General features: G+C 40.6%; 3 protein-coding genes across 21 annotated transcripts; 2 read left to right on the forward strand and 1 right to left on the reverse strand.

Annotated features, from left to right (window-relative positions):
- The first annotated feature begins 22,772 nt into the window (after window positions 1-22,772).
- On the forward strand, window positions 22,773-33,338 carry RIPPLY3 (ripply transcriptional repressor 3). The gene is made up of 4 exons (XM_068545772.1): window positions 22,773-22,876; window positions 23,716-23,782; window positions 28,432-28,499; window positions 32,371-33,338. Exons 1-4 carry the CDS (start codon window positions 22,773-22,775, stop codon window positions 32,678-32,680), a joined length of 549 nt encoding a protein of 182 aa, XP_068401873.1. The 3' UTR covers window positions 32,681-33,338.
- Window positions 33,339-63,988: 30,650 nt separating this feature from the next.
- On the reverse strand, window positions 63,989-76,232 carry PIGP (phosphatidylinositol glycan anchor biosynthesis class P). 6 transcript variants are annotated; one of them, XM_068547070.1, is made up of 5 exons: window positions 75,954-76,232; window positions 75,412-75,515; window positions 69,279-69,351; window positions 67,173-67,291; window positions 63,989-64,994 (listed from the first exon to the last, which is right to left on the reverse strand). In XM_068547070.1, exons 2-5 carry the CDS (start codon window positions 75,491-75,493, stop codon window positions 64,864-64,866), a joined length of 405 nt encoding a protein of 134 aa, XP_068403171.1. In that variant the 5' UTR covers window positions 75,494-75,515; window positions 75,954-76,232; the 3' UTR covers window positions 63,989-64,863. The 6 variants fall into 6 exon arrangements, with proteins under 6 accessions (XP_068403171.1, XP_068403168.1, XP_068403167.1 ...); XM_068547067.1 differs by having other exon boundaries at window positions 76,062-76,220; XM_068547066.1 differs by having other exon boundaries at window positions 76,013-76,102.
- Window positions 76,233-76,317: 85 nt separating this feature from the next.
- TTC3 (tetratricopeptide repeat domain 3) lies at window positions 76,318-216,869 on the forward strand. Of its 14 annotated transcripts, none has more exons than XM_068547050.1 (46): window positions 76,318-76,404; window positions 88,679-88,833; window positions 89,577-89,619; window positions 89,943-90,093; window positions 90,868-90,955; window positions 92,176-92,229; window positions 93,343-93,463; window positions 95,800-95,885; window positions 96,955-97,049; window positions 98,164-98,226; window positions 110,252-110,306; window positions 119,023-119,185; window positions 120,137-120,182; window positions 120,997-121,117; window positions 121,676-121,739; window positions 124,231-124,291; window positions 127,367-127,451; window positions 139,213-139,347; window positions 140,000-140,080; window positions 142,524-142,636; window positions 146,076-146,196; window positions 148,285-148,407; window positions 149,182-149,283; window positions 150,949-151,041; window positions 151,705-151,769; window positions 152,775-152,911; window positions 154,467-154,793; window positions 156,928-157,179; window positions 159,891-159,937; window positions 160,927-160,983; window positions 161,997-162,070; window positions 169,374-169,538; window positions 174,763-175,810; window positions 176,737-176,802; window positions 177,822-177,971; window positions 195,317-195,456; window positions 198,390-198,458; window positions 199,418-199,514; window positions 201,194-201,294; window positions 204,788-204,878; window positions 205,287-205,388; window positions 207,567-207,904; window positions 209,907-210,033; window positions 210,212-210,346; window positions 214,108-214,200; window positions 215,358-216,869. In XM_068547050.1, exons 2-46 carry the CDS (start codon window positions 88,690-88,692, stop codon window positions 215,430-215,432), a joined length of 5,964 nt encoding a protein of 1,987 aa, XP_068403151.1. In that variant the 5' UTR covers window positions 76,318-76,404; window positions 88,679-88,689; the 3' UTR covers window positions 215,433-216,869. The 14 variants fall into 14 exon arrangements, with proteins under 14 accessions (XP_068403151.1, XP_068403154.1, XP_068403159.1 ...); XM_068547053.1 differs by having other exon boundaries at window positions 76,323-76,513; XM_068547052.1 differs by lacking the exon at window positions 76,318-76,404 and adding an exon at window positions 76,431-76,513 and having other exon boundaries at window positions 90,871-90,955.
- Window positions 216,870-265,829: the final 48,960 nt, after the last annotated feature.

The following is a 265,829-nucleotide window of genomic DNA, read 5'->3' on the forward strand; positions in this document are numbered from 1 at the left end:
GTACGGTACCCAGGCCACCCGCATTTCTAAAGCCCGGCCGACTGCAAACTCAAGGTTTCCCACCGTCCAACCCCTCAGGTTCGATAATTCCCTAGAACACAGAGAACTCAGCAAAGCGGTGTACTTACTATTTCCGGTTTGCGGTGCACAGAAGGAGGTGGGGGACGCAGAGGTTCCGCGCCCTCCCCCGGGGGCCACCCTGACAGCACTGCCCTCTGAACCCCTTTGTTTTAGGGTTTTTTTGGAGGTTTCTTTACGCGGGTCAGGGGAAAGGGCCAAACCTCTTCACTCGCTTGGCTCCTCTGGCTACCAGCCCCCATCCTAAGCGACCTAGGGGCTCACTAATTATCACCTCATTAGCATAAACTCAGATACGATTGAAAGGGGCTCATTATGAATAACAAAGACGCTCTTAACACTCAGGGAATTCCCAGGATTTTAGGAGATCAGTACCAGGAATTGGGGTCAAAGACCAAATATATTTTTTATTGTACCGCACTCCCGCAAACCCTTAACCCCTGTTAATCATGAGAAAAACGTTAGCCAAATTCTAATTGTCGAGGTTATCCATAAGAAGCAGAATCTGAGAACTTCTCAGCCAAGAGGACGGAAATGGTTAAATTTAATGTGGTATCTAGATGGGATCCTGGGATAGAGAAAGGACATTAGGGAAAACAGGAAATCTAAATACAGTATGGACTATAGCTTTAAAAAAATGTATCAATATGGTTTATTAATTGCAACAAACACCATACTTATGTAAGATATTAGTAATGAGAAACTGGTGTATACAAATAATGAATCATTATGTACTACACCTGAAACTAATATAACATTAAACATCAATTATACCTCAATAAAAAATAATAATGGGAAACTGGTTTAAGGAACACTGCACTATCTTGCAAATTTTCTGTAAATCTAAAACTATTCTAAAAATATAGTTTATTTTGATGTGGACCATCATTTTTTAGTCTATTGAATTTGTTACAATATTGCTTCTGTTTTATGTTTTGGTTTTTTTTAGCAGTGAGGCATGTGGGAGCTTAGCTCCCCGACCAGGGATCGAACTCTCACCCCCCTGCGTTGGAAGGTGAAGTCTTAACCACTGGACCACCAGGGAAATCCCAATATAGTTTATTTTCAAAAATAAACTTTAGAGAAAAAGGCCCTTTGGGACTTTCCCGGCTGTCCAATGTTTAAGAGTCCATGCTTCCAATGCAAGGGGTACGAGTTCGATCCCTGATCGGGGAAATAAGAACCCGTGTGCCACTTGGTGTGGCCTAAATTAATTAATTAATTAATTAAAATAATAAAATAATTAAAAAAGAAACAAAGGCCCTTCAATTTTTAAGACCTACCTGTTTAAAAGGCATAGAGAGAGAGAACTTTTAAGTGACCGATTTGTTGTTACATATCGATACATAGTCACCTGTATGCTGACAGTTGAGGAAAGACTGGGATATTGAGGTGCCATAGTGATACATATGTATCAGACACAAAGGGAGTGTGAGAAAAAAACCCCACCTGCCACAGCTGCAAAGGAAGTGATGTGACCTGGTCCCCCAGCACCTCAACCAGAGCAAGCAAATACAAGAGGGTCAGAGTGAGGAGAGAAGGACTGGGGTGAGATTTCTGTGCAGAGAACCCTGGTCTTGCTGTGAGGTTTCATCTCTGTCCCCCAGGAGAAGCCCAGAAAGCTTGCTAATGTGTGTCCCTTCAGTTGGGGAACCCAATGGATGGACATCTGACATCGTCTGGGAAATCCAGAGAAGAGACCAACTGCTTTGGTGGCAAAGCTAGGAGCTCGTTGCTGCCTCCCTGTAGGGTACTTTGAATCAGGTGGGGGCAACGGGGGAGGGAAGGAGGACCTGGCCTTGGATCACTGAGGGTCCTGTCCAAAACGGCTACCTGGGACAGAGGGAGGAATGCTGGATTTCTGGGGCTGAAGAAGTGGCAAGTGAACTCCCCAAATCGAGTTGCATTGGCCAGAATCAGGAGATTTGCAGCCAAGTTGTGTCCAAGATGGAAATCTCCAAAGTAACCCTAAATATATCCTTGAGAAGGAAAATACAGCAATAGCAGGCCCTGAGAGCACAGAGCTGGTCAGACCTCTCCCATCCTCCTGCAGCTCCCACGCTGGCTGGAGAGTGAGCCCACAGCAGGGGATGGGGATGAATGGGCAAGGGGGGCAGCAGAGAGCAGACCCCCTTCCTACAGGCAGGCAGCTGCCAACCCTGAGGGTAGCTGGCCTTGGCATGGAGTTTGTAGGACTGATTATGAACCCAGAACTGGACATACAAGTTTCTGAATTGAGAGTGAGCTTGTGACTTAAAGTGACCCTAACATTGTCTCCCAAAAATAGAAAAGTTTTGGGCCCATGTTATGGGTTGAATTGTGTGTCCCCTTGCACCCCCCTGCAAAGAAAGCTATGAAGTCCTAACCCCCGGTACCTTAGAATGTGACCTTATTTGGAACTGGGGTCTTTGCAGATGTAATTAGTTAAGATGTGGTCATACAGGAATACGGTGGGCCTCTAATCCAATATGACTGCGGTCTTTATACGAAGGCCATGTGAAGACAGAGACACACAGGGAAACACCATGTGATGATGAAGGCAGAGGTTGGAGTGATGCAGCAAACCAGCAAAGCTAGGAAGAGGCAAGGAAGGATTCCCCTACAGGTTTCAGAGGGAACATGGCACTGCCCATACCTTGATTTTGGACATCTAACCTCCAGAATTGTGAGATAGGAAAATCCAGTTTGTGGTACTTTGTTACAGAAGCCCTGGGATATTAATACACCAACTGAAACCAAGTGCGGCCCTGTGGGGCTACTAGGCACTGAAACCCAGTGGGGCCTGGGCACGGAGGCCTCCTTTCGTCCACCATTTCTTACAGGCAAGACTCCAGCCTCCATGACCTTCCCTGAGTTCCAAAGGGTGCATTCGAACCGTTGCTAATCAAAGCAGCAGCAGCCACCGAGGCAAGATTAAAGGGACCAGAGAAGCTCATGAAGATTAGGAGACCACCTGAGGCCCTGCTCACACCCTCATCTCATCAGCAACCCCACCTTTGAACCCTTATTATAAAACCCTTCATCTGATCCTCTGGGGTTGGGACACATAGTTTTCTGAGGCAGAAGGCCAGTGTGTTCCCCTTTGCCTGGCAAAGCAATAAAGCTATCCTTTTCTACTTCACCCAAAACCCTGTCTCCGGGATTTGATTTACCTGTGTACAGAGAGGCCGAGCTTTCGGTTATCATCTGGAGCAGGTGAATATAAGTTTCACAGGATACATTTTAGAGAGATGGGAGAAGAGAAAGTCAGGTTCATCATGTCCCATGAATCATGCATACAATATGCCAGTTATTCCAACTGTCCTGTGGAGTAAATCTCTCCAAGGGACCGAGGGAGTGTGACAAGCCCTGGCATAGATGCCTAGGTGGTACCAAAGGAAAGGGGACCTAGCATAATGGTGAAAAACTCAGGCACCTCTTCTAGGAGTTTATCCTGCAGATATAGTCATATATGTGCAAAATGGTGAATGGTGTATGTATGTATAAGGTTATTCATTGAGGTATTGTTTGTAATAACGGAAGGTTGTAAACCACCTAATTGTCAGGGTAGAGACAGTTACATAAATGTTGGTACTCCACACACTGGAACACGGCACATCTCCTTAAAAAAAAAAAACAAAAAACCAAGGATAAAGAAGCTCTCTGTGCATTGATAGAAACATCTGGAATATAGTAATCTACGTTTTGTGTAAAAGGCAGGCATCTGATAAGAAAATATAACTGTACTTGCTTGTATTTGCACAAAGAACCCAAAGCCTGCAACAGAAGCTTTATAAAGAGTGGGGACAGAGGGACTTCCCTGGTGGCGCAGTGGTTAAGACTCCGCACTCCCATTGCAGGGGGCCTGGGTTCAATCCCTGGTCAGGCAACTAGATCCCACATGCATGCCGCAACTAAGAGTTTGCATGCCACAACTAAGGAGCTGGTGAGCTGCAACTAAGGAGCCCACCTGCCACAACTGACCCAGCGCAACCAAATAAATAAATTAATTAAATAAAATAAAAAAACAAACAGGGTGGGGACAGAGATGGAGTGGATGGGAACCAGGGTAGGAAGGGGACTTTTCACTCTGTCACTTCTTATGTTGGGTTATTTTTGAGCCACGTGGACACATAATCCACTAATAAAATGAAAATTTAAATAAATAAGGAGAACATCCAGACAACAGGTTTCCCAGAGTGAGGAGTAAACTGGATGTATTGAATAGCCAGTGACTATCAAAATCCTAGAACGCTCAGCTAGGAGGTTAGGAATTGATCAGAGAATCATCAGAAGTTCTGAACATAACATCAGGAAAAATCTTCTCAAGGTAGTGTATAGAAACCATCAGAGGGAGGAGAGGCCCACATGGGGAAGGGGTGGCACCTCCAGGTACAAAATAATGAGGGCTGGGACCAGGAGTGGCAATGGGACTGGAGATAGAGGTTTTCAAGAAAGATCTAAAATGAAAAATTCCAGCTGAACTTGTCACATACCAAGTACTGCTAGAAATAAATGGGTCATAGTCGCAGAAGTTTTTTTTTTTCATGGCTGCACCATGTGGCATGTGGGATCTTAGTTCCTGGACCAGGGATCGAACCTGCACAGAAGTTATTTTTGCCATAAGAATATACTTACTGTAATTGTTTTTGACATATATTTCAGCTTCCTAAAGTACATGCCAGCTAGTTTGCGGTTTTTTTCTCTATGCCCATATGTTTAGGTTTACCTTTTTTGAGATGTTTCCTCAAGATATAAAACCTAACAATATTTTCTGTTGTGTTCTATGAAAATCTTTGTCTCTATGTACAGTAAATATTCCAACTTACGTTAATAAAAACGTACATGTTCAGATGGTTTGTTTTGTTTTGTTTTATTTTTTTAGACTGCACTGCAAGGCAGATGGGATCTTAGTTCCCCAACCAGGGACCGAACCCGTGCCCCTGCACTGGAAGCATGGAGTCCAAACCACTGGACTGCCAGGGAATTCCTCAGGTATATTTTTTTAATATTTATTTATTTTATTTGGTTGTGCCGGGTCTTAGTTTCAGCAGCTGGGCTCCTTAGTTGTGGATCCCCTGGCTCCTTAGTTGCAGCACGTGGGCTCCTTAGTTGCAGCATGGCATGAATATGGGATCTAGTTCCCTGACCAGGGATCGAACTTGGGTCCCCTGCATTGGGATCGTGAAGTCTTATCCACTGAGCCACCAGGGAAGTCCCCCCTCAGGTGTATTTTCAATGCACCTCATTGCCCCTTGGATTATTATTCTATTCATACATTCTTTATTGAGAATAATTTCATTAATTCAGCAAATATTTATTGAGCATCTCTTATGAGACATGGTATAGCAAAGATCTCTAGTTGTCTCGTAGCAGCCATTCTCTTCTTCATCCATAATAGCAGAATTTTTAGCGGGATGCACGGTCATCCAGAATAACGACTGTACATCCCAGCCACCCTTACAGTTAAGTGTGGCCACGTGACCAAATTCACAACAGGATGTGAGCAGAAGCAATGTGTGGAACATTTGGGTCTTATCCTAAAAGGTAGGGTGAGTGCCTTTCCCCTCCCTCTCTCCATCCTGCTACCTGAAACTCAGGCATAGTGAGGAGACACCTGAGACCATGAGGAGGGTGGCAACATCTGGGGAAGGTGGAGTAACAATTCAGATAGAGCCTGAACCCTGCACCAGCTCGTTGAGCTGGGCTGCCTACCAGCTCCAGACCATCTCCCTCCACACTGTTATATGCAAAATAAACTCCTATTTTGTGTAAGTAACTAATATTTGGAGTCTCTCAAGCGCAGTCAAATTTGTATCCATCCCAATACACAGATTGTTCTGGGTTCTGGGAATACAAAGTAAAGAATAAAGTTCCACTCTGTTAGGAAGATAAATGCTTTAAAAATTAACACAATTTGTTCATTTAAAAAGCATTTATTGGTATATTGATTAATATTCAGGATATTAAATTTCAAACCAAGTAGAAAATTCTTGTTATAAGGATTGTTAACCCTTTAGATTGTATATGTTCCTTGGATGTAATTTAAAAATCAGTCAGGTAATTCCCTGCCGGTGCAGTGGTTAGGACTTGGTGCTCTCACTGCCAGGGGCCAGGGTTCGATCCCTGGTTGGGGAATTAAGATTCCCACAAGCCATGTGGCATGGCCAAAAAAATAAAATAAAATAAAATAAAAAAGTAAAATAAAAGAAAAATCAGTCACATGGGTAGCTTTATACACACACACACACACACACACACATATGTATGCATATATATATCTATATACACATACGTATGTGTGTGTGTATATATATGCATGTGTGTATGTATATATTATAAATATCCCAAATAAACACAAACAGGAAAGGAATCTTTTAAAAATACATTGAATTCTTTGATGCATAGATAGACAAAATCCTAATAAAATAAGATATTTTCGTGGGGGAAAAAAAAAAAAAAAAGCATTTATTGGGACTTCCCTGGTGGCGTGGTAGTTATGAATCCGCCTGCCAATGCAGGGGACACGGGTCTGAGCCCTGGTCCGGGAAGATCCCACATGCGGCGGAGCAACTAAGCCCGTGTGCCACAACTACTGGGCCTGCATGCCACAACTACTGAAGCCCGAGCACCTAGAGCCCGTGCTCCACAACAAGAGAAGCCACCACAATGAGAAGCCCACGCACTGCAACGAAGAGTAGCCCCTGCTCGCCACTAGAGAAAGCCCGCGCAGCAACGAAGACCAAACACAGACAAAAATAAATAAATAAAATAAATAAATTTATTAAAAAAAACAAAAAAATAAAAGCATTTATTGGATGGACCTAGAGATTGTCATACTGAGTGAAGTATGTCAGACAGAGAAAAACAAATACCATATGATATCGCTTATATGTGGAATCTAAAAAAATGGTACTAATGAACTTATTTACAAAACAGAAATAAAGTAACAGATGTAGAAAACAAACTTACGGTTACCAGGGAGGAGAGGGGAAAATTGGGGGATTGGAATTGACATATACACACTACTATGTATAAAACAAATTCGTTAATAAGGACCTACTGTATAGCACAGGGAACTCTTCTCAATACTGTGTAATGACCTATATAGAATTTTTAAAAGAGTGGATATATGTATATGTATAACTGATTCACCTTGCTGTACAGCAGAACCTAACACAACATTTTAAATCAACTATACTCCAATAAAAATTTTAAAAATAAATAAATAAAAGTCATTTATTGAGTGTCAGTTATGTACCAGGCACCTGATCTAGAAGCAAGGGTGAAATAAGGCCACAGGCAGCAATGAGCAAAGTCATTTACCAGGAACGTAGTGGGGAGGCAGATGCACAATGGTTCAGGACAAATGGCCCCAGAGGAGACTGGGACAAGGAGAGATGCAAAAGCTCTGTATTTCTTTGCTAGGTCTGCCATAACAAAGCACCACAGACTAAAAGACTTCAACAACAGGAATTTATTTCCTCCGGTTCTGGAGGCCACAGTTTCAAGATCAAGATATCAGCAGGACTGGTTTCTTCTGAGGGCCTCTTTCCTTGGCTTGTAGATGCCTGGCCATTTTCTCCCTGTGTCCTCACATGGTCTTCCCTCTGTGTGTGTCTGTGTCCTAATCCCTTCTTTTTTTTTTTTTTTTTAACATCTTTATTGGAGTATAATTGCTTTACAATGGTGTGTTAGTTTCTGCTTTATAATAAAGTGAATCAGCTATACATGTACTAATCCCTTCTTATAAGGACATCAGTCATATCAGATAAAGGCCCACCCATATGAGCTCATTTGACCTTAATTACTTCTTTAAAAACCCTATCACCAATTACGGTTATGTTCTGAGGTACTGGAAGTTACAACTTCAACATATGAATTTGGAGGGGGTACAATTCAGCCCAGAAAAACCCTCCTTTTATGGGATGCTAGTTGCCCAGCATAGGGCCATGCCCACCATCCCATGCAGATGGGACAAAAAGTGGCCATCACCATGGGCTCAGGCGAACTCTGAAGGCTCTCAGGCATCTTGTGTGAAGTCCCCATCCTGGAGAGCCAGCCCAGGTCCAGCCAGCATGTAGCTGGTTTCACTGGAATCCTGGTGGCTAAAGACAGGTCAGGTAAGCAGGAGACTCAGCCCAGGGGTGAAGGTATCAAATGATTCTCGTTACAGTTCCTATGTGTGTGGGGTTTCCCCACGCCACCAAGCAATTCTCAGACACCAGCTGGATGTCCTACAATCCAACTCAATTCTGACACCATCTACCTGGAGATAGCTTCGGGTCCCACAAGTTAAGGGCTCAGTCCTGCAAGACTGTCCCATGCCCCACACCCAACTTCAGCAGCCAGTCCCAAGCCCAGGCTGTCACTTGTGCTTCCGACTGACCAGCCATATATCAGAGGTTCCAACGCCCTCCTCCTTAGAGTCTATTAATTTGTTAAAGCAGCTCACAGAACTCAGAAAAATTTTCTTACTAGATCACCGATTTATTATAAAAGAATATAACTCAGGAACAGCCAGATGGAAGAGATGCCTAGGGCAAGGTCTGGGGCAAGGGCCCAGAGGTTCTGTCCCCAGTCGCTACATGTTCACCAACCTGGAAGCTCTCTGAACCCCGCCCTCTTGGGTTTTTATGGAGACTTCATTATATTTACTTTTTTAATAAATTTATTTATTTATTTACTTATTTATTTATATTATTTTTGGCTGCGTTGGGTCTTTGGTGCTGTGCGCAGGCTTTCTCTAGTTGCGGAGAGCTGGGGCTACTCTTTGTTGCGGTGCGCTGGCTTCTCATTGTCTTGGCTTCTCTTGTTGCGGAGCACGGGCTCTAGGCGCGCAGGCTTCAGTAGTTGTGTAGTAGTACACATGGGCTCAGTAGTTGTAGCTTGCGGGCTGTAGAGCTCAGGCTCAGTAGTTGTGGCACATGGGGTTAACTGCTCCGCAGCACGTGGGATCTTCCCAGGCCAGGGCTTGAACCTGTGTCCCTTGCATTGGCAGGCAGATTCTTAACCACTGCGCCACCAGGGAAGCCCCAGAGACTTCATTATATTTAAATCATGCTTGAATAAATCACTGGCCACTGGAGATTGGTCCAACCTCCAGGCTCTCTCCCCTCCCCCAGGAGACTAACCCTGTCACCAACCACATGATTGGTTCCCCTGGCAACGAGCCGCCATCCTTAGGTGCTTTCCAAAACTCACTTCATTAACATAAACTCAGGTGTGGTTGAAAGGGGTTTGTTATGAATATTAAGACACTTTTTCACTCTTATCACTAAGGAAATTCCAAGGGTTTTAGGAGCTCTGTGCCAGAAACGGGCAAAGACCAGATACATGTTTGATCACAATATCACAAAGTATAATAGTGTCCATGGGAAAGAGGGAAAGAGTAAAGCAGAGGTGCCAAGTTAGTCAGATCATGGGACCAGGGCTGAAGTCCAGGGCAGGGGCAGGGCCAGAACTGGCAGTGGGGATGAAACTGTGCCCCTCAGGTTGGGACCTGAACCTGGCCAGAACCCAGACTGGGACTTGAACCCACTGTCTTTTGTTTTATTTTATTCATTTATTTTTTTGACTACACCACACAGCATGCGGGATCTTAGTTCCCTGACCAGGGATCTAACCCGTACCCCCTGCAGTGGAAGCATGGCGTCTTAACCACTGGACCACCAGGGAAGTCCCCCCACTGTCTTTTAATTGAGATCACACACCTGGTCTCAGGACTTAATGAAGCTCAGGTTCTTTATGTCTCCTTGCAGAGAGAATTCAGTGAGAGACAAAGTGATAGGTAAGAGGTGGATTTATTTTTAAAAAAAGGGAATTCCCTGGTGGTCCAGTGGTTAGGACTCTGCGCTTTCACTGCAGGGGACCTGGGTTCGACCCCTGGTGGGGGAACTAAGATCCTGCAAGAGGAGTGGCCAAAAAAAAAAAAGAAAGAAGTGGATTTATTTAGAGAGATACACATTCCATAGACAGAATGCAATCTGTCTCAGAAGGCGAGAGTGGCCCCAGGGCGTGGGGTGGTCACAGAAAGTGAGAGTGGCCAAGGAAGAAACACTCCACAGAGTGAGGACCATCTCAGAAGGCGAGAGGCCCTGAATTATGGGTTGGTATTTTTTTTTGTTTTTTTTTTCAAAGCTGGTTTTTTTTGTTGTTGTTGTTTTGTTTTTTTTAAAAAAAGTATTTATTTATTTGTTTTTTAAAAAGAATTATTTATTTATTTATTTTTGGCTGTGTTGGGTCTTCGTTTCTGTGCGAGGGCTTTCTCTAGTTGTGGCAAGCGGGAGCCACTCTTCGTCGCGGTGCGCGGGCCTCTCACCATCGCGGCCTCTCTTGTTGCGGAGCACAGGCTCCAGACGCGCAGGCTCAGTAGTTGTGGCTCACGGGCCTAGTTGCTCCGCGGCATGTGGGATCTTCCCAGACCAGGGCTCGAACCCGTGTCCCCTGCACTAGCAGGCAGATTCTCAACCACTGCGCCACCAGGGAAGCACAGGGGTGGTTAGTTTTTATGGGCTGGGTATTTTCATAGGCTAATGCGTGGGAGGATTATGCCAACTATTTCAGAGAAGGGGTGAAGATTTCCAGGAACTGGGCCACCACCCACTTTTTAGCACATGCTAATGTATTATTACAATGCGCGTATAATGAGGCCCAAGGTCCACTGGAAGTCGAATCTTCCGCCATCTTGGGCCTAGCTGGTTCTAACCAGTTTATGTCGTATCCAATGGTCTTGTCATTCTTTTAAAGGTTGTGCCCTGCCCCCTTCCCTCCTGTTTTAAGGACATCAGAAAGGACTGGGGCAGGGACGCGCGTATTCCTCCAGGCTGCATCCGCGCCAATGGAAATATAAGCTTTCAGGTGGAATCAGCGCATATCGTGGAATTGTATGATAATCTCAGGGTCATGTACTGCAGGACAAAGCCCCATCTTCATGTGCCCCTATGGGCAGGCCGCGCCAGTCCTTAGGAAGATCCTCTCCCTGATCATGTGCCCAATCTTCTGCTGAGCTGGGACGTAGTAGACTGGTGCCTGTGTTAGGCGTGAGCCTGACACACCTATGCGAGCTGACCAGCAGGGACCACTCAGAAGGTTGCAAACCCTTAGTTTAAGAGGCTACACCCAATCTCATGGATGCTTCCTGCTCTTCATCAGAGGGAATGGGCAGTGAGATGAGCAAGTTTACTCGTCTTTATTTCAAAGGTTTGAAAAAAACTGCCTTTCCAGGGACTTCCCTCATGGCACAGTGGATAAGACTCCGTGCTTCCAATGCAGGGGCTGCAGGTTCGATCCCGGGTCAAGGAACTCAATCCCACATGCATGCCACAACTAAGGAGCTGGCAAGCTGCAACTAAGGAGCCAGGCTGGCACGACTAAGGCCCAGTGCAACCAAATAAATAAAAATAAATATTTAAAAAACAAAACAAAACTGCATTTCCAGGCGCCATAGATGCCAAGGATTGTCCTGCTTTCTCCTCGTCATACTCTCTGTTTTCTCCTCTCTTAGCTCCATTAAAATATGTGTACATCAAAAAGTGTTTTCACTCTCAACACCATAAAAACCCAGAGGGCCAGAGGAAACAAGGAGGGTCTGCATTCAACTTATCAGAGTAGAAGCAGAACTTCTGCGTGACCCAGAGCCTGGACGGTCGCTTTTGAGGATGATTAGAATGAACTATGGGTCTTGCTGCCACCATCCAGTCACCTCCCCAACACAATTTATCCTTCCTGTGGACAGGCCCCTGGACTGCCAAGTGAGATCAGTTCTGACAGGTGACAGCGGGAGCCCTGTCTTCTGTGTGGCATGGTGCTAAGCCCCTGTTAAAAAGAAAACCACAGGACCAAAATGGTGTCACTGTCACTGGTGCTGAAAGCCCATGATACCAAACCCAGATTTAATACCTGGCCTAATTGCAGTTTTGACCTTCCCCAGAAATGTGATCTTAACCAATCAGTTTGGAATTTTCTGGTCAACACCAAGTCATTTGGGCCCTCTCTGTTCCCCAGAGGAAGAAGAAGTGATCTGCATGATAAAACCCTTGCTTTGGGACTTCCTGGAGGTCCAGTGGTTAAGACTCCAGGCTTCCACTGTAGGGGACGCAGGTTCGATCCCTGGTGCAGGAACTAAGAAGTCTTGGGGTGTGGCCAAAAAAACCCTTGCCTTTCCCTTTCCCCAAAACGAATGTCCTGGACCGAAAAGAATCTTTTCTTTTCTTTTGCTAATAGCTCCCCTGCCCCACCCTTCTTATAAAAACCTTCCGTTTCTGTACAATCCCATGGAGCACCCGCCCTTCTAGCTGCCAGACAGGACGCTGCCTAATAAGTGAAACGCCTAGTAAAGTCAATTAGATCTTCAGATTGACTTGGTTGGATGTTTTTAACACTCCAGACTCTGGAGAGAGCCCTCCTGGGTTCATGTCTAAGCCCTGATTTTCTGGGTTACCTTGAAGAAATGATTTAAAATCGTATTGTTCACTAAATTTCTTTTCAAATTTGAATATAAACTTCCTAATGTAGGCACAGAACTTGTCTATCTTGTTGGCTGCCGAAACCCCAGCACTAGAAAGAGTGTTCCACACATAGTAAGTGTTACAAAAGTATTGAAGAAGTCAGTAGAAGAGGTAATAGAGATATGAAAAGATATGGATGTGAACATTAAACTTTGTTCTTCTGAAAAAAGAAAAATGATTTAACTTCTCTGTGATTTGGTTTCCTCCCCTGTAAAATATGGATACTACTACTCTCTCCCTTATACATCTGAGTGAATTAATATCCGTAAACCACAGCGCCAGGCACATAATTAATGCTCAGTAAATGTTAGCCAAAGTTACGATTGCTATTAGCTACTATTAGGGCAGTAGGCAGGCCATTTCCTGAGCTTCTGTCATCTCGCTCCTGAAACGGAGAGGGACTAAGAATTGACACCACAGGTCACTTCTAGCTCAAATCTGGGGTCTGGCTTCCCATAACTATATCTATATCTATATCTGTTTCTGTATCTATCTATATCTGTATCTTTTTCTTTTTTCCACACAGCACTGCAAAGGAGCAGGCAATATGTAACTGTGCGTTTCTTCGTCCTCCTATAGACACAATGAAAAGAGTGAATCTTAGATACAACAATGGAGGATGTATTTGGGACTTCCCTGGCGGTCCAGTGGTTAGGACTCGGCCCTTCCACTGCAGGGGGCACAGGTTCAATCCCTCGTCCTCGGGGAACTAAGATCCCGCAAGCAAGTACGCTGTGCAGCACGGCAAAAAAAAAAAATATTTAAAAAAGATAGATGGAGGAGTTATTCATTTCCTGGGGCTGCCATAACAAATTACCACAAACTGGGTGGCCTAAAATAACAGAAATGTATTCTCTCACAGTCCTGGAGGGCAGAAGTCTGAAATGAAGGCGACTGCAGGTTTTTTCCTTCTGGAGGCTCTCAGGAAGAATCCCTTGAATGCCTCTCTCCCAGCTTCGGATGGCGGCCGCAATCCTCAGCGTTCTTTGCCTTGTAGATGTATAATTCCAGCCTCTGCCTCTGTCTTCACATCTTCTCTCTGTGTCTCTACTTCATATCTCCTTCTGCCTTCCTCTTTTTTTTAAAGAATTTTTTTTTTGATGTGGACCATTTTTAAAGTCTTTATTGAATTTGTTACAATATTGATTCTGATTTATGTTTTTGGGTTTTTTTGTGGCTGCGAGGCATGTGGGATCTTAGCTCCCTGACCAGGGATCGAACCCGCATCCCCTGCAGTGGAAGGCAAGGTCTTAACCACTGGAGTGCCAGGAAAGTCCCTCCCTCTGCCTTTCTCTTATAAGGACACCTGTCCTTGGATTTATGGTTTGCTCTAAACCTAATTACATCTGCAAAGTTCCTTTTTCTAAGTAAGGTCACACTCACAGGTTCTGGGGGTTAGGACTTGGACATAACTTTTGGGGCCACTATTCAATCCTCTCTAGGCGGAATACCACCCTGTTTCCTTTGGGGACAGCCTGAAGTAAGATCCTTACTTATTTTATCCACATGTGGCCAATAATTACTTATATTCGGCCACATGTGGATAAAACATTGCTTTCTATGTTCTCTCATTTTGGGCGTTAGGTCAACATTCATAATTAAATTGGGCCACTGCTATGTACTTCTTCATTTTCTTCTGAAGCTAACCATAGTTACAGCTACACACTCTCTAACACCTACTATGTGTCAGATGTCCTTGTAGACACCAGGATACAGTAGTGAACAAAAACAGACAGAAGCCTTGCCTTCATGGAGCTGAACTCCTACTGGGAGAGGCAGAAAATAAATAAAATAAATAGATTTTTTAAATAGTATGTTAATATCGAAAAAAAAAACCCCAAAACACTAATTCTAGAGGCTACATACACCCCAATGTTCGTAGCAGCATAATTTACAATTGCCAAGGTATGGAAGCAACCTGTGTCCATCAACAGCTGAATGGATAAAGAAGATGTGGTATATATATACAATGGAATACTACTCAGCCATAAAAAAAGAACAAAATTTTGCCAATTGCAGCAACATGGATGGACTTGGAGGGCATTATGCTAAGTGAAATAAGTGAGACAGAGAAAGACAAATGCTGTGTGATATCATTTATACGTGGAATCTAAAAAAATACAACAAACCAGTGAATAAAACAAAAAAGAAGCAGACTCACAGATATAGAAAAGAACTAATGTTTACCAGTGGGGAGAGGAAATGGGGGAGGGGCAATATATGGGTAGAGGAGAAAAAAGGGTTATTATGGGATTATATGAAATCATGTGTGTGAAACTTTTGAAAATTGTAAATCACTGTAGAATTTTTTTAAAAAGAAGCTAGGGACTTCCCTGGTGGTGCAATGGTTAAGAATCTGCCTGCCAATGTAGGGGACACGGGTTCGAGCCCTGGTCTGGGAAGATCCCACATGCCACAGAGCAACTAAGCCCGCAAGCCACAACTACTGAGCCCAAGTGCCACAACTACTGAAGCCTGCACACCTAGAGCCCATGCTCCGCAACAAGAGGAGCCACCACAACGAAGAGTAGCCCCCCTCGCCGCAATTAGAGAAAGCCCGTGTGCAGCAACGAAGACCCAATGCAGCCAAAAATAAAAAGATTAATTAATTAATTAATTAATTATTTAAAAAAAGAAGCTAAAAATAGTATGTTAAATGTGGTAGGTACTATGGATAAAAATAAAGCAGGAAAGGAAGGAGGATAGGCAATGCTGAGGGATGTATGTGTGTGTGAGAGAGAAAGGGAGAGAGAGAGAGAGAGGTACTTTAAACAAGTGTCCAGGGAAAGCAGCATCCTCAGGGGACACTTGAGTAAAGACTTGAAGAAGGTGAGAGGCAGGTTCACCCGAAAGGTGAGTGTTTCTGGGATGTTCCTGGTGCATTAACAGTCCAGAGGCCAGGGGCTTTAGGGGGAAGGATGGAGGAGAGAGCAGTAGATGAGATCTGAGAAGTAAAGGGTGTCAGGGGAGATCAGGCAGGGTCTCGTAGCCATTGCTATGGTCTGGCTTTAACACAGGTAGTATCTGGAGATGGTTCCAGTGTCCAAATGTCAGTTATCACATGGTTGAGCTAGGGACATCCACAGTCATAGAGGGAAGCTTAGTTACAGAACGTTTCCCCCATTCACACTTTGAACACAAGATTCATGTTAAATTTTCTTTTCAAGAGCAAACTCAAGCCTTAAAATAAGAATTCAAAAGCAAGTATATTTCATCTAGCAATCTCACTTCTGAGTATATACCCAAAAGAATTGAAGCAGGGATTCATGAATGCTGTTCATAGCAGTATTATTCACAATAGCCGAAAGACAGAAACAACCGAAGTATTTACTGACAGATGAATGGGTAAACAAAAGTGATGTATCCATACAATAGAATATTATCCAGCCTTGAAAAGGAAGGATATTCTGACACTTGCTACAACATAGATGAACCTTGAAGACTTGAAAAACAAAATTCAACTGAGTAAATTTTAAAGATCTTATTGGTTTTATTCAAGGATTTATGAATCAGGCAGCATCCACTCCAGCAGATAAAAAGGAGCTCTGAGGAGCTGTACAAATTGAAAGACTTTTTTTTTTCCCCAAATGGAAGACTTTTATAGGCAGAAGGGAGCAGAAACAAGGAAGTTAATGGGGCAAAAAGCAGATTGGTTTTGGCAAGGTCACTTCCCTTTAGGGGATGGCAGGATCTATCAGGCATATGATCTCACTAGTGCTGAGCAGGTGACTCCTGATTGACTAGTTTAAGATTCCATTTCTGAAGGAGGCCAAACTGTAATTAAGTCCTGATTTTGGGGTGGGGAAGGGGGGGTTGATAAATTGGGATTGACATATACACACTACTATATATAAAATAGATACCTAATAAGGACCTGCTGTTTAGCACAGGGAACTCAACACTCTGTAATAACCTATACAGGAAAAGACTCTAAGAAAGAGTGGATATATGTTTATGTATAACCGACTCACTTTGCTGTACAGCAGAAACTAACACAACATTGTAAATCAACTATACTCCAATAAAAATTTTTTAAAAAAATAAAAATAACCCCCCCCCCCAAAAAAAGTCTTGATTTGGCAACATGGGGCTTAGCATAACTGACTCCATTTGGGGTCTGTTATCTTGTTTTTAACAGGATTTTATGCTAAGTGAAATAAGTCAGTCACAAAAGGACAAATATTTCATGATTCCACTTATATGAGGTACCTAGAATAATCAACTCATAGAACAGAAAGTAGAATAGAAGTTACCAGGGACGAGGGAGGGGGAAATGGAGTTATTATTTAATGGGTAGAGTTTGTTTGGGATGATGAAGAGGTTCTGGAGACAGATGATAGTGATGACTGCACAACAATGTGAATGTGCTTGATGTCACTGAACCTGTATACTTAAAAATGGTTAAAATGGTAAAATCTAGTTATTTGTATCTTGCCATGATTTCAAAAAAATAAAAATTAATTAATTAATTAACCCCCCCCTCAAAATACCAAATATATTACTTATTCCCATGGAACAATGTATTTTAGTCTCCAAAAAATCTTTTAGAAAACAACATCAACAGCAATAACTACATCTTGTAACTTCTAAGTTAGCTTTCAGAGGTACAGAGTGCTTTGTGGAGTGGATAACAGGAAATAGGTTCTGCCTAAACAGAAGGAAAGGAAATGGTCATTTCCCTGCCTGTCTTCAGCACTGTTTATGTAAAAATATTCTGCCCTCTTAGATGTTTTGACTTTTGGTATCCTCCTCCTAGGCCAGCCGGAAACCCTGAGGGTTAACATCTTTACTCTTTGTTTTTAAGCAACAGCTGAAAGTCAGCATATGAAAAAGAATTTTTAATTAAAGAGAGCAGAGCAAGAAACAGAACCTCAACTTTATTTATTTCCCACACCACCTCTCAGGCAGGAATTTACATACTTGAAGTTATACAATTTTTCCCAGTTTGTAAACCATGGTCCTAATTAAGTTTAAGATTTCTATACCCTCCACCAAATACTTCGTCTATCATAAAAATCTTCCTTGGATCCAAAAAAGTTTAAGAAATTGTTATAGGGGACTTCCCTGGTGGTGCTGTGGTTAAGACTCCGCCTGCCAATGCAGGGGACACGGGTTCGAGCCCTGGTCCGGGAAGATCCCACATGTCGCAGAGCAACTAAGCTTGTGCGCCACAACTACTGAGCCTCCGCTCTAGAGCCCACAAGCCACAACTACTGAAGCCCGCGCACCTAGAGCCCGTGCTCCACAACAAGAGAAGCCACCGCAATGAGAAGCCCGCGCACCGCAACGAAGAGCTCGCCGCAACTAGAGAAAGCCTGCGTGCAGCAACGAAGACCCGATGCAGACAAAAATAAATAAATTTATTTAAAAAAAAAAAGAAATTGTTATAACATACTTGGTAGCACAAAGCCGTTTGAATTCCCAACTACCTCAACAGCACTTTATTTCTTTTCCTGTACTTTAATTTCTTTACCTGCAGAAAAAAGAAATTAAAAAAACTCCCCAAACCTTTATTCTATATTACCAATGAATTTATTTTTCATTACATATATTTTCATAAAAAACATGCATAATTTAAACTATTGTTTATAGAGTCATACTCCACGTCCTCGAGGATTGAATATCTACATAAACTTTTCTATTTTATTTTTTTATTGAAGTATAGTTGATTTGCAATGTTATTTTAGTTTCAGGTGTACAGCAAAGTGATTCAGTTTTATATATATATTCTTTTTCAGATTCTTTTCCCTTATAGGTTATTACAAAATACTGAGTATAGTTCCCTGTGCTATATAGTAAGTCCTTGTTGGTTATCTATTTTATATATGTGTGTGTGTATGTTAATCCCAAACTCGTAATTTATCCCTCCCCTTCCCCCTTTCTCCCTTGGTAGCCATAAGTTTGCTTTCTATGTCTTTGGGTCTATTTCTGTTTTGTATATAAGTTCATTTGTGTCTTTTTTTTAGACTCTGCATATAAGCGATATCATATGATACTTGTCTTTCTCTGTCTGGTTTACCTCACTTAGTATGATAATGTCTAGGTCCATCCATGTTGCTGCAAACGGCATTATTTCATTCTTTCTTTATGGCTGAATAATATTCCATTGTATATATGTAACTACATCTTTCCCATTCATCTGTCAATGGACATTGAGGTTACTTCCATGTCTTGACTGCTGTAAATAGAGCTGCAATGAACATTGGATGCATGTATCTTTTCGAATTATGGTTTTCTCGGGTTTACACAAAGTTTTTTTTTTTATAAGTTTATTTATTTATTATTTTTGGCTGCATTGGGTCTTCGTTGCTGCACATGGGGGCTTCTGTGTTGCAGTGAGGCTACCGCAGCTCATGTGCCTAGAGCCCGTGCTCCGCAACAAGAGAAGCCACTGCAATGAGAAGCCCATGTGCCACAATGAAGAGTAGCCCCCGCTTGCTGCAGCTAGAGAAAGCCTGCGGGCAACAACGAAGACCCAATGCAGCCAAAAATTTAAAAATAAATAAATAAATATTTTTAAAAAAGAATACTTGCCTATTCTGCCCATTTATTCAATATTTATTGATATCAGTATGAACTCAATAATATTTATTGTATACTTTGGGTTATAACCTAATACTGTTTTCTTTTGCTGTTCAAATTGTTCCAGCTGTGGCCATTGTGGTCTTACATGTGTTTGGCAGAAAGAAAAACAAAACAAAGCAAAAAGACAAAACTGAGTGGGGGTGGGGATAAATTAGTAGTTTGAGATTAAAAGATACACACTACTGTATATAAAATAGATAAACAAGGACCTACAGTATAGCAGAGGGAACTATATTCCATATCTTGTAATAACTTATGATGGAAAAGAATCTGAAAAAGAATATATATATGTATAACTGAATCACTTTTCTGTATACCTGAGACTAACACAACATTGTAAATCAACTATACTTCAATTAGAAAAATTATAATAACTGAGTACCTACTGTATGCAGATGCTGTCTTGAGTCCTTTTTGACCTTTAAATGTATTTTTTTGGCATTTGGTTTCCAAAGCCTATGTACCCAGCAGGACCAAGAGTACTGGCTCTCTAACCAGATGGTGACTTTGCACTAGTTATCTAATTTCTCTCAACCCCCGTTTCTTAATCTGTAAAATGGGAATAATGCCTGTTTGCAGGGTTGGGGTGAAGATTAAATGTATAACTTATAAAGTTAATACATGATCCACAAAAGGACAAATGATTCCTATTATACAAGCCTGGAATAGTCAAAGTCATAGAGACAGAAAATAGAATGGTGGTTACCAGGGGCTGGCAAAGGGAGGAATGGGAAGTTAGTGTTTAATGGGTACAGAGTTTCAGTTCAGGATGATGAAAAAGTTCTGGAGATGGATGGTGGTGATGGTTGCACAACAATGTGAGTCTACCTAGTGCCACTGAATTATATTTGAAAATGCTTAAAATGGTAAATTTTATATTATGTGTATTTTACCACACACAAAAGAAGTAATATAGGCTCATTGTTGAAAATTTTAGAAAACATTTAAAAAATGTTTAAAATCCTTAGTAATTCCAGTACTCAGTGGGTACATCTGTTTTGTCATGTGTATCCTTCGTATACTGTTGGGTCCTACTCATACAATTTTGTTCTTTTAACATCACAAGTATTTTCCCATGCTGTTCAAGTCAGAAAGTGTTTTTATTAGCTGCATGATATTCCACTATCATCTATTTAATCATTGTCATATTTTGAGACAACTTTTTTTTTTTTATTTAATTTTAGTTCACTTTAATTTTTATTTTATTTTATTTTTAATTTTATTTATTTATTTATTTATGGCTGTGTTGGGTCTTCATTTCTGTGCGAGGGCTTTCTCTACTGGCGGCAAGCGGGGGCCACTCTTCATCGCGGTGCATGGGCCTCTCACTATCGTGGCCTCTCTTGTTGCGGAGCACAGGCTCCAGACGCGCAGGCTCAGTAATTGTGGCTCACGGGCCTAGTTGCTCCGCGGCATGTGGGATCTTCCCAGACCAGGGCTCGAACCGGTGTCCCCTGCATTGGCAGGCAGATTCTCAACCACTGCGCCACCAGGGAAGCCCCGAGACAACTTTTCAACATTATAAAAAACACTATAATGAACACCTTTCTGTGATTAAATACATCTTCATCCCCATCTTGAATACATCTTTAATATAGACACAGAAGTAGAGTCACTGGGCCAAACAGGTGAATATTTTTAAGGCATGTGATGTAGGTTGTCATACTTTTCTGAAAGTACCCCGGTTGCATTGCCGCAGGCTACCTGAAGACTCGTTTGAAAGCACCCACACCAGTTGCCCATTGTCCCTTTATAAAATCCTGTCTCTGTTGGTAGATTAAATATGGTATCTTATTGTTGCAATGTTGTCTGTTAATGTTCTTTGCCTCCCCTCCCCCATGCCCTTATACTCAGTGTCTTTTAAAATCACTGTGTGAAATTTTAAAGTTTATAAATTAATTCCTCCCTTCGCCTTTAATAAGGTTTCATTATTGTCATAACCTGTTGCTCTTTTTTTTAACATCTTTATTGGAGTCTAATTGCTTTACAATTGTGTGTTAGTTTCTGCTTTATAACAAAGTTGAATCAGCTATACATACACATATATCTCCATATCTCCTCCCTCTTGCGTCTCCCTCCCACACTCCCTCTTTTTTTTTTTTACACAACTTAAAATTTTTTATTTATTTATTTTTTTGGCTGCGTTGGGTCTCCGTTGCTGCGCGCTGGCTTTCTCTAGTTGTGGCGAGCGGGGGCTACTTTTCATTGCAGTGCACGGGCTTCTCATTGCGATGGCTTCTCTTGGTGCGGAGCTCGGGTTCTAGGCTCACGGGTTTCGGTAATTGTGGCGCACGGGCGCAGTAGTTGTGGCCCGCGGGCTCTACAGCGCAGGCTCAGTAGTTGTCGCGCTCGGGCTTAGTTGCTCTGCTGCATGTGGGATCTTCCCGGGCCAGGGCTTGAACTCGTGTTCCCTGCATTGGTAGGCGGATTCTTAACCACTGCGCCACCAGGGAAGCCATAACTTGTTGCTCTTAAAGGGGAAAAAAAATGGGGAAACATTTTAATGTCTGAAGTTAATTTTTTTTTTTAAATTACATTACCGTAAGTCACATAAAGTAAGCTCGCGTTCTTAGACGCGGCGTCAGTGGGGCACTGAGCAGCAGATCGTACTTAAGCGAGGGGCCCGAGTCCAGGCCGGCCGCCCTCAGGGTTCTGCCGCCGGGCTCTCCTAATGAAACAGCACTCCTCCCACCCTGCCCGAGCGCTGGGGACCACGGCAGCTGCGCCCCCGCGAGCCCTGCAGCCCCGCCAGGTATTCCCAGGGCACGCGCGCCATCCCGGCTCATGCAAGGCGCTTTCTGTGCCGGGCCCGGGGCTAACCAGAGGAATATCGCACCCACCCTCGGAGAAAGCCACATCCTTTTCCAAGGCCTCCGTCGTTGGGAAGGGTGCTCTCATCTGGAGAGCTCTCTCCGCCGCCTTCCACCGCCTGGATGCGTTGCTGCAGCCCCACCGCCGCTTTGAGCATCGCGGTCGGGGCTTCCGGGTGCCCGCGGTTCAGCACCGCAGGCAGGGCGGGTCCAAAGGCTTCAGTAACCGCCCCCGAAACCCCGCGGCCGCTTTAAAAGTCGTGGACGTGAGATTTCCCGCAAATCTGGAGACCTAGATGCAGGAATCAGAAACCCGAGGGACGCGGAGACCCCAGAGGGGCGGGAAGAAGCCAGGGATCCCTCCTCTCCAGCACCCGGCGCGGGAGGCCCCTGGGCGAGGGAGCGCGCCCGACGCCACCGCCCAAGACCCCTGCCCCCTGTGCCCCCTCTCCACGGCTTTCTGTGTCACTTCCCGCCGTCCCCTCCCCGAGCTTCCTCGCCCCCGCCCCTGGCGATTATGCCTGGATTTCCTTTGTTCCCTCCACACCCTTGACCAGGGCTTCCCAATTCCCCTTCTTGACCTCGTCCCCTCCTCCCCGCGGCGCTCCCTCCTGGAGCTTTGCTTGTCCCCTCCCGGAGCCTCTCCGGTGCCCTCCCTACCCTCTCCCGGGTTTCCCGTGTCCCCTCCCCGCCCCGCCCCCGTTTTTAAACCTGGCGCCGAGAGCGCGGGTAGGTGAGCGCCCTCGCCCGAGCGGTTAAAGGCGCGGCCGGTCGCCGGCGCCGCTGGAGGGGCGCGGGCTCCGAGGGCACCATGAGACCCGAGGCAGCGGCCGGAGCCCGGGAGGCACGGGGACGCGTCTCTCACTGCCCCGGGGACGGTCCACGGGGACCACCGCCGCCGCGCGGGCCCGAGAGGTGAGGGTGTCCCCGCGGCGCGTCGGTGCGGGGAGCGCAGGCAGGATGCTCCGGCCGCGCTGAGTCCCCGAAGCCGGGCGGAGACCTGGAGCCCTGGAGCCCGACGCGACGCAGAGCAAGTTCCTTAGCCAGAGTCAGGGACGCAGAATCTTCTCGGCTCCAGAGCACAGTTCTGAAGTGCGGAGGCCCAGGAGGTGCCCGGCAATGGGCCAAAGCTTCGGTTTCTAGATCTGAAACCCACCGGGCTGGGAGCGGTGAAGTCTTCGGGGGCCCCTCCGCGAACCCTTAAGGGGGTCGCGTCACGTTGACTGTCACACTCTTGGTGACATTCTTTGTTTGCCCTGTGCGTGGGGCTCAGCGTTCGCTGTCCCCGGGCACCAGCCTTTTTTAAGGTAGTAAAGTTAAAATCAGATTAGCAGGGGAGGTGTGGAAGGGTCTGGGTGGCCAGGCAGCCAGAGAGGAGGAACACATTCCCGCTTTTTGCATCGTAAAACTCTATACACTCATCTCTGTGCAGTCAGAAATTAATGAGCAACAAAGTAGCCAGCTACCGCCGGGAGTCTGAATGGAAGAATCCTGCCAGGCTGGGAAGAGAAATTCCTCAAATAATGATGTGTATCATATTTGGGATTTCTCAAAAAGCCCAGTGAAGGCAGAGAACTGGGAATGTGGCAGGAGAAAAAAAAACGCAAATGGCACAGACTGAGAACTTGAGAGAACATTCTGGTGTGTCCAGTGACTCTTAGGCAGACATTAGAAATTATAAGAATGTTAACTCTTATGATCTAACTTTAAAAGCAGAAAATGCTGGGGTTCACTCTTGGTCCCTGTCCTTCCAGCCAAACACCATGGAGACCTTGGATCCTGACCCCCCAGGATGCTGACCCCACCAGAGCTGGAAGCCAGGTAAGGTTAAGTGTGGGCATTGTAGGTATCAACCAGTTCAGCCAGGAAGTGGCACCATCCCTAAAATAAAGGGACCATGAAAGGCCTCCTTGGCCAGTCCCTCCCTTGGTCATCTAATGCAGAAGTCCCTTGGGGTCTGGGGGTAGGAGCCTGGCCAGCTAGGTGTTGATCATATCTGAGTCATTCATATACAGATTGGCTCTTGCTTGCTTCTCCTTTCTTGAAAAGCAAAGGCACTATGGCAGAACTGTTTCAAGGGCATTATAAGAGATTTCTTCCATCTTGGGTTCTTTCTTCTTCTTTTATTTATTTATTGGCCGCACCTCGGGGCTTGAGGGATCTTAGTTCCCTGACCAGGGACTGAACCCCTCCCGGGCCACGGTAGTGAAAGTGGCGAGTCTTAACCACTGGGCCACCAGTGGAATTCCCCCATGTTGGGTTTTTTCCTGCTAACCGGCTGGCAGAAGAGAGGAGAAGTCTGTCTCAGTCCCCCTCACCTTAGAGAAAAGCTGAGTGTGCCATTAGCCCTGGGCTGGTGCCACAGAGCAAATACAGGCAGAGCCCTGTCTGGGGTGCCCAGAAGGTGTGGTTAAAAGTCTCCACCCGCCGCCTGGCCCTTTCTGAAGCTCTCTGGGCCCTGTGTGCAAGCACTCCTGGGGTAAGTCATGCTGTCTGAGCAGACGCACTCCAGCTGAGGGCTTTGTGCGTGAAGATTAATCACCACCACTATTCTTTTGTCTCCTGCATTGGTAACTAAATTGTTTTATACTTACTGGAGTAATGACTTACTTTCATAGAATTTGCCTGTCCTTTGTTATATTTTAAAATATAAATTGATGACTTTTAAAATGCTGGAGTTAATTGGGCTGGGAAGGACCATTAGGTTATACCTGCGGCATTGTGCAGTTATTTTTAGTATGATAAGAAACTCAGGTTCAGACCTTTCATGCATTTTGAAATTTAGACTCTTTTATTAAATTAGTCTGAATAATGAGAGTTTTAATTCGGTTACTATTATTTAAAGAGTGAAGCAAATCAAATTATATTAAATTAACGAGGAATGATTTTTTAGCGCAAATTTTTCTTACATACAATATCTAAATAATGGGAAGTAATTCCTTCTTTTGCATTCAAACTTAAGTTCTTAAACGTAAGATTTAAAAGGTGTTTGGGAGAAAAAATTATCCAATTTTCTTTTAAATGAAGTGTATGTATAGCCTCTCCTTTTGCAAGAATGAAAATACAGCACACTTTCTAATGTAAGGTAGTCTTCCCCCCCCCCCCCATTATTATGAGAAGGCCATTTGTAAGAAAAATGAAGATTACTCGCAGAAAAATGTTAAGCTATGGCAACTTTCTGTTGATCATCAGCGAGGCACAACGGATCAAGCAGTTGCGTTCATGGATTTGTTGGGGGGCCGGGGTGGAGAGTGGGTGTTCATGGGGGCTGTAGAGCTCGCTGCCCGGCTCCCCCTCTGGCCAGCTCTTTGCAGACCCCGATCTGCCGGGCAGAGCGGTCAGCAGCGGACGACTGCAGACCCGAAGTATCGCGCTCGGTTCCCCTGGGGAGGGCAGCCCGGCGCGGGGAGGGACGGCTTCTTGCTCAGCAGCGCCTTCTGCCGACAAAGCAGGAGAACTCCTCGGCTCCTGAGCTCTGTTGTGTATTTCTTGAGAAATGTCATTGGTCGGGAATGGTGTGGGTGAGGGGTGAGGGATTACTGCCTAGTGACCTGTACCACGATTGCAGGCGAGCAGATCACAGTTAGAATACAATCTAAATTCGAGGGAAAGTCTCAAGACCCTGTGTCCTGAGCAGTGGGGTCACCCTCGCTCATTTGGTTCCCCTGGCACCACCACTTGGGAGCTGTCTCCCTCCCGTGCCTGGGAAAAAATGAATGACAGCCCAAGCCTGCAAGGGAGACGATTTCTAGGGCATGTCAGGGACTGTGTTTTCCTGCTCGTCCTTCCATCTTCCAGGCTTCCTGCATCGTAGCTTTTTTTTTTTAATTTAATTTTTTTATACAGCAGGTTCTTATTAGTCATGCATTTTATACACATCAGTGTATAAGTGTCAATCCCAATCTCCCAATTCATCCCACTACCACCACCCGGCTCCCCCTCCCCCCCCCCCCACCCCGCATCGTAGCTTTACCAGAGTCAGAGGCATGCATGGAGAGGACAGAGAGATCCTCACAAAAGTCTCTCTTGTATCTCTTCTTTCGCACAAACCACCCCCACCCCCCGCCTTTTTTTTTTTTCTTGGTAGAGACACTCGGAAACATGTATTCTGAGAGAATCAGAAGGGTTTGGTACAAATGCCATAAAAATGTGATGTGATACACACATCATGTGTGAGCCCTGCTGTGGCTAAACAATCACCCCCCTACCTCCCGCCCCCCCAAATGCTCGGCGGCCTCTCACTGTCCCGGGGACCCTGTCAGGAGCTTCTGTGGAGCTCATGCATTGTTGGACGGGGTGTTCTTGTTTAACGTCCTTCAGCTAAAGCACAGTTATGTTCTTCAACAGCTCCCTGTCAGTGTGTCCCGAGGCCCCTCCCCCTCCCCCAAGGAAAGCTGTCACCTCTCTGGGTGCAAAGGGAAGGTGCTGTCTGTGGCACTTTGGTTTCGTAGCTGTTCAGCCCTGTCACACACCCCTTTAACACAGTGTGTACCTTGTATACATTTCTGTTGTCCTGAATTATCGGAGTGTGATTATTTAGACGTTTAAGTCATCAGGATATTTGAGGTGTGAAGTTTTAAAATCTGTGTATGTTTGTGCGGTAAAGTTTATAGAGTTTATAAAAGTGTGCTATGTGTTTCCCAGAGTCTGGTTAGAATTAATCACTTAAAGGAAGCTATTTCTCTGTACTACCCACCACTGCCTTTAGGCATCCACCAAGGCTTGCATTGTCTATTATATCCTCTCCCATCACAGGGTGTAAAATTGCCACTGACAGCCCAGGATTGCTTATGGTGGTAGAGTGAGTCTGAGCAGTTAGAGATACTTTATAATTATGAACAGAGCTTAATACAGACGTGATTTCTTGGAGACCCCAAAGAGTGAACTTCATTATGGAGAAGATTTTGTTCCAAAGACCCTCATTCTTTCCCTTAGCTTACCATAGCATATTATAAAAATAAGCCTGGTAAAATGTCAAGGTGCCTTATGGTTTGAGGTCTTACATTGAGATTTTTAATCCAGTCTGAGTTATTTTTTGTGTATGGTGTAAGATAGGGGCCCAGTTTCATTCTTTTGCATGTGGCTGTTCAGTTTTCTCAAGACCATTTTTTGAAGAGACTGTCCTTTCCCCATTGTATATTTTTGTCTCCCTTGTCATAAATTAATTGACAATATATATGCATGAGTTTATTTCTGGGCTCACTCTTCTGTTCCATTGATCTATGTGTCTGTATTTAGGCCAATACCATACTGTTTTGATTCCTATAGCTTTGTAATATAGTTTGAAATCAAGAAGTGCAATGCCTCAAGCTTCTCCTTCTTTCTCAAGATTGCTTTGGCTATTCAGGGCCCCCAGCAAGTGGTCTCCGCCCTTCTGGATGCTACCGAATGTCCTTGGAATCTGTCTTTCCTTTCCCTTCTGGTTGGTGTTACTTGAGTTCAAATCACCTCTTGTCAGGTGCCTCCAAGCCCTTAGCTCACCAGTCTATGCTATGCACTGCTCCCAGCAGCCACCATGATCCTTAAAATACAGATCTGGGGGCTTCCCTGGTGGCGCAGTGGTTGAGAATCTGCCTGCTAACGCAGGGGACACAGGTTCGAGCCCTGGTCTGGGAAGATCCCACATGCCACGGAGCAACTAGGCCTGTGAGCCACAACTACTGAGCCTGCGTGTCTGGAGCCTGTGCTCTGCAACAAGAGAGGCCATGATAGTGAGAGGCCCACGCACCGTGATGAAGAGTGGCCCCCGCTTGCCGCAACTAGATAAAGCCCTCACAGAAACGAACACCCAACACAGCCAAAAATAAATTAAAAAAAAAAAAATACAGATCTGATTGTTGAATTCCCAGTTCAAAATCAGTAATGGTCTTGAATCCTGTCTCCAGAATGAAACTTAGACTCAGGGGTGGGTATTCAAGTTGTTCAGTGTCTGGACTTAGCTTCCTGTTGAGCCCTTTTACCAATGCAGTCTCTCATTCATTCCACGCTGGGCTCCACCTTTCCACGCTGTGCTCTCTATTTTCCCGCCCCTCGGAGTTTGATGCTCTGCTCTGCTAGGAATGGGCCCAGAACTGCATACCCAAGTGCCACTGATGTCCCTGCCAAGGCCCCCGTGAACCCTTTCCTGATCCTCTTCCTTGCTTAGAATAGTTAGCATCTTACTGTACGGTGCTTCGTAGTGTAGTTATTTGCCTCTACGTGTGTCTTTCCTCATTAGATTTAAAATGCATGAACTGGGGGACTGTGTCCGACTCGTCTTTCCACCTTGGGATCCCTCACAGTGCCTGGGATATCGTGACAACAGTAAGAGGAAGAGGAGCTTATCAAATACTGTTAAGGTGTTTAAACTATCTCTAAAATTGGAACTGATGCAAGTGCAGGCTACTTAGATTTTATTTTTAAAAACTTCAGGATGCTGCTTTCAGAGGCTTCTTGACTGTGTCTGTGTTTGTATGTGTCTGTTTTTACAGCTTGAGCCTGGGTGTGACCAACAAACCTTTGGATCGAAGGGGGCCTTTGGGTTTCAGCATCCTGTAAGGTAATATCTGACTTCACTGTAAGAAGTGTATTATTTCCTTTTTTTAAATTATTATTTTTATTTTTATGTAACATTTCTAAAGGTTTACAAGATATGATTTTAAAATGGGTGTATTTTATGGTTTTTTTAAAAAAATTATTTATTTATTTATTTTTGGCTGTGTTGGGTCTTCGTTTCTGTGCAAGGGCTTTCTCTAGTTGTGGCAAGCGGGAGCCACTCTTCATCGCGGTGCGCGGGCCTCTCACCATCGCGGCCTCTCTTGTTGCGGAGCACAGGCTTCCGACGCGCAGGCTCAGTAATCGTGGCTCACGGGCCCAGTTGCTCCGCGGCATGTGGGATCTTCCCGGACCAGGGCTTGAACCCGTGTCCCCTGCATTGGCAGGCGGATTCTCAACCACTGCGCCACCAGGGAAGCCCTATGGTTTTTATATTAATTGATATTAATTGATATTAATTGATACAAACATAGCAAAATACCTATGTGTATAAATTATTTGGCCAGTATCCGCTCACTTCATACCTTTAAGAAAGAGAATATAAGCTCATTTGCAATCATAATAATTAACTAGTTAATAACATAAAGCAAGCTTTATAAAAATTAAAAATTATTTAATATAATTTTTAAAGAATGTTGACCTGAAAAAGTGTAAGGATTCTCCGTGTAGGTGTTCCTATGTGGAACAAATTAATGTGTGAATTACAATACAGTTTAAAAGTACACATGCGTATAATTATCTGCTAAAGATAATTTATAATTTTTGAAGATAAATCTATGACATTTCAGAATAATGTTTTTCAGTCCATAATAATCTTGAAAAAACGATTAAGGCTGCCTTCCACATAAGGCGCCCTCTGCCGGACTATATTATTTCCTTTAAATATAAGCATTAATCCACTTCAGTGTCTTCAAGTGTATACATTTTCAAAAAATGGAAAATAGGGCTTCCCTGGTGGCGCAGTGGTTGAGAATCCGCCTGCCAATGCAGGGGACACGGGTTTGAGCCCTGGTCTGGGAAGATCCCACATGCCACGGAGCAACTGGGCCCGTGAGCCACAACTACTGAGCCTGCACGTCTGGAGCCTGTGCTCCGCAACAAGAGAGGCCGCGATAGTGAGAGGCCCACGCACCGCGATGAAGAGTGGCCCCCTCTCGCCGCAACTAGAGAAAGCCCTCGCACAGAAACAAAGACCCAACTCAGCCAAAAATAAATAAATAAATAAATAAATTAAAAAGGAAAATAATTCAGTATATTCTCCAACATTATTTAGTTATGATTATCCCAAGGAACTTCAAGGATATTTTGTTGGATTTCTAGAATCTATTCATTTATTCATTCATTCAGTGTTTCATTTGCAAGTTGGAATTGGCCTCTTTTCTTAATACTTGTTTATACCTCTTTTTTATACCATCTTTTGCCTCGTGTTAAATTTAATTGCATATGAATTGTATATGCATATCAGCTTATTTACTTAGACATTTAGGTATATTTCTACTTTTCTCCCAGGATATAAGTTAATGTACTGCCTAGTGCCAAGTAGACCCCCTAAATGTAGATGTGAAGTAAATGAGGGACTCGATGGATACTGTACCACGGTTGGATCCTCTGGCCTCTGAGTAGTTCTTTCATGGTCCTGGTCTTGGCCATGATCAGGACCCTCACTGCTGTATCCCTCTTTTTTGTTTCTTTGTTTTTTGGCCACGCCGCTCGGTTCCCTGACCAGGGACCGAACTTGTGTCCCCTGCACTGGAAGTGTGGAATCCTAACCACTGGACCACCAGGGAATTCCCTATATCCCTCTTACATTTCATCCATTTTGGGCAAGTGGTTCATGCACTGGACTTTTATCTGTTTCTCTATGTCTGTTTCTCTCCTATCTCTCTCAGCCTGTCTCTTCCCAGCTGTCATCTCCTTCACCAAAATAAACCTAGTCTACGCTGTCACCTCTCATCAGAGTATTTTACCCCTGGTTGTCCTGGAAGACTAGAAGCTTTAATAAAACTCAAGGATACTAACGGCCACAGATGAAAATTAGAGCCCCTCAAACTGATCAAAGAGTGATGTTTGGAAAAAGGAAGTTTTCCTAGTGTTTCACATCAGTGGTCTTCAATCCTCATGAAATCACTGGGGAAGCTTTACAAATACAGGCGGGAGGTGGGGCGGGGCGATTCCCCTGGGGGTGCTGGGGAAAAGCGCAGGTATCTGTATTTTTACAGGCTTCCCAGGGGACCCCAATGTGGGCTGGGGTTGGGAGCCACCCCCTCCTTCATGCCCCATGAGCCTTCACCTGCACACCTGCCCCCGGGCCTGCCTCACAGACTCTGCTGTGCCCCGACTTTTGATTCATTGAAAATGCAGTGACTGGTGATGTGTGATCTGCATCTGTGTAACTGTGCATTGCGGGCTGAATACACAACTTTATCTTTATTACAAAATTTTATCTTTTTATACACAAAAATGGGGAGAATGGTATAGTGAACCCCCATGTGCATCACCAGCCTCAATAATTATCAGTGTTCTCAGGATCTGATCATGTTTATCATCTCTCCCAAAGATTTGTTGTTGTTAGAATAGTTTAAAGCAAATCCCAGACATCCTACACACTCACTTGTAAATACTTCAGCATGACACCTAATTTTTAACATGGCCAACCACTAAACTATGCTGTCCTAGATGTACATAGATGTGCATTCTCTGTTGCAGAGTTTCTCAGTCTCGGCACTACTGACGCTTTGGACTGGCTAATTTTTAAAAATTGAAATGTAGTTGACTGGAGTGGATAACTCTTTGTTGCGGGGCTGTCCTGGGCATTGTGGGGTGTTTAGCAGCATCCCTGGCTTCCACACACTAAATGACAGTAGCTGCCCTTCAGTTGGGACAACTAAAGTTGACTCCAAACATTGCTGAATGTCCCCTGGGGGTTGAGAACCATCATCTATTGGAAATCTTAGAAAGTTAAAAATTGCCCTACATTATTTATAGTAAGGTGTTTTCTCTCTCCCTTTTCTCCTCCATCCAAAAAGGGGGGAATTGAAATCAGCTTTGCAAACAAGCAATGATCGATTGATAATCCCTCTCAGTTCCTTTATAAGACCACAGGGGAAAATGCAAACAATTAGTAAGTCAAAGCTACAAGAAGAGATTATGGGGACAGTGGGACATTTAAAATACTTTCCATGTATAACTGGAATCCTAAATTCACAAAACCTGGATTTAGAGGTTCCAAATTTTATATATTCCTTTTCTTCCTTCTTTCCTTCCCTTCCCTCCCCCTGCCCCCATTCTCTCTTTCTCCCTCTCCCTCTCTCTCTTCTAGAAAAATTGCCAGGGTTGCCATTTTCTAAAGTGAGGGATGCACCCCTACACGCGACGTTTACTATGGCAACATTCAGAAAGATTAGCCACTTCTCTAGACCAGGGTTTCAGGGTCAAGTTTCCTCCAAAGTCATGACATTCCCTCTGCTTGGGGGGGTCAGGGGGGAGTGAGGCATCCCCTGAATAGGACATATATTATCCAGGATGAATCAGGTCCTTTGTTTGATCAGAGAGAGCCTCTTAACCTTGGAACTCAATGTTTTACTATCCTTTTACCTTTGTGGAAGCACACCCTTCTCCCTGTGTTGGTCTAAATTGATTTGCTCACCCAGATTACAGCTCACTTCTGACCTAGTGTGGGGTTCACTACCAGGTCCCCCCATCTGCCCACAGTTTTGTGTTCTGGTGACTTAAAAAAAAAACCACACTGTGCACAGTGAAGGCAAAATCAGGAAGGAAGTTTGGGAGTTAGCTGCTTCTAGGGAATAGGATCCTCTAGATGCAGTTTAAGACTGTTTTCAGGTTGATTAATGGTGTATTTGTTTCTTAAATATTAGACTTTATTTACCCATTTCTAAGCGTCAAGAGTATCTGCAGAGTTCCGGGGAGAAGGTGCTGGCCAGCTTCCCCGTGCAAGCCACCATTCACTTCTACAACGATGAGTCCAATTCAGATGAGGAGCAGGACCAAGAAGTCCAGCCCTCCGACCTTCAGTGCCAGGAGGCTCAAGACGGCCCAGGAGGAAAGGGCAGAGACCAGCTGACAAACCCAGGATGGCACCCCGGAGGCTGCAGTGGCCTCGGTGGTAAGGGTCCGCTCCCCTACCCTGACTCTCCGGAGGATGCTGGGTGCTCCGCATCCAAGTAGTCTGTCTCTCCTGCACCAGACCCACCTCACATGCGCCCTGGGGACAACCCTTGGGGACAGCCGCACCAGGACACTTTGCGTTTCAACTGGGCGTACAAGGACTTGACTTTCTCTGGCCAGCACCCCACTTGTGGCAAGGACTCAGCTTTTACTCATCCTTCTCCTATTGATTCTCTGTGCCTCATTTGTACCTTTGAGAAAGGATTCTAGGTCCAAGAGGTTTGCATCCACACGGGTTGTTATCAGGCGGGGCCAACTTTCAAAGCACGTTCAGCAATGTCACTGTGCTGATCAAATGACAAATTATTCCATATTGATTAATAACCCACCCACGCATCTCACTTAACCTGAGACCCTTTATTTGGCTATTTCCACTTTTGTAAAAATGATTCAGGTATTGTCCGAGGTTGATGTGGTTGCTTAGTGACATTCTGAAAAAAAAGTTTATTTATAAAAAACACACAAACACACTGAATAATTTCCATAAAAGTAACAAAAATACAAAGATAAGGATCTGGGGGGGGAACCATTCTGGATAAAAACATGTATGATGCTTGTCTAAGCACTGTGTGTATGAATAGAGAGATGAGCTTTAACTCTTAGCTGGGGACCACTTTGGGCTTATTACTTGACTAGAGTAACACTGTTTTCAATCAAAGTACCAAATGTAATATTATTTTCAGCTTTTTATATTTTGATGACCAAATGAGGGTATTTGTCAAGATTTTTTACTTAACTATTTTGCATGTTGTTGTCTTCCCAGTTTCTACTTGAAATAAATATTTTGAGAGACAAAATCGTTTGATAATCTTTTCTGTTTGACATTTTAGATTCAATTAGTGCCTCCTTTAAAGTTTTTAAAAGTTTGTCAGGATTTTTCTATATTTAACTCTTTATATTTGTGTATTTTTAAGAATGCAGAAAAAGTATAAAAATGAAAGCAAAATGGCCTATAAGCTCAATGCCCTGAAAAATCCATTAATATTAAAAAATAGGAGGGGGACTTCCTTGGTGGTCCAGTGGTTAAGAATCCGCCTTCCAATGCAGGGGGCCCAGGTTGGATCCTTGGTCAGGGAACTACAGTCCCACATGCCCTGGGGCAACTAAGCCCAGGAGCCACAACTACTGAGCCCAAGCACTGCAATGAAAGATCCTGCGTGCCGCAACTAAGACCTGGCAGAGCCAAAAATAAATAAATAAATATTGTTTTAAAAAATAGGAGGGAATTCCCTGGCAGTCCAGTGGTTAGGAGTCAGTGCTTTCACTGCCAAGGGCATGGGTTCAATCCCTGGTTGGGGAACTAAGATCCCACAAGCTGCACACCGTGGCCAGAAAATAAAATAAAATAAAAAATAGGAGTAATACATGCAAATATTCCAACAACCCAAACATTTAGAAAAGTATTGATATGTGTTACAAAGTAGTCCTCTCCTGTCTTCCCCTTTCTCTGTCCAAAGGTAGCCAATATCACTATATTTTTTAAAATATTTATTTATTTATTTATTTATTATTTTTTAAAAAATAAATTTATTTATTTTTGGCTGTGTTGGGTCTTTGTTGCTGCACACGGGCTTTCTCTAGTTGCGGCGAGCAGGGGCTACTCTTCGTTGTAGTGCATGGGCTTCTTATTGCAGTGGCTTCTCTTGTTGCGGAGCACGGGCTCTAGGCGCGTGGGCTTCAGTAGTTGTGGCGCGTGGGCTTCAGTAGCTGTGGCTCATGGGCCCTAGAGCACAGGCTCAGTAGTTGTGGCGCATGAGCTTAGTTGCTCCGCGGCATGTGGGATCTTCCCGGGCCAGGGCCCGAACCTGTGTCCCTTGCATTGGCAGGCAGATTCTTAACTGCTGTGCCACCAGGGAAGCCCCTTAAAAAATACTTTTTAGAATTTTTTCTTTTAACATTTTTTTCTTTAAAAAATTTTTCAGATGTAGAAAACAAACTTATGGGGACTTCCCTGGTGGTGCAGTGGTTAAGAATCCGCCTGCCAGTGCAGGGGACACAGGTTTGAGCCCTGGTCTGGGAAGATCCCACATGCTGCAGAGCAGCTAAGCCCGCGTGCCACAACTACTGAGCCCGACTACCTACAGCCCGTGCTCCGCAGCAAGAGAAGCCACTGCAGTGAGAAGCCCGCGCACCACAACAAAGAGTAGCCCCTGCTCGCCACAACTAGAGAAAGCCTGCTCACAGCAACGCAGACCCAGTGCAGCCAAAATTAAAAAAAACAAAAAAACCCCCCAAAAAACCAAATTTATGGTTACCAAATGAGTAAAGGCGGAGAGATAAATTAGGAGGTTGGGATTAACATATTCACCCTACTATGTATAAAATAGATAACCAACAAGGACCTACTGTATGGGTCAGGGAACTCTATTCAATATTTTGTAATAACCTATAAGGGAAAAGAATCTGAAAAAGAATGTATGTATGTATATATATATATAAATATATATATATATATATATATAATCATTTGCTGTACACCTGAAAATAACACATTGTAAATCACTGTAGTTCAACGAAAGAAAGAAAGAAAGAAAGAAAGAAAGAAAGAAAAAGAAAGAAAGAAAGAGAAAGAAAGAAAGAAAGAAAGAGAAAGAAAGAAAGAAAGAAGGAAAGAAAGAAAAAGAAAGAAAGAAAGAAAGAGAAAGAAAGAAAGAAAGAAAGAAAGAAAGAAAGAAAGAAAGAAAGAAAGAAAGAAAGAAAGAAAGAAAGAGAGGGAAGTTATTTGTTCTTCATCCAGGTGTCCATGACTTGGACAGTAGGAGATGTCATCCATGTGACACATCACAGTGAACTTAAAGGAAAGGGATTGATCAATAAGTTTGTTTGCATATTATTAACTGAGTAAAATTCACATTTGAGCAAAAAAATTTTTTTGTTTTTCTTTAAAAAATGTTTTTATTGTTTAATTGTATTGTTTCATTTATTGTTTAAAGTACCTTTTTCCAAACTTAAAAACAATTCTTACTGGGCCTGTTTCAGAAAGGATTTAAGATGGCCTCCTATTTTGCTGGATTTTTAACAAAAACACTAGGAGTATTACCCTTACTCTCCCTTCCTGTGATGCTTGGGATGGAACTTAAGTCATCACATTTGGCTTTGTTTTGCTTTCTTAATAAACCAGTTCTAATGAGAAAAAAGATCTGGCCCAATCACCAGTTTACCATGAAGAAACCAAACCTTGCCCACATGCTGATGGCACCAGAATTTTAAATGTGCTGCGTGGTAGACTTTCCTTAAATTACTTAGAATATGGCCAGCTTAATGCAAATAAGGAAAATGAGACCCTTTAGCCACGGTGGTGACGGCATCACAGGTCCTGTGAGAGAGGCATTTGTGACACGGGAGACGGTGCACGCGGGGCTCCTGTGTTCTTGCTGGTGACTGTGGTGATGTGGTTCTGCTGTGTAAGGTCTCAAACCTGAGCGAGCTCCACACTTTTGATCATGTATCCCTATCATTGAAAAAATATTGAGATGGGGGAGATAAATTAGGAGTTTGGGATTAACATATACACGTTACTATACATAAAATAGGTAAACAACAAGGACCTACTGTATAGCACTATACTCAGTATCTTTTTTTTAATATATATATTTCTATATTTATTTATTTATTTACTTTTGGCTGCATTGGGTCTTCCTTGCTGCACGGGCTTTCTCTCTAGTTGCGGCGAGCGGGGGCTACTCTTCGTTGCGGTGCACAGGCTTCTCATTGCGGTGGCTTCTCTTGCTGCAGAGCACGGGCTCTAGGCGCGTGGGCTTCAGTAGTTGTGGCACATGGGTTCAGTAGTTGTGGCTTGCAGACTCTAGAGCACAGGCTCAGTAGTTGTGGCACATGGGCTTAGTCGCTCTACTGCATGTGGGATCTTCCTGGACCAGGGCTCGAACCCGTGTCCCCTGCATTAGCAGGCGGATTCTTAACCACTGCGTCACCAGGGAAGACCCTATACTCAGTATCTTGTAATAACCTATAATGGAAAAGAATCTGCAAAAGAAATCTATATCTATATCTATATATCTATATCTGAATCACTTTGCTGTACACCTGAAACTAACACATTGTAAGTTAACTGTACTTCAATGAAAAAGTAAAAATAAATAAAATATAAGAACAAGAACTAAAAGCAAAAAAAAAAAAAGAATTGAGCCTGCACCCGAACACGTATTCACTTATAAACTCTACCTTATGTTGAGTCATTTGAAATTGCTGATGTTCCATTGTTCTGACCTACAAAAATAGCAATTTCATATGATCACATACTATCAGACTAATAGTTTTACACATTATAAGATATACACACTACATACTTTAAAGGATAATACACATATCACATAATCATTGTAAACATAATTTTAATTAATTTTAAATATTTTTGCTCTCATGTATTTATTATATATTAAATATAATTTAATATTTAAGTTATCTCACAGAGGAGCATAGAGTCACATGAAAGAGACACATCATGCACTTAATAAATCACAATATTTGTTTTCAGTCCCATCTGCCTATTTTGCAGAAGATTTTGTTAAAGTTTGATGAGTAAATTTCCATGATCCTTTTTGTCAATTTGTTGTTTTTTGAACCAACAGATGTTGCATTTCATACTTTTATTTGGCTACATAATATATTTATGTTTTAGCCACTTCTGGGAAGATTTTTAAACATTTTATTTATTTATTTTTAGAAATTTATTTACTTATTTATTTGTTTTTGGCTGCGTTGGGTCTTCGTTGCTGCGCACAGGCTTTCTCTAGTTGCGGCCACTGGGGGCTACTCTTCGTTTCGGTGCGCGGGCTTCTCATCGCGGTGGCTTCTCTTGTGGAGCATGGGCTCTAGGTGCGCAGGCTTCAGTAGTTGCAGCACGCAAGCTCAGTAGTTGTGGCTCGCCGGCTCTAGAGTGCAGGCTCAGAAGTTGTGGCACAAGGGCTTAGTTTCTCCGCGGCATGTGGAATCTTCCTGGATCATGGCTTGAACCCGTGTCCCCTGCATTGGCAGGCAGATTCTTAACCACTGTGCCACCAGGGAAGTCCTAAAACATTTTAAATGTTTTTGTTTTTTTGTCTGAAGGTATACAGACTTGGTGGGTTTTTTTAAAAGTAACATCAATTTCAGCAGAAAACTCACCTAATGGTAGAAACAATTCCAAACACCTATTTTCACAAGGCTCTTCTTCACAGCATGAGTTTCTTTTGATTTAACCCTTTTTCACTCGTTTTTAAGAATATCATCTGTGGGGACTTCCCTGTGGTTCAGTGGTTAAGACCCTGCACTTCCAATGCACGGGGCGCGGGTTCCATCCCACCCCTGGTCCAGGAACTAACATTCCACATGCTGTCTGGTGAGGCCAAAAAAAAAAAAAAAATCTCTGCATCAAAGAAACAATTTTTTTTGTGTGTTTGTCTTGTTAAAATATTTGCTAACTGGCATATTTCTAACAATCAGTTAGCCTACAAAAAGGTCAGAAAAACGTAAAAATCTTTTCAGTTTGACAGTCAAGTGCTTTGCCATAAAGATAGCTGCTAACTTCTGTTTAGTTTGAAATACTGTTGGGGTCACTCCTCATATAATGACAAAGGCTTGCAAAAGTTCCCTATTTGAAAGTTCTTATTTTTATGAAATTAACTGCACTGTCTAACCTTTCTGGAGTCAGGAGGCTACCACTGGCTTATGTACATCTTACAGCAAAACAGAGGGGAGAGAGAGAAGATTGCTCTTCAAAAGTCTTTATTTTCCTTTCACACGGGCTTGATCAGGGAATTTCTCTTTTTTTGTTACTTTTTTTTTTTGGCCACACCCTGCAGCTTATGGGATCTTAGTTCCCTGACCAGGGATGGAACCTGGGCCACAGCAGTGAAAGCTCCAAATACTAACCACTGGACCGCCAGGGAATTCCCAGGGAATTTCCCTTTAAAAACCTGAAGCTCTGGCAACACTTGCCTGAGTTCCCATGTGGAACCAATCAGCTGGTGCTGAGTCACAACTGCCCCCGTTGAACAACCTTGCCCTCTTCAATTCTCCACAGTCTCCACTGTTCCCTATTGGCCACACTCTCCTTTTCCATTTATTTACAAAAAGAAAAAAAAATCCCTATGATGGTTTTTTTTTCTTGTTTTTTTGGCTTTGTTGGGTCTTCGTTGCTGAGCGTGGGCTTTCTCTACTTGTGGTGAGCAGGGGCTACTCTTCGTTGCGGTGTGCAGGCTTCTCATTGCAGTGGCTTCTCTTGTTGCAGAGCAGGGGGCTGTAGGAGAACAGGCTTCAGTAGTTGTGGCATGTGGGCTCAGTACTTGTGGCTCGGAGGTTTTTGTTTGAGCAGTTTATTTTTATCACCTTTTTTCCTGTGATAGGAAGATGATATATCTAAATAAGAGAAAAAGTACCTTGTACAGAAATATCAGAGGGAGAATTTTCTACTTTCCTGCAGGGCATGAGTCATGTCTGCGTGACTCATTTTTGTAGAATTACTTGTGAAAGACCAATGCATAAATAGGTGATTTTTCATGATGATTATGAAAATGATGGATGTTTATAAAAATAATTTGACTGGCTGAGAGGTTGCTGGGCAAGTCTAAAATATTATTTTAGTATTATTTTAATATTCCATTATATCATTACATGGTAATCCTTACAAGCAGATTTTATTTTATAGTTTTAGATATTTCAAAAAGATGCTCAATGTCATTAGTCATTACAGAAAAGCAAATTAAAACCACAATGAGATACTGTCATGTACCTATTAGAAGGATTACAATTTTTTAAAAATTGAACTATAGTTGATTTACAATATCGTGCTAGTTTTAGGCGTACAGCAAAGTGACACAGTTATATATATCTATATATATATGTATGTATTCTTTTTCAGATTCTTTTCCATTATACGTATTACAAGATATTGAATATAGTTCCCTGCATTGTCCAGTAGGTCCTTGTTGGTTATCTATTTTATATATAGTAGTTTGTATCTGTTAATCCCATACTCCTAATTTTTCCCGTCCCCCCTTCCCCTTTGATAACCATAAATTTGTTTTCTATGTCTGAGTCTGTTTCTGTTTCGTAAATAAGTTCATTTGTATTATTTTTTAGATTCCACATATGAGTGTATCATATAATATTTGTCTTTCTCTGTTTTACTTCACTTAGTATGATAATCTCTAGGTTCATCCATGTTGCTGCAAATGGCAATATGTCATTCTTTCTTATGGCGGAGTAATAGTCCATTGTATGTATATATACCACACCTTCTTTATCCATTCCTCCGTCGATGGACACTTAGGTTGCTTCCATTGCTTAGCTTTTTACAATAGCTAAGAAGTTATTTACAATAGCTTCTTAGCTATTGTAAATAGTGCTGCTATGAACACTGGGGTGCATGTATCTTTTCAAATTAGACTTTTCATCTTTTCTGGATACATGCCCAGGAGTGGAATTGCTGGATCATGTGGAAACTCTATTTTTAGTTTTTTAAGGAACCTCCATACTATTCTCCATAGTGGCTGCACCAATTTACATTACCATCAACAGTGCAGGAGGGTTTCCTTTTCTCCACACCCTCTCCAGCATGTGTAATTTGTAGACTTTGATGATGTCCACAGAATGGTTACAATTTTTAAAAGACAGATAATAACAAATGTTGCCAGGGACGTGGAGAAACTGGAACCCTCATACATCGCTGCTGGGAATGTAAAATAGCTTAACAGTTTGGAAAACAGTTTGGCAGTTTCATTAAAAAGTTTAACATGGGCTTCCCTGGTGGCGCAGTGGTTGAGAATCTGCCTGCCAATGCAGGGGACACGGGTTCAAGCCCTGGTCTGGGAAGATCCCACATGCCACGGAGCAACTAGGCCCGTGAGCCACAATTACTGAGCCTGCGCGTCTGGAGCCTGTGCTCCGCAACAAGAGAGGCCGCGATGGTGAGAGGCCCGCGCACCGCGATGAAGAGTGGCTCCCGCTTGCCACAACTAGAGAAAGCCCTCGCACAGAAACGAAGACCCAACACAGCCAAAAATAAATAAATAAATAAATAAATTTTAAAAAATGGATAGGACAACATTAAAAAAAAAAAAAAAAAGTTAAACATAACTTTACCATACAACCCAGGAATTCCACTCCTAGGAATCTACCCAGGAGAAATGAAAACTTCTGTCCACTCAAAGACTTGTACATGAATGTTCATAGCAGCTTTAGTCATAATAATTCCAAACTGGAAACAATCCAAACATCTATCATCTGGTGAATGGATAAATAAAATGTGAAATATCCATGTAATGGGATATTATTCAGCAATAAAAGGAGTGCAGTAAGTTTTAATACATGCTAAAACATGAATGGACCTTGAAAACATCATGCTAAGTGAAAGAAACAAGATACAACAGATTACACTGTATGATTCTGTTTATATAAGAAAATGCAAATTTATAGTAACAGAAAGCAGAATTGGTTGCTTAGTGTTGGCAGCGAGAACATGGAGTAACTATAAATGGGCACAAGGAAACTTTTAGAAGTGGCAGAAATGTTCTAAAACTGGATGATGATGATTGTTTCACATTTCTAAAAATTCACTAAAATCATTGAATTGTTCAGTGCCAATGCGTGACTCTATAGTATATAAATTACACCCCAATAAATTTGTTTAAAAAAGCTTAAACTCGTCTATTATAACAATATTTGTATCTTCTTCTTTAGCCACTGAACCACTAAAGGAATAATACAATCTTTTTGTGGCATGACAAAATTTACATTTTAAAAAGTAAAATAAAAAAAAAGTTCTGAAGAAATCCTTTGGTTTCTTCTTTGGCACTCTTAGTTTTTGATGCTTCTGGGTTTATCAAGGTTCCTGTCTTCTGCACACTTGCAGTGACCTCTGAGCCATCCATCACATAAAGGTAAAGAGGTCTCAGGTGTGCTTTTAGGATGGTGACTTCAATTCCAAAGTAAGACATGACGGGAAGACCGGTGGCTGAGATCCAGGTCATCATTAAGCTAGATATTTCTAAAAGTCTCTTAAATTACTTTAAACTCCCAGATTATGTTATTGAACAACATAGTCTGGCCAGTACCCAGATTTAAGTGAGGTGTAAGACTTCAGTTATCAATAATGCCAAAGAATAACGGTCACCAACTGACATAATTTGGGGTCTCTCCAGGTACATCAGACAGTACACCTGCAAATTCAGAAGTTTTACATAGTTTTCTACAACACTATGCTGGTCCCTAGCAATAGTTGCAGCTACCATGTGGATCATTAAAAGATATTTTTAAATGTTTATTTAAAAATACATTTCTGGGCTTCCCTGGTGGCGCAGTGGTTAAGAATCCGCCTGCCAACGCAGGGGCACGGGTTCAAGCCCTGGTCCGGGAAGATCCCACATGCCACAGAGCAACTAAGCCCATGCGCCACAACTACTGAGTCTGCGCTCTAGAGCCCGCGAGCCACAACTACTGAGCCCACGTGCCATAACTACTGAAGCCCGCGTGCCTAGAGCCCGTGCTCCACAACAAGAGGAGTGACTGCAATGAGAAGCCCGTGCACCACAACGAAGACCCAACGCAGCCAAAAATAAATAAATAAATAATACATTTCTTATCAACATATACTATATACAGAAAAGTGAGCAAATAATAAGTGCTTGATGAATTTTAAAAAACAGCACACCCTTAAAACTCCAGCCAAGTTAAGAACTAGAAGATTACCACCACCCCAGCGGTCCCTGTTATGCCCCCTTCCAGCTACCACACTCACTCTCTACCCCAAAGATAACCACTATTCGGATTTCAAATACCATGGATTCATTTTGCCTACTTTTGAACTTTATATAAATGGAATCATACAGTATGTGCTCATTTGTGTCTGGTTTCTTTCACTCCACCTAAGAGTCACCAATTGTTCTACGGTATTCTATTGCAGGCATATATCACTACTTATTTACCCATTCTATTGTTGATGGACTTTTGTATTGCTTCCAGTTTGCGGGCTATTATGAATAAGGCAGTTAGGTACATTTTTGTATATGCCTTTTGTACATGAGTGTGTACATTTCTGATGCGTAGATATTTAGGAATGGTCCCTGGGTCATAGGGTATGTGTAGAGTTAGTTTGAGTATAAATCATTTTATTTTGACAAAATCTTGAAAGCCACTTGAAGTGATTGAAGAGTAAACATTCCTAAATGTAGAAATTTCCTAATATAAACACACATTCATTCTTCTTCAGAATTGACCTGAGCAAACACTCTCATAGGCAGGACAATTGAATATCAGTCACGAAGTTACTGGAGTGTGATCTCTCACAAACATAACTTCTGAAGACACCGTCTCCTGTGGGTTTCGGCCCTTGGGAAATGAGGCCAGTGTGAACTTCCTGGCATTCCTGCAGGCTCCCGGGTGAGATCCGGATGAGCATGGTTTGTATCTTGTCTTAGCTTTGATCTGGAAGAAAAGCATTAAGTTTGTTCAATTTCCTCCTGTGGTCTGAAAATCAATTTATTTTTCATGGTTTTAAAAAGCCCAAGGTGGGAACTCCCTGGCAGTCCAGTGGTTAGGGCTCCACGCTTCCACTGCAGGGGGCACGGGTTCGATCCCTAGTCAGGGAACTAAGATCCCACATACTGCACAGGGAGGCCAAATAAATAAATAATAAATAAATAAAAATTAAAATAATAAAAATAAATTAAAAGTCCAAGGTAATTATTAGCACACGATGCTGGGCTGAGTCTTTCAGTTTTTAGTGGACACTCTGCTATTTTCTGCAGCTCCGTGGCTCTGTCTCCCAGGGGGGCTCTAGGCTCTTGCCCATTACCAGTTCTTCTGGGGTGGCTGTAAGCTCATAGGAACTGGCCCCCATCATAGCCCACCCCTGACCTCCCACCTTGATACCTGAAGTCAAGCCAGCACCTGATTCAGCCCATGGTGCTGTCACTGGGTTGTTTCCACGGCCCAGGTAAGTCTTAGAAATCAGAGGATCTGCCCGCAGTGAACAAAACTTCCCAGCGAGTATCCACATCAGTTTCACTTCCTGGTCTCTGGACTGGGTGTCCACTGGGTTGGAGAAAACTTTCTATGAAAACAAAGACCCTCTGGCTTGCCGCCTGCCCTTGATGGGTTCACCAGAATTCCCGCACCTTGAGGTTTTCTACACCCTAATGGATTGGGCTGTAGGAATGTCTCAGTTTTGTTTTCTTTCAGCCTCTCTTTTTATCTGGATTCTGTCTGTTGTTGCTTCATCTTCTGAGTCTCTGAGGTACTTGTTAGAACACAGAGGAGTGGCCTCTTGAATAGTGTCCATTACGTCTTTGTGTTCAGATGGTGAGTGGTGACTATGTTTTTTATTTCTTTTCTACCAGACCTTAGTGTCCCAAAGAGAGTGGCTGTGGCCCTAGCTTTCAGCATTAAGGGAAGTGACCCTATGCTCTTAACTATCTGCTTTTTTTTTTGCTTTAAAAATTGCCACAAGTTTTGACCTTCTCATTTGCCAGAAATTGTATTCTCCAAGCCCAGATGGGCTTCCTGAATTCGGCCACACTTTTCTTTTAAAATATTTATTTATTTATTGTTTATTTTGGGCTTGTGCCGGGTCTTTAGTTGTGGCACGCAAGGTCTTCGTTGTGTCATGAGGGATCTTTAGTTGCGGCATGCGGGCTTCTTAGTTGCAGCATGCATGCGGGATCCAGTTCTCCGAACAGGGATTGAACCTGGGCCCCCCGCATTGGGAGTGCGGAGTCTTACCTACTGGACCACCAGGGAAGTCCCTCGGTCAGACTTTTCATGTTTTTTTTTTTTTTTTTTTTTAGACTTTTCATGTTTTGATAAAATGTGGCCATGTTCTAAAATTCTACCAGGACGTGTTTTGTGAAAAACTGACTTGTCAAATGGCAAATTTTCATACACAGTGATATAGGACAACTAATCACCTACTTGCTTAGGTTTAGGAAATGGAAAAAAATTATTTTGGATCCCATATTTTGGGATAACTTAACATTTGAAAAGTATATTTATTGCATAAGAGGCAATGCAATGAATACAGATTCACTCAACATTAGAAGGCTAGTTCAGCAACACAAAAAGAAAGGGTTTTATCAACCCAAGCAAACAGCACTTCTCAGTTTTGTTTGGAATGACCTAAATGTGGATGACTCAGACAGCTTTTTTTTTTAAAACCAATTTTCATCAATCCATTCATTTTTTTTTTAAAGCAGCTTTACTGAGATAGAATTCACATACCCTAAATTCACTGATTTAAAATGTATAATTCAGTGGTTTTTAGTATATTCACAGATAAGTGCAACCAGCACCACAATTTTTTTCTCTTTTTAAAAATAATTAATTAATTAATTTTTGGCTGCGTTGGGTCTTCGTTGCTGTGCGCGGAGCTTTCTCTAGTTGCAGCGAGCGGGGGCTACTCTTCGATGCGGCACACGGGCTTCTCATTGCAGTGGCTTCTCTTGTTGTGGAGCACAGGCTCCAAGCGTGCGGGCTTCAGTAGCTGACTCGCGGGCTCTAGAGCGCAGCTCAATAGCTGTGGCACCAGGCTTACTTGCTCCACGGCATGTGGGATCTTCCCAGACCAGGGCTCGAACCCCGTGCACCCTACATTGGCAGGTGGATTCTTAACCACTGCACCACCACGGAAGTCTCTCTCTCTCTCTCTCTCTCTCTCTCTCTCTCTCTCTCTCTCTCTCTCTCTCTCTCTCTCTCTCTCTCTCTCTCTCTCTCTCTCTCTCTCTCTCTCTCTCTCTCTCTCTCTCTTCTCTCTCTCTCTCTCTCTCTCTCTCTCTCTCTCTCTCCCTCCCTCCCTCCCTCCCTCCCTCCCTCCCTCTCTCTCTCTCTCTCTCTCTCCCTCCCTCCCTCTCTCTCTCTCTCTCTCTCTCTCTCTCCCTCTCTCCTCTCTCTCTCTCTCTCTCTCCCTCCCGCTCTCTCTCTCTCTCTCCCTCTTGCTCTCTCTCTCTCTTCTCTCTCTCTCTCTCTTTTATATATATATATAGACTGCTGCACAGCATGTGGGATCTTATTTCCCCGACCATCGAACCTGCGCCCCCTGCAGTGCAAGCACGGAGTCTAACCACTGGACCTCGAGGAAGTCCCACCACAGTCAATTTTAGAACATTTCATCATCTCAAAAAGAAACCCCCGTACTCTTTAGCTATCAACCCCTTATTCCCTTACCCAGCCCTAAGCAGCCACAAATCTACTTTTGGTCTCTATAGATTTCCCTATTCTATACTTGCATATGAATGGAATTGTATAACATGTGGACTTTTGTGACTGGCATAATGTTTTGAAGGTTCATCCAAGTTGTAGCATGCATCACTACGTCATCCTTTTTATGGCTGAATAATATTCCATTGTATGGATAGAGCACATTTTGTTTATCCATTTGTTTGTCCATGGACATTTGGGTTGTTTCTCTAGATAGCTTTTTTTTTTTAATTGACTTATAAATGTTGTGTTAGTTTCAGATGTACAGCAAAGTGATTCAGTTATACATACATATATATGTATATATATATATATGTATATGTATATATTCTCTTTCAGATTCTTTTCCATTATTGGTTATTACAAAATACTGAGTATAGTTCTCTGTGCTACACAGTAGGTCCTTGATGGTTATCTATTTTATATATAGCAGAGTGTATGTTGTTAATTCCAAACCCCTAATGTACTCCTTCCCCTCCCCTTTTTCTCTTTGATAACCCTGTTTGTTTTCTATGTCTGTGAGTCTATTTCTGTTTTGTAAATAAGTTCATTTTTTCTCTTTTTTTTTAGATTCCACATATAAGTGATATCACATGATATTTGTCTTTCTCTGGCTTATTTCACTTAGTATGATCATCTCTAGGTCCATCCATGCTGCTGCAAATGGCAGTACTTCATTCTTTTTTCTTATGGCTGAGTAATATTCCATTGTATACATGTACCACATCTTCTTTATTCATTCATCTGTCGATGGACATTTAGGTTGCTTCCATGTCTTGGCCACTGGAAATAGTACTGCCATGAATCTAGATAGCTTCTTAAAGTTCATCCCAGCCTTGTAATCTTGTTTTCCATAAACATGAGACAGTCCTTTCCAAGAGTGGCATAGATCCTATGAGAGAACTGTAAACAGGGTCTATGATTGTATGCTTATTTGGTTTTTGCCAGAGGAAAGCATTCTAGCCCCACATTGGATGCTCCACATGTATCGCTTTTCAAATTACTGAATCCAAATAGAAGCAGATGGCATTTGTTCCCTTGTTCAAATGAATTGCTAAAACCACTACCCTTTCTCCCTCTTCTATTTGCTCTTCGCTAGCTCTTTTAAATAAAAATAAAATAGGAGATGCAGGGAAGATTTCCTTAATCAAGCATGACAATGAGCACAATTATTTTCTGCTCACAGGGGAAGGACACAAAGCTCGTCCTAATAGTTGTTTCATGTGTCAAGTTTTTTTTTTTTTTAATAGTTCATTCCTTTTCATTGTCAAATATTATTCATGGTATACATGCAACATAGTTTGCTTAACCTTTCACCCACCAAAGAACATTTAAGTTATTTCTACGTGTTGGCTATTACAAATAGAACTGGTATGAACTATAATGTCTAGAGTTTTGTGTGAGCGTAAGTTTCATTTTTTCTGGGACAAATGTCCAGGGGTGTGATAGCTCTGAGGTGTGATAGTTGTCATATGGTAAGTGTAAGTTTAATATCTTTTCCAGAGTGGTGGTACATTTACATTACTACCAACAATACATGAAGTACCCAGTTTCTCTGCATTCCTGTCAGCATTTGGTGTTATCACTATTTTTAATTTTAGCTCTTTTATTGAAGTGTATGCCTGTGTCAGTTATATTAATTCCCCAAAGTACTTCTGAGTATGGACCTTCGCCAAGCACCTCAGTAAAGCTGTCACAATGGTCTTTTTTGTCTTTATTTCACACATTCAACACAATATTTAAAATGTGACAAGAAGTTAACATGAACTACCGTAAAAGTAACATGAAAAGTTTCAAAATGACTTCTAAATAGTCAAGGCCCCAGGAATCAGGGCTGTGCCTTCTCTTGATCACAATCTGCCCTGGTTGTTATTTGGAGTGCAATCCCTTCATAATCCAGGTCCGAAGAAAAGAAAACATTGTTTTGATTAGTCAAAGAAGTACCTTGACTTAATTCTATTGGTAGTGATATCCACGCTCACAATAGTTTTTTTTGCTTTTGCAACTTCTCCAGAAAGGACCGAAAATTAACTGCCATTTTGACATCAATGTGTGTAGAATTCCTTTTCATGCTCTCTTTCTTCCTATAACAGACACTTCTGGGGGGATAGTCCAGCTCACAGTTACTTCCCTCTACTTTGGGGACCATCCCCCAGTTCACAAGAGAAGCCACCTAGGAACATGGCTGAGCCTAGAACACAAGCATGTAGAGCTGCGGGTGGACACGTCTGGTGACGTGGACTCGGGGGTAGGGAAGGAGGAGAGACACAAAATGAACCAGACGCGTTTGGAAGGACAAAGACGAGCAGCTGTTAGTCCTGTTGGATGGCTAGTTCTTGGTTCCATCGCCTTCCTGATACCCGGCTGCATGCCTGTCCCGAGCGGCATGAGAAACTCTTGTGTCTTCAATAACGACAACAATACATAATTATAATTATGTAACGCTTATTGGACCCTTACCATGTGCCAGCCAATGTTCCAAGTGTTTTCACTCATTTCATTCTCACGAGGGCCCTGTGATGTAGCGATCATTACTATCCCCTTTTGACAGCTCCGTAAGCTGAGATGTAAGCAATTAACAACTTGTCCAACTCTCACAGGGGACACTTGGGGGCCAGCATCCGAGTCTAGGGCTCTGCTGGTGGCGTGCAGGAGAGGTGGCCCCGCCAGAGGGTGCTGAGGGGGGAGCAGGGCCCCACGGCCGTGAATTAGCCGGAGGGAGGTCCCTCAGGTGGAACAGAGCGTGTCCTCTCACCTCCAGGTGAACTAGTGTTTCCCCAGGTAGGGCTGTAGCATCACCGTTCCTCCCGCTGCCACCCGCCATCCTGACATCAGTGGGGAGGAAAGGGAAGATCCAGAGCCAGAGAGGGATGCCAGGTTACGGCTGCTCCCACGTCAGGCCGGGGCGAGGGCTACTGGCAGGGGGAGTGGGGCCCAAGGGAGCCATCCCTCGGAAATCTGGCCCCTTCCCCTGGCACTCCTGCGGGCAGACCTCAGAAGGAGCCACAGCCGAGGCTCGGGCAGGTGTCCCGTTGTCCAAGGCGGCTCTGGGTGGTGACACCGGGCATTCTCTCTTCTCTGGGCTCTGAGTGTGGTTGATTCTACCCGAGTGGGTAGACTCATCACACCGGGCGGGAGTGGCTGGATATTGAGTGTTTGGCTGCCAGGGACATCAGGGCGAGGAAAACAACTCAGTAACCTGATTAAAACCAACACAGACTTACACTTCCTACATTACACTGCTGTGTCTACAGTCCAGCTGTAGACCGCGGACAGCCCCCCCCCGGGGACCCCTTGTGCCAGAGAAGAACACCCCCCACCCCGCCCCATCCTTTGCTCTTCCGCACCAGCTCTCCTGGTCACGGTCCCCTTTCCCTCTGTTCCTGAGGACGCAGCCATTTTCTCTCCTCGTAGATCCATCCCCTTTCTGGTCTCTGAGGCGTCGGATCAGCTCCACACCCAGAACTGGTTGAAGAAGTCTGTCTCCTTAGCATCCCACCGCTTTCCGTCCTGGACCCAATTACACTTGGCGGAACCACATGCAATGGCCGGTATTTGACCATTTTTGACTTACAAAAATGGCACTTTCACATAGGCCCACCTAAATGGGACTTTTTTATGTGAAACATCTTACTGTTAATCGCAATAGGAAAATAAGCAGAAAGAGACATACATGAAAATATTGTACACATGACAGACTCTCTAGTGATTGTACAGGAGAGTTTTCCTGGCCGGGTCTGCCTTTCCCAGGGCCCTTTGTTATAATGAGCTTTAAGGATGTCTCCCAAGGTTTCCACCCTCTCTGATTGGATGTTGGACCAGACAGCTCTGCTCAGATGGTAGCCGGGGCCAGGCCCAGCCTGGGAGAATTCCCAGTGCCTTCCCAGCCTGCGTCCTCACGGCTCTGCTTCCCCGCTTCTCTCTCCTGCCTGCTGTGCTTTCATCCTGCGGCTACCTCATGGTCCTGCCTCGGCCCCTCCCGCTGCACCAGGAGAAAGAGTGCTTCCTGCCTGACCTTGCCATCACCTCCTCCTGCTGTCCTGAGGCCCCTGGGTCCGGCCCCCTCCCCTTAGCCCATTCCTCTCTGTCCTGTGTGTTTTGCCCACAACATTTCTCCTGGCTGATAAGTCCAGAAAAAGTTCCGTTGCCTTATCTGCATTGTGGGTTTACATCTGAGCCTGCTCTCTCTTGAAGTCACACATCCCTGAACAGCAGGGGCCAACCTTTGGAAGCCCACCTAAGTTGGACTCTGCTGCCCCAGGCCCCTTCCTGCCCCCAGCCCTTCAGATCCTTTCTCTGTTTCAGGCCTGAGTCTCTGCTGGCCTCTCTCTGGGACCCTGTGTCTAGGCTGCATGTCGCTGAAGTACCACTCACTAGCAGAGGGCTGATGACTGCCGGCCCATCCCACCTAAGTTGGGCCCCCAGAGTCTGTCTGAGTCTCCCCTCGGGGAGCTCCCCACCCTCACCCAGGTCAGTGGACCTTGAACAGAATTCCCACCCTGGATCCTCAAAAGGAATCTCGTCAGAGATCAGAGGGGCCACCAGGCAGAGCGGTGAGGGCAGGCTAAGCCGAGTTGTTTTGGGATAAACCATGGCTGCCGCATGGGTAAAGGCTGCTGCCAGGGCCTCTCTTGACCTCCACGGGCCTGGGCAGTGAGAGTACTCCCGAGTCACCCCTGGCCCCTGATGGTCCCCCGTGATGCTTGCAGACTTCACCACCTGCACCCAGCCCCTCGGCCAACGGTGACCAACCTGCCAAATCACCCAGTGGACCCCTCTTTGCTACACACCCTCCTTTATTTATTTATTTTTTTGAGTTTTCATCTTTTTTAAAAAATATTTATTTATTTGGCTGTGTTGGGTCTTAGTTGTGGCATACAGGATCTTTCGCTGCAGCGCTTGGGCTCTTTGTTGCAGTGCGCGGGCTTCTCTCTAGTTGTGGCGCGCGGGCTCAATAGTTGCCCCGTGGCATGTGGGATCTTAGTTCCCCGACCAGGGATCAAACCTGTGTCCCCTGCATTGGAAGGCAGATTCTTAACCACTGGACCACCAGGGAAGTCCCACACCCTCCTTTATTATTAGTGACTGGTCATTCGTTCAACCACTCAAGTCATTCAATAAAAACGGATTGAACACCTACTATGTACCAGGTACCATTCTATGCCTTAGAGACATGTGGTGAAAAGACAGATGAGGTCCTTTCCCCCCTTCGAGCTCACAGTTTAGTGGGGACAAACCAGTGATTCTCTCAGTGGGGTCTGTGGACACAAGGCCGGGCCACAACCTGTGTGTTATTAGGCTCAGACAAGGTAGCACTGAAGTTGACAGAAGTTTTTAGAAATTTCTCTAGTGCTCTGACTGAGGAATTTTATGTTTGTTGAGTCTAGTTTACAAAAAAAAAAAAAAAAAAAAAAGGAGGCCCCTTGTTTGTCTTTTTTTCCATTTTGTTTTTTTAGAAAAATTTATCCTACATTCCAGAAACTTGGAGAAGCATTGCTCTAAACTATAAATTGCAATTCATGCCATGAAGAACATGAAGGAGAATAATGGGGAAACCTTGTCTAAGGAGGGTAGTGTTTGATGGGACCTGAAGGGTGAGGAGGAACCATCCAGGCACAGAGCTGGGGAAGGACCTTTCCGGGCAAGGGAATAGTCTGTGCAAAGGCCCTGAGGTGAGCAAGAATCAGGAGTTTTGAAACAGTAGGACCTTGTTGTTTATCCATTCTATATATAATAGTTTGCATCTGCTAACCCCAAACTCCCACTCCATCCCTCCCCTCCCCCCTCCCCCTTGGCAACCGCAGATCTGTTCTCTCTTCATAGAAGTTTGCTTATTAAATAAGTCTAAGTAAAGTCCTGTCAGCTACCCAAGCCACACTTTGTAATTTCTTTGAATTTATTTCATTATTCTGAAAATGATCATGGGTGACCCATTATCACTTTCTTAAATAAAGCTTAAAATGCACATTAAATAAATGAATAGGCTCTCAATACATGATGTTGACCAGTGGACAGTCACACTTCGCTGGTGAGAGTGTAAAATTGAGGCTACCTCCCCAGCTATTTGGCAATACATGGGGAATAAGAGCTTTTAAGAAACTTTATAGCCCTTACCTTTTTATAAATATTTCCTAAGGATAGAATCAGAGATAAGGGTGAATATGTTTATACACAGATATTGGTTATAATAATATTTACAAAAATGAAAACTTAGAATCATCCTAAAAGTCAATAATAGGGAATTTGTAAAATAAATTATGGTGCCTCCACATGACACAATGTTATGCAGTTGTTAAATGCTCACAGTGTTATTTGAAAAATGAAGCAAAATTATATTTACAGCATGATCGTTTTTTTGTTAAACACACACATACACATATCCTTAGAAGGGCTTATACAGACTGTTAAGAGTAATTATTTTGGGGTGATGGATTATGGGTGATTTAATTTTTTTGTTTTTTTCTGTAGTTTTAAAATTCTCTCCAATGCGTATGTATTGCTTTGAAAGTAAGTGATACTTATTAAAAACAACAATGAAAATATTTGACATCAGTCATTAGACACCACTCCATATTCATTACTTACATAGATTAAAAATTCTACAATCATGAAATAACCTTAGCCAAAATCTTGAAGACTTTTAATCAAGGTTATGTCTGACATAGTCTGTTGATCCATAGAATGTGTGGTTGATGGGCTCTTCTGTACCTTTCAATCATGTAAGTTATTTGGCTCATAGCATTTTCATGATTAATCCAACATGAAAAATCTGACTTAGCCCAATGCACTGACTACCACTAATCTTATTGGTGACAAGAAACTCCTGATAAGGATGGGTCGGAGAGGTGAAAATGAGGGCAAGTTTTGGGATTTAACTTCACTGGGACCATTTTCTTTGAGGGATTGGATATCTGATCTGATTTCGTTTACTTCAGATCTTTGAACAAATCATTACACGGGGATGTTTGGGAAGGGAAGGAGTTAAGTCTAGAAGCAGTGCTTGATTTAGGATTTGTTTTGGAATCACTTAACTACTGGACTGTTGACAACAATAAACAGTTTCTAAATACCTAGAGGAATGAAAGTGGATTGTCTCCCAGTAAGAAGGTGGCAGGCGAAACTTGGCTATTTCTCTATATTCATTGAGATGAATGTTTGAGCAAAAAAACCCTCAAAGCAAAACAAGACATAAAAGTTACCTTTTAAACTGGTCATGCATCTGTACCTGGTATGTGGCCCTCTCTGACTTCTAAGATGACCTATGAAAGATATTTATTTTGTAAAATAAAGTTCAAAAAGACAAAGATATCATCGACTTAGACCAAACATTCAATAACTTCTGCAAATGGATTGTCAATAAGCAGTGACATACATTCCTCATTTTGGCCAGGAAGGGGTAGAGTTATTCTCAAGGTTAAGTAAAGGTCACCGCTCTCTGCCAACTGCCACTCAGTGGTGATGGAAAAGCAAAGGCTGGAGTTGGGTGCCTGGAAATTTCACTTAAGAAACAAATGGCCCCAGTCTGTTCACTCAGGTCATTTCTGTTAGTTTTCCCATAATTGTACTAGATCAGTAGTCAAGTGAAACGACAGATTCATCACTGATAGAATCTCTGTCCTGGGTTGACAGTTCTTTAATTTGTGTGCCTGCATGGTCAGAGGCCATTATTTCTAATTGCCTTTTCATCCTTTCATCTATCTTTCACACACATTAAATTTAATCTTCACATTCAATGATGACTGGGAATTTGGTCTGAAGTAGCTACCAGACTAGGTTCATAAACTTTAGTAACTTCAGAAAAAAAAATCTTAAAAGGCTCATCAAAGTTTGAAACAATGGCTTTCTAATAATTTAAGGTTGTTTCAAGATCTCCACATTGATCATTCTACATATTTAGGTTCTTAAATGACTTGACTCCTTAAAATATGAAAAGAAGTTTGCATCTCTCTCATTGCACCTTCAAAACAATTTAATATATAACACTTCTGATGATTCCAGATAGGAGCCTTTGAGCTTTTTCCTTTTCATTTAACAACTCTATACTCCTCTGTGGTAGGAACTGGGGACCCAAGATGAATCAGACAAGTCCCTGAGAAGAAAAATAAACACAACAAAGTATGTGTATGGACCAGTGTGTCTAGCACAGGGGACATCCAGAGAGAGATGGAAGCAGATCTGGGGTGTGGCTGGGAGCAGCAGTGAGAACTGTGGACCAGGCTCTGTGAATTCTAGGGGTTTCCCCCACTCCACCTGATTCAACCCTCAGGATTATCCTGAGGCAGTCCTGTCCATCTAACACGTGAGAAAACTGAGGTTTAGGAAGTGAACTCTCCAAGGCCCCCCACACCAAGTAGGAGGTGAAGCCAGGACTTGAGAACTGGTGTCCAGACGGGCTCTGATCCAAAGCTCAAATTCTGGGACTTCCCTGGTGGCATAGCGGTTAAGAATCCGCCTGCCAATGCAGGGGAAACGGGTTTGAGCCCTGGTCCGGGAAGATCCCACATGCCACGGAGCAACTAAGCCCGTACGCCACAACTACTGAGCTTGCGCTCTAGAGCCCGCGAGCCACAACTACTGAAGCCCGTGCCTAGAGCCCGTGCTCCGCAAGGAGAAGCCACCACAATGAGAAGCCCCCCGCACGGCAGTGAAGGGTAGCCCCCGCTCACCACAACGAGAGAAAGCCCGCGTGCAGCAATGAAGACTTAACGCACCAAAAATAAATAAATAAATGAATTAATTTTTAAAAAATTAAAAAAACAAAAACAAAAAACAAAGCTCAAATTCTTAACCATGCAGGCTCTGTTCCCAAGAAGAGGAGCAAGGTCAGAAAGGTCCCCCATGAGTGAGGTAGCCCAGCCAAGCAGGGGCAACAGGGGAGCAGGTGAGGGCCAGGGGAGAGGGAGCAGGCCGGGAGACAGCAGAGTGATTAGTTATGTGTGAGCATGTTGGTCTCTCTCTGTTTCACAATAGGGATTTATTATCAAAGTCTGACTATGGCATTGAGTGCCCCCAGGATTGGGGTATTCAGTGGCACAACCTTGCCGTGGAGGACACAGGGTTTCCTTCCTTGTGCTGTGTCATCCTTAGCCTGTTGGCTTTCATCCTCAGGCTTGAGGAAATACTGCTTTTTTATTGGTTTTTTGAGATACATTTTAAGTCATACTTCAATATGTAATGATTGGAACAGGGTGAATAGCGGCCCCCAAAGATATCAGGTCCTAATCCCTAGAATCTTTAAATGTCACCCTATAAGGAAAAAGAGTCTTTGAAGATGTGATTAAGTTAAGGATCATGACATGGGGAGATGATCCTTGGTTATCCAGGTGGGCCCTAAATCCAATCACAAGTGTCCTTACAAGAGCCCAGGGAGATGTGATCGATAGAGAAGAGAAGGCCAAGTGTCTTAGTCTGTTCAGGCTGCTATGACAGGGTACCATAGACTGGGTGGCTTAAACAACAAGCATTTATTTCTCATGGATCCAGAGGCTGGGAAGTCCAAGATCAAAGCAATGGCACATTTGGTGGCTGGTGAGATTTCTCTTCCTGATTCATAGACAGCCGTCTTGCTGCTTTCCTCACACGGTAGAAGGGTGAGAAAGCTCTCTGGGGTCTCTTTTATAAGGGCACTAATCCCATTCATGAGGGCTCCAACCCCATGACCTCATCACCTCCCCAAGGCCCTATCTCCTAATACTGTCACATTGAGGGTTATTTCAACATATGAATTTTGGGGGAAACAAATATTCATTCCATAACACCATGTGACCATTGATTCATAGGTTGGAGTCACAAGCCCAGGAATGCTGGCAGCCAGCAGAATTGGACAAGGCAAGATTCAGATTCTCCTGTAGAGCTTCAGGAGGGAGCTCAGCCCTGCTGACACCTTGATTTTAGCCCAAGAGAACTGATTTCAGACCTTCAGAACTGTGAGAGAATACATTTCTGTTGATTTATGACACTAAGCTTGAGGTGATTTGTTATGGCAGCCACTATACAATGATGACAAGAATTGGTGGAGATGAAGCACAAGTCAGGGCAGTGATCAACATGAGGAAAAGCAAGAGGTAGAATCATGATTATTATTAAAAAAGGGCCTACTGTGTGCCAAGCATGGTTTTAAGTACATTATATACTTCGTGTTTCCCTAGAGCCTATAAAATTGGTGTTGTTTTATAGTCGCAGAAACTGAGGCTCAGAGAGGTCAAGTAACACACCCAAGGTCACTCTGGCTGGAAATAGTAGAGCTGGGATTTGAACTCAGGGCTGATTGGTGCCAAAGCCCATATTTTTTTACTTTGCTTCTTGGAAGTTGGCCATTTGAATGTATATTTAGTTCCCGTTTGTATATAATGTTGAACTTTATTAGTATTCGAATTTACAAATTAAAACTACATATTATTCCTTTATTTTCTGTATTAACAAAAGTAGGACAAGCAGTCATTTCTGAGCCATGTTCGGGCATCTTGCTGATTTTTTCTGATATAGAGTCACCAAAGGAAAAATACGGTGTCTTTCCTTCCTAGCCCAGGAAGAACAGACCATCACAGGTGGAGGTCTCCTTTGGTGCGGGTGGCACGCACGTGTGTGTCTGGGGAAGGTAGTGTGGAGGGAAGACGGAGGTTTTTGTGCAGATAGAAGAGATTTTGTAGCCTGGAGACCATCCCTAACCAGGCTTTTCGTTTCAAAGGCCCAGCATCTCTCCACATGTGGTCCATGGTCTAGTCCCATCAGACTCTCCAAGGATGCCTGTTAAACGTGCAGATTCCAAGGACTTCCAGACTCACTAGAGCCGGAAACCGGCATTTTAGCAGCCCCTTAAGTTTTCTTGACCCCTTCAAAGGTTGAGAATAGACATCCACACCCATTCTGGCAATTACCAGACTACCCCAGCAGGTAAAGATGACGTCTCTGTGTCTAGACCCTGAAGGGAAATGTATGGGCAGGTTCAGGTGTGGCTCTGATTGGACAACCCAAAATAACCGTGGCTAAAACAAGATGGAAGGAAATCTCCGCACATCCAAGTCCAGGGGTAGGCCATTCAGGGCTAGTATGGGGTCAGGGTTTGAGCTCTTTCTGCCCTTTTGTTCTGCTGCTGTGTGGCTTCTATTCCTTGGGTCACTTCACAGTCCAAGGGGCACCTCAATTTCCAGTCATTAATTCCACACGCTGGGCAGGGGAATGAAGAGGGATGAAGAAGATATGCTCCTCCTTTGAAAGGCAGTCTACGGAAGTTACACACCCTCCTTCCCCTTCCATCCAGGGCACTGCCCAGAAAAAACCGAGGCTGCACTGCCTTGCTGTGAGGGAGAAGGAGCTTTATTCTAGGTTACCACGTGGAAACCATTGCAAAGGGAGCTGGGGGTTGTAGAAACTCCTGCCACAGGGTGGGTGCCCAACCCCAGCGGTGATGCCTGGGCATGTTGAAATAGGGAGAGGTGAGTGGTCTTGCAGCACCCAGGGTGGAGGCCTTGAATGGGGTGGCCAGCTGGGGCACGTGGGCACTGAGCACAAGCCACATGAGCCTGGGGTCTCCTGTGTGGGGCTAGGGAGAGGGTGAAACAACGGCAGGGATGGCAAATACCACGGACTAAAAGCCAGTATTTTCTCCCATTTTCTTGGATAGAATAAGCATTAACACCTGAGGGAGGGTGAGAAAAGCCCCCAACAGATGACTCTGAAAGTCTTGTCAATAACGGAGAGTGGGAAATCAAAACACTTTAGTCAGATTTGGAAAAATGGAACACTGTGACATTTCGTATAGTCCAAATGTGAGGAACATCTCACACCCAGCTGTCTTAGTCAGGGTTCTCCAGAGAAACAGAACCAAGAGGACGCACATAGAAACATCAGAGGGGATTTATTATGGGAATTGGCTCCAATGATTACAGAGTCTGAGATGTGCCATAATCCACCATCCGTAAACTGGAGAACCAGGAAAGCAGGTGGTATGATTTAGTCTGAGTCCAAAGGCTTGAGAGCCAGGAGCTCTGACGTCCAAGGGCAGGAGAAGATGGATGTTCCAGTTCAAGGAGAGAGAGAGAGAATTCGCCCTTCCTCTGCCCTTTTGTTCTATATGGGCCCTCAATGGACTGGATGATGCCTGCTCACACTGGGGAGGGCAGATCTTCTCAGTCTTCTGATCAAATGCTAATCTTTTCCAGAAACACCCTCACAGACACACTCAGAAATAATGTTTTACCATTTGTCTGGGCATCCCTTAGCCTGGTCAAGTTGACACAAAAAATTAACCATCACACCAATATAAGGGTAGTACTCGATGTTAGTGAGTTACAGTGAATGTGTACATTGATAGAATCTTTTTGGAGATCAGTCTGGAATCATATGAAGTGTCTTAAAAATGTTCAAGCATACCAAGGGGGAAAGGGCGGGGTGGGATGAATTGGGAGATTGGGATTGACATATATACACTATTTTTTCAAACCAGTTTTTCTTGTTTTATTTATTTATTTATTTGGTTTGCTGGGTCTTAGTTGTGGCAGGTGGGCTCCTTAGTTGTGGCTCGTGGGATCCTTAGTTGTGGCATGCAAACTCTTAGTTGCGGTATGCATGTGGGATCTAGTTCCCCGACCAGGGATTGAACTCCGGGCCCCCTGCTTTGGGAGCTCGGAGTCTTAACCACTGCACCACCAGGGAAGTCCTGACATATATACACTATTGATACTATGTATAAAATAGATAACTAATGAGAACCTACTGTATGGTACAGGTAACTCTACTCAGTGCTCTGTGGTGACCTAAATGGGAAGGAAATCCAAAAAAGAGGGGATATATGTATAAGTATAGCTGATTCACTTTGCTGTACAGTAGAAACTAACACAACATTGTAAAGCAACTATACTCCAATAAAAATTTTTTTAAAAAGTTCAAGCCCTTTGACCCTGTAATAATTCCAATGTAAGGAACCTAGCCCCGGGACACAATTCCACAAAGATGTTTGCTGTACTGATTATTTAAAATAGGGAAACACAGGAGACAACCTAAGTGGCCAGTGCGGGGGAACCGTGGTCTTTCTCCTCATTTCTAGCTCAGTGGCTGAAACACTGAGATAGAACACTGAGTGTCCTTCCTGGGGAAGTCCTGGGGAAGAGGTTTCTGCCATTCTCTCTACCCCTTACTCCTTACCCTCACGGGACAGGTGCAATTTAGCCCATGGGTGGAAACGGGCAAAGGTGACTGACTGCTCGCCAGCTGTCTGCCCTCTGCCCGGACCTCCCAGGTTGCAGCCCAGCACACTCCCTCGTGCACGCAGCAGGTCCCGCTGAGCCTCCAGATCGGCAGGCCCAGCCACCCTCACATCAGCTTTTGGGAACAAAGCCTGCTTTGAGCTTCAGGTTTATCACATGAATATATAGTGTATTTTAATTCCTGTCGGGTGCTTCTCCTTCACAGAAGGGTGGTGAGGGATGATTGTGCCTCCTGCATGCCTCCCTAGGAGTTATCACTTGAGAACAGTGAGAACAGGCGGTGCTGGAAGCCGAAATGTCAGAGGGCAGGAGGGGCCCCTTGAAGCCCCGCAGCAGCTGATGCGGGCTGATTCACAGCTGCCTCTGACGTGCGGGGGCCGCGTGAACAGGCTTAGTTAGTAACGCCAGTGGCGCAACTGATGTGTGAGTCACCGTGAGGCTGGCGTCATCCAGCCCTGGCCACGTGACCCTCTGTGACTGTGACCTACACAAGCAGAGCCTGGGTACTCTGGATTTGCAGAAGTAGCTGGAGACAGGTACTGAATTATTGGAAAGGGTTTTTCCTCTGTATCATGGGAAACAGATATAATAAATCTTGGCCCACAAATGCCCTTGTTCAGGAATTACAACTGCATTTTCTATAATGCCGTCATTTCTGACTCCATGGCTCCTTTGGTCCCTGAGGTTTCCATCACATCTCTGGCACACTGAGACTTTTGTGGTTACAAGGCATGGTGGGCGAGAGAATATTTAGTCCTGGTCAGGAGTCCATACAGGTGACCCGAGACACCGGCTGTCCCTTTCTACATGGCCCCATTTGGTGGCTATCTCAAAGTTTTGTTCTTTGAAAAATGAAATTTTGTTGCCTTTTGACTTAGACTATCCTGATTAGAAGAGATGGGATAAGTAAATTTCTGCCCATTCTCAGGTAGTATTAATTAATAGGGCCACAATTAACCCAATTAGGTTTTACACTGAGTGATCTGAGCATCTTGACAACTGCCCAGCCTGACCTGTAAGCTGGGAAGACAAATCAAGAACCGCTCCTTTTCTGCTGCCCTTTCCCCATGTTCCACGCAGCTGCATTGCAGTTACTGACTAGTAGGGGCCTGTACTGTTCAATGTATCAGGTTCTGGGATAACTGCTGTAGCAGTTGATTTGGTTGGGTTTTCTAAGGCACAGGGCTGATAATATGATATTGTGTGTCCTACCGACTCTTTGAAAAAGTGCGATATACAAGACATTTTTGATTGAATCCATTTGCTTAAGGAGTGACACCTGTTCTGATGGATGCCTACAGAGCAGCTTCTTGAGAAAATCCAGGCACTTGATTGAAATCCTTCTGACTAAAAGAGGGCAGGTCAAGAAATGAGGAAATTATACTCCAATAAAGATGTTCAAAACAAAAGAAAAAGAAATGAGGGAGCAGACTTCCCTGGTGGTGCAGTGGTTAAGAATCCGCCTGCCAATGCAGGGGGCATGGGTTCGAGCCCTGGTCCTGGAAGATCCCACATGCCGCGGAGCAACTAAGCCCGTGCGCCACAACTACTGAGCCTGCGCTCTAGAGCCCACGAGCCACAGCTACTGAGCCCGCGCGCCTAGAGCCCGTGCTCCACAACAAGAGAAGCCAGTGCAATGAGAAGCCCGCGCACCGCAACGAAGAGTAGCCCCCGCTCACCACAACTAGAGAAAGCCCGTGTGCAGCAATGAAGACTCAACACAGCCAGAAATAAAATATAAATAAATTTAAAAAAGAAGTGAGCAGAAAAGAAAAAAAAAACAACTAGAAAAAAAGAAATGAGGGAGGGCAGAATTTTGGATTTGAATTCTGTAGGCTTTTCATAGATAGTTTCATATTTGGACTTTTAATTCTGAGAATCTAATTACTGGAGGGGGTCTTGTTAAAATTGGAAGTTTTCTATCACTGACATTTTTTATTTGGAGTACTTTATGCTACTAGTTGGGCTCACTGCAAAGCACAGTGTCTTTCAAGTGTTTTTCTTAAATTATGAGATGCAGCAGGGAAGTGCATCAGACATCATGGGCCCTATAGCCGAAGCAACATTTTTACAAAATACAAACCTGTCAGCCGGGGTTCCCCTGAAAGCAGAGCCTGTGACAAAGGCTTGTGTAGGCAGTTTATTTGGAAAGTGACACTAGGGAGGAGTGGGAAGCAAGGGAGCAAAACAAAGACGAGGAGCCAATACTGAGTTCACCGTTGCCATGGTAACCACAGCTCAAGCTCATAAGACCTGCCTGCAGCTCAGGACCAGTTCTTTGGGAGCTTAACGCCTGCCCATGGTGTCCTATGGTGTTAACTCCCCGATTCCAGGGGGCACTGGCAGGGGGCACCTGTGTGGACCTGGTCAAAGCAGCATCAGTGGCTGGAATAAGAGGTGGGACAGAGAGGATCTGAAGTGACCACAGAAGGTGTTCAATCAAGATATTCACCAAGTGCAATGTGCTCTGCTATAATGTATTCTACTCAGGTACACACACATACACTCTAGTTGAGGCCCACTAACCAGTGGTTCTCAAAGCGTAGTCTTTTCAGGGGGTCTCTGAGGTCAAAACCATCTTCGAAATAATAAGAAGATGCTATTTGTCTTCTTCACACTCACTCTCTTGTGAGTATGCAGTGGAGTTTTCCAGAGGCTTTGTGGCATGTGGTACCAGAACAGAATGCAGAGGCAGATATGAGAACCCAGCTGTCTTCCTTTAAGCCAGATGTTAAACAGATTTGCAAAAATGTTAAACAATTCTACTTGTCTCACTAAATTTGTTCTGGAAAATATAGTTATTTTTCATAAAATGTTACTTAAATACAACAAAATGTAATAGGTTTATTATTTATAAACAAATATTTTTAAAATTTCTACTTCAATTTCTAAATATAATCCACATACACAGAAACTCGTTGGGTCTCTTACTCTTTTTTTTTTTTTTTAAAGAATTTCACTTTTATTTATTTATTTATTTATTTTTGGCTGTGTTGGGTCTTTGTTTCTGTGCGAGGGCTTTCTCCAGTTGCGGCAAGCAGGGGCCACTCTTCATCGCGGTGCGCGTGCCTCTCACTGTCGCGGCCTCTCTTGTTGCGGAGCACAGGCTCCAGACGCGCAGGCTCAGTAGTTGTGGCACACGGGCTTAGTTGCTCCGCGGCATGTGGGATCTTCCCAGACCAGGGCTCGAACCTGTGTCCCCTGCATTGGCAGGCAGATTCTCAACCACTGCGCCACCAGGGAAGCACAGGGTCTCTTACTCTTTATGCGTATAAAGCGGTCCTGAGATTTATAAAAAGGTGAGAATCACTGCACTAAATTGATCATGACCTTCAAAGGAATCGCAGCCCCCCGTCTGGTGGGAAGAGGACAGTTCTATTAACTGCCACTTTCTCTTCCAAAGTGAATGGCCATTTCCCTGGTTGACCACAGGCTGAGTTAGGTCCAATCAATGAAGGCGAAGTTCTGACCCTGGCTGCCTGTTATAAGTGTCTGGGTGACATTAAAAATTACCCCGGCCTGGGCCCCGCTCCAGACCAATGAATCAAAATTTCTGGGGATGGGGCATAGTACTGTTCTTTACCTCATTATTGATGTATAACTTACATTAGGAGCACAAATCTTAATGATAATAACTATTTTTTTAAACATACGTTATTCCCAGGTAACTACCACCCAGATCAAGATGTAGGGCATTTCCAAATCACCAGCAGATTCTCTCATGCTGCCTCCTAGTTAATACCACTATTCTAATATATATCACCATAGGTTTAAAAATTATTTTCCTGATTTTGAACTTCATATAAATGGCATCATACAGTATATATATATATATATATATATATATATATATATATATTCCTTTATGTCTGGCTTTTTATGCCCAACATTGTATCTGTGAAATTCACTCACGTTGCTAGGTAGAGCAGTAATTTCATTCTTGTTTGCATGGCTGTGTCGTTTTCCATTGTATAAACAGGACACAATTTATTTACCATTCTACCCTTGATAGAGTTGGCTGGTCCCCTCAAACTGCTCTTCAGTGTGGTGACGTGCCCTTACCCTAAATTAATACAGGAACTGGGTGGGACTTATTAGGGAACAGAAACAGCAGATTCACGTTATCCATCTCATGCTTACTTATTAGGGAACAGAAACAGCAGATTCACGTTATCCATCTCATGCTTACTGGGCAGGGATATGGTTATTGAAATGGAAGTCCTAGTTTTCCCAACTATTTAAAATTATTAGTTTCTTTTTCTTTTCTTTCTTTCCTTTTTTTATTTTTAAATACAGAAAATACAGTTAAATTTGCATAAATTAAAATGTGTGGCTCCAAACCTGGGTAGCGATTTAAGTTATCAAAAGATAGGCGGCATTGAGTGCTAGATGAATTTAGATTTGGTCCCCCTGGCCAACTGTGAGTATACTCTTGCTAAGTTATGGGTGGCTTGTTTCTTTTAAAATTATTTCTATCTAAGCTTCTTAATCTTACACGAGACATACCCAGATATTAATATGGCAGCGTTGCTCAAACTAATCCATAGTTAGTTACCAAATCCTCCAACCCCCTCAATTGCACTTCCCCAAATCTGTCTGATTCAGTAGAAGGTGCAATCATCTCCTCAGTTCAGTAATTCAAATAAACCTAGGAATGACTCTTGATCACAACTCCTCTCAGTAGCCTGCCTACCCTGTACAATCAGATCCATCTACCCAGTCAGCTGTGTCTCCAACAAATGCTGCAAAGCTACGCGATCCTCCCCAGCTCCACAGCTACCACTCTGCTCTATGCGGCAAGCATTTCCTGCCTGGACTAATGCAATCGCCTCCTGACCGGTCTCCCTACTTCCACACTCTTCCCCGTCCCCAATTCCCCCTCCCGAACCTACCCTCCACCCACCGCCCAGTGGCTTTTATTTTATTTTTTTTGGCCGCGTCGAGCAGCTTGTGGGATCTTAATTCCCCAACCTGGGAGTGAACCTGCAGTGAAAGCGCAGAGTCCTAACCATCAGACTGCCAGGGAACTCCCCCCAGTGGCTTTTAAAAAACACAGATCAGGCCGTGACACACTTTTCCTCAAAGCCTCCTAATGGCTCAGCATGTGAAGTGCCTCAAACCCATCACACTGACAGGTGAACCCAGACTTCTTACACTGGTCCACACAGCCCTCACACCCTCCCGCAGCAAGCGCTAGGCCCCCTGCTGGCCTCCTGGCCTTAGGACACACCACGCTCCTTCCCTTCTTCCCACCCAAGGTCTCTGTCCTGCCTGCTTGGTACTGGAAGCTCCCTGCTGACCCCCTAATCTTTATGTGATGGCTCCTGTTTTTGCTAATCAAACCTCAACCCCAACTGCCTCCTCACAGCAGCTTTCGTAAACTGCCCCATCTAAAGCAGTCGTCCCTGAGACACGAATCTGATGGCAAAGACACACATTAAATGTGCCCTTCTCCTAAACCTAAGAGTTTGAATTCTGGGCTTCTAAGAACAAACAGTGGGAAGTACACAATTGCCCTTTGAAAGTTACAACATGAATGCCTCTCTGGAGGGACACTTGCCATACGGTAATGCAGTATTTTATTTACTCTGTCCATTAGTAACTACTATTTGATAACATTTATAATATTAATAGAACTTAATCTAAGAGAAGTTCAACTTACATTTTTCTTTCTTTTTTTTTTAACATTTCAATACTGGATATTAATCAGAAAGACAGTCAAAATTACTATGGTCGAAATTCTTCCATCAAAAATTTGTAATAAATGTTTGGTATTAGTCTATGTACAATTCAGTTTTTGGTGTAAAGTTCTTTGGCTGCAAGAAAAAACATTTGGTTTACTTCACTAATAGGAATATCTCTTAATGCTGGGATGGCCTCTTCTTGGTATTTCTTCGGCTGTTGGTTTATGGCATAGTTATCTGTAAGAAGAGGACACAAGGCTCTGTTTACCCAAGCAATTTCTTCAACAATCTCTGTGGTTTGTGGAGACCCACCACATAGTTTACTAGGCTAATGTTTGGATAATGACAAATACCATGTTTAACATAATTAAAAGGCCCCTTAAATTCTCTCTTTAGAAGAAATGTCCCAATTAGAATAAAAATCAGCCAAGTACTTTCTGCAACCTCTAACTTGGGTAATAAATTAATATTTCAGGGACTTCCCTGGTGGCACAGTGGTAAGAATCCGCCTGTCAAAGCGGGGGACACGGGTTCGATCCCTGATCCGGGAAGATCCCACATGCCACGGAGCAACTAAGCCCACGCGCCACAACTACTGAGCCCACGTGCTCTAGGGCCTGCGTGTCGCAACTACTGAGCCCATGTGCTGCAACTACTGACGCCCGCAAGCCTAGAGCCCATGCTCCGCAACAAGAGAAGCCACTGCAATGAGAAGGCCGTGCACTGCAACAAAGAGTAGCCCCTGCTCGCCACAACTAGAGAAAGCCCACGTGCAGCAACAAAGACCCAATGCAGCCAAAAATAAATTACAGAAAAAGAAATTAATATTTCATTCAACTGTACAATGATGATTCAAGCCCCATTTTTTTTTTCAAGCCCCATTTGTACATTTCTCATAGGAACAGAATTATATCAATACCCCAATCATTTGGTACAATCATTCATGCAAACTTAACAATTTCCCCTCTTTGTACAAATTGTCTATTTGCTGTAATTCCAGCCAAGTATGCAGGGAACACAGTAGGTTATCAGAAAAGCAATATCTAGAAGTTAAAAAATCATACCAGAACTTAAAAAATACTTTGCTTCCTAGAATCCAAGCAAGTTCAGGAATCTAATTTTTTTTTTTTTTTTTTAAATTTTGGCTATGCCACGCGTCTTGTGGGATCTCAGTTCCCCAACCAGGAGATTGAACCGAGGCCATGGCAGTGAAAGCGGGGAATCCTAACCATCAGGCCACCAGGAAACTCCCAGGAATCTACTTTAATCTTTAGACTTGAAATAAAAGAACTTAAAAACAACAAAAACTACAAAAAACATGCTGTGGCTCTTCTATCCACTTAATTGCGGTTAGGTGTACACAGTGATCCTGAGGGTACACACCCCCAAATTCCTCCTCCTGGACAAGGTCTGTATGGACCTCTTTGTCATCCCTTGATCAACACAGCTTGTTTAGGATAAAAGAAGTTTCTCTCAGGCAAAGTTGCCAAGGAACATATTACATACTTGTGGTTTTTATAAGTAAATACACCTATTAACTAGTGTAATAAACAGCATATTCATGAGAGCTTATTTGTGCCATGTGAACATTTCCTCTGGTATAATTGTATTTATTTCTCCCAGTTTTTTTTACTATGCTGATGTGTGTCAATTACTGCAGCCTGTTCTTTGTTGCTTTTCCTTTTTTAAAAATATTTATTTATTTATTTATTTCGCCGTGCTGGGTCTTAGTTGCAGCATGTGGGATCTTTTTAGTTGTGGCATGTGGGCTCCTTTAGTGGCAGCATGCAGGCTCTTAGTTGTGGCATGCAGGATCTAGTTCCCTGACCAGGGATTGAAACTGGGCCCCCTGCACTCGGAGTGTGGAGCCTTTTTTTTTTTTTAAGTGATCTAGGTTTATTTTTTATTATTATTATTTTTGGGGCTGTGTTGGGTCTTTGTTGCTGTGTGCGGGCTTTCTCTAGTTGTGAGCAGGGGCTACTCTTCATTGCGGTGTACGGGCTTCTCATTGCGGTGGCTTCTCTTGTTGTGGAGCACGGGCTCTAGGTGCATGGGCTTCAGTAGTTGCAGCATGTGGGCTCAGTAGTTGCGGCACATGGGCCCCAGAGCACGTGGGCTTCAGTAGTTTCTGCACGTGGGGTCAGTAGTTGTGGCCCTTGGGCTCTAGAGTGCAGGCTCAGTAGCTGTGGTGCACAGGCTTAGTTGCTCCATGGCATGTGGGATCTTCCCAGACCAGGGATCGAACCCGTGTCCCCTGCATTGGCAGGAGGATTCTTAACCACTGCGCCACCAGGGGAGTCCTGGGAGCATGGAGTCTTAACTACGGGACCACCAGGGAAGTCCCTGCTTTTCTTGACAAAAGTGTTAATACCCGACTCCTCCATCCCCCGGCACTTTCCTTTGATATAAATTTACCTGTGATCGTATGAATGGAGTTGAGTGGAGAGGTACTCATCATGTTTATCCCGAATAAGAGCACGTAACCAATCACTACAGTAATGAGGAGGTACACAGGCAGTGCGACTGCCCAGTATCTGCAGAAAAGAATATTAAAGTAGGTTACAGACTTCCTAAAAAGTTGCAGTTCTCTACAGTTCATCACCAAGTTAATACAGTTTTAAACTTAATTTTAGCTTTGACTGAAATAATACATGTACCTAAAAGGCAGTCCAATAGTTCTACTGGCCTACAGTGAAGCTGCTATCCTGTACCCCTGTTTGAGCCCTGGAGTCTTACTTCCCAGTAGGGGACACTTTCAGCACCTAAGCTGTTTCTTCTGGTGTTTACCTCCACCTTCCTACACAACATACTCCTATTATTATTTCTTGATTTTTTTAAACATCAGACATTTTCTCTGAACATCCTAATATGGAGATAAAGATGTATATATAAATAATGTTTGCAACTGAGCACCGTAACGTATTATTATTATATGTCTTCTTGTACAATTTTTTGTTTTTCCTGGAAATTAAGTAATTACTACTTTTTGTCTGTTTGCTTGGTTTCCCATGTACCTATCAATACTCCATCCTCAAATTCTCTGATAGAGTCTAGTATGCCTCTTAATACAGTTAAACACATCAAATGCTCTACCTCACATGTTTTATTGGGTGCATTATTTAATAATTTCTTCCCTACTGTTTTCTCTTTCTGGAACTTCTAAGATTTTTTGCTGTTATACTTTCCTCATCTTTTCTCTATTTTCTATTTTGCTATACTCTATCCTACTTTCTGGAGATTACTTTTGGTGTTTCTTCTAAACCTTCAATTAAAATGTTAATTTTGGCTACCATATTTATAATTTCCAAATGCAGTAATTCTCTGAACATTCCCTATTTTATAGCATCCTGTTGTTTCATAGTCATAATCTTTTTTTATCTCTGAGGATTTTATTTTAAAGTTTTCTTCTGTTCTTTGCATTATCTCCATTTTCTTCAAGTTTCTTTTCTCTTTTCTTTTTTTGCTTTTTTCTCTTGTATTTCATTTTAGAGGCTTTCTTTTAATGTCTGATAAGTTGCCTATTCATATTTAAAGATGAAGTACTGGGGAGGCAGGGAGGCAGCCGGGGACATAAAAAAATAAAAATAAAGATGAACTACTAACAAACTAATTGGAAGCACTGTGCATATGTGGGCGGGGATGGCCAACTGGTGACCCACACTATGGGAGACCTGGCCATTCCATTGGAGGACCTCTAATTATCAGAAATTAGAGACCCTTTCTCTTGAGCTGGTCAACTTCTTCAGGGAGGACCCTCCTATCTTGCTGGGAGGAGGCAGGTGGTATAAGCCTGCCAACCAGAAGCCTGAGAGCCTAGTGAGGCAAGGTGCTTGGGAGGAATCTCACTATTCAGCAATGCAGATTTTCACTGATCCCTGTTTTCAGTAACGTGCCTAGTTAGACCTAGTGCCCCCCAGACTAGAGACTCTCACTCAGCCTTTACAGAGCATAAAACTCCCGTCTTCTGCAGGGGAGGGTTGGTCTCCCAGCTTTAAGGGCTGAGGAGGGGGATTTGAGGGTCGAATGCTCTTTAAACACTGTTTTCAGCCCAACCCGGAAATACCATGTTAAAGAGGTATCCGTACCTCCAATGTCTGGGCCTCTCTGTGTTGTGGGCACAGAGGCTCTGGCTGGCTTCCCTGCTTTAGCAATGTGGGAAAGTGGAAATTCAGTCAGTTACCTCTCACCTATCTGCAATCCACTTCCCAAGATTTTATTGATACACCTCCACTATCCCGTTACTTGCTCCTGTGGGATTATAGCTTAACAATTATTTTTTTCTATGGGCTTATTTTAACAAGATTTTGAGAAGAAGCAGAGATAAAGATGTGCATTTAGCCCACCATCTTTAAGTAGAAGCGTATCAATAATCGTCTTTAAAAAGCTTTAAATTTCTATATGGCTACTTATGGATCTTAAAAGAATAAATATAAGATTTGCATAAGTCTTAAGAAAAAAACCTGATCCTTCAAAACAGCATTGATATACTCTTACTTTATTTAAGAAATACATTGAACTTACTTTTGAGGCCAATAGGTTAAGCCTAAGGAGTTTAGCCAAGATTCAGGAATAAAAGCCCACACAAGATATAGTACTGCAGAAGAGGGAAAAAAAAAGGAAAAAGGTCAGTAAGGCATGCATCCAATCTATCAAGGTTCAAATAAAACAACTAGAGAGAACCTGGCACGCTGCAACGAAAGAGCCCACGTGCCACAACTAAGACCCGACGCAGCCAAAAATAAATTAAAAAAAAAAAAACCAAACCATAAAATTTACCATCTTAACCATTTTAAGTGTAATGTTCAGTAGCGTCAAGTATATTTGTATTGCTGTGAAACAGGTTTCTAGAACTATTTCATCCTGTGAATCTGAAACTCTATACCCATTAAACAACTCCTCTTAGTTATTTTATTTTTTTTTAAAATTAATTAATTTTTATATTTATTTATGGCTGTGTTGGGTCTTCGTTTCTGTGCGAGGGCTTTCTCTAGTTGCGGCGAGTGGGGGCCACTCTTCATCGCGGTGCGCGGGCCTCTCACTGTCGCGGCCTCTCCCGTTGCGGAGCACAGGCTCCAGTTGCGCAGGCTCAGTAGTTGTGGCTCACGGGCCTAGTTGCTCCGCGGCATGTGGGATCTTCCCAGACCAGGGCTCGAACCCGTGTCCCCTGCATTAGCAGGCAGATTCTCAACCACTGCGCCACCAGGGAAGCCCCTCCTCTTAGTTATTTTAAAAAACATGTCTTAACTTCCACTACTCACACTGTATTTTAAGCAATTTAAGGGCAGAAATCATGCCTTAGTAATTGTTGTAATCCTTACAGCACCTAGCAATTTGCTTTATACGTAGTAGGTGTTCAACACTTCATCCCCACAGGGTTGAAATAACTACAGACATTTAGGGGCATAAAGGTGAAATTATCTACCCTTGTTCTGATCCACAACATGCCTTATCTCCTAGAGCACAGTCTTATTTCCCTCAATCCAGGTCTCTGTGGCACCCTTTACTGTTGTCCCTCTATTATAACAACAGCCAACCTCTGAGCACTCACTGTGGCTAAGCACACTTCTGAGCACTTTCCATGCATTATTTCATTTAATCCTCAAAACAATCCTAGGAGGTATTAAGCCATTTTTACAGATGAGGAACTGGAGTCTTAGACATGTTACATCGTCTATCCAAGGTAAGTGGCAGAGAGAAATTTCAAGCCTGTCTCAATGATGATGAAGGATTAACATTTTTCTCAACAAATATGTATTACGGAATTCTCTCTGTCAGGAGTGTGCGATACAATAGTGAACCCGAAAGAGATGCCCTCTGCCCTCTCCGACCTTAAAATTGAGCAAGGAATAGAGAAGAATAAATTGGTATTTTCAATACACTCTGATAAGTGCTAATGAGTGAGTAATAAAAGAGGATATCGGAACACATAAGAAGGCCCTCAGCCCACAGTGGTGGTGATGTGAGTGGTTAGGAAAGATTTCCTGGAGGAAGTCATTAAATTGGGGCCTAAAGGATGAATAGGGGGGTTAGCCAGATGAAAATGCTGGGCTTGCAGGTGAGAGGAAGGACGGAAATACGAGAAAACAGTGTTCCCAGCACCCATCCACAGAGAGAGCGCTGGGGGTCTGAAGAGAGCTGGTGTGGTAGATGGCAGAGGGAAAAGCTGGCAAGGAACTGGCTTGGAGCTTGAGTTTTCAAGGTTAATGAAAAACAAACAGCACTTCCCTGGTGGTGCAGTGGTTAAGAATCTGCCTGCCAATGCAGGGGACACGGGTTCGAGCCCTGGTCCAGGAAGATCCCACATGCTGTGGAGCACCTAAGCCCCCGCGCCACAAGCCTACGCTCTAAAGCCTGCGAGCCACAACTACTGAGCCCACGTGTCACAACTACTGGAGCTCACGTGCCTAGAGCCCACGCTCTGCAACAAGAGAAGCCACCGCAGTGAGAAGCCCACGCACTGAAGAGTAGCCCCCGCTCACCGCAACTAGAGAAAGCCCACGTGCAGCAACAAAGACCCAATGCAGCCAAAAATAAATAAATAATTTAAAAAAAAAAGGAAATACAAACAGTGGGGAAACAAATGCAAATTCACAAATGGAAATGATTTGCTTAGTTTAATTAAGTGAATGAATATTTACTGTACATCTGCCATATGCCAGGCACTATGAAAAGGTCAAGGCTATAAAGATAAATGAGACATGGTCTCTATTCTCACAAAGTCGTGTGGGAGAGAGAAATGAGTCAAATGCAGTGGCAGGAACTTCCCAGGCACTATCTTACTGGACCCTCCCCAGACCCCTCTGAGGTGTGTGCGAGTAGTCCTTACTCCCAGGTGAAAAAAATTGAGGCTCAGGGAATGTAAATAACTTGCCCGAGGTCTCACAGCTAAACATTACTGAGCTGGAACGAGAACCTGAGCACTGTCTTCGCACTGGGCTTACAGGCAGCAGCCAGAGCACTGGAAACGACATGAAGGGGAGGCGACGTATTTAGGGGAACCCCAGGCAGTGTGGAGTGGCTCGGGCATAAAGTACGAGGCTCTGAGCAGGGAGAAACCAGCCGGAAAATGAACAGGTCCCAGATCATGGAAGACCTTGGACGAGGAACATGGACTTTATGCTCTGGGCAAGGGGAACAACTGGATATTTTGTTGGTAACTTTACAGTTACAGCAGACTACCAAGAGAAATAACCATCCAGGCCCCAACCAGAGGTTTTAATCAGGGGAGTTCACGTCTGGATCTCAAGTGCGTCACTGTGACGGCTGCATGTAGGATGAATCTGTGGAAGAAGTGAGACCCCGGCAGGCTCAGTGGCAGCAGCAGATGAATGAGTTAGGGGAGAAGGAAAAGTACAAGTGAAGACGACTCCCAGGCTTTCGGAGTGGGACCTAGTCATTCCAACCCTGAAGAAAGAGATACTGGAGCAGTCGTTCTCCACACAGCGTCGAGAGATTTTCCAAAAATACAAATCTGACCCTATCACTTGCCAGTTCAAATCCTTCGCTGCCCTTAGAATAAAATCTAAAATCCTTCCTAGGGCTTGCAAGAACTGGAACGACCTGGCTCGGCCTGCCTCTCCAATGTCCAGCCCTCCAGACAGCGTCTCATTTCTGTGCTTCAAACAACCTTCCGGACCCAGGGTCACTGCATTTACAGCGAGCGCTGTCTGCCTGGAACGATCTCCCTTTGGCTCTTCCAATGCAGATGGTTCCTTAGCCTGCTTTATGTCTCAGCTCAAATGTCACCTTAAGAGAGGCTTTCCCCAATCACCTGCTCTCCCAGCTGTGTCCCACCGACCACACCTTCATTACTCCATCATTTCCCTTTATTTCCCTCAAAGCTATTACCACAATCTATAACTACTGTGATGGACGGAATATTTGTGTTTCCCTCCCCCTCCCCAAATTAATATGTTGAAACCCTAATCCCCAATGTGATGGATTTGGAGGTGGGGCCTTTGGAAGGCAGTTAGGTATAGATGAGGTCATGAGGGAGGGGTCTCCATCATGGGATTAGTGTCCTTTCTATGCGAGGATACGGCAAGGGGGTGGTTGTCTGCAAACCATAGGAGGGCCTTCACCAAGAACCCAGCCATGCTGGCATCCTGATCTTGCACTTCCCTGCCTGCAGAGCTGTGAGAAATAAATGTCTACTGGTTAAGCTACCCAGTCTATAGTACTTTGTTATAGCAGCCTGAACAGATTAAGACAATTAGCTTTTTAAATCAGTAACTATTTCAATATACGGAGAGACTCACGTAACCCCTGCGTACCCACCACCTAGTTTTATTATGACTGCTGGGTACTGGCCTCTGACCTCCTCTATCCTATTACTTTCTGCCTCACTGTCTCAGGTTTCAACCTTACTGACCTCCATCTGTTCCTTGAAACCACTGGCCTCCCCGGGCTTTTGCACTGGCTATTCTCTGGGAGGCGCTTTCCCTGGATTGCCACATGGCACACTCTCACTTTTCGCGTCTGTGCTTACAACTCACCCCTCAGTGAGGCACCACCTGACTGCTGTATTTACGATGGCAACGCCCTCCCACTCCTCATCCTCCTTTCTTGCTTAATTTCTCCCCATGGTACACATTATCATCTGACATTCTGTATGTTTAATTATTTAATTTGTCCATTGGCAATCTCCCCCTAGCAGAATGAAAACTGTGAAAAGCAGGACGTTGGGGGCTGTTTTGCTCCTCCCTTGCCTGTAATAGTGGCTGGCACATGGTAAGTACGCAAGAAAAACTTGCAGAATTAATTTCTGGTTGTGGGTACTGTTAGATTTCAGTCTTAAAGTCATTGCTTTTATTTATATATATAGTTTCTAACTCTTCAAATAACTCTATACAACAGGGATTTACAAAAATGATGATGTTGATGATAACGATAGCAGCAGCAGCTAACACTGAATAAGTACAGGTATCCCCACTTTCCGAAAGCTCGCTTTAAGCCATTTCGCTTTTACGAAAGACCTACGTTAGTAACTGTCTTCGGAAACCAAAGGAAATCTGAAGAGGATTTTTGCTTTTACTTAAAAAGCATTCAGTGTTTGTTTTGCAGGGAGCCGTGATACAGGCGGTGCCCACCCAGAGCAGGGAGAGTGGCACGTCTGGGCTCCTTCCCCAGAGCTACATTCAGCATCTCGGCATCAAACTGCCATAGCTTTGAACTGTGTCTGTAAGCATCTTGATCTCAACTGAGTATCTTTATCAAATTGAGTGCGTTATCTCAATTTATCTTGTGCATTGCTTAGCAAGATGTGCCCTAAGGTAATCGTCGCTTTACACCATTTCTGCTTACGAAAGGTTTCATAGGAATGGTCTCTACTTTCGGATTGTGGGAGAAACCCGTACTTATTGTTCCTATGCATTCTTTTAAGTGCTCTGCATAAATTACGGCAAGTAATCTTCACAACAGACATAAGAGGCAGCATAGTGAAGTCAACCCAGCGTGCCTGGGTTCAAATTCTAGCTTTATCATTTACTGGCTGTGTGACCTTGAGCACATTACTTAAGCCCCGTGTGCCTCAGTATTCTCATCTGCAAAATGAGGACAGTAATGACAATATCTATCTCACAGGACTGTCTTATGCTTCATAAGCATTTGATAAACATCACCACCCTTTCAGAGAGGAAGACTCTGAAGAACCAAAGAAGTTAACTAAACGGTCCTCCACAAAGCTAATCTGTGGAGGAGTCAGGATTTGAACTCAAGTTATAACTTCTTCACTCCATAAACTGCCCTGGCCAACAGCTTGGTTGGCTATACTGATGCAGTTAGGGTTCAGAAGCATTACCATTCCATCTTTCTCGTTTCCACAAAATTCTAAAAAGTTGTGGGCACCCACTTTTCTCCCTAATTCTCAAATCCTTTTGGGGAGAGACATGGGGCCCACTGTGTGACTCTGGGAATATCATGTTTCAGTGAACATCAGTTTCCTTATCTGTAAAATGGGACCTTATGGGGACTGATTGAGACCCAGGATGTAAAGTGCAGCTGACTTCTATAACCTGATTCCTGTCCCTCCCACAGGCTGCACCGGGGCCACGCCAGATTACTCATTTCCAAACCCCACAATGCCTTCTCACTTCTTCCTTCCTATTGGTGAAGACAAAGTCCCTGGGAGAAAGCTCACTCTGACTCCCAGGGTTTTTTGGGTTTTTTTGGCCACGCTACTGCGTGGCTTGCAGGATCTTAGTTCCCCCTAAGGGACCAGGAATGGAGCTCTGGCAGTGAGAGCGCAGAGTCCGAACCACTGGACCCCCAGGGAATTCCCTGACTTTCCATTTTGATTTCTTGTCTCGCCACTGGCTGCCCATGGCACTTATCACACTGAGTGAGAATTGTAGATTTACTCCTCTGCCTTGTCCACAAAACCATGACTTCCTTAAAGGCAGGGACCAAGTTGCATTCACTTTGCAATCTTGCCTGGTGCTGCATTTTAAAGATTTGTTGAGATTAAATCTTTCAGGCTCATGTCTGGCATATAGAACACTCTTAACAGACAAGAGTTCCCTCCAGGTTTTCTCGAAAAGAGACAAAGGTAGAAAGAATCACAGTTCCTATGTGCACATTCTACAAACAAATGCAATAATTTCCTGTCCTTGAACACCAGAGAAAGGCCCTGGCCATCCATCAGGAAAGTACTTACTGAAGCCAAATTGGGAGCTTAAGAAAAGGACAAAGCCATAAATCGCTCTTTCTGGCAATGGCGACGGTGAATTTTCCACCATTTTCCCTGTGGCTTTAGATAATCTGTGGGGAAGAAAGACAATCATCTGTCAGTGATTCACACCCTTGGCCTATTATAACCTCATCGCTTTGCTACGGGCACAGCCCCTCCGCAGTTTTCCCACCCTAAACCACTGCCAACGGGCAACCTGCGCACAGACCTCCAACACACACCTGCTTGCACACGTGCACACAAGCACCCATACCTCGCCTGTAGGCGCAGCCAGCCCCCAAACCTCACGTGCACGCGCACACAAGCACACGTGCCACAGCGCGCACCTCCCGCAGTATAAGGTGGGGGGAGGCAAGGGAGGAGCGGGCGAGGCCAAGGGGGAGCAGGGGAGGGACTGACGCCACTCCAGCTCTGCAGGTTTCGCCTCCGTGCGAAAAGGGAAAGGCAAGCAGGGACAGGAGGCCCGCGCGGCCTCCTCAGGCCTGGGCCTCGGCGCCCGGGACCCGGACCTGCCCTCTCGTGGGGTCCGTTTCTCATTCGAGCCCGGGGATTGGGATTGGCCCTCGACCTTGGGTCTTCCATGCGCCCACTCCGGCCCCTCCCCACAGTTCGGCCACCTCCGTGCCGAGTCCTCTGCGCAGGCGCGGACCAGGGAGCCGCAGGGGGGCGAGAGAAGGAAAACGGAGAAGGGCCGAGTTGCCAAGGCAACCCCTGCCCGGGCGCAGGCGCACCGCGACCCTCGTCCAGCAGGAGAGCGCGAGCGCGGGGGCTGGAGGGATCGGTCAGCTCTCTGCCGCTGGGGGCGGGGTGGGGGCGGCGCGACGGCGCATGTGCATTGCGGCCCACGTGACGCGTCTGCCGCCTGCGCCGCCGGCCGCTCCTGCCCGCCCGCTGGCTGACGTGGAGGGCCTGAGGCGGCGGCGGCGGCCCGCGTCCGAGGCTCGCGGGCTGCGGGCCCCGGTGAGTGCACACCTGGCGCGCGGCAGGGCTCCCGGATGTGTCACCTTGTCGCGCTGCAGCCGAGATGCCCGGGGAGAGGGGCCCTCCACATCCCCTCCGTGGGTGTGTGGTGAGTGTGGGTGTGTGCGCGTCGCCCCGCGTCGTTGGCCGTGGCGCCCGCGGTGTGTGTGCGCTGGTTGGGTGCCGGTGCAGGGGGGGAGTGTGTGGCCGCTTTTGTCGGTCTCGGTGGGTGTGTTTCCTTTGTCTGGTGTCCTCCTTCTTTAAGTGTGGCCCCTTCCGGGCTTCTGTGCGAGGGTGGGAGAAGCCCCTTTGTGTGCGCATCCCCCGGCCGCACGCGCACCCTCGCCGCAGTCGGTGCGCAGGTGACACCTTCGCTAGGCGGAGGGTCCGCCGGCCTGAGCGCGGGTGGGCACGCGCCCATGTGTCCCCTCCCGGCTCCTTTGTGTCCGCGCTGGTTCTTCCCGGCGACGGCGTGGCGCCCCGGCGGTGTGGGAGCCCCCGTTTGTGTTACTGCCTTTCTCCGGGGGTGCGCGTTCTCCGCGCGCGTGGCCGCGCCTCCTGTAGTGACCCCCGCCTGCAGCATTGCCCGCCCGGGGGTGCGTCCTCGCGTGTCCCCGCGCGCGAGCCGCGCCTGGGTCCTGTCGAGTGCGTGATCAGGTCGTCGTTCGCGAGTGTTCGTGAACGTTCTTGCACGCTCCTCCTGTGTGTCTTGTGTTTCCTACATCTGCGCCACCTGTTTTCGTGAGAATGGCTGCCGAGCGCGGGGAGGGGACGGGGAGGGAGAAATCAGTGCAGTGCTCCCCCGTCCCCTGCGCCTCTTCGGAGCATACTTCCTCCCCCAGCGCTAATGGGAAGGGGGGACAGCAGCGGGTCTGGCCAGCTGCGCCGTAATATTTACGATGTCAGGTGTGGCCGGTCGAGCCAGCCTGTTTTGGGGGCGGAATAAGGGGGCCAAGGGCCAAAAATGGAGTCAAGGCATAGGTGAATGTTGGTTGGTACCAGTGTGGCGTACTATTTTCAGAGGCGCCCTACACGCCCAAAGACCTTCGATTGCAGACTCCTTTCAAAATAATATGTACACGACACCTGGGCAAATACCTTTTAGCCGATCCTGGGCGTTCTTGATAATACTTAACGGTTCATATAGTGTTTTATGGCGTTCACGTGAATTAACTCTCTTGATTCTGCCCAGCGTCATGGCGAGGGAAACAAGGTAGACACCGTACAGGTTTTACTCCTCCCTTGGGAGCAGTTTCCTCATAATTACAGCTCTAGTTAGGACATTCTGTATTGCAGGAAATGTGCATTTTATCCTATTAGAGACCCATTACCCATTAGAGACCCAACTACTTCTCCTCTTGCTCAAAGGTTCGTGCTCTGCGCTCAAGGGCTGCGTTTTGGTGTCTGTTTCTCGCTGTTCATTTGCTCAATTTTCTTACTCTTGCCTAATTTTCCGGTTTTTTCTTTTTAATTTCTGGAAGATTTCACACATAAAATACAGAGGGGTATCTAACCAATCCATGATTAAGATTTACAGATGTAATTATTTTGCCGAATTTACTTCAGATCCTCTTTTTAATTTAAAAGAACGAAAATTGCAAAATATGGAGGTGCTCTCAGTTCCTGCCCCTCCTTCCGTAGAGGTTGTCACTGTGTTTAGGTTTGTGTATATCATTCCCTTGCATATTTTATACTTTGATCACGGTGAATCCATAAACAATATATAGGGTTGTGTGTTTTAAACTTTAATGGTATTAAACAATGTGTCTTTTTGCAACTTGCTTTTTTCGATCAGCATCACATTTTCAGATTTACATATGAATAAATTGGATAATTGTGTTTGGTTCATTCATTTTAATTGCTGGTATAGAATTCCATTGTATGAATATACCATAATTTACTTATCCGTTTTCCTGTTGATGGGCTTTATTTCTGGTTTTTGACTCTAAAAACAATCCTGCAATAAACATCTTTGTACTTGTCTGCTTTGTGCACACGTTTGGAAGTTTCTCGAGAAAATACACCTAGTAGTGGATTTGCTCTATACTAGGATATATGCATCTTCAACGTAACTAAATATCACAGAGGCTCTCAAAGTGGTTGCACTAATTTTCACTCTCACTGGTATTGAGTGAAGAAACCCATTTGTCACAGCCTTGCTAACACTGTATGTTACCTGACTTTTACATTTTTGCCTTCTGTTTACTGACCAGCTTCCTTATAACTTTAGCTTGCGGCTAAATTTGCTTGTAGCCACCTTGGCTTCTGCTCTAGCCCTGTGTCAGCCTATGGGTTCATCTCTCACAGTTAACTGGCTCAGTCTTTATCTCATTTGGTTCTCATAAGATTAATTCCAGTAAACATTTATTTTGTACCTAATGTATCAGTTCCAATGGTTGATGTAAGATAATTCCATGGTATGTTAGATGTACCTCTCTAATAGCGGGTGAGGTGATTTAATTACTTTTTTGCATATGATGAATGGTTTTTAAAAAATCTTCTTTCCTCTTTAATGTAATATTTGATACTTTCAAAATATGTAACATATATGCAAGTTGTGAAGCAAAACAATAAAATGAACACCTATCAACCCACCACTCAATCCAAGAATCAAAATGATCAATCCAGGAATCAAAATGACCGATACTGAATGTGCTCACCTCCAGAGTGACTACTATCCTAAATTGTGTGTGTCATTCCTTGTTTTTTAAAAAATAATTTTATCAGATATGTATACATCCGTCAACAATGTATTGTGTGGTTTCTATTGTTTTTGAATTTAAAAAAAGGAATACTGGATACAGCTTTCTGGGTCTTATTTCACTCAATGTTATGTTTCTAAGAGTCACTGATATTCAGTATAGATGTAAGTCATTAATTTTCACGGCTGTGTAATATTCTATGGGTGAATATAACACAGTGTATGCATTCTTCTGTTGATGAACATTTTGGTTGTTTCTAGGTTTTGCTATTTTGAAGATTCTTGTACATATCTTCTGGTACATAGGTTGCAAGAATTTCTCTACTTTTCACACTGGGGTATATGACCTCTGGGAAAGTAATAAAGATTTTCTGAGGAGTACTTGGGCACAGGTAATATTAATGAATCAATTTGTGATCATTAAATTCCATGTGTACCCTTTCGTAAAACTGGTAATGCCTGAAGCCTGTGACAGAAACTTCCTCCTGGTTCTACTTTCTCACCTTCCCTCTCACAGTAGCACTTCTGCCTTAAATTAGGAATGCATAACGCTCACCCATATGGGATCTTACCAGGGTAGTGTCCCAGTTGAGAAACTCTCCATGGAAAACAAAAGGATAATCTAAAATACATGCAGCTGTAGTGTTAGGGAACACCTCTTTTAATCCAGACACTTCCCATCTCTTCAAGAGCTGCATTTCCAATAAAATGTAACTTTTATGTTTAATTATCAGCATATATACTAGTTATTTTTTGATCAACTCTATGCTGTAATAATTACGACGTTTTAAACCAATGATATGCCAGTTTTAAAATGTCACTGTGATACTCTAGAAATTCATCCTTTGCAATTATTTAAACTTGGGGCTGAAATTTTTTAGATGTCGTTTTAAAGTGTGAAGAATATGTAATTTTTAAAGTGTGGTTTGTGAGTAAAAAAATGTTGGAATACCACTGTGGTAAGCTATTTGCTAGAAGTGGAATTGCTGGGTTATGGGGTATGAATGTTCAGCTTTACAAAATGATACCAAATTGTTTTCTGAAGTGGTTGTACCAGCTTATACTTTGGCAAGCAGTTTTGTCAATTTATATACTTTGATTAGTAGTGTGTAAGAGGTATAGTTGATCTATATTCTCTGCAACACTTATTACTGTTAGACTTCTTAATATTTGTAAATCAGATGGATATGAAATGATGTGCATTGTGGTTTTAATTTGTATTTCTTGATTGCTAATGAGCTTGAGCATCTTTTCATTTGTCTGTGAACCATCTGTCCTTTTTGTTCACAAAAAAATACCTCGTCATATCTTTTACCCATCTTTCTGTTGGGTTGTCTTTTAAAACTAACAAACTGGTAACATCGATCCTTTATTGAGTATACACGTTGTAAATATCTTCTTCTAGTTTGTGGTCTGTCTTTTTGCACTTCATGGTGTATTTTGCTGAACAGAAGTTCTTAATTTTAATGTAATCTAATTGGAAACTTTCCCTGCCCTGGGATTATAAAGTCATTCTCCTGTGTTTCTCTTTGGAAGTTTTTAAATGACGCCTTTCACATTTAAGTTCATAATCCATCTGGTACTGATTTTTGTATATGGTGTGAGGTAATGATCCACATTCATTTTCCCCCCCATGTGGCTACAGTTGACCTCACTCTGTGTATTGAATTGGCCCGCTGTTCACTAATGATCTGCTGAACCACCTCTTTTACATGTTTAATTTCTGTGTGTGTGGGTCTGTTTCTCGTTCGCCTTTCTGTGCCACTTGTCCACTTGTCTGTCTCTGTGTTGATACCACACTGTCGTGATTATTAATGCTACAGCTTTACCTGAAATCTTGATATCTGGGGGGCACTCGAGTCTTAGCTGTTCTTGTAACAGCTTGTTATGTGACACGAAAAACTCTTTGGGAATAAATTGGAATGATTGAAATCAGTTTGGGGGAGACTTGAAATCTTTAAGATTTGAGGTATGTATTTCCATTTATTTAGGTTTTTAATGTTTTTTGATATAGTTTTGTAAATTTTTTCTTACAGATCTAACACTTTTTAAATGTTGATTCCAAGGTTTCTAGTAGTTTTGTTGCTGTTACAAATGATGCTTTTTAGATTCTATTTTCTGACTGTTCATTGTTAGTTAATAGAAATTCAATGGATTTTTTACATTGATCTTCAGTCATCCGCTTGATAAACTCTTATTCTGATACGTTTTCTGTAATTCTTTTGGGTTTTGTATGTGGACAGTTATATCACTTGCAAATAGTGACACTTTTGGTTCTCCTTTCCAATTATTTTCCCTTAATTTTTTTTTCTTGCCTTAATTTGTTGGCACACTTTTAGATCTATGTTCAGTGGATGTGATTATGGTTATTCATTAGAAGTGATTATAGAGAGCATACATGTGATTATAGTGAGACTACATGTCTTATTCCTGATTTTAAAAAATTGTTTCCCCCTTAAAAATGTTTGTTATGAGTTTCTATAGATACTCTTTATTAAGTTAGGGGAATCTTTGTTTGCAGTTTTGTCACGTGCTTTTCTGCATCTGTTGACAATATCTTGTGGCTTTTCTCCTTTAATCTGTTAAGTGTAATAGATTCCAATTTATACATTTAAAAATTCTTAATTCTCTTACATTCGTTCCTAAGATAAACGCAAATTGACCTTGATGGACTGTCTTTTTTTGAACTGGATGGGGTTTGGTGGTATTTTATTTAGGTTTTTGTATTTGTTTATGAATGAAATCACCTGTTGTTTTTCTTTATTGACTATCTTGTCTGATTTTGGTTTTCAGGTTACACTGGCTTTATGCCATTTGCTGAGTAGTTCCTTTTTTTCTGTTCGCTGGGACAGTTTGGATTGGAGTGATTTGTTTCTTAAAAGTTTGGTGGCCTTTATCTGTGAGATCATTTGGATCTAATTTTTTGTGTGTGGAGGACTGTAAATTGTTGATAATTAGCAATTGAATAGTAGTAGGACTTCAGGTTTTCCATTTCTTTTAGTCAGTTTTGGTAAATTTTATGTATTTTTAAAAATTTATTGGCATCAAGTTCATGGTATTGTCTTAATTCTCTTCAATCTCTTTTACTTGTAGTTATGTTCCCTTTTCTCATTTTGAATATTATTTGTGTGCGACTTTTTTTTCATTAATTTTGCCAAAAGTTAGTCTATTTTATTAATCTTGCCAGAGGATGAATTTTTGGCCTAATTTGTTCTATTTTTGTTTTTTAGTTCATCGATTTTTTTCTCCTTTATGATTTCCTTCCTTTTCCTTCTTTGAGTTTATTGTTTATTATTTTTCTAACTTAAATTGCATGATTAACTTACTAATTTTTAGTCATTCCTGTTTCCTACTATCAGCATGTAAAGCTATACGCTTCCTCACGGTTCATTTTTGCTTTATGTAACATGGTTTAATTTATGGTATTTTCATTAACTTTTAAATTTAAGTATTATTAAAATTCCTATTTTGATTTCTTCTCTGACTTATGTGTTTTAAAGTTTTCTTTAAAATATGCTTTAAAATTTCCAAATGTTTCTTCATTAACATTTTTCCTTTTCGTTCATTTCTTAATTGTGTTGTCAGAGAATGTATTGTATATTTTATCGTTCTGAAAACATTTGTTTGCCCTTGCTTTATGGCCTTGTACATAGGGAATTGTGATAACTATTCTGTGTGTACTTGTGAAGAGTATGTATTCTCTAGTTGTTACGTATGTGTTAGATCAGGCTTGTAAATTGTGTTGTTCAGACTGTCTATATTAATTTTCAGTTGTTTGACCTGTCATGAGAGAGATGTAGTCTTCCACTGTTACCTTCTAACAGACTTCCTGTAGTTCTAACAGTTTTCATTTTTATGTATTTTGAGACTATTTGATTAGATACATGCAAGCTAAACATTGTTTTCCTAGTGGGTTGAACCTTTTCTGTTATGTTGTGGTTCTCTCCACGCTTAATTTTGTTTTTTGTCTTAGGGTCTGTTTGGTCTATCCCACCTTTCTTTTGGTGGTAATTTACCTGGAATAACCTTTTTCTTCATTTTCATGTCACTTTTCTTATGTCCTTAGATTTTAGGTATCTCTTATGAAGAATATATTACTAGATTTTTCTTTTAATCCAGTCAGGTAATTTATGATTTTTAATTGGTACTTTTAGAAGTTAGTTCAGGTCTCTTGGTGGTCAACTCATTTTTTAATCTAAAATTATTTTTATTTTACCCTTGTTCTTGAGGATAATTTTGATGGGTATACAGTTCTAGGTTGATGCTTTATTTTCTGTTTATATGGTAAATATATTATTCTACATGCAAAGTTGTCTGCTGCCAGTTTTATTTACGGTAATTTGAAGAAAATATTATTTTTCTTCTGGCTGCATTGGATTTTCTGTCTTTGATTTACATCTTCACTTATAAGTCTAGATGATGATTACTTTTTATTTATTCTATTTTGGATACATGTGTTTCCTGATTCAGAATTTTGTCTTCATGAGGTCTAGAAGATTCTGAGCCTTGTGCCCTTTAAATACTTTCTCTCTGATTTTATCTGTTTTCTCCTTCTGGAAATTTAACTGGATATATATGTATTAGACTGTTTCTAGATCACTTATTTTTCGTCTTTCATATTTTTCATTTCCTTGTATCTTTGCCAGAACTTAAAGTGCTGGGTAATTTCATCAGGCATATGTTCTTGTTCATCAATTTTCTCTTCACCTGTGCCTGATCATCTGTTTGGCCCATGTGTTTTATTTTCCTTTACTTTTAACAATTATATTTTTAATTTCTTAAAGTATCACTCGGTTCTTTCTTAGCTATACCCAGTCATTTTTTATAGTCTCATGTTGCTTGCTCATTTTTTTGAATCTATATTCTGTAGACTGGCAATCCCAATGTCTGATGTCCTCAGGGGTCTAAATGTATTGCTTGTTTTTTCTGTTGCCTCCCTTATGGTGGATTGTCACCTCCTGTACTTAGAGATTTTCAATTATGAACTCCTGATTGATTGATCTTTCTCTGTGGGAATTTTGAGAGTCTGATTTGGGGGTACTTTCCTTCTGATAGGATTTGTATTAGCTTTGGCTGGGAGCTTTACGTGGGACCAACCTTTCAGTTTTCTCACTTTGCTTCTGGCCCATGATCCCACTATTGCTCTTGGCATTATGATTTATCATTGTTGACTGTCAGGTTTAGTTTCTAGCTAGAGGTTTGTTGCTCTGGGGGGAAAGGGTGGTTTTAAGTGTTGGCTATTTCTGTGAGCTCAGCAAAATTTAAAAAATCTAGCATCCACTTTGTTTTGCAGTCATGGAGTGCCCCATTAGTTCATCATAATTGATGGACTCAGAAGTCCTTTACATTAGTATTTAATTTTTGTAGTATATTCATTTTAGTTTGTGTTAGGAAAAAAAATTCTGTCTTACCAAACTTAAGATTTCTTGGTGGTAACAAACTTTCTATTAATACAAGCTTACATCTAAGTTAAAAGTTGAGTTAGTCTAAATAAAAATATTAAATAGGTAACAGTACAGTTGACAAGTGGATTTGGCAAAGTTTTCTACTTTGGGGTATGCAAATTAAAAATTTGGGAAGCACTGAGATAGGGAATCAAGATGAGTAGGACACAGTGTGCCCTCTGGACATAGTGAACCTACAGAGAGAAACCTGTAATGACCAAACAGTATGAAAATTGCTGTCAAAAAGATATGAGCAGGGTGCTCAGGGCTTACAGAGAAGCGGTGCAAAAATAAACTTGGTGGTAGTGAGAAGTTCAGGAAATGCTTCCTGCAATCGAGTATTAAGGACTGGTAGGCATTCTGGTTGCAGAATAAGCTTTGTTTAGAAATGACAGACACCTGAGTATGACTGGCTTCTACGTTGCGTGTCACGGAGTGACTAGAGAAATGCAGGAACAGGATCACAAAAGGCCTTCTGTGCTATAGTAAGGAGTTTGGACTTTATCCTGAAGATGATGAGAAGCTGCTAAATTATTTTAAGCAGTAAAGTGTTATGATCAGAGTTTTAGGGGATGCCAAGATTGAAGGCAAGTCACCAATTAGGAGACTGCTTGTTTAAGTAGTTCAGAGGAGAAAAGATGGAGCTACAACCAAGGCATTGGCAGTGGCCATGAAGAGGTGTATGTGGTAATTTTGGATTCCTTAGAGGAGTCGAAAGGACAGGACTTCATGGTCAGGTTCGTTAGGAATGTTGAAGGAGACTGGGGGAGTCTAGATTGACCTCCAGATTTCTGGTTTGGGTAACCAGGTGGCATGTAGAGCAATTAACTGGTAACATACAGAAAGAGGAAAGAACTTGGTTTCATTTGTTCTTGAGGAAAAAGATAAGTTTGTTTTTGAACTTACTGAATCTGAGAGGCTTGCGGGACATCTTGGTTAAGACCCAGTAGCAGTCGACAGGGAGGGTCTAGAAGTCATGAGATGCAACCCAGCCTGGAGAGGTTTGAGAGTCTTCAGCATTTGGACATGTCAGCCGTGGTTTGCTACAGTGAGTATGAGGTAATTTAAAGTAGTACACAGATAAAAAAATTTTAATAGTTAGGAATTTAACGTGTCTGAAAAACGTAAGCTGTATTTCAAACCTATAATATCATGGATATTATCACTTAGGCCAAGTGAGCCCAAAAAGAAGAGAATATTAAGTAAATAAAATACATGGGATCTGTGGAAATGGCAAAAATTGTGGTGAAGCTATGCAAATGATGGAAGTTCAGAAAGTGCTGTTTAAGCCATGGGTATGGTGGATAAGGTCACCCAAGGAGAGAGTAAGCGTGAGAAGAAAAGAGAGTTGACATTTGGGTGGCGGGGAATGGAGAAGAAGAGCCCATGGAGACTGAGGAAGAGCAGCCAGAAGAATAGGAGGAAAACCAGGAGAAGATGGTCTTTGGAGTCCAAATGAAGAGTTCTGAGAAGGAGGAAGTGGTCAACAGCGTCAAGTAAGTTGTAAGCTGAAAAGTGCTCTTTGGAATTAGCAATTAAGGGAGACCATTTAGTTAGAGGCATCCAAATAGCGGATTAAAAAAACATTTATCTAATATGTTAATGATAGCTGATATTTGTAGTGTTTCCTATACACTGTGTGCTATTAAAAGCACTTTAAATGAGTTAATGGATTAATCAGATAGGTAGGGTTGCTGTCCTCGTTTGATTAAGTGAGGAAACTGAAGCCTACAGAGGTTAAGTAACTTGTCCAAGATCACACACTCAGGAAATGGGAGAGCCAGGATTCAAGGCCAGGCAGTCTGGTTCCAGAGTCCATGCTCTTAACCACTATGCCGCATCGCCTCTCTGGTTAAGACAAAACAGAAAATAAAAGTAACACCAATGTCGTAATTACGGTACAGTTGGTGTAGGGCATGGTATCAGATATGCCAGGCTGTGACTGACCAGCATGGTGTCACAGTGGCTCAGTCTGCCAGGTATGAGCACGTTAATTGTATTGTAACTGATGCCACGATGGTGATGTGTGGGCTGTGACAGACCGTTCTTGGCTCTTTCTGTATTTATATACAAAAAACATTTGCAAGACAAATGAGTTTAAAAGTGTATATATTTCCCAGAATAGCATATGTCCCATATTATGTGCCATACTTTGGGTGCTAAAATGTCTTTTTATTTTTTCCAATCATTGTTTACTTTTGGAGTTAAATTCTCTAAACTCTGGAAGTATTGTTCATCTAGAACAGGTCAGGTTCCGGACATTGTAGATATCCGGTCTACTGGAAAATGTCGCTAACGGCTTTACTGAAGCAGCTTCCCTTAAATGGTGGAAGTGGAAACCCAATATTAGGAAAGTGAAAATAAACGAGAATGGAGGATTTGAATGGCAGAAAAGGAAGAATTCTCGATGAGGTTGAAGAATGTGGTAGGAGATAGGGGAGACGTAAGTCGTAATGATTCCTGGGTGTGGTTGGAGAGGAGCTAATCAGAGTTAAAGATTTAAAAACTGGTTTAGACCTGGGCAGTGGTCCAAGGTGTGGCGTTGTGAAGGAAGAGCCTAGGTGAGGTGGGCCGCGAATTTCATTTTAGTTGAGAAGGTGGTTGCACTGCAAGGCTAGAGTCCTGAAGGGTTGTCCACACAGACGTTGGTGTGGCTGGAACGATGATTGGAGGAAAGAGGGGAACACTGTGAACTAGTTGCCCGTGTTCTTAAACGTGACAACAGCCAGGAGGCAGCTAGACGGCAGTGGCAGCGAAACGTAGATCTAGTGAAATACAGTGTTTGAGAGGAAACTGTGGAATCAGAAGACCTAGGTTTGAATCCTGCCTCGCTTGGTGACCTTGAGCAAATTACTTAGTTTTGCTATGCATGTTTTCCATCTGTACAGTGACCATGATAATAATTGGGCCTGCGAAGAATTGCTGTGAGGATCAGTGAGATGGTACGCATAAAACTCCTGGTACAACATAGGACAAATGGTACCGGCAGTTTGCTAGGAAGGTGGTCATTGGTCTTCGCTTCTGATATTGTGAGGTTGTTGTACAGCAAATTGGGCATAAGAAGAAGGATTACTTAAAGAAACAGATGTGTTTTCCAAGGACTGATGGTGGTCTTGCTTAGGAAAAAAGAAACTTGGTTTATCATAACAGTAGTGGGATAATAGTGGTGAAGTGAACAGGTATAAAAAATGGTGTTAATGGTGGTGCTGGTGATGATAGGAAAAGAAAGCCACTACTTGGGCAAGTGTTACAAGTAATAAAATGCTGCATTTTCCAGTGATATTTAGGTTTTGTAGCTATTCACTGATAGCTATACATTTTTGTTATGGAACTTTCTTCAGGGGAACACACTTTAGTCTGAAACTCTAGCCCTAATTCCCCTTACCCCCACTGAAGTACTTGTTTTAAGAGCATGGTCGCTGATAATGTAAGGGGCGTTGCTGCTGCTGCAGCCTAGCAGCGCCGATCGTGTGCTGTAGTTGTTGTGAGAGCATTAGGAGCAGCGATTGCTGGGAGGATGGCAGGTCTGGATGCGGCTGTGAGGGGTTAGGAGGCTACATACTCTCCCTGTACCACTTCAGCTCTGCCCCTTTGCCCGGGACAGACACACACACTGACGCATGGATAGGAGAATATGAACAGCTGAGAGGAAACCATTTTCTCAGTGGAGTCAGGATTTAGTTCCAGCCAGGAGGTTGAGAATGTGGCAGAGTTTCTGTATGATAAAACAGCATATTTCACAGAGGCAGTAAAAGCAGTTGGGGTAAAAGGGCAGCAGTGGAAAGATGTCTTTTGTTCATTCATCTAGGCACATACAAAGATGAATAAGATGCCCTTATCTTCCATCTAAAGGAGATATGTAAACAGTTAAATTCAGGGTAGAGGTGGTGATTCTTTGAACCTGACAAAAAGAAGAAATAGATTAAACTGATACTCGAGGAGAGTCAAGGGGAAAAACTAGCGAATGAGGATGAGAATCTTCCAGAGCTCAATGTTCTCATCGGAGAACTTGGTCACTTGGGGCGTAAGTTCCAAATATTTTTCAGACATACCATAGAAGCTAGGAAAACTGCTTCTCATATCATCTCAAATGATTTAATTATTGATTTGGGTTTTGTTGTGTCCTTAGGATGGTGTACCATGGACGATTTTGCCCTGGGAAATTTCACTGTAGCAGATTATGCCTTGTTAGAAGAGTGCCCTTATGTGGATGACTGTGTCTTTGCCTCCGAATTTATGTCCAATGATTATGTTCGTGTGACTCAACTTTACTGTGACGGGGTGGTAAGTAGATTTCTTAACCTTTTTTCTTTTTTGACTGCACCGCGTGGCATGCAGGATCTTAGTTTCCTGACCAGGGGATCAAACCCGTGCCCTCTGCAGTGGAAGTGCAGTCTTAACTACTGGACCGCCAGGGAAATCCCCTTAACTTTTTGTTTTTAACAGTATGTATTCTTAAAGTTTTCTTTTTTTTAAAAATTGAGGTATAATAGACATATGACATTAGTTTCAGATGTACAACATAAGGATTCAGTATATGTATATATCATGAGATCAACACAATAAGTTTAGTTAACGTCCATCACCATACATAGTTACACATTTTTTTTCCTTCTTATGAGAACCTTTAAGATTTACTTCTTGAAGGTTTTGTGGTATAGAGCTATCTGAGTAAAGACATTTTTGTGCTACACGAGATTTGATAGGGAGATGTGTATGGGTTTTGAAGAGGTCATTTCAGACGGAAGAGTAAGCAGTGCCTCAACAAGGAGAATGTGCAGTGCTGGTGAAAGCTTGTTTTCTGACTGGAGATGAGACTAAAGGCTCTCAGGGAGAGCCATAGAACGGACTGGGGGAAATACTGAAAAGGACAAAAGACTCATTGGTTGAAGATGTTGTATTCAAAGTGTAAAAGTAAACGTACTGTAAGTTTTTAGTTTAGTATTGATAACCCTTACATTAAAAATCAAGGACTGTTACTTTTGCATTTACCAGATACAAGTCAAAAGAATTTTTTTCTTTTTCAGGGTAGACAGTATAAAGATTATACCCAAAGTGAGGGAAACTTAGGTGAGTACTTTGGTGTTTTAATTTTAATTTGTTGAAACAGTTATCAAGGGAGGTTCATGCATTCACATCAACATAACAGACTTATATATCTTTACAAAGTTTATTCTTTATTATTCTTTTTCACTAGAAATTAAAAAACCTTTCTTTGTTAAAATAGAGTTTTAGCTAACACTTAGATATTCTTAACATCTGACAGGTTAAAATATTTCATCCATTCATTTCTTACCTTTCCATATCCATTTTTGTCTTTTCCCTTAACAGTGTCGATTCATTCCAAAATGAGGCACAAAATATTAATATAAAACTTTTTCTTTTTAATTAAGAGTTTGACATCTGCACTATGTGGTGTAGTAAACCTGTTTCTATCCTGCAAGATTACTGTGATGCCATTAAAATACACGTCTTCTGGCCACTTCTGTTTCAACGTCAACACAGTTCTGTAATATCACGGTTGCACCCCTGTGTGGAGGCGAAGTAAGTTACTGCTTATTAACCCATTTTTTTTTTTTTAATTAATTTATTTAGTTATGGCTGTGTTGGGTTTTCGTTTCTGTGCGAGGGCTTTCCCTAGCTGCGGCAAGCGGGGGCCACTCTTCATCGCGGTGCGCGGGCCTCTCACCGTCGCGGCCTCTCTTGTTGCGGAGCACAGGCTCCAGACGCGCAGGCTCAGCAATTGTGGCTCACGGGCCCAGTTGCTCCGCGGCATGTGGGACCCTCCCAGACCAGGGCTCGAACCCGTGTCCCCTGCATCGGCAGGCAGACTCTCAACCACTGCGCCACCAGGGAAGCCCTATTAACCCATTTTGTATGAACAGTGAGAGTGTGTTGCCCAGTACTGAGGAATGCCGAGTGCAATGGAAGGCTTATGTCTCATTCTTGTATACTGTTCAACCCTACTTTTGTTTAATGGAGTGGAAAAAGTTAATACTTGGGATTTGGATATGAATGAATAATCATGGTAACATTATAATGAATGAAACTCTGAAGAGCGTTAGATGGTAGATTTGAAGCTGAATAAGGAAAAATTAATATGCTTGTTTATAAATACCAGTATTATAGTACAGAAGAAAGAAAAAAGTGTAGTATTTTGTCTACCTAATAAACAACTTATTATTACCTAGAGTGAAGTAACAGAACTTAATTTTATTCAAATAGTTTAAATTGAGGTATAGCATATAGTTGTGTGTAAGAGTCAATGAATTTTATATATGAGACCCTAATCTTTTAAAAAATAAATTTATCTTTAAGCAGTTCTCATGCTTCTGAGATAAGTTTGAAGAAATTACAACATCTTGAGTTGATGGAAGATATTGTGGATTTGGCAAAGAAAGCTGCGGTAAGTGATAGAATGTGTTCCTCTCCCGCATTTCAAGAATATAGATATTTATATGGTATTAGGCCCATGTTACTAATTTATAGTGGCTAACGGGTAATGGTTAACCTGAGCTTGTTCTGCTATCCATGAGTTTGTGCTGTGTATTTGAGAGATCAGGGAGATGGCTGTTTTCATGGTTCTGACATGAGATGATGAGAACCAGGCCTGCTCCTTGTCGTTAACAAATAGACATTAGAATTTGTCACAAATGGAAGTGTGCACCTGGTTCACAGAAACCTTTGCCGCAGGTTCTAAAAGTGATGGGTTCTATCTTGTAACGTAAAATCATGCCACTGTTAGCACCACCACAACAAATATTTTTTCTTTGGGGTAAACTTTATCATGTCAGATTTGAGGAGGTATCCCTGTACTACACTGAGGGTTTTTTTTCCCTTGAAAGCCATTTAATAATTTTTCTCATTTCAGTTGGTTATGGAGCCAAGTGTTTTTCTTGATAATTCTGATTGCAAACTTAAATTTAGAAAGGGCATTCTGATATTTATTTCCTGCAGATTAATCCTCTGCAGCAACTTATATCAGCCAGTGTAATTTTTTTTAAAATTTTATTTATTTATTTTTGGCTGCGTTGGGTCTTCGTTGCTGCGTGCGGGCTTTCTCTGGTTGTGGAGAGCGGGGGCTACTCTTCGTTGCGGTGCGCGGGCTTCTCATTTCAGTGGCTTCTCTTGTTGCGGAGCACGGGCTCAGTAGTTGTGGCACACGGGCTTCAGCAGTTGTGGCTCGCGGGCTCCAGAGCGGAGGCTCAGCAGTTGTGGCGCACGGGCTCAGCAGCTCCGCGGCATGTGGGATCCTCCCTGACCAGGGTTCGAACCTGTGTCCCTCGCATTGGCCGGTGGACTCCCAACCACTGCGCCACCAGGGAAGCCCAGCCAGTGTAATTTTATTAAAAAATGTAGGTGTAATGAACCATACATCTAAAAGTTTAAAATCCATACATCTAAAAGTTGAACTAAATCATTTTATTATTAGAACCCTGTGTAAGACTATTTCTGAGTTGTTTTAGGGTCCTTAAGAGGTAAATTGCGCATGAAAGTGCTGTAGAAAGTGGACTACTATGTACATAACAGTAGTATTCCTAAAATGTAGAATTTTTTTTCCACTAGAAAATTAAAGTATGATTGGCCGAATAAGGAAAAAAATGTTTTGTCTTTTCTGTTTTGCAGAATGATTCATTCTTTATTGGAGGCTTATTGAGAATTGGTTATAAAATAGAAAATGTAAGTGTTAACATGGGAATACGATACAACCACTTTGAATAGTGGCAGTTTTCTCACTTCTCATTGCCCCCTGTATCAATACTAGGCCCACAGAGTCAACATTTTATAGGTAACATTTAGTAGTACTGATTTCTATATTTTGCCTAAGCAATCTCCTTGTTTGGGGGGTTTGCATTATTATCATTTTTTTCCCCATATATGTAGTGTAATTTTGAGCCTCCTTACAAGTTGATTGTTTTTTCTCTTTCAGATTATTTACCTGGCATATGTTCTCTCCCAAATGAAATTATTAGGCCCGTGGTATGAACATTTTTTGATACACAATTACTAGATGATCTCCAGATACATTGTAGGATCTTAGCTCCCCGACCAGGGATTGAACCTGGGCCCTCAGCAGTAAGAGCACAGAGTCCTAACCACTGGACTGCCAGGAAATTCCCAATAAACCAATTTTTAATGCTACTGGTGACATAAACATGTACATGTTTCCCTTAACATGTTGACACCAGCGTTGATGACTTCATTATTTAATTTCTGAAATCTTTTCCGACACGAGAAGTATGAATTATACTTCTGTGAACTCTGGACCCTTCGTGAAGGTCATTGCACTGAGTGCTCATTTGCCCAACCATGCCCTCCTCTTGTTGCCTATATGCTTATTTTTCTCTTTGCCACAGACCATTTAAAGTACATAGTCCCTTTAGTGAACCTTAATAGATACCGTTAATCTTAAGGTAAGGATGGAGGTCCTAGTTTAGATGAGATCTGAGACCCCTGTTCACCTTGTGTTACTGTACTCTCCTGCTACCTAGGGCAGCCTCTGGCCAGGTTGTAGACCTCAACTTCCAGGTCTTTAATCATTGCAGCAGCATCCTGGGCTCTGAGGGTGGCCTGAGGTTACCTGAAGATATAACATATGTGAGTCTGTGGTCTCTGTTAACTTGTGTGTTGGGGTCTAGCTATTCTAGGTTACATGCTATAGTAATGAAAACATGAGGTTGTACAAGTTTTGTAGTAAGAATCTGAAATACTATATAAGATAAATTTATAATGCCACATGTAAACTTACAATTAATACACAAATCACATTTTTCATCCCTCTTTTTGAAACAGAAAATCTTGGCAATGGAAGAAGCTTTGAATTGGGTGAAATACACAGGCGATGTAACAATTTTACCTAGGTTAGGAGCAGTTGACAATTGTTGGCCTATGTTAAGTATTTTCTTTACTGAATGTAAGTATAAATGCTTTAAATTGTTACTTGACTCAGTTTTATAAAGGTATTATTTTGGAAAATAGAACGTGTAGCTGTGGTTTCTTGTTTATCTTAGGATTTTAAAAAATGTTTTTCTCTTATGAGTAAAAGCCTGAATAAGAGAACTTTAACCCTGTAGTAAATTATATTCTGTATTTCTTGTCATGATGATATCTGTGATGTTAATACTTTTTAAACATCCTAGCAAATGGATGCCATAAATTATTAATATATAATACCCAAAGAGACCACACTGGGGCTCATGTATTCTCATTCATAAGAGAAGTAACTGAGCTAAGATTATAATTTTCATTTCTTTGATGAATTTGTTATTCTTATATATGATGAAGCTGCCTTATATATTTTTTACCTTGTGAAATATTTTTCTCTAAAATATTTGAATGTTAGAACTGTTTTTATAGGGATCTTGAAACAGGAAGTATTTGGCTAGTTGATAATGACTGATAATTTGCCATTTCCATTTGCCATTTTGAGTAGAGGGCACATTTTGTACTCTTGACCTGAGTGTTAGAGAGAAATTAAGCTTAAATATGAAGACAGGTTTTTCTTTTTTTCTTAAAAATAAATTTATTTACTTATTTTTGGCTGTGTTGGTTAGTTGTGGGGAGAGGGGCTGCTTTTTGTTGTGGTGTGCAGACTTCTCATTATGGTGGCTTCTCGTTGCAGAGCATGGGCTCTAGGCATGCGGGCTTCAGTAGTTGTGGCACATGGGCTCAGTAGTTGTGGCGCATGGGGTTAGTTGCTCCGCAGCATGTGGGATCTTCTTGGACCAGGGCTCGATCCTGTGTCCCCTGCATTGGCAGGTGGATTCTTAAGCACTGTGCCACCAGGGAAGCCCCAAGACAGGTTTTCCTGATGTTTATTGGACGGTGGGCTGTATTACGTTGATAGAGGTTGTTCTCTTCGTTGTTTTGGAAGCCTTTACTTATAGCCTAGATTTTATGGTGGAAGTAAAGGACCAGTATCATGTACTGGGCACCCATTTGGGCTTGTTTCTGACTCTCTCTCTCTGTTCTCTCTTTTTATAATAGTTCTGCCAGGTAGATGCTGTGATCCTATTTTAGAAATGAGCAAACTTTGAGAGGTTAAATGATATTTCTTTAGTCTATTAAGTAGTAGAACCTAGATGAGAAGTCAGGTCTCTCTGATCTCAAAGTCCGGGTTTTTGTTCTATAATCTTATTCTGTCCCTTTAGTATTAGTTTACTTTATTTGGTCACCTTCCAAAATTCTTTCTTCAATCTTAAATTTTAGATACTGCTTTTGCCTTGGAAATGAATATGTTTGGCTAGAAGCGTAACTATAGTTTTGTTGCAATAAAATTATTATTTACCACTTAAAATCTTTTTTATAGAACAGCTTAAAATACAGAAAATTGAGGTCTGATAAACTTTTAACATAAATTTTGGTTATTACCTACTGCATTTTAATTAGTTTATTAAATTTTTATGAGAATAATATTTCAAAAAATGTCAAATTTTAACATTCATGAGAGTCAAAATGTTGAATTAAGACATTTTAAATTCTTCATTTTTTTTATATTAAACACATTTTAGAAAGTAGTTTCTCAGGTTTTTGTTTTCAGAAATTTTAGTTAAACTTTGTGCCAGGTACACCATAGCTCAATAATGTTTGTTGAATTGACTTGAGTAATTATGAGGCCTATTTGGAATGTGTTATGACAGAGCACTGTTAACCACAATTAGAACTAGAGTAATAATAAACAAGATTTTTTTTTTTTTATAAATTTATTTATTTATTTATGGCTGCGTTGGGTCTTCGTTTCTGTGCGAGGGCTTTCTCTAGTTGCGGTGAGTGGGGGCCACTCTTAATCGCGGTGCGCGAACCTCTCACTATCGCGGCGTCTCTTGTTGTGGAGCACAGGCTCCAGACGCGCAGGCTCAGTAGTTGTGGCTCACGGGCTTAGTTGCTCCGCGGCATGCGGGATCTTCCCAGACCAGGGCTCGAACCCGTGTCCCCTGCATTGGCAGGCAGACTCTCAACCACTGCGCCACCAGGGAAGCCCCATAAACAAGATTTTTAAATGCTAGAAATAAAACAGATTAGATTCTTAGCATGCAATGAATCTAATGTTCTCTGAAACATTTTATCAGCTGTTTATTAAAAATATATTATTGATACATGTAAAAGATTATAAGAAACATTATTTAGAAAGTATAACATCTTGAACTTTACATACTCAACCTACGTAGCCTAAGAATTAGAACATTAACAATACCAATTTGTTTTTTTTAAACAAATGTTCTCTCACTCTCTCCTAAAAATAAAATTTAGACAAGTATCACATTACTAAAGTTGTAACAGAAAACTGCAATTTGCTTGAAGAATTTAAAACTCAAAGTTGTGCGGAGTGTCTAGAGGTGAGAATAAATATTTACTTGTAAGTATATTTTAAGATTTGCTTGTTAGAACTTTTATTAACACTCAGAGGAAAGTTCAGTAAAACTGCTGTCAGTACACAAGGAACTACTATAAAATTTGATAACATATTTGAGGGAAATTTTTAATAAATTTTGATTGGAATATTTATTTTGGAAGAGGAAGCCATCTTGATCAGAATTTTCTAATGTTATAGATTTTAAGAGTTAACTGAAAATAGAAATTTGATTTTTTTTAAATTAAAAGGCTTTTAATTAGTTGAGGGAATATGATTTTTCTTTGCCACCAGCTTTATTGACATGTAATTCACATGCCATACAGTTCGCTCATAGGAAATATGATTTTAACTAAATTTTTAAAAAGGGATTTAGGAAAATATTTAATATTCTATTTAATTCTCTAGCTAAAGCCATTGATATAATCCAGTAAATAATAGTTAATTTGTTTATTTTGAAAATGTGAAGGTTTGAGGTGAAAAGTTTTAGTTATATCTGTAGCATCTTTGATTTCATTTTTTGTTGTTGGTTGTTTTTTTTTTTTGTTTTTATTTCATCCTCGCTATAGGTCACCTCATTTTTTGGGGGGGGCAGTTAGTCTAATCAACAGTGCCTATATGTTATTGATTTATATATTATTTTTTAAGCACTCAGGTTTGTTGAATAACATCACATTTTCTAACCTAAAATTAAAATTCTACTTGGATCTTATTTCTTTTCTGCATATGCAGGCATATCAAGGTCTGTTTAAAAGTGGGCCTGCCAAATACGGTACACAAGGGGAAAATTGTTAGTGTTATTCATAATGTGATGGCTTTGTTTACTTTTTAATATCCCTTTATCAAAGTTAGCGTCGAGTCATTAGAGGCAGACAGGTTTCTTTAAATGTATATTCCAAAATGTTGGGTATTGAATTCTCATTTTCTACCTAAGTAATCCCCCAGGTTATTTCTGATATCTGAGATAGAAACCCAGAGCCATTTTTCCTAAATATTGGGGTTCCTGATTCTCTTTGCATTTAATTGATGGGTCTTCTTTTACCTTGATTTCTCAGCAAGGAGAACTAATGAAAATGAAAGGAAATGAAGAGTTTTCCAAAGAAAGATTCGATATAGCTATTATCTATTACACCAGAGCCATTGAATGTAGGTAAGAGCAAAATAGAACAATGAGACCCTTTTTATGTGGCAGATCAAGTTAGAATGCTAGTCATTAGAAAGAAACGCAAGATGAGGAATTGGAGAATATCATCAATTTGCTACGCAGAATATATTTTCTCACCCGTAGGTATTAGAAGCATGAGATGACCTGAGTAGATGAACTTACTAATCAAGTTGTATAACCCAAGCGAGTCAGACGAAATTGTAAATTTGCTTCTACCATGCTCCACTTTTTTCCCAAGCTTTCCAGTACAGAGTCATCTGTTCTTTCTTGGTCTTGTTTTCCCTTCAACTAATTCCTTCCAAATTATTAACTGATAACAGAGGGTTAGTTACTAGTACTTAAGATGTCACCCATTCAGGGATTTGTGCTTTCTGTGAGGGAATTTTTAAAGGGTAGTAGTTGGAATTGTTGAGAGAATGCGTGTGTTCTCTCTACCTCGTCTTCTGTTTGCTCAGCTGCTAGAATTCTGTAGCATTCCTGCAAGTGTGCCTCACCTGGCTCTTACTGACATCTTAGCTGGCCCACCTAATACTGTAGCAGCCTTAGGAGGGTGAGCTGTAGACAGCTACTCTCTTTCCTGTCTTACCCGTCTCCACAGTGAATGAGTGAATCCAGGTAGCACACCACATCTGAAAGCCTGCTGCTCTGTTCTTCTAGGAAGAGGTAGAGGAACAGTAAGATAAAACCAAAGAGGACAAAACTTGAAATGAAGCTATTTAAATTACTGTTGTAATTTACAGGCTTCCTTTATTTGAGTTCTTTGTGAAGGTGGTACAGTTCTGACTTACATAAGTATTCTGTTCTCTACAGTTACAGCATACTTGTAGTTTGCTAGTTTTTTAATATGTCTCATTTGATCCTTGCAGCAGCCCTATGAGCTAGGCAGAAAAAGTAGAACTTTTTAATCTTCATTTTGAATACAGGGAAGTTTAAGTTGGTTTGAACAAGTTACTCAGGTGGTGAAGGAACAAGAACTATATTCTTTCTGCTCTGCCACACAGATGTAAAGTTTTTGAAAATTATTTCATGCCTTATGATTTCTGTGTTGTTTGTTCTGTATGTAATGTTCTTTACTGAAGAAGCATTCTTTCTTTTAAAGACCTGAAAATCACCTTCTTTATGGTAACCGAGCTCTTTGTTTTCTTCGCACTGGACAATTTAGGTAAGTTGGTTAAAGCGCCTCATCACTGAATTGTTAGGCTAAATACCTATCTTTGAGAAGTATTTCTGTTTTGCAGTTACGCAAGAAAATCCTTCAGTAGTTCTTCGGCAGAAATAGTTAAATGCTTAGAAGAGAGCTCTTTAGGCTTTATATATAAAAACAACAGTGACAGAAACAGCTATTCTGATTGAGTGGATAACATGCTATGCATTATTTTAACCACTTCATATAGGTTATTTAATTCTCACAACACATTTAATAGATAATTATTCTCCACATTTTACATTTGGGCAAACTCATACCATTAGTAATTAGTAATTGTGAATTTGGTTCTACCCTGCCCCATTTTTTTTCAAGCTATGATGCAGTGATGCCAAGATTTGAACACAGATCTTATCTGATGATGTCAAAGTCTGTGTTTATAACACCTATATTACCTTCTTTTGCTCTATTAACTAATCTGTATAGTTCTGGAAGAATTTTTGCTGTATTTGTTTCCTCTGTCTTGGTATGAAAAAATCAAGTAAATATCCTTCATAAGTGAAGGAAAAGAAATTTAATGGTTTAACTCTGGGAGTGAAATCATAATTCTTAGTTGCTCATGTTCACCTAAGCTTTTATTTATTAGTTGAGAAAGATTGTTGACACTGCACCATGATTTTATTGTCTCAGTTTAAAATTTTTAGGACTTAAATATTAAACATTAATGTTGAGCAGTGTAGACAACAGTTATATTTAACTGTGTCCTACCTTATTGTAAGAAGGGTTTCGGGTTGCTTCAAGAATACATCCACTCAGTATAAAAATATTAAAAACAAACAAAACAAACTAAAAAACCAAGTTGGAGCCTGGGATCCTTAGAATAAAGCTGCATAGGCATAAGGTCCTGCTTAGTGATTGGTTATAATTCATATTTGCGTCTGACCTTTCTGTTGCCCAAAATAAAAAGAGAATACCCGACAAGTTACATAATTCTCACTGACCGTGAAGAAAGAGGACACCAGTTGCTCAGGTGAAACTGTTTTCCTGGTGTTTAGTTCTGGAAGAAGTTTCTTATATGGCTTAGAAGTAATATGAACTGAGTGGTGGAGTAGAGAAGAACCTCAGCAACATTCCTGTTCAAAGGAAAAAACTCCCTGAGAGTACAGTTTTGGGTTTCATCAATAATTTTTTTCATTAAGTTTTCTCATGAAAGCAGAGAATATGATATCAGTTGTTTTTCAGGGAAAGCACTTACATTGGGAGGTGGGAGTGGGGACTATAGTATATTCCAAATATGAAGCTTTTAAAAATAACCTGTATGTTTTTCTTTTATTATAAACAGAACACTTTCTCATGGTAGAAAATTTGGAAAATACAAGAGTTTAAAAAGAAGAAAATAAAATCACCACCTCGGAGAATACCGCTGTATTAACGTTATGCAGCTTTTAGATGGCTTAAGCCGTGGATAAACCGAGGCTATCTAGTCTAGAGGAATGGATGGGCTTGACACAGTCTTCCGTCAATACCACTGTCCTCAACTGGTTCTGACAAGAAATGAGCTGCAAATGTCTTTAGATTATTGCCTCTGGCTAGGTCCAGAATTGCAGATATCCTGTGCTGTTTGAAGGTCAATCTGTATGCTTTCAAGGTGAATAGGTTGGGCAACTTGGCTAGCCTCTTGTGAAAATCGAGGCGCCTATCTGAAACCTTGATTGGGTGGAAGGTCATCCCCTCTGCGTAGGGGATCGCCGGGAGCTGAGAGGCAAACCAGGGGTTTCTGCCCTCTTTCATGAGTGTTGAATGCTAGACACTCAAGCAGGATCCTGCTAAAACTCTGCTGTAAAGGAGGTGCATCAAAGTAGAAGTACAGAAGCCAGGTAGCCTGGTGAGGTCCAGGTCAAAAGCAGGGTTGTACATCCATCCTTGTACCTCTTCCTGCTGGTCTAGGTTTGTGATTCAACACCAGTGAAGTTTTCTTTAGAGGCAGGTCAGCAGCATTTCCTTATTAGGCAATCACCAATATGTGCTGGATGCTTATTTAATGTCAGAAGCATTATGCCACATTGGTTTTACTGTTGTTTCCCACCTCATTCATTGTTTATATGACTTGCTCAGTAACGTAGGGATAATGTTTTCTGAACCTGCAATACACATAACTCCTGATCAAGTGAGTAGTTGATACGACTTCAGAAAAGAACATGTTGCCAGTGATTCAGACTTGCCATTGACTCAGGAGGACCCATGCCATTTAGCTGGATTACCAAGATTGAGATGTTTTGAAGCTCTCACATCTGAGGGTTGGTAGGTCAGTTATGGGAATCTGGCTGAGCAGCTGCAGGAACAACTGAGGGTAAAGCATCCGACCTCCCTGGCACTGTTCTGAGCATTCTGCGTGTATTGACTCATAAAACCCTCACAACCCCGTGAGGTAGGTGCTGCTGTGTCGTTGTAGATGAGGAACCTGAGACCTGGGGAGGTCAAGCAGTGTCCTCAGACACTAGGTGGGTGTGATGGAGCCAGAATTTGAACCCAGGCAGCCTGGATGCAGAGTCTCTACTATTATTAATCACCATAAGGTGATGATAGAATCAAACAGCAATGTGAAAGTTGAAAAAAATTAAAAATTAAAATAATGGTCTAAATAGTCAATAAACATGATTATCCTTACAGGATGTGCAGATTAAAAACTGTGAGTCTCTCTTTCGTACCCATCAGATTGGCAAAAATTTAAAAACCTCATAACACCAAGTGTTTGAGAGGATGTGGAACAAAGGAAACTTTCATACTCGGCTGGAGAAAAGTGTAAATTGGTGCAATCACTGTGGAGAGCCATTTGGCAAGGTGAAGATGTGCGTACTCTGCCGCCCGCTTCTGGGCTACCCAAGAAGATGTGTACGAGCCTTCATTAGAGCGTGGTTTTTAAGAGTAAAGAAATGGAAACAACCTAAAAGTCCATCAATAGGGGAATGGATAAAATGAATTATGGTATATTCATACAATGGAATTCTGTGCAGCAGTTAAAATGAATGCAATGTTGAGTGAAAAAGCAAGTTGCAGAATGATTTGTACGGTATGATGCCATTTATATGATGTTTTAAAATGTGCAAAATGATATGCATATCCGTAATTAATACATAGTATGTATTAACAATGTTTTTAAAGTGCATGGGCATGTTAAACACCAGGGGAGTGGCTGTCTCTGGGGAGGGAGGGAGGGAGGGAAAAGGACTGGAGCTGGGAAGGATGGTTCACAGTGGGCGTCAGCTGAAACAGACCTCTGCAAAAAGATCTGAAGTGAATACGGCAAAATGTTAAGATCTTGCTAAGCCGGTACATGGGTGTTGATTATGTTAATGTTATTCTCTGTACTTTTATGTATATTTGATAAAAAAGTAACACAAAGTAATTTAAAATGCGCATAAGATGAAAGAAAGAAAAAACACCAAACATTAAGGATAAAATAAGTGGAAAGTAATCTTGAAAGGAGAGAAATAGAAGTGTTTTAAGACCAATGGTTGGGAGCCTGAGGTGAAGTATGTGTGGGGAAAATGCTTCACTCAGAAATGGTCAGAGAGTGGTGGAGGTTTTAGTGCCGAATAGGCCCACTTGTAATAGCCTATACTTGTAAGTCTGGCCACCTTTGGGTGGGTATAGGGGAGGCCCGGAGTCAGTCAGAAAGAACCCTTACCACTCTCCAGAGGTGTGCGCCTCCAGGTCAGCAGATGTTGCCCTGGGGAAGCACATGGAATGGGGTTGGGCTTAGGGAGGGGTGGGTGGAAATATGCTCCCTCCTGCCACTGCTTCTCCCTACTGAATCCTTCAAGCTGAGGAATGCGTGCAGTGTATCCCAGAATGCCTGGCTGGGGTGACATGTCCTTTTTATTCTGGTCTTCTGTAAGTTCACTTTTTAAGTATAATTTGAGAATTACAAGGCATTTTAGAGTGATGGTTTTAATTGAAGTAATTAGAAATTTTCAGATTAGAGGGGAATCTAGAAAAAGCAATCAGGCATCTATAGCGTCTATAGTTACAATGATTATGCAAGGTATATGATTAGGCTTACTGTTTAATTCATTCTTGTGGGACTCATATGTGAAGATTCGAATTCTTTGGTGGGATGGGATAAATTGTGTAATGGGAAATGTAATTGGAAAAGGGGAAAGCTTAGCCTTGGATTTTTTTTAAAATTTACTTTGGAAAATGATGGAATTTTATTATTTATTTATTTATTTATTTTTGGCTGCGTTGGGTCTTCATTGCTGCACGCGGGCCCTCCCTAGTTGCGATGAGCGGGGGCTACTCCTCGTTGCGATGTGTGGGCCTCCCATTGCGGTAGCCTCTCCCGCCGCGGAGTACGGCCTCCAGGCGCGCAGGCCCCAGCAGATGTGGCACTCAGGCTCAGGAGCTATGGCGCACGGGCTTAGTTGCTCCGCGGCATGTGGGATCCTCCCGGACCAGGGCTGGAACCTGTGTCCCCTGAGTCGGCAGGCAGATTCTCAACCACTGCGCCAGCAGGGAAGCCCCAAACGATGGAATTTTAAAACTTGATATTTACTTTGACCTTTTGGTATTTAACTATCTACCTGTTATATGATATTCCCTTCTATTCGCTCCCAACTTGTGATTAATAGCAGGTGGATAGACTTTAAATTATGTGTGTATGTGTGTGTGTTTTTCTGAATTTCTCTGAGGCCTGAGGTATAAATCAAGTCAATTGTATGTTTCTGTGAGAATTTCAAAAATCTTAGTGTATGTGGGGAGCTTTAGTGTACATGTTGGTTGGTGAATTATTCCTCACTCTTTTCCTTGTGCGGTCTCTTTATTTTGCTTAAAAGCTGCTGAATTTGCTTTTGAAGGAAAGAGTTATTTTTTCAGTCTTCTTTGGGGTGCATCCCCTTTTTAAAAAGCAGTAACAAATGCACATCATAAAAAGTTGAGTACTAAAGGATAAGCTGAAAACTCTTGCCCAGTTGAGACCCATGCCCTAATTCCTTTCTTTTAGATTCTTGTGTATTTCCATGATATTGATATTTCATGACTATACTAGCACTTATTACATTGAACCAAATGAAGTTGCTTTTATAAATCAGAATAAGGCAGTTTTGTTTGGTTCAGTGTAATGTATATGTCCCTTTTTTTTTTTTTTTTTTAACATGGGTAAGAGCATATTATACACCCTGTTGTAAGTCTTGCTTCTTTTAATGTTTAAATCTTGGAGTTGTTGCATATCAGTGAATATAGAGATCTACCCTAGTTTTTATTCATGGCTGCATAGTGTTTTACTCAGTGAATTAGTTTGTATTAGAATATAGCTTATTTCCAGTTTTAAAAATTATATACAGGAATATCCTTTTACTTACATTCTACACTCAGATGCAAGTATATATATATGTAGGATAAATTCCTGATAAAAATTTATTTTACTTGGATGAAAGAGCATATGTAATTTTAATTCCAGACACTAACTTTTGATTTAAAATGTATGTGTTTATTCAGTCAATGGTTAATAGTCACTGCATATTTGACAGTAACTGACATTACATCTGAATCCTGCTGTTGTTGTTTCATTGTAAGATGGAGAACCTTGGGGAGTGATATTGTCACTTCTTTGTGGTCTGGTCAGGCCCTGAAAGTGATGATTTACAATAGGGGGAGAAATAATTCTTTTGTGGTATTCAAAGTTCTTACATACTTATATGTTGTGGTTTGAGAGAGTCAGTTAATGGCATCTCCTTCCCCTCCCAAGTCCAGAATTAGCTAAGAGATGGAAGCAGAAGACAATTGGTGATGCAGTCTCACCTCCATTACTAATACAGTTGTTGGAGAACCGGGCCTTAAGTCTGATAGCCAAGTGACTTATTATTAGTTCACCCATGTCACAGACAGAACCAGGCAACAGGGCCCTTGTGAACTTTAAGCTTGGAGGAGAAGGGAATCTGGTGTTATGTTGCTGTTTAAGATAAGGTCCCAAAGAAAGAAAAAGAAGAGGCTAAGCCCCATATGATTGATGCCTCTCCCCCACCATTAGATAAGTTAGTATTCCCTTGGGGAAAAGTTAGTGAGAGTTGGGGAGAGGAGAGAGCTCACTAGTGATTAATCTAGCAAATCCACATGGAAGCTAGAGGAGGGGGAAATAAGTGTTTTTTCATAACATAATTTAGGGCAAAGTGTAACATATTGTATGTGAGGAACTAGATAGGGCTAGGGACTGGAGAAATACACTTTCCCATGTAACATGTAATGAATTGGAGCATCTATGCTAGAGCTCTGTTTCTTACCCTCTGTTTAGTACACTTACTGTTGTGTCACACAGTCTTCAGGAGTGAATAACCATTTGCATCTCTTGGGTTTTCCTGTTTTCATAGATGTATTGTGCAGGGTATTGCTGCTAAAGTCAGTCCTGCCCTCCAGAGTGTTTAGACCCTGGGCTACAGTGACTTGGATGAGCAGTAACATGACGTAATTTACTCCACCCACTTTGCTTTCGTAGACGAATGTGGTCAAATACTAGTAAATACGAAAATGTTAATATACATTGATATATTAATAAATATACTTATAACGTGATTATAATTATAATAGCAATATAATATATTACAGGTATTATAGTATTGTTTATTATAATAAATAACATTAAACACTGGTATGTTAGAAATGAGCAAAACCAGACATAGTCCCTGCGTTCTAGACAGTGGGCCAGCAGTGTGGGAAGGAGCACGTTGCATTCCAATTTTAGTTTATGTTCTGCCGAAGCGAGCACAGCATGTTGCGTTCATGGAATTACTAGTGTGTCTGAATACAGAGAAGGAGGGGGTGAGGTGGTCAGGGGCTAGACCAAGGAGGGTTTTGTAGGCTACAGTCCAAGTTCTGATTGAATTAATTGGGCATTGGGCTTTTAGAAGCCCCCCAGGTAGTACTAATGTGCAGCCAGGTTTGAGACCCACTAGTCTAGAGAGGGCAGGGTTGAGATTAGAAGAGGAAGTAGGACTGAGCTTTGAGGGACACAAACAGTGGCCAATTAGAGAAGGATGAACCTGTACGGGAGACTTCTACGAGGTGGCCGGAGAGGTAGGAGGAAAGTAAGTGTGGGATCATGGAAGCAAGTGGAAGAGTAGCCAGCACTGCCTGTTGCTGAGAAGCCATTTGGAATTTGCATTCAGTTCTATGGATCTCTTTTAGTTTCCATAGGGAGAGCAGTCAGTGGGAAGCTTGGAACAGATGCTGGGCTGGAGTGGGTTGAGAAATGAGGGTGAGGAAATGGAGCCAGCTAGCACAGGCAGCTGTTAAAAGTATTCTGGGGGAGGGGCAGTGAAGAGCAGAAGAGGGTTGCCGTTGGCATTAAGATGGTTTTTGGCTGCAAATAGCAGAAGTCTCTTATTCAACTGGTTTAAATGGTGAAGAAAACTTACCTTATTCAAGAGTTCCAGAAGAAGGTGATTCTAAGGTTGTGTGTTTATGTGATCAAAGACCTAGGTTTTTTGTTTTCCAGCCCCACTGTATGACTTGGACCTCAGGCTGCCCCCTCAGGATGTCGGGATGGCTACTGTAATTCAGATACCACACTGGACATTACAGCCTCCAGCAGAAGGATGACTGTTGTAACCTTCAAAACTAAAAGCTTAGTACATACACTGAGAAGTGTACAGTTCATAAGTGTGTAGGTTGAATTTTCAGAAACCAAACAACCATAACTAGCACCCAGATCACAGCCCCAGTAACCCAGAAGTCACCCTTGTTCCTCCTTCTGTCACTACCCACTTCCTCCTGCCAGGATAACTCCTGTCCTGACATCTGACACCATAGGTTAGTTTTGCCTGCTTTTGTGCAATATAAGCAGAATCATGTGGTATGTGCTCTTTTATGTCTGGTTTTCAGCATTGTGTTTGAGATCCATATTGTTGCATGTAGTTGTAAAGTGTTCATCTATTGCATGAATATACCACATTTTATCCATTCTCTTGTTGATGGGCATTTGGGTAGTTTCTAGTACTTGACTTAGATAGTGTCATTGTGAACACATGTCTTCATTTCTGTTAAGTATATAATAAAGGAGTGGCACTGCTGGGACAGGAGGGTGTGCTTATGTTCAGCTGTAGCACACTGAACATAAGCACACCCGTGGTTGTATCGTTTTACACTCCTGCCAGCAGCATATGAGAGTTTTAGTTCCACATCCTCACTAACACTTCTTATTTTGTGTCATTTCATTTAGACATTCTGCTGGGTGTGTAGTGATACAGTGCTGTGATTTTAATTTGCATTTCCTTAAGTTGATTTAGGAGATTTAAGTTGAACATTTTTGACATGCTTATTGACCACTCAGATATTCTCTTTTGTGACGTGCCTGTTTGAATCTTCAGTCTTTTGCTATTTTTTTTTTCTTTTGAGTTGAATGTCTTATTCATTAGTAGGAGGTTTTTAAAAAAAAATTCTGGATATGAGTCATTGGTCAAATATATGTATTACAAATACCTTCTCATACCCTGTGGCTTGCCTTTTTGCTCTTTATGTTTTCTTTTCACAAGTAGAAGTAGTAATTTTAATATAGTACAATTTATCAGTTTTTTCCTTTGTGGTAAGCACTTTTTGTGTTCTGATTATAATCTTTGCCTACTCTACAAAATGTTCTTTGTTCTTCTAAAAGCTTGATTTTTTAACTTTGGTATTTAAATCTGTTGTTCATTTGGAGTTGGCCTTTGTATTTTGTATGAGGTAGGGTTCAGGGTTCATATGAATGTCCAGTTGACCCAGCCCCATTTTTTTTCCTTCTTTTTCTTTTTTTCTTTTTTCCTGGGCCCAAGACCGCCCCCCATGCCAGGGCCAGCCTTGGTGGGGCTGCTATCCCAGGGCAAGCGAGCGGGGCTCCCACTGCAGCCCTGCCTCTGAGGGACCAGGCCAGAATAGGGCCCTCCCCACACCCCGACTCCCACCCCAGGCTCCTCGGAGAGCCTGCGAGTGGGGATCAGTCCGCTTCTCACCTCTCTGCAATCCTGGCGTTACCTGCAGCTAATTCTGCTTCCCAGGATTCCCTACTCTGAGCTCCCACCACAGTGAACCCACCTCCTCAAACCTGCCCGTCCGTTGCTGCTTGGGCTGCTTTTCTGGAGCCCCCTCCCCTGGGTCTGGGCCTCTCCCCCAGTACCGCCTCTGGCCCTGAGGCTTCCAAAGCCAGCTCTGATGAGACAGCCTTCTTATTTCTCTTTCCTGCCCTGAATCCGTCAGCATTGCCCTTGGAGACCGACAGGCCTCTGCCCTCACCTCCAGCCCTCGCAGGCCCTCAGGCCCCCAACCCAGGAACCCTTCCCATCCCTGCCCCCTCCCCTCTTTACCTCTGTGGCCTCCGCTGTCACCCCTCCCCTCTGCTTGCTTGCCCCCCTTTCGGGCCCAGACCCTGTGCACTCTCTGTCCCCTCTACCTGGGACGCTCTTCCCTGGCATCACAGGGCTCCCTCCCTCCCTTTATTTGAGTTGCAGCACAAATATCACCTCCTTCTAGAAGCCTGCCCTGACCCTTCTTCCTGAAAATTCACTCTCCACCTCAGTAGTCTTCATGTGGCTTAGAAATCACTTGGTTATTTGTTCCCATATTGTCTCCCCATTAGAATGTCAGCCCCAAGAGGGCAGGGCCGTGTCCAGCTTGTCCACATTGTGTCCATAACACAGTGCCCGGCATGTAGTAGATGCACAAGAAGTGGGTGGATGGATGGATGGAGGAGGAGGAGGAGGAGGAGGAAGCCTTTCTAGCTCCTCCGCTTGCTCGCAGCCCCCCCACCCTCTTTCTGCTGCTGCCTCTGCTCTGCCTCTGGCATGTATATGTGGAGGACACATTTATTCATTCATCCATTCACGCATTCTTTGAACGTATAACCAATGAGCATCTCTACATAGCAGGCTCTGCACTAGTTGTAGGGGTTCCGAAGAGACCCCCTTCAGCCGACCCAGCCCCATTTTTTAAGAGTATGTTTTCTCCATGCACTGCAGTGTCATCTTTGTCATATAGATCAGGTGTATGTGTAAGGATCTGTTTCTGATTTCTATATCCGATTCTGTTTGTTAGATCATCTGTCTTTAGATAGCTTTTTATTTTTATTAAAAAAAATGTATATATGGCCTTTTAGTAGGTATTGCTATCTGGTAGGATAAGTTACCTAGTTTTGTTCTTCTTTGTAATCTTTTCATTTATTTATTTTTTTGTAATCTCTTTTTAAGAGTGATAAGTCCCTTCAGGTCTGGGTCACCTGACTACCCCTAAACCTGTCAATGGAAAGGAGAGTAGGATCGGCATGATTGGTTTAAACTAATTAGGAATTATCTCTAAATCTTGTAGTAGTGAGGTAGACCCTCAGGATGGAAGTCTAGTAATCAGGTAGAGGAGGGCATAGCTGCTGGGTAGATTACCAACAGTGTTTGCTTAGGGTTTAAGACATTTATTTTTTTATTTGCTTTTTAAAGATGAGAGAGATCTGAGCATATTAAAAGTTGATAGGAAGTTGCACAACAATGTGAATGTACTTAATGCCACTGAACTTTACAGTTGAAATGGTTCAAATGGTAAATTGTATGTTACGTACATTTTACCACAATAAAAAAAATTGATGGGGTAGATTCTTGAGAAGGAATGGGTAATTTTACAGGTGAGAGAAGGGATAATTGGTATTGTAAGGATGGATAGTTATATGGCACAAGTGGAGAAATTGGCCATATAAGGAAGAAGAAGACACTTTTATTGTGAAAGAGAAAAGGCAGGGCCAGATGTGGGTTTGTCTTTAAGTTTGGTTGTAGAAAATGGAGAGAGTTCTCTTTGATGTCTCTAGTTTACTCATTGAAATAGAAGCAGAGCTCATCTGCTGAGAGAAAGGGGAGTTGGAAGTTTGAGGAAAGGATGTAAGATTTGAAAGGATCATTTTACAAAGTTAGAGAATGATTTGATCTGAAATGATTGTTAACAATGTTGAAGGCCCCTTTGGGTTGTTCGAATCCTGAGTACTAGTGCTACCTGTGTGCTCTGCTGTGTAATTTTCTCCAGCAGTACTTGGCTCCCTAGATGTAGTCATGGAGAAAGCAGGAAGCAGGGTTGATCCAGTGTTGGGTTTTGCCATAGAGCAAGATGTAAACATAGGGACAAAGAAGTATAAACAAGTTGTATGCATGGGAATATGCAATGATGAACCAACGAATCTTAAGCTAGATAAATAAGGAAGTTAAAAAAAAAAGAGAAAGTGGGTAAGTCAGTGAGTTGGGCACCCTGAGGAGATAGTAGGAATAGTTGAACAAGTAAGATAGAAGGAGCTAGGTTATGGGGGAAAGAGTGGGATGCCTGAATTAGTGATTTTGGGCTTTGAACAGTTTTGAGTGGCGATAAATTTCCCTGGGAGGGCGGTGGTGGGCGGCTGAGCTGGGGTAGAGGAGGAGGTCATTGAATGTAAGGAAGCCAGGAAACTGAGGCTAGGTGTTAGACCTTAGTACTTGACAGTTTACAAAGCACTGTGCTTTAGCATAGTATCTGAAGACAGGAAGAACAGTTATAGCCTCATTTTACAGAGGAGAAAGTGGCCCCAGAGAGGTTAATAACTTCTTCACAGCCCCAGTGAGAATCAGTGATGGAGCTGGACTTAATCCCCATCTCATATCCCAACTTTCATGCTCTGTCCACTATAGCTTAGCCGATGTGTTGTGTGAAAGATCTGGAAGTTTTATTTTCCGAGATCAGAAGTCTTGCTGACATGCAGAAATAGTACCAAAAAAAAAACCGTACAAAGAATAACAAGAAGTTAGGCATAGGTAAGATGTAAATAGTTGTGTGCAGGAAGTACTCTGGAATATTAAAAGTAGCTGTTCCTGGGTAATTGTGATTGTGACTCTGGGTGACTTTTTCCCTTTGTTTTACTTTTCTGTATTTTCCAAATTTCCTATAATAGACATATATTACGTGGATTAAAAAAATTAAAAACTAGATTATATATGGAAGATTATAGTATAAATAGATATACAATATATAGTGCCTTTAGTTTGAATATTTTCTTTTTTTTTTTTTTTTTTTTTAGAAATGCACTTGGTGATGGAAAGAGAGCTATTATTCTGAAGAACAATTGGACAAAGGTAGGTTTCTTTCTTATTTACATTGGACAAATAGTGCCATACAACTTTGTGAAAAATCTGTTTACAGAATGTAAATCTGTATGTCAAAATGCTGGATAAAATTATGCAGAGCTCAGGAATGTGGCGGGGGGATAATCTTCATTTCCATGATCAGAGAGGAGATGCAGCCCAGCAGTAAGGGCCACATGTGTCTGAGGAGAACAAGCAGCCCCCAGGGATCGTGAGCATCCCTTAATGGTTGAGGTGACGGCATCCACAAGTTCTGGATGGATTAAGGACTGGCTGTGGAAAATGAGACTTAAAACCCAGAAGGAACCGTAGGAGACTAGCTTTATAGCCTTGAGCTGGGAAAGGATTTCTTAAATAACATACATGCACAGGTCAGTGAAGGAAAAAACTCTGATGAATTCGACTATCTCAAACTTAAAAATTTCTGTATGTCAGGACACCATGAATGAAATAATTTGGGAGGAGATAGTTTGTCATATATAGAACATATATAACTGATAGGATTTCTATTCAGAATATGCAAAGAACGAAGATAAATAAGAAACCCAGTAGAAAACAGGCCAATGAAATAAACAAGCATTTCAGAGATGAGGAAACCTGAATGGGCGATAGAAAAAGGTATATTCTGTTTCCTAGTAATTAAAACTGTAAAGAGATAGAAACCTAATAGAGAGAGCCTAATAGACAGCCTCCAAGCAGACCCACGTGTACACCCACAAGTGAAAAACAATGTGATGTTGAGTCCTTCAGATTAGCAAAAGTTAGAGATCGATAGTCCTGAGTATCAGTGGTGTGTTTACTAACAGGAGCTCTCAGTAAACCAGTGGGGTGTGAATTTGTCACAACCAACTTGGAGAGCACTATGATGTGTGTATGCCGTAGTTGATTCCAGGGGTGTGTACCCCACAAACATTCTGGCATATGTGCACCTGGTGAGATGTACAAGATTGGTCACTGTGGTATTGTTTTAATGGCACAGAACTGCAAATACCTAAGTATTTGCAGAACTGCAAATACCTAAGTATTTAGGTATATAATAAAGCAGTGGATGAGTGTGGTTTTTTCGCTTGATCAAAGTTATCACTAGGATCTATCTGACCAGCCGCCTGTCTTTAACATCCGTTACTTCTCCGACCTCACTCCTGCTGCTCTCTCCCTTGTCCACTCTGTTGGCCTCCTCACTGTTCCTTACACATGCCAGGTCCACTCTCAGTTTGTACTTGCTCTTCCCTCTGCCTAGAATTAGAGTGCCTTTCCCCAGAGCCTGAGCTAGCCCTCTTACTTCCTTTCATTGTTCACTGAAAGGTCTCTTCTCAGTGAAACCTTCCCTGACCACATTACTAAACTGCAAAACCTGCCCCTTCCTAGACATTTGCTATTTTTCTTTGCTTTACTTTTTTTTCCTCTTAGCGTTTATCATCATTGAACATATGATATATGTTGTTTAAGTTGTGTTGTTTTTTGTGTGTGCTCCAGTACATTGTGAACTCCCTGAGGACAGGTGTTTTTGGTTGGTTGGTTCACTTCTGAATCTGGACTGCCTGACGAGCTGCCTGGCGCATAGCAAGCACTCATAGTCAGTATTTGTTGATTTAATAAATGAGTTGAATGAATGGGTTGAAGTGAGTTAACTGGCTTACCAATATTTAGATTTTAAAGTGTTTACATATTTGTTTATAAGCCAGTGTGAATAGAATCATAGAATTTTAGAGCCCCCAAATTGTGATTCAGTTGGCCTAGGAGTGTATTAGAGTCTGGGGATTATAAAATTCTCCAGGTGGACTTCTGCCTCCAAATATTGGAGTCACTTTTAAATGCCTCAGTTATAGATGAAGAAATTGAGTCCCAGAAGGGTAAAGTGACTTTTTTGCAAGGTGTCATTGCAAGTAAAAGATAAAATTGAATTGAGAATCCAGCCCTGGCTGTGCTTCTGTTTGAAGGCAATGAGCTTGTTGCCATTTTCATCGTGAGTTGCTGTTGTACTTCAAACATAACCTCTGCTGGTCATTTGGCAGGTGCTGTATAAATTAATTTACGGAACAAATGGATGATAGAGTTCATAAGACTGAAACCCAGACCATGATACTGGTTTTCCAGGGATAACTTTTGCCAATCTATTATCAACTTAGAAAAAATATACTAAAACTTTCTTTTTTTGTATTTTTTTAAATGGCTTTATTTTATCCCAGTTATTAAATAATAATTCAGCAGGGTATAATATTCTTTGCAGATGTTTGAGTCTACGTTCTTTTGCCACTGTTGACAAGTCTGCTATTTTTCCTTTGTAAGTAATCTTTTCTTTTCCTGGGTGTTTTAAAGATCTTCTCGCTGTCTTTAACGTTTGGCAATTTCATTGCAATGTATCTATGAGGAATTTTCTTTAAATTCATCGTAATTGGGATAGCTTGGCTTCTAAAATCCGAGGGTTCATGTCCTTCAGCATTTCTGGAAAATTTTCACCCTTAATCATTTGAATATTGCCTCCTTCCCAGTATATTCTTTTGAAACGGCCGTTAGATATACACAATACATATGCTATCTTTCATATGTCTTAAATTCAGAACTTTCTTAATTACATTGAGGACTTTATGTAGAATGTTTATTCCTGGCTTAACTTATCAAACAAAATATTCACTCTTTTTTTTTTAAGACTTTATTTTCTTTAGAGCATTTTTAGGTTCACAGCAAAATTAAGAGGAAGGTCCAGAGATTTCCTGTAAGTTCCCTGCCCCCATGCTTGCATAGTCTCCCCCATTATCAGCATCCCCCAACAGGGCTATACATTTGTGAAAACTGATGAACCTACGTGGACGCATCATAATCACCCAAAGTCCATAGTTTGCCTTAGGGTTCACTCCCTAAGTGTTCCATGTTTTATGGGTTTGGATAAATGTATAATGACATGTATTCCACCATTATGGTTCATACAGAGTATTTTCGCTGCTCTGACATCCTCTGATCCATCCTTCCCCCCAGACTCCTGGCAACCGTTGATCTTTTTACTGTCTCCATAGTTTTACCTTTTCCAGAATGTCCTGTAGTTGAAATCATACAATGTATAGCCTTCTCAGATTGGCTTCTTTCACTTAGTAATATGCAGTTAAGGTTCCTGCATGTCTTTTCATGGCTTGATAGCTATTTCTTTTTAGCACTGAAAAATATTACATTGTCTGGATATACCACAGTTTATTTATACACTCACCTACTGAAGCACATCTTGATTGTTTCCAAGGTTTGGCAATTATGAATAAAGCTGCTATAAACAGCTATGTGCAGGTTTTTTTGTGGACATACATTTTCAACTCCTTTGGGTAAATACCAAGGAGTGCGGTTGCTGGATCATACGATAAGAATATGTTTAGTTTTTTAGGAAACCGCCAAACCTTCCAAAGTGGCTACACCATTTGCACTTCCACCAGCAGTGAATGAGAGTTCCTGTTGCTCCACATCCTGCCAACATTTGGCATTGTCAGTATCCTGAATTTTGGCTGTTCTAATAGATGTGTAGTGGTATCTTATTGTTTTAATTTGCATTTCCCAGATGACATATGATGTGGAGCATCTTTTCATATGCTTATTTGCCACTGTGTATCTTTTTCTTTTTTCTTCTTAAATTAAAAAAAATTTTTTTGGCTGCATTGGGTCTTCGTTGCTGCGCGCAGGCTTTCTCTAGTTGTGGCGAGTGGGAGCTACACTTCGTTGTGGTGCATGGGCTTCTCCTTGCGGTGGCTTCTCTTGTTGCGGAGCCTGGCGCGCAGGTCAGTAGTTGTGGCACGCGCGGCATGTGGGATCTTCCTGGACCAGGGATCAAACCCGTGTCCCCTGCATTGGCAGGTGGATTCTTATCCACTGCGCCACCAGGGAAGTTCTGTGTATCTTCTTTGATGAGGTGTCTGTTAAGGTCTTTGGTTCATTTTTTAATTGGTTGTTTTCTTAGTGTTGAGTTTTAAGAGTTCTTGGTATATTTTGGATAACAGTCCTTTATCAGGTGTATTTTTTGCAAATATTTTCTCCTCGACTGGGTCTTGCCTTCTCATTTTCTTGACATTTCTTTCACAAAGCATAAGTTTTAATTTTAATTAAGTCCAGCTTATCAATGATTTCTTTCATGGATCATGCCTTTCGTGTATCTAAAAAGTCATCACCATACCCAAGATCATCTAGGTTTTCCTCTGTGCTATCCTCTAGGAGTTTTAGGTCTATGATCTATTTTGAGTTAATTTTTGTCAAGGGCTTTAGGTCTGGATTCATTTTTTAAATTAATTAATTAATTTTTATTTTTGGCTGCGTTGGGTCTTCATTGTGGCATGCGGGCTCTTCATTGCAGCGTGTGGGCTTCTCTCTAGTTGTGGCCTGTGGGTTTTCTCTCTCTAGTTGAGGCGCGCAAGCTCAGTAGTTGCGGCATGCGGGCTTAGTTGCCCCGCGGCATGTGGGGTCTTAGTTCCTCAACCAGGGATCGAACCCGCACCCCCTGCTTTGGAAGGCAGATTCCTTACCACTGGACCACCAAGGAAGTCCCTGGATTCATTTTTTTGCATGTAGATGTCCAGTTCCAGTATCATTTGTTGAAAAGACTGTCTTTGCTCCATTGTATGGACTTTGTCCTCTGTCAAAGATCAGTTGACTATATTTATGCGGGTTCACTCATTTTTTTAAATTGGGATTTTTTTTTGATGGTTGCAAAAGTATTTGTGTAGATGAAAAACACAACTCTTAGTAAGTATTCAGAATATTTGGTAACTATATATTGAGGTCATTTATCATTTTATTTTACCAGAAAGGAATGCTCATTGAAGGATATTTTAAACTTCAAAAACAAAAGTAGACTGTGCAAGGTGCATTCTTTACTTTTATTTTTTATTTTTTAATTTTTAAATAGATATTTTAAAATAAATAAATAAACAAATAAATAAATTTGCTTGCGTCGGGTCTTAGTTGTGGCACATGGGATCTTTAGTTGTGGCATGTGGGATCTAGTTCCCTGACCAGGGATCTAACCTGGGCCCCCTGCATTGGGAGTGCAGAGCCTTAACCACTGGACCACCAGGGAAGTCCCCATTCTTTTATGAGTTCTTTTATGAATCTGAGTCTATTGAGTCATTCCTCTAGGATATAAGCCTGTATAGGAAGGTACTCTGTAGATTTCTGTGTGAGGGTGGACTATTTTTTCTTCCTTCTTTCCAGGTAGAGAAGACTGGTACAATGTCAGCTGTCGTAGACATACTTTACTTTTTTAAATGATTTATTTTTTATTTTCATTATTTTTCTTATTGAGGTATACTGATTTACAATATTATATAAGTCCTACATGTACTTTTAGGCTTAAGAGAGGGTGAGTCATTGTATCCCAAAGAGTGAGAATTTTTACAGTATAGTCAACAGATATTTGTTGACATTTCCAAGTGCATTATCTTTTGATGTTATACAGGATACAAACCAGTAGCCTCACAAATGTCCTCAAGAACTTTTTAATATTGAGGAGTATATTAGAATTCTTTTGTTTGGGAGTGACAAAACCTAACTCATAAGTCGAAGAGGGAATTTATTGGTTCATGTAATTGAAAAGTCTAGGGGGTCAGCTTCAGGCATGGTCGGATCCAGATCTGTACACATTTTTCTTTCTGTTTCTCAGTGGTGCTTCCCTGTTAGCATCGTTTTTAATCTTTTTTCTCTTTTTGCTCTGTTTCATTTCACGTAGATTCTATTGCTCTGTCCTCACGTTGACTGGTCTTTTTCTTCTGCTATGTCTAATCTGCCTTTATTTCCATCTAATTTATTTTTCATCTAAATGCTGTAGCAGTCACCTCTAGAATTTCAGTTTGAGTATTTCTTATATATTTCATGTCTTTTCTTAATATGTGCAATTTTTCCCTTAGCTTCTCAAACATATGAAATATATTTATAACTGTTTCAATGTCCTTGTCTACTAATTCTATCATCTGTGTCATTTCTGGATTGTTTTCAATTGATTGATTTTTTTTCTCTTCATTATAGATCACATTTTTCGTCTTTGCATACCTAGTAGTTTTTGATTGGATGCCAGAGATTGTGAATTTTACCTTGTTTGGTACTAATATTTTTGTATTTCTGTAAATACTTTTGAGTTTTGTTTTGGGATGCATTAAAGTTACTTGGAAACAGATTCTTTGGAGTGTTGTTTTAAGCTCTGTTGGGTGATATCATAGTGGTATTTGGTCTAGGGCTAATTTTTTCTGCACAACTGAGGCAAAACTCTTTTGAGTACTCTACTTAATACTCCATGAATTACGATGTTCTCCGCATTGGTCAGTGGGAACAGGAATTATTCCTTGCCCTGTGTCAGTGCTGACTACTGTTCCCTTTTAGTCTTTCAAGTGGTTCTTTCCCTGGCTTGGGTAATTGCCCCGCATGCATGTACTGATTGATACTCAGCTGAAGACTCAAGGGAGACCCTCTGAAGATCTCTGGAGTTCTCTATCCAGCTCTCTCCTCTCTGGTCCTCTGCCCTGTGAACTTGAGCTGCCTTGGCTTTCCTGGACTCCTGGCTCTGTCTTCACTGAGACTGTGGTCTCTCCCTGGGTTCCTTCTCCCTGTGCTATGGCTTAGAATCTCTCCTTAAGTAAGCTGGAGCAATCATAGGGCTTTCTGTGTTTCTTATCTCTCAGGGATCACTCTCTTTTGTTGCCTGATATCCAGTGTCTTGCAAACCTTCATTTCATGTATTTTGTCCTCGTTTGTTTTAAGCAAGAGGGTATATCCAATCCCTGTTACTCCGTCTTGACCACAAGTGGTAATTAGAGCATAGGCTCTCTTGGCTTCATTTTGAAAAAGTGATATCCTAATAACTGTTTATTCTAGTGGAGAGAGAGCCTCTGTTAGTATTTATGTAGTATGACTGTGGAATGTCTCAGACTGATCCTGGTTGAGCCATGTGCCCACCTGTGGATCAATTACTGTGACCTGGGAAGTGGTGCATTTGGATTGGCCAGTCTCCTGGGTCACAGCTATGCTTCTACCCTGCCAGCCGTTGTTGAGCTGGGGGCACTAGTGGGGGCATTACTGTGTGGAGTAGGGACATGATGGCCCACACGAGGAGGGGATGCTAGTCAGATGAACTGTATATGTGATAGAAAATGAGATAATGTCAGAGAAGAGCAAAACTTCCTTTGTAATTGGGTTCTAGAAACTTTCTGAGATACCTTTAATTTAAGCTTCATTCAGACAACTTCAGCAGAGAGATCTGAATAAACTCCTTTCTCAACTGATAGAAGTTACACTGGGTTTTACAGAGTTTAGGGAAAAGGACCCAGTAAAAGATGAGAAAGGTGAGTGGAAAAGAGAAAGAAATGAAGCGTTTTCTACAAATTTAGCAGGTAAGATTTATAATCTCTCATAATTTCCTATGCTGTGATTTTTTTTTTTAATGCAGTTATTTAAACTTTGAAGTTGATATATGCTTAGTGGATAGAATTTTGGTCTTGTAGCGTATCTGTGAGAACTCTTCATCCTATGCCTTTGGAGGAAAAGCAGAGTTTAACCAAATGCAATCTGAATTGGGATCTTTGATCTGAGCTTAAAGAGCCTGGCTAAGAAATGCCCTGGAACAGGTTGGGTTGGTGCACCAGAGTAGGATTATATACGCTCTGAACCTGCATAAACAGAGGTCCTTTGGTTGTTTCTGGCTTCTTTTAGTGAAAGTCACATCTTTCTTAAAAGGATCACTTATTTCTGATTTCATATTTTCTCGTAGAATCAGAATGTTCTTTGTAAAATGTGTAGTAAAGAGGAAAGAGCTCTGGACCTGGAGTCCTAAGATACAAGTTCTTTGGTTTGTCTCTAAATAAATGTGGCATTAGGCCAGTTTCTAGCCTCTCTCACTTGTGAATCACTTCTTAAATGGAGATACTGTGCCTAAAATGGGAGTTTGGTTTGGGAGTAGCTACAAGAGGGGTTGGCTGAGTTAGCCCCAGGTTTGGTAATATTAGCTTTCTAGATTAAAATGTTCATGCTTGATATAGAAGATTTCCCAAAATGCATAAATGGGACCAGCCAGGACTATGGTTCTGTAGCAGTAAAACAAACAACCTGATCATTGGAATTAAGAGTAAATCAGTGGTTTTTGGATCTTTTCTTAAAGCCAAGAACTCTATACTTAGAGGTAAAATAATTAAAAGCTGATTAAGAAAGATGGAATTAATAGATGCACCCCTTATCTGTGCCCGTGCTCTTCAGCAGGTTTGGAAAACTACTGCACAGGCTGATTGTTCCTCCCAGCTCTAAAACTCTTTTGACTTGAGAAGTGTAGGGAGTGTAATGACTTAGAGACTATTACTGCCTAAAAGTATTTTGAAAAAAATTAAGTTTTTTATAATGCATCATTTTTATACTTAATTTGGCGTAAAAATAGTGTATTTCTTTCTTACGTACAGTAAAGGTTGAATTATTTTCTTTGTGGGGGGGTACAAAAATCTCTTAAGCAGAAACACTGATCTCTAGTCAGTTGTTAAAAATTATTATGAATACTATTCGTAGCTTTTCATTTAACTCATTTAGGTGACTTTATTTCCTGAGAGGTATTAACATTTTTATTTATTTTTTTTATTGATAGGATCCTAATCTAACATTTTAAGTAACTAATCAGTTTTCAAGCAAATTATTTTTTCCTTATCTGTTTTCTTTAACTTGAGCATATTTTTGAGAAAAAATTGAATTTATCTTTTTGGAACAGGGTCATTATCGTTATTGTGCTGCTCTTTCTATGCTGGGGGAATATGACTGGGCCCTGCAAGCAAACATAAAAGCTCAAAAACTCTGTAAAAATGACCCTGAGGGAATCAAGGATCTAATTCAGCAGCATGTAAAGTTACAAAAACAAATAGAAGACCTGCAAGGTATTTCACCTAAGATTCTTTTGGTTACAGTCGAATTCCCTTTAAAACTTTTGAAGGTGGGTTTCTTGGATTAATGGAGGACCATAAATCAATTCTCAGATGATTTGTACTTCCTTTATGTTATTTCGGTTAACTCAGTTAAGGTTTTCATTTCTGTTCATGTTGAATTTTGTTAGTATTGTATTCCAATAGGTAATAATAAATGATTTGTACTTTTCATTTGAAACAGCAACAAATTATTATTTATTCTTCTGTAGAAAAATATACTTTCTTGAAATTTTGAATGAAGTAAAGCCTTTTGAAACAAAGTTTAAGATTTTTTTCTCCATTATTATACTTATTTCCTAAAGAAAAGGCCCTTCAATAGAGTTGTTTGATGTTTTTGCACCAAGTTTGTGGCTAATTCTGTAGCATGCTGAATGTATGTATATACATAGGTACATCATAAATTAGTGTGCAGGCTAGTAATTCCAGATTTTCATTTTACCCTTGTTTTCTCTCCTAAGTTGTTTTGCTTTCCCAGTACCTGAATGCTTTCACTCTGTGCTTTCAGCATATAGATCTTTCCTGTTATGTCTTCTTTGGGTAGTTAGTGTCTTATGAAGCTGAGCTGAGGAGTCCTATTTCACTAGCAGATGTTGTCATCCAACAGAACATGATTATAAGATTGTGAGCTCCTTGAAGACAGGTACTGTCTCTGATGGAGATTTATATATTGCTGCATCTAGTCAATGATCACATATAATGAGATGTCAGATAAGGTTTGTGTAACATTTTGTTGACATCATTCTAAAACTAAAAACATCTAGAAGTGTAAAACTGTTTAGGTTTATTTTTCAGTTCCCTAAATTTGATATTCTTACTGTCAGCTTAAAAGAAATGTGAAAATCTTTTAAAGTATGTGTTGCCAATCCACTGATTACTATGTGTGTGTGTGATTCATTTTTGTAGGTCGAACACCAACTAGGAATCCAATTAAAGCCTTCTATGAAAGCAGGTGAGTTAATATCAGATCAGTAGCTGTTACTTGGAATGGTTTTGCTCTGTGAGTTTAAGAATTGCTGTTTGATGCTTTAGTAGATAATAGCAACCACAATAAAGTTGGAGATGGAAGGATGAGAAGAGGTTTTTAAAGTGTTTGTAAGATCAGGCGACCTGTGATTTGCCTGATTTGTTTTGCTTACTGTTTGGCTGAACTCTTTGCATATGTATATATCGGAGAGCCATAGCCTAAGCCTATGGGAGAAGAGGCATGAAATGTTAACTGGATGTTACTGCACTTGAATGGCACCAGTTTAGCCACGAGGTTCCTGGCAGCAGAGAGCGGGGCTCAGTCTGTGCCTTTTACCCCTCACCTCTGTCCTGGAAACGTCTGTTTCCAGCCTCCTGATATCTTTCCAAAGGCTAAGACACTTCTGATAGAAATAGGCAGCAGATAGACTTGAGTGTGCTCATAAGAAAACAAATAGCAGCCAGGATTCTCCATTTTTCACTTGGCAGTTAAAATAGATTAAGCTTTTCCCACATGCTTAAATGCCGAAGATATTGAAGCTGTTAAATTTATAACAGGGAGACTTAACTTATTTTAAAATTAGAAACCAGAATACATTTCTTGAACTGTTCTTAATCTATTTGGAGTTTTTAATACCAAATTTAAAGTAATATTTATGTATGAAACCCAATCTCACAGGTAGAGATTCTTTTTGAAACAATATTACCTTGCTTTCAAGGTAAAAAGGCTATACTTGCTGAAACCTCTTTGTTTGAAGGATAATTTTTAAAAAATGATTATTTCTTTTATTGCCACTCAGGGCCTACATACCTAGTTTATCAGCACCTGCATTTAGTACTTCACTTAACTTTGTGGAGACTGAAAAAAATTCCAGAAAAACTAACCACGAAATGGCAAACGGTAGTAATCAGAATCCAAAGGTAAGCTCAGTTAAAAAGTAAAATTAGAATTATTTCATGTATAGGTAGTCTTATATTTTTACAATAATATTTTTGTGATAATGGAAACCAGTACGAACCTCTAAGCCTATAGCCTGGCTCTGTGATCAGTGTCCCAGATGACCTGTGTCTGAGTTTTCCTGAACTGTAGTGCACTCAAAGCTCAGCAGATATCACCAAGTTCACGTTTATATTTCTTTCCAGGGTTTGAGGGGAAAAAAGGGAATTGGTGTTTTCGGGTTAGATATGTAGTACGCATTGAAGGGAACTTTCCCAACATGCTGTAAAGTCCTTCTGTTGTTAATAATGAAAGTCTCAAAGAAGCTGTATTCAGTTAGGGAGAAGAGAATAAAGAAAGATGTGATAGTATTAATTCAGTATTTATTGTTCAGTAGTTAATCAGTTTGTTTATTCGTTTGGTAAAGCTGACTATTTTAGGCACTTGGATAAATTCTTTGCTACTCAGTTTTATTATTTAGCTATTGAATTGTTCATGGCTGTATTTTTTTGAAAGTGTCACTAATTTTATTTTCATGGTAGGTGGCAGATGAAGCTTTGAAGGTAGATGATTGTGACTGTCATCCTGAATTTCTACCACCATCAAGTGAGTCTTTTTCCCATATGTAAATTGTTGCTGAATTAGCGTAGTGTTCCCTCAACTTCCATGCCCTAAAATTCTCACAAGCCTCACTTATATTTGCTATTGTTCTCCTTTTACTTTACAATGCTTCTGTGTTGAGAAAACATTGAATGTTTATTTGAAATCAGCGCTCAGTCTTTTCATATTGTTTAATAAATTTAATTTTGGAAAACCAAATAAAGGAATGGAGAAGAAAAATGGCGCTCTACTTGGTCTGCTGCCTAATTTCCACTAGGCCAGTGTTTCTCAACTTTTATTTCATTATCTACCCCCTGCTCCCAGAGCCTTTTTAGACACTTTTTTCCCCTAATTACCCTCCCCTCGTGAAACTTTAATATCACAGATACTGTTTATCTGTTTATGTACTGTATGTACATGTGTGCTTTATATATAAAAATGGATTTGTTTCATCTTCCAATAACCAGTTACGACTTTCTTGGGGGTGATGTCACCCCTGTTGGGAATGGATGCTTTAGCCTAATACTAGTTTATTTAAATTGTATGTGCTTAGTGCATATGTTTATTTATGCATCTAGAAAATACACAGACACACAGCCAGACCTTGTCTACTTGGCATCTTTGGGAAATGAAGGGTTCCAGAGAAGTGGATACTCATGCCTCGTTTATTTCTCAGTCTCCGTTTATACTCCCAGCTTTTTTTTCTTTTTTTTTAAAAATTAATTAATTAATTAATTTATTCTTGGCTGTGTTGGGTCTTTGTTTCTGTGTGAGGGCTTTCTCCAGTTGTGGCAAGCGGAGGCTACTCTTCATCGCGGTGCGCGGGCCTCTCACTATTGTGGCCTCTCTTGTCGCGGAGCACAGGCTCCAGACGCGCAGGCTCAGTAGCTGTGGCTCACGGGCCCAGTCACTCTGCGGCATGTGGGATCCTCCCAGACCAGGGCTCGAACCCGTGCCCCCTGCATTGGCAGGCAGATTCTCAACCACTGCGCCACCAGGGAAGCCCACTCCCAGCTTTTGAGAGAAATCGTTCTAAGTAGGTTATTCTTCTCTGCCTTTTAAAACAGAGTTTGAGAGAATTCAACAACTCAGAGTTGTTGTTACCCACAGGTTACTTATCTCAAGCTTTCATGTGCTCCTTTCAGAGTTACTGTGGTGAGATTGCTGACCTTCTAGTTAGTGATCCTGTTGCTCTCTTTTCCTTCCACTTGTTTTTTGGTTCATTTGTTTATTTTTTTCAGTGTTTTTACTTCTGGCAGCCATTTCTGTCTTTTACTTCCTGCAGCTCTATCTTCTCTTAGGCTCCAGTGCTGCTCCACTTAACTGCTGGTTAGCACTTCAGCACAGTTACAGAGAGGGGGAAACGCAGGTGTTTGTCTTACCTGATGTGACTTTATAGCACGTGAAAAACCTTTGAGAATAACACCGTTTTTTTGAAAACAGCTTTTAATTTATTGGTATTTCTTAGACCATTATTATCAGATAGCACATTTAAATAATTTAAATACCATCCATACTTCTGCATCTATATTCAGTCAAAGAAATTGAGGTCCCAGGGTTAGGTTAAATAGTTTTGCCCTAGGTCACACAGTAGAAATCAAACTAGAACTCCTCTTTCTTTCTAGAAGCCTCTTTTGTTTTCTGAGACCATCAGAGCTCAGGCTCTCATCCCCTCCCTAATACGTAGGCTCTGACTTGCCTCTGCCATCTCTCCCAAAGCTTCCATCAGAGACAACCGGTCCCTACTGCTGTGCTCTCTTCTACACAACTTTGCACGTGTGACTCCCCTGCCCCAAAGCGTACAGTGGCTCTCTCCTCCTTTCAGTGGGATGAAGGCTGAGCTCGCAGAGCTGGGGAGTCAGAAGCCCTGAGCCTGTAAACACTCATACCAACCTGCCTGGCTTGCAGCCCCTTTCAACCTATCCTTACTTAACTCGCCCAGTCACACAGGTTTACTTAGTGTTTCTTAAAATAAAACTTCATTTGGCCCATTCTTTGCAAATCCTACTTGTTCCTTAAAACTAAATACAAATGCTGCATCCCCACTAAGGCGTTTCCCAGCCACTTCAGCTTAAGTGATTTTTCCCTTCTAGGAGTTACAAGAGCAGTTACTATGGAATAAATATTTCAGTAACAATGCATCTTCTTTTCTTCTTAATGGGGATTGTTATTTAATTGGTGAAGTGACTGTCTTTTCTTCCCATCTGATTGTAAACTACCTGAGAACAGGAACTACAGCCTGTATCTCTTCTATATCTACTATAGGACTAAATGATAATCATCATTATAATTTATCTTTATAATAATTTTATAGCATACATAGAGAAACATCATCAGTAGCTTCTTTTTTTTGGCTTACCTGTTTATAGTTAGACTCACATACAGTGTTGCCTCCTTTGCTTTCTTATTCCAATTTACATTTTTAAAAAATGTTTTACTTTCAAGCTTGTAGATTTTTATGTACAGATTTCAGGAACAAATACTTTTGTATTCGCAGGTCAGCCTCCAAAATATAAAGGAAAACAAAAATCCCGAAACAATGAATTGGAGAAGTTCAGGTATGTTTTTTAATGTAAGGGTTTTTTTTTTGTTTTGTTTCGTTTCTGTAATGCCCTCCTCCCAAGAAAAAAGGGAAGATAAATCTCTTTCTAGTAGTAGCTACCTTTACATATGTGTACTATGATAAGTAATAAAAATCCCTTTCAAATAGCATGGCATGTCTTTATTAGGAGAGGGTCATTTTTGGCTAAAGGAGTATTAATCCTGTGTTAATACTGATTTCTGAAAGTCATATAATACGAGATATATCAGTATTAATTTTTTATTTATTTATTTATTATTTTTGGCTGTGTTGGGTCTTCGTTTCTGTGCGAGGGCTTTCTCTAGTCGCGGCGAGTGGGGGCCACTCTTCATCGCGGTGCGCAGGCCTCTCACTGTCGAGGCCTCTCTTGTTGCAGAGCACAGGCTCCAGACGCGCAGGCTCAGTAGTTGTGGCTCACGGGCCTGGTTGCTCCGTGGCATGTGAGATCTTCCCAGACCAGGGCTCGAACCCGTGTCCCCTGCATTGACAGGCAGATTCTCAACCACTGAGCCACCAGGGAAGCCCTAATTTTTTAAAATTCCAAAATACAGGCTCATAAGAGGAAAAAAGATTCAGATAAGTATAAAGTGAAAACTTAGTCTCCTTCCCTGTTTGCTTTATTTCCCCTCTCTCTGACTCCCTTCTCTAGTGCCTTGCTTTAGAAACTTGTTGTTAGCAATTTCTTGGCCATCTGGGAACTTAACTTTGCATACACAGGCGTGGCTATCTGTATATTCATAGGCAAGGATTTACTAATGAACTGACCACTTAGAAAATTCATTCTACCAAACATCCCCCCCAAATTAGCAGTAGGAACTCTTGCCACCAATCTTTAGAGTTAATCTCCCGTTAGCTACAAAGATATAAATTGATTGCAAAGTGAAATTGTAAATCTTATAACAGATACAGAAATTCATGAAATCAGTGAAAGTGGTGCTGGAGAAACTGCAAAGCCATTTTTGCCACAGTTCCACTAGTTTTCAGTTTTCTCTTCATTTCTTAAGGCTGATTACTTGATAGGTGCTTAAAGGAGAACGATTTGAATATCAAAGCACTAAGAGAAATTAGTAAAGCCCTATTTTTAAAAAGTGACCGTTTTTTGATGGTGCCTCAAAAGTTAAATACAAAGCAAGGCCATAGTGCCTTTTGCTTTTGTTGTTCTGTTATTTGTTAGAAAAGTCCTGAGTCATCCTCCTTGCCCCCCTTCCCTCATCATAAAAGGAAACCAAAACCCAATACATGCTCATTCTTTGAATGCACAGTTTTATAACTTTAACCTGTTGTGTTAAAGATAAATTTATTTTCCTGATATTTTGTTTCTGTTTTCAAACTGAATGCTCTTCTTGATTATGTCTACTTCATGAGGTTATTTAACAATTAAATGGGACAACCACATAAAATACTTAGAGCCCTGGAACATGGTAAATGCTCAATACACTTTAACTATCATTATTGTTAACACTATAGTTTTCATTGTTGTTGGAACTCTTCTGGCCTACAGCTTGCTTTTATCTCTTTCAAAATGCCTTGTCTCCCTTTCCACATCAGACCATGGAGATCTACATCCGTCATTTTCATGACTGCAGGATATTTCCTAGTATAGATGTGTGTGAAGGAGAAATTTCTAGAGTGGAACTGCTGTCAAAGGGGATGTGTAATTTTAACTTTGATAGATACTGCCAAATTCCCCTCTCAAAAAATAAGCAGTGTTCACACTCCTACTAAGCTATGAGAGGGTGTGGTATAATAAAAATATTTATGTATTCGGTCTATGTCCCCAGTTCCTGGCACAGGGCTCCTAGGACCCTTGGAATTTCCTGAGTGATGAGAGACTCTTTCGTTATTTATAATGAGCCCCTTCCTCTCTACTTGAGTTTATACTAATAAAGTGATCCAAGGCTGGGTCCCTACCTTCAGGATTGAGACTGGTCACCAGAAAGATAAAGCGTGTGATTGGTTGGAACTTTTCAGCCCCACCCCCGATCTTTGGGGAGAAGAAGGGAGCAAGAAATTGAGTTTAGTCACCAATGTCCAGTAATTAAATCATTGATGCCTGTGTAATGAAACGTCAGTAAGAACCTCTAAACCTAGGGGCTCAGGGAGCTTCTGGTTGGTGAATACATCGAGATGCTGGGGAGCTGGTGCGCTCTGGGACTGTGTGAAAGCTCTGAGGCTTTCCCCTCACCTTTCTCCCCTACACCTTCCCATGCATCTTTTCCACTGAGCTGCTCCTGACTTACAGCCTTGACAATAAACTGGTAATGGTAAGTAGGGCGCTTTCCTGAGTTCTGTGAGTTGTCCTGGGGAGTAGTTGAACCCAAAGGGTAGTCACGGGAACCCCTGAATTTGTAGTTGGCAGGGCAGAAGTATGGGTAGCCTGGGTACCCCATTGTGGCTGAAGTGAGGGCAGTCTTGTGGGACTGAGCCATTAACCTGTGGGGCCTGAGTTCTTAACTCCAGAGTTGGTGTCAGAATTGAATTGTTGGACACTCAGTTGGTATTGGAGAATCGGTGTGGAAACATGACAGGTATGTGGTGTCAGAAACCCACACATGTGGTGTCAGAAAACACCACCTGGAGTACCTGAATCTTCCTTACCCTCACCAGCATTGGGGGTCAGACTTTCTGAAAAGGTTACATCTTATTAACAGATTTTCATATGAGATGGATCATCTTTGCAGTGTTTTGGGGCACATTTCTTGTTTCATGACTTTGTTGTTATTGATGACTTCAGATTTGTCATAACTTTAGGTAATCAGTGTAAATCCCCCAATTTCTTTCTTTCTTTTTTTTTTTTTAAAGCTGTTCTTTTATAACATCTGAATAATCTGTTCATCTGGTCCCCTTTCCCCAGTAAATTTATAGGGATTTTTATTGGATTTAGAAATTAATTTGGAGAGAATTGGCATCTTGGTAATATTTCTATTTAGGAACTTGTGACTCTCCATTTACTAAGTGTTTAAAATGACCTTCAGTAAGTATTTGTTTCTTTATATAAGAAGCAGGATTGTTTTATTTTAAAATAATTCAAAACAGTGCTTTTCTCTTTTAGTTCTGGTTCACAAGGGAGTTTACCAGTAGATTTGAAAAACATCTTGGAGAAACAGTTTTCTAAATCCTCCAGAGCTGCACACCAGGTAAAGGCAAGGGCTTTTCTAATGGAAAAGCAAACTCTTTGAACATAACATTTTTCACATGAATTAAGTCTAATCGTGTACATCTCTAAAGTTTATTTTTTAATAATTTTAGTTATGAACATATAATTTAACAGTTGATTGCTAAGAAACCAAATCGTCACTAATTTATGTTTTAACTTGGTAAGTGTGTGAACCAGAGATTTAACTAATGTTTACTGAATACTGAATACAAAATTGTTTGTTTCCCATAGATTTAAAAGGAAGAAGCAAGTCTTCCCAAAGTGTTAACTTTTAAGTTAAATATTTTAAGAAGGTTTAAATCATTTTAAAAGGTTTAACTAAGCACCTGTGGTTTTATTACACCTACTATAGAACCATTAAAGAGCAAACTTTTTTTTTTAAATATTTATTTATTTATTTATTTTTGGCTGCGTTGGGTCTTTGTTGCTGTGCGTGGGCTTTCTGTAGTTGCAATGAGCAGGGGCTACTCTTCGTTGTGGTGCGCGGGCTTCTCATCGCGGTGGCTTCTCTTGTTGCGGAGCACGGGCTCTAGGCACGCGGGCTTCAGTAGTTGTGGCACGCGGGCTCAGTAGTTGTGGCTCACGGGCTCTAGAGCGCAGGCTCAGTAGTTGTGGTGCACGGGCTTAGTCGCTCCACGGCATGTGGGATCTTCCCGGACCAGGGCTCGAACCCGTGTCCCCTGTGTTGGCAGGCGGATTCTTAACCACTGTGCCACCAGGGAAGTCCCAAGAGCAAACTTTTTATTCTTTGAATGATTTATCATATAACTTTCTATATAAAATTCTGTAGTATTTAGTAAGTAATAAAAAATGTACATCAAGGGGGAAGAGATGAATAGGCACAGCACAGAGGATTTTTAGGGCTATGAAAATCCTCTGTATGATAGTATAAATGATAGATACAGTCATTGCACATTTGTCCGAACCTATGGAATGTACAACACAAAGAGTGAACCATAGGGTTCATAGGTAAACCATGGACTTTGGGTGATTATGATGTGTCAGTGTAGGTTAATCCTTGGTTAAAAAAAAAAAAAAAGCACCCCCCTGTCCCCCAACCACACAGACACCCAACCCGTGTATGTATATTGGGTTGGCCAAAAGGTTCGTTTTTTTTTTTTTTTTTTTTTTTTTGATTAATTTATTTTTTTGGCTGCATTGGGTCTTCGTTGCTGCGCATGGGCTTTCTCTAGTTGCGGCCAGCGGGGGCTGCTCTTTGTTGTGGTGCGCAGGCTTCTCATTGCAGTGGCTTCTGTTACTGGGGAGCATGGGCTCTAGGCTTGCAGGCTTCAGTAGTTGAGGCTCATGAGCTCAGTAGTTGTGGCTCACGGTCTCTAGAGCGCAGGCTCCATAGTTGTGGCACATGGGCTTAGTTCCGCGGCATGTGGGATCTTCCTGGACCAGCGCTCGAACCCAGGTCCCCTGCATTGGCAGGCGGCTTCTTAACCACTGCACCACCAGGGAAGTCCCTCATTTGGTTTTCTACGTAAGGTGGCTCTAGTAGCACTTAGTTGTCTTTAACTTCATTCAAAACAGTTTTGATTGTATGTGACAGCTGTCATATCAGTGTGCATTTAAAAAAAACTTTTCAAAATTGGTGAATTTTTGCGTAACCATTTTAATATTGACGGTGGAAGAAAAAAGCAACATTTTCAGCATGTTACGCTTTATTATTTCAAGAAAGGTAAAAGCGCAACTGAAACGCAAAAAAGATTTGTGCAGTGTATGGCGAAGGTGCTGTGACTGATCGAACATGTCAAAAGTGGTTTGTGAAGTTTTGTGCTGGAGGTTTCTCGTTGGACGATGCTCCATGGTCGGGTAGACCAGTTGACGTTGATGGCGATGAAATGGAGACATTAATTGAGAACAGTCAACGTTATACCACGCGGGAGATAGCCGACATACTGAAAGTATCCAGATCAAGCGTTGAAAGTCATTTGCACCGGCTTGGTTATTTTCATCTCTTTGATGTTTGGGTTCCACATAAGCGAAGCAAAAAACACCTTCTTGACCAAATTTCCACATATGATTTTCTACTAAAACGTAATGAAAACATTCTGTTTTTAAAACAAATTGTGATTGGCAATGAAAAGTGGATGCTGTACAGTAACGTGGAACAGAAGAGATCGTGGGGCAAGCGAAATGAACCACCACCAACCACACCAAAGGCTGGTCTTCCTCCAAAGAAGGTGATGTTGTGCATATGGTGGAATTGGAACGTAGTCCTCTATTACGAGCTCCTTCTGGAAAACCAAACGATTAATTCCAACAAGTACTGCTCCCAGTTAGACCAACTGAAAGCAGCACCCGATAAAAAGCGTCCAGAATTAGTCAACAGGAAGTGCATAATCTTCCATCAAGATAACGCAAGACCGCATGTTTCTTTGATGACCAGGCAGAAACTGTTAGAGCTTGGCTGGGAAGTTTTGATTCATCTGCCATATTCACCAGACATTGCACTTTTGGATTTCCATTTACTTTGGTCTTTACAAAATTCTCTTAATGGAAAAAATTTCAATTCCCTGCAAGACTGTAAAAGGCACCTGGAATAGTTCTTTGCTCAAAAAGATAAAAAGTTTCGGGAAGATGGAATTATGAAGTTGCCTGAAAAATGGCAGAAGGTAGTGGAACAAAACGGTGCATATGTTGTTCAATAAAGTTTGTGGTGAAAATGAAAAATGTCTTTTGTTTTTACTTAAAAACTGAAGGAACTTTTTTGCCGACCCAATATACCATTCTGAGGAGTGATTTTGATGATGGGGGAAGCTATTCATGTAAGGGGCAAAGGGGTATATGGAATCTCTGTACTTCCCTCTCAATAAAAAAATGCAAGGGATACAACTTTGATATTACTTTGAAGGAAATTTATCAAGCTAAATGTATGTATTAAAGGAATAAAGACTTTTAGATTAGTGATACATTTATTCCAAGAGCAAGGAAAAAAAGCCAAAGAAAGTAGAAGGAAATAACAAAGTAGAAAATAGTGAAGGAGATTGGTTCAAGATAGTGGAGTAGAAGGACGTGCTCTCACTCCCTCTTGCGAGAGCACCAGAACCACAACTAACTGATGAACAGTCATCGACAGGAAGACACTGGAACTCACCAAAAAAGATACCCCACATCCAAAGACAAAGGAGAAGCCACAGTGAGGCGGTAGGAAGGGTGCAATCACAATAAAATCAAATCCCATAACTGCTGGGTGGGTGACTCACAGACTGGAGAACACTTATACCACAGAAGTCTGCCCACTGGAGTGAAGGTTCTGAGCCCCACGTCAGGCTTCCCAACCTGGGGGTCTGGCAACGGGAGGAGGAATTCCTAGAGAATCAGACTTTGAAGGCTAGTGGGATTTGATTACAGGACTTTGACAGGACTGGGGGAAACAGAGATCCACTCTTGGAGGGCACACACAAAGTAGTGCGCACATTGGGACCCAGGGGAAGGAGCAGTGACCCCATAGGAGACTGAACCAGACCTACCTGCTGGTGTTGGAGGGTCTCCTGCAGAGGTGGCGGGTGGCTGTGGCTCACCGTGGGGACAAGGACACTGGCAGCAGAAGTTCTGGGAAGTACTCCTTGGCGTGAGCCCTCCCAGAGTCCTCCATTAGCCCCACCAAAGAGCCTGGGTAGGCTCCATTGTTGGGTCACCTCAGGCCAAACAACCAACAGGGAGGGAACCCAGCCCCACCCATCAGCAGACAAGCAGATTAAAGTTTTACTGAGCTCTGCCCACCAGAGCAACACCCAGCTCTACCCACCACCAGTCCCTCCCATCAGGAAACTTGCACAAGCCTCTTAGATAGCCTCATCCAAGAGAGGGCCGACAGCAGAAGCAAGAACTACAATCCTGCGCCTGTGGAACAAAAACCACATTCACAGAAAGACAGACAAGATGAAAAGGCAGAGGGCTATGTGCCAGATGAAGGAACAAGATAAAACCCCAGAAAAACAACTAAATGAAGTGGAGACAGGCAACCTTCCAGAAAAAGAATTCAGAAAAATGATAGTGAAGATGATCCAGGACCTCGGAAAAAGAATGGAGGCAAAGATCGAGAAGATGCAAGAAATGTTTAACAAAGACTTAGAAGAAGAATTAAAGAACAAACAAACAAACAGAGATAAACAATACAATAACTGAAATGAAAACTACACTAGAAGGAATCAATAGCAGAATAACTGAGGCAGAAGAACAGATAAGTGACCTGGAAGACAGAATGGTGGAATTCACTGCTGTGGAACAGAATAAAGAAAAAAGAATGAAAAAAAATGAAGACAGCCTAAGAGACCTCCGGGACAACATGAAACGCAACGACATTTGCATTATAGGGGTCCCAGAAGGAGAAGAGAGAGAGAAAGGACCCGAGAAAATATTTGAAGAGATTATAGTTGAAAACTTCCCTAACGTGGGAAAGGAAATAGCCACCCACGTCCAGGAAGTGCAGAGAGTCCCATACAGGTTAAAGCCAAGGAGAAACACGCCGAGACACATAGTAATCAAAGTGGCAAAAATTAAAGACAAGGAAAAATTATTGAAAGCAGCAAGGGGAAAATGACAAATAACATACAAGGGAACGCCCATAAGGTTAACAGCTGATTTCTCAGCAGAAACTCTACAAGCCAGAAGGGAGTGGCATGACACATTTAAAGTGATGAAAGGGAAGAACCTGCAACCAAGATTCCTCTACCCGGCAAGGATCTCATTCAGATTTGATGGAGAAATCAAAAGCTTTACAGACAAGCAAAAGCTGAGAGAATTCAGCACCACCAAACCAGCTCTACAACAAATGCTAAAGGAACTTCTCTAAGTGGGAAACAACAAGAGAAGAAAAGGACCTACAAAAACAAACCCGTAACAATTAAGAAAATGGTAATAGGAACATACATATCGAGAATTACCTTAAACGTCAATGGATTAAATGCTCCAACCAAAAGACACAGGCTTGCTGAATGATTACAAAAACAAGACCCATATATATGCTGTCTACAGGAGACCCACTTCAGACCTAGGGACACATACAGACTGAAAGTGAGGGGATGGAAAAAGATATTCCATCCATATGGAAATCAAAAGAAAGCTGGAGTAGCAATAGTCATATCAGATAAAATAGACTTTAAAATAAAGAATGTTACAAGGGATAAGGAAGGACACTACATAATGATCAAGGGATCAATCCAAGAAGAAGATATAACAATTATAAATATATATGAACCCAACATAGGAGCACCTCAGTACATGAGGCAACTGCTAACAGCTATAAAAGAGGAAATTGACAGTAACACAATCATAGTGGGGGACTTTAACACCTCACTTACACCAATGGACAGATCATCCAAACAGAAAATTAATAAGGAAACACAAACTTTAAATGACACAGTAGACCAGAGAGACTTAATTGATATTTATAACACATTCCACCCAAAAACAGCAGATTACACTTTCTTCTCAAGTGCGCACGGAACATTCTCCAGGATAGATCACATCTTGGGTCACAAATCAAGCCTCATTAAATTTAAGAAAACTGAAATCATATCAAGCATCTTTTCTGACCACAACACTCTGAGATTAGAAATCAATTACAGGGAAAAAAACGTAAAAAACACAAACACATGGAGGCTAAACACTACATTACTAAACAACCAAGAGATCACTGAAGAAATCAAAGAGGAAATCAGAAAATACCTAGAGACAAATGACAATGAAAACACGATGATCCAAAACCTATGGGATGCAGCAAAAGCAGTTCTAAGAGGGAAGTTTATAGCAATACAATCCTACCTCGAGAAACAACAAACATCTGAAATAAACAATCTAACCTTACACCTAAAGAAACTAGAGAAAGAAGAACAAACAAAACCCAAAGTTAGTAGAAGGAAAGAAAGATCAGAGCAGAAATAAATGAAATAGGAACAAAGAAAACAATAGCAAAGATCAATAATACTAAAAGCTGGTTCTTTGAGAAGATAAACAAAATTGATAAACCATTAGCCAGACTCATCAAGAAAAAGAGGGAGAGGACTCAAATCATTAAAATTAGAAATGAAAAAGGAGAAGTTACAACAGACACCGCAGAAATACAAAGCATCCTAAGAGACTACTACAAGCAAATCCATGCCAATAAAACGGACAACCTGGAAGAAATGGACCAATTCTTAGAAAGGTATCACCTTCCAACACTGAACCAGGAAGAAATAGAAAATATGGACAGACCAATCACAAGTAATTAAATTGAAACTGTGATTAAAATCTTCCAACAAACAAAAGTCCAGGACCAGATGGCTTCACAGGTGAATTCTATCAAACATTTAGAAAAGAGTTAACACCCATCCTTCTCAAACTCTTCCAAAAAATTGCAGAGGAAGGAACACTCCCAAACTCATTCTAGGAGGCCACCATCACCCTGATATGAAAACCAGACAAAGATACTACAAAAAAAGAAAATTACAGACCAGCAACACTGATGAATATAGATGCAAAAATACTAGCAAACAGAATCCAACAACACATTAAAAGAATCATACACCATGATCAAGTGGGATTTATCCCAGGGATGCAAGGATTTTTCAGTATATGCAAATCAATCAATGTGATACACCATATTAACAAACTGAAGAAGAAAAACCATATGATCATCTCAATAGATGCAGAGAAAGCTTTTGACACAACTCAACACCCATTTATGATAAAAGCTCTACAGAAAGTGGGCATAGAGGGAACCTACCTCAACATCATAAAGGCCATATACGACAAACCCACAGCAAACACCATTCTCAATGGAGAAAAACTGAAAACATTTCCTCTAAGATCAGGAACAAGGCAAGGATGTCCTCTCTCGCCACTATTATTCAACATAGTTTTGGAAGTTCTAGCCATGGCAATCAGAGAAGAAAAAGAAATAAAAGGAATACAAATTGGAAAGGAAGAAGTAAAACTGTCACTGTTTGCAGATGGCATGATACTATACATAGAGAATCCTAAAGATGCCACCAGAAAACTGATAGAGCTAATCAATGAATTTGATAAAGTTGCAGGATACAATATTAATGCACAGAAATCTCTTGCATTCCTATACACTAATGATGAAAAATCTGAAAGAGAAATTAAGGAAACACTCCCATTTACCATTGCAACAAAAAGAATAAAATACCTAGGAATAAACCTACCTAGAGAGACAAAAGACCTGTATGCAGAAAACTATAAGACACTGATGAAAGAAATTAAAGATGATACCAACAGATGGAGAGATATACCATGTTCTTGGATTGGAAGAGTCAATATTGTGAAAATGACTATACTACCTAAAGCAATCTGCAGATTCAGTGCAATCCCTATCAAATTACCAATGGCATTTTTTACAGAACTAGAACAAAAAAATCTTAAAATTTGTATGGAGACACAAAAGACTCTGAATAGCCCAAGCAGTCTTGAGGGAAAAAAATGGAGCTGGAGGAATCAGGCTCCCTGACTTCAGACTATACTACAAAGCTACAGTAATCAAGACCATATGGTACTGGCACAAAAACAGAAATATAGATCAATGGAACAGGATAGAAAGCCCAGAGATAAACTCATGCACCTATGGGCAACTAATCTATGACGAAGGAGGGAAGGATATACAATGCAGAAAAGACAGTCTCTTCAATAAGTGGTGCTGGGAAAACTGGACAGCTACATGTAAAAGAATGAAATTAGAACACTCCCTAACACCATACACAAAAATAAACTCAAAATGGATTAGAGACCTAAATGTAAGACTGGACACTATAAAACTCTTAGAGGAAAACATAGGAAGAACACTCTTTGATTTAAATCACAGCAAGATCTTTTTTTATCCACCTCCTAGAGTAATGGAAAGATAAACAAAAATAAACAAATGGGTGGGAGGGAGGGAGATGTGGGAGGGAGGAGATATGGGAACATGTGTATATGTGTAGCTGATTCACTTTGTTATAAAGCAGAAACTAACACACCATTGTGAAGCAATTATACTTCAATAAAGATGGTTAAAAAATATAAAGAAATAAATAAACAAATGGGACTTAATGAAACTTAAAAGTTTTTGCACATCAAAGCAAAGTACAAACAAGATGAAAAGACAACCCTCAGAATGGGAGAAAACATTTGCAAACGAATCAGCGGACAAAGGATTAATCTCCAAAATATATAAACAGCTCATGCAGCTCAATATTAAAAAAACAAACAACCCAATCCAAAAATGAGCAGAAGACCTGAATAGACATTTCTCCAGAGAAGACATATAGATGGCCAAGAAGCACATGAAAAGCTGCTCAACATCACTAATTATTAGAGAAATGTAAATCAAAACTACAATGAGGTATCACCTCACACCAGTTAGAATGGGCATCATCAGAAAATCTACAAACAGCAAATGCTGGAGAGGGTGTGGAGAAAAGGGAACCCTCTTGCACCGTTGGTGGGAATGTAAATTGGTACAGCCACTATGGAGAAACAGTGTGGAGGTTCTTTGAAAAACTAAAAATAGAATTACCATATGACCCAGCCATCCCACTACTGGGCATATATATACCCAGAGAAAACCATAATTCAAAAAGACACATGCACCCCAGTGTTCATTGCAGCACTGTTTACAATAGCCAGGACATGGAAGCAACCTAAATGCCCGTCGTCAGATGAATGGATGAAGAAGATGTCGTACATATATACAATGGAATATTACTCAGCCGTGAAAAGGAACGAAATTGGGTCATTTGTAGAGACGTGGATGGATCTAGAGACTGTCATACAGAGTGAAGTAAGTCAGAAAGAGAAAAACAAATATAGTACATCAATGCATATTTGTGGAATCTAGAAAAATGGTACAGATGAACCATTTTGCAGTGCAGAAATTGAGACACAGATGTAGAGAACAAACGTATGTACACCAAGGGGGGAAAGTGGTGGGGAGGGGGGTGGTGTGATGAATTGGGAGATTGGGATTGACATATATACACTGATATGTATAAAATAGATAACTAATAAGAACCTGCTGTATAAAAAAATAAAATTCCAAAAAAGAAAATAATGAAAATGGAACAACTGGTAAAGAAGGATCTACAAAGCTAAAAGTTGGTTCTTTAACAATCTAAATAAAATTTAGATATCAGTGTGGAAACTGTTTAAGAAAGGAATAAAAGAAGACAGAATAAAACAATTTCAAGAATGAAAAAGGAGACTTCCCTGGTGGTCCAGTCGCTAAGGCTCTGCGCTCCCAATGCCGGGGGCCCGGGTTCAGTCCCTGGTCAGGGAACTAGATCCCACACACCGCAACTAAAGGTCCTGCATGCCGCAACTAAGACCCAGCGCAGCCAAATAAATAAATAAATAAATATTTTTTAAAAAAGAATGAAAAAGGATACATTACTACAGACCCTTCAATATTACAAATACTATATCAAAATACTATTATGAACAACATTATACCAGGAAATTTGAAAAAGTATGTAGATGAAATGAACAAATTCCTAGAAAAATCCAGCTTATAAAAACTAACTCAAGGGGGCTTCCCTGGTGGCACAGTGGTTGAGAATCTGCCTGCTAATTCAGGGGACACGGGTTCGAGCCCTGGCCTGGGAGGATCCCACATGCCGCGGAGCAACTGGGCCCGTGAGCCACAACTACTGAGCCTGCGTGTCTGGAGCCTGTGCTCCGCAACAAGAGAGGCCACGATAGTGAGAGGCCCGCACACCGCGATGAAGAGTGGCCCCCACTTGCCACAACTAGAGAAAGCCCTAGCACAGAAACGAAGACCCAACATAGCAATCAATCAATCAATCAATCAATACAATATTTAAAAACAAACGAACAAACAAAAACTAACTCAAGAAGAAATAGAAACCTGTACAGAATCCAGAATTTATAGAACCATGGCTAATCACTATTCCAGTCATTGAATACTTGTAGACTATGTATTATCAGTGAAAGATTGTTTCTTTTGGTTAAATGTGATTCATGTGAGTCTGCTTTGACACTTTAATGCTTTATGTAAATACAGTTCTATTTCTTCTAAAATAAAATGTTGGATTTAAATTTCACCCCCCCCCCCCAAAAATGTATATTAACATGAAACAGAAGACTCATTTTAATATCTGGGTCATTTAAAATTCTGTTAACTATGTTAGGTATATATGACAGATCCCTTATTAAGGACTATTGGAATGAAGCATGTTAAGCATTTTTAATCAGTTTCCTAATCGGTTTCAACAGCTTTCTAATTAGTTGCATAAAAGCATTTTTAGAATTTCTAACAGTTGGTGATTTTAAAATTGTCATTTTATGTCGATTTTACTGATTCTAAAAACTGTGATGGACTTAAATTGTAAAGACAGCCTGTAAAGACAAAAGAGTATTTAAATAAAAATGATGGTTATTTTTGAGCCTTGATTTGTTCATTTAACACACTTTTCTTTAGGTCCTTGCATACGCTGAAGACTGGCATTGCCATTCAGCCCGCTCTCATGGAGCTTTCAGTGCAGACCATTTATTTGTACTGTTTTGAGAGAAATAATTTCCAATGGAAACATGAGGCAAATGGATTTGTTTTCTAGAATGAAAGAGATTAGAATGGAATCAGTTCATCCAAGGCTGAATAATAAATAATAAACAAGTGTGTGTGAGGATAGCACGTCATCTTCTATAACTGTTAAAATTCTTATCTTAACATAAATATGGCGATCGTTGAGCTTTTTAAATACTGTATAGCAAATACCAAGTTTACTTGAGAGCTGCTCTTTTCCATGTGTTTTCTGGGGGGAAAGTTCTCCTGTACTTTGATTCATTGGACGAAAAGCACTAGGCAGCTTTTGTTTATGTGTGACCAGACTGCTTTTCCCTCTGTGTTTTGTGCAGTGGGGTCTCCTTTTGGATCCTTATCATTAGGAACAGTGAGGAATGTCACGCAAATATTTGCATTTTCTGCTCTCTTGAACGGTGTACACATGTATGGCAAGGTGTGGGGAGATCTAGCTTAGCCTCCAGGCTTGCCTCTCCAGTCTTTATGGAACTTTTGTGACCTATAGCTATTGCCATGTAACTAAAATCTGAATACAAATTATAATGTATGTGCTCATGTATATTCAAATTATGAAGTTTTTTTCTCGCTTTATTTCAGGGTACATTGTAGCAGTTTTTTTCCTTATTCTCTTCTCTTTGCATTTAACCTAGTAATATCTCTCCCGATAATATTATCTAGTTATATTCAAGTACATGTTAGGCAGGAGTAGAGCTATAGATTGAAATAACCATTTCTTGCTGAGAATTTAGGTTTGTTCCAGGGCAAGAGGGCAGTTGTTAAAATCTGGTAGTGACCAGGAAATTGATTGCTTGTTCTTATTTGTCTAATTGTTCTAGTCTCAGCCAAACAATTTACTTATTTAAATGATGGCTGATGTTCTCCATTTGAGCTGTTAAAACGTCCAAATACTGCCTGGTTAGCCTGGAAAAGTGAGTACAGCTTAGCACCACGTAGTGTAAAGTGAACCACCCTTCTTTGTCATGGGCAGCACTAGAAGTGTTGGGATTAAGATGGTGAAGCAGTACCTTTCAATTTCCACTTTAATGGGGCTGTGCTGAGAAAGGAGTATAATGCGTAAAGGGTAGCTTTGGGTATTTACATGTTTTACGATCAGTTATAAAGTATAACTGCCCGATGATGAACGTTGGCATCTTAAGTTTTAGACTAAGCAGGTGTAGCTCTGGTTTACTGAAAAAGAATTTGTTTTTTGCAGGATTTCGCTAATATAATGAAAATGCTGAGAAGCTTAATCCAGGATGGTTACACGGCTTTGTTGGAGCAGCGCTGCCGCAGTGCTGCCCAGGCCTTCACAGAGTTGCTCAATGGTTTAGATCCTCAAAAAATAAAGGTGAAATTGCCTCCTGGTAACTTGTTTACCGATGCTAACGCGTTTCAGATGAATTCGTAGAAGGGAACCAGCACTTTGACTTCATTGCACTAATGTATCATCTTGCTGAGATCAGCTGAATTTACTCCCGGTTGTGAGAAGCAGATAACGCTCTGATTCAGCCTTTATGGTTGCAGTCGTTACAGAAGCCAGGTTTAGACTCTCTCCTTGCACTGTAGTTGGTGTTCATTAGAACTCTTGGCTTTTCATCTTATTAGAGTACTAAGTCAAGGATTTGGACTCACTTTAGTCACATCTTTTCATCCACAAAGACAGTATTCGCTGGGTAAATATGCAAGGTTGTAAGAGAGCAAATAACTTAGTCTGTTACTCATTCCATTAATACGCAAAAGCATATGACACCAGTTATTCTATCTGTTAAGAACCATGCCTTCAAGGAACTCTGAGACAGTGATTCTGTGTTTTAGATACTTGATAGCAAGATAACTGCATATCTTTGCAAAATGTATTTTCTAATTCTGTTTGGTCTTTGTCCTACAGTGATTAGTAAGATATTTTTATACTTCTTTTACTGTTGTGGCTAACAAGTTAGTATGATGCACATTGGGCAGAATTATGTTCAGATGTTTAACTGGAGCATTTTTATTGACAGCAACTGAACCTGGCCATGATTAACTACGTCTTAGTAGTCTATGGACTTGCCATTTCACTGCTTGGAATAGGACAACCTGAGGTAAGATTTGTAACAGAGATAATAAACAATTAAAATATGTAATTAATTTTAGAAGGTATGTTAAAATAGTTTTTCCATTTTGGCTTATTCCCTTCTGGGTACTTTTTTTTTGCTTTTCCAGTTTTATTGAGATATAATGGACATACAGCACAGTATAAGTTTAAGGTGTACAGCATAATGATTTGACTTATGTATATCATTAAATGATTATCACAGTAGTTTAATGAGCACTGTCTGTGTACTTTCTTGATAATTTTTTCTGAAATACCTAAATTTAATTTAGTTTGTGATTTTTTTTTGAAAAGAAAATTTAGTTTGTGTTTCCGTTAGAAAAAAGTTATGCCAGACCACCAGTGGGAATCTACGTTTTATTTGTATAAAAAGTAAAGGACCTGATATATCATGATAAATTTCGGAAACATGTTGAGGTAAAAAGGCAAGTTGGAGAATGTAGTAAACATCGTGATACCACTTGCGTGCAATTTGGAAAACTTACAGGACAGTAGTATATTATTGTTTATGGCTATCTGTGAATCTTGCAAAAGTAAAAAGAAACATGGACTAGCCCTACATCAAATTTAAGATAATGGTAGCATTTAGTGATAGAAGAAAGGAATGGGACTTGGAAGGTTAAAAAAGGAGAGTTCAACTTTGTGTCATGCCTTTTTATTTTTTAAATCATAAAAAGAATGCTAATGTTAATAGCTCTTAGTTCTGGATAGTAAGTACCTGGGTGTTTTATCTTCTAGAGTTCAGGCTTCCCATAACCACATGCAGTCAGTGTATGGGTGTCAGCACACATGGTTTCCATTTCTCATGGTCCTTCAGTGCTCTCCTGGAAAGCTTACTTACCTGCACTGCTCAGCATTATACTTTGCTTTCCATGGCTTCAAGTTTTTGATAAAGGTTGAAATGGCTCTAGAATTACCTCAAGAATAATATATCCTTTCTACCAACTTGGGCCCCAAGCTTCCTAGGCTAGATGAGGCTTAACCCTAATTGCTCCCTAATAAGGATCAGGTTGTTTTATGTTCCGCTCTCTGAGTGGTCCACAGAGCCTGAGGTTCATTTTCCTTGTGACATGCTGTTGGTCTTTTTTTTAAAATTTATTTATTTGTTTTTATTCTTGGCTGTATTGGGTCTTCGTTGCCGTGCGCGGGCTTTCTCTAGTTGCGGTGAGCAGGGGCTACTCTTCGTTGCGGTGCGCAGGCTTCTCATTGTCATGGCTTCTCTTGTTGCGGAGCACGGGCTCTCGGCGCACGGGCTCCAGTAGTTGTGGCACGTGAGCTCAGTAGTTGTGGCTCGCGGTCTCTAGAGTGCAGGCTCAGTAGTTGTGGCGCACGGGCTTAGTTGCTCCGTGGCATGTGGGATCTTCCCAGACCAGGGTTCGAACCCGTGTCCCCTTGTGTTGGCAGGCGGATTCTTAACCACTGACCACCAGGGAAGCCCCTTTCTTGTTCTTGATGTGACAGATGAGTGTCTTTCATTAGGGAATCTCTGACTCTATTTTCTAGTCGATTGTTGGAGACAGGACTGTATGATCTCCATTCTTCTATTCTTGGCAGAGTAACAATAAGCTTCTTACCATGTTTTGCCTTACCGGAACTGAAGAAATAGTTTATTACGTTTTTTATTTACTTTTGGTTTAAAAAAAAAAAACTAAATAGGTATGATAGAACTTGGACATTTAAGAGAATTTCATCATTCAGAGTGTCCCCAGAAGGAAGTATTCACTCCAGAACAGCCCTTGCTGAAACATTTTTGGCATGCCTCCTTTGGAGCTGGCCTCAAAGCTTCTTATTAACTCCATTTTGTAGTGACATTTCCTTTTTCACCCACAGTGGAGTGGCCAGTATTGCTTTGAGCTAAGTGTCTTTTGGATTTTTTCCAAAACAATATTCATTCAAAGCCCAGAGGCTTCCACTGTTGAGAATATTCAAAAGAACGTACTCTAAGCTCTGTAAAGTTTACTAAAGAGCTGTTTTTAAGACAGAGCATTTGTCTGTCTTATGTCACAAAACACTGTGGCAACATCATTGGAATTCCTGTGATCCCAAGGGGGCAGCACTTACTAGGATATATGTTATGGCATGTTTGCATCCAAATCAGTCTCTTTTACCCTTAATTCACACCTTTTAGGGTTAGCCAGCACACACTGGGACCCCTGTGTGTTAGTAAATGCTCGTTTGGTTGGTTGTCTGATTTCAGTGCCAACTTTTCATTCTGGAGCTGGATCATTTTGGTTGTGTCTCTTGAGTATCCATATGGTCAAAATTTATGTAATTGTTAAGAAAATGAAGTGCAGAATGTATAATTTTGCCGTAGAAGTTTCAGGATATACGGTTGTTTTTAACATTACACAAAAGGAATCAACTTTCAGGTAAAATCGGATCCAGTATTTCTCTTTTTGTGTAAGTGATCACTGTTCTCATTGCTATTGAAGGAATTATCTGAAGCTGAAAACCAGTTTAAGAGGATGATTGAACACTACCCCAATGAGGGACTTGATTGCTTGGCCTACTGTGGAATTGGAAAAGTGTATTTGAAAAAAAACAGGTTAGTAGAAACCACACTACTTTATGCTCTAGGCTGGTTACTCATTTCAAATCTAATGTGATGATGATCCTTTTTCTGGAGTTATTTTGGTACCTTCTCTGTGGCACACTATGATAATTGTGTTTACTTTGAGGACTGGCATTTGAATATTAATTATTAAAGTAAGGTCAATCACTTCAGTTCCCAGTGCTTTCTAATTTTGAATGTAATAAGAAAATCAATAATAGAGTAATCTGGACTTCCCTGGTGGCACAGTGGTTAAGAATCCGCCTGCCAGTGCAGGGGACATGGGTTCGAGCCCTGGTCCAGGAAGATCCCACATGCCGTGGAGCAGCTAAGCACGTGTGCAACATCTACTGAAGCCTGTGCACCTAGAGCCCATGCTCTGCAACAAGAGAAGCCACCGCAATGAGAAGCCCGCGCGCTGCAACGAAGAGTAGCCCCCGCTCGCCACAACTAGAGAAAGCCCATGCGCAGCAACAAAGACCCAAGCAGCCAAAAATAAATAAGTAAAAAATAAATAAAAAAAAAGAATAGAGTAATTTGACACAAAGGATTTTATGTTTTATCTTTTAGTATATGTCATTTATAAATGGCGACTGAATTGGTATAAATTAATGCTTTACAAGTGTGATTATATATTTTTTTGGTTAAATACCTATTTCCCCCAAAAAACTTGTATGAGGATGTTTTTTTTTTTTTTTTAATTAATTAATTATTTATTGGCTGTGTCGGGTTTTCATTGCTGCGTGTGGGCTTTCTCTAGTTGTGGGGAGCAGGTGCTACTCTTCGTTGTGGTGCGTGGGCTTCTCAGAGCACAGTCTCAGTAGTTGTGGCGCACGGGCTTAGTTGCTCCGCAGCATGTGGGATCCTCTGGGACCAGGGCTCAAACCTGTGTCCCCTGCATTGGCAGGCAGGTGCTTAACCACTGCACCACCAGGGAAGTCCCTAATACGAAATATATATATGTTCAAGGACATTATGAGTTAGAAACAAAAATCTCTCCTCTGAACCTATAGTTGAAGTACAGCCAATATAGTGGTAGGTATGTTAGATTACTTTCATAAAGAAATAATTGTTGACTGATTGAATATCATTCATAACTTTTAATTATCCTTAAATTTTCATCTAACTGTTTAGAGGAAGTTTTATCAGACCATTGGTATTCTTGGGAACCCAATCTTAGGGGGTGCCTAGAACCTTCTTTAAAGATCTTTAAAGATTAAAGAAAGTTCTTTTATTTCCTGAAGCTACTGTCTGACCAGTTCAGCTCTTTTAAGAATCAGGGGTAGTGAGGATTTAGCAGTCACCTCTATGGTAATAAATGAAATTAATTCCAACTTAGCATAAGTTGTTTGGGACATACCTGTTTAATGCAGTGGCCACATGCAGATATTCACAAGATCTGGGAACGTAACATAAATGTGTAGCATCATGGAGATTGTAGTAAATGAAGACGTGTTTGCCATTCTGAAAGGCATTTAAATTTTTAAAAATTTTATTTTATTGAAGTATAGTTGATTTACAATGTTGTGGAAGGCCATTTAACTTTTAATTTCACAATAATACGGTTTGTGTTTCAATGTCCAGTAAGCTGGTTTTTTGCTGTTGCAATGTGCAGTGTCTGGTTGAAAGTCCTGCTCTTTATAACTGTCTTATGGTGGATGCTGGTCTAGCTTTTCTGCAGGTGAAGTTTTCTGTACCCAAAGGCAAAAATGACTTCTTCAATTGGGAAATCATTTCAAGATTGGAGAAAGCAGAGAACCCTCTATTCTCTAGTCTGAAGAGAAGAATAAAGACTGGGATAACCTTATAATCCAGTGTTCTAGTATTCTTTTTTTTTTTTTTTTTTTTTTAGGTTCACTAAATTTATTTTAAAAATCATAAAACGTTTCTTACAAAAGAGCATTACGTTCTGCACACTGCTCTGAATAGATGCCAGGGACATATGGACTATTGTTACTTTTCCTCCCTGTCCCACCCCCCCAAATGTTACAGTGATCACAAAGTAAAGTGTTCACAATAATTACATGGGGGGATTTTTTTTTTAAACCACCAACAGTGAACAAAAATTAAAATTCACTCACTCTGCTGCTGTTTCAAAATTTCAATGTTAGTTTTTGCACACCCTCCCCCACCCCCCACCCCTGTTTGTGAGGAACTAAAACATTACATCTGGTGAACAGCAAAGATTTCACTACACCTCAAATGCAGAACACCTATGAAGCAGAGGAATGTTGGCTTTTTAAACAGAAGCAGATAAAAAAAAAAAGATGCAGGACTCCTTCAGTTCTTCACTAGTCTTAGAAAAACTTTCCAGAATACTGCTTCACACTATAAAAAAGAAAAAATATCTTGCATTAGAATCCTTCAACATCTGCATACTGCTTCACACTGTTCTGCAGCAAGTACTGTGCATTCTGTATCTGGTCCTGTGTTCCTGTAATGGTAATGATCCGGTCTTCGGACCCTTCTAAAGGCTCATCAATTTTGATCGACGCTCCTGACTCATGACGGATTTGTTTAATCCGCTGACCACCTTTGCCAATAATAGATCCAGCCAGATCTTTGGGAATAGTTACTTGTGTAGTAATAATAGGTCCACCAAGATCACCATATGAGCCACGACCCCCTGCGTAGGAATAATCATATCCAGAGCCACCCTGTGGTTCATAAGCCATCTGCCACTCTGATGGGCTCCATGTATCTATGGCAGAGTCCCAGGTTTCATCAGCACTGAAACCAACCATGCCATCATAACGGTCTCCAGGTCTTCCTCTTCTGTCATAGGCCATCTAGTATTCTTTTGTTGAATGGACTGTGGGAATCTATTGAGATTAATTTTTAAACCATAAATTGGAACTGAAAGATTTCATATTTATAGTTAAAATAGTTTACATACACATTTGTTCTGTTAAAATAATTCACTGCTTTATAGTTGAAGATGTCCAGAATATACGATTTCTTTAAAAATTTTTCAGCAAAGCGGTTTTACTATAGATGTTCTAAATGAGTCAAGTTAAAAAAATTTCCCTATTTATGATTAATTAGTTGAAGTGGAGCTTTGCTGTTGCTCTACAAGAATCTACTTTAATTAGATTAGTAAATGAAATAAAAATGGAACAACCATAATTTATTCAGTTTTCTGTTTTAATTGTTGAAAACTTAAAAAAAAAATTGCAACTTTAAAAGGACTAGTGTGCACCTACCATAATAAAGCCAGTGCCCAGGTAGATTAGTGTTTAATTTATATTACCTTTGTAGCAAACAGTGATAATGTCTTGGTTTTTTAAAGAACATATGGGTTACATTGAATATTTCTGTGTAGTGATTTGTCAAATGTACTCTTACCTAGTAAGCTTGAAATCTCTGTGCCTTGTTGTGGGGAATGAAAATTCATGTCACATCTTTAATACCTTCTTCATAATTATGACTTTAGATTTCTAGAAGCTCTTAATCATTTCGAGAAAGCAAGAACCTTGATCTGTCGTCTTCCTGGAGTGTTAACTTGGCCCACAAGTAATGTGGTTATTGAAGAGACTCAGCCAGGGAAAATAAAGGTAACCATTCATTTCTCTAGAGAGCATCTTACTAACCATAAAAGCTCATCTGCGCTTCTGCGCTCCGACTCAGGTATCAGAAGACAGGTAGGAGCACTCTGTCCTCAGCTCCTCCACATGCGTTTCCCCTTGAAAGACTGGTGAGAATCACCAACGTTTATTGAATGTTTCCTGTGTGCCAGTCATACACCTTCCATTTATCATTACCTTTAACCCTTACAGCAACCCTATGTGATGAGCACTATGATTATTCCCATTTTACAGATGAGGAAGATTACATTTAGAGAGGTTAAGTGTTGAGCTCAAGGTTAAACAGCTAGGAAATGGTAGAGCTGGGACTTGAATCCAGGCATTCTGACCAGAATGTGCACTGTTAAGCAGCATGGCGTACTGGTTGTACTTAGAGAAAGGTATAGCATTGTTTTTTCGTCATGGTTATTAATGGTACTTGAAATGGTACCATTAATGGTACTGAAAATACAAATTTACAAATGGTATTAATGGTACTGAAAATACAAATTTAGTCTCATATCCAGAAGCATAGGATGCTTTGCCAGTTCTAGAAAGACTGAAGTATGTGAATTGACTCGGATGGGTCTTTACTTGTGATGAACCCTGGCATTTACTCAGAACTTGCTTTTGGCTGAAGCTTTTAAAAGCACAGGAATCAACTCTTACAACTCAGTGATAAAAAGACACTCTAATTAAAAGTAGCCAAAAGATCTGGTTAGATGTATCTGCTAACAAGTTGTATAAATAGACAATAAGCATGTAAAATGTGTTCAACAGTTAGCCATCAGAGAAATGCAAGTTGAAACAAGATACTACTTCATACTCACTAGGGTGGCTGTAATCAAGAAGGCAGACAATAACAAGTGTTGACAAGGATGTGGAGAAATCAGAATGTCCATACATTGCTGCAAAGTGTAAAATGATGAAGCTGCTTTGGAAAACAGTCTGGCAGTTCCTCATAGGTTAAAGATAGAGTTCCCATGTGACCTAGCAGTTTCACTCCTAGGTATATGTACAGAGACAAGAAAACATATGTTCTCACAAAAACTTGTACATGAATGTTCATAGCAGTATTATTCATAGTAGTCAAAAAGTGGAAACAGCTCAAAGTGTCCATCAACTGATGAATGGTTAAATAAAATGTGGTATATCCATATAATTGAATATGAGTGACAGAAACCAGACACGAAAGGCCACATACTGTGTGATTCTGTTTGTCTGAAATCTCCAGAATAGGAAAATCTATATGTGAAGACAGATAGTAGATTAGTGGGCTAGGGGATTGAGGAAGGTTGGGGAGGGATTGCTAATGGGTATGGGGTTTCTTGTTGCCTGGTGAAATGTTCTAATTTTAGGTTATCGTGATGGTTATACAACTCTGAATATACTAAAAAACCACTGAACTAAACACTTTAAATGTGTAAATTGTATGGTATATGAATTATATCTCAACAAAGCTGGTATAAAAAATAAAACTAAACATAGGGATTGTTGGATTTTCCTCTCTTTATACTGGATTGGAGTGGAGGCACAGGAACTACTGATAACGAACAGCCAGCACTGGAAGCGTGGCATGAGTCTTGGGGGCTTCAGTGGCAGTGGTGTAATTCTCCAGGTGGTGAACAGGCACAGGTGGCAGGGGTTCAGGGAGGTAGATGGATGGCAGTGGTGGGGTCCTAGGTGAAATGACACTGGGAAGGAGGAGAACAGTAGAGCTCTAAGGGTTATTCTACCTCATTTGACTCCCTGTGAATGCTTAGAGGAGGTTTCTAAGAGGTATGTAGTGTAAAATGAGGTTTGATGATTATAACACAGGATAAGATTTTGATTCAGAGTCTGAAATTCTGAACATTTTTTGCTCAGCCCTTTTTCCCCATCTTTGTCTCTTGGCATGTCTCTGTATCAGCCTCTCTCTAGAAGGAAAAACTTTAAAAGTTGTATGTAGCTCTTGGCTAAAAGGCATTTGGTCCTTTCTGTGCTGAAAATACTTTGATGGCAAGAGGTTATTGAAATCACAAACATTTTATTGTTGAATTAGTGTTGTAGTAGTATCATTTTTGTTTATTTTTGTTTTAGATGCTGTTAGAGAAATTTATTGAAGAATGCAGGTTCCCTCCAGTGCCGGATGCCATTTGTTGCTATCAGAAGTGCCGTGGATATTCCAAAATCCAGATATACATAACTGATCCAGACTTTAAGGTACTAATGAGTGTGTACTAGGTCATTAACTTGCTGAATTGTGCCTTAAAATGGATTCAGAACAAATTCTGTAATTGGAGACACCTGAGTTCTGTGACTTGTCAGCAGTTTTATGTCCTCTTGTCCTCCCCATCCCCTGGACTTAAGTCTACATCATCTCACCTGGGGGCCCAGAGCCACTGAAATAAACACCGAGGGCAGGGATGGTGACCTGAGAAGGCAGGTTAGCTGATTCCATTTCCCCTTTCTAGCCTATTTTTAGGAGCCCAGGGAACAAAGTGAGGTTAGTACCCCTGATTTGTTGCAATTCCAATTTCTTGTAAAATTTGAGTCCAAGAATCTGAAGGCCATTCTGATCACTGAATTAACTCCTAGAGACCTAAGTCTGAGACCGAGTCTGGCAGTGAATTGAGTGAGTAAGACCCTGGGCTTTAGCTTGTTCAGGAAGATACAAGCTGCTCGCTGTCCCTGGTTAGTAGATCAGATGAAATAAGTTTATAAAATATTTGATATTGTAAAGGATAACGCAGCTGTAAAGTGTGGAAATGAATATGTCAGTTAAGCTCAGTATTTCCAGCACTAGGCAGTCTGGGGTACGGAAGTATTATACTCCCCCAGGAGGAAATGTGACATCTAGTTATGTCTGCCAGGTAAATGCAGACCCCTCTGTATCTTAATATGTGTTGTGAGTGAGAGAGAGAGAGAGAGAGAGAGAGTGAGAGAGAGTGTGTAGACATCTTTCAAATGTGAGTTAAAAATTGTTTTAAACCCTAGGGTTTTATACGAATCAGCTGTTGCCAGTACTGTAAAATAGAATTCCACATGAACTGTTGGAAGAAGTTAAAAACAACAACCTTTAATGACAAAATTGACAAGGTAAGGCTAACAAGATTGTCTGGATTTTTCAGTATGCTTATTGTATGTTGATTTTTCTTCCCCTAAGAATCTTTAGGAAAAGTCTTAAGAGGATATGAATTCCTCCCTGTTCATGAGACATAATTAGAAAGTATTAAATTAAAAATTTAATGATAAAGTTAGAAAATCAGTTTTTGTTTTTTAACGTATTTATTTTTTATTTATTTTATTTTTGGCTGCATCGGGTCTTCGTTGCTGCACACAGGCTTTTCTCTAGTTGCGGCGAGTGGAGGCTACTCTTTGTTGCGGTGCAGGGGCTTCTCACTGCAGTGGCTTCTCTTGTTGCGGAGCATGGGCTCTAGGCGTGCGGGCTTCAGTAGTTGTGGCTCGCGGGCTCTAGAGCGCAGGCTCAGTAGTTGTGGCGCACGGGCTTAGTTGCTCCGCGGCACGTGGGATCTTCCCAGACCAGGGCTCAAACCCATGTCCCCTGCATTGGCAGGCGGATTCTTAACCACTGTGCCACCAGGGAAGCCCAGTTTTTGTTTTTATTTTATGCAAGTGTAAAGGCAGTAACCATAGAGGCTTTTAATAAATTGTTGAACCCCTTTTACACTGGAAATATTATGATCAAAAATAAAAGTTTAAATGTCTGATTTTAATGTTATGATGTAGAATTGGGGCTTCAAATTTTATATTTTCTAAAAAAATTTGATGAGATAATTTGTACTAAGAAATCAACTTAATTTTGTACTGCCACATCTGATTGGGGTTTTCTCTTAATTAACAAGATAATGATGTTAATTACCATTAGCCAGATGTACTTTGACAGCAGTCACAGTTTAATAATCTTGTTTGCATTGATAAAATTTGTTTCTGATCCATATAAGCTATGGACTTAAAAAAAGAAAACCTTTTTCTACTCTGCTTAGCCTCATGTAAACACCTATCCTTATTGAGAAAAAAAATAAGGTGGTTGTGCTAGGTGAATGTTAGCAATAGGAATTATTGAAGTTTAGTAGAAATAAATTCACACATTTTACACATTTTCATGTAGTTAACTAGAGGTGTAATGATGTGACCAAATAACTGCTGCCATTTAGTGACTTCTGCTATGTCTTTGTCCTACCTTAATTGAGCTTCTCTAGCTGTGCCCTCGCCCTGAGTGGTCTTACCATTCCCATGGGTTGAAATACCCTCTGTAAATTCGCTTTCACTAGGATGTATTGAAGTAACTCAAATATCTTATGACTTACAGTAAGAAAGGCTTGTTCCTTGCCTGCGTCACTTGTCCTGAAGTTTTGCATTCGTTGTCCAGGGTTGGGCTGTGGCAGCTCCAGTCTGTGTGGCTGTGTTCTTTGTTTCTGAATTGAGGCTGAGGAGTGACTGGAACATGTTCTTATGGCCGAGGGAAAAGAGCAATGGCCAGTCCATTCAGTGTTTCTTAAAGCTTGTTCATGGGTGTAGCGTACGTCATGTCAGCTCACCTTACGCAAACAAAGCAAGTCCCATGGTCGCCCCTACAGATGGGGGCTCCGGGAGTCAGATGGCAACGAGCAGGGACTTTACGGCGTGTCCCTGAAGGAGGTTCTAGATCACATTTTGACTGTTCCTGATGGTTAAAATGGTATACATGTATAGATTTATGCTGAGATGGAGCACTTTTTTTTTTTTTTTTTTATCAAATAGGATTTTCTCCAAGGGATTTGTCTTACTCCTGACTGTGAAGGAATCATTTCAAAGATTATCATCTTCAGCAGTGGTGGTCAGGTTAAATGTGAAGTAAGTATTTAATAAAGGGGAAATCTCCTTAAATTAATAAACAAAATGCTGATACCTTTTAAAATATGATTTAAGTTTGTGGAAGTTGTACTATTTGGATCTTGTGTTTTCCAGGAAAGAAACAGTTACTTAATATAAGAAATTATAGGAAGTAATAGGATGTGAGAATGCTTCTTTGCATTGAAGGAGTCTCATATTCTTTTATCTCCTAAAAGGAGAAGGAGGCCTTTTACATTTTAGTTTTACTGTTTTTACTCTTTTTAATAACCTTATTTTGTTAATTCCCAGTAAACGTTTGGGTGTTGGCGAGGTGGGGGACCTTAGGGAGGGAGGAGAGTGTCTTGAGGGATTGCCTTTAGCCTCCCTGTATGGGAGTTGGCAGGAGTGGGTTGTTGTAGTGACATCTGTAGTTTATTTGATCTTCTGCTTACTCTTAATTTTTTTTTTAAGCTTCCTAAATTGTGTCCACTCTCTTGTTCCTCTTTTCAGTAAATTGTTTTGCTAAAGTTTTCTAGGCTTTTGTTTGGGTCAGAACATCATCACTGTTCCCTATCAGATTGAACATTGACTGTGTGTGCTTCTGAAATGCTTGTTACTTGTGGTTTTGTGCTTTATGTCACGGGAGCATGAGACAAATTTTGGATGTGTCTGTTTTATTTAAAGTTTGAACACAAGGTCATTAAAGAAAAGGTTCCTCCAAGACCTATTCTGAAACAGAAATGTTCTAGGTAAGATTTTTAATAATCAGTAGCTTAATAATGTCTATTAGAATATAATTTTGTTAAATGCAGATTTCTAAATTATGCTGTTTTTAAAATTGGCTCCGCACACATATCCAGATAAGTGGTTCTTAAGTGAATTTTATGGATATTTATAACTTTAAAGGGAACTAGCCTAGAATGGTTAAATGCTAAAAACTTGAATAAGAAGCATTATTTAGTGGTTGAATTTATAAGTAAAATTATGAAATTGAACTGTGAAATGACATGTTCAATAGATTTGGCATTTGGATAAAAATTATATACTTAGCTCTCAGTTGTTGAAACTTTAATTCCAAAAGCATCTTTCCTTTTGCTCTCTTCAAACATTTTGAACCAGTGACTATTTCTCACCCTGAAATACTCAGTGAACTGTCAAAATTATTCACTTCTGTATCTTCTTGTTCAGATCAAATAATTCCAATCCTTTTTTCTTTTCTTTTTGGTCCGGCTTCTTGCTTTCCATTTTAAGAAGTGATTTTTTTCATCATTGGTGACCAGGAAAGAACAGAAGAAAAGAGGAACGAATTATTTGTTGAGAAGAATTTGTTGTAACCATATTGACCAAATTCTGGTGTTGTGGGCCATTATTGGGTTGTGAAAATAATATTTTACTGTGGAAATGAGTATTTACATGTATTACCTTGCAGAGTCATTTTTACTATTCCTGTTTATCCTAAGCAATAACTCATATACATGGAAATAACATCTGCATGATCTGTACATGCCATCCTTAATTAGAAGTCACTCAGTCATTGAGGTTCTTGTTTTCATGAAACAAGTACACTTGTTTTGACTGAACTGACCAGGTCTCAAAAGTTTTTGATATTGAACAGAAGATATAGGCCAAGTTTTAACTAAAAAAGGAAACTTCTAACTTATTGTTTGGTGAATGGTTTCCACAATAGGCAAAGGAAAATAGTTAATTGAGTTTATAACAAAGGTGAGTTACGACTAATTGTAAATATTTATCAGCCTAGAGAAGTTAAGGCTGAAAGAAGACAAAAAATTGAAGCGGAAGATCCAAAAAAAGGAAGCAAAAAAATTAGCACAAGAAAGATTGGAAGAGGACCTAAGGGAAAGTAATCCACCTAAAATTGAAGAGCAGAAAGGTATGCTGGGTGTCCAAGGCATGATAAGAATAATATATTCTTGCTTAAAAGTATAAATATAAATATTCATCTTGTTGGGCCTTATGTTAATTGTTATTGAGTTGAAATTTAGATTTCCGTTGGCATTTTGATTTTATCACCGTCTTCTGATTATACTGAGGTGGGGAGGGGGTTGGTGTAAGGAACATTGAATTTAGAAGCAATATACAGGGATTGAAAACGCTACCCTGCCACTAACTCAGGGCAAACTGACACTCTGTCCGTTTCCTTACCTCCAAAGTGCACGTGAGAATAATATCTGAAATTCCTACTGTATGTTTGACAGTGCTTTGTAAATCCTGCTACACAGATTTAAGTTCTGAAACGTTGAACTGTAAATTAGCCACTGATTATTTGAAATATGCTGAGTTCAAATAAAGAAGCAGTTCATAACGGTGCCAGAGAGATTACCTAGTCCAGCCTTCTGTTTTACACCTGTCTTGTCAGCATTCCCTGATCAACATGGGAGCGGTCTCAGTAATTTACTGTTTCTGTGGACATATTTACCTTCAGGTTTTGGGGGGTTTTTTTTGAGTTTTTTTTTTTTTTTTAATTGAGGTATATAGTTTCAGGTGTACAACATAATGATTTGATATTTGTATGTAATGCAAAATGATTACCACAGTAAGTCCAATTAACATCCATCACCATACATAGTTAACAGAATTTTTTTTTTTCATGAGAACTTTCAAGATCTACATGCAAATACACAAAACAGTATTATTAACTGTAGTCACCATACTATACGTTATAGCCCCAGGTATGCCTTCAGTTTTGAGTTGAAGTACGTTGGTCTCATTTTCTACTATGATGGCTGTTCCCAAAATGAAATATTTCCTCTTGCTGTCTTTATTTTTCATCTAGTATTCCATAAATGTTTCACAAATCAATCACAATTATCTTTCCTACCGAAAAAATTTTTAGTGAACATTATTTACTTATTTTATATATATATATATTTGTATTTAATTTATTGTCTAGCTTCAAGATGCTAAATGGCCATTTTTAGGGGGAAATGCCTGGGTGGGAAGATGAACTTCTGAGCTATTTTCCAGCTTGGAATCAACGACTCCACAGGTCTATGATTTAGGATTCAGCAATAAGATGAATAACATACAGTAACTACCAAATGTTAATTGTATTTATACCTGAAGAAATGATCCCTTCAACTCCAGGAAAAAACCCTTTGCATTCATGCATGAAACATATTTACTGAATATAAAGTTTGGGTAGTTGATGAGGCTCAGTTAGGATTTTTAGATGAGTGGTACAAGTGAAGGCAATAAGGTACTTGATATGTTCGATTTAATGTGAACTTTCATACCTTTTAAAGGTGTTAAATATTTTATTTATATTCCTAATTTAAAATTTCTTAGGCTATTTAAAACAACATAAAGAATACATCTGAGTCATGTTTTATATTGCTATGTAATGTTATGTTAATTTTTTCTGAGTTTATATTTTTGCAAATTGGTCCTCTTTCTCCTTTTTACTGACCACTGTTATTTATCCGTAGAAACTGTAGACAGTGTTCAGAGTTGCCAGTTCCTTGATGACAGAATTCTGCAGTGCATAAAGCAGTATGCTGACAAGATTAAGTCCGGGATACTGAATACTTCCAAGCTCCTCAAAGAGTTGCTTTCTTGGAAGGTTTTAACCACAGAAGACTACACAACCTGTTTTTCTAGCAGAAATTTTCTGAATGAAGCAGTGGACTATGTCATTTGTCATTTGGTTCAAGAAAAGAATAGAGTAAAGACAAGGGTGTTTCTGCATGTTTTGAGTGAACTTAAAGAAGTGGAACCAAAATTAGCCACCTGGATCCAAAAACTTAATAGCTTTGGTACGTCACTTAATTCTAGAGATGCAGTTTCATAGGAAGGATGAACATAGGCCTCTGAATCCTTTTTCATTTTCCTGTCATGGTTTATGATTTTTTAAAATGTAGAACCACAAATTTGTATAGTTAAAAATGCTATTTCCCCCAACTCACAATTTTTAGGTTACTTTATGGATGGGTTACAATATGCTTTTGTATAAGGTGTAAACACAGGAAAGTTGCGTCAGTAAGAAAATCCAGTCCTATGTTATGCAAAACTATTTGTCCTTGTGTAAAGTGCGTGAATACTGGGTACAACCATGGGTAAATAGCACCCCCTGGAGTCAGCTGCTGGGGAGTGCCCTCTGGGATTGTGCAGTTTGGTAGTCACATTCCTTAGTGAAGAATTTCCAAAAAAAAAAAAAAAAAAGAATTTCCAGGAAAGAGTGGATGGAACTAATTGCTTAGGATCACCTGAGGCAAATCTGTATCTAAGGACTGAGAGAGAAATACCCTGGGCTTGACCTTCAGTGTTGTGAATCACAGGGTCATAAAATTCTGGTACTCTGCCCTGATTTTCCTAATTCGGTTGAGGAAGAACCCCCCAAGCAGGCTCTTTGACCAAAGCCACCCAAGGACTGCAGAAGGCAGCTGCAGAGAGAGTTGTTGACCAAACTAGATGGTGATCTCTTCTGGTACCAGGGCCTTGTTTGTCCTGGTGACCAGGTTGGCTGCTGCCTAGTGCCGTGGATGATTCACTTGGCACCTGTTGGGTAAAAAGGCTAGTGGGAGCCACAGCAGGGCAGGCCCTTTCAGCAGCGGTCTATAGAGAGAGCCTGCCTGACCTGCCTTAGAGACATGGAGCTGATAGAATTCCAGGGTTTCAGAGAATATATTGATACGTTTCTGTCAGTAGAGACAAAGTAAGATGGCAGCAAACTTGGTGTAGTTGATAAGTAAATGTTGCTGTGTTGAGCATACATCTCCGTGGGTTACTGGCCCCAGACAATTTCACCTAAGTGATGATTGCTGTTAGTGTCTACTGACAATCAGACAAGTAAATTATAAAGTTATGTCTTACTTTAACCTGCTATATTTAACAAAGAGCTTAGTTTAAATGCAGTGGGAGCGGCGGTTAACGTTTCAGTACTAGATGTGATCTGCTCCCTTCCCCTTAACGAGCACATGCTTTAATGTGAGCCATAGATGGAGATGTGAACGTGATATTTCTTCATTGCTGATTCCCTTGAACCTTGTTTGAGTATTTTATGTGATCCCTGATTCTGGTGTTTAAATACACTAATTTTTCATGTAACATGAGTTCTGCAAAGCTAACTATTTCATCTGGAAGAAACAGCTGTCCAGGGTAGTTCTAACTTGGCAATCTCTGCTTCATTTGCGGACTGAGAACCTGTGGTCCGTCCTGTGTTAGAGGCGTGTCAGGGGAGAGAACAGAGCCAATCCTTGCGTTTTGACGGCTGTGTTAGTAGGTAGCAGGTGTTCACCTTTCAGTAGTGGCGTGTGAGGTTGCAGCCACCCCTTTTTCTGAGTTGGAGAAGGGAGGAATAAAAGTGGGAATAGTGACCACCTTGCATCTTGTGAGGAGGGTAAGGAGCCGTGATACTTTGGGGGATAAGGTGTAGTTCTTGGAGGTGTTGGGTGAACAGTTTGCCCATTTTCTGTTTTATAGGCACTTGGGAAGTTCTGTATATTATTGATATTTTGTTATTATGGAGTATATGTAGAAAAGCATTGTAAAATCTTGCCAGCTTGTACTAATTGGAATGCAAATCATTACGAAGTAGTGAAAAAGTTATTGTAATATTTTTAAAGGAATTTAATGCCTTTAAAAATGCCTTTTAAAGGCATTTAATTCATTTAATCTCCTAAGTCTGATAAAAATAACTATATTAATAGAAACCTTTGGCCTACCTTCTTCAACTAATAGATAAGAATTATTATAGTTAGCATATTAATGTGAAATAGTGTTTCTAAAATGCATAATAGCTTGAACAAGTTTGTTCTCAATTATTTGAATGTTTTCACTGAAAATGTAAGCAAACTATAGTAGAACTGCTTTCAGAGATGTGAAAATGAATGTGATTTTACAGCAAATAATTTTCCTCTTCTTCTGACTTGGGTTTTGTTTTTATTATAGGCTTAGATGCCACAGGACCTTTTTTTTCTCGTTATGGGGCTGCTCTTAAGGAGCTTGATTTTAGCATCATGACTTTTCTCTGGAATGAGAAATATGGTCATAAACTAGGCTCTATAGAAGGAAAGCAGCTTGATTATTTCTGTGAGCCAGCGTCATTGAAGGAAGCGCGATGTTTAATATGGCTGCTGGAAGAACACAGAGACAAGTTCCCAGCACTGCATAATGCTTTGGATGAATTCTTTGATATAATGGGTATGTGGACTGAGTTTCAGTTTATATCTAATCTTAGAAAAAATCTCCAAAGGATCTAGCTTGCTTAAATACTTAACAAAGAAAATAATGAAAATTATTATGGTACAACTGGCTTATTTGGGGAAATTAGTGTTAAGAATAGTGATTTTTTTTTTTTAATGTCATAAAACCTTCTTACTCTGTGGAGTTAATTGTTGTAGAGATATTCAGATGGATACATTACATGGACTATACACCAGACTATTCTCATCATAGGTATTTTGACAGTGTCATGGCAGAGATTGTATATCATAGGGATGGAATTTCTTAGGAAATGGCTTGATTTGTAGCATTCAAGAAAACATGGGCCTGCAGAAGTAGGCGATGCTTGCAGAATCTATAACAGATAGAATATGTATTGTAGTGGGAAGAGCCTAGAGCTGGGAGTCAAGAAAAGTAGGCTATGGCCCAGCTACTTCCCTAACTCAATTAATTAGAAACTTTCTTTTACTACTGCTTCAAGGCCCTGTGCTAGGTGTTAACAAGGAATTCAGAAATGCTTACGCTAGTCTCTGCCCTCAAGGACGTTATGTTTCAGAAAAGGCAGTAAAATGAATATACAGATAACTGTAATATGTGCTGAGGGGTTCTCCTCGGGGAAGAGGAAAGCCTTGGTGCAGGGGTAGAGTCCAAGTCCAGCTTTGAACATGGAGGTGGAATTTGACAGGGTGACGTCCAGAATTAGAGACAGGGTGGAGGGGACTTGAGGGGGCTGCTTGGATAATGGCATGGAGTCCAGTTTGGCAGAATAGGATAACTAGTAGTTAATTCTTTAGCTTCTCTTGAATGTTAGTTTCTTCATCATTAAAATGAGGATTTGGAGCCAGTGATCTGTGTGATTCTGTTTTGTTCAAAATTTTAATATTCTTAGATTCTAGATTAATTTAAATTTCTTGTCTTTGGTACTGCATGTATCTCTTAGGATAACGCCTCGCCCCTGCCCCCCACCTTTTCCCTTAGCATCAGAAGTCTGCTTATATATTGTCAGGAGTTAGACTTTCAAATTTTGTGCCATTTGTTTTAAAGGGTACATGAAAAGGTCTGGCCTTGTACAGAAATGTTATGCAGTATGAAGTTCAAATGCAGTATAAGGAACTGAAAAGCTTACTTTTGTTGTGGTTCTCAAATATAGGTGGCTTTATTTTCCTAGGACACTGCTTCATGACTGGAGTTGACATGCTTCTTGATAGCCTGAATTTATTGCCATCAGTTTTCTGCTGCTGGTAATAAAATGCTGTCCTGGGACTGAGCTTACAAAACTCAATGCATGTTTGGATCACACAAGATAACTAAAAAGGACACAACCCTCTCCTTATGTGTTTTCCCTGATTCTTGTGTTCTATACCTAAAATATACAGTCCATCCAGTTGTGACTCTTTCTCTGCTTTTAGTCATAGGGTTGGAAGCCACCAGCCAAATGACCAGCCAACAGATTTTCAAGTTCACTACTTGTGCCTCTCACCCTCATCCCAGACATTTTCAATTTTGTCTCCTTTCATTTAAAGGAATGACTGTGTTTCTTAAAACTTCAGAATCCACTGATCTTGTGTATAAGGGTACTCAATAGTATCACCAATGCCGTGATAATTGGGAGACCCAAACTCTCCTGGATCCTGCATGCGTATTTCCGTGTTGGAATTTCTGTGTAGATGGCCAAGAGACCCGTTAAGTGCAATATGGCTTAAGCCACTTGTATCTCTAGAGACCTGTTTTTCCTAGTTATCTCAGATAATAACGTTTTATATATTGTTTTTAAGCAGGAAACTCTGAAATTGGTCTCCACCCATCCTCTTGCCTGTTGCCCCATGTCTAGTTTGTTGCCAGTTCAAATAAGCTTTATTTTTGATCTGCCCTTCCCTGTCTACCTCCGCTTCCCTAGGCCAGGATCTTAATAATCTTTCCATGATTGCAGTAGCCTCCAAACTGGTCTCCATGCTTCTGACCCTCCTACTCCAAATCTTTCTCTTATGTTGCTGTTAGTGACTCTTCTAGAACGTCTGTCTGATCCTATAAGTATTTTGTTTGGGAAGCACTTGCTTCATTTTGCCTACAAATTGAATTCACATGATCTGTCTGGGTTCATCAGCACTCTCCCCATCTGCCCTCTGAATATACACCCCACTTCCTACTGTGTCCAAACCTGCATTGTGCTTTCCTTGCTCACATACCACCCCTTTGCTTGTTCATTTCAAGTCTAACTTGTTCAAGTCCCCTCCTCCCCACATCCCTCCCTGACCCCTGACTCAGGCCACTCCCCTTGAAGACTTTATTATTCTATCAGCTTTGTTTCCACTGTATTTGCTGTGGCATTTAGCACACTGAGCTATGGGTGTTTGCCTCTTTGTGTAGCTTGCAGAACATGAGGTTATCGATGGCAGGGACTTCTCTGTACATTTCTGTATTCCCTGCACCTAGCATAGAGTTTGGTGCCTAGAAAGCAGTCAAATTATGCTGAATTGGATTGAAATTTTGTGGTTCTTTGTAGTTGGTTTTCCGATGAGTTAGCCATTTTGCTGTTGGTTTCTAAGCTAAACTTATGTCAAAGCCAAATAAGGAGTAGAACATAGTGGATGTTAGTAGTATCTGGGGTGGTTTTCTTTAAGGCTTTTAGTGTATCCTATGGCAATATAAACATTTTGTTTCCTCACAAAACCATCTGTATCTTCCTACAGACAGCCGCTGCACTGTATTAAGGAAACAGGACAGTGGTGATGTGCCAGTAAGTTATTTGATCACTTTCAATGTTATGTTCTAATTCGTATCAGCCAAAGGAAGAGAGGAGGACCCAGGCCAGTGTTGGTTTACATCACAAGAGGCGCTCCAGAACCAAATCTTGAGGACTTCTGGATAACGTGTATGATTTCCTTAGAAAGTTAATCCCAATCTTCCTCTTGGAATTGGAACAACAGTCAGCACACTCTGAAGTTTAAATTAGACAATGTCCATAAGTTTTCACAACTAATAAATGTTAATCATAGATATAGGAAAGGAGTTCTTGATTCATCTGCTGGCATAAAAATGAAACGTTATCTGTAATGATTAAAATTGCAACGTTTTGTTCTGTAAGGAAAACAAATGGACTTTGTTTTGAGTGGCTTACAATTGAGCTTAAGTTAAAATAATTCCAGAGTTGTCTTCCTTAGTAGTTTGTGGCAGTTTTCAATCAGAAAGATACCTGTTTACTGATTTTTAGGATCAAGTCATCTATACTTGAAATTTTGTCTTAGTCCACCCTATCAGACACTGTCTGGCTAACTACAGAGACACAGCTGACATACCCCATGGGAAGTTAAATGCTTTTTCTGAATTCACTGTTTGTGCCCTGGCGTCTGGCCAGCTGTAGAATGTTGAGTTTGGTTTAGTAAAAGGAAAATCATTAAAATATGATCACCATATAACTGGAATTACTTAATAAGTCTGATTAATTACTTGAAATGACATAAACCTTGTTGAAAGTGAGTACAACATGTTAGGTTGGAACAATTTAATTTTAGTTATAGCATTAGGCATCATTTAACTTTTTCTTATTTTCTATTATAAATCAAAACACTAGGGCTTAACACACTATAGTGTTAATTTTTGTTAAACATTTCATGTACTTCAGCTTAGAACTAGTCTATGAAAATCCGTATGGTATCTTTATAATATATGGTAGCTTCATAATGCTGTTATATGAGTGTTCAGTAATTTTTTTTTTTTATGTTTCAGTTTAATTCTACCAAGATAAGAAACAAAGGCAAGAAAAAGAAGCCAAAAGATTCAAAGGTATGGAGTATTTTCTGTATTGATTCTTGTCCAAAATCATTAATTGAATATATAAATAAATATAAATAAGAATTAACCAATTCTTGGGATATTTTGAAGCATTTTGTAGAGAAAGAATTTCTAGGCTTTCGTCTAAAGATGTTTTGGCAGTCTTCTACATTTTGAGGAAGTTTAAGGTTCATGTCGTGTATAAGTAATTCTTGAAAGAGACTCTTTATCTTTATTGTCCTTTTTATTTTCTAGATAGTTCCTAGTGAAATCATTGTCATAATGTAGGACTTTGTATGGCTGGTCATAGAGCAATGTGACCAAGGCTGCTTTGGGATCAGGCAGACCTGGGTTCTTATCTTGGTTCTACCAATTGTTATTATTTTTATTATCTGTGCGACCTTGGGCAAGTTATTTGACTTCCATGTGCCTTAGTGTCATTATCTGTATGACAAGACATGATACCTTTTATTAACAACTAATAGAATTATTATCTAAAATATTCAAAGTAAAGATACTGAATACTAATCATGACAGAATCTCAGAATTGAAAGGCTCCCTTCCTTCCTCTCTCCTAAAGCTCTGCTTCAGGCACATGAGATAACTAGGGCATGATTTTTAAGTCTTATGGTGGGTTCTTCGTGGCTCTCATGTATTTGGGGGATCAAGTAGGGGGCAGGGGTTGAAAAAGTGAACAAATATTAGGGGAGGATGAGAGCAACTTATAAGTTCCAATAAAACTTTTCTTTTTATCTTTGACTATATGTCTTTAGTTTATCTAAAATGAGAGTTTAAACAGTGATAATTTAAAAATTTTTAGAGCATTAGAAGCTACCTAAATGTTAATTTGTGCCTATTTTTGGCTGTTGAAAGTTTTATTACTGTATGTTCCTGTTCACAAGAAAATTTAGATCAGTCATATATATTGGCAATTTGTATGCATATTTATTTATGTAAGCATTCATCAGTTTTAGTGGTAATTTTAAGGTGGAAAATCCTTGTCATTTTTCTGTCTTTTAAACCAGCCTATGTTAGTTGGGTCTGGAACCACTTCAGTCGCACCAAATAATGAGACTGTCACTTCAGGTGAAGACCATAAGTAAGTACAGTCTGAAAATTTTTGCTTTATTTGAACTTAAAAGTGGTATTAATTTAATGTACTTTAAACTTGTGTTTTATTTCCCTAACTTCTCTAAAGATGTGCATCTATTAATGACAACCTGATGTGACCCCTCATGGTTGAATTTATAGTGTGGCCTGTCAGTGTTAACAATTCATATAAACTGCATTAAAATCACAGGGCTGATGACCTTCATTTGATAAGTTTGAGAACCTACTATGTGCAAGATACTGTGAGAAGATCCTAGAAAATATTCTTTAAAATGTTCAATGAAGAGAATGTCCTATTGATAATTACTAGGAAGATGTTTTGGAGGCTATAAATGATGTTGTGGTTTAACCTTAGATGTTAGTGATTTCCAGTGGTAGCTGGTTGTTGAAACTGAGTTTTCAAGAGACAGATAGACATAAGAAATAAAACTAGTGAGAAGCAGTGACCTTTTTATATCATACTCCTGTATGGACCAAAAACCCACAAAATTTTTTTCCCCCCCACATTTCTTTTTTTTTAAATTAAATTAAATTTATTTTTTAAGTTATATTATTACTATCCACTTTTTTTTTTGAATTTTATTTTACTTATTTTTTTAAACAGCAGGTTCTTATTAGTTACCCATTTTATACATATTGGTGTATACATGTCAATCCCAATCTCCCAATTCATCACACCACCACCCCCCTGCCACTTTACCCCCTTGGTGTCCATACGTTTGTTCTCCACATCTGTGTCTCAATTTCTGCCCTGCAAACCGGTTCATCTGTACCATTTTTCTAGGTTCCACATGTATGCATTAGTATACGATATTTGTTTTTCTCTTTCCGACTTACTTCACTCTGTATGACAGTCTCTAGATCCATCCACGTCTCTACAAATGACCCAAGTTTGCTCGTTTTTATGGCTGAGTAATATTCCATTGTATATACGTGCCACATTTCTTTATCCATTTCTCTGTCGATGGGCATTTAGGTTGCTTCCATGACGTGGCTATTGTAAATAGTGCTGCAGTGAACATTGGGGTGCATGTGTCTTTTTGAATTATGGTTTTCTCTGGGCACATGCCCAGTAGTGGGATTGCTGGGTCATATGGTAGTTCTATTTTTAGTTTTTTAAGGAACCTCCATACTGTTCTCCATAGTGGCTGTATCAATTTACTTTCCCACCAACAGTGCAAGAGGGTTCCCTTTTCTCCACACCCTCTCCAGCATTTGTTGTTTGTAGATTTTTGATGATGCCCATTCTGACTGGTGTGAGGTGATAACCTCATTGTACTTTTGATTTGCATTTCTCTAATAATTAGTGATGTTGAGCAGCTTTTTATGTGCTTCTTGGCCGTCTGTATGTCTTCTTTGGAGAAATGTCTGTTTAGGTCTTCTGCCCATTTTTGGATTGGGTTGTTTGTTTTTTTAATATTGAGCTGCATGAGCTGTTTATATATTTTGGAGATTAATCCTTTGTCCATTGATTCATTTGCAAATATTTTCTCCCATTCTGAGGATTGTCTTTTCGTCTTGTTTGTAGTTTCCTTTGCTTTGCAAAGGCTTTTAAGTTTCACTGGGTCCCATTTGTTTATTTTTATTTTTATTTCCATTACTCTAGGAGGTGGGTCAAAAAGGATCTTGCTGTGATTTACATCAGAATGTTCTTCCTATGTTTTCCTCTAAGAGTTTTATAGTGTCCAGTCTTACATTTAGGTCTCGAATCCATTATGAGTTTACTTCTGTGTATGGTGTTAGGGAGTGTTCTAGTTTCATTCTTTAACGTGTAGCTGTCCAGTTTTCCCAGCACCGCTTATTGAAGAGACTGTCTTTTCTGCATTGTATATCCTTGCCTCCTTTGTCATAGATTAGTTGCACATAGGTGCATGGGTTTATCTCTGGGCTTTCTATCCTGTTCCGTTGATCTATATTTCTGTTTTTGTGCCAGTACCATATTGTCTTGATTACTGTAACTTTGTAGTATAGTCTGAAGTCAGGGAGTCTGATTCCTCCAGCTCCGTTTTTTTCCCTCAAGACTGCTTGGGCTATTCGGAGTCTTTTGTGTCTCCATACAAATTTTAAGATTTTTTTGTTCTAGTTCCGTAAAAAATGCCATTGGTGATTTGATAGGGATTGCATTGAATCTGTAGATTGCTTTGGGTAGCATAGTAATTTTCACAATATTGATTCTTCCAATCCAAGAACATGGTATATCTCTCCATCTGTTGGCATCATCTTTAATTTCTTTCATCAGTGTCTTATAGTTTTCTGCATACAGGTCTTTTGTCTCTCTAGGTAGGTTTATTCCTAGGTATTTTGTTCTTTTTGTTGCAATGGTAAATCAGAGTGTTTCCTTAATTTCTCTTTCAGATTTTTCATCATTAGTGTATAGGAATGCAAGAGATTTCTGTGCATTAATTTTGTATCCTGCAACTTTACCAAATTCATTGATTAGCTCTAGTAATTTTCTGGTGGCATCTTTAGGATTCTCTATGTATAGTATCATGCCATCTGCAGACAGTGACAGTTTTACTTCTTCTTTTCCAATTTGTATTCCTTTTATTTCTTTTTCTTCTCTGATTGCCGTGGCTAGGACTTCCAAAACTATGTTGAATAATAGTGGTTAGAGTGGACATCCTTGTCTTGTTCCTGATCTTAGAGGAAATGCTTTCAGTTTTTCACCATTGAGAATGGTGTTTGCTGTGGGTTTGTTGTATATGGCCTTTATGATGTTGAGGTAGGTTCCCTCTATGCCTGCTTTCTGGAGAGTTTTTATCATAAATGAGTGTTGAATTTTGTCAGAAGTTTTTTATGCATCTATTGAGATGATCATATGGTTTTTCTTCTTCAGTTTGTTAATATGGTGTATCACATTGATTGATTTGCGTATACTGAAGAATCCTTGCATCCCTGGGATAAATCCCACTTGATCATGGTGTATGATCCTTTGAGTATGTTGTTGGATTCTGTTTGCTAGTATTTTGTTGAGGATTTTTGCATCTGTATTCATCAGTGATATTGGTCTGTAATTTTCTTTTTTTGTAGTATCTTTGTCTGGTTTTCGTATCAGGGTGATGGTGGCCTCCTAGAATGAGTTTGGGAGTGTTCCTTCCTCTGCAATTTTTTGGAAGAGTTTGAGAAGGATGGGTGTTAGCTCTTCTCTAAATGTTTGATAGAATTCACCTGTGAAGCCATCTGGTCCTGGACTTTTGTTTGTTGGAAGATTTTAATCACAGTTTCAATTTCATTATTTGTGATTGGTCTGTCCATATTTTCTATTTCTTCCCGGGTCAGTCTTGGAAGGTGATACCTTTCTAAGAATTGGTCCATTTCTTCCAGGTTGTCCATTTTATTGGCATGGAGTTGCTTGTAGTAGTCTCTTCGGATGCTTTGTATTTCTGCCGTGTCTGTTGTAACTTCTCTTTTTTCATTTCTAATTTTAATGATTTGAGTCCTCTCCCTCTTTTTCTTGACGAGTCTGGCTAATGGCTTATCAATTTTGTTTATCTTCTCAAAGAAGCAGCTTTTAGTTTTATTGATCTTTGCTATTGTTTTCTTTGTTTCTGTTTCATTTATTTCTGCTCTGATCTTTATGATTTCTTTCCTTCTACTAACTTTGGGTTTTGTTTGTTCTTCTTTCTCTAGTTCTTTTAGGTGTAAGGTTAGATTGTTTATTTGAGATGTTTGTTGTTTCTTGAGTTAGGATTGTATTGCTATAAACTTCCCTCTTAGAACTGCTTTTGCTGCATCCCATTGGTTTTGGATCATCGTGTTTTTGTTGTCATTTGTCTCTAGGTATTTTTTGATTTCCTCTTTGATTTCTTCAGTGATCTCTTGGTTACTTAGTAACATATTGTTTAGCCTCCATGTGTTTGTGTTTTTTACATTTTTTTCCCTGTAATTGATTTCTAATCTCATAGCGTTGTGGTCAGAAAAGATGCTTGATATGATTTCAGTTTTCTTAAATTTACTGAGGCTTGATTTGTGACCCAAGATGTGATCTATCCTGGAGGATGTTCCGTGCACACTTGAGAAGAAAGTGTAATCTGCTGTTTTTGGATGGAATGTGCTATAAATATCAATTAAGTCTCTCTGGTCTGTTGTGTCATTTAAAGCTTGTGTTTCCTTATTAATTTTCTGTTTGGATGATCTGTCCATTGGTGTAAGTGAGGTGTTAAAGTCCCCCACTATTATTGTGTTACAGTCGATTTCCTCTTTTATAGTTGTTAGCAGTTGCCTCATGTGTTGAGGTGCTCCTATGTTGGGTGCATATATATTTATAATTGTTATATCTCCTTCTTGGATTGATCCCTTGATCATTATGTAGTGTCCTTCCTTGTCTCTTGTAACATTCTTTATTTTAAAGTCTATTTTATCTGATGAGTATAGCTACTCCAGCTTTCTTTTGATTTCCATTTGCATGGAATATCTTTTTCCATCCTCACTTTCAGTCTGTATGTGTCCCTAGGTCTAAAGTGGGTCTCTTGTAGACAGCATGTAATATGGGTCTTGTTTTTGTATCCATTCAGCAAGCCTGTGTCTTTTGGTTGGAGCATTTAATCCATTGACGTTTAAGGTAATTCTCGATATGTATGTTCCTATTACCATTTTCTTAATTGTTACGGGTTTGTTTTTGTAGGTCCTTTTCTTCTCTTGTGTTTCCCACTTAGAGAAGTTCCTTTAGCATTTGTTGTAGAGCTGTTTTGGTGGATTCTTTTAGATTTTGCTTGTCTGTAAAGCTTTTGATTTCTCCATCGAATCTGAATGAGATCCTTGCCGGGTAGAGTAATCTTGGTTGTAGGTTCTTCCCTTTCATCACTTTAAATATGTCATACCACTCCCTTCTGGCTTGTAGAGTTTCTGCTGAGAAATCAGTTGTTAACCTTATTGGGAGTTCCCTTGTATGTTATTTGTCATTTTTCCCTTGCTGCTTTCAGTAATTTTTCTTTGTCTTTAATTTTTGTCAATTTGACTACTATGTGTCTCAGCGTGTTTCTCCTTGGGTTTATTCTGTATGGGACTCTCTGCGCTTCCTGGACTTGGGTGGCTATTTCCTTTCCCATGTTAGGGAAGTTTTCAACTATAATCTCTTCAAATATTTTCTCAGGTCCTTTCTCTCTCTCTTCTCCTTCTGGGACCCCTATAATGTGAATGTTGTTGCGTTTAATGTTGTCCCAGAGGCCTCTTAGGCTGTCTTCATTTCTTTTCATTCTTTTTTCTTTATTCTGTTCCATGGCTGTTTATTCCACCATTCTGTCTTCCAGGTCACTTATCCATTCTTCTGCCTCAGTTATGCTGCTATTGATTCCTTCTAGTGTATTTTTCATTTCAGTTATTGTATTGTTCATCTCTGTTTGTTTGTTCTTTAATTCTTCTAGGTGTTTGTTTTTTACTTCTTCTAGGTCTTTGTTAAACATTTCTTGCATCTTCTCGATCTTTGCGTCCATTCTTTTTCTGAGGTCCTGGATCATCTTCACTATCATTATTCTGAATTCTTTTTCTGGAAGGTTGCCTGTCTCCACTTCATTTAGCTGTTTTCTGGGGTTTTATCTTGTGCCTTCATCTGGCACATAGTCCTCTGCCTTTTCATCTTGTCTATCTTTCTGTGAATGTGGTTTTTGTTCCACAGGCTGCAGGGTTGTAGTTCTTGTTTCTGCTGTCTGCCCTCTGGTGGATGAGGCTATCTAAGAGTCTTGTGCAAGCTTCCTGATGGGAGGGACTGGTGATGGGTAGAGCTGGCTGTTGCTCTGGTGGGCAGAGCTCAGCAAAACTTTAATCTGCTTGTCTGGTGATGAGTGGGGCTGGCTTCCCTCCTTGTTGGTTGTTTGGCCTGAGGCGACCCAACACTGGAGCCTACCCGGGCTGTTTGGTGGGGCTAATGGTGAACTCCAGGAGGGCTCACGCCAAGGAGTACTTCCCAGAACTTCTGCTGCCAGTGTCCTTGTTCTCATGGTGAGACACAGCCACCCCCCGCCTCTGCAGGAGACCCTCCAACACTAGCAGGTAGGTCTGGTTCAGTCTCCTATGGGGTCACTGCTCCTTCCCCTGGGTCCCGATGTGCACACTACTTTGTGTGTGCCCTCCAAGAGTGGAGTTTCTGTTTCCCCCAGTCCTGTTGAAGTCCTGTAATCAAATCCTGCCAGCCTCAAAGTCTGATTCTCTAGAAATTCCTCTTCCCTTTGCCAGACCCCCAGGTTGGGAAGCCTGACGTGGGGCTCAGAACCTTCACTCCAGTAGGTGGACTTCTGTGGTGTAAGTGTTCTCCAGTTTGTGAGTCACCCACCCAGCAGTTATGGGATTTGATTATATTGTGATTGCGCCCCTTGTACTGTCTCGTTGTGGCTTCTCCTTTGTCTTTGGATGTGGGGTATCTTTTTTGGTGAGTTCCAGTGTCTTCCTGTCGATGATTGTTCAGCAGTTAGTTGTGATTCCGGTGCTCTCTCAAGAGGGAGTGAGCGCACGTCCTACTCCGCCATCTTGAACCAATCTCTCTCTTCCCCCACGTTTCTTAAATGAGTTGTAATAACAGTTGGCTTTGCACATTTCCATGGATTCTTTGAATGGAGGAATGTTTTAAGTTAAAATAATAGTAGCCTATATTTTGATAGCACTTATGTACCAGTCACTATTTTAAGAGCTTTTTATGTATAATTCATTTAATCCACTTTTCTTTCTAGGAGATAAGTAGTATTATTATATCCATTTTACAGATAAGGAAACTGGGGCACAGTGTAGTTGAGTGTCCAAGGACACAAAGCTTGTACATAGCAGAGCCAGAATTTAAATCAGCAGTCTGGTTTAGAGCCCACACTCAAACTATTACATTTTTTTAGAGTGCTAGAATCTTATACTGTTTTTTTAAAAATCTTTTTATTTAAGTACCTTTTACCAGTCTCAATCTCACCTTAACTTAAATTGATAGCAGTTATAATAAACTCTTTCATTTTTCTCTTTAACAGGTTACAATGAATGCAACATTGATTTTGTTTTAAAACCAGAATTTTAAAAAAATTTGCTCTTGGTAGCAAGAGTAAGTAATTAAAAGTACTCAGGTATCTTGTACCTTACTTAGTAATCAGGTATCTTGTACCTTATTCAGTAGTCAGGTATCTCGTACCTTACTCAGTAGTCAGTTATCTCTTGACTGTAATTGTGGAAAGGTAACTGTGCTGCATTAAATTCTCTGGTAGTGTTTTTTTGCATCCTGAAGTTGAGTAATATGTTACTGTCTTTATTTCAATTTAAATGTTATTCTGGGCCACCTGAAAGTTAATTATTCACAAAATTGTATGTGTTTTTTTAATCAGCAAACGCAATTCAAATTCTGCAGGCCCATTTGTAGTGCCTGACCATCTTCGTCACGATGTAGAAGAATTTGAAGCTCTGTATGAACAGCATAGTAATGAATATGTTGTCCGTAATAAGAAGCTGTGGGACATTAACCCAAAACAAAAATGTTCAACTCTATATGAGTAAGTAGTTTAACATTCCTACAAGTATTATACTGAGGCTGCCAGTTAAAGATCTTAAGTTGTTTACTTTGTGTCCCTTTATGTTTATTAAAGGAATCACTGATTGGCTCACAAACTCTGGGGAAGAAAAATGTTTTTATGGCTTTTGTCATGTATTACACAAAGTTAATTGAGGATTTTTAACTATTACATTTAGAATCCTAATGATTATTAGTTTTGTCAGTTTGAGCTGCTAATGTAGATTCTGTCTATTTCCAAAACTGTCCTGGTATGTCCTGATAGGACTGATAAACAAAGTTTCCAGCCATAATCTTTTATCATGAATTCCAAAGTATATACATTTGACAAGGAATAGTATAATTATTTGATCTCATTGTCCTTATGTTGATGATGCAGTTGTTTGGCATCTCCTAAGTCCAGTGACAATTAGTGTGGCTTGGTGAAGTATTACCCTTTTATTGGGGAAGGGATACCAGGATCTGGTTATTACTTCTGCTGAGATAGTTGTCCAGCTGTGATGGTATAGAACACATATAGAACCCTGTATCTCTGTATTGTATTGAAAACTTGACTTCCCAACATTTATCTAAGAAAAGAGAAACAGACTTTTCTTTTAAAGAAACTTTGGGCTGAATTACTTTTGGATTGAAAATAAGAATGTGAAATTAACACTAGGGGACTTCCCTGGCGGTCCATGATTCAGCGCTTCTACTTCAGGGGGCACGGGTTCGATCCCTGGTCGGGGAACTAAGATCCTGTATGCCACATGGCATGGCCAAAAAAAAGAAAAAAGAAGTTAACACTAAAGTCAGGTCTTTGTGGGGTGGATACAGTAGTGGAGTAAAGAGTTCAGGAAAATCTAGGAAGCGTTTGCCTTTTTTTTTTTTTTTTTTTTTTCTTAGCTTGGCATTAATAAGTTGTGCATGATGCCTTCCTCAGGAAAAGAAGTTGAGGGGCAAAGATCTGCAACAGAAAATTAATTTGAAAACAAACTCCTGTCTCAGAAAAGAGGGGATATATGTATACGTATAGCTGATTCACTTTGTTGTACAGTAGAAACTAACACAACATTGTAAAGCAACTATACTCCAATAAAAATTAATTTAAAAAAAAAAAGAACTCCTGGAAAACCCATCACTCATCTATAATTTGGATATTGTTACTTCTATTTTTCTCAGTTGCATTGTTCCTATTCAGTCTAGTTATATCCTCTTGGATCCCTTTTCATGGTTTTTCTTCAGAGTTGAAGTGCTGAGCAAATCATATTCTCAGAGAACTGGATGACAACCTGGAATCAGCTATAAAACTATGCACTATACTAGTATTTCTTAAAACATGCTGGACTTTGCTTCAAGCATCCAAAACTGAAGCTAAACTGTAGTTTTCAGGAGCTTGCTTCGTAAAGAATTTATTACCACTCTAAGTGGGAAGAAATTTAATAACTTTATGAGACACTAATAAGCTGATTTGTTTGTGTATTTTGAGATAGAATTTATATCTTATAATAGGAGAAAGTCAAGAAGTTACAGGAAGTCATACCTCAAAACATAATCCTTTCCTTGAATTTTCAAAAGTAAACATGTAATGATTGGCTTAAGAATGATATTTTTAGTGGCCAATGGGTAAGAGAAAGAAAAATAAAACTATTGTATATGAAAAGAGTGTAGAGTAGAAACATATTAGACAAGAAGTCAAGAATACTGTGATAACTGCTGTTAACTTTTTCTTGATGTAAGTATTTCAGTTTAAAGTAGGGGGTTGGACTGATTTTTTTTTCAGTGACTTCCACCTTGTTCTAACATTTTATGATACACATAGTTGAAGCAAAATAAATTTCAATAGGTGGCATTCTGCATTCAGTTTTTCCTAACACCTCTTTAGTAGTGTTAATTAGTCAAGATTTATTAACCACTTAAGGTTAAGCACTGGGGAAGATTTCAGAAAAAGTAGAAAATGTAGTTCTATCATGCAGCTTACAAGTAGAAGGAGCGCAGAATTGATCATTGGTTGAATCACAGTGTATTGCAAATAAAAATGACTTTGTGCAATAAGAATCGGGTTTTTTCTCCCTGTCAGTCTTTGCCTACCGAAAAGAAAATGTGGTTCTTGCTTACTTGACATGCTCTCTTCCAAGAAAGAGGGAACTGGGTCCTCATCCTTAATCTATTTCTTTTAAAAAAAAAAAAGAAAAAGGAATCATGAGCATGTAGAAAACAGTGATTTTTCAAAGGGGCACAACCAGAATAGTAGGATGGGAATGCTTTTGGAAATATTTTTCCCATTCCTATCCCTTGCCCCTGTTCTGACAGTGACATGCACTAGCCCTGTGACAGTCCATCAAGGACCATTTAAGACACTAATGATCATCATTGAATTATGAAAATATATATACACATTTGCAAATGGGAAAATATTTGCAAATCATATCTCTGATAAGGGGCTAATATCCAAAATGTATGTAGAACTGATACAACTCGATAACAGAAAATCCAAACAGTCCAATTAAAAAATGGGCAGAAGACCTGAATAGCCATTTTCCCAAAGAAGACATACAGATGGCCAACAGGTACATGAAAAGATGTTCTGCATCATTAATCATTAGGGAAATGCAAATCAAAAACACAATAATGTAATAACCTACAATGGAAAGTAACCTGAAAAAAAATATATATATAACTGAATCACTTTGCTGTAAAACCTGAAACTAACACAGTATGGTAAATCAACTATACTTCAGTTTAAAAATAAACACACAATAAGCTATCATCTCCATCTCATACCTGTTAGAATAGCTTTTATCAAAAAGACTAGAAATAACAAGTGTTGGCAAGGATGTGGAGAAAAGGGAACCCTTGTTCACTGTTGGTGGGAAGGTAAATTGGTATAGTCACTATGGAAAACAGTATGGAGGTTCCTTAAAAAATGAAAACATGTACGTGTATATAATATAGCAACTATTGTTATCTGTGGTAAAATTAACTTTATTATTATTTTTATCACTCCCGTGAAGCACAGCATGGCCAGTCTTTGCCTCAGGTTCTGAAGTGCAAGAACACTGTCCCTACTGGAGTCTGGATTATGAAGAAATCATATTTGTGCTATCTTGGGCCCCATGTTTATCTACAGAGACTATTTTTCAAGGCTAGAAAAGCATAGAAATAGAGTTAAAGTTCATTTTGTGTTCATTTCAAATAACAATCACTATAAAAATTTTATTCACAATGTGGTTGTAATACTATTTTTCTTTGGGCTAGGGACCCTTGTTGAATTAAATTTTGTTCTGTTTGAATGTATGAAAAATTCATTGCTATTTAGCCAGTGGAAAAAACATGGAGGCTCTATTTCTTCGAAAAAAAGGTGTGTATCCTTTCAGACTTTTTATTTTATTTTTTTGGCCACGCCGTGCGGCGTGCGGGCTCTTAGTTCCCCGACCAGGGCTCAAACCCATGCCCCTTGCAGTGGAAGTGTGGAGTCTCAACCACTGGACCAGGGAAGTCCCCAGACTTTTAGAATGTTTATATGTATGAAATATATGTTTTGGACTTTATAAGCTGTTATTTAACTATACACTCAGCTTTGTCATTTGCCCTTTTCACCTAAAAATGCATGGTGAGCATTTTTTTGTATCCTTAAGTATTCTTCAGGAATCTGACTTTTATTAGTTACTCAGTAATGATCACCATATCTATATCATCATTCATGTTGCGAACTCTGGAAAAGCTCTTTGCTAAATTACTGGTAATGGTTTTCTTTCCTGTGGTCTCTGTTCTTTAGTGATCCCATTTTGGATTTAAGTATTTTAATGCAGGTAGAAAAGCTTCATTTTTTAATGATTCTCTTTAGTATTCATCACAGAGAGCAAAAAGTAAATACACATACACCGCTGATGAATTATCTGCTGTTGCTTGTGGCAGCTAAACACCAACTGGAAAGGTCTCTCTTGGGACAGATTGTGGGGGTCAGTGTTATTTATACCAGTCGGCCAGAACCGTCAGCAAGGGTTATTGTTCCTGAGGCTACAGTGATTTGCTTCTTTTTACCTTATTACCCGCCCTCAACAGTATCTGCTTTTAGAGATTTCTCATTAAGAATGAAGTTGGATTAGAATCTTAAGGCAAACGCATATTTAACCTGTTACCTTGCAAAACAACATGTATGTAGGGGAGTTTCTATTGCAGAGCTTATTCTAAGGGGAAAATGTTTATCAAAAAACACTTTAAAAGAGACTGACGGCTTTTCAGTATTTAGATGAGCAGTGTAGACAAAGAGAAGTGGCTTTTGGTCTTTATGTTTCAGTGTCGCAGTTGCTCTGAATAGGGGTTAATCACCTGTAATTGTCCTGTGCATTTATGTGCAGCAGCATTTGCACATACGGTGGTTTACTTCTGCTTCAAAGAAGTATTGTTTTTACCTTCCTCCTGAATAAGTTATCTTCCTGGTTAGCTTTAATTTACTAAGACTGTTCCTTTGGAGGTTTTTGCTCTTGAAAAAGCCTTCTTAGTGTACATGGTATGTGTCTTTCTTGCTAGCTGTGCCACTGTTACAGACTGAATACCAAATTCAAATGGGAGAGGAAGCCTCTTTGAGCCTGGCACACGAATGGCAAAAGAACATGGCCCCAGAACTGGAGTGAACAAACCCAGTCCACAGACGGAGGCAGGTTAAGGGATTGGCCCCATTACTGTGGATCTGATCCTGCACTGTGGTGGTTTATTGATCAGACCTAATTGATTTCAGTAATTCTGAATCATTGTATATTCCTAAACGGAGAAATGTTAATAGATTTACTATATGCAAATTCCAATAGGATTGTTTTGAAATTTGATTTCCTTTTTTCATTTGATGTTCTTGTTATTGATAGCCTTGTTAATTTTCTTGAATAAGTTTCTTTGCTTTTGATTGTTTTTTAAAATATATTGAATAATTATTTAACTGAAACTTATAAAAATAACTTTTTAATCTCCTTTTGTTTTTTTCCCCAAGATTTTTTAAAGGATTATTTTCTGAGGGGTAAACAAAATTTTATTTATAGTATCATTGATTACAGTTAGCCTTTCTCAGATTTAATATGAATATAATATATTTGTTGGGGAGGTGTCAAGATCAGTGAGAAGTGAAGTAGTACTGTAGTATTTTGCTTTGGGAGAAATTTTGGGAAATATTCTTTTCAGATAAACATGTACAAGTACTTCCTTATAATAACTTAATGTAAATTTTTTCCAAGTTATTTCTCTCAGTTGTTAGAGGAACATGGTCCCTTGGACATGAGTAACAAGATGTTTTCTGAAGAATATGAGTTTTTCCCAGAAGAAACTCGACAGATACTAGAAAAAGCAGGAGGTTTGAAATCTTTTCTCCTGGGATGTCCTCGTTTTGTTGTGATTGACAACTGTATTGCATTGAGGAAAGTTGCGTTACGGCTTAAGAAAAAGAGAAAGAAGAAAAACATTAAGGCAAAAGTAGAAGAAATTTCGAAAACAGGAGAGTATTTACGAGTTAAACTACCGCTGAATCCAACTGCTAGGGAATTTAAACCAGATGTGAAATCCAAACCAGTGTCTGACTTACCTTCAGCACCAGCTTCTGAGGATGTGAAGCCCCACCTTACATCTGCTAATCCTCCCCAGTCACCTTGTGAAGCTGTGAAGCCGAAACTAATTTCCGATAATTCTTCCAAATCAGTTTCTGAGGATGAGAAGCCCAAAGGGGTGTCTTCTGATTCTCCCAGACCAGTCTCCGAGGAGACAAGTCACAAGCATGTCTCCTCTAATTCTCCCAAACCAGTTCCTGAGGATGTGAAACCAACCTATTGGACTCAACCCCAGTTGGTCACAGGATACTGTACGTATCTTCCCTTTCGGGGATTTGACATTACCCAGACACCACCAGCGTTTATAAATGTGTTACCGACTTTGCCCCAGTATAGCATTTACGCACCTCTGGCCAGAGTTTCTTCTGAATATCAGTTGCAAAGATCAATACCAGTGGTGCCGTCTTTTGTAGCCAGTGACATAACAGAAGTGCATTTTGAGGGCCATCATTTCAGTGCTGAGAATGCCCCTGGTAACCAGATTGCCTCTGAAACACAGATCCTTCAGGAATCTTTGGAAATATCAGTAAAGTCACAGTGCATCACGGATGGTGCTGATACAGCCCAAAGTGAGTCTAACAGAAATGATGGCCACTGTGGAAATTCTGCCAAGCAGGAAGTAAATCCAGAAAGCACCGATGAAGTAACAGATGTTCCACATACACAAATGGTTGCCGTACAGGTAAGACTGAAAATAGAAAGTCTTCTTAATACTAAAGTTAAATTTTCCTCTTTATTTTTCATTGCCATTATATTTACTAAAATTCTTTAAAATGATGGACTTTATGAACCCTTTTGTAGGGCGTGACAGGTAATGCCAGAAGGAATTTTTGGGTTTAGTAAATAACATCCTTCTTCCTGTCCAAGTTTTGCACCAGTTGAGAAATAAGATAGTGGAACCAGCAGATGGAGCCAAAACATCACCTTGATAATTAATAAAAAGTGTGGCAGGAAGATGTGGCTGTTTCTGTAGAGAATGCATGTCCTAAGAGTGAAGCCCATGACATACCAGCTTCCCGCCTAGTTACAGCAATGCTGGACTAGAAGGCCTCCTAACTTGGGTGCCTGCCCCTAAGACATAGTGCCTGGAGAGGGAAGGGGAGAACGTGCTTTCTGCATGGGCAGCTCCCAAGAAAGAGAAAAAAGGAAGAGTCTGGGCTGCACATGCCCAATTCTCCTACCAAACCAGGGGAGGGAGTGAGGGAGTTAAAAGACACGACCAGATGGAGAGAAACAAGAGAAGATGTGAATAAAAGTTCCTTCCTAACAAGCACGAGAATAAGCTAAGGTTTCTCTGTAGTTAACTTCATAAGGCATGAAGTCATTAAACCCTTATTGGTTATCCTCCTACTCATTAAGGTTTTTGCTTTCTAGAAAGCTTTGAAGAATTATGTTAACAGTAATGAACCAAAATCATTTTCACTTGTACTAATTATAAATAATCACTTTTTCCTGTTACAAATATTTGTAGAAAGCATAGAACATTATCTAAACTGGCCAAAAGAAACCTTGAGAAAGTTATGGGCATGTTTCAAAATGTTATTACATGATGGATTTATTTTACTAGAGCAGTTGAGATAGATTGAATGTGTTTGTTTTGCCCCATAGGTGTCTTGGAATATAAAGCATCAAGAAGTCAATACTGAGCCGTGTGATCCTTTTGAGGCACAACAGGTGAGTCAAAATCGTATTAAACTTGTTAAAGGTTTAATTTTCATTACTTTTAACTAGATGGGAATGACGAACTTAAAACTATTTTGAAGCCAGTTATTCCATACAAAACATTATAGAATAAGCTTTAGAACATAACAAAAAATTATTGTTTTGTTTTTATTGTTGGAATTTGGGAAGGGGAGGCAGAGGAAAAGGTAAGTTTTTTCCAGCTTACTGATTGTGAAGTATAACGGCTTTATTGTTTTAACTGGTATAATGAGCCTGTATTAATTTATAAATAAAAGCTTCTTCACATGAATAATACAGGAATTATTATAAAAACCTTTGCCGCTTTAAGAATGATTCAATTAGAAAATCTATTAATATAATTACTGTGTTAATATATCTTAAGAGAAAAGTCATTTGATCAACTCCATAGTTGCTGATAGGGTATTGGAAAAAATTCAAGTTTTTTTCTTGACTAAAACTCATAATCAAATGGGAATAGATGAATACTTTTCAACATGCTTGTATCTTTCTTAAGCCAAATGTGTCATCTTGCTTAAAGGTTATATATCATCATTAATATTATTATATTATTATCCTGGAGATATTAGCTGACAAAATCAGATAAGAGAAAAAAATAAGATTTTAAAGGTGGAGGTATAAGTCTCATTATTTACAGAGGCTAAGACTGTGTCCCTGGAACATCCAAAGTGATCAACCGAAAACCCAGTACCAAAATGTAAGATAATTCAGAAGGTTGATTGGATAAAATTCCTTTCCATATATAAACAACCCATTGCAAATTATATTAAAAGAAAAGACCCAATGCAGCCAAAGAAATAAATAAATAAAGAGCTGGCTTTGATTGATATACAGTGTAACAGGTTTTTAATTCTTGAATTATTGTGACATTTCCCTTGTAAATTTTTATCTGCCATATATTCTCCTTTGTTTATTTTAAGAGAGTTCAGAACAAGATCAGAAATAGGCTTTTAAAACTACTTTTAATAGATAATTTTGTATTATACTTTTAGGGGAGTATTTCACAGATTGAAAAGGAGTACCAAGTTTTACAAGAGCAGCTTAAGGAAGCATGTGAAAATTATGAGCAGAGAAATATCAAGGGCTCAGAAGAAACCAAGGATTTGGAAGAAAAGTTGAAAAGGCACCTAGAAGAAAACAAGGTAATCCTATCTGAAACCCTCTTTAATAGCATGCGGTATCATTAGGAGAATTGTGCTTGTGTAGCCTCAGTTAGCTGAGCTGCTGCATTGTTGGCTAAACAAAAGGATTCTTTCTTGTTGCCTATTTCAAATTTCTTTATGACATATTAAAGTAACTGTTTTTTGCAGTGCTTTAGAAGCTCTACAAGTTGCAGTCTAAGAAGAGGGCTGTGAATCTGAATTTTCATATATCATAATTCAGTTTGCTTGCTTAACTAAAACTATTTTCTGAGGAAACCCTCTTGCACTGTTGGTGGGAATGTAAATTGATACAGCCACTATGGAGAACAGTATGGAGGTGCCTTAAAAAACTAAAAATAGAACTACCATATGACCCAGCAATCCCCCTGTTGGGCATATACCCTGAGAAAACCATAATTCAAGAAGAGTCATGTACCACAATGTTCACTGCAGCTCTATTTACAATAGGCAGGACATGGACGCAACCTAAGTGTCCATCGACAGATGAATGGACAAAGAAGATGTGGCACATATATACAATGGAATACTACTCAGCCATAAAAAGAAATGAAATTGAGTTATTTGTAGTGAAGTGGATGGACAGTCTGTCATACAGAGTGAAGTAAGTCAGAAAGAGAAAAACAAATACCGTATGCTAACACATACATATGGAATAAAAAAAAAATGGTTCTGAAGAACGTAGGGGCAGGACAGGAATAAAGACACAGACATAGAGAAGGGACTTGAGGACATAGGGAGGGGGAAGGGTAAGCTGGGACGAAGTAAGAGAGTGGCATGGACTTATGTATACACTACCAAATGTAAAATAGATAGCTAGTGGGAAGCAGCCGCATAGCACAGGGAGATCAGCTCGGTGCTTTGTGACCACCTAGAGGGGTGGGATAGGGAGGGTGGGACAGGGAGACGCAAGAGGGAGGAGATATGGGGATATATGTATATGTAGAGCTGATTCACTTTGTTATAAAGCAGAAACTAACACACCATTGTAAAGCAATTATACTCCAATAAAGATGTTAAAATAAATAAATAAATACCAAAAAATCCCCAATACTATTTTCTGGAGACTAAGCTCCAAGTTAAATTATTAGTATTTTTAAAATTTTTTTATCATTGTGTTCTGAATTCATGGCATTTTTTTTTTTTGGCTGCCTTGGGTCTTTGTTGCTGCGCGTGGGCTTTCTCTAGCTGTGGCGAGCGGGGGCTACTCTTCGTTGAGGCGCGGAGGCTTCTCATTGCAGTGGCTTCTCTTGCTGCGGAGCACGGGCTCTAGGCGCGCGGGCTTCAGTAACTGTGGCTTGCAGTCTCTAGAGCGCAGGCTCAGTAGTTGTGGCGCACGGGCTTAGTTGCTCCGCGGCATGTGGGATCTTCCCAGACCAGGGATCGAACCTGCGTCCCCAGCATTAGGAGGCGGATTCTTAACCACTGTGCCACCAGGCAAGTCCCTAAATTCTTGTTTATAGTGAGAGAGGTTGTGTAGCAATAGTGGTTCAGAGTGTGAGGCCTGGAGTCAGACTGACTGGATTCAGATCCAGGCTTAGTTCTATACTAGTTCTGATCTTGGTCAAGTTATTTAACATCTCTGTGCTTTAGTTTCTTATCTGGAAAATTTGGGTAACAGTAGCTCCCATTTGCCAGGTTAGATTAATCCTTGTAAAGTACAGTTATCCCTCAGTATCGGCGGGGGATTGGTTCCAGGACCCATTCAGAAATACCCAAATCCACAGATTCTCAAGTCCCTTGTATACAATGGTGTAATATTGAGAGAGTTCCACATCTGAGGATACAGAGGGCTAACTGTACTTAACGTTGCCTGGTGCATAGTAAGAGCTCTCTAAGTGTTGCCTGCCACTATTATTACTACTACTACTATCATCATCACCTTCATCTTACTACTCAGGAAGTATAAAAATTGCACATGGAGGGTTGGCATACTAGAACTGTAAACTCACCCAGAGTATCTTGGTTGAGTCTACTGATCTTGAATTCCATTAGTTAAGATTGACCTTCAGTTACATGTGACTGGTTCTTGGAGTAATACTGATTCATGGCAAGGCCCAATTGAATTAGTGGGAAAATGGAATTATAGATGTGAGGAAATCATGGTACGTTTCTTTTTTAAACTAAGGTCTTTATTTTAAATTGAAATATAGCTGATTTACAATATTAGTTCCAGGTGTACAACATAGTGACTTGATATTTTTAATAGATTATATGCCATTTAAAGTTATTACAAAATAATGCCTATATTTCCCTGTGCTGTACAATATATGCTTGCTGCTTATTTATTTTATACATAGTAGTTTGTGTCTCTTAACCTCCTACCCCTATCATGCCCTTCCCCCCTTCCCTCTCCCCACTGGTAGCCACTAATTTGTTCTCTCTGTGAGTCTGGTTTGTTACATTCATTCGTTTGTTCTATACTTTAGATTCTACAAATAAGCAATAAAATAGAGTACTTGTCTTTCTCTGTCTGACCTATTTCACTTAGCAGAATACCCTCTAGGTCCATCCATGTTCTTCCAAATGACAGAACTTCATTCTTTTTTATGGCTGAGTAATATTCCATTGTGTATATATACCACATCTCTTTATCCATTCATCTGTTGATGGACACTTAGGTTGCTTCCGTATCTTAGCTATTGTAAATAGTGCTGCTGTGAATATTGGGGTGCATATATCTTTTTGAATTAGTGTTTTTATGTTCTTTGGATATATACCCAGGAGTGGAATTGCTGGATCATGTGGTAGCTCTATTTTTAGTTTTCTGAAGAACCTCCATTCTGTTTTCCATAGTGGCTGCACCAATTTACATTCCCACCAACAGTGTACAAGGGTTCCCTTTTCTCCACATCCTTGCCAGCATTTTTTTTTTTAAATTTTATTTATTTATTTATTTATGGCTTTGTTGGGTCTTCGTTTCTGTGCGAGGGCTTTCTCTAGTTGTGGCAAGCGGGGGCCTCTCTTCATCGCGGTGAGCGGGCCTCTCACTATCGTGGCCTCTCTTGTTGCGGAGCACAGGCTCCAGACGTGCAGGCTCAGTAATTGTGGCTCACGGGTCCAGCTGCTCCGTGGCATGTGGGATCCTCCCAGACCAGGGCTCGAACCCGTGTCCCCTGCATTGGCAGGCAGATTCTCAACCACTGCGCCACCAGGGAAGCCCCCTTGCCAGCATTTATTGTGCTCTTTTTAAATCTTTTTTTGGCTGCATTGGGTCTTGGTTGCTGCAAGTGGGCTTTCTCTAGTTGTGCCGAGCAGGGGCTGCTCTTCATTGCGGTGTGTGGGCTTCTCATTGAGGTGGCTTCTCTTGTTGCAGAGCACGGGCTCTAGGCACACGGGCTTCAGTAGTTGCAGCATGCGGGTTCAGTAGTTGTGGCATGCGGGCCCTAGAGAGTGTGGGCTTCAGTAGTTGCAGCGTGCAGGCTCTAGGGTGTGCAGGCTTCAGTAGTTGTGGTGCACAGGCTTAGTTGCTCCACGGCATGTGAGATCTTCCCGGACCAGGGATCGAACCCGTGTCCCCTGAATTGGCAGGCGGATTCTTAACCACTGTGCCACCAGGGAAGTCCTATTGTGTTCTTGTTGATGACAGCCATTCTGACAGGTGTGAGGTGATATCTCATTGTAGTTTTGATTTGTATTTCTCTCATGATGAGTGATGTTGAGCATCTTTTCGTGTGCCTGTTGGCCATCTTAATGTTTTCTTTGGAAAAATATCTTTTCAGGTCTTCTGCCCATTTTATAATCAGCTTGTAAAAACTGAGGTCTTTTGTACAGAGGTAACAAAGGGCTGTTAGTCCATTTAAGAAAGGAAGAACTTGAAGTCTGAGTCAGTAGCTGACGTCACATATTAAATAGAAGAAAATGAGCTGTGGGACCTTAATCAATAAACTCATTTATTGAGATTTAAGTATGCCCAGAAGAAAAGGGTTGGTATGTAAAGGTTACTGTTATAACATTCCTTAGGACATGTTTTTACTTGGGATGAGACTGGGGAGATTTGAAGAATGAGAAGAATTGGAAGGAACCAGCCTTTCTGCTCAGTTGCCCAGTTGACTGAAGTCTTCTTGATTGCGAAGAGGGAAAAATGAGCAAAAGTAAAGCCCTGCCCAGTGGCTCACAGAACACTAATTTGGATAAGCTACTTGGGGGGCTTAACAAAACAAAGTATTTTTGTAAACTTTGTATTGCCTCAGGAAAATTCAGTTTTCAGTTTTAATAAATCTGTGCGGGAATGCCTGTGTTCACCTGATTAAGTGCTGAGGGCAGATTTGCAGACTCAGCCACTTAATTTTAGGTGGGCATCTGGTGAGTGAGGTTTCTTTCTTTCTGGCAGAGGCTTGTCCAGCTTTATAAACTGCTGGTCTGACTGGGTCCTGTATTTGTGCAGCTCATCAAGGCTTCTTTGTACACTTGACCAAGAAATGTACAGTAAATTAGCACCCAGGGAGGAGGGCTGTGAGAGAGCAGCAACTTTGGCTGGTGGGCTTGGGCTCTTGACCTGCTTTTTAACTTTGCTAAGGCTCTGGGTCTGGTTCCATGTGGTTGTACTTAAGAGTAGTCAGTCCATTTTTTAAAAAGAGTCATTATTTAGTCCCTCAAATTATAGGCCAGTTAGGTTATTAGACTTTCCATGTAAAATGTATACCTGTTTCCTAGCAGGATAAATTGCTCGTCTGAGATCCTTAGGTTGCTGTCTGCACAAGAGCAAATGAGGTTTAGTTGTGGCCACTTCTTTATTAATCATGACTGTACTCAGAATTCACTTGTGGAAAATCTTTTATAAATGTAAAAAGAAATTTCCGCTTTTGTTGATCTTTCCCTTGGCCTTTGACTCTCTTAGATCACTGAGGTTATGAACTAATACTTACTTAAAGGTTCTTGATCCCACATTTGGATATATTAGATACAACAGCCCTTCCCCCTTATAGAGAAGAGAGAGGCAAGCAGTAGCAAATCACGTTTAAGAACTCAGGCAAGCAGAGCAACTAAGCCCTTGTGCCACAACTACTGAGCCTGTGGTCTAGAGCCCACGAGCCACAGCTACTGAGCCCACGTGCCACAACTACTGAAGCCCGCGTGCCTAGAGCCCGTGCTCCGCAACAAGAGAAGGCCCCGCAATGAGAAGCCCGCGCACGGCAGCTAAGAGTAGCCCCTGCTCGCTGCAATTAGAGAAAGCCCATGCACAACAACGAAGACCCAACACAGCCAAAAATAAAAAAACAAAAAAAAACCTTGGGCAATAAGAGTCAGACTGCCTGACTAGTGACCCCAGCACCACCACTTAATAGCTTTGTGACCTAAAATAATTTACTCAATCTCTTCGACCCTCAGTTTCCTCATTAATAATGTAATCTCTACTTCATAGTTTTGTGAGGACTCACAGGGGTGGTTGGAAAGGGGTGGGGAATGGCCAGAGATAAGTATAGAAGGAGGAAGAATTGTCCCATCCAGAATGCTGTCATGCCCTCTTTGAGAAAAATCACTTATTTACAAAGCACTTGAAAAGCGCTGAGCGTTTACAAAGCATCAGTAAAAATCTGGGCCAGCTATTGCATATAGCTGATGGAGTTTGATTATCATGAGCTAGAGATGGGCCCATTCTCTATTCCCTGCCAGAGGAAAATAGCAATTCTAAAGCCAGAGTCTCCTATCGTTTTTAATGTACGTCTCACCTGCAACCAGCAGGTTATAACTGGTTGCCATATTGCTCAAGGGCATATGTTCTTTCTTGTTTTATTAAGGTAAAATTCACCTTTAACCACTATAAAGTATACAGTTCAGTGGTTTTCAGTATATTCATCATGTTGTATAATCATTACCACCATCTAATCCAGAACCGTTTTCAACACTCCAAAAAGAAGCCTTGGGGCTTCCCTAGTGGTGCAGTGGTTGAGTGTCTGCCTGCCAATGCAGGGGATACGGGTTCGAGCCCCGGTCTGGGAAGATCCCACATGCTGCGGAGCAACCAGGCCCGTGAGCCGCAGTTACTGAGCCTGCGCGTCTGGAGCCTGTGCTCCGCAACAAGAGAGGCCGCGATAGTGAGAGGCCCGCGCACCGCGATGAGGAGTGGCCCCCACTTGCCGCAACTAGAGAAAGCCCTCGCACAGAAACGAAGACCCAACACACCCATTTAAAAAAAAAAAAAAGTAGAGGAATTTAAAAAAAAAAAAAAAAAAGAGAGAAAGAAGCCTTGTACCCATTAAGCAGTCACTCCCCATCTCTCCTAGGTCATATGTTCTTAAGGTGCTTTAATGAGATTTGCTTATAGCTAAGATGGGTATTTAGTTGGCACTGACTCTTAAAACACAGTCAAAATAATTTTGGCCCAGAATAATTTATGGAGTAGAATTTGGAACTTTGTCCTGTTTCAACAGAATCTTGGGCCCCTGCCTGCCAAAGCTTCCTCAGCTCACGTCTGCATAGAGGTGGGGTTCTCCTGTTCAGTTATTGCCCTTGCCAAGTTCAGCCTTTTTTGGTTTTTTTTTTTTAAGATTTTTTTTTTATGTGGGCCATTTTTAAAGTCTTTATTGAATTTGTTACAATATCGCTTCTCTTTTATGTTTTTTGGGGTTTTTTGGCCACGAGGCATGTGGGATCTTAGCTCCCCAACCAGGGATCAAAGCTGCAACCCCTGCATTGGAAGGCGAAGTCTTAACCACTGGACCGCCAGGGAGGTCCCCAGCCTTATTTTTTTTTAACATTTATTTATTTAGTTATTTGTTTATTCGGTTGTGCTGGGTCTTAGTTGTGGCAGGCGGGCTCCTTAGTTTCACCAGCATTTTTTTTAATCTAACATTTATGGAGCTCATGTTATGTGCCATACTGAGTTATAAATATTTTACATGTATTATTTTATTTAATCTCAAAACAATCCTAGTGTACTAGTGTTACAGTATAGTATATAATATTCTCTCCATTTTACTGATAAGGAAAAAGGAGGCCAGACTTGCTAATGCATCTTGCTCCAAGTCACACCAGTACTAAGCAGGAGAACAGGTGGTGAGTGTCAGGCTCCAAATACCTTGCATTTGTCCTCCCTTAAGAGAATGTCAGTTCCACAACCAGTTGAAAAACATTTCTCAGCATTTCATGAGCAGCCTGTCAGTTAATCGACGCCATAATAATGCCGAGTAACAACCACCCACAAAAACTTCAGTGATGTATAACAATAAATATTAAATGTGTGAGTCTGTGGGTTAGCTGATCCCGATTGGGCTTGGCTAGACTGTTTCACGTTTGGGTCAGCTAGGGCTCTGCTGTTCTTGGCTGTGCTAGAATGACCTCAGCAAGGACAACAGGGACAACTAGATCTGCTCCATAGGTCTTTCATCTTCCAGTAAGTACAAGGGCAAGCGAGGACAGTCACTGCTAATATCACATCAGGCAAAGCAAGTCACATAGCCCAGATTCAAGGGGTGGGGAAAAGAGACTGCCTCTTTTTTTTTTAGATTTTTTTTTTTAACATCTTGATTGGAGTATAATTGCTTTACAATGGTGTGTTAGTTTCTGCTTTATAACAAAGTGAATCAGTTATACATATACTTATGTTCCCATATCTCTTCCCTCTTGCGTCTCCCTCCCACCCTCCCTATCCCACCCCTCTAGGTGGTCACAAAGCACCAAGCTGATCTCCCTGTGCTATGTGGTTGCTTCCCACTAGCTAGCTATTTTACGTTTGGTAGTGTATATATGTCCATGCCACTCTCTCCAGAGTGAAGTAAGTCAGAAAGAGAAAAACAAATATAGTATGATAACACATATATATGGAATCTAAGGAAAAAAAAAAAAAAAAGGTCATGAAGAACCTAGTGGTAAGACAGGAATAAAGACACAGACCTACTAGCTGTGACAAAGTGAGAGAGACTGCCTCTTTAGTGAAGGGAATGCCAAGGTCCCATGAGAAAGGATGTAGATATGGGGAGGGGTGAAGGATGGGGCTGTGAATGCCATCCCTCTGCCACAGTAGGTTAGCACCAGTAATTCACTAACGCTCAGTAATTACCAAGAGCTTAAAAGACCTTCTGTGCTTGGTATCTAACTCCATCTTCTGCCTTCTTCCTCACCTAATGGATAGTGCTTGTCATGTGATTTGCTCACTTCCGGACCTTTTCCCAGCACTGTTCCTTCTGCTTCAAGTGGCCTTCTTCCTCCCCAAGCCTGGCTCACTCCTCCTCACCCTTTGGGTCCAACTCAGGCATCACTCTGTTGAGAAAGCAGTCACTGACGACAGCTCAGGCTTGGTTAAACGCCCTTATTAATGCAGTGGTGATAATGAGTGCCTCACACTATATTATCCAGTAATTATCATTTTGTTAACATCATTATTGAGATATAATTCACATATCATAAAATTCACCCATTTAAAGTATATAGTCAGTGTTTTTAGTGTATGCACGCTGTTGTAGCCATCACCACGATCTTCAGTTTAGAACATTTTTATCGCCCCAAAAAGAAATCTCGTAACCACTACCAGTCACTCCCTGTTCTCCTCCCTCCCTCCCCCGGCTGTAGGCAACCACTAATTTACTCTATGGATTTGCCTGTTCTGGGCATTTTATATAAATGGAGTCATATTCTATGTGGTCTTTTGTGAGTGCCTTCTTTCACCTAGCTTAATGTTTTCAAGGTCCATCCGTGTACATTCGTCCGTGTAACATGTATCAGCACTTCATTCCTTTTTACTGCTGAATAATACTCCATTGTATGCTGTATCACATTTTATTTACCCATTCATCAGTTGATGGACATTTGGATTCTTTCCAGTTTTTGACTGTCATGAATAATATTGCTATGAACATCTGAGTACAAGTTTTTCTGTGGACATATGTTTTCATTTCTTTTGGGTATATACCTAGGAGTGGAATTGCTGGGTCGTATGCTAACTCCATATTTAAGAGTTCGAGAAAGTTCCATACTGTTCCAAAACAGCTACACCATCTTACATTCCCACCAGCAGTGTATGAGGGATCCAGTCTCTCCATGGTCTCACTAATGCTTATTATCATCTATCTTTTTGAGTTTAGCTATTCTGATGGGTATAAAGTGGTTTCTCATTGTGGTTTTGATTTGCATTTCCCTAAAGGTTCATGGTGTTGAGCATCTTATATGTGCTTAATGTCCATTTTTATATCTTTGGAAAATTTGGAGAAATGTCTGTTTTAATCCTTTGCCCATTTATTAATTTCATTATTTGTTTTTTAATTATTGAATTAAGAGTTTTCATATATATGTATTCTAGGTACAAATTGCTTATCAAATATATGATTTAGAAATATTTTCTCCCATCGTCCATATTTGCAACTTTATTTCTTCTATCTCCTGTTCCGTGGGTTGTCTTTTTAGTTTCTTGATGGTATCATTTGCAGCACACAAGTTTTAAATTTCAGTGTAGTCCGCTTTCTCTATTTTTTCTTTTGTTGCTTATGCTTTTGATGTCGTAGCTGAGAAACCACTGTCAAATCCAAGATCACCAAGCACCAAGATTTACTCCTGTATTCTAGAGTTTTATAGTTTTAGCTCTCTCCACTTAGGCCTATGATCCATTTTGAGTTAATTTTTGTGTATGGTGTAGTAATTATCTTTTATGCATATTTCCCCCACCAAACTGTGATCTCCCTGAAAGCGAGGACTGTTTCTTTTTTTTTTTTTTTTTAAGTTAGAAAGATAAAGAATATATTAGGAAAAATAAAACTATAATTGAAACAACTGGTCCCTGGGGGTTCCTCCTGTCCCCTAGGTGTCTGTGGTCCCCCACCGGTGCCTGGTAGGTGCCCTAGTTGTGAGGAGACGTGAATTCGCATCCTCCTAGTACGACACCTTGACTCCACCACCCCCAGCATTGAGTCTTACGTCAGTTTTTTTTTAAGTTTAGAATTGGCTTTCAAAATCGAAGACCTTGTACGTAAATATTTAAATAATCATAAAAATTTAGGAAGAGACAGACAGGACCAGAACCAGAAAGATGACGCTGATGGGGACATAAGGGACACACCCCTGGGGGTGTGTTTGCTGGGGAGCAGCTGGCTTTGCCTTCTTCCTCCTGTGTCACCTTTGCTCCAGAGCCCATGGAGAATCCTCACCAAATGGACATGATGCTCCCCTCTCGTGGCCGCGGCCGGGTTTCCATGTACCTGCTTGGTGCGGGCGCTGGGCTGGATGCAGGGGCCGCTGTCCCCTTCTGTGTGAGGACTGTTTCTTCGCCGTCTTTGGATCTCAGTGTACAGGCTAGGAGCTCTGCCGATGTTATCAAACAGTTGTACTTAGGCCCCTGAAGAACTGGGTTTAGTGAATTGTGTCTTCATATTCTGTCAGCCTACATGAAAGGCCATCAGGCCTGGACGTTCTGTGAAGATTGTTGCTTTATTTACTGCTAGTATGTAGTTGAGGATATTACCCATTCTTTCATTTGACAAATATTTATTGGATGCTCCTTAAGTGCCAGGCTCTGTGCTGACCTTCCAGGACTTTTATGTAGCATTCTCTTTATGAGGCCCTGAGAAGTCATTCCTCTCTGCTTTTACTACCTGGGTTTCTGTGTGCAGTGGGCTTGTTTTTATTTGACTTCGACTGCCAGAAAGTTTTAATACTGTTTCTGAAGAATGGTTAGGACCTCATGCCATTTGTTTTTATATTACTCTGGCTCTGTTTTTATATTATCAATCTTATCTTTTTATTCTGTTTTCTTTACTTAGCATTCTTTTTTTTTTTTTTTTTTTTTTCATTAAAGTTTTATTCACCTGCATATAACCTACTGTGTCTAAGGTTAGTTACAAAGTTATTTGTCAAAGCAATTTTAAAAGAAAAATAATAGATATTTATAATTTTAATAATTGTGCTCATAATTTTTTACTGATACAATAAAAAGTTTATACATCACCATTAAAATAGAGAAATGACAAAAGCACTTGCTGAGTTATCCAAACAATGGAGTTAATTATATAGGATCACAGCCCACCTTCCAGCAAAGTTTGAGGAAAGAGATCTTCACCTTCCTATTTTCTCTATTATTTGTTCATCATTAGAATCTCTTGTCTTTGCAATATCACCTCCCTATGTTACATATTCCAAAGTCTTCTATTAATTATACTGGTTATGTTTTAAGTTGATTGCTTCCTACCATCATCTAAAAAAAGTATCTTGGTCTTAGTAAATTATTTCCAAGACAAAATAAGGAGGATTTTTTCCTAATTCTTTTTTTTTTTTTTTTCACACACACACACTGTATTTTATTTTTACAAGAGATAAATAGACTGACACCAAGCATTGAGCATTCTTTTTTATTTCGTATTTTTTAAATTATATATATTACTGAAGGCACTTCAAATATTTATTTTAAAACATAGTTGAGGTTTAAAAAAAAGAGGTATAAAAACCAAATGCTCTCTAATTGAGAAAAAGACTTTCAGAGGTGTTTATAATTATGTCAGTGAACTGTACAAATACAGGATGCAGTTGTATATAGCCTGTTGTTTCTCCTATTCTAATGTTTCAAAGAAAAGCATTCAGATTATTCTTTTTCATGTAGTCAGAGACAAGCTCATGATAGCTGCCCTAGGCCAGTTATGTCATTAAAGGGTGGTGAGTACAAATGGCAGATGAACTCATGTAGCATTTTTCATGGCTGAGCTGTAGGGGTGTGTGTGTGTGTTTATAATACTTTGTGCCTTTTGATACCTGAACTGCTTTAGGTACTTGTTGCCAAGTAGGTTCTTATGTCCCAGTATAACCTTGAGGTGGTACATCATCTCCCAGCCAAAGGGCTGAATCCTAGGTGAAATCATTGGCTTAGAATAGAGGCAAGAAACAAGTTTGGCTTGGCCGTCAGCAGCAAGGCGTGCATATGGACATTGGTCATGGTAGTAGAATACAGGATCTTGTAAGCCTAGTAGGCATGGTGGTCACCTCCGTCACAGTAATGACTGAGCACATTCAGGATCAGCAAGATTGCAGCAAAAGGGAAATGTGAGTTCAACTGTCCCCATGACGGAGGGAATGTCCCTGAGCTGTTGAACCTCTGCTGCCTTAGAACAGTTGGCCTGCACATCTCAAGGCCATTGAGGTCAACCCTACTCCCGCGGTGGGACTTTAAAGTCATTAAGCACCTGGACTGGTTAGCAAATCTGCTTCCCAGGAACATCCGAAACCTTGGTGTCAAAAGCTGATGAGGGAGAAATGTCCTTGTAAGTTGATGCCTCTTTTGACTAGAGAGCCGTATTTCACAGGGAGTCTGTAACTTGGCTTCAGGCCACACCATCTTTTCTGAAGGAGGAGGCTCCAAGTTTCTGTAGCTGAGCCCATGTCTCAGTGACCTGGTCACATTCTAAGCCTAAGCAGGAAGTTCAGGCTACAGGGAACCTGGTCACAGGTGGAAAATGAAAGGCTCCCTAAGCAGAAATGAAGTTGGGACTTCATTAAGCAGTCGTCGTTGCTAGTAGAATTTCAAACTGGAAAAGAGTAAAGTTGACACGTGCTCCTTTTAGTCTCTTGTAAGTATTGCTCCATTCTGATTCACACAGTAATTGTTAGAAATATTAGTCTGTAGCGTGTTTATTTATAAGTGGCTGGCATCTTACAAGCATATGCACCGCCTGTATACCTGCTGGCATTGAAGAGATGACACGTTGAAAAATGACATAAAACTTTCAGAGAGTTTGTAGGTTCAGAAGAAGTTTCAAAAGGCAACACCTGCATAAGAAAGCTGACCAAGAAGGCTGTCTCAACTGGTGTTGTACCTAACCGTCCAGAGCATCAAGAGAACAGCTTTTCATTTCTCTTTGTCATATTGCCTGAAATTCTGGCAGGTATCGCAAACCAAAGGCCTTTGTGACCAGGCAGAGATAACACATTTATATTTTAAAAAGCAAACGAAAAGTACTGGAATTGCCAAATAAAACGTGTGTGTAGACTCCCTGTAGATTAGAGAATCATTTAGGCTGAAGAGTGAAGTGTGGATACTTCCAGGCCGGTTGAAGTGCTTCTCCTGAGCACCGTGCTGCAGTCAGGCACTCTCGGGGTGAGGGATGGGAAGGGAAGGAGAGGAAGGACATTTTGGAAGTATGCCTGGGAGTTGGCAGGCCCTCAGCTGGGGGTGGGCTTAAGTCGGGGGTCCAGAGAAACTTGAGGGTGTTGAGGGAGGAAGGGCCCCCAGAGGGCGGAACCCACTGCCAAAAGGAAGACAGGAGGCTGCTGAAGACAGACGAGAGTCTTTTTCAAAACTCTCTCAGAGGGGAGTCTTAGCTTCCCTCCTTGTCTTTCCAGCACCGCATGTCTCTGCTCCCAGAACCCCGGTTGAGACTATTTCTTCTGCAGTCAAACAGACTCTTCATGGTCTGGAAACTTGCCTTCTTTAACACTGTAGACCTCGTTTTATTCAGCTTACCACTGTAACTGTGAGCTTCTTGGAAGAGAAGTGTTGGCTATTTAACTGATGTTTCTAACATGGCTTCTTATGGGGAAATGCATTCCAAGTTACAACTAATTAATTGGTGAATGGACTTTTGGTTGGTAGTATATTAATGGGGTTGGAATTTCCTATATTGGGAAAGGTTCTTTGGGGAGCAGAACACACCTGACTTGATGGTGTGCTAACTCACTCTAGAATAGCCTGTTAGAAGATGTGTAAATCAACAAAACTTGGAAATACATTATTCCTTTCTGTGTGGCTATGTGGGAAGACTGTTTGAATTCAGAATTTTATCCCTTTGATTTGTAGTCTTTGTCAGACACTTATAAATTTCTACTCTGTCCCATCAAAATGATTGCAGGGTCAAAATTATTAAGTTCTTATATATATTTTATTGTTTACTCATAAATTTATTTAAACATACATATCTAGGTTAATTTCCCTCTTTCCTGTACATCTTCCATATTCTCCTTTTTTGTTAATGGAATTTTGTTTAGTTATTCATCCAAGGTAGAAACTTATCTTTAACTCTGTCACCTTCTGCTTTACCATATATCCAGTCGGACACATGGTCTTACCCGTTCTAGTCTTCTAAAGTTCCCTTTATTTCTTCTTATCACCCCTACAGTTACCACTGTCATCCTCGTTGTCTCTCACCTGGGCTATTGCAGTGAGATTTTACCTTCTTCTAATATAGTCTTTAACATTAAAGGTTATAATTCATAATGGGCTATGAAGTCAGTTTAATGAGGGTGACTAGAATTGTTTTTAATAGTAGAATAGAATAGAAATATCAGAAAACATCTCAGAAGGTGAGGGCAATTTTTTTTCAGTTTTATGTGTATATACATGCATACATATATATGTATATACATATGCTGTAGATCATTATTAAAATGCTTTTGCTATTGTGGGTCACAATAAGAAAGTGTCAGAGAAAGTCAAGAAAATGTGAAAGCCACTGTTCTCGTCTTTCATGTACCCTCTTACCCCGAGTCTACCTCTTTGTCTTTCAGTTATTTTTCTAAAATAAGAATCTCATCATCTCACAGCCCTGCTTAAGAGCCTTCACTGGCTTCCTGTTTTCTGCAGGATAAAGTCCACACTCCTTAGCATGGCTTACAAGGCCCTTGATCATTTTAACCCAAGGTGCCTCAGATGCCATTCTCCGTGCCCTGACTTCCGAACACCCACCTCGTCCTCCAGCCATGTAGCACCTCTTGCTTTTTTTTTTTTTTTTTTAATTTTATTGATTTGAGTCCTCTCCCTCTTTTTCTTGATGAGTCTGGCTAATGGCTTATCAATTTTGTTTATCTTCTCAAAGAACCAACTTTTAGTTTTATTGATCTTTGCTATTGTTTTCTTTGTTTCTATTTCATTTATTTCTGCTCTGATCTTTATGATTTCTTTCCTTCTGCTAACTTTGGGTTTTGTTTGTTCTTCTTTCTCTAGTTTCTTTAGGTGTAAGGTTAGATTGTTTACTTGAGATTTTTCTTGTTTCTTTAGGTAGGCTTGTATAGCTATAAACTTCCCTCTTAGAACCGCTTTTGCTGCATCCCATAGGTTTTGGGTCGTCGTGTTTTCATTGTCATTTGTCTCTAGGTATTTTTTTATTTCCTCTTTGATTTCTTCAGTGATCTCTTGGTTATTTAGTAACGTATTGTTTAGCCTCCATGTGTTTGTCTTTTTTACGTTTTTTTCCCTGTAATTCATTTCTAATCTCATAGCGTCGTGGTCAGAAAAGATGCTTGATATGATTTCAATTTTCTTAAATTTACTGAGGCTTGATTTGTGACCCAAGATGTGATCTATCCTGGAGAATGTTCCGTGCGCACTTGAGAAGAACGTGTAATCTGCTGTTTTTGGATGGAATGTCCTATATATATCAATTAAATCTATCTGGTCTATTGTGTCATTTAAAGCTTCTGTTTCCTTATTTATTTTCATTTTGGATGATCTGTCCATTGGTGTAAGTGAGGTGTTAAAGTCCCCCACTATTATTGTGTTACTGTCGATTTCCTCTTTTATAGCTGTTAGCAGTTGCCTTATGTATTGAGGTGCTCCTATGTTGGGTGCATATATATTTATAATTGTTATATCTTCTTCTTGGATTGATCCCTGGATCATTATGTAGTGTCCTTCCTTGTCTCTTGTAACATTCTTTATTTTAAAGTCTATTTTATCTGATATGAGTATAGCTACTCCAGCTTTCTTTTGATTTCCATTTGCATGGAATATCTTTTTCCATCCCCTCACTTTCAGTCTGTATGTGTCCCTAGGTCTAAAGTGGGTCTCTTGTAGACAGCATATATATGGGTCTTGTTTTTGTATCCATTCAGCCAGTCTATGTCTTTTGGTTGGGGCATTTAATCCATTCACGTTTAAGGTAATTATCGATATGTATGTTCCTATGACCATTTTCTTAATTGTTTTGGGTTTGTTTTTGTAGGTCCTTTTCTTCTCTTGTGTTTCCCACTTAGAGAAGTTCCTTTAGCATTTGTTGTAGAGCTGGTTTGGTGGTGCTGAATTCTCTTAGCTTTTGCTTGTCTGTAAAGCTTTTGATTTCTCCATCAAATCTAAATGAGATCCTTGCCGGGTAGAGTAATCTTGGTTGTAGGTTCTTCCCTATCATCACTTTAAGTATATCATGCCACTCCCTTCTGGCTTGTAGAGTTTCTGCTGAGAAATCAGCTGTTAACCTTATGGGAGTTCCCTTGTATGTTATTTGTCGTTTTTCCCTTGCTGCTTTCAATAATTTTTCTTTGTCTTTAATTTTTGCCACTTTGATTACTATGTGTCTCGGCGTGTTTCTCCTTGGGTTTATTCTGTATGGGACTCTCTGCGCTTCCTGGACTTGGGTGGCTATTTCCTTTCCCATGTTAGGGAAGTTTTCGACTATAATCTCTTCAAATATTTTCTCTGGTCCTTTCTCTCTCTCTTCTCCTTCTGGGACCCCTATAATGCGAATGTTGTTGCGTTTAATGTTGTCCCAGAGGTCTCTTAGGCTGTCTTCATTTCTTTTCATTCTTTTTTCTTTAGTCTGTTCCGCAGCAGTGAATTCCACCATTCTGTCTTCCAGGTCACTTATCCGTTCTTCTGCCTCAGTTATTCTGCTATTGATTCCTTCTAGTGTAGTTTTCATTTCAGTTATTGTATTGGTCATCTCTGTTTGTTTGTTCTTTAATTCTTCTAGGTCTTTGTTAATCATTTCTTGCATCTTCTCAATCTTTGCCTCCATTCTTATTCCGAGGTCCTGGATCATCTTCACTATCATTATTCTGAATTCTTTTTCTGGAAGGTTGCCTATCTCCACTTCATTTAGTTGTTTTTCTGGGGTTTTTTCTTGTTCCTTCATCTGGTACATAGCCCTCTGCCTTTTCATCTTGTCTATCTTTCTGTAACTGTGGTTTTTGGTCCACAGGCTGCAGGATTGTAGTTTTTCTTGCTTCTGCTGTCTGCCCTCTGGTGGTTGAGGCTATCTAAGAGGCTCGATGGGAGGCTCTGGTGGTGGGTAGAGCTGACTGTTGCTGTCGCACCTCTTGCTTTTTTGCACAGACATGCCTTACTCTTTCAACCTTCTGCCTCACCAGTTGCCACTACTTGGAATCCATTCTCCATGTGACAGACCCATTTTTGAAGACAGAGATCAGATATCACTGATTTTGAGAAGCCCTTCCCAAGTACCAGATAGTCTGTCATGTGTCTCTCCGTCCTTGTTTAAGGGCTGAGGCTGTGCATTGTGCGACTTGATGTCCCAACCTTGGCCAGGGTAGCACATACAGCCAGCTCCTGAGTCTGTGTCCTGTGGAACTGGAGTCATTGGTTAAGGTAGCACACCGCCACAATTCTAGTCTTTCAGGCTCTTTTTTTTTTTTTTTAAAGTACATCTTCCCATTTATTTAGGTACTTTCTAAAATGTTTTTAGATCTCAAAGACAGAATTAGATTGGTTCCTCGAAGATTTGGAAAAGGAAATTAAAAAATGGGAACAGGAGAAAAAAGAAATCCAAGAGAGACTAAAGGCACTGAAGAAGAAGATGAAAAAGGTTTTAAATGCCAGTGAAATGTAAGTAACACTTGAAAGTCAATGATTTTTACTTCTTTATGTATTATTGGGGTATATTTTGGGTTATTTTTCATTTTTGATATTCAATTTCAAGCTATATCAAGTAAAGTGAAAATTTTAGGTATTGTTTTCATTTCATTTTAAAGAACATCTGTTGGGGAATTATTGCACCTAAAACTTTTTATAAACCTACCATGTTTGCAGATAAATTACATAAAGGTAAGACTGCAAATCAACAAAGAACCGACTTCCAGTCTGAGCACCACCTCTTACTGTGAACATTACCTTTAACCCCTTTTCCTTATTGTAAAATGAGGGGGCTTGTCTAGATCTAAGGTTCTTTCCAGCACTAAGATTCTGTGATGATCATTTTATTTATTACTTTCATCCTGAATCTTTAAATTATTAAAATTTGGTTCTGTAATATGAAGGATTTGGTAATACATTCAGGCAATTGTCAGATGGGCCAGGTTTGTTTCAAGATTCTCTGTGATCCCTCCTAACTCCTCTTTCCCTAAACAGTGATATGTCATATGATTCCTCAGCTTAATTGTTACTACTGTTGAACAAAACACCAGAAACATAGTGGCTTAAATTAATTTTTATTTGATCCTGCTCTTGCTGTCTGGGCTGTTTGGCCGGACCATTCTTCTGCTGGTCTTGTCAGTGGTTCCTCTTGTGGCTGGGCTCAGCTGGGATGCTGGGGTGACTTGGCCTCTTTCTTCCTATGCAGTTTCAGGCCTTCTCTCTCTCCATGTGGCTTCTTCTATCTATTTGATCTGTCCATATGGTCTCCATCATGGTAGCCAGACCTCTGATGTGGTGGCTAAGAGCTTCCAAGAGTGCAGAAGTGGAAGCTGCCTGCCCTTCTGAAGGTTCAGACCCAGAACTGTCAGAGCGTCACTTCTGCCACATTTTGTTGTTTTGAGCAAGTTGCAGGTGCAGTGGCAGAAGCCAGAGATAATTATGAAAGAAGGCAGAAATTCCATGAAAAGCCACCCAGTATTGAGAACTTAGAGGAACTATTTTGTAAAAGAAGTGAAATGGAAGATGGTTTTTTGGAGACACTAGTCTGTCATCTTCTCGTTCTGCTGGCTTTCGGAATAAAGTCGTATTCCTTGCTTCAGCACCTCGTCTCCTGATTTATTAGCCTGTCCTGCAGGAGCAGAGTGAGCTTGGACTCGAATCGTGGATGCCTTCCCACAGCTGTGATTGGCTGATCCTCGGTGACCAGGTGAAGCTATGACTGCTCTGCGCTGAGTGTGAAATGCACGTGTGCAAGTATTCTACTAAGGAAATGAGGCAAGAGGTCATCCATTCGTACATTCACCAGAGTGGAAACATGGCACAGAATGAAGGGGGACATGGGTTCAAGCCCTGGTCCGGGAAGATCTCCCATGCCGCAGAGAAACTAAGCCTGTGCATCACAACTACTGAGCCTGCACTCTAGAGCCCATGCTCCGCAACAAGAGAAGCCACCGCAATGAGAAGCTCACGCACCACAACGAAGAGTAGCCCATGCTCGCCACAACTGGAGAAAACCCGTGCAGCAACGAAGACACAACGCAGCCAAAAAAAAAAAAAAAAAAAAATTTATTGTAGTTCATTTACAATGTGTTAATTTCTGCTGTACAGCAGTTATTCAGTTATACATATATATATACATTCTTTTTCATATTCTTTTCCATTATAATTTATCATAGGATATTGAATATAGTTCCCTGTGCTATCTTAATATCTTTAAAATAATTGATTCTAGAATTTTTTCTAGAATCAGTGGTGGGCTTACCTTACCTCTTTGGTTTTATAAAACTCATATTCTGCTCTTTGTTGAAAATCAGGAATGAAAAAACGGTATTCTTCAGATTTCTGGCACCTCTTCTCTTTTTTGTGAGATGCCATTGATGATCTTAGAAGAGTTTCAAAAAATAAATAAAGCTGGAAATCGGATTTTAAGGCATTGAATTAATGAGAAGAAAATAAAAGTGAGATTCTGAGATTTCATAATGCTTTTCCTTAATGTGTTCAAAGCACCTTTTTGTTTTGAATTCAGCAAAAAGAATAAGAATTTCAGTACAGTAGGAAATTTATGTGTAGACAGCTTTTGGCTTATTTCTGGCATGTCTCCTTTCTGTCAGGTGGTGGTTTTATAACAGCACAATTTATTGAACTTGGCACCATGCTTACTCGTACTTATATGCAAGTCATGCTGTTTCAAATATGTCTTTGATGATTACAATTGACTGGATATTTAAGATTATCAGAAAAGGAACATCATAAGAGTTGTACCTAATAAAGAGTTTCAACTCTTAAGTGTTTCAAAAAAAAAAAAAGAAGTGAAATGGCATTTAACCTGGTTCTTAGTGGAAATGTGGGTTTTTTAGCAAGTAGAGATGACTAAACAGGTGTATAGGTGAGCGTGGAAGAAGAGGCAGAACCCACCTGCTACAGGACATTGCATAAGTATCAAAGATTTACACACTTTGGAAGAATTGTCCCACTGTGTGCATACGAGTGTGTGTGTGTGTGTGTGTTCAGTTGGACTTGAGGTTCTGTTTTAAAGAATAGAAGGCTGTTTTCATTCTGAGTGAGAACCACTGTTAAACTGATGATGATCTGACACCTTACTCCTCTGTCTCGTGTTGAAGCCCCTGGAGGTGCTCCTGACAGAGGAGTGAGACAGGGGATCTTTGCTGCAGACATGCGACTTAGAGTGAAGAAAAAGGTGATCTGCCCTGCAGGTGTAGAAGGAAATTTTCCCAAAAGGAAAATGGTCCAAATTCTTTGCCTATTTAGAAGATATTAGAAATGAAACAAAAATAAATGTAAAGAATTCAAGAAATGTTTGCATGGATATAGGAATTTACTGTGTGAGATCGTGTTTTTAAAAACCTTTGAAAATTAATTAAAATTTGGTGATTATACTTTTGTAGGTATACCCAGGAAAATGCTGGAAAGGAAAAGGAACGTGAATTACTTCTGGACCAGTCCTTTGAAATCAGGCAAATTAAGCTTAAATTTATTTTAACATCTTATTATACTTTTAATACTGGAGGCACAGTCTACACATATTTAGACATCCAAATATATTTTTACTTGTCTGTTTCTTTTAAATAATTATGTTTCTCTTTTAAAAAATTTCTTTCTATTTTATTATTTAAATTAATATTTAAATAAATTTATTCTTTAAGTATTTTTATTTTATGATGTTTCTCCTTTTGTTTCACATTGTCAGTGTAAAAAAGGTCCTGAATTTATCATTGTAGATTACTCTTCTTTTCCCTTGAATTAACCTGAAACTAAAAATGTGTTTTAAAAACTTTTGTTACTTGAAATAACAGTACAAACTATATTACGGTAGTTTCTTGCTCTACAATTAAAGATTTTATTAAAGAATTTTTATTATGAACCTATAAAAAGTTTCCTTTTAACCTTTATTAATAGAAGTGTTTGTACATACTGGTAACCAGTATATTCAGTAGTAAGCAGTTGTATTCTGCTTTTCTTATATAATATTGTTTCATACACATATTTCCATTTACATCATAGTCTGTGCCAGGTTTTTTGTTTTTGTTTTTAAGCTGTTATAAATGTAATGCCATGAACAGCTTTGTGCATATCACTTTTTTCCTTTGGGTTATTACCTTGTAATGTGGGTCAAAATAGAATTTCTGACTCAGTAGCCAGATTAGACTTAACCTAACCTCATAAAAATGGTGAACCAGTTTCTCAGCAGTCCCACCAGTACTCACTTTTAATTTCACATCTTCCTTCGATCATTTGTAAAGTGCAAAGAGCACATGTGAGTCTTGCATTATATAGGCAAATATTAGGCAAGAAGTTTCTCTAGAAGATGTTGTGTCTTTTTGTGGCATGACTTAAAAGCTAACCTGGCTTCAGCCTTTGTGATCTCACTGATTAAGTTATTTTCAGTAAGTTTTTTTTTCTTTAATATTTGCAGTAAGACATTTATGAATGAGAAAATGAAAATAGAGGAGCGTATAAAGAAAGAGAAAGAGCATTATGAAGAGAGTCTTCAAAGGGCTGTGGATGCAGAGGTGAGTCCAGGACACTTGGTGACTGACAGATATGGCAGGATATCATTTGTTTACTTTGTGTTTAATTACACATGAGGCACGACAGCACTGCTGGGAGGTGTGGAGGCCGAGGGATATCCTTTCACCCATAATCCTACCTCCCTGGAACAGCCACTCTTTCCTTGCCTGTAGCTTTAAAATGTTTTACCTTTGTGCTTATTTATTACATAGCTGTACTCATAGTGTACACCACATTTTATAACCTGCTTATTTAACATAATTCAATCATTTTCCATGCTCTACACTTTTAATGGCTTCATCATATTTAATCAAGTGATGTACCATGAAGTAGCCAACCATAAAATCTATTTGCCAATGCTAGAAAAGGAACTTGAAAATAATCCATTTATTAAGAATATACTCTTCTCCCTGCAGAAGAATATATACCAATGTCAGTATACTATTTGAGAAACTACTGAGACAAAAATAATAATAATGACCTCTGGCTGTATTTTATTTAGTTCCTGAAATATGGTTGTCTTTGTTTTTCTAATTGAGAAGTAAATGTTATTTATTAGTGTATGTGTCTATGATTATTCTAGGAAAGTAAGGAAAAGCTTAGCTTATGCAGTCTGTAAACATGAGTCTTTCAGTGAAATATCAGCTATGCAACTGCTTTTCTAAAGAAAGGAAGGAAAAAAAAGTCCAAGTACTTCTACTTTGTGGATACTATGCCTGCATCTCTGTTCCCAAGTCATTCAGTTGCCATTTACTACCATTTGGCAAACAGGTTTGCCTGGTGGGCCCTGTCAAGGTTACTGACACCTGGATTAAAACAAGGCAGGTCTACATTTCCTGCAGTGACTTTTACAAAAATGGCCAGTTGGCTTGTGCGGGGAGCCAGAGAGTCTAAAGTTTTAAAAACATGCCCTAGAGCCTTTTGATGCCCTTTCTGATAACAGCTTCTCTGAGGCTTTTATTTTATTTTATTTTATTTTATTTTAATGCAGCTATTCTGTAATTATTTATTTATTTATGTATTTATTATTGAAGTATAGTTGATTTACCATGTTGTGTTAATTTCTGCTGTACAACAAAGTGATTCAGTTATACATATGTATATATATATACACATTCTTTTTTATATTCTTTTCCATCATGGTTTATCACAGGATACTGAATATAGTTCCCTGTGCTATACAGTAGGACCTTGTTTATCCATTCTATATATAATAGTTTGCATCAGCTAACCCCAAACTCCCACCACATCCCCCCCCTTCCCTCTCCCTTGGCAACCACAAGTCTGTTTCTCAGGCCTTTAAATTAGGTAGGGTTCAGCCTTGGGGTTGTTCTGCAGGGTCCTGGCCCTCTGCTCACCATGAACAGGACCATAGATTATGCACACCAGGTATATACATGTAGGTAACCTAGCTCTGTGCTTGTATATGGCTTAAGCAGTAAACCATGTGCAAAGTTTCATATCTGAGAAAAGTATCATTTTAGGTATATAATTTTACTGTCATCTTGTTATTCTATTTTCAAATCCAAAAGTTTTAATTCATGTTCACCTCAGAGAAATTATAACATAATTAAGTTCTGGTGATTTAAGGAGAAACTTGGAAGTGGTTTAGAATGTTTGTTTTAACAACCTTAAAATAGTTTTAGTTTTAAAATACTTACATTCTTGAATCTAATGGTAGGTATCTGTGCTCGAAAACTGGAAGGAGATGGAAGTATATAAGTTACAGACCATGGAGTCGCAAGCCGAAGGGTTTCTTAAGAACCTGAAGCTAATGAGCAGGTATTGTGATGTCGCAGGTGTCTTTCCAGAAGTGTCAATGAGTAAAAAAAGGTTAGGGCTGATTTAAAAAACTTACATTAGGACTACTTTATTTTTAATAGTTAATATAGTTAATACATATTCAATTATAGAAAAATCAAAACATGTAAACAAAAATGATAAAAATTATCCTAATTCTAAATTGAGCTATAACTAGCTAATATTTTGCAGTAAATCCATTAAGTATTTGAAAAAAAAATTTATATATAGTTTTCACTAAGTAGCGTACAGGAAGCTTCCTTTCATATCAATAATTGTGTTTCTCCAACCTAATTTTAAAAGGTTAAATAGTATTCCAGTGTACAAACGTGTCATGATTTATTAAATACCACTGTAGTGGGAGAGTTGGGTTGTTTGCACATTTTGTTAATAAAAGCTGTACTGTAGCAAGTATCCTTATAACTAAAGTTTTATCCTTATAGCTAAATTATTAGTCATTTTCATGCAATAAATAAATTTCTGGAATGAAGATCACATTTTTAAGGCTTTTTAAACAATTGCCTTCCGTAAGAATAGTTACTTAACAGTCTTAATGGGAGAGTATGGGAATGTCACTTCAAAAGATATTTACATCTGGTCATTTTTTTTCAACCCTCTGTAATCTTTATCTGTTTTTCTTTCTTTTGCTTTGTTTTTGGAATAAGGTTTACCTGGGAATCCTAGAGGGTCTCCTTCAGTCTAGCATTTAGCACTTTTCTATATAGATTTTTGCACATGGGATTACTTTTCATCTGGTCCTTTTATCATATTCCACACACAGGTTTGGTTTTTTTTTTTTAAACATCTTTATTGGAGTATAATTGTTTGACAGTGTTGTGTTAGTTTCTGCTGTATAACAGAGTGAATCAGCTATACATATAAATATATCCCCATATCCCCTCCCTCTTGCATCTCCCTCCCACCCTCCCTTTTCCACCCCTCTAGGTGGTCACAAAGCACCAAGCTGATCTCCCTGTGCTATGCAGCTGCTTCCCACTAGCTATCTGTTTTACATTTGGTAGTGTATATATGTCCATGCCATTCTCTCACTTCGTCCCAGCTTACCCTCCCCCTCCCCATGTCCTCAAGTCCATTCTCTACGTCTACATCTTTATTCCTGTCCTGCCCCTAGGTTCAATAGAACCATTTTTTTTAGATTCCGTATATATGTGTTAGCATACGGTATTTGTTTTTCTCTTTCTGGCTTACTTCACTCTGTATGACAGACTCTAGGTCCATCCACCTCACTGCAAATAACTCAATTTCGTTTCTTTTTATGGCTGAGTAATATTCCATTGTATATATGTGCTACATCTTCTTTATCCATTCATCTGTCAGTGGACACTTAGGTTGCTTCCATGTCCTGGCCACTGTAAATAGTGCTGCGATGAACATTGGGGTGCATGTGTCTTTTTGAATTGTGGTTTTCTCAGGGTATATGCCCAGTAATGGGATTGCTGGGTCATATGGTAGTTCTATTTTTAGTTTTTTAAGGAACCTCCATACTGTTCTCCACAGTAGCTGTATCAATTTACATTCCCACCAACAGTGCAAGAGAGTTCCCTTTTCTCCACACCCTCTCCAGCATTTATTGTTTGTAGATTTTTTGATGATGGCCATTCTGACCAGTGTGAGGTGATACCTCACTAAAGTTTTGTTTTGCATTTCTCTAATGATTAGTGATGTTGAGCGTCCTTTCATGTGTTTGTTGGCAATTTGTGTATCTTCTTTGGAGAAATGTCTGTTTAGGTCTTCCGCCCACTTTTGGATTGGGTTTGTTTTTTGTTTTGTTTTGTTTTTATAAATTTATTTGTTTGTTTTTATTTTTGGCTGTGTTAGGTTTTCGTAGCTACGTGCGGGCGTTCTCTGTTTGTGGCGAGCGGGGGCTACTCTTCATTGTGGTGCGCAGGCTTCTCATTGTCATGGCTTCTTTTGTTGCGGAGCACAGGCTCTAGGCACGTGGGCATTGTGGCACGCGGGCTCAGTAGTTGTGGCTCGTGGGCTCTAGAGCGCAGGCTCAGTAGTTGTGGCGCGTGGGCTTTGTTGCTCTGTGGCATGTGGGATCTTCCCGGACCAGGGGTCGAACCTGTGTCCCCTGTATTGGCCGGCAGATTCTTAACCACTGCACCACCAGGGAAAGCCCGGGTTGTTTGTTTTTCTGATATTGAGCTGCATGAGCTGCTTGTATATTTTGCAGATTAATCCTTTGTCATTGCTTCCTTTGCTAATATTTTCTCCCATTCTGAGGGTTGTCTTTTCATCTTGTTTATGGTTTCCTTTGCTCTGCAAAACACTTCCTAACACCATACACAAAAATAAATTCAAAGTGGATTAAAGACCTAAATGTAAGGCCAGACACTATAAAACTCTTAGAGGAAAACGTAGGCAGAACACTCTGTAACATAAATCACAGCAAGATCCTTTTTGACACACCTCCTAGAGAAATGGAAATAAAAACAAAAATAAACAAATGGGACCACACACGGATTTTGACTTCTTAATTCCTAGTGCTTTTTGATTTAAATTTCAAACCCTCAGTGTTGAACCAGAGATTCTGTGGGTTATGGAAAAACAGTTTTATTGTATAGTTCTTTATTTCTTCATTTTTCAAGATTAAGTTTTTTTCACGTGAGAAAACCTTTCTGATTAAAGGTAAATTGATATGCTGATTCAGATTACAGGACTAGTACAGCTGAGGTTGAGACCACGTGGTGTTCAGTTGCCAGTATGCAGCACAACTGTAGGCTATGCGTTGTGGTGCATCTGGGAAACAGACATCTCAGGCCTCATTTTATCTAATGGTATTGACTCCTTATTAAGCCTCACAGTACACGGCGATTTTTCTTAGGGAGTCTGTGCTAATTCTGCTCATTCCACCATAGGATAGCAAAAGAGGAAAGCCATAAAAGCAGTGTTGTGGTTTTCCGTTAAGATGTATACTGAGAACTGACACCATCGCGGATTGGTAGTGTTCCTGATCTTCTCAATTAGGAGTAGAAAGCTTGTCTGTCACTTTCAGTGGAGCAGATTCATGAGGCGCTGAGAAGTTTCACAGCCTGTTAGACACCCACCACTGTATTTTACAGTAAGGTGGGGATGAGGGTTTTATTGGGATGTTTCCAGGAGGCCTTTTTTTTGGTTTGTTTTTCAATACAAAGATAGCCTTTGATGTTAAATATGAAGATGTCAGCTGAAGAGTGTCTGATCTTCAAATTTGGGGACTGAAATTAAAATTCAGGAGAATATTTGCTCTCTGCCTACCAGTTTTGGGATTTGGATTAGATCAACAGTTAAAGTTTCCTAAAGTGTAGTGACTTTGTAAGATATACAGTTCTTTAAAAATAGTTGTTTTTTTGTGTGTGATCATGTTTCTCTCGTGTGTAAATGTTTATTTTCATTTGTACTTTAGTACTTTCAATTTAAAAAAATTTTTAAGTGGACATTAGCAGTTTTATAAATTTTTCTACTTTCTCAGTGATTCTGCAGCATATCCTGTCATGGAATATGACATACATTCATGGGAATCATTTCTTTCTAATGTTAGAGAAGAAATTGAGAAAGCAAAGGTAAGTTATAAAGTATTTTATAATTCTGTCAAAATCTATCTGATGGTTATAATTCTAAGGAGGTCATGTCATATTGAAACTATTTCTTTTTTGAGCTGTTCAAGACAATATTTATTTTTTGTTGTAATTAAGAATTTTTCATGAAAGAAATGCTATCTTCTTAACTCTCTTTAAACTCAGCCCTTGATTGTTAAGATTAGAAAAGTTATGTTTTATAAGGCTGTAGAGCATTCCGATTAATAAGGACTTATTTTGAACTTCTTTCCTTGCAACTCAGTTATATTTCTTGGAAAACGGTTGAGCATTTGTTATGTATGTATAGTAAGGGGGAAAAAAATATTATTTGACAGTTGTGGTTTTCTCTTGGAATTTGTTAGAAAAACTTAACATTTTTCCTTCTACCTACAGTCTCAGTTTGAAGAACAAATTCAAGCAATTAAAAATGGTTTTCGGCTCAGTGAACTTTCTAAAGTGCAGATTTCTGAGCTTTCGTTTCCTGCCTGTAACACAGTAAGTCTATTACATCTTTTTTTTTTTTTGAAGGAAAGAGAACAGAAAAGGAGTGAAGCACAATTTCTTTCTTAACTGGCCAAAAGTAGTTTGTTGTTATTGTTTTGGGAGTGGGCATGAGATGGGTTAACAGTTGCCTTAATGTTTTCATTAAGTGCTAGGTTAAGCCCTGTGAGGGCTGCCCTTATTTGCCCCTCACCCTGTGACCCTTCGGTCAATGCATTCAGCGTCTTAGATTGTAGGCTCTGGAGCTGCAGTCAGAAGCCTCATCTTGAGCGTCTTTTTCTCCCCAATACCTTGCACACTAAGCATTCATACTTACTGTGGATTCATCTGCAAAAAAAAAATGGTTTAAAACGTTAAAAAGGTTAGCCACCTTGGACTGATTAAATTTTCTATTGAGCACCAGTTTTTTTCTCTCCATAGAAAAAGTTTTTTCTCTCCATTGAACTGAGTAAGAAACAGAGTTTTATTTAGAATTAAAGATCACTTATTTATAGTGTTTCCAAGTTCTTATAGCAGATACGGAAGGGGGAAAAGCATTAGATATCAATAGAATATTTTACTATTAATTTTTAACTCTAGCTTATGTAATTTTAAAATTCAAAACCTTGGGAACTCTCAGTGTGCCAGGAGCTTGAGTAATAAGTACCCCTAAAAATGATTTACTTTGTGTGTCATTTCCCTGCTGTTCATTCATTGGGTATTTAGTGGTGATCAAGATTAGATGTGGTCTGTGCCCTCAAAGTGCATATGGGTTTAAGAAAGAGAGACTTTAAACCTATAATTATAAGCAAAATGTGCCAAGATTTTTCACAGGAACATAGAATGCTATGGCAGCATAAATTAGGAGGAACTAATCTAACCCAGAGGCCTAGGCCTCGGCAGAAGCTCCGCTGTTGGAAGTCTCAGTGAGTCAGAGATCTGGAATAGGAATTAACCAGGCAAAAGGAGTAAGGGGGTGTGTGTTTGAGGAGGGGTGTGTGGTGTGATGTTTGCAGGGTCAGAGTGTTCCAAGTGGAAGAAGCAGCATATTTGGAGGCTAGAAAAAAAGAGAATGCCCTCCTTTCATAGCTATAAAAGAAGTCCACGATGACAAAGGGGACGATAGGGAGAAAGATTATAATATCATACCCACGGGCCGGAACAAAGGGAGCCTTATTAAGGTGTAAGGTGTGTTCAGCAGTGTGGACTTTTCCTCAGGTCACTAAGAAGCCAGTATAAGTTTCAAGTTAGGGAACGACATCAGCATTGTACTTGACGATCAGCTTGACTGCAGTGTGGAGATGTGGTGGGAGAGGGAGCTGAGTGAGCGATTTCCAACCAACCAGTTACAGCTCAGTGTCCCCAGCCGTGTCCTGGCTCAGAGAGGCAGCGGGGCTGGAGGGAAGAGAACAGATTTGAGGGGTGTGCAGGAGGTCAGTTGAAAGAATGGTGCTGCTTGTGAGATTGGGGCTCCGTGTGAGTATGTTGGGGAGTCGAGGATGACTCTGGGTTTCTGTCAGTGAGGTGGCACCGGAGGAAGGGCAGGGTGAGGGGACTGCCCTGAGGCGGGTTTTGAAGACGTAGGGCTTGAGTGGCCCTGGAATCAGTCACCCATGTGGATCTGCCCATTAGGAAGTTTGGATGTGCAGATTTGGATCTCAGGAAGATATTCTAGACTGGAATCTTTTTGAAAGTGGGCATTGTGGATTTCCCCGGTGGTCCAGTGATTAGGACTCTGCGCTTCCACCGCAGGGGGCATGGGTTCGATCCCTGGTCGGGGAACTGAGATACTACATGCGGCACTGTGCGGCCAAAAAAAAAACGGTGGGCGTTATCCTCAGTGAGCACACAGTCAGCGAGGCACGAGAGGGCGTAGCACGGGTGGGGTGGAGATCGCACCTCTGACAACATGAGGGGCAGCCGCACTTCAGGCGTGGACGGAGGCAGGGCTGCGGGGAGAGCTGAGCAGGGGCCCAGCGGATGGGACGGAAGCCAGCAGTGTGGAGCCATGAAGAGCTCATTTTGAGAAAGAGAAGGTGGCCAGCAATTTTTAAGGACAAGACGTTTAATTTGTTGTAATTCAGATCCTGTGCACTTGAGCAGCCACGTTTCATTATAGTTGTGCTTAATCGTTAGTCTTTGTTCACGGATGTAACGCTTAGTGATCCAGCCACTGTGCTGTGTTCCTTGTAGATTCAGCCTAAGTTACTTGCTGAGTCTTCAGACCATGAGGATCAAGGCCCCTCCACTTCTACGAGTCACAGGACTGGAGACCGAACAGCAGTTCCCGAGGAATCAAGTCTGGTCTCTGCTACTGATGGCCCAGTGGAGTCACCCTCCTGTGAGCCGGAAGCCGGCCGGCGGCCAGAGTGTGAGAGCCCCGGCCAGGCAGCGCGGTCAGAGCCAAGCCCGGTGGCTGATCGGAAGTCACCTGTTGCTCCAGGACGTGCCACCCGTTCAAGCCAGTCTCCAAAGAAGCCGTTCAATAGTATTATTGAGCACCTGTCAGTGGTGTTCCCGTGTCACAGCAGGTACGAATCTAAAATGTCTGCAACTCTGTTAAGTGCTTTATTGAACTGAGGTTTCCTGATTAGATAACGTTACAGCCAATTAGGGGCTGAAGTGGAAAGGACTGCATAATTGTTTTACTCAGACAAGCGCTGCACTTTTTCCTTTTGTAGACATAGAAATGAGCAGTTTCAAACCAATAGATTGAAAACATTGAACACTGGTTAATCAACACTCATCAGAACCCATGGCAGTTTGCTAAGATTTTGATGAACTCAGTAACTCTCCAGCACTAGTTAGGGAATCACTAAATGAACTGCAAAACATTAGTTTTACATTATTTCAGGGAAAAAAATCCCACATATAGCAAAGAAGGCAACAGCAACTTACACCTCGTTGGACAGCACCTCTGATTTGTTAGAGGTGTGAGGCTGACAAGGCTAGATGTAATCTGCTAGTGAGTCAGGTGTGTGAGCATGTTACAAAGGGATCCTTATGAGGGTGAGGAGAGCTGCTTTTTTGGCGGGGTTGGGTCGGGGGAGTATAGTTGATTTACAGTGGCGTATTAGTTTCTGCTGTACAGCAAAGTGAATCAGTTGTACATTTACGTATATCCACTCTTTTTTAGATTCTTTTCTCATGTAGGTAATTACAGAGCATTGAGTAGAGTTCCCTGTGCTATACAGTAGGTCCTTATTAGTTGCCTGTTTTATATATAGTAGTGTGTATATGTCACTCCCAGTCTCCCCATTCATCCCCTCCCCCCCAGAAACCATAGATTTGTTTTTTATGTCTGTGACTATTTCTGTTTGGTAAATAAGTTCATTTGTACCATTTTTTTAGATTCCACGTATGAGCAATATCATATATTTGTCTTTCCCTGTCTGACTTACTTCACTCAGTATGACAGTCTCTAGGTCCATCCATGTTGCTGCAAATGGGTAGAGTTGCTTTTAACTAAGTCAGCCAGAGTTGTCATTCAGGCACTTCAGCAGTGCTTCTGCATCAGCCTCTGACCTCACTCCAGATTGGTGCGAGGGGACAGAGGTACTCCTGGTCTCAGCCTGGAGAGAAGGTGAAGTGGAGGGAATGTCTCTGGGATACAGCTCAGAAGAGAGGAATCCACATCCAGGAATGACCCTCTGCACCTTCCATGTTATTTCTGTCTTTGACACAATATTAGTCACAGTCTTTGAGATTATACTTTTGAAACACAGTAGTTAACGGCCAAACTTGATGTTTTGCATTTGTCAGTGGAGCCCTGCCCATTTGGAAATAAGTATATCTTGTCTGCACATGGGCATGTTTAGCCCTGCCTAAGTTTGATAAACATTGTAAGTTCTCTCAATAGCAGTTACCATGCAAATGAGTAAAAATAGTCAAGTTGTAATTACCAAAAGTACATTACAAATAAAATTGTTTGCAATCCTGACTAAATCTGGCAGAATATAAACCACCAAATAGATATGCATCCTAATTTTCTGCATGTTAAAGCATATGAGGTATTAGTGCTACAGATACCAAGTTCCTATTGATTAACGATATAAATCACATCCACTGCTACCTATGAAAAACTCAGGCTTTGAAAACTTTGTTGTTGGTTAGATTTTTAAAGGGAAGAAGTCAACAAAACTAGTTTGTTCTTAGATAGAAAGAGATTTTATTGATTTCAAGTCAGATCCAGTGGCGTCTGATCATTCATTGATTTTGCTTAAAGCTACAGGATATCCAGGCTGTAAGAAGTCAGGTTTCTAAGTAGAGATGGAGATCTCAAATAGATCTATCAGATACACCGTTACTTTGAAAGTCTATTAGAACAAATATTTAGAAATAATATTGGAATTTTCATAGTGCTTTGAAAGAGTGATTTTGCTGCTCTCTGTAGTTACTGTTGTTTACAAATGAATTATTTGTGTGTATTTAATTTTGTTTCTTTTTGCTGTTGGGTTAATATTGGCCCATAATATTTCTTTGCAGCAGAAAACTTTAACTTTCTCATGACATTATCCCCACTTTCCCTTTCAGCACCGAGCTTGCTGGTTTTATTAAAAAAGTGAGAAACAAAAACAAGAACTCGCTCTCAGGATTGAGTATTGACGAAATTGTCCAAATAGTGACAGAACACATTCTAGATGAAGAGAAAAAGAAAAAGGTCGGTATTTCATTTAGATTCAATAAAATGTTCCACTTTATTCTTATTTATTTATAAAATAAGAGAATTGTGGGAAAAAATGCTTCCAACCCCAAAATGGAGAGCAATTTAGTAGACAGAAGAGGGTCAAGGTTTTGGGTAACTGAACTTGCTTCCCTGCTCCATGTTCTTGCTGCAGCCAAATCCAGGAGAGGACAGGAGGCCATCTGAGCCCAGCTCTGCTGCTTCTGTGACCAGGGCCACCCAGGGCCCGCCCTCCGTGGTTGTTGGATCATCACCCAGAAGCAAGGGGCAGAGGACGGACGACGTCCCTGTGAGTGTTGCATGTGTGACCGTAGAGTCAGTGCTGTTCTTCTGATGAAGAACAAGAAGGAAACAGAACTACTAATCCATGATTTAGCCCCATTCTTCTAGATTGAATTTATTTGATCTTGAAATTGGAAACCAAGTTTAGACGTACTTGAGTGTTTCATTAGGAGAGCCAGTGAATGGCGAGGTTGTCTCTCCATTTTTACGGGTAGCTTGGGGCCCCTGCGTGTAGTGACAAGAAGAGCTGTGACCACATTGTGGGAACTGGGCCTGTGAGTGGTCATATAAATTCACTTTTTATATCAAGTGTGAATAGTTGGAAAAATTGATTTTTGGATAATTTTCTTCTACGTGTGACCATGGGCTTTGGAATAACACAGACTTGGTTCCATCACTTAATAACACTGTGAGCTCGAATCATATCTGCTTGTTTGGGTCGTTGTGGGGATGAAGTGCTGCCGTAGAATAGGCAGAGTCAAGCACTGTGCTTGGGAAAGTCTGGTTGCTTCCCTTCTCTCTCCCCTCAAGGAGCGCAGGGGGCACACAGGAATGAGCCCATTAAATTAACTTGCCTTTAGTTTGATACACTGATTTAGATTGTTTGTTGTCCTTTCAGACAACGAGAATGTTACAGTTACACAGAATTTTTTTTTTATTATTAAATTATTTATTTATTTATGGCTGTGTTGGGTCTTCGTTTCCGTGCGAGGGCTTTCTCTAGTTGCGGCAAGTGGGGGCCACTCTTCATTGCGGTGCGCGGGCCTCTCATTATCGCGGCCTCTCTTGTTGCGGAGCACAGGCTTCACACGCGCAGGCTCAGTAATTGTGGCTCACGGGCCTAGTTGCTCCGCGGCATGTGGGATCTTCCCAGACCAGGGCTCGAACCCGTGTCCTCTACATTGGCAGGCAGATTCTCAACCACTGCGCCACCAGGGAAGCCCCACAGAACTTTTCATAAAGTACTGTTCTGTCTGTGGTGTCAGTTGATAGGGCGTTATAACTGTCTTTATGAATGAGGAATCCGAGGCACAGGTGATGCATGCATCTTGCCAGTGTTCCTTCCTTCGATTGGAGCGCAGCGTCCTCAACACACTGACCAGCTCATGCTGGGGACTGTGCATTAGGGACCGAACGTGTGGTTGAAAGAGAGGTGGTCACCTGGGCGGCTCACAGCCGTGGGCTCCAGATTGAATTCTGGTGTAGAGCACATTTCCCCTTTTTGTCCAACTATAGTATCACAGTTCAGGTGAAATTGAAATCAGAAGAGCTGCAGGCCCCATAGTGGAGTCAGCAGTGCAAGACTGCACAAAGAGCGCTGGTTTGCTGACTTGAGCTAAGCAGTGAATCTTTTTTGTGAACTCGTTTTTATGCCTCCCATACATTTTCACTTTCCGCTACCCTTTGGAGACTTTCTGCATCACATACACTCAGGTCCCAGAGGGTCTCACCCCAAAGGGAAAGCTTATGATCATGCAGAGCATTCCTGCAGGGCCTGGCTGGAGTCCCCTCCCTCTCTCAGGGGTGTTCCTGCTGGTCACGTGCTCTGTGGTCGAACAACCAGGTCAACTTCTTGGCATTCTCATTGATGTGTGAGTGTGCGTGTGAACTCCTTTGTGCGCGTGTGTGTGTGTGCGCGTGCGTGCGTCTGTGTGCTTGTTGGCCATCCCAAGATAGACCATAATCACCTTTTGGAAAGAGATTGCTTTCTACTTCATGGTTGATGTTGATAGTAATAAAGGTGTAAAAGCTGACTTACAAGAATAATATGTATTGAAACTGGGACTTAATTTGCTAATCATAGGTAGTTTTTAAAAAATTCGAAGTAATTTGCTTTGTATTTTTAAAAATTAATTAATTAATTAATTTAAAATTTTATTTTTGGCTGTATTGGGCCTTCATTGCTGTGTGCGGGCTTTCTCTAGTTGCGGTGAGCAGGGGCTACTCTTTGTTGCGGTGGACGGGCTTCTCATTGCGGTTGCTTCTCTTGTTGCGGAGCACGGGCTCTAGGCACATGGGCTTCAGTAGTTGTGGCACATGGGCTCATTAGTTGTGGCTCGTGGGCCCTAGAGCGTGTGGGCTTCAGTAGTTGTGGCTCACGGGCTCTAGAGCACAGGCTCAGTAGTTGTGGTGCACAGGCTTAGTTGCTTCGCGGCATGTGGGATCTTCCTGGACCAGGGCTCGAACCCATGCCTCCTGCATTGGCAGGCAGATACTTAACCACTGCACCACCAGGGAAGTCCCTGCTTTGTATTTTTAAATTACAAAAGTTTTGTGGTTCATAATAGAAGATGCAAATAAAAAGAGCATATAAAGAACCCCAAAACCCACCCTCTAAGGGTAACCAGTACTGTCACATCAGTATATATTTTTCTAAACTCTTTTGTATCTGTGTGTATATGTGAATTTAGTCAACTGTACATATATTTGTGTTTTTTTTTTTCAATTAGAAATATATTGTGCCCACTTTTCCATACTAGGAAATAGTCAAGTTAACCGTGGATTTTTCTGAACTTTGCAGAGGCCTTAACCTGCCCTTTCCCCAGGGTTGATGCCTCCATTTCCTCCCAGACCCTTCCCTGGGGGGCCGCAGAGAGGAGTGAGAGCACATCTGTCCCATTGCTGCAGCGGCGACAGTGCCATGGGAAAGACAGAAAACCCCGTGCAGCAGTTCAGTGTTTCATAGCCTATAGCCTTCAGGCACTGCCCCCAGCTGTACTCCCTGACCTTAACCCACTGCCAGGGCTGCATTCATTCACTTTCTTGACAGTTTATGGAGTCTCAGTTTGGGGCCAGGTTCCTTGCCAGCTGCTAAGAGCACAGGTAAGCAAGGCCATTTCCTGCCTTCAGGGTGCTCAGAGTTAAGAGGGGGAGTGAGAGTCGAAGTTAATGATGCGGTGTGGGGTGAGTGCTGTGAGCTGTAGGGAGAGCTTCATGCCTGGTGTTCTAGGGTGGCACTCTGCTTTCACACAGAACACGCTGTCTGTGCTCACCAGACTGTGAGCGGCTAGGGCCGCAAGCCCTCCCATTCATCTCTGCGTCGCTGTGCCCCGCACAATCCCTGACCATGGATGTTTGCTGAATGAGCCATCAGTTCGTTTTGTTTTGATTTATACAAGTAATCCACATTCATGGATACTTTAGAAAAGTAGCAAAGAAAAAAGTTAAATCTCTCAACCAAAAGTAGCCAGTAACCACTGTTAACATTTTATATCTTTCCAGACTCTTTTCTAGGCATCTCTATATATACACATTCTCTTTATTTTTAAAAAATTGAATTATATATTCATACGATACATACTGTTCTGTAGCCTACTTTTATTCAGAGAGTTTTTGTGACTAACTTTCCACGTCAAGGATTATGGAATTCCGTCATGGTTTTAATCAGCCCCATGATAATCCATAGTGTAGAGATGTCATAATTTATTACTGTCTCCAACTGTTAGATAATTAGATGAACAATTAATTTGTAATATTCAGCTAGTACCATACTTTAGGTATGGGTTGGGATAAGTAGATATTTGTAGTATTTTAGCTGGGAATGAGTTAACCACATAAAACAGTTTTTTCTCTGAGAAAATTAAAACTTTATTTTTTCCTAAGAAATGTTATTAAAAAATAAGTTGTTCCCTCAGTCTCCTTAACTATAATTGAGAATAATCTGCCACCTTAGCTGTGAAAGTTCTGGAAGGCCACTTGTAAGAAGAGCTCATGTAGTAAGAAGACATTTAGTTATTCTTTACTATTGAGATGCATTTGTTTCCACAGGTGTCCAGTGCAAATTCCTGTGAAATATGCCTAGAAGTATTCAAATCCAAAAATGTACGTGTGCTGAAATGTGGGCACAAGTTTCACAAAGGGGTAAGAATTCTCCTTAGCCATCCTCATGTCATGCCTTTTGACTATGGAGTATTTTGAAAATAAAAAGGGACTTTGTTTTCTAGGCTTCAGTACTTGCATTTTCAGAGCACCTTCTAAAGCTCCTCATGTCTGTGATGATTGTCTCCCCCCCCAGAGAGCGACGCTGCAGGAAGGGGCGCGGATTCCTGGGCCCCGCAGCGTGCGCTATGCACACTGTCCTCTCCTCTGTGTCATGAGTGGGAAAGAGCAGTTGGCTCCATCAGTTGCTGAAAGTCAAAGCAACACTAGTTCCTTAGAAGTCAGTTTTCTATACGCATCAGTTTCTTATATGCCTGGTCAAACAGGCACACAGTGCAGCAGTTTGTCAGTTCAGTGCAGTATGTGAAGTCAGTTTAACATTTTAGAGGAGAGAAACTAAGCCTAACGGGGTCCACTGTGCCTGATCCTGGGACGTTCTGGCCGGTGCCCTTCCAAGATCTGTGGTAACTGTTGTGGTGTTTTGGGTGCTGTGAGCATTTGTCCTGCACCCCTGCTGCTGGGTTAGAGCAGATCAGGTCTCTGCCCTGTCAGTGTAGGAATCCCTGAGAAAAGGGCTACACACAGTATGCTCACTAGAAAGAGTCCAGACAGCTTGCTGTCTCCTGCGTGGCCTGCCTTCTTCCTCCTTCCCGGGAAGGGGTATCCTGCCTGGGCTCTCGAACTTACACACACACTCGGCTCTGTAGCAGCAGCAGGCCAGCCGGGGAGCACGCTGGGTAGACAGGCTCCAGTGAGGCTGTGTGGCGTGCAGGCTGGTGGGATGGGCAAGGAACAAGACCAGACAGACAGGGTGAGTCCAAGGGCCAGCCTCTAGAAGTCAGGGCGGCTGAAGCACGAGACTGGAGCAGGGTGTGGGGGGATGGGAGGGCAAGGCCATGCCCCAAGGTCAGGCCCTGAGTGTTCAGGTCACATTCTGAGGTGGGTTTCTCTGTTCCTGGAGCTTGGTCCAGACTCCTACCCTGAGCAGGCTCTGGTGTCCCTGGGTGTTGGGTGGCTCCAGGCCCTACCAGATGTCACAGTGAAGTTAGCAGTGTCTGCCGAGGCGAGCGAGTGGTCCGGGAGGGCTGAGGTTCCATGTGCTCCTAGAGGCGCTGGCTAATTGTCTTTTCTCATTTCAGTGCTTCAAGCAGTGGCTTAAGGAGCAGAGCACTTGCCCAGCCTGCCTGGCTCGTGATCTCCTGTCAGAAGAGTAGCCTGCCCTTCCGGAAGAGGCCCACCCACTATTCTAGGTAGTTAAAATTCACTAAAGAGTATATACTGTTTGTTGAGTTGGAAGAATAACAATATTACTACCTTTGATATAAAAAGCAACATGTGAAGATTCTTTGCACCGTGTGTCACAGTGCTAATAAATGGAAATCTTTAATATAGTTGACAGTAAGTAATTTCCCAACTCTGATTAGCCACTTAATAATCGCCAAACGGTGGCTGATAAAGTTATGTGTAACCACATCCTTATATTGCTGGGGCTGCTGCAGAGGTGCTCTCTGCGATGGAAGGAAAATATGGTGAGTGCCTCAAAGCAGGACTTAAGTATCCTTGACCTTTTAAGGTGCCCCACGTTAAAGTTTTTTGAGATCAGTATTCCTAAACAGATGCCTACATTTTTCCTTAAAGATTCTGCATTTTAAAAAATGGGCTTAAGCAGACCACATTTGAATAGGTTGTAGTTAATGTTAAAATATTGGCTGATTCAGACCAAAAGATTCAGATCTCCTCTTCATGTGATTTTGATTTTTCATTTCATTATTTTATTTCTCCCCAGTAGATTTATAAGTGCTTGTTTTTCATCTTTTAGAGACATAATGATTTTTGAAAATCACACAAAAAACTTATTAACATCAGCCAAGACTTTTTTAACCCCTAAAATTGAGGCTCCGTATTCATTATCCCAGCCCCACATTGGGAACTTACTCTGTATACTTCGCTGTTCTCATTAGTGATGTTGTCCCTCTTTATGAGTTAGACAACAAGTGTTCGGGTGTCTCTGTCTAGCACACAGTGGGCACTTTCCTTATCCTACCACCAAAAAGAGACACTTGTGTAATTAGACAGTCCTGAGGTGTCCCTGTTACAATTGTTCGGTGTTTGACATTTGTGTAGAGTAATGCATGGCACTCTTGTACTGTGGCCTGAGAACAAAGCTGTAACTGCATTAGAAACTGTTAAAAAATTAGTTCTCTTTAGTGACTTCATAGGCAGTAGTAGTAAATGCAGAAACATGAATTGTGGACACATTCCATTTCTCTCAAACAGGAAGGGTCAAAAAATGTTTTTCCGTGTGTTCTTTGTTACCCCCTAGAAGCTCACAGCCCCAAGTTCATGAGCTGATTTGGTTGCTTCCCTCTGCCTTGGTTCCCTGTGAGTTTTGATGTCTTAGTGACTTAGCGCATAGAAGCTTCCTCCATATTTTGAAGCAGGTCCCTAAAACATTGTCTGCATGTTCAAAATAACTGAGGACTTGTAGATATGAAGATACACAGGGCCCAGTTTGTAGCAGCAGGTACAAAGGGAAAGAAGAGCAGCTGGAGAGAGAGAGAACGTGTTTTGTACATAACTTCAAACAAATACTTGTGAACATGCCTTACACACATCCTGTAAGTGTCGAAATAAAAAGCATTCTAAAATAACATCAGTTTACTGTCGTGTTATCTGTTCTTTGTCAAATAATTTAAAGTATTCTACTTGAAAATTCAAGACATACATTACGCTGACATTTTAAAAGGGGACTTCATTTGGAAAGAAGAGCCGTGGTACGTCTGAGGAGTCTAACCAAGAGGTCTCGGGACGTTTTAGAGCCCGGATCGAACGCGTCCTCTGTGCCTAAACAGAGGTTGCTAAACTCGAGTTCACAAGACTGGCTGTTGAAATTTGTGAATGCAAAGATTATACAGAGATGGTAGAGTTTACTGTTTAGGCTAGAACAAGAGGTTTTTCACGTGAATACACGTGAAAATGTTAAAGTTAATCAAATTGCATTTCTCAGTATTGACTCTTTTGAGGTACTTGTGGATGGTTAGGAGACATTTGGTCCACACCAAAATGTCCTTGATATTTGGTCCTGTCCGAAACCATTTGGCGTGGACCAAATATGCTTATGGATGTTTTAGATGGGGCCAGATTTCAAGGACCTTTTGGTCCTTGTGGATTCACGAGAAGGGCTTCCCTTTTAGAGGACCTTCTGGTGTGCTGAGCACTAAGAGATGACTGAAAAAAGCCAATATTATCAGTCTGTGTCTTTACTCCGATAGCGTTTAATTGAAAGTAGTGTATAACTTAAAACAGTGACTGTTCCTAAGAGTTTGGATTATTTTCCCTGCTGAAAAGTTTAATCTATGCTATAAATAATGCATAATCCAATGTAAAATTGAAGTGGTACCCAGCATTGCAAAATGTTACTACACTTTTAAGGTAGTTTCAAAGACTGTAGAGTGGAAACAGGTGGGAAAAGTGATCACACCACAAAACCGAAGCAACAAAATTATTTTAGGTAGTTTTTCAATCAGATGTCGCTCTCTGGAGAAATGGATTAAAGGAAACAGGTAAAAGAGACAATAGCAAGGTGGAAATTTCTTTCATCAACATATGAGGTACTTGCTGATGAGGCTGATAAAAAGGGAAGACAGTGACGTAGACGGGAAGGCTTGTCTGAATGAGGACCAAAACCATCTCCAGTATGACCCTTCGTGAAGAAATAGGAAATACGTTTCAGGTGTTTTAACTTTCATCAAACTTGATTAATAAACGTTAATCATCAAACTTTATTAAAAAAATAACTGTAAGAAGAATGGATCATTGGTTGTATCTAATCCCTTTTTCTCCTCTTCACCCTGACATGATCTACTTAGAGGACACGTCCACCTTCAAGTAGCCATATACCTTCAGTGATTTGCTGAGAAGGGTGGGCAACCCTGGACAACAATGAAAACAAATGTGTACTGAGCATCTCCTGTGCGCTAGGCCCTGGGCTCGACATCCTGATAGGGCAGTGAAGGAGAGGCAAGGACTGTGAAATTTGTCTTGCAGTTACAGACAGTAAACAAATTTAGAATGTAATTTCAGGTGCTGAGAAGGGCTTTAAAGAAGTATCAAGGAAGGTGTATAGATTAATAATAAAATTCCTGTAAAGGGCTTAGCTTAGTGCCTAGCACGTAAACCTGCGATAAAGGGGAGCCAGTGATTGTTACTAAGGTCAGGGCCTGGAAATTGCACAGGGAGAGAGCTTGGTGGTCCCGTGTAAGAAAAGCTTTGTTAGATTAGGAGATTTCCTCAGTGTAGCCTAGACTGTGGAACGTAGTCAAGTAGAGAAAAGAGCAAGGAGATCAAATCACCTCAAAGTCGTTTTGAAAAAAAAAAAAATAACAGCTTTGTTCCTGAAATCTCCCTGAGTTGAGTTTGGTGACATCATGATTCTGTAGCAAAGGATTTCACCTGTGGCTTTCCCAAATCACCTGGATGAGCAGTTTTGAGGTAGCTTTTCCGTTCAGTTTGGTTTTAGGACCAGAGTTCCATGCCTGGCTCGGCTGGGGGTTTGTACTGGAGCATGGGAGAGGCCTGGGCAGGCTCACCCCAGCGGAGGAGGCATGTGGTCCCAGCTCTCCGGTTTGGGGGGAGAACTGTTATTACCATCACCTCCAGTTTATATTGTCTCTTCCTATTTACCCTTTAAAGGTGAAAGAAAAAAAGATAAGATATTCAGCCAAAATCCAGAAATTAAACAGCATTAGTAAACAACAAAATCCTAATGAGACAACCATCAATAATCAGAAAAAAGTTTTTAGCCGCATTAAGAACACTAATTTTGGACATACATATGGGAAGAAATGAAGCTTGACCTCAAACCATATATAAACATCAATTCCAAATGGATGGATTCCAGTGGATTCCAGTGGTCCTAAATAAGAAAAGTAAAATAATAAGGCTTCTGCAGAAAACACAGTCTTCTTGGCCTTGGCAAAGATTTATTAGGACATGAAAAGCACTAACCATGAAGATAAAAATCTGATAAATTGTATCATTACAATTAAGAACTCCATCAAGTCAAGCTATGAAGTGGAGGAAATTTTTAATACTTCCAACAAAGGCTTCGGAATATATTTAAAAATGTTAAGAAGGAGAAAAGAAAACGATGTTAAGAAAGAGGTGATATATTTAGAAATGAGCTAGAGATTTGAATGGGCTCTTCACAAATACCCAGATGGTTAATGGGCATTTTGATAGCCAAATTTGTTCAGTATCCATCATCGGAGAAATACAAATTAAAACCAGTGACATAGATGCCCACCAGGATGACTAAAATAAAAAAAGACTGACAGCTAATACTGTAGTACCCTATGACAGAGTCCCACCCCAAGGCACGCGCTTAACAGAAATGCATGCCGTAGTACAAGTATTTTAATACTCGCTTCATTCATAATAGCCTCAAACTAGAAACCATCCAGATGTCCCTCAACATAGAATGGACAAATCATGGCCTATTCACATGATGGAATACTCGGCAATGAAATGGAGGAACTACTACTACACAAAACTACACAGATGATTCTCACGAACAGTACTGAGCCAAAGTAGCGAAACAAAATAGAATTCCCTTTATGTGAGTTTCGAGAACTGGAAACTGGTAGGAGAGGTCAGCATCCTTAGCTGTGAGGTGATGCTGCAGACAGGGAAAGGGCATTGGAAATGGTCTGCAATCTTCAGCTGAGCAGTGCTGACCGGAGTCATTGAGAAAATTCATGGAGCTGTACGTGAAAAATGCGTGCACTTTTCTGTTGTTGTTTTCAGTAAAACTGAACAGCAAGTGTAAAAAGCAAGACAAAGCTGATACAGCTGGGCCGCAGAGGCATAGTGAGTATGTGGTCCCTGGCGAAGCTCATGGGAAAGCTGGTCCTGCTCCTGTGTGCATGGCCCTCACAGCTGTTAGATTACATTCCCACCAGAGGCCTGGAGTGACCTGAACGCCCCACCGTGGAACAGGTGCCCCCTCCTTGGGTTGCCGGCTCCTGCAGCCTCCCAGCAGGGACCTCAGCCCGCCAGCGGGCCTTCGGGAAGTTGCTCTGTCGGGTGGTGAGGAAGTGAGCCTGATGCCAAATTCGTCATTGCTGCCGAGTTGAGAGGAAGAAAGCCAGACCACACCTTGCTAGGAAGGTGGTGCCAGTCATCTTGCAGTTGCCTGGTACTAGCATGGAGGACCGTCCCCTTTGCAAGAACCGGTGCTGGCATCCTTGGCGTGGGTGAGGTCTGGGGTGCTGGAGTCTGCTCAAACTGGCCCCAGTAACAAGAGCCAGTTGTTAGGTTTTCAGGACTTTTGTGAACTGGCTGTTAAACACAAACTACTCTTAAGAGTTGAATTACGTAAACTTAAAATTAATTATATAGAAAACAAAAGCAATTACTTCCTAATTACTACAGTTTATTATTCATGCTTTTGCTGGTTACTGATGTATATAGTGTCTGTAGGGTGGAAATACTACGTAATGGGATTCTATGCATCTCTTCCCAACTCTGTTCAATGGTGTCACATAGATAACCTTAGAAATTACATAGGTGTCACATAGACGGCTTGAAATTGGCTATGGTGGGAGTATTTACACCACAGAAATTGGCAAATGCTACATATAAGGGCCCCACCCACCGCAAAGAATTTGTGAAAGCAGGAGTCTTGTCTGTACGAGAAAAAGCCTGTCTGATGGCACTGAAGTTGCCCTTTGTGTCTTTCTCATTTCACACTTGACCTGGTGAGTAGGGGACTTTTAACACGCAAGCCCTCTGAGGCGATTCAGGCTGAGTGAGTCCCTCCCCACGACTCCATTTGGTGGAGGCCTTCACTCTTACTGCCGTGGCTGCTTCCTGCCGCCCCCCGCCCTGGCCCCATCCTGGGTCTGTCATCCTGGGGAGAAGACGCTGCTCACCGCAGCGCCCAGGACGTGCTGGACCAGAGTCAGAGGCCCAGAGTCCGTCACCGCGTCAGCCTCGCCCATAGCAGCTTTGCTCCCCCATCTCGCCTGGCCCAGCTGCAGGCCCTCCGCTGCTGAAAACCAAGGAAGGCCCCCTTCTCGCCTCTGGCGACGCCCTGCCTCGAGAGCTTGCAGGTAGATCCGGAGCAGGTGTGCTTCAGGAGGGTCAAACAAGAAACAACCACGAGGACAACTCGAAGCCAGAGGCAACTGACGCATCTGCCCGCCCCTTGAAATTGGGCCAGCCCTCGGCGTGCCACAAGAGCCTGCACAGCAGAGCAGTTAGTATTGAGTGCCCGGGCCTCTGTGGCAGGACACTTCAAAGAGAAAGCCTTGCTCTTTCTCACATGTATTTTTGTGTCAAACAGAGGTGTCATTGTTTTCAGCAAATACCTTGGGATTCGAGTGAATAAATACCATTCTGTTTTCGTAACTTTTTCTCTCCACTTTTCAGAAGTTATGTATAAAGGCATTTTGCCTACTTCCTTGAGCGCTCTATTTCAGCTACTATTTATTTGGTGTGATAGAAAGGTCTTAATTTAGATCTCCCTGCTGCCAGTTCCAAGAAACCTGTCACCAGCTCCAAGCTTCGTGTCCTGAAGTGCCACCCCGTTCTAGCGGGGTGAGCCAACAGCCTCCCAAAAAAGAAAGCAATTGAACAGATAGACATTATGCTTCCTGACGCTCTCTGCTGTCCCAGTGCCAGCGGGGCTCAGGCTTTTATTGGGGCCTCATTGGAGGTCACATTGCTTTTGCTTCCAGTTTCAAAACTACCACAACCTTTAAATTGGCCAGACCTTTGACAGCTGAGGCCTAGCACTTGCTACACCCCTTCCCTGTGAGGGACGTGGCCATCAAACATGTTTCCTGGGCCCGTATGAGACGACTGAGCCTATGTCTCCTTGTCCCCACTGTGGACCTCTCCTGGGGGACAGGGGCCTTGTCGCCCCTTCCCGTCTCCCAGGGAGCCTCCGTCCATCCCTGCTGTGCTCTCTGGGGGTGAGTCACGTGGCCCTGACATTTCAGTGGGCTGTCCATTCATTCATGCGTCAAGTCTCTATCTAGCTCGTGCAGGCACTGTTCTAGGTGCTGGAGATGCGACAGGGAACAGAAGCGATGAGAGGCCCAGCCTCAGGCCCTCGACGTTCCAGTAGGGGAGGCCGGCGCCAACTGTGATGGTAGGTAGGTATTTGGTATGTCTCTGGTAATCTGGAGAAAAATGCGGCCAGAAAGCAGTGTGTATGGGAGGGGAGGGTCACGATTCTAGACAATGGCCAGGGGTAACATCAGCCCTGAAGGAGACGGCGAGGAGCTCGGAGGAAAGAGAAGGGAGGGCGTCCAGGCAGACAGACAGCAGGAACAGAGCCTGCAGGGAGGGACCCGCTGGCGTCTAAGGAGAGCAGGAAGCCAGTGTTGCCCCTTGCTCTGGTGGACTGTGCAGAGGTGGGAGGCTCCCAGGGCAGGGACAGGGCACCCGGGGCAGGGGTTGGGTCTTGGGCCTTAGACCAGCCGACGTGGCTGCATGTCAGCATCTGGCGGGCAGAGCGGCCTGCAGGTGACCCCTTGTTCAGTTGTGCGTGTGGACGTAGAGTCACAGAGGACCGCCTCCAGGCCAGGCAGGGGGCGTTTCTGATACCATTTCAACTGCATTCCATCAGCCTCCTGACTGAACCTTTGCTTCCAACCTGGGCGCCCCGGCCCCATTCCCATCCCCCTCCAGTCACTGGAAATTCTGGGCCCAGTCAGGCCCCAAGGAGCTGCCTTCAGCGGATCTGCCTTAGAGGGCTCTGGGGACACCGGTGGGTCCACGTATCCAGGCCTGAGCCCCTTCATTCACTGCCACCCTCCACCGCCCGGTCGTCAGCCTCTTCCCCGCTTCACTTCCCACACCGGGGCCTAACGTAGCCCCTGGCCCGCAGCAGCCGGCCCCCTTCCAGTGCTCGCACCGCGGGCTGGCACCGGAACCTCCCCTCTCTTCCTGCCACACTGCCTGCATCCCTTCAGTGGTGTGGCTGGCAAATTATTTCACCTCTTGGAGCTTCAGTTTCCACATGCGTATAATGAGGATTAATGAGTGTACTTGTACAGAGTTAGCTGCTCAATAAACACTTAGAAAAACACCCCAGTTCAGGGTCAGAGCCACCACTGCAAACTGGCCTTGGCGGCCTCCGAATCTGGTACCTCCAGCCCCCATCCAACCTTCCTCACCTCCCCCAGACACAGCCTCTGCCCCTCACTGTCGCCCAACATGCTTTTCATGAATGACTGTTTCTCAAGTGTAGTAGAATGTCCTGGCTACTGCATGGAGTGATTACACACATCGCAGCACTTAATTTCTCCCAAGTACCCTGCAGAGCAGAGCTAACTCTTACCCCCGTTTTACAGGTGAGGAAACAAACCCCAAAGGTAACATAACTTCCCCAAGGTCACGTAGCTGGAAAATGTCGGAGTCAGAATTTGCCCCTGCTGGGCTGACTTGGATCTCTAGCTATTTATCCGCTGGACACTTCTTCCCCTGCAGCCAAAAGAGCTCAGGTTCCCAGGCCGCAACAGAAACTTCTGCCACCACGTATTCTGAAAGCCCTCAATATTTTACCACTAAGAATGTAGGTTTTCCATAGATGCCCTTGATAGATTGAGCAAGTTCTTTTATATTCCTAATTGGCTGAGAGTTTTTTTTAAGTCAGAAATTAATGTTGGATTTGCCAGATGCCTCTTCTGTGTCCATTTGGATGGTCATACAGTTTTCCTTTTTCAGTCTGTTAATATGGTAAATTATACTGATTGACTTTAAAATATTCAGGCAGTCTTACTTTCCTGGGATAAATCCCATTTAACCATCCTTTTTCGTATTGTTGAATTTGATTTTCTAATTTGTTTTAGAATTTTTGCGTCTATGTGCATGAGGAATATTAGTCTATATTATCTTTTCTGGTAATGTCTTTCCTCTGGTTTTGATAACAGGGTTATTTTTGGCCTCATACGGTGAGTTTAGAAGTATTCCTCCTTTCTGATTTTCTAAAAGTTTGTGTAGAGTTGGTACTGTGTCTTTCATAAATGTTTGGTAGAGTTTGTCATTAAACCCATCTGGACCTGGATTGTTGTGTTTTCATTTTGATTAAGTTCAGAATACTTTTTAATTTTGATTTTGATTTTCTCTTTGACCCATTGGGTTGTTTTAAAAATATGTTATTTAGTTTCCAAATATTTGGGGTTTTTCATATATCTTTTTGTTATTTCTAATTTATTAATTTTGTTATTTCCATGAGTCAGAGAGCATACTTCGTATGATTTGAATCCTTTTAAAATTATTGAGTTGGTTTATGGCCCACGATATAGGGCCAAAACTTGGCAAACATTCCATGTGCACTTAAAAAGAATGTGTATTCTGCTGTTGGTAGGTCAAGTGTTCTGTAAATGTCAATCAAGCAGTGAAATTAGTTGATAGTGTTGTTCAAGCCTTCTATATACTTTCTGATTTTCTGTCAATTTGTTCTCCCAATTAGAGTGTGAAACTTCTGACTGTAATTGCAGATTTCTCTCTTCTTGGAGTTCTAACAGATTTTACTTTGTGTGTTTTGAAGCTGTGTTATTAGGTACGTAAATATTTAGTATATGTCCTCTTGATGAATTGACTCCTTATCGTTATGAAATGGCCGTTTTTTTATTTCCAGTAATATTCTTTGGTCTCATATCTACTTTGTCTTATATTAACATAGTTACTCCAGTTTTCTTTTGGTTAGTGTTGGAACAGTATATCTTTTCCGATTCCTTTACTTTTAACCGAATTGTCTTTATATTTAAACTAGGTATTTTGTAAGCAGCATATAGTTAGGTATTAACATTTCTGGCCAACCTGACAATTTATGCCTTTTAATTAGGGTGTCTGGACATTTACATTTGATGTAATTGTTGGTATTGTTGGGTTTAAATCCACCATCTTGCTATTTGTTTCCTATTTGTAGTATCTTTTCATTCCCACTTTCCTCTTTTTGCCATATTTTTGAATAATTGTGTATTAAATATTTTGGTTTATTATCTATTTGATTTTAGTTGTTGATTTATGATTTATAATATGCATTTTTAACTTCCTTCAAATATGGATAATACCGTGCCAGTTTTCTTATGAGTACCTTACTACAGTATTCTTCCATTTCCCCCTCCTGGCCTTTGTGTTATTGTTGCTGTACATTTTAAACCCTATAAATTATAAACTCTAATTATAATACATTGCAATTGTTTTTGTTATAAACAGTCAACTGCCTCTTTTCTAACAACTTTATTAAGATGTAATTCACATACTATACAATTCACCCATTTAAACTATATAATTACATCGTTTTCAGTATACGCAGAGTTGTGCAACAATCGCCACAGTCAATTTTAGAATATCTTCATCACCCCAAAGTGAAACTTTATATCTTTTAACAGTCGCTCCCATTTCCTCCATCCTCCTAAATTCTAGGTGACTGCTAATTTACTTTTGTCTCTATAGATTTGTCTATTCTGGACATTTGATATAAATGGAATCATAGCATATACGGCCTTTTGTGATTGCCTTCTTTCACTTAGCATAATGTTTTCAGAGTTCATCTATTTTATAGCATGTATCAGTACTTTGTTTCTTTTTAATTGCTGAATACTATTCCATTGTATGAATACACCACATTTTATTTATCCGTTCTTCAGTGGATGGACATTTTGTCTGCTTCCACTTTTTGACTTTTATGAATAATGCTGGAATGAACATTCATGTTCAAGTCTTTATATGGACATATGTTTTTATTTCTCTTGGGTATGTACCTAGCAGTGGAAATGCTGGGTCACATGGGAACTCTACATTTAACTTTTTGAGAAACCGCCAGACTGTTTTCTAGAGTGGCTGGCTGCACCATTTTACATCCCCACCAGCAATATATGAGTGTTCCAACTTCGTCACATTCTCATTGGCACTTGCTATTTCTCATCTTTTTGATTATAGCCATCCTAATGGGTTTGAAATGCCATCTCATGTAGTTTTGATTTGTACTTTTTTAATAGCTAAGGCTATGCATCTCAATGACTTCTTCCCCCCTCCCAGCTTTATACTGCAAAGTGATTACCATAATAAGGTTAGTCAACACATCCATCACCTTACATAGTTACATGTGTGTGTTGGGAGGGGGTAAGAACTTTGAAGTTTTGGCAACGATCTCTTAAGGAGATTTTTTAAATAGGGGGAAAACTCTCTTTTATATTTATGTATGTAGTATTTCTAGTATTCTTTCTTCCTTTATGTAGATACAGATTTCATTCTGGTATTACTTCTGCCCGGAGGACTTCCTTTAACATTTTTTGTGAATCAGGTCCTCTAGTGATGAATTCATTCAGCTTTTAAATATCCGAAAAACTCTTTATTTCACCTTTTTGTGAAATGTATCTTTGGTGAATATACAAGTCTGTGTTGATAGCTTTTTGTTTTCAGTTCTCTAAATATATTTGCTTCATTGTCTTTGGGGTCACTTTGTTCCCAGTGTGACGTCTCATGTCATTCTTATCTTTGCTTCCCCATATGTAACGTACCTTTTTTCTCTGGCTGCTTTTTAAGATTTTCTCTTTATCAATGGTGTTAAGCATTTTGATTATGATGTGCCTTTGATTTAGTTTTCTTCATGATTCTTATGTTTATGGTTCATTGAATTTCTTGGATTTGTGGGTTTATGATTTTCATCAAATTTAGAAAATTCTCAGCCATTATTATTTTTAAAATTTAGAAATATTTATTTATTTTGGCTGCACTGGGTCTTTGTTGCAGCATGCAGACTTCTTAGTTGTGGCATGCATGCAGGATCTAGTTCCCCAACCAGGGATCAAACCCGGGCCCCCTGCATTGGCAGTGTGGAGTCTTATCCCCTGGACCACAACGGAAGTCCTTCTCAGCCATTATTTAGTCAAATCTTTTTCTTGTTCTTCTCCCTTTTTTTTCCTGTGGTGTCCAATTACAGGAATATTAGGCTACTTGAAGTTATCTTACAGCTCAATGATATTATGTTCATTTTTTTCAGTCTTTTTTTTTCTCTATGTTTCATTTTGGGTAGTATTTGTATGTCTTTAAGCTTACTAATATTTTTTTTTACTACAGTGTTTGATCTGTTTGTAATCCCACCAAAAGTATTTTTCATCTCAGACATTGTAATTTTCAAGTCTAGAAGTTCACTTTAGGTCTTTTCAGTATTTCTGTGTCTCTACTTAACATGCTTAGCATTTCCTCTACCTTCTTGAATATGGTTATAATAACTTTTTTTTTTTTTTTTGGTTAAATGATTAACTATTTTAATCACTTGAAAAAAAGCTATTTTACATTTGGTAGTGTATAGGTTATAATAACTTTTAATGTCCTTGTCTAATTCTATCATTTATACTCTTTTTTGGTCTGTTTCTGTTGATTAATTTTCTCATCATTATGGGTCATGTTTCCCTGCTTCTTTGCATGTCTGGTAATTTTTTATTGAATGCTTGACAGTATAGCTTTTATCTTATTGTATGGCAGATATTTTTCTATACCTGTAAATATTCTTGAGCTTTGTTCTGCAGTGTAGTTAGGTTACTTGGAAGTAGTTTGATACGTTTATCATTTGCTTTAAACTTTGTTCAGACTAGAGTAGATTTTAGCTGGGGCTAATTTTTTCTTTACTACTGTAGCAGTACCTTCTGAGTATTCTATCTGATGACTTGTAAATTACAAACCTTTGTATTCTAGCTGTTTGGGACAATTCCTGGTCCTGAGTGAAGCATAGGGGTTATTCCCTCCAGTCCTTTTGAGTGATTCTTTCTCCAGTCTGTTAGTTTCTTTATTTGCATGTGTTGATCAGTACTCAGCTGAAGACTCAAGGGGGACCCTCTGCAAATCTCTGGGACTCTCTGTATGATTTCCTTTTCTCTGGGTACTCTGCCTTCTCAACTCTGGCTGCCTTGGCCTCTTTCTACTCTCAGCTCCATTTCCTCAATTCAGGGAGCCCATGGCCCTCCATTGGGGTTTCCCCTCCCTATGCTGTAGTCTGGAAACTCTGTCCATACAGTAAGTTGGGGACATTATATGGCTCACCTCATTTTTTCCCCTTTCTGGAGGATTAGTCTTGTGCTGCCTGATGCCCAGTGTCTGCGTATCATTGTTTCTTTTTTTTTTTTTTCTGGTGTTTCAGTGTTTTGAGCAGGAGAGCACCTCTTATCCTTGTTATTCCTGGAAGCAGTAGTCTTAGAAGGCATTTTTTAAAATTGTGGTAAAATGTACATAACATAAACTTTACCATTTTAACTGTTTTTTTTTTGGGGGGGCTGCATTGGGTCTTTGTTGCTGCAGGCGGCTTTCTCTACTTGCGGCGAGCGGGGGCTACTCTGTTGCGGTGTGCTGGCTTCTCATTGCAGTGGCTTCTCTTGTTGCAGAGCACGGGCTCTAGGCGCACGGGCTTCAGTAGTTGCAGCACGTGGGCTCAGTGGTTGTGGCACGTGGGCTGTAGAGTGTGTGGGCTTCAGTAGTTGTGGCTCGTGGGCTCTAGAGCACAGGCTCCATAGTTGTGGTGCACGGGCTTAGTTGATCCGCAGCATGTGGGATCTTCCCTGACCAGGGATCAAACCCATGTCCCCTGTGTTGGCAGGTGGATTCTTAACCACTGCGCCACCAGGGAAGTCCCTTTACTATTTTTAAGTGTACAGTTCAGTGGCATTGAGGACGGTTGACCCGTGAATAACTGATATCATCATCCCCCTCAGCTGAAAATCCATGTGTGATTTTACAGTTGCCCTCTGTATGTGAGGGTCCACATCCATGGATTCAGCCAATCGTGGATTGTGTAGTGCTATAGTATTTACTGAAAAAAATCCACATCTAACTGGACCCATGCAGTTCAAACCCATTTTGTTCAAGGGTCAACTGTACATTCATATTTTTGTACAACCATCACCACCATCCATTTCTAGCACTTTTCGTCTTCTCAAACTGAAACTCTGTCCCCATTAAACACTGACTCCCTTGGATTATGTACTTGATACTGTGGCTGCTCCACTGTTGAGAGTCTGTAGTTCATTGTCTTAGTTCATTGTCTTCCCTTAAATAATGTGTAGTTTTATGCTGAAAGGCAGTTAATTTGCTGATAGAGCTTAACCTTCCCGGTCTTGTGAGTAGGCTTTGTGAGGGACAGATGGCCCTTGTCCTGGGGCTGGAGGAGTCTCAACTAAATGGCCGGGTTGTTAGGCTAGGTGTCTCCGCTCTGGCTGGTCGGAACTCCAGCACTGTGTGATTTCCCAAAGCTCCCCTCATCGCACGGCCCCCCAGGAGCTGTTCTCTGCCAGGCCTGTGGGGTCTTGTCCCGCACACACACAGCTTAGCATTTGGCTGAGGTACAAGGGAACTTCGATGGCAGTTTCTGAAGCCCCTTCTCTGTGCAGGTTTTCTCCTCTCTTGTACCCTGCCCTGCGGATTCCAGCCACCTCAGCGGCCTGAACTCCAGTCTCTCTTACTTGTCCCCAGTGGAGAGCCCAGCTGCTGTCGGGCCCCTTCCCTGTGCCCCGGGTTGGAAAGCGTCCCCAGGCAGAAAGCCATGGTGAGTCTGCACTCACCTCAGGTTTCACTTTCCTCCAGGGTCATCATGGTCCTATGATGGTTTTTATCCAAAGTCCAAAAGCAATTGCTTCCTATTTGTCCAGCTTCATATTCTTTTATTGTGAGGGAATAGGTCCTATACCTGTTCTTCAGTTCTGACGGGACCTGAAAGTCCTGGAGGGCATTTAAAAAACAGGATGTCTAACTCACCATTTGAAGTTGTTTGCATTTCTGTAATACAGACTCCTACTTCCCAACCCTCCCACTTCTTCATGACATATATCGCAATTACATATCTCTGTAGGGCGAGGTTTTGTGGAAGGAACAGATTGAGGAAGAGTTTCATGATTCAGTTGAGGTGTCAGAGCAGCAGAAACCCGGAGCAAGAGCCGCTCTGAGGACAGAAATCCCCATGGAACTTGCCAGTATATTGAGGGGAAATTTGGATTTTGACGAGGCCAGGCAAAAAAAGGAATGGATTCAACTTAACCTTGCCTGACTCAGAAATCCAAGAAATCCTGCTGACACCTTAGTTACCTTTATATTCCCCATAGCACCTAACAGGGGTTTCCGCTTAGAAAATGGAAAGAAGTTATAGAAACACAATAAATAAATGAATGAGTTTATGGTCTCACTTCAAAGGCAAAAGAGAATTGTTTCCTATATATTTCTGTAATTTTTTTTCTCGAGTGGTCAAAGGATTTTAGATTTAAGTTCCGATAGCAAACTCTCTTATATCCTAACGCTTTTCCCCTGTGCCACACTTTAAAAGAGGTTGGCTTTTTCTGTCTCAAGAAGCTTCTGCGTGGGCTTCCCTGGTGGCGCAGTGGTTAAGAATCCGCCTGCCAATGCAGGGAACACGAGTTCGATCCCTGGTCCGGGAAGATCCCACATGCCACGGAGCAACTAAGCCCATGCACCACAACTACTGAGCCTGCGCTCTACAGCCCACGAGCCACAACTGCTGAGCCCTCACACCACAACTACTGAAGCCCATGCGCCAGAGCCCGTGCTCTGCAACAAGAGAAGCCACCACAATGAGAAGCCCGCACACCGCAACCAAGAGTAGCCCCTGCTCGCCACAGCTAGAGAAAGCCCGCATGCAGCAACGAAGACCCAACGCAGCCAAAAATAAATAAATAAATTTATTAAAAAAAAAAAAAAAAGCTTCTGCGTGTCAGGGCAGCCTGACCGCCCCAGAGGCAGGTCATTAGGCGTCTGGAGCGGCGCCCCTGGCAGGGCCTGTGCTCCCTTGACACGGCAGCTGGCGGACAAGGGCCTCGGGGGACAGGGAGGAGAGGAAAGGAAAATGATCGTGCAGAATGGACTCTACAGCTTGTCTCCAAGCTTTCCTGCTGCTCTGACCAAAGCCCTGAGGCTCTGCCAGCCTGGGGACCAAGTCTGTGAATGTGGAGCCCAAAGAGCCCTAATATGGCCTTCCCGTCTCGGGGAGGCGGGGGCCTGGGGCGCTGGCTTTGGGGCTCTGTGGCGGCCCTGGTTTCCTGTCTTCTCGCTGACCCTCCCACTGCTGTCTCAGCAACTTCTGCCTCCCGTGCTGGCCCGTCAGGCCGGGAGCTGTTCTGTGGGCAGCGGTAGGGCCTGCGGAGCCGCCCTAAGTTGTCAGTCTGAGGAGGCAGAGCCGCTTTCTGCTGGGACGGGAGTGGGGGGAGGGGCGGGAGGAACCTGCAGACCCCTGTCGCCACCGAGAGAAAATATAAAGAATGGCCTGGATGTGTGTGCGCTACCAAATGTAAAATAGATAGCTAGCGGGAAGCAGCTGCACAGCACAGGGAGAGCAGCTCAGTGCTTTGTGACCACCTAGAGGGGTGGGATAGGGAGGGTGGGAGGGAGACGCAAGAGGGAGGAGATACGGGGATACATGTATATGTATAGCTGATTCACTTTGTTGTCAAGCAGAAACTAACACACCACTGTAAAGCAATTATACTCCAATAAAGATGTTAAAAAAAAAAAAAGGGACAGTACAAGGGGTGAGACGAGCCCGGAGCTCAGACAAAGGAGATGCGAATACTGGAAATTCCTTCCACAAGTCTTGCCAGTTGTCGCCACATCAATCCTAAAAATAGTCTCTTTAATCCTGAGGAAGCAACTAGAGGAGAAATTGGCTGGTTGGTTTTTAACCCTTCTGTGTCTGTTACATGGGCTGGCTGTCAAAGCCCCTGACCAGGGGGTGTGCTTGTGGAGGAGGAAGCAAGAGGTGGCCAGGCCGACCCCGAACGGCTTTCGGCCGGTGCCCCCCTAAAATGAATAAGCCCCACTAACATCCAAACACTGGGGCTAAGTAATACAGGCGGCTCCCTCCTCCTCTTTTACTGCTGTGCTTCCTCACAGCCTGAAGATCACTAGGGTTTAGTGGAAAGAGTCAGAATCTTGGAGTGGAGCAGATGGGCATTTAATGCCTGGCTAGTGGCTTCTATTTAGTGAGCCTCGCTCTGGGCTGTGAGTACATTACACAGCTGATCCCAGGACCACGCAAGGTGGAGGAAGTGTCTGAAATAGAACCCTTTCCTGTCACAGACTTGTTCACAGAGTATCCTTCAGGGTGGGTCCAGCTGCATCTCGTCACTCAGCTGGAGTTTGCAGGGCCCGGGAGAGCCTGCGGGCTCAGCTCATCCACAGGTTGAGACCTTAGTCTTCACCCAGTGCTTCTCCACTGTGTTCTACTCATTAGAATCCCTGGAAGCCTTGAAGCATCTCATGACCAGGGTTCCCAGACCAACTAAATCTGACTCTTTAGGGGTGATAGCCACGTGATAGACTGATTTGTGTCCCCCTAAGTTCTGAAGCCATAACCCCCTGTGTGACTGTATTTGGGAGCAGAGCCTTTAAGGAGGTAAATAAGGTTAAAAGAGACCATCAGGTCAGAACCCTAATCCAGTAGGATGGTGTCCTTTTACGAAAAGGAAGAGACACCAGAGATGCACGTGCCCAGAGAAAGGATCCTGTGAGGGCACAGTGAGAAGGCTGTTTGCAAGCCAAAGAGAGAGGCCTCAGGAGTAACCAACCCACAGCCGCCTTGATCCAGGATCTGGGACTTCCAGCTCCCAGCACTGTGAGTGAGAGAATAAACTTCTTGTTTAACTCAGCCCATTGGTGATACTTCGCTATGGCAGCCCTTGCAGATGAACACAATCCAGCATCAGCATTTTTCCTTTTTCAAAATAACTTTGGCTCTTCTAGGTTTTTTGCGTTGCCGAATACAGTTTAGAAGCAGACTGTCTAAAGCCTGCTGGGGGTTTTGGGATTGCATTGAATCTATGGATCAATTTTGAAAGACTAAACACCTGAACAATATGGATTCTTCCAATTTCTAAACACGATATATCTCTCCATTAATTTATATCGTTTTTAATTTTTCTCATCAATTTTTCTCTCTATATCATTTAAAATTTTTCTCATTGATGAGACACCAGTTCTCAGTCTGGTGTTTCATATCTTTCATTAAATGTATCCCTAAGTATTCTATGTATTTTGATACTACTGGAAATGCTATTTTTAAACTTTATTTTCTAAAAAAGTTTTTGCTGGCACACAAATATAATTTTTATATATTGACTTTGTATCCTGCAACTTTGATAAATGTTATTAATTCTAGTAGTATTTTTTATTCCTTAGAATCTTCTATGTAGACAACCATGTCTGCAAATAGAGACAATTTTACTTTTTCCCTTCTAATCTTATGCCTTTTACTTTTTTCTTAATACACTGGCTAGGACCTCTGGTACAAGACGTTGTCACCTCGTTCCCAGTTTTAGGGGAAGAGAATTTAGTCTTTCACCATTAGTATGATGTTAGCTGTACGTTTTCCATTAGATGCCCTTTATCCAGTTAAGGAAGTTTCCTTCATATTCCTAGTTTGTTGAGAGGGTTTTGTTGGGTTTTTTAAATCATTAATAGATGTTGAATTTTGTCAGTTTTTTTTTAGTGATCATATGACTTTTCTCTTTTATTCTGTTAATGTGGTAAATCACATTGATTTTCAAGTGTTGAACCTTCAAGAACCCCTATTTGTTCAAGATGTATAGCTGGATTATATTTGATAAAATTCTGTTGAAGACTTTTGCATCTGTGTTCATGAGGGAGTTCAGTCTGTAAATTTCTTTGTTGGGATGTCTTTGTCAGGATGTGGTATTAGGGTTTTGTTGACCTCGTAAAATGAATTGTAGTGTTCCCTTTTCTGAAAGAGTTTGCATAATGTTGGTATTATTCTTTGTTAAATGTTTGATAATTTGGACTTTTCTCTGTGGAAAAGTTTTATATAGTGATTATATTTTTAAAATGCAGGGCCATTCCCATTTTCCATTTCTTTTTGAATCAGTTATGATAATTTGTGTCTTTCAAGGAACTTTTTGTTAATCTGAATTGTCAAACTTGTTGGGATAAAGTTGTTTAAATATTTCCTTACTATCGTTTTAATATGTAAAGGACCAGTAGATATTTCTTCATTCTTACTATTGGTTATTTGTATTTTCTTTTTTTTTTTCATTAGTTTTGCCAGTTTATCAGTTTTACTCATCTTTTCAGAGAACCAACTTTTGGCTTTGTTAAATTTTTCTATTGTTTATAGCTCTTCTTTTTCTAGCTTCTTAGATCATTTGTTTTAAACTTATTGTCTTTCTTATTATATGCATTTAAATGGTAAATTTCCCTCTAAATCATGCTCTAGCTGCATCTTACAAATTTCGATGTGTTGTGTTTTCCTTTTTATTCAGTTCAAAATATGTTCTAAATTCCCTTATGATATCTTCTTTGATCCATGGGTTATTTAGAAGTGTATTTAGTGTCCAATATTTAAAGCTTTTCTAAATATCTTATTGGGATATTCAATTATATTGAACTACTGTGATCTAATATAATTCAATTGTGATCTGAGAGCATACTTTGTATGATTTGAATCCTTTTAAATGTATTGAGATTTGTTTTATGGCCCAGCTTTTGAACCATGTTGGTAAATATACTAAGTGACCTGAGTCTGTGCTGCCAGAGGGAGATTTGAAACATCATCAAAGATGAATCCAGGGGCAAAATTGGGGTGTGAGTGGTGTCCAAGGAGTTCAGGGACGTGGAAGCATGGAGTGTGCAGCTGAGAGTGGGAGGCGGCTGGGCGGTGGGCAGGCCCTGGGAGCTTCATCCTGTAGGGCAGGGTGGGTGTTTTGGAGATACGTGAGGATGTTTATGGTTGTTAACAGCGATTGGGAGTCAGGTGGGGAAGACCAGGGATGTGGGATATTGTGCAATGAGTTGGGTAATCCCATAGAGTGAGGATTGGCCCATTGCCCAGCAACTTTCCAGAGTCCCACCAAGCTCAGTCTACACATCAGTGCTGCTGTCTGATAATGCAAGTCACATATCACATTTTAAATTTTCTAGTAGCTACGTTAAAAAAGTAAAAAGAAACAATTAAATTTTGGCAAGTATATCCAAAATAATATATATATCAGTATATCCCAGTATATCCAAAATAATATTTCAACCAATATAAACATTATATATGTTACTATTGAGATATATTATGTCCTTTTTAAAAAAATTCTAAATCTAGCTTACAACATTCAGAGTAGCCACACTTCAACTGCTCAACAGTCACATGTGGCTAGTGGCTTATGAATTGGACAGTACGGGTTGAGACCCTAAAACTTCATTTTATGTATATAAATATCAAGTACCTTTTGAATTTTAATGTACTTGAATTTTCCAGGAATGTGTTACCATGCAAATAGAGGTTTGAGGGTTTTTGGTTTTTTGGGGTTTTTTTGGCCGTACCTTGCAGCTTGCGTGATCTCAGTTCCCTGACCAGGGATTGAACTGGGTCCACAGCAGTGAAAGCCTGGAATCCTAACCACTAGGCCACCAGGGAACTCCCGAGGTTTGAGGTTTGACTCTACTTTTTTCTCTGAACGTTACCAAGAGTTGTTCACCATTTTGGAAAGTGGTATCATCCATCAGCACAACACACCTGAATCAGCTACATTTGTAGCTGTCGCATTCATGGTGATCCTGTGCATATAGGCACTGAGTATTTCAATATTCTGTCTTGACGTCTTCTAGTTTATCTATGTCTAAGCATCTACTTGTTGAAATATATAATTTTATAACATTACTTTTTTTCTATTTAATTAAATTAATTAATTAATTTGGCTGCATTGGGTCTTCGTTGCTGTGCACGGACTTTCTCTAGTTGTGGCGAGCGGGGGCTACTCTTCGTTGCAGTGAGTGGGCTTCTCACTGTGGTGGCTTCTCTTGTTGCGGAGCACGGGCTCTAGGTGCGCGGGCTTCAGTAGTTGTGGCACGCGGGCTCATTAGTTGTGGCTCGCGGGCTCCAGAGCACAGGCTCAGTAGTTGTGGCACACGGGCTTAGTTGCTCCACGGCATGTGGGATCTTCCTGGGCCAGGGATCGAACCTGTGTCCCCCACATTGGCAGGTGGCTTCTTAACCACTGCGCCACCAGGGAAGTCCCTATACCACGTTACTTTTATTTCTTCTCTGTATTATAGTTGAACATTATATTGATTTTTAAAAATTATGTGCATAGGTGGCTTATACTATGTGTTCATTTCTTATCAGGTTACTATAGGAGATATTTAAATATATTCAACTAATATTAAACTATTGCAAATCATGTAGATATTGGTTATAAGTAAAAATATAGAAAGTACTAGTTATTAAAAGGAATATCCTTTCCCCTGTGCTGGAGGCGGGGAAAGGCCCTGGAGGCCGTGCAGCAGAGGAAGGGCCCTGATTTAGGTTTTAAGTCCCTCTCTGTCTGGAAGCAGGATAGAAACCAGAGCTGGTCTCGAATGTTGGGACAGAGAAAAGGGACAGATAATTTGCTTTATTCACTTTTTTATGTGAAAGCCACACCAAAATTCCGTGATTGTAGAAAACTCGGTGATGCCTTCAGATTGTTTTCCAAGGTAAAGGCCTTCCCAGAAAATATCTCCTACCATATAAAATAACTTTTTAAATGCCATTTTTTCTTACTAAGCCAAATATTTACTTTAAAATATCAGGACCACCTTTCATCCTCTCATCTTGGAATCAATTTCCTGGTCTTAATCTGATTACATCCACCAGCATCTTATGAGTTTCCTCCTCTGAGAATTTCCCTCTTAAAGTTGGGTGGAGCAGTTAATGGTTCATCTGAAGATCCAGAGTAGCATACTATGAAATCACTTAGTCTCGTTATGCTGCAGAAGAAAATACATTTTATGCTTTTACATTTTTCTCAATGGCAATAAAAAGAAAAGAACATGACTCCTTAGTATAGACGTAGTAACTAATAGGAGAAAATGAAAATTTATTTTTAGGATATTACAAATATAAATTCAGAATTTCTCAGACCCTGTAACTCTATTTTCTAGTCTGTCTTACCCTAAAGTGAGAGGCCAGTGAAAACAGGGATCATCTGCTTGACCACAGGGCCCGTCCCCAGCATAATGCCTGCCCCGCGGTGAGCGGCCAAGAGATATTTGCTGGTTAAGTTGCTCCGTTTGTCCCTGCCTCTTCGTTGCACACTTTCAGGGGATGACAATGGCCACAGTTACCCAGCACGTGTTAGGGGCCGGGTCTTGTGCCAGCTGTTTGAATCCTTCAAGGCGGAAGGTATTGTCCGTATTTCACAGATGAGGGAAGATCTGATTTATCTTTCTACGTGCTCCAGAGGCAGGCCTGGGGATTATATGCAGTCACTAACTAAATATGGTTGAGCTAATTTAGGTTTTAAGCTCATCTGTTCTTCAAAACAATGGCCAATTCAGCGGTACTAACCACAGGTTGGTGATCTCATCAGCTCTTCTCCAGGCCCTTATTCAACAAACTTTTGTTGAGCACCTGCCCCATGCAGGGCCCGGGAGACTTACTGAAGTCTCTCATGCTGTGTGATGTGAGCTGGGCCCAGGGGTGGGGTTGGAAAACCTTGTCCCCCCAAATTACTGCTCCATATCCGAGGGCGAAGTTTTAGAACTGCCAGAAATCAAAGTCTTCAATGAGCAAATCCCCAGCACAGGCTGTGGTCCTCTGGCTTCGAATGAGAATCAACAGCTGCCAGCCTGGGCTCTCTCCTCAGCGCTTAATCAGTCCAACTGTGGCCTGTAGGCTTTTAAAAGCCCTGCCCTACATACTTCCAACATGCAACCAAGGTTGAGGACCAGGGTACCTGCAGATGTTGGCCACTTGGACAACTGAATCAATCACATGCATATCAGGCCTGGAAGGGCTTTCTTGAGAAGTGGCCTGGTCACCTCCCTCCCCATAGTCAGGGGCGTATTTGGGACTAGCAGCGACTGGGAGTGCCAGCTCCAGCACTCACCGCTAGGTGACCTTGGGCAAGTTACACTGGCCTCTCAATGCCTCAGTTTCCTCATCTGTAAGATGGGGACATAAGAATACTCTCTTTACGGCCTTCTTGTGAGAATTAGCAGTTAATACACATAAGGCATCTGGAACACTGCCTGGTGCATGGTAAGCACTAGATAAGTGTCAGCTGTTGTTACTAGCTACATGTCAGACACGAGAGGCTCTGCCTCTCCTACCTTTAGAGACTCAAGCAAAACCAAGAAGGAAACAGCAGCCTTCCTTACTCCTCTCTTCTCGCCTGAGAGGCTTTGTCTGGACACAGATATTACTGCCCAGGGTGGGCGGGACCCATGGTCATGGACTTAGGTGTGCTGGCCAACGCCTAGGTGAGGACCATCCTTGAGTCCTGAGGGTGCTCTGAGTTACACAATCTCTTCTTCCCACGTCTCACGCCTTTTTCTAGCTCTCTGTTTTTTAAGCACTGTCTAAGCCTTTACTCCGTTTTGTTGGCTTGTTTGCTTCAGGTTTATATAAATCCCAGGATGAACTGTATACGTTGACAAAGGTTTAACGTCACATGTAGTATGAAAATTATCATAGCATACTTTACCTTTAAAAAATATTTTTGTAGATATTTTTTATTTCTCCCTTAATCTGAACCATAAATGTATTTGTATATGTGTGTGTACACACATCCAGATATATGCCAACTTACAGTCCCATCAGCAATGCATTAGAACCCATAAACTTTTTTTTTTTTTCTGCCACACCATGTGGTTTGCAGGATCTCAGTTCTCCAACCAGGGATTGAACCCAGGCCACGGCAGTGAAAGCCCCGAATCCTAACCACTAGGCCACCAGGGAACTTCCAAAATTTTTTTAAATTGTTTTTTTTAATTCTTTTTTTTTTTGAAGTATAGTTGATTTACAATATTGTGTTAGTTTCAAGTATACAGCATAGTGAGTGATTCAGTTTTTTTTTTTTTTTTGGTTACACCACGCAGCTTGTGGGATCTTAGTTCCCCAAGCAGGGATCAAGCCCAGGCCCCGGTAGTGAAAGCACTAAGTCCTAACTGCTGGACTGCCAGGCAATTCCCATGATTCAGTATTTTTGCAGATTATTTTCCATTATAGGTTATTACAATATAATGGGTATAATTCCCTGTACCCTATGGTATATCCTTGTAGCTTATCTATTTGACATATAGTAGTTTGTATCTGTTAATCCCGTACCCCTAATTTGTCCCTCCCTATTCTCTCTCCCATTTGGTAAACACAAGGTTATCTTCTGTATCTGTGAGTCTGTTTCTGTTTTGTACGTACATTCATTTATTTTTTAGATACCACATATAAGTGATATCATACAGTATTTGTCTTTCTCTGTCTGACTTATTTGACTAAGCATAATATTCTCCAGGCCCATCCATGTTGCTGCAAATGGCAGTATTTCATTCTTTTTTTATGGCTGAGTAATATTCCATTGTGTGTGTGTGTGTGTGTGTGTGTGTATTACACATCTTCTTAATCCAATCATCTGTTGATGGGCATTTGGCTATTGTAAATGGTGCTCCTATGAACACTGGGGTGCATGTATCTTTTTGAATTAATGGTTTCATTTTTTCCAGATACAGATCCAGGAGTGGGGTTGCTGGGTCCTATGGTCAAATAGAGCTGGGTCATTGCTCTATGTTTAGTTTTTTAAGGACCCTCCATAGTGGCTGTACCCATTTACATTCCCAGCAACAGTGCACAAGGAGCCCCTTTGCTCCACACCCTCTCCAGCATTTGTTATTTGTAGACCTTATGATGATGGCCATTCTGATAGGTATGAGGTGATACCTCATTGTGCTTTTCATTTGCATTTCTCTAATAATTAGCAATGTTAAGCACCAGTTATGTGCCTATTAACCACCTGTATGTCTTCTTTGGGAAAATGTCAATCCAGGTCTTCTGCCCATGCTTTAAATATTAATTAATTAATTAATTAATTTTTGGCTGCGTTGGGTCTTCGTTGCTGCATACAGGCTTTCTCTAGTTGCTGCCAGGGGGGCTACTCTTCGTTGTGGTGTGCAGGCTTCTCATTGCGGTGGCTTCTCGTTGCGGAGCATGGGCTCTAGGTGTGCGGATTTCTGTAGTTGTGGCACACGGGCTCAGTAGTTGTGGCTCGCGGGCTCTAGAGCACGGGCTCAGTAGTTGTGGTGCACGGGCTTAGTTGCTCCGTGGCACATGGGATCTTCCCGGGCCAGGGCTCGAACCTGTGTCCTCTGCATTGGCAGGTGGATTCTTAACCACTGTGCCACCAGGGAAGTCCCTGCCCTTTTTTTTTTTTTTTTTTTTTTTTTTTTTACATACACATGTATCTATTCTTTTTCAAATTCTTTTCCCATTTAGGTTATTACAGAGTACTGAGCGGTGCTCCCTGTGCTATACAGTAGATCCTTGTTGGTGCTGCCCATTTTTTGATTGGATTGTTTAGTTTTGATATTGGATTGTATGAGCTGTTTGTATATTTTGGATATTAACTCCTCGTCAGTAGCACCGTTTGCAAATATTTTCTCCCATTCTGTAGGCTGTCTTTTTGTTTTCTTGATGGTTTCCTTTGCTGTGCAAAAGCTTTTGAGTTTAATTAGGTCCCGTTTATTTTTGCTTTTATTTCTTTTGCCTTGGGAGACTGATCCAAGAAAATATTACTACAATTTATGTCAAAGAGTGTTTCACCTATGTTCTCTTCTAGGAATTTTATGGTTTCATGTCTTACATTTAGATCTTTAAACCATTTTGAATTTATTTTTGTATATGGTGTGAGGGAATGTTCTAATCTCACTGTTTTACATGTAACTCTGCAGTTTTCCCAGCACCCTTGTTAAAGAGACTGTCTTTTCTCCATCATATATTCTTGCCTCCTTTATCATAGATTAATTGACCATAGGTGAATGGGTTTATTTCTGGGCTCTCTATTCTGTTCCATTGATCCATGTGTCTGTTTTTGTGTCAACACCATGCTGTTTTGATTACTATATAGTCTGAAGTCTGGGAGGGTTATACCTCCAGCTTTGTTCTTTTTCCTCAGGATTGCTTTGGTAATTTGGGGTCTTTTGTGGTTCCATATACATTTTAGGATTATTTGTTCTAGTTCTGTGAAAAATGTCCTGGGTATTTTGATAGGGATTGCATGAAATCTGTAGATTGCTTTGGGTAGTATGGCCATTTAAATAATATTAATTCTTCCAATCCAAGAGCCTGGGATATCTTTCCATTTCTTTGAATCATCTTCAGTTTTCTTCATTAGTATTTTATAGTTTTCAGAGTATAGGTGTTTCACCTCCTTGGTTAAGTTTATTCCTAGGTATTTTTTTAATGTGATTTTAAATGGGATTTTTGTTTTGTTTGTACTTTTTCTGATATTTCAATATTAGTGTATAGAAATGAAACAGATTTCTGTATATTAATCTTGTATCCTGCAAACTTGCTGAATTAATTTATTAGTACTAATAGTTTTGGGCTGGAGACTATAGGGTTCTCTATATAAAGTGTCATGTCATCTTCAGGTAGTGATAGTTTTACCTCTTCCCTTCCAATTTGGATACCTTTTCTTTTTCTTGTCTGATTGCTGTGGCTAGGACTTCCAATACTATCTTAAATAGAAGTGGTGAGAGTGGGCATCCTTGTCTTATTCCTGAATTTAGCAGGAAGTCTTTCAGCTTTTCACCATTGTGTATTATATTGGCTCAGTGGGTTTGTCATAAATGTTCTTTATTATGTTGAGACATGTTCCCTCTATACTCACTTTGATGAGAGTTTTTATAATGAATGGGTATTGAATTTTGTCAAATGCTTTTTCCACATCTATTGAGATGATCATGTGGCTTTTGTCTTTTGTTAATGTGGTGTGTCACACTGACTGACTTGTGTATTTTGAACCATCCTTGTGATCCTGGAATACATCCAACTTGATCATGGTGTATGATCCTTTTTATGTATTGTTGGATTCAGCTTGCTAATATTTTGTTGATTTTGCATCTATATTCATTAAACATATTGACCTGTAATTTTTTTTTTTTTTGGTAGTGTCTTTGTCTGGTTTTGGTATCAAGGTAATGGTGGCCTTGTAGAATGAATATGGGAGTATTCCCTCCTCTTCAATTTTTAAAAATAGTTTGAGAAGTATACAGTCTTCTTTATATGTTTGGTAGAATTCCCCTGTGAAGCCATCCAGTCCTGGATTTTTGTTTGCCGGGAGTTTTTAAATTACAGATTCTATTTCACTTCTAGTTATCGATCTGTTCAAATTGTCTGTTTCTTCTTGACTCAGTCTTGCCAGGCTGTATGTTTCTAGAAATGTGTCCACTTCTTCTAGGTTGTCAAATTAGTTGGCATATAACTGTTCATAGTATTCTCTGAGGATATTTTTGTATCTCTGTGGTATCGGCTGTTATTTTCTCCCCTTCCATTTTTTTTTTAATTTAATTTTTTTATCGAAGTATAATTGATTTAAAATGTTATGCCAATTGCTGTACAGCAAAGTGACTCAGTTATACACATATATTCTTTTTTAAAATATTCTTTTCCATTATGGTTTGTCACAGGATATTGAATATAGTTCCCTGTGCTATACAGTAGGACCTTGTTGTTTATCCATCCTATATATAATAGTTTACATCTGCTGATCCCAAACTCCCAGTCCTTCCTTCCCTGACCCCCTCCCCCTTGGCAACCACAAGTCTGTTCTCTATGTCTGTGAGTCTGTTTCTGTTTTGTAGATAGGTTCATTTGTGCCATATAAGTGATACCATATGGTATTTGTCTTTCTCTTTCTGACTTGCTTCACTTAGTATGATAATCTCTAGTTGCATCCATGTTCCTGCAAATGGCATTATTTTGTTCTTTTTTTACGGTTGAGTAGTATTCCATTGTATATATGTACCACATCTTCTTTATCCATTCATCTGTCAGTGAACATTTAGGTTGTTTCCATGTTTTGGCTATTGTGAATATTGTTGCTATGAACATAGGGGTGCATGTATCTTTTTGAATTATAGTTTTGTCTGGGTATATATCCAGGAGTGGGATTGCTGGATCATATGGTAGCTCTATTTTTAGTTTTCTGAGGAACCTCCACACTGTTTTCCATAGTGGCTGCACCAACTTACATCCTCACCAACAGGGTAGGAGGGTTCCCTTTTCTCCACACCCTCTCCAGCATTTGTTTGTAGACTTTTTAATAATGGCCATTCTGACCGGTGTGAGTTGGTATCTCATTGTAGTTTGATTTTCATTTCTCTAATAATTAGTGATGTTGAGCATCTTTTCATGTACCTACTGGCCATCTGTATGTCTTCTTTGGAGAAATGTCTATTAAGGTCTTCTGTCCATTTTTCAATTAGGTTTTTGGTTTTTTGTTGTTGAGTTGTATAAGCTGTTTGTATATTTTGGAGATTAAGCCCTTGTCTGCAGCATCATTTGCAAATATTGTCTCCCATTCTGTAGGTTGTCTTTTCATTTTTCTTATGGTTTCCTTTGCTGTGCAAAAGCTTGTAAATTTGTTTATTTTTATTTCTATTGCCTTGGGAGATTGACCTAAGAAAACATTGGCATGATTTATGTCAGAGAATGTTTTGCCTATGCTCTCTTCTAGGAGTTTTATGGTGTCACGTCTTATGTTTAAGTCTTTAAGCCATTTGGGGTTTATTTTTGTGCATGGTATGAGGGTGTGTTCTAATTTCATTGATTTACATGCAGCTGTCCAACTTTCCCAGCACCACTTGCTGAAGAGACTTCTTCTCATTTTATATTCTTGCCTCCTTTTTCTAAGATTAATTGACCATATGCATGTGGGTTAATTTCTGGGCTCTCTGTTGTGTTCCATTGATCCATATGTCTGTTTTTTTTTTTTTTAACCAATACCACACTGTTTTGATTACTGTAGCTTTGCAGTATTGTCTGAAGTCTGGGAGAGTTATGCCTCCTCCTTTTTTTCCCTCAGGATTGCTTTGGCAATTCTGGGTCTTTGATGGTTCTATATAAATTTTTGGATTATTTGTTCTAGTTCTGTGAAAAATATCCTGAGTATTTTCATAGGGATAGTATTTAATCTGTAGATTGCTTTGGGTAGTATTACCATTTTAACAAGCAAGCAAGCAAGAGAAAAGATGTGGTTTTATTTATAATTTAGGTAAAAATAAAAAGCACATAGTTAATGAACACTATTTTATTTAATTTTTTTAATTTAAAATTTGAAAAAGACAGCATATCTCATTTTATCAAGCAATTTGTTTAAACCTAGAAGTTAAAGAATACATTGGAAGGTCTTTAAAGATTGTTCAGATTAAGTTTGGCAGGAAGACAGTACTTATCTTTCGTCTAATTAATTAATCTGTAAATTAATTGACTGATGTGTAATAGTTATTAGCAAAGAGTAACACCACAGAGAATTTGATTATCATGGAGGAGAACCATGTTTTAAGTTTTACTTAGTGTTCCTTGCTTGTTTCAATCTGATTCATTGGGAATAGGTTCTTTATTTCCCTGAGTTATAAATACTTTGTATTCTTAGTTTCTATTGTGAGGAAAGCACAGAAATGTGTAACATAGAGCTTGAATGGGAAAAGGATTATAGGTCATGTGACTGGCATTACTTTTTTTTTTTTAAAAAAGATTCCCACATTTCTGATTTCATACATTTCTGAATCAAAGAAAGAACTTACATAATTTTATTCCCACAGAAATCATGTTTTTACCCCTATCATTAGGTGTTCCAGAACAGTGGCTGATATAGTATTGCTTAATAAATGTTTGCATACATGAAGAAATTAATGAGGCTGACCTTTTTTTCATGAGTTTATTGGCCACGTGATTTTTTCTTTCTTTCTTTTAATAAGTTTATTTATTTTTGGCTGCATTGGATCTTCGTTGCTGCACGTGGTCTTTCTTTAGTTGCAGCAAGTGTCGGCTACTCTCTGTTGCGGTGCGTGGGCTTCTCATTGCGTTGCCTTCTCTTGTTGTGGAGCACGGGCTCTAGCTGTGCAGGCTTCAGTAGTTGTGGCACACGGGCTCAGTAGTTGTGGCTTGTGGGCTCTAGAGCGCAGGCTCAGTAGTTGTGGTGCACAGGCTTAGTTGCTCTGCGGCATGTGGGATTTTCCCAGACCAGGGATTGAACCCGTGTCCTCTGCATTGGCAGGCGGATTCTTAACCACTGTGTCACCAGGGAAGTCACTGATTTTTTCTTTCTTTTCTGAATTGTCTATTCACATTTTGACCTATTTTTCTTCCGAAATGTTCTTACTGGCCTGTGTGAGTGCTCTTATAAGTACACTTCATGTCATTATGTGATATTTTTCCTATTTGGTCTCTTTTCTCTTTTAACTTATAGAAAAATGTAATGTATTGAAGGTTTTTACTTTTTCCATCAATATTTTTCTTCATGGTTTTTGTCAGTGTCATGTTTTAAAAGTTTCACCATCCAAGTTACATATTATCTATATCGTCTTGTGGTATTATGATGTCATTATTTATTTTCATATCTTTATACCTTTGGTATTTACTTCCCTTGGAGGTGCTTATTGGTAATATAATTTTTTTAAATTAATTAATTTATCTTTGGCTGTGTTGGGTCTTCGTTGCTACATGCAGGATTCCTCTAGTTGCAGCGAGCGGGGGCTACTCTTTGTTGCAGTGCGGGGGCTTCTCATTGCCGTGGCTTCTCTTGTTGCAGAGCACGGGCTCTATAGCGCAGGCTCAGTAGTTTTGGCGCACGGGCTTAGTTGCTCCGCGGCATGTGGGATCTTCCTGGACCAGGGCTTGAACCCGTGTCCCCTGCATTGGCAGGTGGATTCTTAACCACTGCACCACCAGGGAAGTCCCTGGTAATATAATTTTTTAACACAATTTATAATATTATCAATTCTCCTGCCACGGGTTTGAAATGCCAATTTTACTTAGTAAAATTGCTTGTTTCATATACTGAATTCTTACATATACACATGGGTCCAATTATGGATTTTATATTTATTTAATTGACCTGTCTGTTTTGGCACTACTACCACACTTTTAATTTTCATATAATACTATCTCACATCTGGTTTGTATTACTTTTTTTTTTTCAAAATGTTATTGAATATCGTAACATATTTATTCTTCCATATGAACCTTAGATCTAAAGAAAATATTACATTAAGCTGTGCATGGAACAAAGTTAAATGTTAAAAATTTAAAAATTTATCTGAGAACTGATATCTTTACACTTGAGTCTATATATAATAACATGGCATTTTCCTCAACTTTAAGAAGTATTTCTAAATGTTTTATAGATTTAAGTCTTGCACATGTTTTATTAACAAGTTTAATTAAAATTATTCATTGTATTTTATAGTTTTACTTCTATTGTGAATGGAAACATTGATAAAACTAAATCTTCTATTGTTTAGAAAGCTATTTTTACAGATCTATATATGTAACGGGCTATTTTATTGAAGTGCCTTTATAGTTACAATAGTTTTTTTATTCAGTTGATTTTCTTGGGTTTCAAGGTTTTCAATCATATTATCTGCTAATAATGATAATTTTGTGTCTCCTTTTGCAGTGTTTATACCTAATATAGGGAACAGAAACTCACTCAGATTAGTTTCAGTGGAAAACTTGTTAGGATGCATCTAGACAAGAAGACAAAAGCTGTTTGGGATCCAAGGGAAGTCTAGGGATTTTTATTTTCCTCACCTACTCTCACAGTCCCCATGATCTCTGCATGCTGTGCAAACAGATCTGTATCCTTTTCCCTTAGCATGAACCCATGGAAGGGGTCCTGGATTGGATTATCACTATGTCAGATGGAACTACCCTCCTGGGTTATCATAGTTGAAGTATCTGATCTAATCAGTTAAATCCAGATTAGAAGGGTTTGTTTCTGTTTTTAAAAAAATTTTTAATTTAATTTTTTTATACAGCAGGTTCTTATTAGTTACCCACTTTATACATATTAGTGTGTATATGTCAATCCCAATCTCCCAATTCATCACACCACCACCACCACCCCCCTGCCGCTTTCCCCCCTTGGTGTCCATATGTTTGTTCTCTACATCTGTGTCTCAATTTCTGTCCTGCAAACTGGTTCATCTGTACCATTTTTCTAGGTTCCACATATATGTGTTAATATACGATATTTGTTTTTCTCTTTCTGACTTAACTTCACTCTGTATGACAGTCTCTAGATTCATCCACGTCTCTACAAATGACCCAATTTCGTTCCTTTTTATGGCTGAGTGATATTCCATTGTATATATGTACCACATCTTCTTTATCCATTCGTCTATTGATGGTGATTTAGGTTGCTTCCATGACCTGGCTATTGTAAATAGTGCTGCAGTGAACATTGTTTCTTTATAAGCACAAATAACCATCACTATGAGGCTTCCTAGTGCATCTAGTAAATCCCTCTCTTTTCTGATCTTACTGCATTGGCCAAACAGCAAATTTGAATACTTACTTACTAGGAGAGCAGATACCCTCTTGCTCTCAAAATTAACAAGATATCTCTAACAAACACTTTATTATATAGCTTATTTCCTACTAATTTTTATAAGTCCATTTTCTTATATATTTTAAATTCTGTATTTCTCTAGTTTAATAAGTTTTTGAAAATCAAGAATAGATGCCATGACCAATTGCTTCTTTGAATATGTAAATATAGATGCAAAAAATCCTGAACAAAATTCTAGCGAAGCAAAACCAGCAACATATAAAAAGAAAGAATTATACAGTTGTTTCTCAGTATCTGTAGGACATTGGTTCCAGGACAATGCCCACACCCCCCCAGCCCCGTGGATACCCAAATCCACAGATGCTCAAATCCCTTATATAAAATGGCAAATTGACCTGCAGTTGGTTGAATGCATGGGATGTAGAACACGTGGATATAGGGGGCCAAGTGTACACATTGCCAGTTTATCCCAGGAATGCAGTGTTAATATCTGAAAATCAATTAATGTAATATACCATATTAACAGAATAAAGGTCAAAACAACCACATGATTACCTCAATAGATACAGAAAAAGCAATTGACAAAATACAACACCCTTTCCTGGTAAAGACACTCAGCAAACTGGGTATAGCAGGAAACTTCCTAAGCCTGATAAGAGCATTTATGAAAAACCCACGTCTAACATCATACTTAACGGTTAAGGACTGAAAGGTTTCCTCCACGATCAGGAACAAGACAAGGATGTCTGCCCTTGGCACTTCTACTCAAAACCAGAGGATCTAACCTGGGCACTTGGGTAAAAAAAGAAACGAGACATCCAGATTGGAAAGGGAAACGTAAAACTATCTAATTTGCAGATAACATGATCTTGTATGTAGGAAATCCTGAGGAATCTACCAAAACAAAAAAACCCCAAAACCACCAAAACCTTTTAGAGGTAATAAATGTCAGCAAGACTGCTAGATACAAAACAATACGTAAAAATCAATTGTATTTCTATACACTAGCAATGAAGAACCTGAAATTAGGTTAAGAAAACAATTCCATTTACAACAGCATCAAAAAGAATAAGATACTTACATATTTAACAAAAGAGGTATTAGAATTGTACACTGAAAACAATAAAACACTGCTGAAAGAAGCTAAACAGGGTCTAAATAAATCAAAAGACTTCTCATGTCCATGAACTGGAAGACATAATATTGTAAAGACGATAATACTACCAAAATTGATCCACAGATTCTTTGTAATCCCTATCGAAATACAAGCTACCTTTTTTGGCAGAAATTGACAAGCTGGTCCTAAAATTCATATGGAAATGCAAAGGACCTAGAGTAGCCAAAAGAATTTTGAATGTGAAGATAAAATTATAGGACTCAAACTTGACAATTTCAAAACTTACTATAAAGCTACAGTAGAACAGTCAGCTCTACCCACCACCAGAGCCTCCCATCAAGCCTCTTAGATAGCCTCAACCACCAGAGGGCAGACAGCAGAAGCAAGAAAAACTACAATCCTGCAGCCTGTGGAACAAAAACCGCATTCACAGAAAGACAAGATGAAAAGGCAGAGGGCTATATACCAGATGAAGGAACAAGAAAAAACCCCAGAAAAACAACTAAATGAAGTGGAGATAGGCAACCTTCCAGAAAAAGAATTCAGAATAATGATAGTGAAGATGATCCAGGACCTCGGAATAAGAATGGAGGCAAAGATCGAGAAGATGCAAGAAATGATTAACAAAGACCTAGAAGAATTAAAGAACAAGCAAACAGAGTTGACCAATACAATAACTGAAATGAAAACTACACTAGAAGGACTCAATAGCAGAATAACTGAGGCAGAAGAACGGATAAGTGACCTGGAAGACAATGGTGGAATTCACTGCTGCGGAACAGACTAAAGAAAAAAGAATGAAAAGAAATGAAGACAGCCTAAGAGACCTCTGGGACAACATTAAACGCAACAACATTCGCATTTATAGGGGTCCCAGAAGGAGAAGAGAGAGAAAGGACCAGAGAAAATATTTGAAGAGATTATAGTCGAAAACTTCCCTAACATGGGAAAAGAAATAGCCACCCAAGTCCAGGAATCACAGCGAGTCCCATACAGGATAAACCCAAGGAGAAACACGCCGAGACACAGAGTAATCAAATTGGCAAAAATTAAAGACAAAGACAAATTATTGAAAGCAGCAAGGGAAAAATGACAAATAACATACAAGGGAACTCCCATAAGGTTAACAGCTGATTTCTCAGCAGAAACTCTACAAGCCAGAAGGGAGTGGCATGATATACTTAAAGTGATGAAAGGGAAGAACCTACAACCAAGATTACTCTACCTGGCAAGGATCTCATTTAGATTTGATGGAGAAATCAAAAGCTTTACAGACAAGCAAAAGCTAAGAGAATTCAGCACCACCAAACCAGCTCTACTACAAATGCTAAAGGAACTACTCTAAGTGGGAAACACAAGACAAGAAAAGGACCTACAAAAACAAACCCAACACAATTAAGAAAATGGTCATAGGAACATACATATTGATAATTACCTTAAATGTGAATGGATTAAATGCTCCAGCCAAAAGACACAGGCTTGCTGAATGGATACAAAAACAAGACCCACATATATGCTGTCTACAAGAGACCCACTTTAGACCTAGGGACACATACAGACAAAGTGAGGGGATGGAAAAAGATATTCCATGCAAATGGAAATCAAAAGAAAGCTGGAGTAGCTATACTCATATCAGATAAAATAGACTTTAAAATAAAGAATGTTACAAGAGACAAGGAAGGACACTACATAATGATCAAGGGATCAATCCAAGAAGAAGATATAACAATTATAAATATATACGCACCCAACACAGGAGCACCTCAATACATGAGGCAACTGCTAACAGCTATAAAAGAGGAAATCGACAGTAACACAATAATAGTGGGGGACTTTAACACCTCACTTACACCAATGGACAGATCATCCAAACAGAAAATTAATAAGGAAACACAAGCTTTAAATGACACAATAGACCAGATAGATTTAATTGATATTTATAGGACATTCCATCCAAAAACAGCAGATTACACTTTCTCAAGTGTGCACGGAACATTCTCCAGGATAGATCACATCTTGGGTCACAAATCAAGCCTCATTAAATTTAAGAAAATTGAAATCATATCAAGCATCTTTTCTGACCACAACGCTATGAGATTAGGAATGAATTACAGGGAAAAAAACGTAAAAAACACAAACACACGGAGGCTAAAGAATATGTTACTAAATAACCAAGAGATCACTGAAGAAATCAAAGAGGAAATCAGAAAATACCTAGAGACAAATGACAATGAAAACACGATGATCCAAAAGCTATGGGATGCAGCAAAAGCAGTTCTAAGAGGGAAGTTTATAGCTATACAAGCCTACCTAAAGAAACAAGAAAAATCTCAAGTAAACAATCTAGCTTTACACCTAAAGCAACTAGAGAAAGAAGAACAAACAAAACCCAAAGTTAGCAGAAGGAAAGAAATCATAAAGATCAGAGCAGAAATAAATGAAATAGAAACAAAGAAAACAATAGCAAAGATCAATAAAACTAAAAGCTGGTTCTTTGAGAAGATAAACAAAATTGATAAGCCATTAGCCAGACTCATCAAGAAAAAGAGGGAGAGGACTCAAATCAATAAAATTAGAAATGAAAAAGGAGAAGTTACAACAGACACCGCAGAAATACAAAGCATCCTAAGAGACTACTACTAGCAACTCTATGCCAATAAAATGGACAACCTGGAAGAAATGGACCAATTCTTAGAAAGGTATAATCTTCCAAGAATGAACCAGGAAGAAGCAGAAAATATGAACAGACCAATCACAAGTAATGAAATTGAAGCTGTGATTAAAAATCTTCCAACAAACAAAAGTCCAGGAGCAGATGGCTTCACAGGTGAATTCTATCGGACATTTAGAGAAGAGCTAACACCCATCCTTCTCAAACTCTTCCAAAAAATCGCAGAGGAAGGAACACTCCCAAACTCAATTCTACGAGGCCACCATCACCCTGATACCAAAACCAGACAAAGATACTACAAAAAAAGAAAATTACAGACCAATATCACTGATGAATATAGATGCAAAAATCCTCAAAAAAATACTAGCAAACAGAATCCAACAACACATTAAAAGGATCATACACCATGATCAAGTGGGGTTTATCCCAGGGATGCAAGGATTCTTCAGTATATGCAAATCAATCAATGTGATACACCATATTAACAAACTGAAGAAGAAAAACCATATGATCATCTCAATAGATGCAGAGAAAGCTTTTGACACAACTCAACACCCATTTATGATAAAAACTCTACAGAAAGTGGGCATAGAGGGAACCTACCTCAACATAATAAAGGCCATATACGACAAACCCACAGCAAACATCATTCTCAACGGTGAAAAATTGAAAGCATTTCCTCTAAGATCAGAAACGAGACAAGGATGTCCACTCTCACCACTATTATTCAACATAGTTTTGGAAGTCCTAGCCATGGCAATCAGAGAAGAAAAAGAACTAAAAGGAATACAAATTGGAAAAGAAGAAGTAAAGCTGTCACTGTTTGCAGATGACATGATACTATACACAGGGAATCCTAAAGATGCCACCAGAAAACTGCTAGAGCTAATTAATGAATTTGGTAAAGTTGCAGGATACAAAATTAATGCACAGAAATCTCTTGCATTCCTATACACTAATGATGAAAAATCTGAAAGAGAAATTAAGGAAACACTCCCATTTACCACTGCAACAAAAAGAATAAAATACCTAGGAATAAACCTACCTAGAGAGACAAAAGACCCTGTATGCAGAAAACTATAAGACACTGATGAAAGAAATTAAAGATGATACCAACAGATGGAGAGATACACCATGTTCTTGGATTGGAAGAATCAATATTGTGAAAATGACTATACTACCCAAAGCAATCTACAGATTCAATGCAATCCCTATCAAATTACCAATGGCATTTTTACAGAACTAGAACAAATCATCTTAAAATTTGTATGGAGACACAAAAGACCCCAAATAGTCAAAGCAGTCTTGAGGGAAAAAAACGGAGCTGGAGGAATCAGACTCCCTGACTTCAGACTATACTACAAAGCTACAGTAATCAAGACAATATGGTACTGGCACAAAAACAGAAACATAGATCAATGGAACAAGATAGAAAGCCCAGAGATAAACCCACGCACCTATGGTCAACTAATCTATGACAAAGGAGGCAAAGATATACAATGCAGAAAAGACAGTCTCTTCAATAAGTGGTGCTGGGAAAATTGGACAGCTACATGTAAAAGAATGAAATTAGAATACTCCCTAACACCATACACAAAAATAAACTCATAATGGATTAGAGACCTAAATGTAAGACCGGACACTATAAAACTCTTTAGGGAAAAACATAGGAAAAACACTCTTTGACATAAATCACAGCACGATCTTTTTTGACCCACCTCCTAGAGTAATGGAAATAAAAACAAAAATAAACAAATGGGACCTAATGAAACTTCAAAGCTTTTGCACGGCAAAGAAAACCATAAACAAGATGAAAAGACAACCCTCAGAATGGGAGAAAATATTTGCAAACGAATCAACGGACAAAGGATTAATCTTCAAAATATATAAACAGCTCATTCAGATCAATATTAAAGAAACAAACAACCCAATCCAAAAATGGGCAGAAGACCTAAACAGACATTTCTCCAAAGAAGACATACAGACGGCCAAGAAGCACATGAAAAGCTGCTCAACATCACTAATTATTAGAGAAATGCAAATCAAAAGTACAATGAGGTTATCACCTCACACCAGTCAGAATGGGCATCATCAAAAATCTACAAACAACAAATGCTGGAGAGGGTGTGGAGAAAAGGGAACCGTCTTGCACTGTTGGTGGGAAAGTAAATTGATACAGCCACTATGGAGAACAGTATGGAGGTTCCTTAAAAAACTAAAAATAGAACTACCATATGACCCAGCAATCCCACTACTGGGCAAATACCCAGAGAAAACCGTAATTCAAAAAGACACATGCACCCCAATGTTCATGGCAGCACTATTTACAATAGCCAGGTCATGGAAGCAACCTAAATGCCCATCGACAGACGAATGGATAAAGAAGCTGTGGTACATATATACAATGGACTATTACTCAGCCATAAAAAGGAACGAAATTGAGTCATTTGTTGAGACGTTGTTGGATCTAGAGACTGTCATACAGAGTGAAGTAAGTCAGAAAGAGAAAAACAAATACCGTATATTAACGCATGTATGTTGAACCTAGAAAAATGGTACAGATGAACCGGGTTGCAGGGCAGAAGTTGAGACACAGATGTAGAGAACAAACGTATGGACACCAAGGGGGGAACACTGTGGTGGGGTGGGGATGGTGCTGTGCTGAATTGGGCGATTGGGATTGACATGTATACAGTGATGTGTATAAAACTGATGACTGATTAAAAAAAAAAAACTCATTAACCTTTTCTTAACAAAACTAGCAAAAAAAAAAAAAAAAAAGTACAGTAATCTAAAGTGAGGTACTGACATAAGAATAGACTTGAGAGTCCAGAAACCCACACATCTATGGTCAATTTTTTTTTTTTTTTTAAAGGAAAGAGGTGGCTGTGTTGGGTCTTCACTGCTGTGCGCGGGGCTTTCTCTAGTTGCGGCGAGCGGGGGCTGCTCTTCGTTGCGGTGCGTGGGCTTCTCATTGCAGTGGCTTCTCTTGTAGCGGAGCACAGGCTGTAGGTGCGTGGGCTTCAGTAGTTGTGGCACGTGGGCTCAGTAGTTGTGGTGCACGGGCTTAGCTGCTTTGCAGCGTGTAGGATCTTCCTGGACCAGGGATCGAACCTGGGTCCCCTGCACTGACAGGTGGATTCATAACCACTGAGCCACCAGGGAAGTCCCTATGGTCAATTAATTTTTGACAAGGGCGCCAAGACAATTTAGTGGGGAAAAAAATAGATTTTTTGACAAATGGTGCTGGGACAACTGGATAGCTACACATAACAGAATGAAGTTAGATTCCCTATTTCACACCATGTAAAAAATTAACTCAAAATTGATTATAGACATAAATCTAATAGGTATAACTCTTTTAAAAAAAACCATAGGAGCAAATATTCATGACCTTTGGATTAGGCAGTGGTTCCTTAGATAGGACACCAAAAGCTCAAGCAACAGGGACTTCCCTAGCTGTCCAGTGGTTAAGACTCCATGCTCCCAATGCAGGGGGCACAGGTTCGATCCCTGGTCTGGGAACTAAGATCCCGCATGCTGCATGGTGTGGCCAAAAAGAAAGAAACAAACAAAGCTCAAGCAACAGAGGAAAAAAATAGATAAACTGGTCTACATCAAAACTTAAAACTTTTTATACTGCAAATTATACCATCAAGATGGTGAAAAGACAACTCACACAGAATGGGGGAAAATACTTGCAAATCATATACCTGAAAAGAGACTTATATGCCAAATATACAAAGAACTCTCACAGCTCAATAGTAAAAAGACAAATAATCAAATTAATAATTGGCAAAAGATCAGCATAGATATTTCTCCAAAGATGATATATCAATACAAACGGCCAATAAACACATGAAAAGATGCTCAATACCATTAGTAATTAGGAAAATTAGAATCAAAATCACAAGATACCACTTCACACCCACTAGGATGACTATAATAAAAAAGGTGGACAATTACAGGCAGTGACGAGGATGTGGAGAAGTTGGAACCTTGTGCATTACTGGTGGGAATGTAAAATGGTGCAGATGCTTTAGAAAACATTTTGCAGTTCCCCTAAAGGTTAACCACAGAGTCATCATATCCTTCAATTCTATTCCTAGATGTACATCTAAGAGAAATAAAAACATATGTCCATACAAAACCTTGTACATGAATGTTCACAGCAGAATTTTTTCTTAATAGCGAAAAAGTGAAAACAGTTCAAATGTCTGTTAACTGATGAATGAATAAACCCAATGTGGTGTGTCTATACAATGGAGTATTATTTTGCAATAAACAGTAATAAGGTACTAGGGAGATCAGCCAAGATGGTACAGTAGAAAGACCCTGAGCTCACCTCCTCTCATGGGCACACCAAAATTACAACTATCTACAGAACAGTCATTGATGAAAAAGACCTGAACCTACCAGAAAAGATCTTCTACAGCTAAAGATATTAAGAAGGAACCACAACAAGATGGGTGGGAGGGGCAGCGTTGCAATATAGTCAGGTCCCATACCCTGGGGTGGGTGACCCACAAACGTGAGATTACAATTGCAGAGGTCCTCCTAAGGGAGTGAGGGGTCTGAGCCCCACAGTGGGCTCCGCAGCTCCCATGCTGGGAAAATGAGCCCCCAGAACGTCTGGCTTTGAAGGCCAGCGGGGCTCGCTTTCAGGAGTCCCAGAGGGCTGGGGGAATGGAGACTCCTCTCTTAAAGGGCACACGCAAAACCTCACACTCCAGGATCCAGGGCAGAAGCAGTATTCTGAAAGCAGCCTGGGTCAGACCCACCTGCTGATCTCAGAGAACCTCCCAGAGAGACGGGAGGCAACTGGAGCTCACCCTGTGGCCACCGACACAGGCAGCAGCAGTTTGGGGAGCTCTTTCTGCCACACGGATACTGCTGCTGCCAAGCATCATTTCGCAATCCTCCCTCTAGTTTCAGGACCCAGCCCTGCCCCCACCCAATAGCCTGAAGGCACCAGTACTGGGATGCCTCAGGCCAAGCAACTAACTGGGTGGGGACATAGCCCCACCCACCAGCAGACAGGCTGCCTTAAGTCCCCCTGACCCCACAGCCACCCCTGGACATACAGCCCTGCTCACCAGGGGGCGCAGAACCTGGTCCCATAAACCAGTGTGCAGGCACTAGACTTGGGACCCCCCCCCCCCAGGACACAGCTCCACCTACCAAGGCACCAGCCCCATAATCTCTGGCCTCTCCACCAGCGATCCTGCTCTAGCCTTGGGATGAGCCTTACCCACCAGCAGGTGGACAACAGCCCAGGACAAACACAGCCCCAGAGACTGCAGACCCAGCCCGCCCACCAGCAGGCTGGCACCAGCCCTGGGGCTGGCTGGACCCTGGACCCACCACTGGCAGGCTAACATGAGCTTCAGGACACTCCAGATCCTGCAGCCAGCTGTTATCAGGGACTGGCCCCACATACCAGCAGTCCAGCATCAGCTGTGGAAGCCCTGGGCCCTGCAGCCAGACTCTAGACCAGCTCTGCCTGCCAGTGGACTAGTGCTGGCCCCAGGACCTGCCTCACCCACCAGAGGGCGAGCACCAGCCCTGGGCTCTCCTGGACCCCACCTGTGCCCACCAGTGAGCCAGTGCTAGCCCCGAGGCCTCCCGGGGTTCTGCAGCCAGCTGATTTATTACACTGCCCTGCCAACCAGTGGCCAGCAGCCTCTGCACAAGACAGGGCCTGCAGCCAACCAGACCGGGGGCCAAGCAAGCCTACCAGATGACCCACAGTCATCAATCTGCCACAACAGGCCCCACACAGCCCACAGAGGGTTCACCCCTAGAGCATACAGCTCAGGTGACCAGAGGGGAGTGCCCTGCAGGGACGCACAGGACGTCGCCTACAAAAGGCCACTTCTACAAGGCTGGGAAACATAACCAACTCACCAGATACATAAAAATAAAAACAGCAAGTTAGGCAAAATTAGGAGACAGAGGAACATATTCCAAGCAAAGAAGCAAGATAAAATCCCAGAAGAACTAAGTGAAGTGGAGACAGGTAATCTACCCAAGAAAGAGGTCAGGGTAATGATCAGAAAGATGAGTAAAGAACTTTGGAGAAGAATGGATACACAAGGTGAGAAGTTAGAAGTTTTTAACAGAGTTGGAAAATATAAAGAACAAACAAACAAATGAACAATAACGGAAATCAATAATATAGTAGAAGGCATCAACAGTAGACTAAATTATAGAGGAACAGATCAGTGAACTGGAACACAAAGTAGTGCAAATCAATGCTGCTGAACAGAAAAACAATAAAAGAATGAAAAGAAATGAGGACAGTTTAAGAGACCGTTGGGACAACATCAACATACTACTACTTGCATTATAGGGTTCCCAGAAGAAGAGACAGAGAAAGGGACTGAGTACATATTTAAAGACATAATAGCTGAAAACTTCCCTAATCTGGAAAAGGAAATAGTCATCCAATCAAGGAAGTGCAGAGCATCCCCAAAAAGATTAATCCAAAGAGGAACACACTGTAACATATTGTAATTAAAATGGCAAAAATGAAAGATAGAGAATATTAAAAGCCGCAAGGGAAAAGCAACAAGTTGCATAGAAGGGAGCTCCCATAAGGCTACCAATCAGCAGACTTTTCAAAGGAAACTCTGCAGGCCAGAGTGGAGTGGCATGATATATTTAAAATGATAAAAGGGAAAAACCTACAAACAAGAATACTCTACCCAGCAAGGCTTTCATTCAGATTTGATGGAGATATCAAAAGTTTTACAGACAAGCAAAAGCTAAAAGAGTTCACCACCACCAAACCAGCTTTACAAAAATGTTAGAGCGACTTCTCTAAGCAAAAAAGAAAAGGTCACAACTAGAAATGTGAACATTACAAAAGGAAAAATCTCATTGGTAAAGGCAAATATGCAGTAAAGGGAGTAAATCATCCATGCACAAAGCTAGTAGGGAAGGTTAAAAGACAAATGTAATAAAATCATCTATATCCACAATAGGCAGTTAAGGGATACACAAAATAATTATATGTAAAATATGATGTCAAAAACAGTAATTGTGAGGGGAGAAGAGTACAAATGCAGGGTTGTTAAAATGCACTGCAATTCAGAGATCAGCAAATTAAAACAATCACATACATATATAGATTGCTATATATAAACATCATGGTAACCACAAACCAAAAATAATAGATATGCACACAAAAAAGAGAAAAGAATCCAAACATAACACTAGAGATAGTCATCAAATCACAAGAGAAGAAAACAAAAGAACAAGAAAGGAACAAAAAAGGCCTACAAAACAACTCCAAGACAATTTAAAAAAACTGCAATAAGAACATAAATATCAATAATTACTTTAAATGTAAATGGACAAAATTCTCCAATCAAAAGACATATAGTGGCTGAATGGATACAAAAATAAGACCCATATATACGCTGCCTACAAGAGACTCATTTCAAATCTAAAGACATACACAGACTGAAAGTAAGGGGATGGAAAAAGGTATTCCATGCAAATGGAAATCAAAAGAAAGTTGGGGTAGCAATACTTTTTTAAAAATACATTTATTCATTTATTTATTTATTTATTTATTTATGGCTTCTCTTGTCATGGAGCACAGGCTCCAGGCACACGGGCTCAGTAGTTGTGGCTCGTGGGCTCTAGAACACAGGCTCAGTAGTTGTGGCGCATGGACTTAGTTGCTCTGTGGCATGTGGGATCTTCCTGGACCAGGGATCAAACCCATGTCCCCTGCATTGGCAGGCGGATTCTTAACCACTGTGCCACCAGGGAAGTCCCAATACTTATATCAGTCAAAACAGACTGATAGAGACAAAGAAGGACATTACATAATGATCAAGGGATCAATCCAAGAAGAAGATATAACAATTGTTAACAATTGTTTATTAACAATTGTTAATAAATACACACAAACACACACACACCCACCCAACATAGGCCACAGCAGTGGTCAGAAAAGAAAAAGAAATAAAAGGAATACAAATTGGAAAGGAAGAAATAAAACTGTCACTGTTTGCTGGTAACATGATATTATACCTAGAAAATCCTAAAGTTGCCTCCAAAAAACTACTAGAGCTCATCAATGAATTCAGTAAAGTTGCAGGATATAAAATTAACATAAAGAAATCTGTTGCATTTCTATACACTAACAACAAACTATCTGAAAGAGAAATTAAAGAAACAATCCCATTTACAATCACATTAAAAAGAATAAAATACCTAGGAAAGAGCCTACCTAAGGAAGTAAAAGACCTGTACTCAGAAAACTATAAGACATTGATGAAAGAAACTGAAGATGAAACAGATAAAAAGATATACGATGCTCATGGATTTGAAGAATTAATATTGTTAAAATGATCATACTACCCAAGGCAATCTACAGATTCAGTGTAATCTCTATCAAAATACCAATGGCATGTTTCACAGAACTAGAACAAATAAATTTAAAAATTTTATGGAAACACAAAAGATCCTGAACAGCCAAAACAATCTTGAGAAAGAAGAACAGAAGAATCATGCTTCCTGACTTAAGACTATACTACAAAGCTACAGTATTCAAAAACAGTATGGTACTGACACAAAAACAGACACATAGCTCAATGGAACGGAATAGAAAGCCCAGAAATAAACCTACTCACTTATGGTCAATTAATATACAACAAGGGAGGCAAGAATATACAATGGAGAAAAGACAATCTCTTCAATAAGTGGTGCTGGGAAAACTGGACAGCTACATGTGAAAGAATAAAATGAGGACATTTTCTAATACTACATACAAAAATAAACTCAAAATGGATTAAAGACCTAAATGTAAGATCTGAAACCATAAAACTCCTAGAACGCATAGGCAAACACTCTTTGACATAAGTCATAGCAATATTTTTTTGGATCTGTCTCCTAAGGCAAAGAAAAAAAAGCAAAAATAAACAAATGGGGCCTAATTAAACTTAAAAGCTTTTGCACAGCCAAGGAAACCAATAAAATGAAAATACAATGTACTGAATGGGAGTATATATTTGCAAATGATATGACTAATAAGGGGATAATATCCAACATACATAAATGGCTCATACAACTCAACATGAAAAAAACAAACAACCTGATTAAAAAAATGGACATAAGACCTGAATAGACATTTTTTCCAAATAAGACATACAGACAGCCAACAAGCACATGAAAAGATGCTCAATGTCATTAATCATCAGAGAAATGCAAATCAAAACTACAATGAGATATTACCTCACACCTGTCAGAATGGTTGTTATCAAAAAGACAATAAATAACAAGTATTGGTGAGGGTGTGGAGAAAACAACGAGGTATCACCTCACATCTATCAGAATGGCTATCATCAAAAAGTCTACAAATAACAAAAGTTGTAGAGGATGTGGAGAAAAGGGAACCCTCGTACACTGTTGATGGGAATGTAAATTGGTGCAACCACTATGGAAAACAGAATGGAGGTTCCTCAAAAAATTAAAAATAGAACTGCCATACAATCCAGCAATTTCCCTCCTGGGTGTTTATCCGAAGTAAACAAAAACACTAATTCAAAAAGATATATATGCCCCTATATTCATTGCAGCATTTACAAAAGCCAAGATATGGAAGCAAATAAGTACCCATCTATACATGAATGGATAAAGAAGATGTGGTGTGTGTATATACATACACACACACACATATATACGAACAATGGAATATTATTCAGCCATAAAAAAGAATGAATTGTTACCATCTGCAACAACATGGATGGACTTAGAGGGTATTATGCTTAGTGAAATAAGTCAGAGAAACACAAATACTGTATGTTAATCACTTATATGTACAATCTAAAAAGTAAAACTAGTGAATATAACAAAAAAGAAAAAAGACTCACAGATATAGAGAACAAACTAGTAGTTACCAGTGGGGAGAGGGAAATGGGGAGCGGCAAAAGAAGGGCAGGGGATTAAGAGATACAAACTACTATGCATAAAATAAATAAGCTAGAATATAAAGCTTGATATATTATATGGCACAGGGAACATAGCCAATATTTTATAATACCTATAAATGGAGTATAACCTTTAAAAATTGTGAATCAATGTGTTGTCTATATACCTTAAACCTACATAATATTGTAAATCAGCTACACCTCAATAAAATCAGCCAACTTATAAAATAACATTAAAATGACTAATGAAAAAATAATATCTACTTTACAAGCTTCTGATAATGACAACATGAAATAAGCTATGTAAAGTTTATAGCATAAGACACCTGGCACATAAAAAGTACTCAATAAAGTTATTAAACTTATTGTGGTAGAAGATTTTTCTAACTTCCATGTAGTCTATTCAAATATAAATAAAAGCTGCCATGGAATATATTTATATCCATATTCTAGAATGGATTTAGGTCTGCACGCCCAGGAATGCAGGCAGTTCATTTCCACTTGATAGTCCAAACAAAAACATCTGGCTCTGGTATCTGAAAGAAACTGCATGAATTTTTTTTTTAAGTTAAGAGTGTTCTACTTGTAGATCACAAACGCTTATCTCCAGCTTTTTACTCTATAAAGAAAATGCATGTGTGAACTAACCATTTGGAATCCTCTCATAAAAGATGGTTGTTACCCACTAATTAAAAATACATCTAAACTATTAGGTATAAAATAAGCTATAAGGATATATTGTACAACACAGGGAATATAGCCAATATTTTATAATAATTCTAAATGGAGTATAACCTTTAAAAATAGTGACTCACTATATTATACACCTGTAACTTATATAATATGGTACATCAACTATACTTCAATAAAATTTTTTTTTAAATTAACAACCTACTGAGTGACAACTTAAGACTCTACAGTTTTTTTAATTCAAGTACTTTATGTATTCCTATGTATATATTCAAACACTATATAAATAAAATGCAGTAATATATACATATATTACTGCATTTAATTCTCATGATGTTCTTATGAATAAGTAGTATCATTGGTCCCATTTTACAAATGAGAAAACTGTGGCTTATGGAATTCAGTTATCTTGCTTAGGGTTACACAAGAAATAAGTATCTCAGTGCCCTAGTTCTTAGTACAATGCCCCACATATAAAACTATTTAATAAATAATTGTGGAATTAATGACTGTTAGAATAAATTAATTTTAAAAATACATCTAAAAATGTAAAAAAAAAAAAAAAAAACTAATGAGGGAAGGGGAGGGAAAGAAAGGCCAAGACAGAAGGAGCACGAGGCGGCTGAGGGGCTGGTCCAGGCATGGCCGCTGGGAGGAGACTAAGAGGCGGTGCTGCACTTGACAGCCAGCATGCCAAGATGTCAGCAGAGGCAGAAGTAGATGTGAGAGAGAGAGAGACAGAGAGCCACAGAGGGCAAGAGACTGGACTCTAAGAGACCCCTGTACTGACAGCTCCATGCAGTTCAGAACCAGAACGACTATGGCTGAACCCGGGCTCATGGTGACACGGCAAAGCACTGATACTAACCTCTTATTCACAATGTCCCAACAGGTATCAATGTTAGAGTACCAGAAAGAACCAAAACCAAAGCCCTGCTCTAGACTTTGTGGAAAGACTTACTGTCTTGCTGTGGAAAAAACTGTAAAACCCCACGTTGTCACGTGGTAGTGCATTTGTATGTGGTGCACAGACAGGCATAAAGTGTGCACCTGTCCTTTGGCTGGTTGTGGGAACTAAGCAATTCATTTCTAGGTTTGTTGAGGATTTGTCAGTAGCTGCCTCAAATGCAATGAGTGTATGGATGGCTCACCTTAAAAAGGAATTCCCCATTTCAGGAATGTCAGTTTAATGATTCCTTACTTTGTAGCCTTTTTGCTCCTTGAGGGTAGTTTTTTGGTGAAGCTCAGTGTCATTCACTGGGAAACAGCTTGATTGATTCTTACTTTGTGAATTGCCATTTTAAACCAGGGAAAAACTACAGTTATCTTCAAATGAGTTAGAACTAAGCTGGGATGGATATACTGAGATCAGACTGACTCAAACTTCAAACATCTCATCATTTCCCTTCCCAACTGCTTCTTTTTAGTTTTCTTGGACAACTTTGGAAAGTAACTATGGGACTGAATAAATCTTAAAATATGCTACCCCCCCCCCCAAAAATAAAGCAGTTATGAGGTAGTGACAAACGTTGCAATGCAAATGAACCTTAAATACATTATGCTAAGTGAAAGAAGCCAGTCACAAAAGACCACACAATGTATGATTCCATTCACATGAAATACCCAGAATACACAAACCTGTGGAGACAGAAAGTAAATTAGTGGTTGCTTGGGGCTGAAGAGGAAGGGACTGACTGCTAATGGCTTCAGGCTTTCTTTTTAGAGTGAAGGAAATAATCTAAACTTAGATTTTGGTGATGGTTCCACATCTCTGTGAGTATACTAAAACTACTGAATTGCGTACTTTACATGGGTAAATTTTATGGTCCATGAATTATATTTCAATAAAGGTGTTAACAAATAGACATCTTTTGGGTATGACATAATCTATATGACGCTGTGCTTTTCTATACATTTGAAATTTCCAAAATAAAAGGTTAAAATAATATATACATTATGGCATCCATCACGATGATCCTCAATAGAGTTGGTACTTGACCTTTGACCTTTTTTCACCTTCATTCTTTCTCCCATTCTGATGCCTGGAATGCAGATGTGATGGCTGGAGCTAGCTGCTACTATCTTAGAGCATGAAGACAAGGGTCACACCCTAGAAAAGGCATCACAGTGAGCTGGAAGTAGCCTGGATCTCTAAGAACATCTTGGCTCTGAGCTGCTATGCCAGCTCTGGACTACCTACCTGTGGACATTTATACGAGTCCTGTTTAAGCCACTCTTCACTTTGGGTCTCCCTTACTCACAGCTAAACCTAATCCTAACTGATAACATCATATTTTTATATTAGGGCTATGCTGGTTTCATAAAATAAATTAGAAGGCTTTTCATCCTTCTCTATATCCCACAAAAGGTTAAAGAACAGAGGAACTATCTAATCTTTAAAGCTTTGATAGAAACCTGCCGTAAAGCCATCTGGGGCCTGGCACCTTTTCAGTGATACTTCTTTGGCAGTTTTTTCAATTTCTTCCATAGGCTACCATTTTATTCTGGTACCCCATCTTTTCTGGAGTCACTCTGCGTTTTATCGACATTTGCAAATTAGCAGGAAATGCACATACTGTAATATTATAATTCTTATCAGGTTCCTTTTAATATGAAATTGTTCCTAGTGTTACATATTTTTCTCCCTTCACTTCATTTTGTTCTATTAAAGATCAGCCAGTTGAATTAGGCTTTTCAAAGTATAAACTTGTGGACTTATTTATAAATTTCCAGTGTTTTAAATTTCATATCAATATCAATTGGTTCCTGCTTTTATCATGATTATTTCCTATTTATTTTGCTTATCTAGAGTTTTAATGTGAATGCCTAACTCATTAGTTTTCATTCTCTCTGGTATAATAAAAACATTTAAGGCTATGAATTTTCCTCTGACTGCAGCACTGGCCATAGTGCAAAGCTCTTGCTAAATAGTATACTCATTTTCATTAAATCTAAAAGGGTCCATAAATGAAGTTTTAGTTTCCTCTTTGAAGAATGTTATAAAATTTACATGTGGTTATACTGAATTTTATTTTCCTTTTAGTATCAATTTCTAATTTTATTGCATTATGGTAGAGTATGTGGCTTGGGCAAGTTCTACGTGTTAACATTTTACTGAGTATTTTTCTTTGTGGCAAGAACGTTATCATTGATCTTTGCAAATTTTCCATGGATTGAAAAGTATGTATTTTCTGTAAAATATAAAGGAACATGGTGGTGAACATTTTAGGAAGTAAATACTCAATTCTTAAACTTGTCTGCTCTTTCACTGTACTGGGTTTTGAATTTGAGTTTTCTTAATATATACTGATGTTGAAGCTATTTTAAAACAAAAATAAGTATTTAAGAATTTTATTTTTCTGCTCTTTTCTACCACTTTTCCACAGCTAAGTCTGCGCACACCCCTTTCTTGGTGTATCCAGCAGCAGTAGGTCTGGGTTGCTGGCCCAGCCTCCCCCAGGTGGCTGCTCATCTGAAGACAGAAAAGCTCCTCCCACTTCTGTCACATAAGACCCAGAGTTTGTGGTCTTAAAACTCTAATCCTTGATCGAGGTGGGAGACAGTGATCACATCCCCTGTCGTGGGGCCCTTGCTGAACAAACCTCATCTCTCAGAAATCCTTTTCTCTGGAGCTGCTTCTTCGTGGACCTTCACGGAGCCTCCTGCCACTACTGGACTTTGTCAAGGGAACCAAACAGAGGCCTCTTTTGGAGAAAGGACAGTTGATCCAGATGACAAGCAACCAAACATTCTAGTGTTATCTCAGCCCTTGGTCTTCAATAAGCAGATGCTCCCCCAAATCTGATGAGTCTTGAAGAAGCAGGCACAAATTATGTCTTTGTGTC

Source organism: Eschrichtius robustus, chromosome 6 (genome assembly GCF_028021215.1).
Source record: "Eschrichtius robustus isolate mEscRob2 chromosome 6, mEscRob2.pri, whole genome shotgun sequence".
NCBI classification, from domain to species: Eukaryota; Metazoa; Chordata; class Mammalia; order Artiodactyla; family Eschrichtiidae; genus Eschrichtius; species Eschrichtius robustus.

What these genes read in the sequence shown, in the direction of transcription:
- RIPPLY3 (XM_068545772.1), top strand. Translation starts at nt 22,773, where the DNA reads ATGAGACCCGAGGCAGCGGCCGGAGCCCGGGAGGCACGGGGACGCGTC. An exon ending in CCACCAGAGCTGGAAGCCAG is followed by an intron (nt 23,783 to 28,431) that starts GTAAGGTTAAGT and finishes CTGTTTTTACAG; the next exon opens with CTTGAGCCTGGGTGTGACCA. An exon ending in GGGTTTCAGCATCCTGTAAG is followed by an intron (nt 28,500 to 32,370) that starts GTAATATCTGAC and finishes CTTAAATATTAG; the next exon opens with ACTTTATTTACCCATTTCTA.
- PIGP (XM_068547066.1), bottom strand. An exon ending in AAGCTCCCAATTTGGCTTCA is followed by an intron (nt 69,352 to 75,411) that starts GTAAGTACTTTC and finishes CCTCTTCTGCAG; the next exon opens with TACTATATCTTGTGTGGGCT. An exon ending in TTAACCTATTGGCCTCAAAA is followed by an intron (nt 67,292 to 69,278) that starts GTAAGTTCAATG and finishes TCTTTTCTGCAG; the next exon opens with ATACTGGGCAGTCGCACTGC.
- TTC3 (XM_068547050.1), top strand. Translation starts at nt 88,690, where the DNA reads ATGGACGATTTTGCCCTGGGAAATTTCACTGTAGCAGATTATGCCTTG. An exon ending in TTGGAATAGGACAACCTGAG is followed by an intron (nt 140,081 to 142,523) that starts GTAAGATTTGTA and finishes TTGCTATTGAAG; the next exon opens with GAATTATCTGAAGCTGAAAA. An exon ending in GTGTTCCCGTGTCACAGCAG is followed by an intron (nt 207,905 to 209,906) that starts GTACGAATCTAA and finishes TTTCCCTTTCAG; the next exon opens with CACCGAGCTTGCTGGTTTTA.